Here is a 288358-nt window from a genome sequence, read left to right on the forward strand (position 1 = left end):
GCCCATTTGGACTGCTATAACAAAATTCCATGAAGTAGGTAGCTTGTAAACAACATTAATTTATTTTTCACAATTCGGAAGGCTGGAAAGTCCAAGAAAAGAGACCAGCAGATTTGTTGTCTGTTGAGGGCCCACTTTCTGGTCCATAGATGGCATCTTCTTACTCTGTCCTCTGGGACCTCTTTTATGAGGGCATTAATCCCATTCATAAGGGCTCCACCCTCATGAACTAATCACCTTCCAAAGGCTCCATCTCCTAATACCATAAACTTGATTATTAAATTTCAACAAATGAATTTTTGGGGGACACAAACATTCAGACCATAGCACTCTTAATTCTGGTTAGTTTTGTGATGGCTGCAAATATCCCTTTCCTCTTCTTTACTCTTTTCTGACTTGGTCACCACTGAATTTTCAATCTTAAACATAGTTTCTGGCATAGAGTTGATACCTATTAAAGAAAAGATTGTGAGATAAATAAGTGAGGCTGAGGAGAGAGAGAGGAGAGAAGGAGGGAGGGAGAAAGGAAGAAAGTAATGAAAGAGGGAGAAAGGAAGGAAGGAAGGAAGGAAACAAGGAAGGGAGGATGGAAGGAAAGAAGATGTGGTCTCTCATAATTCTACTATTATAATCTGCCAGTTTTCAAAAATAGCATCCCCATTTTACCCTGGAAGTTTTCTGTTATTCTAGTGAATTTTCATTTTGCTTTCAATTATTCTATAGTGTGTGCTTTTTAAGCTGGTGGTGGCCACTTGTTACCAGAGATACTTTGTTACAGGCCAATCAATTATATGCTAATACTTTTGGAGAGATTCTGCTCCAAAAATGTAATTGTTGAAAATTTTATTCCATCATTTGGCTTGAAGCATAGCATGTAGTTGTCACAAGAGGACATTTGCTCCGGGGGTGAGCATGACATTGATAGGATCTAATTTCACACCCGCTACAACAGGTTGAAGAACACACTACTTTACAGACCTTAAGTTTGTCTGTGTGTGGTTCCTATTTGTTTCTGGACTCTATTTCCTAGTTTGCTCTGCCAAAACTGGCAGACTAGCAGCTTTTCAACAAAATTAGGCAGAGGATATAATTTTCTGTAGCATATAATGAAAGCTGGAAAAAAAAACCTATGAAAGTCCTGAAATATCTTTATACAAATGCAAGGGCTTTATGAGGTTGGCAAGAAGATAACTGTGTATCTGAGTGAAGGAGGTTATGACTACATTTGGATAAACAAAATCTGCTGAGATCATGTTTATTGCTAAGATACCAGCCTTAAAAGATAAACACCATAGAGGGTTGGATAAAGAAAAAAAAAGATGAAGAGGTGGCATCTATATCAAAGTGTTTTTACAAATATTAATGGGATATTAATCAGCATTGAATATGTACTGAGTTGAATTGTGGCTTAAGACAGTAGCATATAAGAGCTGTATAATACATTGCCAACTTTTATGGTGCTTCCAGTGTTGTGGTAGATGCTATATTCTTCAAAATATGGCTAATACCAGACTTTATCACACATATTTAAAATTATTTATATTTACTTGTACATCAAATATATTAATTGCTGGGTTCTCCTGTGAATACAAAGATGCAAACAATAGACATGGTTTCATTCCTAAGGGATTTTGTAAACTTTCAAAAGGTTCGCAGATAATTCTCATACAAGGCAGGATGGAATACTCACTAAATGAATGGTACCAACAAATTCTCTAGGAGTTCAGAGGAGGGAAGTAACACTTCTTCCTTACATAATCAAGGCAATTGCTTTTGTGGAAGGTGGAATTCTAACTGGACTTGGTGGGATTCCAGGAAGAAGAAATAGGTCTGGAGAGGTAACTCCAGAAGGGAGTGAATGAACAAAGATGAGAGAGCAGAAAAGACTATCTTCTCTACCAAGTCCACTTATTTGCTGTTTTCCCTATCTCAGCTGCAGGCATTGTCGCCTCTACCTGGACACCCACAATGAGAATCTGCAAGTCATTCATTACTGCTAATTCTCTCACTCTTCAAATCTAATGAGCAACTAAATTGTGCTGACTTCACTTTTTATACAACCAACATTTTTTTTTTTTGCTGAATATTTTATTCCTATTTTTTCTACTATTGATGATTAGTGATGTTGAGCATTTAGAAATTTTGTTTAACCTTTAAAAAATCTTACAAAAAAGAGACATATTTTCCTTCCATTTCAGAAGTTCTAAATGGGGGAAGGTAGGGAGACAGAGCAGGATCTCATAGTCCCCTACAATCTTCACCCTCCTCTCCACAGCTCACATGATGCTAAGACTCCTGACATACACATCAGACTCTTCAGGTGAGAGGGTGGGGATGTGAGGTCATTTAAAACTTCACCTTTGGTGATTATGTATTTATTTTTTATTATTTTATTTTAATAGATATAGGGGGTTCAAGTGTTATTTTGTTACATGGATAAATTGTATAGTAGTGAAGGCTGGGCTTTTAATATGTCTGTCACGCAAATAGTGTACATTGTACATGACAGGTAGTTTTTGATCCCTCATCCCCTTCCTACCGTCCCCTACTTGTGAGTCTCCCAAGTCTATCATACCACTCTGTGTGACCATGTGTACCCAACATTTAGCTCTCACTTATAAATGAGTACATGCAGAAATTGTTTTTCTGTTCCTGAGATACTTAGGATAATGGCTTCCAGTTCTATCCAAGTTTCTGGGAAAGCCATTATTTAATTACTTTTTATGGCTGAGTAGTATTCCATGGTATGTATATGTATGTGTGTGTGTGTATACATATATACCATGTTTTCTTTATCCACACACTCATCAATTGATGGCACTTAGGTTGATTCTACATCTTTGTAGTTGTGAATTGTGCTGCTATAAACATCCAAGTGCATGTGTCTTTTTCATACAATGATTTCTTTTCCTTTGGGTAGATACCCAGTAGCAGGATTGCTGGATGGAATGGTAGGTCTACTTTTAGTTCTCTGAGGAATCTACATACAGTTTTCCTTGGAGGTTGTACTAATTTACATTCTCACCAACAGTGGATAAGCATTCCCTTTTCATTGCATCTGTGCCAACATCTACTGTTTTTTGACTTTTTAATAATGGATGTTAGGACAGGTAGATGTGGTATCTCATTGTGGTTTTAATTTGAATTTCCCTGTTGATTAGTGATCTTGTGCAGCTTTTAATATGTTTGTTGGCCATTTGTAAATCTTCTTTTGAAAAACATCTGTTCATGTCTTTTGTCCACTTTTTAATGGGGTTATTTGTTTTTTTTCTTGGTGATTTGTTTGAGATCCTTGTAGATTTTGGATAATAGTCCTCTGTCAGATATAGTTGGTGAATATTTTCTCCCATTCTGTAGATTGCCTTTTACTCTGTTGATTATTTATTTTGCTGTGCAGAAACTTTTTAGTTTAATTACGTCCCATTTATTTGTTTTTGTTTTTGTTTTTGTTTTTGGTTTTTTTTGAGTCTTAGCCATAAATTATTTGCCTAGGTCAATGTCCAGAAGATTGAGTTTTTCCTAAGTTTTCTTCTAGATTTTTATGGTGTCAGATCCTACATTTAAGTCTTTAATCCATCATGAGTTTACTTTTGTGTATGATGAGAGATAGGGATCCAGTTTCATTCTTTTGCATGTCGTTCTCCAATTTTCTGAAAACCATTTAGTGAATAGAGTGTCTTTCCCCAGTGTATGTTTTGATCTTCTTTGTCAAAAATTCATTGTTTTTGGGTATCTGGCTTTATTTCTGGGTTTGCTATTCATTCCATTGATCAATGTGTCTACATTTATACCAGTACCTTGCTGTTTTGGTTATTATATCCTCATGGTATAATGTGAAGTTGGTTAATGTTGCGATGCCATTAGATTTGCTCTTTTGGCTAAGGATTGCTTTGCTATTTGGCTATTTTTGATTCAATATGTAGTTTGGAATTGTTTTTTTCTAATTCTGTGTAATATGACATTGGTATTTTGATGGGAATTGTATTGAATCTGTAAATCACTTCAGGTAGTATAGACATTTTAACAATATTGATTCTTCCATTCCATTGGGATGGGATGTTTTTCCATTTGTTTGTGTAATCAATGATTTCTTTCATCAGTATTTTGTAGTTCCTCCTGTACAGATCTTTTACCTCCTTGGTTAAATATATTTCTAGGTTTTTTTATTTTTTATTTCTTGCAGTTACCATAAATGGGATCCACTTCTTGATTTGATTCTCAGCTTGGCTATTATTAGCATATAGATGTGCTACTGATTTGTGTACATTAATTTTTTAATTTGAGACTTTACTGAATTTATCAATCCTAGGAGTCTTTGGAGGAGTCTGTATCATATCATTGGCAAACAGACATAATTTGACCTCCTCATTTCTGATTTGGATGCACTTTATTTCTTTCTCTTGCCTGATTGCTCTGGGTAGGACTCCCAAGACTACATTGAATAGAAGTGGTGAAAATGGGCATCCTTGTCTTATTTCAGGTTTTAAGGAAGTGCATTCAACTTTACTCCATTCAGTATGATGTTGGCTGTGGGTTTGTCATACAAAGCCATGCTGGATTTTATGGAATGCTTTGTCTGCATCTATTGAGGTGATCATATGTGTTTTGTTTTTAATTTTATTTATGTAGTGAATTGCATTTATTGATTTGTGTATGTTGAACCATCCTTACATACCTGGGATGAAACCCACTTCATTGTGATAAAATATATATTTTTTGATGTGCTGTTGGATTTGGTTTGCTAGTATTTTGCTGAGGATTTTTGTACCTATGTTTATGAGAGATATTGGTCTGTAGTTTTCTCTTTTGGCATGTCCTCTCCTGGCTTTGGCATCAGGGTGATACTGGTTTTATGGAATGAGTTAGGGAGGTTTTCCTCCTTCTTGATGTTATGGAGCAGTTTCAGTAGGAGAAGTACCAGCTCCTCTTTGTAGGTCTGGTAGAATTTGGCTATACATCCATCTGGTTCTGGGCCTCTTCTTTTGGGAGAGTTTTTATTACAGATTCAATCTCACTGTTTTTTATTGTTTGTTTAGGATTTTTATTTCTTCCTGATTCAAGCTTGGGAGGTTGTGTGTTTCCAAAACTTATCTATTTCCTCTAGATTTTCTAGTTTGTGTGCATAAAGGCATTCATAGTAGTCTCTGAAAATTTTTTGTATTTCTGTGATATCAGTTGTAAAGTCTCCTTTTTAATTTCTGATTGAGTTTATTTCAATTCTCTCTCTTCTCTTCTTGGTTAATCTAGCTAGTGGACTATTGATTTTGTTTATCTTTTCAAGGAACCAAATTTTCACTTCATTAATTGTTTTTATTGGTTTTTGGTTTCAATTTCATTTAGCTCTTCTCTGATCCTTATTGTTTCTTGTCTTTTGCTAGCTTTGGTTTTGGTTTTTCCTTATTTTTATAGTTCCCTGAGGTGTGACATTAGGTTGTTAAATTTGTGATCTTTCTGGGGTTTTATTTGATGTAGACATCAAAATGATGCTATGAATTTCCCTCTTAGCACTTCTTTTTCTGTATCCTAGAGATTTGAATAGCTTGTGTCACCATTATCATTCAATTAAAACAAATTTTTGATTTCCATCTTGATTTATTTTTTGGCCCAAAGATTGTTCAGTGCCAGTGGTTTAATTTCTGTGTATTTGTGTAGTTTTGAGAGTTACTATTGGAATTAATTTCTAGTTTTATTTCACTGTGGTCTGAGAAGATACCTGGTGTTATTTTAATTTTTTGAAATTTCTGAGACTTGTTTTATGGGCTAACATATGGTCTATCTTGGAAAATGTTCCATGTGCTGATGACAAAAATGTATATTCTGCAGTTTTTAGGTAGATTGTTCTGTAAAGGTCTGTTAGGTTCATTTGTTTTAGAGTCCTGTTTAAGTTCAGTGTTTCTTTGTTTACTGTCTGCCTCAATGATCTGCTTAGTTTTTTCAGAGGAGTGTTGAGGTCCCTTGCTACTATTATGTTGCTTTTTATTTAATTTCTTAGGTCTAGTAGTATTTGTTTCATGAATCTGGGAGGTCTGGTTTTAGGATTTATATTTAGGATTGTTATATCTTCTTGTTGAATGGATCCCCTTATCATTATATAATGACCATCTTTGTCTTTTTTTTTTTTGCCATTGGTGATTTAAAGTCTGTTTTATATGATATGAGAATAACTATTCCTGCTCATTTTTTATTTCTATTTGCATGGAACATTTTTTTCTACTCTTTACCTTGAGTCTATGAGACTCTTTACAAGTCAAATAGGTTTCTTGGAAGTAGCAGATATTTACTTGGTGTTTTCTTATCTATTCTACCAATCTGTACCTTTTAAGTGGGTCATTTAGACTGCTTGCATTCAATGTTAATATTTGTAAATGAGATACTATTCAAGTCATCATGTTGATTCTTATCTAGTTGCTTGTATTCTCCCTTGTGTTACTGTTTTACAAGAGCTGTGAGTTTTTGCCTTTTAGTTCTTTAAGTTCAACCATTATTTTCAGTGTTTATAGCACTTTTGAGCATTTCTTGTAAGTCAGGTCTAGTGGTGACAAATTCCCTTAGTGTTTGCTTGTCTAGAAAAGATTTTATTTCTCCTTCATTCATGAAACTTAGTTTTTCAGGACACAACATTTTTGGCTGAGAGTTATTCTGTGTAAGAATAGTAAAAATGGGATCCCAGTCCCTTCTGTCTTGTAAGGTTTTTGCTGAAAATTCTACTCTCAGTCTGATGGGTTTTCCTTTATAAGTTACTTGATGCTTTCATCTCACAGCTTATAGGATTTTCTCCTTCACTTTGACTTTGGCCTGCTGATGACTGTGTGCCTTGATTATATTCTATTTGCAATAAATATTTCAGGAATTTGATGATCTTCTTATATGTGGATGTTTAAATCTCCAGCAAGACCAGGGAACTTTTCCTCCATTATTCCCTAAAGTATGTTTTCTATACTGTTTGCTTTTTATTCTTCTCCCTCAGGGATACCTATGATTTTTATGTTTGGGTGTTTTAAATAATCCCATATTTCTTAGAAACTTTGTTCATTTCCCTTGATTTCTTTTTCTTTATTTTTGACTACCTGGGTTAATTCAAAAACCTTGTCCTTAAGCTCTAAAATCCTTTCTTCTACTTGGTATAGTCTATTGTTAAAACTTTCCATTGTATTTTGAAATTACCCAAATGACTGCTTCATTTCCAGAAGTTCTGTTATTTTTTTAAAAGTATCTATGTCTTTTTGAATTTTTCATTCATGTCCTGAATTTTTTTTTCTTGGCTTCTTTGTGTTCATTTTCAACTTTTTCATTGATCCCATTAATCTTACCTGTGATCCATATTTTAAATTCCATATCAGACATTTCAAAAATTTCCTTTTGGTTGGAGTCCATTGTTGGACAGCTAGTGTGATCCTTTAGGGGTGTTGAAACTGCCTGTTTTTTCATATTATCAAAGTTCTTATGTTGGTTCCTTCTCATCTATAACCTCTCCCCTCAGCTCAAAACAGATAGCTTTGCAGTTCACTTGTTTTTCTTTATTGGAAACTCTGCTGCTCAGAGTAGATAGGGAGAGGTGCACTGCCTTTCAGCTCATGCAGGTAGGTAACCCCTGTGGTATTGCTGGTAATTTGAGTTAGTTGGACCTCAGATGCCTAGGAGAGTGTTCAAGTCCCAGTGGTGTGAACTAGGTTAGGTAATCCCAAGTTCCAAGCCCCCTAGATGGCATGCTTGAGTCCTTGGGAATGGGGGGTAGACCAGACTGAACCTGAGCTGGCAAACTTGTTCTCAAGCCTCCCTAGGTTCAGGCAATTTTGTGATAGTGACAGCTAGGATGCTCTCCTGCTCCAGAAGAATGCTCAGGCAGGAGAAAGGTGGATGCACTGTGAACCTGTGACAGGAGGGGCAGACCTCTCTTGGTAAGATTAGCAGAGGCAGGCAACTGTGGGGTGCACAAACCACCACACCGACCTCTCTCAGCAATGACAACAGTTTCTGTCCTTCAGGGTGCACAAAAGTTCCCACATTCCTAGGTCCCTCCCTGACCCAGTTGCAATAAAGGCAGAGGCAGTTCAACCCATCCTGTGCAGTGCTACCAGACTGGCCATAGCATGGCTGAAATGCTCCACCAGGGGAGGTGTGGTTGTGTAGGGGACTTGCCTATGGGGAACATAAGCTCCTCCCAGAATAGACAGGTAGCTGGGGAAGTGAACAGCTAGCCCCACCATCCCTCAAGGGAGGCAGTAGCTTTTGTTCTTGAGAAATATGAAAGCATTGTCTGTAGCTTTTTAGAGGGAAAAGAATGAGATAGGTTCTCAGTCATAGTCAGAGCAGCATTCCCAACTGTCTTGGCTTAATTGCCCCCTGTTGTACCTTTGTTGGTCCTGAGCAGAAACAGCCAGCCTGAGTATCATAGGTGCTTTGTCAGAGGCAAGGCAGCTGCTCCCCAGTACCCTGTACAGCCAACAATTTTATCCTCTTCCTCCATTATCACTGAATCTACCTTAGGGAGGATGTTATTACCTTACTGTTTAGATTAATGCAGGTGCCTTTTTCTACCCTCCTTGTTTCCAGATGGTACCATCATAATCAACCCTTCATAATGCTTCCTGTCAGAAAAATGGTTCTAATGACTTCTCATTACCTACAGGAGGAAGTCCAAATGCCCCAGTATGGCCTGTGTGTCCTACATGACTTGCCCCTTCCTACCCACCTAGCTTCACCTGCTACCTCCCCCTTTACAATGGTCTTTCCTTAGTAGATAATGGAAACCATTCTTTTTACATGAAAATAACATAATAAAAGAGAAGGATTAATTTAGTCTGTTTTTGCAAGAAAAGTCGAAGAGTAAAATGATTACATACTTTGAAATCAACAAACATGAATTTGAAGCCTAGATTTGCCAGGAAATGGCTGAATGCCTTTGGGCAATTTACATAATGGATATAAGCCTTACACATTTCTAGTAAAGATTAAATACAATAAAGCAGATAAAGTGTTTAACAAAATTGCTGGAACATAGTACACTTCTATATGTGGTAGTTTATTATCATCTCCCCTCCCCTCCCTTCCCCTCTCCTGCCCTCCCCTGCCCTCCCCTCCCCTTCTCTCCCCTCCTTTCCCTTCCCCTCCCCTTCCCTTCCCTTCCCTTCCCTTCCCTTCCCTTCCCTTCCCTTCCCTTCCCTTCCCTTCCCTTCCCTTCCCTTCCCTTCCCTTCCCTTCCCTTCCCTTCCCTTCCCTTCCCTTCCCTTCCCTTCCCTTCCCTTCTTCCCTTCCTGTTTGTATAACTTTTAAAATTTTACATTGGGAAGTTTAGGTTAACAAATACAATGAAGCCAGGTGCAGTGGTGCTTACACAGCCTGGGAAAAATAGTGAGACCCCATCTCAAAAAAAAAAAAAAAATGCAGTGAGTCACACAGCAGGAGGAAAAGTTTAAACTTTTGAGTGTTAGAAAGAGACAGGTACATTTGTTAAATAAAATAGTTATGTTTTTTCTTGCAATTAATGAAGTAAAATATAGTGATTCTTAGAAGAAAAAATGTTTCAAGTTTTCTATAGCCTAAAAAATTATCAGAATGGGATTTAAAAAGTTATAGATTAAAAAAAAGGTACATACATATTTAAAATAGTGGGGCAAAATTACAAGCACTGAAATAGTTAATTTTAGTGATTACATTAAGTGTAATTAAGAAGGAAAACTTTTCTTAAGAAAAACATTCCTAAAGTCAAACAGGAATAGCCATAGCAACATGATGAATATAAAAATGGCAAAAATTCTTAACATTTATATTGTTAATTTTATTTAAACAAGAAAAATGAAGATAAGAAAGTCTACAATTAGAAATTAATGAATAACTTTTGAGAAAAGACAAAAAAGTAACTGACAAAAAATGGTCTGCCAAGCCATTGAAATATTGAGAGTTAAGAAACTACATGCATCCAAGGGTGAAAGACAATTGGCTATCACTTATGAAGCTACTTATAATTACTTGTGAAAAATGCCAGTGGATTGGAAGCTCTCTAAGATGAATGGGAAATGCAAGAGTAGCTCTATTAATCCTGGTCTTGCCCAGTAAATATGACATCAATGCTTGGTAAAATTAAGACATGATAACATACATGTTTAGAAAGGTGCAAATACATTAGGAATCAGTGTGATTGAAACTAGGCACTTTTTGAGGACTGTATTGATTAACTTTTTCAGGCATTTAAAGTGATAAATAATAAAAAATGATAATAACAATAGTTGTAGCCAAAATTTATTGTCCATGTACTGTGTGACAGGCACTATTCTAAGCACTATTTATCTATAAATTGATTTAGTCCTCACAATAGTCCTATGAGGCATACAGTTGACTCTCTGTATCTGTGGGTTTCACATCCACAGATTCAACCAATGTGGGTTGAAAATATTTGGGGAAAAAAAGCATCTGTACTGAGCATGTATAGACTTTTTTTTACCTCTCATTATTCTCTAACAATACAATTTAACAACTATTTACATAGCATTTACATTGTGTTAGGCATTATAAGTAATCTAGAGATGATTTGAAGTATATGGGAGGATGTGCATAAGCTATATATGCCATTTTATATAAGGAACTTGAGCATCTGTGTATTTTGGTAGCCACAGAGGGGTCCTGGAAAGAATCCCCCCCAGATACTTGAGGGACAATTGTTTACCACTATTATCTCTAATTTATATGGATAGGGAAACTGAGACAAATAGTGGCAGTGGCATAAGTAATTGCTGATTGTCACCAAATGATGAAAAAGAGTTCATTCAGCAACTATTTAGCCTCTACCTTTTGTGTTTGGCACGATGCTTAGTAATGGGGATATCCTGATGTAAACAATAGAGGTATAAATTTTACTCTGATTGAGACTATAATCTACTTCCAAGTATCAGGGCTGTATCTCTCAAGTCCCAATATAATGGCCAGCTATACACTTCAAATGCACTCCCACATGACATAAGTGCCAGTCTGGCTTCTGTCACCTGATGGAAGGCCATTGCTGATCTCTGGATTTAAGCATTCTCCAGTGAAGCTCAAGAATCTTATGTAAGTACCGCACGCTAACCAATCGCACAACTGGAGCTCCATTGAGAACCTTAAAGCCAGAAAATTAACATCAGAGCCAAGACTCATATGTATTCATCTAATTTTTTATGGAACTTGGAAGACACACCAGAAGGAGCTCTTCAAGGGTACAGCCTACTGGCCAATTTTGGAGTCAAACTGTTTAGGTTTGAATTCTAACTCTGCTGCTTCCTCTCTAGGTGGCTTTGGACAAGTTGCTTAACCTCTAAGTAAAAAAGGGAAAATACTAGACACTGTCATGGAGAATTGTAGTGAAAATTAAATGAGATGTTATGGGTGCCGAGGAAGTATAGCATACATGCTAGTGATGACAGCAATGAAACTGTTACTAGTGATGATAATGACAATGACAACAGCCAAAAGTATGGAATGGAATAGTTTGTCTGTTGTTGGCACACATATTCTCTTCTTTCTTCCTTCTACAAAGTCAATTTCTTGATATTTAGGGGCTCTGTACTATATAACTTTCAACTTGCTCCAGTCGACTCCACCTAGCATCTTTGAGCAAATGTAATATATTAAAAAGCAAACAGAATCGCTATTACTCACTGAACCCATTATGGCCCAGTTCCTTTCCTGGGCCCAAATCTTATATTAAATATATTTAATCATCTCAACAATACTACCAAAGATTAGACATTCAGTTGACTTAAGAAGTAGCCAGAAACTGGTTGAGAGCAAGAATTTGAAATCCTGTTGGTCTGATCCAAAGTCCATGGACTTTCACTTTACTCTGTAGTAGAATGCTGAAAAGATATAATTAATCACATAATAATAATTTATTAAGTGTGGAGTGGGTACTAAATGTGTTAAATCAGAAAATCAGAATATCATAGACTGTACTGGCCCTTTCTGCAGGGATAGAGTGACAGAAGTTGTGAGTTCACCCAGCAAGTGGAGATGTGAAATTTCTATACATACAAAATAATCTTTTCTCTTTTTCTTTTGATATGTTATTAATTTAAAGTGACATTAAATTTAAAAGTTTGCTAAAATTTACTTATTATTAAAAATTTATTATCAAAACAATAATTTAATAACTTAATATTAAAATAATAATTTTAATAATTTAATAATTTTAATATTCTCAATTTTAATAATAATATATTACTGATTATTAACTGTTGATGCCATTGTCCTTGAAATGTCCAGATTTCCACTTTTTATTAATTTATATATACCCTTTCTCCCTCTATAAAAATGATTCCTCCCTTGTGGAATAAGCTTGAGTATCTTATTTCCAAAGTAGTAGAATCTGGAATATAAAGAAAGATAGGAGAAGTCAAGATGTTTCCTCAGGTTCATTTTGTACCTTGCAAGCCTCAGCTCTGAAATCAGTCATTTCTCCAAAGAACCCTGGTTCCTTTTAGTAGAGAGGGTATTTAGAACCAAGATCTGGGTTTTTGGTGTGATCGGTGCTACTGGAATATTATTTAATAGCCCTCTCAGTGGATAAGGCTAGAAATAAATTTACTTTTATATATACCCAAACATACTCCCATATAAATATACATACACACTTAAATCTATAAATATATCTTTACATATGTGCACATATTAAAAACTGGAAGCATAAGAATGAGAAGAAAAGAGGAAGGATAGGGAAGAAGGGGAAAAGAAGGAAAACATTAAATAGGATTTGAAAATATAAGTAATAACCCATTAGTGTATTTGGTTCATATACTTCGAACAAATTCAAATTGCACAGGGAATTTGAATTTGCACTAAGAAACTGGTGCAAAGCACTAAGAAACTGGTGCAAAAATGTGATTCTTACTATTAGGGCTATGTTAAGGCATAGAAGTATCACAAAATTGGACTTTCTAGTATATAGGGTATAAAAAATATCCTTTTTCATAAAATCTAATCCTAAATGTATGCTGTAGATCACATTCTTTAAGAGGGCCAGAGTTTTTCCTGTTAATTTAGATTTTCCAAACCCTGAAAGTAGTTACTTGTCCAATTTGAGTAACTCTTTAGAAATAATTCACTGACTTTTTTCATTAGGTGCAGTTTACATATAAAGCTTATAGGAGGTATATATATAATCTCCATGAAATACAGTATCAAAGACAATCCACAGCAGAAGTCAATGCTTTCTAGGGTTCGTATCTAGGTAACATAGGTCATGGCAGGTTAGAAAGGGCCACAAGATTCATTCTTAGGGTATACAGGTAAAGTCACTCAGAGGAAGCCATATGGACTGACAGGAAAAGGCCCCATAACAAAAATATTAATAATAACACAACAACAACTGTGTTTTGTGTGTGCATGTGTTCTAGAAAGATGTATGCAAATGTAAACAAAACACATTAATTTATTTTCTCTAAAGCATAAACAAACATTGCCTTGTTTGGCAGAATCTGCTAAATGCATATTGCTCCCTTTGGCTTTTTTCTTTGCTACAATAGAAGTATGTTTTATATTAAATCCATTGTTACTAGGAAATTAATCCCAAAATATGCCAGCATGGCTTTCCATAGTATTAAGAATCCCTATTTCAGATGAAAAAATGCAGCCTCGGCTAAACAAATCAGCCCCTGGAAATTAAAAAAAAGAAAAAAAGGATAAAGTTTTCCCTTGAAGTTGAATGCAACAGACATGCAAGAAAATGCTGGAAGAGTTTGGCATCATAACTTCCTGGGGGCCTGTTGGTCAACTGGGGATATTGAACCCTGTGTGTCCAGGAGACATTACAGTATGGCATCACACCAGGGATAGTATGCTGGGGTTGTTTGCTTGTAAAGTTTTAGGAAGAAGAAAACTGGGAACTCAACAGTCATCTGCTAAATTCTCTAAAAATAAATCCTCTCAGACACCATTTTTTTTATTTTTTGCTAGAGTAGCTGAATTAGCAGATAAAAGTAGTGTGCATGACACAATCAATCTTGACTTCAGCCAAACAGTTGATGAAGTGTTGTGTAGGAATCAGAGTAATCGTTAACTCAGAATGTGCCAACGCAGTCACTTGCTGAATGGCTTCTGGGACGGAGGAGTAAAGACACAATGAAGGAGCATGGATCTAGAGAGAGAGCACAATAAATTGACTATGTATTTCTCAGAACAAAGTTCTAGGCTCTCCCAGTCATTCAAGTGACTGGGTCATGCCACTTTTTTTTTTTAATTTTAAAATATTATGGGGGTACAAATGTTTTTGGTTATGTGTATCAATTTTTTTATGCTTCAGTCAGGGTTGTAAGTGTGCCCATTACCTGGATAGTGTTCATTGTACCTGTTAGGTAGGTTTTCACCCATATCCTCCCCCCAACCCCTGGCTTGATTTCCACTGAGTTTTACTTCCCTCTGAGCACATGTGTGCTTATTGGTTAGTTCCAGTTTAATAGCTAGTGCATGTGGTATTTGTTTTTCCACTTTTAGATACTTCACTTAGGATAATGGTCTCTAGTTCTATCCAAATTGTTGCAAAAGGCCTTAATTCATCTTCTTCATGGCTGAGTAGTATTCTAGAGTATACATATACCACATTTTGTTAATTTACTCACTGAATTGATGGGCGCATGGATTGATTCCACATCTTTGTGATTGTGAATTGTGCTGTAATAAACATTTAGTGCAAGCAGATTTTTTTGATAAAATGACTTCTTGTCCTTTGGGTATCTACGTAGCAGTGGCATTCCTGGATCAAATGGTAGGTCTACTTTTAGTTTTTTGAGGAATCTCCATACTGTTTTCCATAGAGTTTTTACTAATTTTCAGTCCCACCAACAGTATTTAAGCATTCCTTTCTCTCTGCATCCATATCAGCATCTGTTGTTTTTGGACTTTTTAACAAAAGCCATTCTAACTGGGGTAAGGTGATATCTCATTCTGGTTTAATTTGTATTTCCCTGATAATTAGTGATGTTGAACTTTTTTTTGTATGTTTATTGGCCATTTGTGTATCTTCTTTTGAAAACCTTCTGTTCATCATGTCTTTTGTCCACTTTTTAATGGGATTATAGCCAAAAAATTTTAAGCAAAAAGAAAAAAAATCTGGAGACATCACATTATCAGACTTCCAACTACAAGGCTATAATAACCCAAACAGCATGGTATTAGCACAAAAATAGAGACATAGACCAATGGAACAGAACAGATATCAAACCATGCACATACAGCCAACTGATGCTTGACAAAGTAGACAACAATATACACTGGGAAAAGAATCCCTATTTAATAAATGGTGCTGGAAAAATTGGATAGCCACATGCAAAAGAATGAAATGATCTATATCTATCATCACTCACAAAAATGAATTCAAGATGCATAAAAGACTTAAATGTAAGACATGAAACCATAAGAATTCTAGAAGAAAATGTTGGAAAACCTCTTCTAGAGGTTGGCCTAGGCAAAGAATTTATGAAGAGGACCCCAATGGCAATCACAGCAACAACAAAAATAAATGAGAGTTGGTTAAATTAAAAAGCTTCTCCACAACTAAAGAAATAATCAACAGAGCAAATAGCCTACGGAAGAGGAGAAAATATTTTCAAACTACACATCCAATAAAGTATTAATAACTAGAATCTATAAAGAACTCAAGCAAATCAGTAAGAAAAAGACACATTTTATATTTGTATCAAATCAGAATGCTGTAAAAGCATTTGTCTTAAGCGATTCTTGGACAAAGTTGAAATAAAAGTATTTTTGGATGCTTCTCTATTATAGCAGTTAAATTGCACCTAAAGTCAAAAAGAATTATAGCTATTGTCCCGAGGACGAAGGTCTAAAATGCCCAAATTTTATCATTGAGAAGTTGCAATACATTTGGCCTGAATTTTTGAAACTGCCAGTTTGTGCTTATGGAGTTCTGAGGATACCTTTTCATCACTCCCCCATGCAAGAATGTAAGTTCCAAGAGGGCTGCAGCATTATCTACTTTTCTCATTGAAGTATTTCCCATTCTGAGAAAAGTACTTGGCCCATAGTAGGGACCCAAGAAGATTTGTTTACTGAATGACCAATCATCACAAACTTCAGTTGTGTGCTTATTATGTACTTGGTGCTGACTTATGTGCCACTTTTCTGTGTGACAAGGGTAGAGTGAAAAAGAAGTATGGCAATTCAGTGTGGCCATGCCTTCTTGGGTAAGCACACAACATTTTCTGCCTGCTGTTTCCACAGTGAGCAGTGGGTAGGATAAAAGCCCTTTACTCATCACATCTTTTGCTCATAAGGGACCAACACTCTTTGCATGGTAGGCTCTGGTAAGTAAGGTTGCTGAAACTTTCCTTAAAAAATTTGACTAATTAAAATTACTGATGTTGGCAGCCTTAACCTGCACATCGATCCTGATGCTGTGCACATTCCTAAAACTCTGTGATGGGAAATAGGAGCTTCAGCGATTTGGGACCAGCAATTGATGGGCCTTAGAAATAACGCTGGGCTGGGTAACACGGAGACAAAATGATTGGAAATTGTGCCACAAGGTAAATAATCTAAATAGAACCGGAGATTACAGAGAAGGATTCCAGAGGTTATGGTTGCAGATTATCTCCCAAGAGAAGGACAAGCGAAACTCATCTCTGACATTGATGATCTGGAAAATAGAGCCATCAAAATTGAAAATGAGCTGGTGTCCTGAACAGGAATACAGATATGTTCTTAGCTACCAAACTGCTGTGAGATCCTTGGCTTCTTTGCCTTTGAATAAAAATATTCCCCAAAATGAAAAAAAAAAACCTTTAAAGAAAATGCTACACAGTCCTGGTGTACTATGTTTAATTATGGCCTAATAGGAATATAATAATACCAACAGCATGCCAGAAAGAAATCAGATTGCAAACATCAGAATTCCATTGTCCAAGTATTTCCAGACAGTTACCGTGGCATTGGCAGAACTCTGAGTTTTGGTCAGAATTAAGAAAAAAATAATAGAAGGAAGTCTCCTTTTGGAGGCCTCTGTGTTACACCAAATTTAATTTTTCTTTAGCACATTTTCTATGAACATCTTGCAAATGCTAATTGATTAATTCTCACAATAGTCCTGTGAGCAATGCAGCCCTTAAAATCTCAGCTTGAATGAGCTAATGAATCAAGTAGAAATACATCTTATTACCTGAAAGAGAATTTGTTCTGTTACCTATTTCCTAAGAAAGTATTTGGGGGAAACCTCCAGGAAATTCCCAAAATTGTATAGTCAGAGTAAAAGAAAAAGTTGATAACATTCTTATTATCATGTTTAAACTCATAGGAGAATGAGCTTGGGATGCACTTTTAAAGGAACTATAGAATTCTCCTTCTGTTCTTGATAAACTCATCTATGAATCTCTTTTTTATATTAGCTTTGCTTCTCCTGATCATTTATTTACATGTCTTTGACCAAAAGAAAAAAAAGTCTCGTAATTTAATATATTCTGTTGTGTGGCCACATCTGATGCCAGAGGGTTAAAACCTGGACTTAACTTCTTGGAGATGGAAAAGTTGCATTCACTGGGCTGGGCTCCAGTAAGCATTTGTTTTTTTTTGTTGTTGTTTTTTTTCTTTCTGTGGCCATGTGTGCTTTGTCCGTCTACAGGATTTTAGACCCAAGTAAGTAAACACGGTTTAGAATAATTTATGTGGAGCATGTTTAGTAAATGACTGAAATTTACTCCAGATTGGAGAGATTTCTAAGGAAGACAATAGCCATTCTCTGCCTGTGGTCTTCCCAGTAAGCAATAGATAGGGTGAAAACCCTTCTGCCATCGCACATGTCCCGATGTGGGCTCAGAGACTGTCGTGTGGTAAGGCCTGCTAAGTAAGGTTGCTGAATATTGCCTGGGATGTTTAACCTCAAAGCTAAGATGTTAGTTTCTTCTTCATTAAAATCCTAATGCCCTCACCTCTTGGGCATCTGCTAGTTCTTGACTAGACAGGGATCACTGGTCTATGTTTGACTCTTGTCACACAGAGTAGTGGCATTTGAAAATGTAGTGAAATGCTCTCAATAAGTCTGAGGAACAAGTGTCATCATGCAGCCCTGAATATTAGATCCCAAGAGTTGCTTTCTTGGGGAAAAAATGATACTTCTTTACCAATGTCTGCCTCTGTCTCATTTCTCTCTCTCTCTCTCTCTCTCTCTCTCTCTCTCTCTGTCTCTCTCTCTCACACACACACTCTCTCTTACTTAGATCTCAATCTTGAGGTGCTGCAAGATCCCATCTGAATGATTCTCTATCCATGTTTGAGGATGGAAGCCAAGCAAATCTGCCCAGAAGCCAACCTTTGGTGTTAGTTACCTTCTTCCAACCTTAGCAATTTTTCCAAAGGCTCCAGCTCTAAGTTTCTCTGCCTGTGAACTACAAACCCTACCTTAGTTGGATCTCAAGGAATTCCGGCAAAAGACCTTAAACCAGCCCAGATTATTTGTAAAGAACCCTAAAGCTTAGATTCTAGAACATCCTGTGAAGAAGGTTTTTCCTGAACAAATTTTGTAATTATAGGTTGAGTAGCCCTTACTTGAAATGCTTGTAAACAGAAGGGTTTTGGATTTCTGATATTTTTCAGATTTAAGAGTATGTGCATACACATAAAGAGATATCTTGAGTATGGATCCAAGTCATTTTTGTTTCATATACACCTTATATGAATAGCCTGAAGATAATTTTATACAATATCTTAAATAATTTTGTGCATAAAACAAACTTTATGTTATATACTTATGTATGGAATTTTTTATTTGTAGTGCCATGTCAGTACTCAAAAAGTTTAGGATTTTGGAACATTTCAGATTTTGGGTATTTGAATTAGGGATGTTCAACCTGTATCTACTATATTTGTGTATTTATTAAAACTCTTTAAGGTTACCTTGTACATAGATAGTTAAAATACACAGATAGTTTAAATAATAAAAAAACTATACAGGTAGTTTAAATTTTTCTACTAGTGTTTACATATTTCAGCTCTACACTTGAGAGATTAAAGAGTTAAATATATGATTGCATTATAAATATTCTAATTTAACTCACTAATGTGTGTGGGTAAAGTCTTTATATTTAGAACGATTTCTGTTAAGATCTTCAGTACTCTTGGTTAGTAGGTTAGAGTTTATCCACCTAAACCTTATAAGTTTTAAACCTACAACTTTGGCAATTACTGTAAGAGAATATTAGGAATAAAACTCACAAAGACAAATATCTGTGTTAAATTCATTTGCATTTCATTTTTGTTTTATATTGTTTGTTCTTTTATACTCTGATGTATACAATTAATTCCTTTGTCTAAATTCCTTTGAATAAGACCAGCCAAATTGGTCTTATTATGCTATACAAAAGTACTTGTCACTGGCACCGAATATCTTGTTTTACTCTGGGACAACATAGATAGCAAACATGTCTTTCCCTCAGTCAGTGGTAGTGCTTTGAAACACCTAAGCTGAGGCTGCCTGTGGGTCTGACATACTTTTGAAGGTGCAAAAGCTAGTTCTGCTAAAACCAGTAAAACAAAAAAATGTCCCCAAAGGCCTAATCAGCTCAGTTCTTCTCTTATAACTCCAAAGGGTGAAACTGAACATACTCTGAAACCAGGAAGGCAAGAAAGCACTTCTTCTGTGGCTCTCCCAGTGGGGAGCCCATGAATTCTGCCATCAAAACCCACAAAAGGAAGACACAGGTTGGAGACTAGAATACATTTTTACTCTCATTAGACTTGCACTTAGAAAATAAAGGACTCCAGCCCTTCTTACAAGAAGAGGAACTGCACAGTCAAGAGTACAGACTTTAAAAGCAGAATCATTAAGTTCAAATTGTAGTTCTGGCACTTCCTATCTTGTTTCATGAATGAGTGATTTAATCTCTCTGTCTCTCAGCTTCCCCACCTGTAAAATGAGGGTACTTATAAGACCTACTACTCTACAGCAGCAGTCCCCAACCTTTCTGGCACCGGAGACTGGTTTCATTCAAAACAGCTTTTCCATGGACAAGGTCAGGGGATGGTTTGGGGATGATTCAAGTACATTACATTTATTGTGCAGTCAAACCTCTCTGCTAAGAATAATCTGTATTTGCAGCTGCTCCCCAGCGCTAGCATGACTGCCACAACTCCACATCAAACCATCAGGTATTAGATTCTCATAAGGAGCACGCAACCTAGATGCCTCGCATGCGCAGTTTGCAGTAGGCTTTGCCTGTGAGAATCTAATGCCACCACTCATATAACAGGAGGCAGGGCTTATTTAGGGACCTGAGCGATGGGAGCAGCGGTAAATACAGATGAAGCTTTGCTTGCTCACCTGGCACTCACCTCCTGCTGTGGGGCCTGGTTCTTAACAGGCCACAGACTGGTACTGTGGGGTGGGAACTGCAGCTCTACAGGATTGTTACAGGGATTAAATGAGTTAAGGTGGGTAAAGCACACAGAATAGGCCAGCCTTGTAGAGGCTGACCATTGCTGAAAACATTGCTGAAGTTTTCTTAAAAAATATAAAGTGACATAGACATATGAGTGCTCAGTAGCATCTCTCTAGATAGTTTGAAATGTTTCCCAATGTTTGATTTTGGTAAAAATTCAGATTGTATAACACCTAATGGATGTGTTCAATACCCATTTCACTTATTCAGTTTTGTGACTTTACAGAATCTTTCAGTAATATTTTTTACCTGACTAACTTGTAAGCAGCTAAAATTGAACACAAACACATACTAACAGGATATTCTCATGTTACAGAATATTACAGAATAGAATGTTTTTGTCTTGCTGTCTTTTGAAGTTCATTAAAAGATTTCATGTCCAACTGGAAATATACTATGCTTTGCATTCTGTGGGGTCAATGCAAAGCATAAAGCAGAAACATGATACCAACAACAATAAATGAGGTTTTCATTTCCTTTTACTTTAAAAAACTTTCTCAATATCCTTCCCAGGTTACCTTGACAACTGCTACATATTATTATTTAGAATGCCAGGTTCTGACTTTCTCAGTTATGCAGTGCACCATGTAGCTTCAAATGTATGGTAACACAGAATAAAAGGAAACTCAAATTCACCTTAAATTATGTGAATACAAGAGTAGTTGCTGATTGTTTTCCTTTTCCAGTTGGGTTTTATTATAGCTACTGACTGGAAATGCATCATGTTTTGCATTAATCTATAGGGTCAGCATTAGCATAAAAGACACCAGAAATGTTCCTTCAAAGTTATATATCCCAGCAACCACGTTTGAATTTTACCACAGCATCTTCAGTAATTGGGATCCAGGACAGTAACAGTCACTTAACTTCTGAATCTGAAATTAGACACAGTTGAGAGGGCATTAATAATACAGGGTATCCCAAAAGTCACCATACCTAGGGAAAATGTGAAATTGTAGGTAAATGTACCTTTATTTACAAAATATTAATTACAAAATTTTACAAATTTTTTTCTGAAAAATTTTGTAAATCTTGTAGGAAGCCTGGCTTACACCCCAATTCTTCATCCTCACCAATTGGGGAATCATCTCCTTCTTTCCTCATGGAGGAGACAGTGAGAGAGAGAGAAAGGCAAGAGCTGGAGTTACTTCATAAAAGCCCAAGCCTCCTCTTTAGGGAAAAGCAATTTTCTTGGGGGAGTGGGGGAGTGAAAACAACTTCCCCAAAAGAAAATAAACTAAAAAGTTGTGTTCTGACTAGGTTCAGAAGTTTGCAGTTGTTCATTTCACTGTGAAACTGTTTGCATAGTGATTAATTGCAAGAATTCTGGAGTCAGACAGTAAGGGTTCTGAGGCTATCGCTTCTACTTCCTAGCTTAGGTCAGCAACTATCTCGAAGTCTGTTTCTTCATCTCTATTTCTCAGAGTTGCTGTTGGTCTGATGATTGATCATATGTTGCATCATGAGAAATACTATTTTTTTTTACTAATGCACAATCAGTATTTGATAATTATGTACCATTATTAATATTAAATAAAAGATTATCTTGGAAGCATAAAAGTCTTGCTGAATCAACTTCAATTAACATATTTTGAATTCTTACTTTGTGAAAGGCTTAATACTATTTTATTTGATCTTTCCTAAATCCTACGTGCTAGGTTTTGTTATCACTAATCTCAGTAAATGAACGGAAAGCTGAGAGAGACTAAATGCTTCATTTAGTTCACCCTGCTAATGAGCAGAGCTGGGATTCCATCTCATCTTCTAACTCAGTCTAGTTGGCACTACCCAATCCCATTCAACTTATTGTTTCAAATTCTCAGTTCCAAAATAAGTCTTGTAGAAGGAATATGACATTTAACTAAGCACTTGCAAAAATCCTTATGATTTAGGTAATATTTCCTGAATGGGAAACACAGTTTCAAAATATTTGTTCCAGTCAGAATATGTCTATGATCTTGTCCCAAGAATTTTATAGCTTCCAGGAATATAAAGATAACTAAGATAGCCTTTACCCTTGAGGACCTTGCACTTTAGTAGATTAAATGGACAATAAAACATTATAACTTTGCCACAAACTCTATTATGAATGCTACTTCTCTCACCAAGATTTTCCTAATCCTGCAAAATGAATATAGTCAAGGGAAATCTTTAAACAATCTTCTGAAATTTTACTTGTGTACAAGTATATAGGTAATCTTCTCTCTATATTTTAAATCTTAGGGTTAAGGAATTAGCGTTGTCTCCAGTTTTGCTCTAACACCATCTCATAGAGTGCTTTCACATGATATGACTCTTCAAAATGTTTGTTGAATTGAATTCAATATAAAAGATTTCATTCATAAGATAATTTTCGAACCAAGAAAACAACTACAGAAAAATAAAACAGTAAATCAGCTAAAATAGTTTAAATTTGGGCTAATATAGTTTAAATTAACTTATCAAACTAGGAAGGAAGTGACTACAACACATAAAATGATTCATCTGAGATAAAATATTCAACAAATAAAAATTATTACAGTTTGGGGAATTAACTATGATTTTCTTTTTTTCCAAAATCTTAGTCTGAAGCCATCTCAATTTTGTATTTGGTGCAGGAAATACATTTATCATGAAACTGTTGATAGGTTTAACTATGGGGAATGGTATGGTGATTCAGTCACTCCCATTGGGAATGAGATTGCTTCATGAAAGCTAAAGTGAAAATGGGATGATGCTGGATTGCAGAGGAGAGGAGCCAATATGGAATCAAGAGCATCATTCCCTTGGTTCTATGAAGTGCAGCTGCTTTGATAAAACCAGGGAAAAGCTATAATTTCCAGACTTGATGGGGAATTCAGGTGGAAGCAGCAACTCTTGGGATCATGCATGACTTTTGAAATGGGGAATTTTATTTATGCTGTAATGATTCATGCTTCCTGAGTGGTAATAATATAAATATTGTAGCATTCATTCTCACCATAGCTATCAGTGGGATGGTCACATTTGGAATAGTTTTGTAATAGATCATTATATGTACCTCTTTATTACAGAAGATCCATGAGACAGATCTCAAAACTCATTTCAAAATGATAGACAGGAGTTTCCTTCAATCAGGTGAGCAATTATTTCTCAAATATCTTTGTAGCCATGGTGACTAAGTCCATGTACATGAGCATTACATACATGTTTGTTCAGGATATTATATCGATTAATTGTTTTGTTCATTTGTGCTAATTCACACAGTAACCATAATACCAGCCTAAATTTAATGATTAGTTTTAAAACAAAGTTGCATCACAACTGGTTTAAAGAGTATATGTACAATAACGAAGTAAAACCTGACTTTAAAAATCTTTGTGGGAAAATATATATAACACAAAATTCCCATGTTAGCCATTTTTAAGTGTAACATTCAGTAGCATTAATTACATTTACAGTGTTATACAGCCATCACCTCTACCTATCAAACTTTTCCATCGCACCAGAGACTCTATAACCATCAAACAATAACTCCCTCTTCCCTCCTTTCTTTAGACCTTGGTTACCTCAAATTTACTTTTTGTCATTATGAATTTACCTCTTCTAAATGTTTCATGTGATATTTATCATTTTTTGCCTGGCTTATTTCAATTAGTATAACGTTTTCGAGTTTCATACATGTTGTAGCATGTGTCGGTTCTTCATTCTGACATCATTTGTATAATGCTTCTTTATTATAAACTACTTCATGATATAATTTCATTTGTTTGTGAAAATAACCATAAGGGATGAATATTATAAGCCCATTTCAAGGATTAAGAAAATGAGACTCAGAGAGATTGAATGGTCAGAAATGTTACATTAGTTACTACCAGGCATGGATGATGAGCTCAGGTCTTCAGACTCCAAACCCAGTGCTCTTTCTACTTAGCCATCATCATTCTCCTCTTTCCCCTTTCAGACACTGTATACCTAATTCCTTTTTATAACTTATTTTCTTTTTGTACATTTACACTGTGCATGTGTTTTCTTCTAGATATTTAGTCTACTTTTATAAATTGTGACTGATGGTTATAATCCCAACATGCCATCCATTTTTCTTAAAGGAATGGTTAGCTAAGAAAGAGACTGGTATACATTTTGTTCAATTATCTTTAGAAAATCTGATACAGATTGTACAAACACTTTGAAGTAAAGAGTCATCTCAGCTGGTACCAGAACACAACTTTTAAAACATATTTTTGAAAGAACATGACAAACATTTAACACATGCTCTATAGTACTACAGAATGCTATAGAGCTTTATAGTACCACATACTTTATAAGTGGTATTATAAATTTGCAGGAGGAAATGTAAAAAGTATATTGTTATTGGGGTATAATATATAGAAAAAATAAATGCAATATGCACACTAGCACAGGACTGTGTCATTTGTTTTGAACTTCTCAGGGAGGGGTAACCTTAGTTGATTTTGAAGATCTCAAAAGATATTTCTGACTGAAAAATGACATCTAGCTAACACCCTATTGAATCATTTCTAAATTCCCTAATTATGTAGCTGTTATAATTCAGAAATGTGCCAAATGTTAAAAAAAGTAAAACTTAAAACTAAGACTGACAGCAAATATGTTGCCAAGACTTCTTGGAGGAATTATATGGTTAATGGAATGGGTTGGAAAATGTAATTGATCAACCCATTTGAACCAGCTCAATGAAAAAAAGAGAATTATGTTGCATCCCACTTCATTGGCCCCTATTGTCTGTGGTTTATTTCACTTAGCATAATGCCTTCTAAATTAACACCTCCACTTCTGCATCAAATTGGTGGCTTCAACACCTTAAAAAAAACTAGACATAAACTGTGATGTATGTCTGTAGGGTGGTGCTGTTGCAGGGTAGACAGGTGTCACTGGCGGTTACTAACTTCGTCATGAGAATTCAAGGAAAGAGAAGGAAGAATCAGGAAAGTGAATGGGAACACTAATCGGTTATTCCAGTGTTTTATATACTCCATTTGTTCAGAGAGTTAAAGAGGCAGCGGAGGCCCTAACCTTCTTGAGATAGAACCTGCGAGGCATCAACAATTCAACATAATAGGATTTAAGAAGCCATGATCTCTCTATGGAAAACACACAGAAATCTATAACAGAAAACATGCAAATAAGCCAAGAGAAATGGGATATAGTAACATAATAAAATTTTTCTAGAAGTGTGGTAACAGTATTCAACTTCTAATTGGTACAGTAAAGAGTAGAATTGACAGAGTAGAAAATGAATCGATGCAGAGAATGAACTTGAGAATTTCTCCCGAAGTGCAGTGAAGAGAAGAAAGTGATAAGAATGGTGAGTGAGAACCAGCATAAATATAGCAGACAATAATGGGGATCAAGATTCAACTTAAGGATTAAGTATCCCTGAGGAAGAAAGTAGAAGGATCAGAATAGAAACACTAAGAAAAGTCTTGACTGAAGAAAATTTCTAGGAACTGGAATAATTGTTAATTACAGAGTTGACATATAAGAAAAGAGACCACATTGAGATAAAATCAGACAAAACCTTTAAAAAATATCTTGATAAAGGAAAATTGCTATGATAATATAAGTAGAAAAATATACATAGAAAGAAATTCTGGCTGATTTCAGACAGTTCTTCACAACACTAACAGTTATGAAGACACAAAGCTGTGGACATAAATTTGAGAGAAAATAGTTGTGCTTTAGAATTAAAAACACAAAATTAAATATTTTATCTGTAATACAAACAGGATGTATTTAGCTTTGTAAAGCTGAGGTACTATAGTTTAAAATGTTATTTGATATTGTAGTTCAGTGACTGAGAAAATACCAAAATTTAAAAAATCAAGAAAGAAAAAAGCCAAGGAACAGTGAACATCAAATTAGTTAAAATACAGATTTATGAATAATTTTTGTACATTTAACTCCATAAGTGAATAAAAATAACCTTATTATTTTAAAAGAAGCTTTATAATATTAGATATTAATTTAATAAAAATTAGGATCTAAAATTCTAGGGTATATAATAAAGTTGAGAGATAGGGTAGCAATGGGATGGGCAGAGAAGAAATATGAGGAGGAGTTACTCAGAAGTACTATTTATGTCTGATTTTGCTCATTTAGCAAACACATATTAAAGAATGTTTCCAAATAATTCAAAAGCAGTTATGAGTAGGACCACAAAAGAAGTATATATCTTATAATTCACTGGAAAATATTAGCACAAACATAAGATGATCACAATTTGTATTAAGTAATAAATTCACAGGGAGAAAGAAACACATGAAATATTAATAGTATTAATAGTTGTCTCTGGATTGTGAGTTTATTATCTTTATTTTTTTTCTTTAAACTCTTCGGTATTTTCTAGATTGTATTTAAGAGCATTTGTTACACATATAATCAGACAAGTCAATAAACATTACTTAAAATATTTTCAGAAGGAAACTTCAGAGAGAAAAAGAGATCATTCTAGGCAGAGGGCATGAATTGAGAAGAGCATGGCCTGCTCAAGGAGCTGTGTGAAGCTGGTATGTCTAGAGTGAAGAGAGCTGAGAGACGCTGACTCCAGAAAAGGTCAGGGGGCAGCAGCCATATCACCTAAGGCTTGACAGAGCCCATTGAAGATTTTGGTTTTGATGCTACAAAAAAAAGAAAAAAGAAAAAAAATCCAAAAAACAAAAAACCACTATCAACAAAAAACATTGAAAATGCTTGATGAGATTTGCGTTTTAAAAAAAGATCAAAAAGATCATTATTCCATTGTTTGTCCTTGGTTTCAGAAACACCAGGATTATTATTAATCAGAATTCTGGGCTATCCCTCCCTTGACCTTGCGGATGTGATGTTTCTTTACTAAGCAGCCAATGGAGTGTTATATAGATGGAGCCTGCAACCCCCAGAAAACAAATGGCTCTCTGTGAGTGTGCAGGTATTTATTTATACACACGTGAGGGGAAGCATGAGGGAGGGCAGGTGGTATCTAACTTTTAAAACATGAGACTTTACATGTGTTTGTAAAATACTAGATAGCAAAGATTCTCTTTTTCTACAGATTTTTTATTTTCCCTAAGCTCAGTAATTCCAATGCCGTTAATTCCCCTCTCTACTCTGATCATTTTTTTAAAGTGACTATTTGCATTAGAGTTTTGTAGATTATCTTATTAATATATGGCCAGATCATTTGGACTAGTTTCTTTGTTTTATTAGTGGCAACATTTTGGGGCATTCTGCATTTTCAGAGCCATAAATAGTGGGTTGACTTTGCTAAGCAAACTGAAATGGAATGGAAAAGCAACAGAAAAGCACAGCTCTTACATGTCTTCGAAGGCATCTTGTTTTTATTTTGATATATTTGGGGTCTTGGGGTATGACTCTCAGAGGAGAAAAATTTTGAGATCAAAACCGGATTACTTTCTATGTCTTATTCTCTTGGGTTTCTTTTTCTCTTCTTCTATTCCAAAAGTGGTTTATAGGTAAATCGTCATCTCTGTAGCTAAATAATAGCAAATTGCCATCAAGACTCACTGCTAACACTGCCAGCAGAGCCACATGGTTTCAAGACACAATCAGTTATCTCTAAATCAACAAAACTTAGCTCCAGAAAAGAGTGATCTGGGAAGCTTTTCTTTTCAATTCTCTCATATGTTTTGTTTTAGCTTAATGTGTTTGTCTGGATACTTAGACACCATGGTGATAGGCGTCATAGAAATAAATAGAAATAGGCATAGAAAGAACTAAAAAATAAAATTAAAACTTGGGAAGACTAGGAAAGACACTTATATCTGAGAGTTCTTTTTTTTTTTCAGAACTCAGTGAGGGGGAAATTAAAAAGGGACTTTGTGTCAGACAGGCAAGTTAGTGAATAATTTTTCTTACAGTGTTATTTTGCTGACACTAGACTAAGGGAGCTCATTAGCATGCTGAGACTATTTAACTCTAAAAAATAGTGCTTTTAGCTTTCACTTTGCTGCAAATTCCTTGCATCTTAGCTCAGCCCAGCATTAAAATAGTGGTTAGCCAGTTACAATTGAAAGTGTGACACATTGTAAAGAGAGGAATCTTTGGGGTTAAAGAATAAAGTTTGAATTTTGTCACGATCTTTTATTGCTTATGCTATTAATCCTCCATGAGGTTCAATTTTCTTATCTCTAAAATGTTCACAGTAATGTCTACCTCAAATGTGTGGCAAATCAAAACACCAAACTAAAAAGCTTCTACCATGGTGCCTGGTACATAGAAACTGCTTAGTAAATGTTCACTCCATTTCCCATTGTCTTCATCTTTGGGAATCATTTGGTTTCATTTAGTAAAATGAGTGCCCAAGAAGAAGGAATGAGCCAGCCAACCCACCTTGTGTCTGCTTCATGATGGTTGCCCTAAAAACATCGCAATCGCTGTTGTTTTTCTCTCTGTCCCCTGCCTCGCCAAGGTCAGTTTCCATGCTAGAAAGTCCAGAGTGGGAAACTTTTCATCTCTAACAAATACTGCCTAGTGGTATGTGTATGAAAATTAGAACTGTGACAATTTAGATCAGTTACCTTTGGGGAGAGAAGCATTCAAAGCTCAGAAATGAAAGAGCCACAAGATGTTTTCCAGTAAAACAAAAACAAATAGAAAGGCCTGGAGAAGATCCAGCCAAAGGATTCAATCTTGTATTTGAAGCAGGAGTTGGACATGTGTTTCACCTTCATGTTAAACATGAGTCCTGAACTGTATGTATTATCTACTTTTATGGTTGTAGAGAAAACCCATAAAATATTAAATTTTTATCATTACTCTAGCTCTGAGTGGCATTGAATCCTTGAAGACTGGTGAGGAATAAACTCATTTCTTGTTTGTTATTAGCCTATCGATGCACTCACTGGCCATTCTGGAGAAGAGGGGCTGGAAGGAGTTTATAGTGAGGACTTAGAAAGCACAGCAGTGCAATGCTGTCTCTTTCCTTGGCTGGTACAGCAGACAGAAGTCTTTTATTTTATGTCAGTCACTTCTGGCTGATATGATTTACCCACTAAAAGGAAGAGTATTTTTTCCTAAGATTATCAAAAATAACTTAAGTTAATAAAACTGTACATTTCTTGGAAAGATATGGTAAATAAAAATTGAGGGTATCCGTCTCTTGAACTCCTTAGTAAAGGCCAGCCTTATTCTCCAGATTCTAAAATCAATTCAGAATCCAGCAATATATACAAGTAATTTTCATTGTTCTACCCTTCATACTTCTTGCATTTCTTGAGCATCTTATATCACTGCATTTCCTAATATTTTTGTTGAGAAAGCAAGCAAATTTAGATGTTCTGTTTTAACTTTGCACATAAACCTAAATCATCAAATATCATGTCTTCTTATTCCTAATCAAAATAAAGCTCTGGGAGTAATTGGTGGGAACAACATGCAAACTAATGGAATGTTAAAAAAGTTTGTTCTGTAAGCTTGGGCTAGTGCCGTTAGCCTCAGGGTAGAAAGGGCCTATTCCAGAATGAGAAGGCATGCAGCCATACAGATTCCTGGTACTGATGTCCAAAACCAAACTGAATGCATAATGACAACAGTTTGCATCTTTGGATGAGCTAAAGCAGCTTTCAAAATACTAGGTCAGTTTCCTTGGTTGAGAAGGAAGAATTCAGCTTGGGAGAACTCCATCAATCAGTTGGTCAACCTATATCTGTTGGAAGCCTATAGTGCAATTTTTGTGCTGTTCTAAGGGGTGTGGAGTTTGTTGAAGGAGAATATCAGGATCTTGCCCCAAAAAACTTACCAACTAGTTGGGAAAGCAGAACAAACATTCATGGAAAAGTCGAAAATGATGAAATGCTGATGTGTGTGCTGCTGACTTTAAGTATAATAGTTATTCTTAGAAGGATCAATGTATGCAGAAAGAGTTGGGAAAGGTTTCTTAGAAGAGATTTGAGCTGACGTTTTAAGAAGGGGTATGAAGGAGGAAAAGAAACACAGGCCAAGTAAGTAATTTGCATTGCTATTGAGCCATAATGCATGTGGCCAAGAGGGGCAAGTGAAGTGCAAGGTAGGAAGGAGTTGAAATAAAGGTGGAAAAGTAGGGTGAGATCAGACTATTTGGATTTCATGTGGTAAGAGGGAAAAAGATACTGAAAGACTTTGTGCTAAGGAGTGGCTTGATAGAAGCTTCACTTTACAAAAAATATTTTAGCAACTGTGCATAGAATAATGTTAACTTGATGTTGTTTTTTTAAAGACTTCTAAAAAAAGGTGAGGAAACTACCCTTTCTCTAAAAGTAAGTGAACTAGTGTAAAGGAGTTAAGATTTATATATTCCAATTTGATCTTGAAAGCCCCAGTTACTGTAGGGTAAGAAAAACATCACAGGCATTAGTGTCAAAAACTTTGCATAGTATGGGTTTAGTTTTGATCCCTGGCTCTGTGCTTCATGTATGCTTGGCCTCTGGCCCAGTAACATAACTTGTATAAACAGCAGGTCTCTCACTAGTTGTGATAGGCAGAATTATAAGATGACCCCCAATAATTCTCACCCTCATATAATTCTTTCTTGTTAAGTGTGAGCAGAACCTATGAATAGGATGAGGTATCACTCCTGTGATTATTTTACATTACCCGGAAAGGGGGATTTTGTAGATGTAATTAAGGTTATTGGTCACTTGACCCTGAGTTAAGGGAAATTATTCAGATGAACCTGACCCCATCACATAAACTTTTAAAATGTGGGTCAGAGAAAGAAAAAATAGAGTGATTCCAAGTGTGAGGTAGGTCCTTCTGCTGACCTTAAAGACTTGGCCTTTGTGCATTCTATAGCTTCAGGGGTATGATCTAGGAAGAGGACCCTGAGCCTTAGGTGAAACCACAGTTCAGGCTGACACCTTGATTGCAGCCTTGTGTGAGACACTGAGGGGAGAATTATATTCTGGTTAGAATTATGACCTGCAGAATATATGTTGTTTAAAGCCACTGAGCTTGTTGCAATTTGTTCCACAACAATATAATGCTAATACATTGTTGAATACAGATAATGAAAATATTCACTCATATTGGGAAAATTAAATGAAATGATATGAATACTGAATGCAAAGTGCTTAAAACTATTCCTGGTCTATAGTAATTATACAATGAATATTAGTTATTGTAATTATTCTTGGATTTATTATTTATTTTTGAGTAGCAATAGGATTTGTAGAAATATATTTTGAGATTAATGGAGCTCTCTTATGAGAAGGAGTCCTGGTTAGCATGTAGATAGTGATTATACTGTTTCTTGGTCCCCTGAGTGCATCTGCTGGTCAGATTGCCCAACTACTTCACCTCTTCATGTTAGCAAAGTGTCACATTCCTTCAGGTGGCAACCTCTAGCTGATTGTTATAGTTGGAGCAATAGAGCACACAGTCCTGAGTACATTAAAACTACACATTGACAGCCCTAGGTATTTGCCATTATCAGTAATCAATCACTAGAACTAGGTATTAGTACAAGTTGTTAATACACAGCATTAGCAATCCTACATATCAAATGACATTTATAAGGATAATATCCATGTACTAAGAAGTGAAATTCAAGATATTCAGCAATCGGTATAACAAAGGCATTGTAGACAGCCAGTATGGCTATAAAACTAAATATCAACGTGTATGCACTATAAAAACTTAATTTGTTCATTCAGCATTAAATGACCATGAATCTCCATGGATTAGCTTCTGGATTAGCTACATGATGGATGATGGGTGCTCACAATGGATTTCTGCCATTAAAGACCTCATAGCCTATTAGGAGAGAGAAAGAAGAGAACGTCACTGATGACAATGCAGTACTGCTTAGAGATTGAATTCAGTCTTGAGACTAGATAAGTGGGAATTACTCAGACTTTGTTAGAAGGGAGGATATTTCAGGCAGATGAGACAGACTGAACCAAATTGGCATGAGTAAGAGTGGTATATAACTGGAAAACTTTTGTATAGAAAGGCTGGAGTGAAAAGGGTATTGAAGCTAAATTATAAAGGAACACATTAGGAATTTGCCTTTATCTGATAGCACAGGAGTATTTGAAATATGGTTCAGATAAATAGAGACTTTTTCTATTCAAAACAAATCTAACAGTAGTGTGGATAGGATAGTGCCTAATGGTTTAGAGGCAAGCAAAATTGAATGCAGGAATGCCAGTTAGAATGGCACTGTACTAACATAGTAGAGGAGCAATGATGGCTTAAATCAAGAACATCCTGTTAGGAATGTAAAAAAGATGATAATTTAAAGAGTTGTTTAGAGATAGAACCAAACAGAATTAGTAATTGATTAGATGTAGGGGGAGGATGCATGAAGATAATTAGGATGACTTTAATCCTTTGGGGTTGGTTGACTGTGTAGATGATTGTGCTATTCACTAAGGTAGATAATTCAGAAAAAGGAAGATAATGAGGATAGGCATGCTGATTTTCAGGTGCCTGTGGGACAGCCAGGTGGAGATTCTATGAAACAATAAAAAAAAATTGGTTTGGAATACAAGTGGAGTTGATATATACACTGGAATGCAACAGACATTTGACAATTGCCTAGCCAGCATTAATTCTCCCTTCTTCTCCTCATAACAATACTCAGATTCTATTTCAGGTGGCCTCCCCTTTCCCATCAAGTCCATGTCTTTTGGAGGAAGTTGACAGTACTCCAAGTTCTAGGAGTTAGACCTGATTAGCCCAAATCAATCTGGCATATTCCACAAAGGCCTGTTACCTCATACCTCTCTCCCTCCCCCACTCCTTCCCTCTCTCCCTTCCTTCTTTCCTCCCTCCCTCTCTCCCTTTCTCCCGTTCTCTCTGTCTCTCTCAAGAATATATATTTTTTCTTCTTTTATTCCTCTCTTTCCATTCTTATCTTTGCAATATGTGGTATCCTAACTAGTATCAGTTGTTGTTAAACACCTTAGTAGTTGTGAAGGGTCTAATATATTATCCTAGTTATAAATTAACAACTTAGTTTGTTATTATTTCATGGATCATGGATGCTGATAGAAGACATGAGACTTCTGGGTCAAAATGAAGGGTAATTTATTACTTACAGGAATAGCAGTATCCAGAATATCATAGGATAACTTTAAAGGTTGCCAGATGCCACCTATACACTGAGTGGGTTGCATTACAGGAATGGGAACCTGAGCTTAGGGAACCTGAATCCTTTATAATGGGAAATACACACGGCTGCCTCTGTTTAGGAGGGGGACATAATATCTTCCAAGCCTATAAGTAAATATGCTCTTTTATGTTGAAGGAGACCCTAAGTCTGTGTTCCAAGGCTGTTTTCTATTAAAATGATAGTCTCAAACAAAAGAAAGTTAGTACTTTACAAAACATGAAAGAATATGAGAGACCCATGGAGAATATTCTCCCAACAGGAATCCTCAACATTTAGATGATATCACTCAGGCAGAGTATATAGAGTACATACAAAGCTTGGGAGCTAAAACCACACAGAGCCAGTAACATTTAGGGTAAGGAGAAGAAAAGAAGCCTGTTAGGAAAACAGAGAAGGGGCAGCCAGAGAAGAAGAAGGAAAACCAGAAACCAGAGGAACATGTCATGAAGGAGGAATGGTCATGAGTGTAAACCCTACAGAGAAATGTTGGCAATTAGAAAATGAGGTCAGCAAGAGCAGGTGAAATCCGGATTGCCATGAGTTGAAAAATAACGAAGTGGAGGCATAGAGAAGAGATACTTCTTGCAAGCAGGTTGGCCTATGAACAGGCAGATACTCTTTTATACACATTAAAGGAAGGATGATAAAGTAGAGGTTAGTTTCTTTCTCAAGGATTTTCTTTCCCTTGGTGTAAGGAAATGCATCATGGCCCTACATAGATATGTCTCTAAGTGTCATCTATATGGATGACACAACACTCAGTCAAGGCAAACATGTGTTTCATACTCCTCAGCATTTGGATACAGAATGACAATATGAGGCAGAATGCCTCAGCCATTCTTTATCATTTAAATACAGTATAAGGTTGTGGAAAGGACTAGAGCTATGGAGTCAAGCTGACTTATATTCAAATACAGATTCCATAATTTACTAGCTGTGGGATCCTTAGCCTGAACCCAAATTTCATCTTTAAAGTAGAGCTAATATTAAATAAATTTGGGGGTTATTATTAAAATCATATAAAGCACCTAGCAGAGGACCTGCCACATTAGCAGTAATTACTTTTAAAAAGTGGAACTTTTTAAACTATTTTGAGGGCAAGAACTTAAGACCTCCATAGAATTATTATATTAGCTATTGTCGAGGCAGTAGTGACAGTTTGGAACTTGAGATTTAACTCATGTACTGCCATTTCCCCCAGGCAATATATAGGGGAAGGAGAAAGTACCCTCACCTCTGGTCTCATGTATATCATCACCACTTCAGCCTTGCTTGTGAGCCAGTCTATATAGAGTTCAGTTATCAGTTATTTTCTTTTAGCTTTTACAATAAAATTGTTATTTCATGTCTTAAATTCATTAGACAAACTATGTATTCTTTATTCACTTTAGCTAAATCATTCTTCACTCAGAGAAGACATTTGTGGCTATGTTACCAGAAGTGTAAGAGTTATACTTAGTATGCTAGTTTTACTTATTCCCAAAATGCTTTTTTTTTTCTCCTCTAAGAGAGGCTGTTGCAAGGATTGGGAGCCGAATTGACAATTTAAAGGCCCCTGTTGGCGCTGAATTTGTTTTTTTTTACTATTTAACATATAAAAGTGATTATATTAAATTAAAACTAAATGCATTGTTATGGGGTATTTATGACATCTCATTTAAAGAATTGCTGTGAATCCTTTAGAGAACACTGATTTGCAACCTCCAGCTTGTGTCATGAATGCAACCTTCAGTGTGGTACTTGCTTAGCAACTAATTAAACCAAAAAGACAAATAGGAGGCTTTTACATTTTTAATTTAAAAGCTTCCAAATATAATTGTTGTTATTGAGCCACCAAAGAATGGTACAGCAGGATGCATTTGAAACCTCTTAATCTCATTGTCATAATTAATTTTGTAAATCAAATGGTCTGTTCTGGGAGTAGGGGATATATTATTTGTTGTTGTTTTTAATGTAAGTATGGTACTGCTTGTATTTGCAATTAAATAATATTTTGGTGTGACTTTTCTATGATTATTAATTTACATATGTCAGTAATTTTGTCAAAACATGAATTTGACTTTTAAAATTTCAATTTTTAACAATCTTGTCTGCTATAATTTAAAATCCCTCTTTGTTTCTGCCTTATATTTTTTAAGGATAATAGAATTAGAACTCAGGTGGTCTTGAATCATACTGTGTTATTTGTGGGTATTCTTTTACTCATCAATTTGGATGCATCATTTCCTTCTGGCTACTATTTCATTAGAGAGGAAGCATAATTTAGATATTAGCAGTCATGATATCTTCAAAGCCTGGCTGCTTCCTCAGAATATATGTGACCTTGAGTTAGTCTCTTAGAGTTCAAACTATGAGAAGGAGAAATGGTTCCATCTCTACCTAAAAGAAGTGTTACGGGTAATATGCAGAGAATCAAGGGCTATTTCTTCAGGAAAGGAAGCAGAATGAACACCTAATTCAATACCTTCATTTTATAGTTGAGGACACTGGCATCCAGAAGTAGTGAATCATCCATCCATGCCTACACTTAGGGCAGAAATGAGGTCTAGTGATATCTATGGACTCTGAGTCCAGTGCAAATGCAACTATACTAAAGACATGTATGGTCTAAGGTTATTCTGAAATTATAGTGCAGCACTGTTTGAAAAAAGAGAGAGTAATTAAATCATCTAGAATTTTGTCATCTCCTTTGCCCCAACATTTGGTGTTAAGAAACACTAAGTTTTTAATTTGTTCTTCATCCTAGATGTTTTCTGTCAATTAGAATCAGTCTATGGTATATAAAGAGACAAATAGAGAAGTGTTTAATAAACCAATAGCCAGTGCAATTAAATCAGGATGACGTCTTTATTGGGTTTTTAAAAAATCCCATTAATGTGATTGAAGTTTTAAATAATCTTCTTAAAACTTAGTTCATTTCCTAATTACTAAGACTGTTTTTGATGAAAATGAAATGTCTTCAAGTCTCCTCAGAACATATACTGCAAAGATGTTTTAAGGCTGATCAAGAGTCAATGAGGTAACATGCCCCAGATTCCAAGACAACTCTTTTCCAATGCCTGAGGTTGATATAATCTTTCTGAGAAACCCAAAAGCTCAACGTGATCACATTTATAGTACCCATGATGTCTGTACTATTTTGGAATAACTTATTTTAACACAGTGAATGGGTAAGAGCAAGTTAAATATTAAACGATATTTAAATGAGAACATAAATATAGCTATGCATTATTCAGCACCAAGATAAGCTGATATTCAGATCAGACAGAAGGTCACTGCCCCTTGGTGATAGTCCTCTCACACTCAAGCAGTATCAGTTCTTTATAATGAAGTCAGCTCTTTGCAGAAGCAATTTGCATCCTGTATAGGGAAAAGGAACGCATCATCTGTTTTCAGCATAAGCACATTGTGTCGGTTTGATCTCTTTCAATGTGATGCTTAAACATGCTGCCCCCATACATGCATATTCAGAGTTGGCTTTTTCTGGGAATTCCCCTCACCAAGGAGACCACAAAGGTATCTCCCATTTGACTCCAAAATCACGACCCCTCCACTGTGCTAATGGAAATAGATCCGGGATCTGCTTCCTCTTATCTGACCTTTGACATTCTGCTGTGCCCTTGCTTGCCTGGGAGTAGGAGCTCTAATCAAAATTAACAGCTCATCCTGAAGTTGGGCACATTGACACTGTTAAGCAGAGGTGGGAACCCAGGAGATACAATCTTCATGGCTTGCTGCTCACAGTTTTCAGCCACTCTCCAGACATTCCAGGTGCACAATAGTTCCAGCTCTGAACTGATTGAGTGCCATGAGTTTGTTTGTAGCACTTTGTGCCCTACTTTGTAACAATGCTAGCTGGAATGATTAAGGTGATTATCGCCACTCTTTATGACTTTTGTCTTTATGACTTTTGTAGTTAGATTAACTTTAAGACATGAAATTCTTTTTCTTATAGAGTGCTTACATAGATGAGTTTTTAAAAAGATAAATTATAAACTATAGAAGTTTTGCACTATAGCATAATGTCCTCAGTGAAGTTGAATATTATAGCACATGAAAAAAGCACCCCTAAAAGTAGCAACATTTGCAGAAATCTCCAAAAGAAATTGATTGTATGATCAGTCTCATGTCTTTGAAATTGCTTTTCCTCTCTCTCTTTCCTCCTACTGGAGCAATTATGTGAATTGCTTGTCCCCCAGCAGTAATGAGAAGTGAATCACTTCTCCCTCTTCTTCTCCCCCATGAAGATGATGAAGCATTTGTCAACTGTTAATGCTATAAGGCCCAGAAACTTTGGGGAACTTTCCAGTTTGGCAGTATGTGTAGTATCACTTCCCCTTAATTTGATATGGATTGAAAAGATAAGAACAATAGATCAATAGGAGCTTGCATTTATAAAGCATTTTTTCCAGTTGAAAAAGGAATTAGCATCCTTTTTTTATCTTTTGATAAATAACCCTGAGGAATGGGTTTATTCATTCATTTATCAATGAATATTTACTTATTGAGCCACTGAGCAAGATGTTGAAGTACAAACAGTGAACACCCTTATGGCGCATACAGTCTAGTAGGGGAAAATGACATTAAGCAAATAATTACACTTAAAAAATAACATTACAAATTATGATCGGAAATGTAAAAGAAAATTGCATATCATATAGTAAGGTGAATCACAATGACCTGGAAAGGATATCAAGGAAGAGAGAGAAATAAAAATTCAAAAAGAGAAATATTGGGTACAATGTCATGATAGATTCCCCTCACTGATTCGTAACCAGGCTTTCTAAATATGACGAGCAAATAGAGAATATGAGATTATGATGGAGTTTCTTCCTTTTATGGTAGTACAATCTTGAGTCACTAAACAATGTTCCTAGAATGCATCATAGGCGCACCTGTACTGTAGGCAGTTGTAACAGAAACATATCTAAACAGAAAAAGTACAGTAAAAGTATGGTATAAAAGATAAAAAATGGTTCACCTGCATAGGGCACTTACCACGAATGGAGCATACAGGATTAGAAGTTGCTCTGGGCGAGTCAGTGAGTGAGTAGTGAGTGAATGTAAAGACCTAGGACATTACTGTACACTACTGTAGACCTTAGAAACATTGTACACTTAGTCTATACAAAATTTATTTTAAAATATTTTTCTTTCTTCAATAATAAATTAACTTTATACTATAATTTTTCATTGTTTTTAACTTTTTTGATTTTTTATAGTAATAGCTTAAAACATACATTATACAGATGTACAAAAATATTTTATTTATATTTTTATAAGGCTTTTTTCTATTTTTAATTTTTTTTTTTTACTTTTTAAACTTTTTTGCTAAAAACTAATACATAAACACAGACATTAGCCTGGGCCCACACAGGATCAGGTCTTCAATATCACTGTCCTACACCTCCACATCCTGTCCCACTGGAAGGTCTTCAGGAGCAATAACACACATGGAGATGTCATCTCATGTGATAAAAATACCTTCTTCTGTGAAACCTCCAGAAGGACCTATCTAAGGCTGTTGCATAGTTAGCTTTTTTAAAAATAAGTTGAGAGAGTACATTCTAAAACAATGATAAAAAGTGTAGTATAATAAATACATAAACCAGTAACACAGTTGCTTATTATACTTATCAAGTGCTATGTGCCATACATAATTGTATATGCTATACTTTTATATGACTGACAGTGTGGTTAGTTTGTTTACCCCAGCATCACCACCAATGTGTGAGTAATACATTGCATTATGATGTTACAATAGCTACGGCATCACTAAACAATAGGAATTTTTCAGCGCCATTATCTTATGGGACCACCATCACATGTGCAGTTCATTATTGACAGAAATATCATTATGCAATGTATGATGATTTAAATGGTGCAAATTACTGATTTTAATTGGAGTAAATTAGTAAATAAAAATAGAGTGTCAATTGACAAAATAATCTATAATGATGAATTTGTTGTAATGAAATTGCAGCTTTGAGCTTTTCTTAGAAACTCAGAATGATACCCTTTGTCTATTTCAGAGAGATACTTTCATTTGTATTATGATATAAGTGGCATTCTTAAGGTATCGTGACAGAGTGTGTCTTAGTCCAATTTTTCTGCCATAACAGAATATCTTAGACTGGGTAATTTATAATGAATAGAAATTGATTGGCTCACATTCTGGAAACTGGAAAATTCAAGATTGAGGGGTAGTGCCTAGCAAGGGCCTTCTTGCTGGGTCAACCCATAGTCGAGGTCAGAAGGGTAAGAAAGAGCAAGAAGGGGCCAATCCCATTTTTTGTAAAGGCATCAGTCCCACTCATGAGAGTGAAGCCCTCATGGCCTAATCACCTTTTAAAGGTCTCACCCTTTAATACTATTACAATGGCAATTAAATTTCAATATGAGTTATGGAGGAGACAAATATTTAAACCATAGTAGAGGATGATATAATGTAAAATTATATTGGTGATAGTGCCATTGGAGAAATTTTTCTGATAGGCACATTTTTGTGTGTTTTGGCCAACTCCAAAAAACATACTGTAAATTACAGTTTATGGAACCATTTTATACTGGATTTGCAAGTAAAATTTGAAAATTTAAAATCCTCTCACAATGGAATACCCATAGACTATACAATTCCATGATTTGTTAACTTGATATTAGCAGCCAAGTATTGTATGTGTGTATACGTGTGTGTGTTTGTGTTGAAGTAAGATTTGTCTGAAGCAGAAAGAAAGAGTCTAAAGAAGCAGTACTTTAAGCATGTAGTCAAGTGTATCTAAATCCTAGTCTCAGGGCTGCTGGCTCTGTGAACCTGAACCTGGAAACATTTATTTCTATTTTTGTTTCTTCATCTGTAAAAATATCTACCTTATGTGGTTATTATAGTGATTAAATGATAGCTGTATAATAAACTTAGTTTATCCCTTCTCAGTGATTTAAAGATAAAGGAGAAGGTATTTCCCTATAACACATTAGTTTTATAGTAATGCATTATAAATTTATCATTAATTTATCTAAACTACTTTTCAACAAGTCATTGGCTTAACTACCTTGGGACTAAAGAGTTGCATAAAATCACTACCAGGTATGGCTTTCTTCTGCTAGGCAAGATTTTAAGAACAAACTGGTATACAGAGATGGACATGAAGATAAGTAGGGAGGGTCTGTTGAAGGAGAGGAGTGGCCCTTGATCAAGGTCTTTGCTCTATGCTCATAAGTCCAACAACTGCATAAGAAAGCACTGTGACTTACATGATCCTTTGTCCCTCTCCCCAAGAGAGAACATGAGTCTGTAGAGTGACTATTCGAGACTTTGAGGGTATTCTTACAAAGGGCTATGTCATAGGGTCAGATTTGATTTCATCCTATTTTCCCACCAGATCTCCTGTTCATCTCATGTGAACCCATCTCTATTACTGGATCTGCCTCATTTTGTATAAATTGACAAATTATACTTTTCACTAAAGCCCACGTAGTTGTATCTTCATCAGTGTTTCCTGTCCAAGGAACTGGATCCTAAAACCATCCTCATCTTGTATTCTAATCTATTAGAATTCCCTTGACTACTGATTTTCCCTGATTGATGATGCTTAGCATATGACCTTTTAACCACAAAGTTCAAATGAGGTAATGGAAGAGCTTTGGGCTTAGCTTATAGACAGAAGACAATTTTGCCAGAATTTGACTGTGGGTAAATTATTTTACCTCTCTGAGTCTTGTTGCTTTCAATTTTAATAAAATGACAATATTATGTACCTCTTAAGATTGCCTTGAGGATTCAATGAATTAAAGTTTGGGCAAGTTTTTGGAGCACACTAGACAACCTTGAGCATTTAACTGAATCTCAGTCTTAAATGACCTCCCAACATACAGTCAGACATTCCCAGGCTGACTATTCTGCTGAGTATTTTATCATCCTATGAAAATTTGTATTTCGCCTTAAAATTATCACCTTAAAATATCCCTTATTAAATAATATTAAAAAATAAGCAAAAATATTTTAAAAGTCGATCCAAAAGTGGTTTTGCTGAAATTCTTCTCATCTCCTTATAGCTCTAATTGTTTCTTATTCCCAAACATAATGTCTTTTTGTAATAACATATTTTCAAGGCCATAAATGTTCCAGGAAGAAACCATCCAATTAACTTTTACTATAACCTTTCATAATAAACAAAGATCTGGTAGAATCTCTTTTAGTTTGTAATGGGAAACACTGAACTGTCAAGATTTGTAGTGGTAGATTATTCTTAAGTGAAAAATGCTTATCTAAAAGTGGTGCTATTTAGCATGAATTTATACATTCACAAAAGAGCTGTCATCTTCAAAATAACCACTTTATAAAATTCTATCCTGGGCCAGGCATGGTGGCTGAAACCTATAATCCTGGCACCTTGGGAGGCTGAGGCAGGAAGATCTTTGAAGGCTGGAGCATCATTTGAGACCAAGCGTTTGAGACCAGCCTGAGCAACCTAGTGAGACCCCTGTCTCTACCAAAAAAAAGATTGAAAAATTAGCTGGGCCTGGTGTTGGCATGCCTGTAGTCCCCACTATTATGGAAGCTGAGACAGGAGGATCCTTTAGCGCAGGAGTTCGAGGTTATAGTGAGCACTGCATTCTAGCCTGAGTGACAGAGCTAGACCCTGTCTTGAAAAAAAAAATCTATCCTTATGCCATTATTCTAAATTACATTGCTTTTAGATCTCCTGTGGATTTTTTTCCTTTAAAAAGTATATTTAAGGCCGAGTGTGGTGGCTCATGTCTGTAATCTTAGCACTTTGGGAGGCTGAGGCGGGAGGATAGCTGAGGCCAGGAGTTTGAGACCAGCCTGAGCAGGAGTGAGACCCATCTCTGTAAAAAAATAGAAAAATTAGCCAGGTGTGGTAGTGCATGCCTCTAGTCCCAGCTACTTGGGAGGCCAAGGCAGGAGGATCTTTTGAGCCCAGGAGTTGGAGGTTGCAATGAGCGATGATGATGCCACTGCCCTCTAGCTTGGGTGGCAGAGCTAGATGCTATCTCCAAAACAAACAAATAAACCCCAAAAACTAAAAGCACAAAAAATGTATTTAAAGCTGTACAAGAAAATCTTAATGTTTTATAGTCTTGAGCCAGTTCTATTAAAACAAGTGAATAAGGAAACAAGTAGTATTACTTTTGCAAGCCATTTACTTCCATTAACAATTTTTATTATGATTTCGATTATTTTTAAAGATCAAATTTGGTTTCAAAAGACAAAGTTTTGCCAGTATTGTCAGAATTCAGAAGAACATATAAGGGACGATACTAAAACAGACATTCTGAAACTATTTTGAACAATGTCATCATTATTGTAATAACTGCCTGGTTTCCAAATTGGACTATATACTGGAGTGGACAGCTCTCATGGGATTGTATGAATCATGGTATCTTGTTACTTAAAAAAATTAATCACTCTGTAGTTGTAGCTTTCATAATAATTGATTTTCAATTTGAATTTAAAAATCAATTAATTATGTCACTGATCATATTAGAGAATTAAACTTCATGGAATCCTGAATTAAATACATCAAGTCTTATTCTCCAGAGAGTGGTTGGAAGGGCAGGGAAAGATCTGGAATTAGGGAGCATCTCCAGCACTTTTCCAATCAGACTTCACCAAAACAGTTTCACTTTTATCTATTTTACTTATTAGGCCCCAGTAAGAGAATTCAATTATTATATAGAGTTTTATGATTGAAAATATTTGAATAAGTTTTACTGTTACTCCTTTAGACAGTTCCAAATATCATTGAATGCCTACATGAGAATCTTTACAGAGACCACTTTAAATTGGTTGTTTATCCTTCACATGAAAGACAAATGAAAATAATTTCATACCCCAAAATAAATACCATGTAAAAATTATACCTATGAATCTCTGTACTTTTTTACTAACATCTCAATGGGTTAGGAATCTTCTTCTTCATGACTATAATCCAGCTATTAAGAACTGTTGATACATTGCTAACCAAGTAGCAAATGACCACTGACTAAATACAAATAGTAATAATGTCTTTATTTACCTTGGGTACACAGTAAAAGTTCTTTTTAGATGAGATCCACTCTCTATTGTTGATATTATATTGACATATCTCTTAGCTTTTTAATATGGTGTTTGGGCATTGTTTTTCTTTCTTCTTCCTCTTCCACTCCCCCTTCTTCTTCTTCATCCCCTCCTTCATCATCTTCTTGTTCTATCTTTACCAGATAATGGAGAAACACACATCTTACAGCTATTGCTGCCACAATTTTTAGGCCTACCAAATGCTTACCCCATCTAACCCTGGTCTTTGCCCAATCCACTTATAAGAAAGCTAGCATAACAAGGTTGTTGCTGGGCATAAGAGCAAAGAGTGTATTAGTGTCTACAGCAAAAAGAAAGTCAGTGTTTAATCTGTGTTGGCTGTATTGCCCCAAAACATAGAGAGTTACTTGGTTATTGTCAGAATCCATCTTACTCAAGTAGTTATAGTTTAGTCTCTTTTCCTTGCCCCTCTCACCCTACCTCCTTCCTTGGTGAATGAGTCTTATTAACTCCAACATGAAAAGGATAGAAGGCAATAAGGCATATGTATTTATTTCCAGATGGCAGTGGCTTAGACAATATTGTATGTGTCTTAGTGGAAAGAATGAAGGATTTGGAGAGAGAAAGATCTGGATTAAAATCCCAACCATCGATCTTGAAGAATTAGTGTGAGGCTTAACTACCTTAAAGTACAGGCAAAAAGAAATGGTTGCTGATGTTATTATTTTGTTAGTAAATAATATGCAATAAATGCCTCAGAAAAATGTCATAATAATCATAATATACACAAAATGTTTAAGTACACAGTGGCCGTATTTATATGCATCTGCTTTTAAATTAGACATTTTAATGCCACACTGACAAAGCCTGTGATCTCTAGTAGTTATTTTGGTTTGTAGAAATGTTTAGATTTTCTTTTTTCCGTACTATTTTTTTCTTTTTTCTTAAGTGTCTATTTTCCTACTTCTGTGATTTGAGCAGAAAGTACTTGTAGAAGGGAAAAAGGAGAGTATAATGGAGGGCCAATGCCAGAATAGTTTCTAACTACTCTAATAGTTTCACAATATTTTGTAGTCCCCTTTTTGCCTAAACCAACAGATTACTTAAGAAAGTTTTTTATGAAAACTCACTTGATAGCTCCTTTCTCCCTAATTTGACAATTTCAAAAGTTTCCTTGTTCTAATTTGACCAACCACTACGTTCATCTACAGAATGCAAACATATTTGAATGTACAATGTCATCTTATTTGGGCCATCTTTATATTTAATGCAAATATAAATCGATTTGTAAATAAATTATATCCAAACCTATACCTAATATCAATCTGGTCTTATAAAAGATTGACAATATGAAAGATATCTGTAAAATATTGTGTTTATCCGACTTTCTGAAGATACAACCCAGGGCTGAAACAGAAAAACATTTCATCACCTTGAGTTGGTTGTTTCTTTTCTCTACTCTGTGATGCTTCAATTTTAAAACTCATTTTATAAGTTCTATTTGGACACTACGTTAACCCTCAGGCCACAGAGTATTGGCAAACAGTTGATTTCGTTTTTCCCATTGGCATAGCTGTCGTTCACAGCAGCACTCCCTCCCTTTCTTTTGTTTAAATTGGCTGCTGTATTTCTTGCTTAAGGGATTTACCAGAATGTGGCCATACCTGGGAATGAGCTAAAATCAGGATAAAGAACTGGGAATGGGAAGGCTGTACACTGACCACTGGGTGGGTAACATCATTCTTTCAACTCTTCAGAAAAACACATGCACACCATGAGCTCTGAATTTCAGAGGTGGAAAAATGAACAGAACATATGGTAAAGTTAAAAATTAATATTAATAAATGGAAAAGCTATTTCCCCAACAGACATTTTATTTTAAGATTGTTCTCTACTGGAATGATTTATTTGACTCTCTAATCTACTTGAAATGGGCAACAGGCTGAAAATTGTAAGGAACACTCAAAGCAGAGGCAAGAAAGCAATGGCCATCATATCTAAGAAGTGAGTAGATTCATGTTCTTGTTCAAAGGATACTTACATAGCTAGCTAAAGAAAACTTTATCTCCCTCTATTCTGAGTCTCAAATTAAATAACATATAAGAAAAATGGTTAGAAACATACAGAATCATTCTCATTTATTTATGCCTTTATTTGTACATTTATTAAATTGAAATGACCTTGAGAAGGAAAGGGAAAGGACCCGAGCCATGAAAAAACTAAGGCAGTTCTGTATGTATCTAAGAGTTTCGTAAGAGACTGTCAAATGCAGCACTTTTAAATTTAGCAATAAATACTATAACTAGACCAATTTAGACTTTTTTATGTGTCTAGATGACATCTCATAATGGTATGAATCTGAAAAGAAGTAATGGAATCTTTGATTTGGTGGTTGTTAAGGTATTTAATTTCAGCCTTCACCGAATCCATCAAACATGCTCCTCCCTGCTCTTATTTCCACCTGTCTCCTTTTACATCGTTATAAACAAAGATTTCAACAAGGTAGACAATTGTTCTTTCATAACATTCTTTTTATTGTTGTCCTAGGATTTTCTGTTTGATAGTTTATGGCTAGTAACTGAAACTGATTGATTGATATGGCAATAAAAACGCAAAAGCAAGCAAGCCCTGGTCATCGCTCATTAAAGAGAGTTGTGTAAATGTGACACTGGTAATACAGATTAGCCATAGGCTTATGCTATCACTAATTAATTTATTCAACAAATGTGTTTATTTGCACCTAATGTGCTAGGCCAGCAGTATTTAAAGTGTGATCCAGGAGCCCCTGGGTGACCCCACGGTCCTTTCACAGGCTCTGAGAATGATGCTCTCTTTTCACTCTTATTTTCCCACAAGCATACAATGGACTTTTCCAGAGGCTACATGAGACTTAATGGCATCATCTTTCTTAATGCATCATCTTAATGAAATGTGTGCTTGTGGATTCCTGTGTTGAAAATTTTTCTCAGTTTTAATTCTGAATACAGTGATCAAAAGTTGATAAATATAGCCCACATGAACAAAATCTCTTTGGAGTTCTCAATATTTTTAAACATGTAAAGGAGTTCTGAAATCAAGCACTCTGAGAAGCTCTGTGCTAGGCAACATATTAGTTAAAAATAATACAAAGTGGGTAAGATATAGATTTTACCCAGGCTGCTTCTTTCTGTTTTTGAATATGGTAGACAAAGCAGGAAAAAATATGCATGTCTGTCATTTCCAGCCATCCATTCAGTTCATTCCTCTTCATTTGGGTTTGATGGCTGTGTTTATAGAGCTAAATTCTACCTGTTCTCAGTACTTTAGAGTCAGTAGTTCTGTATAAACCCACGTGTCTTGTGAAGGACTATGCAAATTTGTATCTCTCAAGAACTGCATGCAAAATGGAAGCATTCATGGAAGCATTCATGGGACTCTACTACTTGTTAGTGGTGACCATTGGCTAGTTGGAGGTTATAAAATAATACTATTACTACTTTAATATGTTCTTTGATGGAAAACAAATAGAGAATCAAAACAGTATATAGATTACCATGTTATAATATGAATTATACATGATTATGAAATTTAAAAACTGGTGATTTTAGAATAAAAGAAATAAAAATAAAGTCCTAACAGTAGAGTTATATTTTTGATATTGATATACATTAGAGTTTTTTTATGCATCTTATAGATGTGACTTCAATCTTTCTTTTAAGGGCTCAGTTATACCTTGCCTTCCACAAGTGTTTATTTATCAGAGGTCTAGTTTAGTGTGTATGTTAGGCATTTTGATTACACATATAAATAAGACATGGTTCCTGCTCTGAGAGAGTTCACAATTTACAAGCCAAAATGCATAGTGACCTAGAAGCAGAAGTGGAGTATTTAACTCCACTCAGCATCACTTAAGAAAGTTGCACAGAGAATGTATAATAGGTATGAAAGATGAGAAAGGTATTCCAGACAAGGAATTTCATGCATGAAGATATAGATATGTTAAAATACTTGGCATATATAAGAAACAACAAGAAGCTATATGTTACGTAGGTAGTAGTAGGAAGTAGGTTAGAAATGTAAGGTGGGATTAGGCAATGAAGAGATTCATGGGCCATTTTAAAGAGTTTGAATTTGACTTATTTATTTGCAAGAACTGCACACCCAAGGGTCTGTGTGGTCCAAGCAAATAATGTGATAGTTGGATATTATGTAAGTTCCCTCCTTTTGTTTCACCACTGCTTTTGCACTTTGGTGCATGTGCAGAGGAATATTTATCTACCATTCTAAAATTGAAAAAGTAGCCCAGTATATAGCAACTGAAAACCCCAAATGTGGGAAGACATTGTGGACTTTGGTGAAGAACAATGTGAATGCCCAACCTAAAAGAAGATCATTGTTATTCAGCTAGCATCTAGGTAGGTAAAGGGCCCAGTATTTCCAAACCATCCCAATTTAATAAGAAAAGACAGATATATATATATATATATATATATATATATGGATATATATATATATATATACACACACACACACATGTGTGTGTGTGTGTGTAAAATGTCCTGATTTTTCAGTAACAATAAACTAAATTCTAGTCTGATTATACAATAAATTATAATCTCATTGCTATAGGCAATGAATGAGAAGTCATTGAAGGTTTTTAAGCAGAATGACAACATGATGCATTTTTATTTCAGTAAAGCAGTTGTGAAGGACAGATTGCACAGAGGCTAACCAGGAACCTCAGTCCTGGGGATGGTGGAGACCAATTCACTGACAACAAGCACGAGGGCAAAGTTGGGATTCCATTCCTACATAAACCAGTTACATTGTTATTTTCCAGCAATGGCCTACATATTTCATTCTGGCAAGACCTTCCCACAGGCGTATTAGGGTTTAGTTAACAGAGTGAGCAAGAACTAGTTTCCTCATCTGCAGGAAAAACTCTCAAAGCAGGCATCCACATGGTGGAGGGTCAGTAGATTTATCTTTATAAAGGACAGCTTCAGTATTGAGTCCATTGCTCAGGTACCTTTGGAAACAGCAGAGCAGATGCTAGCATGAAAGATGCTACCTAGATCGAGTCCATTGATATATTTGTTTTCCAGATTTAAACCCGGATATTGGCAGATGACTTTATCTGTGCCACATACTTGATGGCGTTATTCCAACAGAATGAAATATTTGAAATGAAACAAAAGTGCTTTTGAGAGCTGTGCAAAGTCAATGCAAATGGGACCTTGGCAAGGGTTTGCTCAGAAAGCTGCCCAAATTTCCCCCTCATTTCTTCCTTCCTTACTGGTTTGGGTAAATAAAATATTTATGATTTTGTAATAAAATCTTCTAAATACTAAGCTCTTTCATATGTCCACAAGGTGTGGTAATCTTCAGAAGGACTGAAAATACCAGGACTTAGTCAAAGCCTTTACATGGGATTGTGCCACTCTTGAATTTCCTCCTGATGTTGTTCTCAGTTTCTAAGAGTCAGGGACATATACAGTCTTTTGTTTAATTTTCCCTTTGGGAGAATATCCAGGCTGTGTCCACGCAAAGAAATTTTCCTTATTGAAAATTTTGTTTTCAAATTCTTAATGAGTGGATTCTGTTGATGACATGATCAATTTGATTACCCATATTGGTTTTTTAAATTGTAGAGAAAACAGGAGCTGCATTTGCCACTGCTAATCTTTGCTGTTGCTGTTTACCCCTGACCTGGCGCAACGCTTTCTCAGCTGAACAAAAGGAACATCATACAAATGCAGGATACTTCTTGCTTCTCTGGACCCCAGCCTGCTGCAGCCTTTCAGGCTCTCAAACAATTATTTCCATGCCTCAGTTTTCTGCTATGTAAAATGGGGATGACATAGTAGTTATCACATGATGTTGTTATGAGAATTAACTGAGAAAATGCATGTAACATGCTTAACAGTGTCCAGCACATAGAAAATATTCTAAAAATGTTGACTGTTATTACTGTTTCCATTGTTTCATTGATGATGTTGTTTTTACTTCAGACAATAATTTTCAAAAATAGATGTTAGCTAACTTAGACACTATAGTTCAAGTTCTAGGGAAACTGAGCCTTTGGCATTTTAGCAGTATTATCTGATAATATCTTTCTCTATCCCTTGCCCCAATCCCTGCCTGGTTCTCTACTACCTGCATCTCTTGGTGCTTATACATTTTTTGTCCTGTTGAGAGATTAGGGGAATCTAATCTGGTACCCTGGCTATTCTATTAGGCTGTTCTCTTACTCTGGAACCCACAAAACAGGGGGCCTTTACTTAAATTACCCTGCACCTGATATTAAAATTACTCACCACTTGATTAACAACAGAGCCTGCACCTAAGCATGACTCTTTTTTGCCTATAATTCTGATGCTATAACCTACCTCAATCTCTTGATATTTTTATCAGGGTCATCTCCTTTGTTTCACTTTTAAACATTATCTGTGATGATATATGTAAATATTTGACTACTTCAGCCCTGGTATTTTCTCTAAATTGCCATGCCCCTCTCCTTTTGCCAACAAGCACCCATTTGTCCTTATAAGAGCCCTTCCTTCAAGGCTAGTACCAGGCTTAAATGTAATCCTATGTCACTCAGGACAACTTTCACTTCCAATTCTGATTTCACCAAGATGAGAGAGATAGGGTGGTTCTTTGAGTTTGTATTACTATTCTCTCTTAGGAACTTAAGCTAATTCTGTAGCTTAGAAATGCTGTGTCTCCTCTCCCTCTTCCCAAGTAGGTATACTTCAATACAATTCTGTCCCTAACTACACAGAGTCCACAATTTTAAGGGCTCAGTCCTCCACAAGACTGACCTCGCTACAGATGCCAGCCACAGTCTTGAGGTCCACCTGCACATCTGACTGGGTATAAATTTGGGGGTTCCCATAACATCTTCAGGGGGCATTAATTCTAGAACTCTAGAACAACTCACAGGATTTACTGAAAGCACTATACTTACAGTTTTATGACATAGGATATATACAGGACGAGGCCTAGAAGGGTTCCAGATACAGAGCTTCCATGTCTTCTACCTGGGGGGTCTGAGCACATCTCCCTGCTGCCACATCAGGGTGCTCACCAACCAAGATGCTCCTCCAAGCCTCAATGTCCACAGTTTTTATTGGGGTTTATTACATAGGCATGACTGAGTAGATAGTTGGCCAAATGATTGAACTCAATCCTCAGCCCCTCTCACTTCCTTGGACATCAGGTTGTCCCAAAGCTCTAACTCTCTAATCGTGTGTTTGGTCTTTCTTGTTACCCGCCTTCTCTTGAAGCTATTAATATCCAGAGGCCCACCATGAGTCACCTCTTTAGCATGACAAAGATACTCCTATAATACAGAAAATATCAAGGGTTTTAGAGGCTCTGTGCCAAAAACTAGATATATTCTTTATTATACCAAAGAATATTTCAATTTACCAATGATTGTGCTTTCTGCCTAAATAAAAATATGGGACCAATCTCCTCCTATGGATCCCAAGCAACACCTTGTTTGTCTTCTACATTCAGGTGAGTTCCCAGTTACAAAATGTCATGAAGACTGTAGGGGAGAGAAAGTAACATATTTTCCCCTCCCATTGCAAGATTCATGGCTAAGGACACTATAACAAAAGACAGATTAACAAGAGAAAAGTATAGAAATTTATTATATTTAATATAAGTTTTACATGACACAGGAACCTTCAGGAATGAAGACCCAAAGAAACAAGGAAACCTATTTGTGCTATGTTTGATGAAGTGGATGGTTGTGAAGGAGTGTGATTGGACAAAGGGGGTATTATGTAATGGTGATAAACTGGGGGGACTTAGCAAGGCCTGTTTGTTCAGATTCTTCTCTGTGTCTCTGTATCTTCAGAGATAAAGATATTCCTTTCCTTCAGGTATAGGGTGGGTTTCAGAGGAAGGTCAGAGAATTCTTTTATGGCTTGTTTCAGGGGAGTGGTTAGAAAAACCTTCCTGATTCTGCTGTTTTCTCAAATGCCAAGATGCCACATTTTGTAGTGGCATGTTCTGAGCCTCACCAAAACCTTTATCAGCCTTCTGTATTCATGATTGTTAAGCTCAGTTTCCCAGGAAACTGATCATCCATCCCCAGATTATTAGTCACTTGTTTTTCCATGAAGACTATCAGATTCTTTTGGGAATAGGACTCATGGTAGACTGTCTAAATAGCTCAGAGTTTCCTAGACACTTGCAGATTAAGATTCCTTTGGGGAGCTTGCCACACAGGCAAAACTTCTACTTAAAGCAGGACACTTCAATTTCTCTTATGCTAAACCATCAAGCAGAACTTCTACACAGGATACTGTTGTTTAGAGGTATAGGTAGGCGACTAGACAAGTATCAGGATATCTGCCAGGAAACCTGGCTTAAATCTCAGCAGTTTATGTAGAATAATATAGTCCAATGTGATCAGTCAGTTGTACTGTTACAGGATTAACAGACATTCCTTCATCACTCTCCAAAATATATGTTATCTTATATCACCCATAGAGCTAGAAAAATAAATCATTTTATAATTTCTAACATAATGAGCTTATTTTGCCAACCCAGGAAAAACTGCCTACCTTTTTAGAAAATTAGCATTCAAAAGAAAAATTTTTTTTGAATTTGGAATCCAGTTGCAGGTTGTTTTTACTCATATGCTCCAATTCATATCCAGTGACATGTCTGAATGGTCCAAGGACCCCAGATGCCATTTGCTAAATAAATGATACCCCATGACTCCAGAAAAATCAGTAACCTCGTGTGTTTTAGCACTTAATTTTGAAAACACTTTGTTTACTCTGAGCTTCCACAGGATTGGGTTGACATATGGATCCTTAATCAAGCATTTAAAGCAAGCATAAATAACAGGGACTTTACATATGTAATATCCATAAGCTTCCAGACTTGTTTCAAATTTCTTATACTAGAACATCTAATACAGGTCATTTAGAACATACTTTAAAATGTAACACGTTAACCTATTTCTTAAAATGGCTTGAGGAAATTATTCAAAATGCAATATATAACTCTGGTGATAATAAACAGATGTTTTGTGTATTTGCATAATTCTACTATATATTTGCAGAACTCTAGAGTTAAATGGAATTACCCTGTGCAGTTTCAGAAACATCATGCGATTCTTCTTTCCCTCCCTCCCTCCCTCCCTCCCTCCCTCCCTCCCTCCCTCCCTCCCTCCCTCCCTCCCTTCCTTCCTTCCTTCCTTCCTTCCTTCCTTCCTTCCTTCCTTCCTTCCTTCCTTCCTTCCTTCTTGCCTGCCTGCCTGCCTGACTTTCTTCTTTCCTGCCTTCCTTCCTTCTTTCTTTCTCCTTTCTTTCTCTCTTTCTTGCTTTTTCCTTCTCTCTTTTTTTCTTTCTCTTTCTTCTCTCTCACTCTCCTCTCTCTGTCTCTTTCTTCTTGCTTCAATAAATATAAAAAATGTGAATGGTAAAAACTTGGATTTTCAACACTGAGGTCATAGATATATAACACCAAACAAAAATGGAGATATAAAAAATATTAGGAATGAACACTTTAACAATTTCCTGGAGTATTGAAATCACAGAAGTATAAAACTTAGAAGTGGAAGAGTCTTCTTGGCCTTTCACTAAATGCAGAAAGTTTTTCTATAACAAGATCGAACCAGTTCCAAACTGATTTCCCTCTGACAACAAAGGTTAAAAAATGAATAAATCAGAGTATATTTTTACCTCTTTTAGGGTAGAAAATTATTCAGTAAGTTTTGTCTAGTTGATTTTGTTTTGTAGATTGGAATATTTTCATTAATGGAGTTATGAAAAATAATTATTTTTATTTGGGAAATAGTGCTTGTTCTATTTGTTTTCTTGCATTTAAAGTGACTACCCTTATCAAATCTGATTCTAGTGAATTTTGAAACTAAAGTTTAAATAAAAATGATACCTGTAAATAACTTATTTTACTAAGTGAAAGGAATTCAATTTGCAAAAAATTTGGAAATCTGACATTTGTAGGACATAACATGAATTTCTACTAAAAACAATAGATGTATCCAATGTAAAGAATCAAGTAATACTTCTACCAAAACTACTATTTGTATTTTAAAAGAAATACTAAAAAAAGGTCATATATATAGGAGAGACTTTTATAATAATAGAACATGAACATAGACACTTGGACACCTGTATCAGTGCAGATTAAAACTGTAGAGAAGCAAATGCCTCTTCCTCCCAGCCCCACCCTCACATGTCAGTTTAATTTTACTCCGTTCCATTTCATATATATTTATTTTATTTCATTGTGTGTTTAGTATGTTGGTAGGTGCTGTGAAAAATAATGTGTAACTGCAAGGATAGACACTAATGATTATTGACCACCTACCCCTAAGCAAGTACTACTAGGTGCCTCACATAAATGTCTTATTGCTCTCACTTTAGACAGTTGAGAACCAGTGAGATTAAAACACATGATTGGAGGCACATAGCTGCGAGTAAAAAAGAGATGTGTTTCTAAATGAGGTCTATTGGATTATGAAGGCCTTTTTGCACATTATTGTGTGACACTCTGCCTGCTCTAAAGAGGCTTAAAACCCTGACGATGACATCACAATCACACATGAAGCCACCAAAGTTACAATCAGATCAAGTGGCCATAGGAATGGCATTGATAGACATGCCAGCTCATTGAAGAAAAGGCATTTTGATGAGGTCTTTATATATTTAACTCCCATGTGTCTCGAAATCTCTTTTTAAAATCATAATTTGTATAATTTCATTTTAATTAAAACTCTCAATGTATAATATTTGACACTAAAGAAAGACACAAAGCAGAAAAAAATAAATCACTCATTTTCCCACTACTCAGCAATACTGCTGATACCATTTTGTGGTTATCTTATATTCTTTTGATTTTATTATCATCCGAATATGTCTATGGAACTATGTAGAACATTTTGTCCACCAGAAGTTTTGCAGGACAAAAGCGATCAAAACAATAGAACAGCTGTGTAAGGCAGGAAAACAGGGTTACAAACCCTACTAGGGTGACTTGGAAAGCCTGGAGGAGGAGAGGCGGTCACTCCTCTCAGGAGTCTCTGAGGAGGTCACTTCCTCAGAAGAGAGGAAGTCACTTCTGGCCAGGAGGCCAGGTGGCAAGGACATGGTAAGGAAAAGAAAGTGAATAGGCAAGGAGGGTGGAATAGAGAGTTTGGAGTAGGAAGAGATGGAGATCTGTGTTTAGCCCCTACCCTGACTAGGGAACTCTGGGCAAAGGGAGAAATATCTAAAGAGGAGTGGTTATAAGTTTTGCAGTGCCATAAACGTGCAACAAATCTGCATTAGTTGGCATTCTCCAGAGAAACAGAAGCAATAGGATGTGTGTACATATATGTGTGTGTGTGTGTGTGTGTATAGGCACATGTATGTGTGTGTATACATACACACACAGAGAAGAGGGGAGAGAGGGAGAGGTAGGGGGAAAGAGAGACTGATTTTTAGGGAACTGGGTCCTAGGATTGGGGAGATTGGCAAGTATGACATTTGCAGAGTAGGCCAGCAAGCTGGAGACCCAGAGAAGACTTTATGTTATAGCCTAGAGTCCAAAGGCAGTCTGGACGCAGAATTCTTTCTTCCTCAGGGGACCTCTTAAGGCCTTCAAACTGATTGGATAAGGCCCACCCACATTAAAAAGGGTAATTGCTTTACTCAAAATCTCCTGATTTAAATGTTAATCCAGCCTAAAAAAATGACCGTCACAGTGTCATCTAGACTGGTGTTTGTCTAAATATCTAAGTACTGTGGGCTAGCCAAGTTAACACCTAAAATTAACTATCACAACTTCTTCCAGATAGTTTTTGGATGAAAGTTTCCTTTAGAACCTGAACTACATCAGGCACTGTATTAAGTGCTGGTGATAAAGAGATGTATAAGAGAAACAAGGTCCTGCTTTCCAAGTTCTTAGCTTCTCCATAAACAAGTAAACACATAAACAAACCAGATTTTAGATTGTGAGAAGGGAAATGAAGGAAACAAACATGGTCCCATGATGGAGTTAATGAGCAGGCTTCTGGATGGCTGCAACTTCAGTCCCTTATTTGATTGTGACCAAGAAGACATACATTTATACTCCAACACAGTAGTAAGCTGGCAGTTCACTGAAGTAAAAGTGTCAGTAAACTCTCTATTTCTTCTTCATATGTGTGTGCGTGCGTGTGTGTGTGTGTGTGTGTGTGTGTGTTGAATACATTGTGGTTTTGACCTTTGATTGATTTCACGCTCACATGTGCTTTAGCAGACTCTGTGCTTTATCTGGAGTAGTGAGGGAAGATCTTTCTGGAAAGGTGAGATGAGGTGAACATAAGGAGTCAACCAGGACAGGACAGCCAGGGTGGGTGGAGCTTATTGACAGAGGAAGAAAAGCCAGTGAGGTAAGGTTGGGGGCTGGGTTGGAGCCAGATCATGAAAACTCACTTTTAGTCTCTGTGCAATGAGAAACAATGACATGCTGTTGGAGAGTTTTATTTAGATAGTGACATCATTTAATTTAGTTTTTAAACAGCAGCTCTGCTTGCTATGTAGAGCAGGAATGGGAGCTGAGTGGCTGATTGGAAATTTACTGCAGGGTGTGAGAGAGTAATGGTAAGGATGATAATAGGAAGTGAGCAAAGGCAAGTATTGTATTAAATTCGATGGCATCAAGTGAGAAACTCTGAGAAGACAAAGAAAAAAGGAGATATCTAAAATATTGGATAATATCTAGTGAATTCAATTACCTAATTTGTCTAGTGCCAATATAGGTTAAGGTATTAATGAAGGCTTCAGAGATTCTTCTTCCCTCAAACTCCAAGCTCCAAGTTACAAAAGGCCTAAATCTTTTTTGAAAACAAAGTAAACTAAAGCTTTTAAGGATAATTCAAACTAGCAAGTGAGAGGAGAATGGATACATAGATATTTTGGGACCTCCCAATTGTCAAATAGATGATTCTTTGTTCACAATACAGTCATGAGTCACATTCATGGGTACATTCTGAAAAGTGCATCATTAGGCAATTTTGTCATTATGCAAACATCATAGAAAGTATTTACATTAGCCTGGATGGTATAGTCTACTACACATCTAAGCTATATGGGATAGCCTATGGCTTCTAGGCTATAAACCTATACAGCATGTTACTGTACTGAATACTGTAGGCAATTGTAATGCAATGATAAGTATTTGAGTATCTAAACAGAGAAAAGGTACAGTAAAACTAAGGTATTATAGTCTTGTGGGTCCATTGCTATGTATTTGGTTCATTGTTGTCTGAAACATTATGTGGTACATGACTATACATACAAGGCTGGCATTGATGATGATATTTTATTAAGGGTAATAGGGAAAAGTAACTTTATTTCCTAGAAATAATTTCGACTTTTCTATTTGAGAGGTCTCTTTCTTTTCTCTTGCGAAGTCATTCCATTAGATCCGTTTCTCAATATCAATGGAAAAAGACAAAGCTCAGTGTAAAATTATTCTAGTGTTGAAATGATTATCCAGAAAGAAGCATTTTTACTTATATTGTCATTAAACTAGTGTATATTATAGATGACCAGATGTGTACATCTGTGAGTGTATAGATACTATATTGGAAAATCAGAAAGAAATTCGAGTTTTCAGCAAGTAATGCAGAATGAGCTTTTCTTATTGCTGAAAAAGCCATTGTAAAATGATTGTGAATATGTAAAATGTAAATTTCTCTATAATTCTTCCTTGGCCACTACCTGCATCCATCACTGGATTATTGAAATAGCATCTTAGCTGGCTTCCCCATCTCAAGTATCTCTGAATTCATCCATTGCACTGACATCAAGGTTATATTTCAGAAAACAAAGCACCAGATCCTTGCCTTCAGGATAAATTCCAAAAATCCTAAAATTTTTGCAGAATTGTTTCAATATTAGATATTAAATGCAAAGCATCCAACCCATATCAACATGTTCAGTAAGTGGTAGATAATGTTATGATGGCTGATGGCTACTTTTTAAAGAATAAAGCAATATTCCTTTGGTTTGAGGACCTAGGCAATTCTGGCATAGGGGCATTCAAAACTTTCCTTCAAAAATATTAGTGGATATTTAATAATTAGTATGCATGAATGCATTCAAAATCTGAAAGAAATTAATTTGGGCTTTGGAAAAATCAGGGAGTTAAAAAAGCAAATAATATTTTAAACTTAATCTGCAAATGAAGTAGTATCTAGCCATTACTATTAATGGCTGTTACATTGGAAAAGCTGGAACATATTTTTTTTTCCAACTAATAGATTTTTTAAAATTTATATGTAAGGTTGCCTGTGAGATCACATTATTTTAATGGTTGTCATTATTATTATCCATTTAAATACAGAGGAATTTAGTTTGAAGAGAATCTATAACCTTTCTTTATTTTAATTCACATTCTGTACAGGAAAACCATGACTTGCAGGTTCAAAGGAGAAAGCCTTTAAAAGGGCTTGTAAAAGGCCTCATAGGCTTCTTGGACATCAAATAGCTCAGCAAAACAGCATTATGATGATTTAAATGTAAATGAATTAGAAACATATGGATCACATTCCCTTGGAAATAGACATGGGTTTGGAAATTAAGGGGGGAACTGCCTGACAAAATGTACTGCACTTTGCTTAGCACAAAATGTTTGAATAATGGGTTGAATTTGTTGCCAAATCTTGAAGGCCATGGGTTTGTCCTATGGATATTTTTACAAACCCCATGGGTCTTGAGGTTCCTTGGCTTTGAGAGTTGTTACCCCTGCAGCCATTGCTGCTGTGCTCTTCTCCACATCAAGCACACGAATGTGCAGTTATTAAAGAGGAACTGATTTTGAGGGAACGGCAGGCATCAAGAGGATGTTGCTGATTTTTTTTCTCTCTTCCTCGTTTTCTTTTCTGCTTTTCCCTTTTCTCTTTTCCTTTCCCTTTTCTCTTTTCATCCTTCATTTCTTCTTTATTACTTCTTTTCCTTATCCCTACCTTTTGTTCTTACTCTGTTAATCACAGGAATGGATAAAAACAGCATGTTTGTAAGGCAAAGCTGTGGGAAGGTGGAGGAATGAATTATCCATTGTCTTATAATTTTTTTCTTCAAAATTACTCACTGTAAGTTCCATCAGAGAGTGGAAAAGTTTGAAAGCCTTCCTCTCTTGATTGTTTAACTTTCACCATGGCATAAGGGCACATGCTTGGGCTTATTGTGTTGTGTTTTAAGCATTTTAGGGTCTCTTGAAAATAGCATCACCTCAGTTCAGCTTATTTTACAGGGCAATTTATCATTATTAATATCAATCCCAGGTATAATGAATTAATTTCTTTAAAATGGGTTGACACACAGAATATCAGAGGCTGAAGGCTAATTCACTACTGCCCAGTCTGGGTGAAAGCAGGTGTCACAGTAACGGGATCTGGCTTTTGTGTGTGTGTTACAAAATATACTGCCTCTTGATAAGCAGCTACAGAATTGATAGTTAAATCTATCCGCATGGATTTGCTTCCCATATGGAACTAATTGCCTCTGGAATAGTTAAAGCCAAAAGATCTCTACAATTTCAAAAGCTTCTCTTATCTTTCCTCTCGTATGGCTGTTGACAGCAGCAAAACACATCTATCCTCATTTATTATATTGGTCTCATCAAGTAAGGACGTGTTGATGGGGCCTGTTACAGAACCAGATGGTCCAAGTTGATCTTTTATGTTTTCAGCATTCCCCCTCCTCAGTTTTAAAAGTCCAAACAAAGATTGTCCTGCACTTGGGCTGATATTTTAGAGTCTCTACCCTTAAAGGACCCAGTCTGGTCTCTTACTGGTCCCAAACAGGCCCCCCTAAAGGTCTGAACATTATGTTCCTGTGTCCTTTAACCCTATCTCATAAAACCTCACTCATTTTACCTCTTTTGGTGCTATAGGAGGCTGAGGAATGATGAGCCTTTCTGAGTGTCTGGACTCTGACAAGAGGTCCTTTTCTCTTCTGCCTCAATTTTCCACCACAGGACTACCTCTGTTTCTTTCCCAAAATGCATAGGCCAGAGACCTCTAACTTCTAAATCCTGACAGCTAGTAATAATTCTCTCTCTTTCTCTCTCTTTGATTGAGATCCAGAAGGAAGGGACCTGATGTTTCAGGTCTAAACCACTGAGGAAAACAGTGTAGAGATAAACAGGGAGTCATCGCCACTATTGTTCCCATTGTTTTGATTGTCATTATATTAGTTAACATTTCGAGAACATGAACCTGTGCTTGGAATAAGCACTTTAGATGTATGAACTTATTGATTCCTCTCAACCACCTTTGGAACATTATCATCTCATGTAATAGAGAAAGAAATTGAGATACAGGAGATAAATTATCTGGCAGAACCTTCAAGTTCAAGAACAAGGGTCCTAAAGATTATAAAGGCCAAAGGTATAAGAATTCCATAATGTAACAGACTCTCACCTACACCTGTATCCTTAGCATGTCTCTCCTCTCCCCAGATGTCAGAATAAGTGCACAAACTTGCAGAGAGAGAATTTCAGCCACAGGAGCCTGAAATCATGAATATGAGAAAGGATGCTGAAGGAGAGGAGAATATCTCTGACACATTTCTGGCCATGCTACACTGGAAAAATAACTCTCTGTGTTACAGTTTCCTCATCTGTGAAATAAGGGTAAGTACCTTCATCATAAGATTATTGTGAAGATTAATACATAATTCCTAGAACAATGTCAGTTATTAAGTCAGCCCTATGAAGCAATGTCAGTTATGATATTATTAACATTATCTTACCAAGGAATGTTCCCAAATGCTAGGACATGCATTGTACTCATTTGGGAAAGAAATAGGGTAGTGGCTCACTCCAGACATGTATATGCAGTCGCTTGTTAGAAATTTCCCCCTTAGTAACCCACCTTGTTCTGAATGCACCCAAACCAATTATTTTTTCCACCAAACCTAACCAATTCTTTTGCATCACTTATCTTTGTTGGTGGTACCAGTATATTCTAGTTTAGTAGTCAAAGTGAGAAATCTTGGAGTTGGCATTTGTTTTTCAGCTCATTAACAACTAGTCATCAATTTCTCTTGATTCTACCTCCAGAATATCTTTCAAATGCCTCCCTCTTTGTTCATGGCCACTACCTGGGCAGAGATCATTTGGATAATTATCAAGCAGTCATCTGTCTCCTCTCCACTCCACACAAAGTGGCACCAGAGCATTAAAAAAAGAAAACCTCAAATAATGTTATTCTTATGAATAGCTCACCATTTCTAGAGAATGAATTTCAATCCCCTTGGTATGTACAATATTTCTATTTGCCTTCTCTAAATACACCATGCATACATTTCCATGCCTCTGGGCCAATGGCCATACTTTGTCCTTTATCTGAAAGATCTTTCCAAGAGGACACTAAGCCTTTCTAAGCTTTTGATCCTTAACCTCCTCAATCCCCTACTCCAAAAAAAAAAAAAAAAATTATACATAGCTCATAGCAAAGGTTGTTGTTAGAATAAAGTCAAAGGATGGATCTAAAGCACTTAGCACAGTGTTTGACCTTGCAGTGTGACCTTGGGTAATTTATTTAACTTCTCTGTGCTTTAGTTCCACTTATATAAGGTAAGGGCAGTACCTACAGTCCAGAGATATCATGAGAGCTGAATTAACCAGCATATGTAAAATGCTTATGACAGTGCTGCTTATTCTCTCTTATTTTTCTCATTATTTCTCTAGTTCACTTATAAAATGCCACTGATGCTAATTTGTGTTACAGTTAGAAGGGTTTTGGGGGAAATTTATTATAATGTACATTTTATACATTCTGAAAATAACATTGCATTAGAACAGCATATTTTAAGGCAGAGCCCAAATGTCATTGCCTCATGAAGACATCCCTAAGCTTTCTGCCTTCCTGTGGACCACTCTACTCCTATCTCCTGTTTCCTAGGCAGTTTGCCCACATTTATAGTATAGAACTGTATTGCATGATATAAGAATTTTCTGGATATGTGTCTGTGCCCCAATTAGAATGTGAGCCAGGAATTTGTGTCATGTTCATTTTTGATATCTCCCCAACCCCCATTACCCTTTCTACCACCCCCAGATGCCACCTCTGTGCCTGACAACTAGTAGGCATCCCATAAACATTGACTGAATGCATTCTGAATTGGGTAATGAGCCATTGTCCCACCTTTGCGGCTGCCTTCACAAATACCTAAGGTTTAATTTGGGACTGTGGCCATGTTGGATGAGCTTCAGAGACCTGAGCGTTGTCACAGCAACAGGGACCCCATTTGGCTCCTAAAACATTTTGACAAGAAAAATGTCTGGGTTTCAAGATACCTGAGGGCTTATTCCTTGTTTTCCTCAAACATAGTCAGGCTTTCATGTGGTCTTACACTTGCTTATTGATACCCAGTATTTTTCTTGTTGGGCCAAATGCGGCAACATATTATTTATTTGACACTGTGGTAATCCATTCAATTGGATGGAAAAGAACATATTAGTCAAATGAAACTGATGTCTGGTAGCCATGCACACTCACCCAAATAATCTGCCCTGGATCCCGTTCATGGGCCGGGTCTCCAGCTGCTTGACACCGAGCCACATTCTCGCTCGGGGATTTATTTTCCCTGGCCCTGTTGGGACACTAAAACCAACTTTCCAATTCAGCCTCAGCCTCAGACTCCAATCCCTGGACAATAGCAATACTGTGTGATGACTACCGAGGACAGGCTAAGAGGGATGACTGTTTTAATAGCACTTTATGACTCCTCAAGACGTACTGGAAACATCACCACAAGGAGAAGAAGGTATTTGCCAAGGAGAGGGGACACCTCTGTAGTCAGAATCTGAGCTGGAATCAAAACCACAGACAGAAATAGGGCTGAGGTCCTACAGTGTAAATTCCAGGAACCAGGGAGGAAGCTTGAGGACATGGCCATCGGGGCTTTCAGAAATGTGCTAATTGTGCAATATTCACAACTAGTGCGGGAGAAATGATAAAGTCACAGTGAAAATGAGTGACTAAATCCACCGAGTAGCTAATGATTTAGGGAACAATCCTCAAAACCTGAGAAAATAAAGGAACAAAGCATTCAGCAGCATCACTCTCATTACTGTTTTTCCATTTTTTTGTGCTTTCCCTTCTTAGCATTTGTGTGCTTTTGTGTGCTGTCTTTTTCTCCTTCCCTTTAGAATAGTGAAGTGCAGTAAGTCTATAGAGTTTGTTCATGGGATCCATGTTGCGCTTTATGATATTTTTCTCTCTGACCAAAATATAAAATATGGGTAGATACACCTAAAAATTCATTGATCAAATTTAGCTTTCACATTGGGTGATCAGAAAGGTCAAGTCTAATTTTACATTTTGATTCTGAACTATAAGCAGCATCTGAAATTCATTTTTTAAATGGCCAGGGAATAGAGTAGGATCCTGGTAGAAGAATTCTCACTTCTTCTGAGCCAAGAAGAAATATCTAGTCTTTAGCCAAAGGTCAGCAAGTGACGTTTTCAACCTGTGTTTGGCAGGGAAGTTAATATTTAGGATTTCTCACTTAGTCAGGTCAAGTCTGAGGGATGTCCTAACTAATATGTGTGAAGAGTCCTGCCATGTCAGAGCAGGCTGCCAAAAGTTGTGTATTCATGCAAACCCAGTGGCCTCCTGGAAGAAACACATTCAGATTTACCATTATTTCCCAGAACCAAGATTCTTGAACAATGAAGACAAAGGCTGCCTTAAGCCTGGGAGCTTGTAACCTTATATGGCAAGGAACCCATTCTGGAGTAAAATTTTAAAAACATGCCAATGAAAGTACATATATTTCATGCCACATATCAAAGATAATCAACTGGCTCTTTCTTCCTGGAGTTGAGTTAAGGACAATTCAGAGGCCTTATGAAGACCCTGTGGGAACTATACCATTGTCAATAAGCAACACTTGCCATTGCTTAGGTGTGGGTGCATGGGTTTCATATTGCCTCAGTGGGGGAAAGATAAGAAATTTTTAAAGGGGTGCTATGTGATGCCACTCAAATAAGGTCTGTTCAGTCTGGGAAACTATCTCCAACTTTTGTGAGAGAGGAGGTTGTAAGAAACGGAGCAACTTAGTCATGAGATATAGTAAAATTTTCAGTAGAAAATCTGAGGCAGCACCTCAAACTACATTGGTAGCAAAGCTGTTAGGCAATTTTGGAAGAATGAGTTAGGTGCTATGAAAAACTACTATTTTCATCCTACCTTCCATGTAGCTTTCTAGGTGTGTGAGAGCTTGTGTATGTGAATATTGCCAATGTCTTGTAGAAGTCCCTGTTATGCTTGATGCATGCAATACTGAACAAACTCTATTTTTGCTAACATTTTTCAATTTAGTTAGGAGAAGGAGTGTGGAGAAGAGGAGAAAATCCACACATTTGAATTTACACTGAGACTTACTGAGATTTTCAAAATTGATTCACCAGATTTGAATAGCTCATCTAACCCACTGTGGTTTCATAGTTTCTGTCTTGAAAGCTGCTGAAGTCACGTTGTGTTGTTCTGTTATATCACTTGGAAGTCATTAATGACACAAGGTCATTGTTTTGTGAGATTACACACTCCTAGTTTTGAATTTAATTTATTTGTTTACTTCAATTGGTTTTAATTAAAAAATGTTCTTCCAAACTACATTACCATACTGCAAAATGTGCTCGAAAAGTCATCCTTTTCCTTCTCTTCTAAAAGCTACATAAGCAAAGAAGAGATTGTTTCATTTTGAAAAACATGTTTTGCCTTATTTTGTTTACTGGTTCCCACTTTATTTTCTGCCATCTTTGGAAACTTTATGAAGCATCAGGGTGACACTAGACTCTTTAAAGATGTCACCAGGACCCTTACTTAACATTTATAGAAGTGTTGTCCAAGAAGCAAAGGCAGGCAAGGAAGAATGATTCAGTCTGCCTGTTACAGGCTCTTTGAAATCTACAAATAATGCTTTACCATTTAGATAATATATTAATAAATGATTGCCTCTCCAGTAGTTTTACTTTGAAAGTATTCATCATTTTCCATTTGCTGACAAAGACTAAACTTCAAGTATTAAAAAGTAATAATTATTGAAACAGCTGTAACTTTTAATTTTGCCTATATAGATAATAATCTTTTGTATATTTTAATACATCACTAGTGAAATTTTTAAACAAAGCTTCACAGTGTATTTACTTGCTTAAAAGAGATGGTGTGAAGTATTATTTAAGAATGTTTTTCTTTTTGCAACACCTTCATATGTTATCAATCAAAACAAGCATAAAATTTTAAAAATATTGGAATATAATCTCTCCCATATAGCATATTTTCAAGGAAGATTTGATATATATGTATTTTTTCTTGATTTATAGATATTAATTTTGACATTGAGAAAGAAGATATATTCCTTAACTTAAACAATAGGTCACAGCATAATAATATTCAAAAATAAATACTTTGAATATTTCCTATTTTATGTCATAAGTAAATTCTCAAAGTAACTATTTGAACTAAATAATTTGTTCTTAAATATTGATATTTCTATTCTCTATTTTTAAAAAATTCCACATTTACTATGTACTAAATACATGCTCAGTATTTGGGACATTTTCAAAAGTCTCTGTTTTTATTCATAAAACATTTGTTCATAATATTATAATTAGAAACATATACACTGAGCCTTTCTTTGAAAACTCTTTTCTTTTTTTAATCTTTCAATGTAGAGAAAACTTTCCATCACCTCCTTTGCTTTAAGCTGAACAATTTGAAGGACTCAATTTTTGATGTCATCTATATTGATTATCCCACAGAAAAATGTATGAATTTCTTTTATTCACCAAATAGATGCAGTTGGCTTTTTTTCATGTAATTTCTCACATCTCACAGTTAGTAACCTTGCAAAGAAACACACATTTATGCAGCTGTCACTAAGGTAGTTTCACTTTTAATCGACAGCACATTAGTTTTCCAGTTTCACTGAACTCTAATGCAAGTTTGGGCAAAAAAATCTATGTCTTTCTAAGGTCATTTCTACATGTGCATTTTGATGTCACCTCAAACTTTTGAGACATAAAACTGAAATCTCCATTTTCCTTCCTAATCTTGCTCTCATCCTAACTTTACTGTTTCTACTGCTAGAGCCAACATTCTCAATTTCCAAGCTACAAACTGAGTGATGAACTTTGATTTAGAGGCCTTGCTCTTTTCCCATATCTAGAAAGTCTCTATATACCTTTTGTTTTCTTGCTATGCTTTCTAACTCCACATACCCACTGCAATTCTGGTGCCCATCACATCAAATATGTACCTTGTCTATATGTTTCTATCTGCTTTCTCTGTTTTTAATTTATTTTTCACCCTACCCCAGTCCATTTCACCAATCAAATGCATGCAAAGCTATGTAATGCATCTTCCTAAAATACCACTCTCTTGTTCCTCTCTAGGTCACAGCCCTTAATAATAGTTTCAACTTCAAAGAAAGACTTTGGCCAGGTCTCTCTAAAGTTTTTATTGCATACTCTACTTTCTTACATAATATTCGTATTCACACTAATATTTACAGAAGGGATTTTTGAGTCTTTTTATTCTGCAAGGCACTAAACTAAGTGCTTTAGCTACATAATCTAATTTAATTCTTGTAACAACCAGGTAGTAGATACTATTATGTCTATTTTTCACACAAGAAAAGGGAAACTCAGATAGATTTGTATAATTTATTACACAAGGTTAATGATCATAGGAATAGAATTTATAACCAGAGCTTTACCTAAAGGTTATGTTCTTATCCAACACTTTATAATGCCTCCTGCAGACCTTTGTCTTCAACCAAACAATTCTATTACATTTTCTTAAGCATACCTTAAAGCTTTTTGCCAATGTTCTTTTCTGTTTCACACCATCATGCCTGGAATGCCATTCCTTCTGCTCAGTGAATTATCATCTGTTTTCAAAGCCCATCACAAATCTCACTTCCTTTTTAAAATCTAGTCTAACCACCCTATCATGAGGGTAGTTATATCTTATTGAAATTTCTGGATATACTATTAAATTTGTTAATTAATTTTCTACTGCCCTATGGGAAATTTACTGTTGCCCTATGGTAGTATTGATACTTTTTTTTTAAATTTATTTTTGCATGCTGTTATGTTGTAGTGTTTCACCAACTATACCATCATTAGCTTTAGTTTCCTACAGTTTCTTGGGTATAGTAGGAGATAGATAAATATTTGATGATTTGATGAAGAAATTCAATCAGATTTGAATTGTAATTGCAGATGCAATTTAAACATTCATCAAACAGGAAAAATATATTGGTAATAAAATCTGGGGCATAAAGACTAATTCTGAAATTCATAGTTTTTATGGTAATATAAGGATCTTTATAAGTCAGTGAGAATAAAAATATATTTAGAAAAAAAGGTTTCAAAAATCTATGAAGAGGAAGCAACAAATATTAAACAATAATTGGTAGATCAAAGAGTAATTTTCTTTGTATTGCTCTTAGGCTGCTTTTAATATGTAAATTACAATAAATCCAAGTTGCAAGAAGAAAAATAACAACTTCCCTTACTTTATCCCCCAACATACTCAACTATTAAATCTCTATCTCACTCTCAATTGAAATCAAGGAAAATTATTGGTAGAAGATTTTTTCTACATTCTGAGTCTAACCTCTCATACATTGGAGAAAACATCTATGAAATGTCCTCACCTTATTGTGATCATGCCACGCTGTCATTCAACTACTATCTGGATACCTCCAGGAATAGGCAACTCAGTACTTTTGCATTAGCCCAGACAATTGTTAGGCATTTGTAATTGTTAAATAGTTCTTTATACATTATAAAGCTTCAATCATCCTTTCTATAACATTGCCCCATTCTTCCTCATTATGAATGGCAAGTTTTACATTATATAAGATAAAATAAACCTTCTTGATTCTTCCCATTGTGGCTTCTTTAATTATTTGAAGAGAGCTGTTTTGTCTCTTCCTAGTCTCTCCCCTCCACACCCTCTAACCCCCACCCCAGGAAAATTCTCTAGTTCTTTGAGCCAACAGTCATTTGACTTAGCTTTCAGATTTCCTTGGCCTTTTTCCTTTGAATATTGTCGTCCATCTTGAAAATACAATAAGCCAGATGTGGCCCAAGGAGGACAGAAAACCCTGAAACCATAACTTCTCTTGCTTTAGAAATGCTATTTCTGTCATTGCAGCCTAAGTTTGCATTAGGTTTTAAAACAGTAGCATTATACTCCTGGCTCCTACTGAATTCGTGATCTAAAGCCCTAGGCCTTTTCTTTTTCTCTAGGAAATGCAGTCAAGCAATGCATCTCTTATCCTGTCCTTATATAATTAATTTTTTTGAAACTATGTGCAAGGTCTTTCCTTTATGCTTTTGTGCCTTTTATCTTGTTAGACCCCAGAAGTGCACAATGGGACAACTGAGAGAAAACCACAGATTTGTGGCCTCCCTGAATGCTGAGAATCTGGAATGGCTCTGATGAATTATAACAGGAGTTCCACTCAATAAATCCCAAACCCTGTGGATATTGAAAACATAAAAACAAGCAAACTGAAAAGAAATCCCCAAAAGCCACTTACTGGTGGGAGCTGCATTTTGCCTTAGTAACACTATGGGAAAGTGAGGAGGGAAAAATATCTATATTCTCAGTGGTTGAGGTCTTTGACTAGGACAGTCTTTCAGTCTCTGACACTTTCTGCCTTAATTTCATTTAGTAGAGGACCTAGTATAATAGATGGGGAGGTATTTAAACATATGCAGAGTTTTCTGGGCCTCTCCTTCTCTGCACCAATTAACACCTGTTCAACAGCTTTCCCTTTCCTCCATTAGCACATAAATTACCTTTGTCTCCAAACAGTCCAGAACTCAAAGGATTTACAACTAGTTGTACTCTCAAAGACTTCTTGTCTCTTAGAAACAATTCCTCACTGGAGGACTGGGAAAAAGCACCTCTCTTCCAAATGGCAAGATCATTGATAAAAGTAGCCCTTTTCCCAAGATTTATGTGAATCTCCATATTCACAGCTTCTTATTGCTCCCACCTATTTTCCTTTATTCTATTTGTGATGTTTCTGGTTTGCTTTGTTTTGGGATTGTAGCAGATGCTGTTGGTACCTGTATTTGGTTGCTAGGGTTGCCACAACAAATGCTGCAAACTAGGTGGTTAAACAAACAAAAATTTATTGTCCCACAATTCTGAAAGCTGGAAGTCCAAGATCAAGGTGTCAACAGGGTTGATTTCTTCTGAGGCCTTTTTTCCTTGGCTTGTAGATGGCCATCATCACCCTTTTGTCTTAGCATGTTGTCCCTAGATGTGTGTCTATGTCCTAATCTCTTCTTACAAGGATGCCACTCATAATGAATTAGGGTCCACCCTAAGGACCTTATTTTACCTTAATTACCACCTTAAGGACACTATCCTCAAATACAGTCACATGCTGAGGAATGGGGGTTAGAAATTCAACATATAAACTTTGTAGGGGCACAATGCAGCCCATAATAACATCCACATCCAGATGTGGTTCACTTCTCTGAATTTACGCCCCCATCTCCCAGCTTCTGCAAGTGTCAGCTACTGACTGCTCACAGCTCTTTGCTGCTTTCTTCTCTGGAGAATGCACTTGGTTGATGAGAGCTGTATAGCATGGAAATATCAGGAAGGCTGAGAATGCCTCTCTCAACTCTGCCATGGGCCATTTGCTCAGATGGCAGAGTGAGGAGAGGTTGCAGGGGGCACAACATCCAATCTCCCTTGTCTCTGAGCGTGATAACCTTTGTGGTACAGTTCCTGTACCAGAGCTCTCCATGGGATCAGGATGAGGCTAGACTTTTGTCACAATCTCTGCTTGTCTCCATCACCCACCTATCCTGCTTTTTTTACTTCCTTACATGTTCTCCTGAGAACACTCTCCCTGTAAATCATTCTCAAGCTCTCCTACTTGGGAAAACAAACTGAGGCAAGGGCCTGATATGGAATCCCAGCACTTGTTTAAGTATTAAGCACTGAAAAAGTACATGCAATTTAATTCAGCAGACATTTACTAAGGCTGATCTACAAGGCTGAATTTATTCATTAGATGAGAAGATTCTTGAGAGCAGGGAGGAGATCTAATTGAATCTTTCTCTCTAGTGGCTAGCACAGTACCAAGCTCAATGCATATGTATTGAGCAGTGTTCTGTTGTAGAGGCACTGTCATGAACATGATGCAACCTCAGGAGAAAATAAATTTATAATTTTAGTGGGGAAAGCAAACATGTCCCAACTTATTATAAAGCAAGTTTTAATGCAGAAAGTACATAAAAAGCAGTAGGCAAGTGCTATGGAGGCATGGATGATCAAAAGTATAATTTCAATCAGAAGAAGATTTCATGAAGCTGAATGAAAGATGCATATGATCTTAACAGAGAAGAGAAAATAATATTGCTATCAGTTATTGAATGACTAGTATATGTTGGACCCTGTGCTAAATTCTTTACATGCATTATTTTATTTAATATTTTCAGAATATCTATGGTGTAGGGATTCTTATTAGCTCTGCTTTACAAAAGAGGTCTTGAGATATTAAGAGTTATCTAAATTCTCCCAGCCAGTAAGTAGTGTAGCCTAAAGTTAAATCCATTCCCTTAGGAAAGGATATTGCTAGAAGGGAGAAGATGTACATAGATAATCAGAAAAAAAAGAGTTTGAGTGGAGGCCGGGCGCTGTGGCTCACGCCTGTAATCCTAGCTCTTGGGAGGCCGAGGCGGGCGGATTGCTCAAGGTCAGGAGTTCAAAACCAGCCTGAGCAAGAGCGAGACCCCGTCTCTACTATAAATAGAAAGAAATTAATTGGCCAACTGATATATATATAAAAAATTAGCCGGGCATGGTGGCACATGCCTGTAGTCCCAGCTACCCGGGAGGCTGAGGCAGAAGGATCACTCGAGCCCAGGAGTTTGAGGTTGCTGTGAGCTAGGCTGATGCCACGGCACTCACTCTAGCCTGGGCAACAAAGCGAGACTCTGTCTCAAAAAAAAAAAAAAAGAGTTTGAGTGGATGCAATAAACCAAAAGCAGGAAAGAGAAATTGAGACTAGATTATGGGAGACTTAGAATACTATGCTAAAATAAAACTGAACTTTCTTTTATAAACCATGGGGAGCATTCAAAGGAAATTTAACAAGAAATTTGAATGAGTACCCTAGCAATTGTTCATAGTATCTCATTTTATCCTTACCAAATTCCTCAAAATCTCTCCACAACTTTGATTGTCTTTCCCTCCCCACCCCACCTCCCCGACCCCCACCATCTATCTAACCTTTTCAATCTAGTATTTCCTGAGCCAGTAGCTCTCAGGCCCTTTTAAAGTAGAAAACCTAATCTTTCTTGGGTCCTTCTGTTTTTCTCTCCATTCATTATCTAGGACCCAGGAGAAAAATACTAAAATGAGAAGATAAAGAAGACTCAAAAACTTGTACACTCTCTTTCTCTCTCTCTCTCTAACTTATTGTTTATTTTTCAATCCCTATTGAAGTATTTGCAGCCCACCCCTCCTTTTCAGTTGAATGGTTCTGGCAGTGTGAGAAATCTGCTTCTGCTTTGGGACACAGTTGCTGTTGAACTTCACATGACCAAGGATTGGAAGCCAGAGCAACACAGTAACCATTTGTTTTCATATTTATTTTGCTCCTTACTGAAGCCTCAACAAAGATGCAATCACTTAGGATCACCACATTCATGAATTTCATGTTTATAAATTAAATGTTATTGTTAATTCCAAAGGAACTAAAAAAAATCCCAAGACTTAATGTCTGCCATCAGTACCTGCAAAAGGAGTTTCTGCGTCCTTTTTCCAAGTACAGGGATGACTTACCACATCTCAGATGGTCGTTAGATTGTCAATGACTGTGATAAGATTTTCAGTTTTCTCAGCTGTGAAGACTTAAGTTGTGATGGGGCAACAGCCCCTCATATTTTTGTGAAGGTGAGGCCTACAGGGAGGTTTTTATTCATTTTATGTGCCTTATGTTGTATAGCCAGCCACCTAATATTTCTGTCATATAGTAAATCCAGAAAATTACTATTTGCTGAAATTTTTCACTGCTTCAATTTATGCAGAGACATAAGACAGGTTCCTGAGTCTGGAGTATTTCTGATTACAAAAGAGAGAATCTGGGTAGATTGGATTTCAAGTCCATTCAGTCACATTTCTAACCTGCCAATTTTTTTTTTTTTAATTTTTATCACTTAATGTATTGGCCCCACTTTATGAGTCAGGCAAATAAATAAGGTAACAATGATCATTTATTTCTCATATGGAGAAACTGAGACTGATAATCCAAATAATCTGTTTCAGGTCACAGAAGAAAGTAGACTGACCTTGAAAGACAATCGTGGATTAGAAAAAGCTGTAAAGACTGATTTTCTGTACATTTGTTGCTTTATAGTTAATTCAACCTTAAAAATAATTTTGCTGATTTATATGACTTTCCTTTAACTATATTAACATAACTAGTCTACATTCAACCAGTTTTATAGTGGAACAAAATGAGCAAAACTCTACTTTTGGTATTTTTTTCTTTGTAGCTCCCACCGTACATTGTTACTATTTCTGTTTAATCCTAACCACATAATCTGAGTTACTGGTAGGGCTGCCAAATAAAATGCAGGATGCTCAGTTGAAATTATATTTCAGATAAGCCAGGAATAAATGTTAGTATAAGTATGTCCCCCATAATTCATGGGAGATGCTTACACTAAAAATTATCCATGTTTTACCTGAAATTCAAATTTGAGTATTTTGTATTATATTTGTATTTGCTAAATGCAAATAAATGGCAACTATGTTTACTGAGAGAGTTATAATTTCTGTTCTTTTTCAGTTGTAATCCTGTTCTTTTTAATAAATTCAGCTCAATAAATAAGGTTGACCCTTGAGCAATGTGGGGATTAGGGGAACCAACCCCCCTACATAGTTTAAAATCTGTGTATAATTTTTGACTCCACCAAAACTTAACAAAGAGCCTACTATTGACTGGAAGCCTTACCAATAACAGAAACAGTCAATTAACACATATTTTGTATGTTATATGTATTATATGTTGTATTCTTATAATAAACTAAGCTAGAAAAAAGAAACTATTACTAAGAAAATCATAAGGAAGACAAAATATATTTATTATTCATTAAGAAGTAGATCATCATAAAGGTCTTCATTCTCATCATCATCTTCACATTGAGTAGACTGAGGAAGAGAAAGAGGTGGGGATGGCTTTGATGTCTCAGGGATGGCAGAGGCAGAAGAAAATCCATGCATAAGTGGACCTGTGAAGTACAGAGTGTTACTAGTCAAGTCTCAACTGTATATACATTTAGCTATTTTCGTTTTGTACAAATAAATTAAAAAATGAAGGAAAAATATTATTTTAGACTATATATTCCAATTTATGATTTTGATAATATGGCCAGTATAATTAAAGCTCTTTTTAAAAGCAAATTACATAGCATCAGTGTGTATAATCGAAAAGTGAGGGACCATACCTCACTCATTTTTTTATTGAATACTACATAATGTTGGCACATAGAATGTGCTTGATAAATGTGCATAATTACAGAATGGTAGATTAGCACAGCAATAAAGGGATGTGTGTGTGTGTGTGTGTGTGTGTGTGTGTGTGTGTGTGTGTGAAGAGTCCTTAATATGTTATGAATGCTAACTTTGTACCAGCTCTCTGGTAAGAGCACAGTACTAAGACCTTAGTTCTTTTTTTTTTTTTTTTTTTAGAAAAGCCCTTATGAGAGCATGGTTAAAGGGGTGGGGAACCTGCTGCCTTGGGTCCACATGTGGGCTTCTGGATCCTTGAGTGCAGCCTTTTGACTGAATCTAAATTTATATGTTCTGCAAAATTTGGATTCAGTCAAGGGGCCACACTTGGGGATCTGGAGGGCCACATGCAGCCTTGAGGTCGCAGGTTCCCCACTCCACACTGAGAGTACATCAATCAATATATGTGTCAGCTAGATACAACATCCTTTCTTTAGAGATGGTCTAAAAAGATAATTTGTTAGCAAAAATTCTTCATATAGTCCGTGTGGTTTCCTTGTATTTCTGTTACCAAATCTTTATTTCTGAAAGTCAGTTTTATAATGTAGTTAACCAAATGTAGTGGCAGCAATAGCTTCTGTCCCATAACATTCTTTTAGAAGCTTGCCATACCCCCATCAAGAGGCAGAATCTATATCCCCTCTCTTTGAACCTGTGTAGACCTCAACTAATAGAGCTTGACCTAAGTGACAGTTTGTGATTTTCCATGAAAATATCATGAACTTCTATTTTGCTCTCTTGGGACTCCTACTCTTAGAACCCAGAAACTATGCAGTGAGGAAGCCCAACCAGCCTGTGGAGATACTCACATGGAAATGAACATAGGTCCTTGGCCTATTGCCATGTTTGAACTTCCAGCTGACAGCCAGCTCTTACTTGCCAGTCATTTTGCAGTTGGATCCTCCAGCCTACTGGAGCCCTCCTGGAAGAAACCTTATAGAGCAGAGATGAGCCAACACCACCACACCCTGTCCAAACTGTAGATTCATGAGCAGAATAAATTATTGTTGTTGTTTTAAACCACTTTGCAGTGGTTTGTTATTGTAGTAATAGGTAATTAATAGAGATTTTGGTACTTGGAAGTGGAGTGTTGCTTTAACAAAAACCTAAAACATATGACATCAGCTTTAAGACCAGGTAGAAGGAGGAAACTTAAAGGGCCTTCAACAGATTGTTAGTGAAAGCCTCGGGACCTTGAGTAGAGAGTTAGCAGGAGCCTAACTGGCCTCAAAGATACTGACAGTGAGGGATTAAAAGACACTAAGGAGAATGCTATTGGAAGTTGGAGAAAAGGAGACTTTTGTCATGTAGTGACACAAAGTTTGGCAACTCTATAGCCCGTGGCAACCTGGAAAACAGAAAATAAACTCAGTGATGTAGCTAATGATTTCCAGGCAGAATACAGAAAGTGCCACCTGACTTCATCTCACTGCCTGTGAGAAAATGCAAGGAGAGAGAAATTAGCTAAAGTTTAAATTGTTAAATATAAAGGGTTCAGAATTTGTTGAGTTTGAAAATAAAACTGTTTCTTAATCCCTGCCTCTCCAGACAGCAAGTTCTAAATTAAAAAGGGCCTTTAGGCCCAAGATCAAACCTAGGGTAAGACTATAAAATCCTTTGATCAGACGTCACAAAGATTTCACACTGTGACTCCCCGGATACTTTCAGATAGGAAACAAGCTCCTTAAGGATCATAAGGAGGTGCTTTACAAATCCTCTGCATTAACTACCAGGGCTTCGGAAGAGTCTTCAGCATGTTAGCCCACAAAGGTGGGAGCACTAGGTAGAGAAGAAACCAACTAAAATATTTATGAATTTATACATATAAGTTCCGTCTAATGGAATGGGTTTATAAATTTATACATAAGAATCCCACAATATTTTTAAAAGAATTATATCAGCTGGTCTGAAAATAACCAAGACAGTATAAAATGAAAAGAGATTTTTGACCCTGAAATTTCTATGTTCAGGAAATAGGCTGAAAAAAGTACTCAGCTACAAACACAGGCTACTTTTCATAGAAAAGAAAATATGACTGAAAGGAAGAGCCAAGATACCAGAAGGATGTAGCCAAGAAGTATAAAGAACAACTCCCAAAGAATAGGACTGAGCTCTAATCAAGGAACTGGTACTAATTAGCTGGATATTGGAATTGCAATGGACCCATATCTGCAGTCAGCCTCTCATTTTCACAGTTTGAATGGGAGTGTTTATAAATGTTATTCTGTGCCTATCCAACCATTATATGTGGAGAGGATAGACATATTGTCTCTTTAGTTCACAGGTTTTGGGATTGGGAAAAACAATATTTAAACACAAATCACAAGCTGAACCTGATATAGCTTCCTCTATATCTGGATATGACTTAACTGGTGAAATCCTGGACCTCTTGCTTGAACCTGATGCCTTATTAAGATACCAGACTTCCAGATAGGGAAACTGGCCTTTGAGTTATAGTTTCTGGAAGAAACACCAGCCTACTATGATCAGGTACAATGATCCAAGCCTTGTGGTTCCAGTTAGATGGCATGGTGAAGCAGATGCTTTCAGCTGTCCTGTTTCATCCCTGCAACCTACTAGAATAGTATTTGGCCATAGCCAATTTTCATGGACCAAGTTTAGGTACCGAAATGCTCCCATTCTGCAGGATGTCAACGTCCTTTCTTAGACACCAACTTGCAGGGAGTCTGTCTTAACACAATCTAACTTTTATTTCTTCCATTGAAACTTCCTTTCCAATATGAAATGGTTGTAGTTTTGGTCTTCTGCATGCTCACTTCCTAGGACTTACCTCTGATACCATCTTGGCAATCAACTTATCCACTCTCCTGGATTCAGGGTCACTATTTCCTGGACCCCATGTCCTCTTTTTAAGGTAATTTCCTCATTTTAGTGGAATATAATTTCTAGTAGCTTCTCAAGAAAGTTTACATGGGAGAAAATATTTATTTTTGATCTTTTAAACATTGGAAATTGTCATTTTTCTATCCTTGCCTGATAAACTGACTGGCTAGAGCATTTTAGATTGAACTTCATCTCATGGGGAATGTTTTAATACATTATTATATGATATTTGTCAATACTTCCCTTGGGAAGAGTGATGCCAATTATAATAGATTTCCTAGTTTGTGTAAGTGACCTGTTTTGTTTTGTTTTATCTTTAAGAATGTTTAGAATATATATATATATTAAATTTTCTTATACTCTCAAACCTTAAAATGGTATGTCTTTATTTTTCTCATTTATTAGTCTGGATATTCAGTAAAAGAATTATGTTCTTCAGTTCCAAGGAATTTTCTTATATTATTGCTTTGAAATTTCCCTCTCTCTTATCACTACCATTTCCCTCTTAAATGACCTACTATTGGATGTTTTATCTCCTAGATGGATCTTCCAATTCATTTATTTTCTTTTCTAGTGTTCTTTCTGTTTTATCGTTCTACTTCTGAAAGAATTATTGATTTAATGTCCAACCACTTCTGTTGAATTACTAATTTCATCTAACACATTTTCTCAGTTTCAAGTATTAAATATTTTTCTACAATTGTTTCTTTTGTATGCCAGGATATTCTTATTTTCTTGATACAGCATTTTTTTTCTCTTTTGAAGATTATTTTTATATAATCATTGACATTTTCTTTGGCCCCCTACATCATCTGTTTCCTTCAAGTGTCTAGTTTTTCTGTTTATTTGTTTTGGTGTTTGTGATAGAGACTTTCTTTAAATATCTGATCATCCTTGACTCTCCATTTATACCTAAAATTGGACACTTTATCATTGGAAGCACTGTGGGCTTGGAGGGCAATTAGGTAGCCAGTGGCTTGTTTATTGATTATTTTTCTCTGAGTAGTTAATTTAATCAGAAGGGATCTTACAATCTTCTATCTGAAGGGCCTGTCTGGTTGCTGCTTTTCTGAAGCCTTTCAGGAAGTACTTGATTCCCTGTTTTCAGTATTGAATTTAAATAACCCTGTGGCTCGGATAATAAGGCCAGAGTGTCACTGGTTAAATTTCCTTTGAGCAGTGTTTTTCAAACTTTAGCACACATCAGAATTGCCAAGACACAGTTGGCTGGGCCACATTTCTAGAACTTCTTATTCAGGAGGTCTGAGGTGGGGCCAGAGAGTATGTATTCCTAAGAGGTTCCCAGATCTGGGAACTAGGGACCCACAGTTTGAGAAACCCTGCTCTAGAGCACAATCTTCTCTGCTTTGTGGGGGTGGGGATGAGAATCTTTGACTGCATGGCGTAGTGGTCTAATTTATAGCACTTTTAGACATTCCCTCGGTTTCAGCCTATTTTCCTCCTTATTTCAGCAATATCTGTGGCCTCTAATTCCTGAGACGTTTTAGGGGTAAATTTTAGGGGTAAATAAGCAAACTTTTTTTTGGTCCAGCCTCCTCGACCTATTTTCACCCTCCCTGCCCTGCAAGGGTGTTGGATTGACTTGGATCTTCTCTGTTCAGTCATTAGCCATTTATCCCCCTCCCATCCCTTTCCATCTTTATATTCCAAAGATAAAGGTCACTAAAAGCCTCATATAAAGTTTCTTATCCTTATTCCCCTCAAAATAATACTCCAAGATAACAAAAAGAAAAAGATGGCACTCTGACTCCACCATCAATGAAAATGAGGCCTTTAGACTTTTTAGGGGTAAATTTTAGGGGTAAATAAGCAACCTTTTTTTTGGTCCTATTTTCACCCTCTCTGCCCTGCAAGGGTATTGGATTGACTTGCATCTTCTCTGTTCAGTCATTAGCCATTTATCCCCTTCCCATCCCTTTCCATCTTTATATTCCAAAGATAAAGGTCACTAAAGGCCTCATTTTCATTGATGGTGGAGTCAGAGTGCCATCTTTTTCTTTTTGTTATCTTGGGGTATTATTTTGAGGGGAATAAGGAGAAGAAACTTTATTAACATCATTTTGATGGGGTGTTATTTTGAGTAGAATAACAAGAAGAAGCCTCTTTATTTCCATAATTCTGAAACAGATAAGTAGACACATAATATTCTGATTCTTACTAGTTTTACTTTTAGAGAGTATTTTTGTGAGAACTATATTTTATGTGAGAGTCATCATTTGGAAACTGAAAATTCCTGTTATATAATAACATCAAGGTGATCAAAATTGTCAATTTACTGGAACAAAATATTTACAGTTGTCCAAGAAATAGTTTGTACGTAAAAAGGGTTTAAGCTTTGTGCTGAAAATTATAACTAAAGTAATGATTTTGCCCTTCGTTTTCTTATATTTATTTTGATCTTATTTTGCTGTAATGTTTATGGGATTAATTTTCATTAATCCCAAATTTCAAAGAAACAAGAAATGCTCTCTTAAATACCTAAAGCCTTGCTATTTAATGCAGTCACCGCTAGCCATAAGTAACTATTTAGAGTTTGAAATTTAAATTTAGTTTTTTAGTCACACTAACCTCATTTGTGCTGGTCACACATGGCTAGTGGCTACTGTAATGCATAGCTTAGGTATAGAACATTTCCATCATCCCAGAAAGTTCCATGAGACATTACAAATATAAAGTCTCCTTTATTTACAGAAGAAAGAAAAAGGAAAAGGAAGAATGACTTTCACTTTTAATGAAAACACTCATTTGTCAATCTTACATGTTTTACTCAAGAGTCTTAGTTGGAAAACATCAGTGTCTTCAATATATGTCCCAAATGGTCAAACATATTTTTAGCTTGATAGTGGTAATGTGGAGATGGAAATGATTTACTCCAAAATGCTGGATGGATGTGTGTTAAATCATTTGCATGCTGTTAAGGTGGAGGTATACTCGTGGGACTGTAGCCCACCCCACCCATTTTCCTATCTGGTTAGTGTCAGGAGGAGACATGCTGAAAAGCTGAGCCACTGCAGGTGTGCTTTGTCAACTGGGATTCCAACCCAGAGTTTCTCTGATCAACACAGTGTGTGGCTTATATGCAAAGTGCCTGCTTTCAGTTGGGAAACATGTGTATCAAGGCTAAGTGGTTGGTTCCAACGCAGAACAACACACTCATGGATTCTGGCTGTATATTTATTGACCTTCGCATCCTGATTTAATTGTTTATTGATCAAATAAACATTAGAGGCTATTTATTGGATCTCAATGGGGAGCTTTTATCCTAGCCAAAAGATGATAAATATGTCTATATTTCTGTGGCTAATTGTTTAAATGTTAAAAAAAGTACTTAAACCTGCTAAGGAAAATAAAACATGTTTAACAATTACTTGCGCATAAAAATTATGCACATGGAAATAAAACTGCCTTATTTCAATATTGTAAAAATATTTTTTCGAAATCAATGGGGGAAAATCATAGAAAAAGATAGGTGGGTAGGTAGGTAGAGAAATTGATAGATGATAGGTAGAAGTGTTGTTTTAGGTATCATACTTAATTATACTAATTATTTTCTTAATTTTATTAATCACCTTAATTAATGGCATTTAGGTATCAGATACTTAAATTTTCTTTTCCCAGTTGTTTAGAAAGATGATCCCAGAATAATCTCTCTAAAATGGCTACAGTTATTTTTTTTTCTTTTTTAAACCATATAAAACACCTAGCTGCCCAAATTTTGCTCCATACTATCTAGTTTTCTGTGAAACTGGTGATCTTTACCTGGACTTGTGAATGCTTGATCTTAACCTAAGATTAGATTAGGTGTACTCTAAGGAGTCTTTGTTTGGAATAGATGAAATCTGCTTTCTTGCTGGACATCTCTGAGGAGCTTTATCCTTCCTCTTTTTGCAGACAGATACTCTTAGTGAATGGGATGATCAGTCTGCTCAGCTTTAAGGGAAAAACAAACAATTCAGTAAGACTTATTCAAAATCAATTAGAATTTTATAATTGCAGGTACAAGTAAGCTATCAATTAGCAACATAACATCATGACAGACTTGCCTTTCTATTTTAGTAAGATACATCTCTCTTTTGCTTCTTGGGCCTATAGTATTGGCATGATAGCAATAATGATCATTATCAAATACTTGATATGTATTAGGCACAGTGTCAGATGCTATATATTGGATAAAGATTGTTATTCCCATTTTACAGAGAAGAACATTGAAATTTATTTTTAGCACTTGAATAATGTTTCAGCTAATAAGTAATGGTATCTATGACCAAAATTTGTCAAACTCATAAATCATTCTCATAATCGCTGTGCCAGGCATTCACTATAATAAGTGGAATAGAATTTAAAAGTGATGGGATTATGGAAGCTTGAAATACCATGTAGGATAGAAGTTAAAACAGTTTTAAACAAAATCATCTTTTAAATTCTCAAGAAATACAAATTTTTGAAGAAATACAGTGAATCTCCAATGTATCTCAAGCACCTAGAATATTGTCTGGCACATAGTATTCAATGAATAATTGACTTAGGTTCATCACTTAACTGTTATAACTTGGAGTATGCTGAGAGATCTTTAAGCTAAAGTATGGTATGCATATTTGACTTGCATGAGACACATAGCCTGGTCTGTGTAATTACTGTACAATGCAGAGAATCTCTTTGTATATATGTATGTGTGTATGTATGTGTGTGTATATATATGTGTGTATATATATATATATATATATCTTTTCCCTTTATATCAGATATAAATTGGTGACTTCAAAAGCTTTCTGTAAGACAATGTATATTGTATTAAGAGATAATCCAGTCTCTAATAACTAGGGAGTACTAAGTTTAGGGACTGATTTTATTGAATTAAAGCAACTTCATTGGTATGAGTCTGTAGTAGATATTTCAAATATCTTCATTAACTTGGGATAGTAGTTTACCTCATTCTTCCAATATTCTTTAACAGTGAAGTATTCTCTAACAAAAGATGAATTTCTTTTTGATAGAGACAATAATATCCTGAATATAACCTCCCTTTGTTTAAACAGTACCTGCCAAAATCTTTTGGAATCAGGATCATGTGTCTCCGTGATTATTTAACAACTCTTAAACCATTAGAATATTTTGCATCTTAGTTTGGATAGAGTATTGATTTCTTATTGCTGCTTTCACAAATTACCACAAACTTAGTGGCTAAAACATAAATTTATTAGTTTATAATTGGATATCAGAAGTCCTAAATGAGTCTCACTGGGCTAAAATTAAGATGTGGATTTTTGGAAGTTCTAGAGAGAATCCATTTTCTTGCTTTTCCCATTTTCTAGAGGCTTCCCATTCCTTGTCCCATGGCTTTCTTCCATCTTCAAAGCAAGTCTTTCTCACATGGCATCACTATGACACTGGCTTTTCTGTCTCCTTTGTCCACATATAAGGACTCTTGTGATTATAATGGACCAGCCTGGGTAATTCAAGATAATCTCTCTAGTTTAAGGTCAGCTGATTAGCTAACTTAATTTTATCTGCTACCTAAATTCCCTTGTGCCATGTAATGTAACATATTCACATGGGAATTGGGACATGGGAATCTTCGGAAGGCCAAAATTCTGCATACCACAGGTAACAGCAAGAGTATGGAGGTATTAACATACTTGTACGTATATCCTACATCAGCTGTTTGATCTTGAGCAACCTCCTTGAGTTGCCTTGATGGCAAAACTGACTTAATAATCACTACTACCCAGGGTTGTCAAGAAGATGCTATTAATATAAGTTTCAGAGAATTCAGGAATCTTGCTTGTGAAGAATTCTCTTGTTTGGTGTGTCATTCTATTAAATCTTAAAGGAAAAAAACCCTTTCTCAAAAGCATATTGTTACATCATTCTTAGATATCCTTTATTCTTTTCAAATGAAAGGGGTGAAATTCAGCCACTTAGTACCTTCTTTATAGCTCATTGCCTAGTCTTGTCTAGAAAGTGATCATTGATTAAGGGCCTATTATCTGTTTTTTTCTTCATTGGTTCACTATGAAGATACTGCATTATAGCACACTCCTTGAAGAGACAAGATTAATGAACTTGCAACAATTAGAGAAAAATTGATGGATAAATTGTGCTGACCAGGATTACAATTAAGTTCAAGGAATAGATAGATCTGCAAAGAATGTTCTAATTGCTAAAAGCTTTAATGCAACATAGAGATTATTGAAAGAGACTTTCAAATAAAAGGAACAAAATTAGCAAAAATTAAAAGTAATGGATGAGAGACTGAATATAGTATGTGGGGAAGGCAGGTGGGGGTGGGAGAAGAGAGCTATCTTACAGAGTAGAGGCCATTTCCTTTAAAGTTATAAAGAACATTGTTTAACATGGAATATGGACTGGTATCATAAAGGGACTTAAAAGGAGGTAAGAAAGTCTAGAAAAACAAAAAAGACATAGAAAATTATTGATTCAAAGGTAATAAATGTGAAGAAGTTGAGTTTGGAAAAAGATGAATTTGTAGACACTGGAGATAAGTATGGAAATTGAGTTATAATCCTCTTCTGACTAAATATAACAAAATTGATGTTGAGAAATGCATGAATCATCAGAGCTAGATACTTTCTGTCTCTTTCTCTCTTTCATTCAAGCATTTCTACTAATATTAAAACTTTCATAGAAAGAAAATTTGATCCATTGACAGACTAAGAGGTGTCCTAAGAGATATTAACCTTTTATAACAATCATTATGTGGGAATATGAGGAGGTAGGGGAGACATTTATTAATATTAAACAAAACAAAGCAAAACACTACCCTTGAGATGAATTTGTTCTCTGCAATCTTATGTGGTATATATTCATGAGTTTTAATACAATTATCATTTCTGGAAAATGTATACATTTAGAGAATTCTGAGAGTTCTACTATTTACCAACTGGTGATCTTTGTAAAAATAACAAACTTCTGAGAACTTAAAATTTCTTCATCTTTAATATTGGACTCATACTACTTTCCTAATAGGGATTTTTTGGGAATTAATACAGTATAGAAAAATCATCAGTGAGACTAGTTCTTAAACAATTTCTTGGCAGCATAAACAAGAAAGAACTTCATTGAAAGAATATTGGGCAATTCACATGATTGAAAAGGAGAGTGAGTGAAAGCAAGTCCAGATATCTGGGGGAGAAAGAACCAAAGCTGTCTTGAAGTGGCTGAACTACTCTGAAATATTTGAGTAGTACATGATTTCTATCCTTACATCACTCTAATCAGGATCCATATTTCTAGGGGAAACAAAGTGTCTAGTTGAGCTCTCTGTCAAAGTAAAATTTGCAATGGAGAAAATTAAGCAGGCAATGAAGATTTTATTCATGCCTATTGCAGTAAGGGAGAGACCAGAACTCAGTCTGAACTTTGCAGAAACAAGGACAATAGCATTTTTAAGAGCTGAGGTAAGAGGGAAATTGTAGGCCATCAATGTCCAATAATTGGCTTTCCCCAAAAGAAAAGTCACCTTTCTCCTATCTTCATGACAGGAGGTCATTTTACAACTTGGAGCAATGCACCCACCTACGTAAGTCTCCTATCTTCCCACAAAACTGGGAAATCTGGGTGCTATATTCCTTGATGATTACATTTCAGAGGGATGGCCCCCAAGTTCTTTAAAATATTTAATATTACCATATCAAAGGGGGGAGAGAGAGGGAGAGAGAGAAAATTTATAATTATAAGCTTTCTAAGGAAAATGCTCTAAGAAAAGGGAAAAGTTAAGATTGTGTTTGTCACCAGCATAGGCCAGGAGAGCCTGTCTTGGTTGTGGTAGTGGGAAGAAGGAGATGTGACAGGCATCTGGATTTATATTCCCATTAAGACCACTTAGAGTCTGAAAGAGTCTGAAAGACTCATTCTCAAAGTGAAAAGTGAGATAAAGTCTCACACACACACACACACACACACACACACACAGAAGAAATCGTGGGCAGGACATTATGGGTAACTAAGAGTGCCTAGAACTATGTTAGAAGTTAGAAAAGAAGTATAACACTCAAAATAATTAAGAAACAATTTAAGGCAATGCAAAACCAATGAAGGACAGTTTTCATTAAACTATGCCACCCTATGAGCAATCCTCAGCAGAGTGGCATTCAGATGAAATAAAATTCTACGTCTATTGTGAAATTTGAGACAATTTACCACTTTACTGCAGCCCCTTAAACTTGACAGAGTATTATATTGCAGGATACACAGAACAGATCTTAAAAATCCTTCCTATCCATTGATCTCCCTCAGGGTGTCACTTGTCACTCTGTCCCAAAGTTTCCCAAAGTGCTTTCCCTAAAATCTAGCTTTTGTTCATCTCTCTCTCTCTCTCTCTGTCTCTCTCTCTCTGTCTCTCTCTCTCTCTCTCTCTCTCACACACACACACACACACACACACTTCTAGATCTATTTGTTTATCTTCAGAGTATTCACTGCTTCTTTTAATGCAGGTACTTCAGGCCTTCCTAGCTTCTCCACTTCTGATTCTTGTTTCTGTTTTGTCTTAACCCTTTATTCTAGTGAACAGACAAGGACACTTCTCCCTTAGAAGGCAGGGCAGAAACCTGTGGCTGTGACTATCTGTTCTATTGATACTCTCTGTCCCACAAATCCAAGAGACCATCCTGCAGAGAGCGTAGATAGCTGCTGAGGAAAGTCAAGCTGAGGACTTGCTTGGTTCATCATGTTTCCTTGGCACCTACTTAACGCAGGGTCTGGCACAATGATAGTATTATTCATTTTACTCTTCTAATTGAAATTGAGAAACAGAATTAGTCACAGTGTTAAGGAATCAGTGAATCTTCTGCAGGTGCAAACTAGTCTATAAATGTGGTTGGCAGTTGTAAAGCAGTGCTCAGGTGTTGCAGAAAACTTTGCAAATGAGTGATGGAGGATGATAGCAATAACCTGAATGGCTCTTGTAGCACCCTCACTGTTTCGTTTCTTAACCTGAATGGAATCAAGAGTCTGACAGCAGAGAGGAAAGAGAGAATAATAATGAGAGTGAAGGAAAAAGAGAGGAAGAAGCGGGGTTGAACATGGCCATCACACCACCGTTTCAGATTTCTCACGTGTCTCAGACACCAGCCCAGGCTGTTGGATTCCAGGCTGTCTGAGTAAACACTGGATATGCTGTACCCTGTGCTAATGTGACCCCTTTACCTTTATTTTTGTATCCATAAAATGTTTTTATATTATTTTTATAATAATAATATCATCTTGTTTCAAAGGAGTATTGAAAGAAGTTTAATATGGCAATCTAAGTATTGTACTTCTTTTCAGTAAAAGTCTATTAATATATTTTTCAAGAGACCAGATACTAAAACCTTTTCAATAGGATAAAAGAAAATTCTTATGATGGGAAATGGAAAAACACAGATGAACATGAAATATAAAAAGTTTGCCAAAGAAAAATTTCTAGAGAACTTAAGATATTTTTGTGTTACATAAATATAAGAGATGGTCCTCAGAGTACACATATATAATATAAAATTCTAATTAAGAGTCAAGTAGCAAGATGTTCTTTCTATAGCACTGCAAATACTCGTCAGAGCATAAGAACTGAAAGATCAATGTGGAACACTTTACTGTGGCAGAAATGCAAAAGAACCATGGCTGAGAGCCATTGTTTCACTTTTCCAGTAGTTGTTAGAAGCTTTTGTGTGTTCTCCTTGCATCAAAAGCCTGAAATCTATGAGCTCTAATGATAGATTTACACTGGGATTCAAAGGACAGCCAAAACTGCAACAATGTTCTCAGGTTGCTAATCACAGAAGCTCATTTAATACAATGAAAGAGACAAGATCAAGATTATAAGTGTTTAAGGCCCAGAGCTAGAGCCCCTAGAACTAGTTAATACAGTTTCAATTTTGTTCACATTCAGGCTCAGGAAATTGTGTCTCATTCATTTGGAAACATTACCTTGGAAACATTAAATAAAAGGCAGGAAACCACATACTTGCTAAAGAAAAGAACCAATTCCTCCACAGCCTCTGTATAAAGGTGATGCCTGACTCTGGTATACAAACTCACCCGCCACAGAAGGTCTGATAACCTGTAAACTAATATTAGAAACTCTGAAGGTTTACACAAGATCTCAGTTTCCAGCCTCGGTCATGATTCCACTTTTGCATAAATTAATCACAGAACTACAATAATTTCCTGCTAGGGTTCCAAATTTAGAACTCGGTTCTGCCTTCAAGTCTGTACTATAGATCTTCATAATGCAAGTCAAGTATTTGAAGGAGCTGACAGCACTAACCTCAGCCCAAAATGTTTGATCTGCTTCTGGTCTCTCATCTACTTAAAAGCATTGCTTTCCAATTTTCTTTCTCTTGCCTGCTTAGTGGTAGATCTCCCAAAGGATGTATAGTTTAGGTGGCTTTGGCAAAATGCTTTTATGCTTTTCCTCTTATATAATAGTCTGAAATTGTTAGATCTGGATTTAGTTTAAAGGGCACAAACTACAAAAAAAAAGCATAAAATAAATAAAAAAGCCAAAAGAAATTATTTTGATTCTCTTAAACTTCATCATGCATATCAATAGATATATAAGGGAGACAAGTCTACTTTCTTGATTATTTTTCTAAATATATATTTTTTAAAGCAAACATGTCTTATATAAGGAACTTGCAGATCACTAGCTATTTCTGAAGGCATTGAGCCTACATTTAAAAATATAATTTATAGTGCTTCATACTTCTTTATGACAGGATCAAGACCTGTCAATTAACTCTCTCAAGTACCTCTTGAGCTGCTCTTCACATCCCTGATGCTGCAATTTTATTTTTCCGTGGGTACAACTTTTGCTTTTTTATGAGTCACTCACTTCTGGCTAGATTCTGGTGGCAGCATCTTCCATGCTACTTCTAGAGTGCATTGTTTACAGGTAGACTCTAACCATGTTGTTTCTCTGTTTGAAACTTTCTAGTAAATTCCCATCATCTTCAGAATGGACTCTGTATACTTGTCATGGCACACATAGGTGTTTATGTGCTTCTCCTGATGATTTCCCTGCCCTGTCCCTACCACCAGTTTTGGGGACTACCTTGGCTTTCCTACATGCTGTGTGCCTGAAACATCTGTGACTAAAATGACATTTTGCCAAGTGTCCACTAACTCTAACATCTTCCTCGAGGTCTATCACTATATCATGTGGTCACAGTCAGTGAAAAAAAAACCCAAAATCCATGGAAAAGATCAGGTAATGAGTCTTACATACCAATCTAACAACTCTACTTCTGCCTCTCATTTAGCTATCATTATCATTATTTGATTTTTTTTTGTGGCAAATTTAGTTTCTTCTTATGCCTGTAAGTCAGTCATTGAAAAGAGCAATCTACAATGGTCTTTGACAATGTCTAAAGTCTCCATGTTAACTTCATGTAGTATCTTCCTATTTCTTCCCCACAGAGACCTGCACTTTCTTTGCTCCCAGCTTCTGAAGATGTGTGCTTCCAAAATTTTCTTCTTAGTTAGCTGGAACCAGACCAACATGAAAAATATCCTATATAATTTTATTCTATGTGAAAGAAATGGCTTAAGACAATGCTTGGTTATTATTTGTTTTTTAATACTATTAACCAGTATTAGCAAGAGGACAGAGAAAGGAACATCTCAGACACAGCGGTTGGAGTTGTGTGAATCAGTACAAACTTTTTGGAAGAAAAGTAGAAAGTGCCAAAGCACTTCCATTTTGTTGAATTTATCTTCATTAGTAATTAAAAATGTCCACAAAAGTCACCTCATAAAGTTGTTTTTTGCATATTGATTTTAATAGTGAAAACTACAAATAATTTAAGTGTTAAAATAAGGGATTGGTTCAATAAATTTTAACAAATTTATACAATGGAAACTATTTTTAAATGATGTTAAATGATAAAACAATCTGAAATGATATATGCCTATAAAGAATATTAGATTCATTATTGCTTGTAGATAAGGTTCATGTTTTATTTAGTTAGTTAATTTCCTATGTGTATGCTTTTAAATTTTTCTAAACTGAGCCTATGTTAGCTACCTAAAAATATCTGTAAAATTTACCTGAGAGGTCTAGAGGAAGTAAAATTCATGATGGGGCTGTTGGAACTACAGTCAGATAAAAATAGACCTTGGAATAGAAAGAAGGGCTAATTTTTGTTTCCCTGTTAATTTTTTTAGCTACATTCATATTCACCAGACATGACACCATTAGGCCAGATTTACACAATACAACGTGAAGTGGAAAGTAAGCAAGTAACTAATTAATCTGTTCTATAAAGACAGCAAAGAGAGGAAGTGGTTTACCCCAAAGCCCCTTCAGTGCTGATAACAGTCTTTAGAGGCAGTGTGCTCATCTATGTCTTTGCTTAGCTTTATGTTCTTTCTATAATAAGAGGGTGTTTTTTTAACAGTTGGTCAAGTTAAGGATTTGCAATCTTTTCCCTATACTTGACTTGCGAAAATTTTGTTCTGTTTAGTTTAAGATGTCTACCAAATAACTTGCCCAAACATTATATTAGTATAAGTATATTAATAATACTTGATATCTAGAGGTTTTATGAAGTTTGGCCAATTAATATTGAATTTAACGCAAGTCTAAGCATTTCATTATAATATGTGAACATGATATATTGCAGACTAAACATTTGACCATCATCTGCAAAATTGCTATTATCTATTCTCTTGTAAAAATGTGTAAGACGCTTTAATAGTAATAATAAAGTAATAATAATTCCACTAAAAAATAGACTACAGACATCCCATGAGAGGTACCTGAAAGATAATAGGGAGTAGATTATCATGGCAAAAAATATGAAGAAAACATGGCTAAAGCTACAGTTGGATTTTTCAAAAGCTACCATTAAAAGCTTTTGTGCATTAGAAGTCACTTCAGATTAAAAAGCCTCCAGTTTGTGAATCTTAATGACAGCTTTTCTTAAAGAGATTTAAAATTAGAAAATTGTTTTAAGGTGGCTAGTTACTGATAGTAGGCTGAATTATTAGTGCTTATGAGTGAATTTTGGTTATGAAATTTGGAATACCAGATGAAATTTTCTGGATAATAAATAACAAGTACTCCAATCCACTTCAAGGTGTGTAAGTTTAGTCTCAGAAAACTAGTAAATGAACCTATAAATAGGGAGGAATACACGCGCACACACACAGAGCTAAGCTCCATGTGTGAGATTTTGACAGAGTATAAATATAGCATGTTTTATTGTCAAGTTGCACTTACCCTCAGTTTATTTATTTAAGCAAATATGGTAAAAGATCCAAGCATATAATGTCTTGGCAAAACTTAGAAGAGAATATCTGGGTCAAAACCTCATAAACATAATTCATCTGATTTCACACCCATAAAACATTGGTTCAGAAACCACGCCAATAACCAGAGATCAGTTGTGCCTTCAAGATAAGTTTTTGGCAGTTGCTAATAAAGGAACCTGTGATGCCCTGGCTTGTGGCATGTTTACTGGAAAAATTTTAGAGTACAAAGAAAAAGGGTGGCAATACTTTTTGTACTGCTCACTTCTGTTTCTTTAAAGCTCTGAGCCCATTTCACTGTCTTCTCTCTCTTTCTCTCTCTCAATCATTCATGGAGATTTACAAAAAAAGTTTTCTTAACTTCCTGAGCCTTGTGTTTATTACCTTGGCCGAGAGAAACACAGAGAATGAAAGATAGGAAGGCCTATTTTTAAAAAAGGTCTCTTCTTTTGAGAGTGACTTTTTGTTTAGAACTTTTAAGATCAACTGCGGTGAGTGATAAGGTGGTCAAATAAACAATATAAAGTCAAGGATCCCTTGCTTCTTAAGAAGGATTTTTTTTCTTTTCTACTATTATATACTCTTAAAATGAACACAATAGCCTGCAAAAATTAAAATAAAGATTGTAATACTGCATTTGGATAAACATTCACGAGAACTAGGGTCTTTGTAGTAAATACTTATCCAAGAATCTTACAGTATGAATAATGCGAGACCCATTGTTAAATGACAACAAGCCTCTTAATAACTGACAGACAGTAAGTCAAATATCCACTTGATAGAAAACATTCATGTATTTCACAACATTCAAATGATTGGCAGAATTTTTTTTTCTCAGCATCACAAAGTAATAGAAATTGATATATGCCAAAACCTATCCAAATTTTACTTATCTCTTAGGATTTATGCTCTGATTTGTAGTATCCTGACTTCTTCCTCGCTTTCTCTACTACAATTCAATGCAAGCAAACTTAACGTTTAGACCTGTATTTCTTTTCCCACACTTGCAAAAAGAGAAACATTTGTTGTTTCTACGCACTCCCTTCCCCCTCCCCCTTAATTTTGTTACACAAGATTTTTTTTTTTTTGACTGGGTGAGGGTACTTGTCTGTTAAGTCAGGGAAATTTGTTAAAAGTGAGGCATCTGGTTACTCTAAGATCAAAACCAAATCTTCTTTTGGTCTCACGTGAAGAACTGTGCAGTTTGGGACTTGCTGTTCTTAATTCAATTACAGTCGTCTTTTTATTTATTTTTTTCTTAAATCGAAGGCAGAGTACAACACAAGGCAGACGGGGAAAAAAATAACAAAGAGAACATCATACTCTGTAGGCTCTCAAGACATTTTTCCCTAGGCTTCAAATCAAGACCTGCTCCACCAGGACAGCTGAAGTTAATTCCACCCAGTTAGGGGAATGGGATTCTTTGTTACTGGGGACGGCATCTCCACTGCTAAATCTGTTGCTTAGATGCTTGCTCCACCTAAATTTTCAAATGCTCCTGCAGTTCCCCAAACTAATTGTTCTGACACATTAGACAAGAAGAATCTAAACTTTTATTTACTTCCATTGTTTAGTATTTTCCCCCTAAAGTGCCTAACTCTTTATTTGCTCCTAACCACCTGACTCCATAATAGGTATGCCACTCAGTAGCATGTCCTTTTAAACCTAATGTCTTCTTCAGAAGAGCATGTTTAAACTTGTCGAATAGTTTTCATTTTATTTTTAAAGAGAATGCTACAAAATCACAATCATCTGTGCTAGACTCTTGGTATGTTTTCTGTACTTTCTTTTGCTGGGAACAGCACGCATTTGAAAGAATTTATAACTAGACACATAGATTTTACTCTATAAAATTGAATAGATGTTTACTATGCTCTGAACCCAGGATTTCCAAATTTTTGTGATTGCCTACTCTATAAGTAAGCATTTTAGCATCTATAATGTATATTTATTTATTTTTGTTAGATACATGTATATCTATATAAAATAGTATAAAGCATTTACAAAATAGAAACTGTAAACTGATTTTATATATGTATAAATATAACACAAATTCTAATATTTTTGCTTACACAATCATGTTTTTGTTTGCTTATTTGTTTGTTTGTACAATTCCCTAGGTGGAGACACACCATTTGGAGGTCAGTGCTTTAGTCCATCAGTTTTCAAATGCTAGCACTTAGAAGCTTCTTCAAACAGATTCCTAAGCCTGTCACAGAGCTTCTGAATCTGTAAATCTGGGGTAGCACCCACACAATTCTACAAAGCTTTCAGACAATAGGCCACACTTTGAATAATATAGCTTTAATTTATAAAATGATTTCTTGATTGGACCATTCAAGGTCCAGGTTCAATTTTAATGTAATCTTTTCCAGGCCCCCCAAATATAGGACTTGAATCCATTTGACCCAGATTGTATATATCAGCTGGCCATGATTGTTTGTTCTTTTCCCTCCTCCTTGGAGAATTATTTTCACACACCTAAATAAATATGCATTAGAATTTCTCTAACCCAGACCAACTGGAGAAAAAGGCCGTCTGAATTTACCGAAAGGTGCTTCTTGAAATGCAACTTTTCTGTTCCTGACTCCACAAAATAACTGGCATGTTATTTTGGCAATGGCTGTGGAAGGGCTATCTGGAAAAACCCCTACAGATTTATGAATTAGATTAAAGTGTAATGAATAGGATAGTACTATATTTAAATTCAATTTGATACCTTCCAAGTATTTTGAAAAGATTTTAACCTTGGTAAGTTGAAAATTCTCTGAAATATTGTTTACATTTCCTGGAAACATGTTCACATAATTAATTTGCTCAGCAAACTTTTAGGTCAAGGGCAATGCAAAGGAAAATTAATGCCCTACAGGTGTGCAAAGATTATGTCATGGCCTTATGAAATCTTATGATATTTTTCGTAAATTGAACATCCCCTCAAAGTTTAGATGCCTTAAAATTTGGTATAGGAGTGTTCCCAAGCTAAAAATAACTTACTTGATAACACTCATTCATTTATTCAACAGACTATGGTGTATGTACCTTTTATATGCCAGTGCTGTGGTGTACAGCATTGAGTGATAGCTATATCAAAGAACTATACAAATGCATATGAAATTATATCTATTAAATAAGCTGAAAGGAGAGGTATATGATGATATGAAAGTACAATAGGGGTAAATTAATTAATCCTCCTGGGGAAAAATGTGTACTGTTTCTTTCTAACCTAGTGGCTCGCTCTTAAATATTTGCTTTACAGGTATCTTAAATAAAGTTATGAGTATACAGACAAAGGTCATGAAGAAACAGACCATAACATTCAACAAACTGTCAGTGGATGTCCACAACCACTGGGCATAATGCTTCCTAAATGGTTTCAGATCAGCAGGAACAAATACATTTATATGGGAATGGGAGAGGCTAAGATAACTTTAGGCCAGCAATTGGCCAGTTATATTTGGTTTAATTATTAAATAAAATGGTTAAAGAATAGGATTGAATAACTTCCTTGCCAGGCAGATCCTGAGTCTCACTAGAGCTATTGCCAGATCTGTACACCCTGTCCCAATTTATTTCCAGGTGACTTTGCCCTGCCAATTTCACAAATAAGCAAAGGTCCACTGTTCTTAGCATTCCTTTTCTAGTCCTCATTCTACACACAAAAAACTTCTTAAGGATCCTCTTGTTTTAACCAGCTATGTGGATAGAAGGCATTATTATTCTTAATTTAATAACAGAGTAACATTTTCAGACTAGTCAGAGACTTGCTGGTTTTTATTATACATTATTCCTTGGGAAGGATAAAACCTCTCAAATTTTGAAATAAGAAGTTAGCAGGAGTGTGATAAGTGTTTCATTTTTAGATGCTGGTACACCAATAAAATAGGTATGTTCTGGGTAGTCTGACAATATTTCCATTTGTGTTTTAAACCAGACCTCAGCACAGGACTTTTCTAGTTGAAATAGATATTCATTGAAATAGATTCTCTTTTTCCATCTTCTTGCAGGAAGAAAAATATATCAATGTTCCTTTTCTTAAGGAAACCACCTTTAAAAATATTATTTGCAGAATGTGGTTTACCCTTTAAAGCATGTCTCTTTCTGATCCCTAAACTGAGGTCACTTTGTTATAATGACTCACCAGGTTTGGTAACATCCATTACGATAGGGATTAACAAGTTTACTCAAAACAAAGGAAGTATAATAAAGCCCAATTAATAAATTAACAGACTTTGGTTTTCCCCTGATCATCCTAACTTCTTCTAGTGTAGCTTGGGAACGTGAAAGGTGACATCTTCATGGAGGACTTACTATTAAAAATGTATAAACTTTGAAGCGTGTGTGTCCTGGTAGATTGTTCCTTACTTAACTACTGTTCTTATACCATATGACTTAGCTAATTTTTCCAATTTAATTGGTTATGAAATTGAAATCAGTTAGTACTTTTTCCCTAACTGATAGAGTCTTAATAGAATCTACAATTTTTTTATGTGCAAATTTAAGTTCCTGTAGATACTCATCAAGAGAATCTTCTATTCCCCAACTAATATTGTGCCTCAGGATTCCAAAACTGTGTTGATCTGGGGGACGGCACCCTGGAGTAATTAAAAATGAGCCATGTATGCTAATTAGTACAAGGTTGTAAAGAAAGAAGAAAATATAACAATGACTTATAATTACTTATTTATCTCCTATGTTTGGCCAATAGTGCATCATATTATAATTAATGACTGAACTATTAAAATATTATTGCTCAACTCATCTGTATTTATTTTATTTCAAACTGGGAAACTCAACCTAAAAAATAAAAACTAACAAGGACCTACTATTTTCTTGGAACTGTGCTGAAGTATAGAAAAGGAAAAAAATAGTGTCATTGATGAGACAAACCATAAACCCATGCAAAAAAAAAGAGTGTTAAAATTTTCCAGTAATTCCAGTAATTTCAGGACTACATATTCAGTCATACAAGGATATTAATAATAGCCATGATTAAAATTTACCTAATGTTTATTATATTCCAAATCCCTTGAAGCACTACTGAATATAGGTCATAGCCTGGCTTTGTGGTGTGTAGGGTCTAGATTAGATTTCATTTTCATGAAGTGAAGATTTCTTGAGAAATCTTCAGAGGTGAGGGTTTCTTTACAGGACATTTGTCTACCCTTTGATTGCCAGCATCCATTGGCTGACCTGAATGACTAGGCAGATGTATATTTCCTCCCTTTACAGATATAGGCTTGTTCCTCCTGAGACTACTTCTTTGACAATCTTATCTGAGAAAGAGAAACTATTTTTCAGTCACAGGAACCAAATCAGTATACTCTTCTAATAGAGTGTAGGATTTAAAAATTTCTATTGAGGCACATTTTTGGAAAAGTTCAGATTTGGAATTTAAAATGGGCTCCTTTTTCTTTATTTCTAAGTTTCTTATGTAGAAAATGAGGCCATAGCTGAGAGACCAAGTAAAACAATGATTTCAGATAGGCTACTCCTCCAGATAATGGGAGCTCTTTCTTCTCCTCATTACTAGTTCAAAACTTGTAGTTGGACCTAACCCAGTTGTCTCACTAGCTCAATGCACAGTCATGTGTAATTTTCTCTCATGTGTGCTAAGTAGAGAGAAGGACCAGGACCTAGACTACAATTATAGGATGGACTACAGCCCAGAAACTCCTAATGTACCATAACAGGCGAGAGAGAGTGGGGAGACAAACAGACAAATAAAATAGCAACTGCATGAGGGAAGCCATTTGCAATCTCCATGTTTATGAAAATATACATTCTTTAAAAATAAATAATAATTACACAGTTGTTTATTCTTGAGAGTGATTGACTTGAATTTTTTTTTTTTTTTTTTTTTTTGGTTTTCGTTTAGTTTTGGCATCTCCTAGATATAAATTGCTTTAACACGTGCAACAGAAAAGCAATTATAAAGCCATTTAGTGAAATATAATTTCTGGTTGGACTTTCTCCACAAATATTGATCAGAGTACCTTCCAAGAAGAAGATACATTTAGATCTCAGCACATTAAACAAATAAACAACAACAAAAAAAATTGTTGGCAGTAGGCTCAACTGGAAGATTTTGTTAACATGACTTCATAAGTGTATTTTGCCAAATCTATAGAAACAGACACAACCTAAGCTTCCTAATTACATCAGTGTATACAAAACATAGGCTCACCTGCTAATTTATAGCTGCTGATCATTTTGCACTTGACAGTGAGACTGGAAAAATCAACTTTTTATTGTCAACTGAAAAGTTCACTTACTCATCTTGCAATATCTGGCCAATCTCACTTTCTGAAGTGTGTCCATAAACACTTAAGATTTGGGAGCCTTTCTAACTTTCAATATAATTGTATAATTCATCATACAATAGATGAAAAATTTCAATTTTCCCTCTGATGATTATGATTTTAGTTCTGTGTACACAATAAGTTTATATATTGAAATGCAAAGTACCTTTAAACCCTTCAAGAATTGCAGCAGGATTGCTATTTAGGTTTGTGGCCTTGAAAATCAATCTCAATATTTATGGTGAGTTTGATTGATTTTAGTTTAAATAGAAGATTCCATTTGAAACTGATCAAAAAAGCCAACCCTCATGGAACTAAATTGTTCCTTATGGGGAACTTAAGTTAATTGTGGTGAATGAAATATCTTTTTAAAATTACTCTCATAAAGTTTTATTCAGAGATACACACATGAAGAAAGGTAATCATCTCTAAATTTTTCAACTGACTCCTTAAATATGCCATGTCAAATTGTCTCACTGGAAAAATAATTATTTGTATAATTCACATTGCTAGCCCAGTGATGGTTTGAGGACATTCCCATTTAGTATATACCAAAAAAGTCTGAGTCTACAGCTCTAAACTCCTAAATTAAACAATGTCAAATTTAGTTTATTGTAATTTGATTTTAAGATCCACACACATTTTGCTATGAAATGATAATGAACTTTGTAACAGGTATTAGTGAGGAGTCTACTCATTGGGGTGTAAATATGAAATGTTTTAATTACTTTCCTGTATCCTTCTGGATCACGGCAGCTAGAAAAGCTTGGCCAGATTCAAACTTTTCTCAGCCATTTTGTCTATGGGACAGTCTCATCTGGTAATTAATACTTAGTTATCTTTATTTAAAAACATTTTTTTAAATGTTTTTAAACCCAATCCAAAGCTTCTCTTCTCTCTATCTACTGTGGCTACTTGAAGGACAAAGAGGAAACGTGGTCTCACACTTCATCTTTCTCTCCATCAGGAGAGGCAAAAGCTATTTCAATATTGGTAAAAGGAAGAAAGGAGAGGGATGGCAGAGGGCTTTATATGTAGATGTTTTTATATTGGCAGTGGGCAAATGTTCTTTTCTTCTGTTACTGGTGACCTCTCACATTGAGGTGATCTGTATACAGTTTGCATGTAGATAGCCTTTGTGGTTTTCTTGTTTCCCTCCACCTTCTCCCTCACAGGGACAGCTATGCATGCTTGCCTTTGGCTGTTCCTGGAGTACATATCCTCTCCATTTTCTTCATGTTGACTGTCCCAATAACTGGCTTGGCCTGGATAATCCCACCACCTCTTCCCTTTCAAGTAGTACCACTGGAATCAATGTGGTACTTTCTTGTTCCCTTGGAGGGCCACAGAGTGGCTGAGATGGTGTCAATTTGCTGTATCTTTATCTTATCTACACTATAGTCCTTTCAAACTCAGTTGAAAGGGGCTAGCCAATAGGCCCAGGCAAGAAGTAAGTAGGAATTTTTATATTCCAGTGTGCCTTCCAAATTCAAGAGACATATGTGAAGAAGCATCTCCCTTTCTCCATTGTGGTGCTGAAGGTTTGAGAACAATAATGTGCTGAACTCCTCATTGCTCAGAGCACTCTTCCAAGAACTGTCTCATCCACACTCCCCTCTGGAGCTCCACAGAATGAGCCATGCTGTTCAGCCGGGTAAGGGCATTCCGGTCCCCTTCCTTGAAGGGGCCTCTATTCCACCTGAGTGACTTTTTTGAAACCTCTGTCACCCATGAAGCTCACTTCTTTTCCAATCCTCCAGTGTTAATATTATAGTAAATTGGGCAGAAGGGGAAAGGTAGGTCCTCAGAAGTTGGTGGCCCTAACTAGCTCTCTGACTTTAGAATTCGGAGAACTCAGAGCCTTTTTTCTTAGCTTTGTTATAAACCATAATTTGAGACAATATTAAAAGTCCCTGTCACTATCTGGTTATGTAATTTTATATAAATTAATCATTAAAAGAAAAACTGATTACTTATTTTCAGAAAATAATAGGAACTTAAATTTACATAGACTTATATCCAATAGATCAATTTTTAAAAATTTGCAGTGTTATATTTTTGCCATTTTTCCTGAGGGTTTTTGTTTGTTTGTTTGTTTGTTTTGTTTTTGTCCTCTCAAATAATTTTTTTTGCTTACCTCCAAGATTAGAAAGACATTTTCTTATATATTTGAGCTTTTATATTTAGGTATCTCATTCATCTTAAATTAGGGATTAAGGTCTTTTTTTTTTTTTTGGTAGAAATGCAATTCTTCCAACACCATTTGTTGAAAACTTTATTTTTCCACCATTGAATTGCCTTTGCCAAATATCAATTGATCCTATAAGTATGGGTCTATTTGTAAATTTTCTTTTCTTTTTCATGGGCATATTTGTCTCTCCTTATGCTACTCTTAATTACTGTAGTTTACAGCAACTTGGAAATCAGACTTTGTATCTGTGAACTTGCTAAATTTATTATTAGTTCTGCTGATTCCTTAGGATTTTCTACACAAACAACCATGTTTTCTACAAATTATAAAAGTACTTTTCTCTTTTAAATCTGGATGGGTTTTTCTTTTGTTTGCCTATTGCATTGATTAGGGTTGCCTGTACAATGTTGAATGTAAGTGCAGGTGGAGATAAGTGACTTGTTTCTGGTTTTAGGAGTAACATATTCAATATTTTCAAAATGCTTTTTGTCAAATTAAGGATGTCCATTTTATTTTTTTAAATCTTTAAATTTTTTTTTTTATTTTGGTGAAAACACATGAGGTGTACCCTCTTAACAAATTTTTTGGTATACAATACAGTATTGTTGACTCTATGTACAATGTTGCACTTAGATCTCTAGAACTTAGTCATCTTGCTTAACTGAAACTTTCAACCCATTTGTCCTCCCCCAACACCTAGCAAACACCATTCTGTTCTCTGCTGATGACTGCTCTCTAGAACCTCGAAACAGATTTTTTAAGTTATTTCCTGAGTTTATAATTGTTAATTGTGAGATTAGTCTAATAAAGACTATTAAAGAATTACCTGAAGCCTCAATACTATTTATGTAATCTTGCAATTTTTTTCATAACATTTTAACATACAGGTTTCATTTTCTTTTCTCAAATGTATTTCCATTTTATTTTTCTATTTGATAGAAGATAAGGTTCAATTTGAAACATAAATTGACTTTCCTAAATCCAATGGATAAGCATTGAAGGAGTTGGAAATAGACTTTTAAAATGAAAATATGACCAAGTTCTCCTGTCCCAAAGATTTTCCTCAGCCAGTCCTCTTTGCCTTGCATGCTGTCTCCCCGACTGTTTACTAATTTAATTCTAATTTTCTTGTAGGTCTCATTTAAAATACAATCCCCTCATCTAAATTATTAATAGGTCTAGATGTATATTCTTTCTCATGGTACCTGTTCTTTTTCATTTGTTTCCCTGCTATAAGGAACAAAATATTTTCTGCATGTATATTTATTTATGTCTCTTTTTGGAAGTAATAAGCAATAAGAGAGCACCAACTGTTTCATTCTTTCTTGCCTAGTCCGGTGACTGACACAAATTAAGCACTCAATAAATATTTATGGAGTGAATGATTAACTCAGTAGCCTCTGATCTATCATATTCTTTCTGTGTCAAATTTAATAACTAAGACTAAATTCCTAACACATTTTAAAGATCAATTGAAGATAAAAGTTAGGGTTTATGCATTAATTTTGCAGGTTACTTTAAGGTCTCAACATATTTATTTTTACATCTAAAATATTTTGAAATGTTTTCCCTTCTCTACCTCTTTTGAAGTGATATAAAGGAATGCATTAGTCCCAAGAAAAGCAAAAGAAATTTCTGTTTATTTTGTAGATATATAAATTTGTCATTGAAATGAGTGTAGGGCTTAATAAAATTAAAAATTTAATTAATTGTGATACACATAAGCCAGTATTTAGTGGTAATTACTTTTCAAAAGCAGAGCTTAAATTCAATGTAGTAACTAAAACTTTGATAAAGAGCTCCTTTTATATAAAAGAGCTCCCTTTGATAAAGAATTCCCACTAAATGAAATGACAAAAAATACTTCAGTGCTATGGAAAAAATGAAATTGTTAGTTTTGATTGCTATGACAAAAATAACACAGAGTCCTAGAATAGAGAGTGGCTGCAGCAGGTTGGCATCTGTGTGCTGATGACTGGGGAGGGCTACCTTAGCTGAGGTGGTCAGGAAAAAGTCATTTGAGGAGATTAATGTTTGAAGCGAATGGCAAATGATGAAAGTGACCAGCCTTCTGAAGCTCTTTTGGAAGCTTTTCCAGGTAGAATGAAAGGCTTAAAGGCCTCAGCTGGCAAACAAACCTAGAGTCTTCAAGAGACAGAAAGGTTAGAGTGTTAGATCCAGAACAACAAGAGTGGTATTAGAGGCCGGGCACGATGGCTCACACCTATAATCCTAGCACTCTGGGAGGCCAAGGTGGGAGGATGGCTTGAGCTCAGGAGTTTAAGACCAGCTTGAGCAAAAGTGAGAGCCCCCGTCTCTACTAAAAACAAAAAAATTAGCCAGGTGTGGTGGCTCATGCCTTTAGTCCCAGCTACACGGGAGGCTGAGGCAGGAGGTTGGCTTGAGCCCAGGGTTTGAGGTTGCAGTGAGCCATGATGATGCCACTGCCTTATAGCCTGGGTGACAGAGCAAGACTAAAGGCAATAGCAGCAGAAAAGTGGCTTCAGCTTTATTGCTAATCCAAAATAAGGGGAGAGTGGGCTTGCTGCAGTGAGCAGAGCTGGCCTCTGCACAGGCACAGTGGAAAAACACCTTTAGAATTTTGCTGGTGTCATTTGAGGCCCCCTCAGTCAAATATTTCCATGATAATAATTAAAACAGAAACTACCAATTACTTGTGGATTTGTAATTCATGGAGTATCTTTATGAGTAGACTCTCCTTTATTCCTCAATTCTGATGGATTGATATTATCACCAATTTGTAGCTGAGGAAAGCAAGGCAGAAGTTGAAGAACTTATAATGGATTCACTCATTTATTCAGTATATGTTATTAAACACCTACTAGGTAGCACTGGAATAATTGTAAGCAAAATAATCAAATTCCTGCCCTCAGGTAACTTCATACTATTGAAAGACAATAAACAAATCATATGTAATGAAACGTCACATAGTGGCACATGCTTAGGAAAGAAAAAAGCAAGGGAAGAGGAAGAAAGTGGTGAGAGAAGGAGTTATTTTAGACAGAGTTGTTCAGCACACCCTCTTTCAGGGGATGATTTCTGAGCAGATATTTGAATGAAGTAAGGTTTACAAGGAGAAGGAAATCATACAAATATACAGAGTCAGAAAGCAACTCTTTAAAATGTAAACCCTATGCTTTTGGCAAAAAATTATCTCCTGGTTATTGAGGCTAGAAATCCCACCAAAAGGTCTGTAAAGCTTTAAAACTATAGTTACGATTTACATAGATAAAAATATAACATCATGAGTCTCTAATTCTAATTCAAATAATTTATTCCCTTCTGGCTTCATCCTATCATTTTAAGATTAACCCAGTCTTTTAGAAGTAAGTAGCTTTTAAGAGTTTTACTCTTCTCTTTCTTCTCCTTCCCTCTTTCCCAGATAACGGTCAGATTTTACTGAGGTTAATACACATCATGACACTTGAGGCACGTAATGTCCTCCAGCACCCAATATTCTCTGCTGACTCAGTCTTTGAGAGTCTGATTCTGTCCTTCCTGCATCTGCTGCTGATGGTACCAGTTTGTTTTCTTGGCAAGAGCAATGCAGGGCAATTGCTGCTTGGGAGTCAAGCCACTCTTCCTGCCCACTACTCTCCTCCTGCAGATCTTGTGAGGTCCATTTGTGACTTCTGTTCCATTTCAGTCTGGAGTTTTCCACTCTGCAGCCCTCTGCTTCAGAGTGCCTTGGCCCCCATTTCCCTGGGGAGCTCCCAGCCAGCATTCTTGGCTCCCATCTGAATTCCCCACAGGGGCGTGCAGCAGCTTTTGGGTCTTTTCCATGCCATATTATAGCCAAGGGAGACTCAACTCTGGAAAGGGGCTAGGCTGGAAGTCTGTTTCTTAATCCCCAGCTCTTTTTCTTTCAACTGTGCCTATGTATCTCTCTCTCTTTTTTAAGTGAGAAGTTGCTGTTAATATTATATCAGGCTATCTTGATTTTAGTTTAGTTTTGTTTTATTTTTAAATGCTCAGAAGAGACAAAACAAGTCTTCTTCATTTATGAGAGCTAAACTTGAGGGACAGTTTTGCTTTGAACTCCAACAAAGATGTGGCTTAGAAGATAAACAGCCAAAGCCTGGAGGCCTTACGCCACAGAATGAACCATAGAGAAGGGTGCTGGATACCTGTTAAACAGGAATATCTCTTAGTGTGTCATTTGAGAGTTTCAAGGAGGAGATATGTGAGTGGGAATATTTCTTTAAAGTAGGGGAAGTTGTTAATCTTGGGCACCCATCCCTCCTGATGAAGAGGAAACCAGAACATCATAAATCAGTGTGGATAGAAGGATTAAACAGTGATGTAGAAATCCCATAAGTAGATAGGATGATATTTTTTTAAATACAACATAGTAGACACACCTGTTTACATTGGCTGTCAATAAATCTAGCCTTTGTTTTCTGGGGCAGATTTTGGGAGGGTGCTTATCATGATTTGACAATAAATAAAGTGTTAGGAAGAAGAACTCTCATTAAAGGGTTTAGGTATTCCTTCTAGATATAAGTGAATGAAATATTGTTAGCATTTATTGTTCTAGGTGAGGCATACACTTCATAAAATATAAATGATAAAGTGAATGGTATCAATGGACACAGTGCCAAAATTTTTTACTTTATCAATAAATATATTGTTAAGTGTGCCAGCTTACATTTAACCACTTTGTTAAACAGTCATTAAAGAGACTGTTGACAGACAAAACTTACTCTCCAAAAAGGATCAACAATTAATAATGTAAATGGACATAAGATTTGTGATGTTAGCAACTAGGTCCTTCCTATTTTATGACTTGTTTCTCAAGCAGAAGCTCCAACATAAAGTCTTGAATTTCAAAGCTAATATTAAGTATATAATTAATAAATAAACATTTAAATTTTTTACTTATGGAGGATGAACTCAATCCAGGGTAGTAAGATGATGTGATGGGGAAAAAAATCATAAAGATTACAATTGCCCCTTGCATTTGGTTCGAAAAAGGGTGAGTTGAGATTGAGAGAGAGAGAAAGATAAAGATTTTCTATTTTTAATAGATTAAGGTATATTTGAAGACACATATTACAGAAATCCCAAAGGAGGAAAAATCTTCTTGTTTAACAAAATGGTAGAACATTCTGGAGGGAGTCTGGAAAGAAAAGGAACTGGAGGAAGTTTGCTGGTGAAGGAGGAGGGAAACCCTTGGCTGGCAGTGACCAAGAGCAGAAATGAGAAGGGATAATGAGTGAGATGTGTCATCCCTGAAGTGAATCAAGTGACTATTTTTCATTCTCTACTTTCTATCTCTAAGAAGTGTAACATAGCCAGTGAGAGCAAGGTTCTACTTACAGATCATCTATATTGAAAAGCTAGCTTTTACTTAACCTTTCTAAGGCTCACTTTTTACATCAATAAAATGTTGTTTAATAATGTTACCTAAATCATATTTTTATTTAGAAGAGTAAATGAATTAATAGGTAAAAAGCATTTGAATAACATCTAGTATATGAAAACCACTGAATAAGTTTTAGTCTTCATTAAATATTATTATTTTATTTTTACTATTATTTCCTCTGAAAAAACAAAAGACAAAGAGGGAGGAAAGTCAAAATGTTCTCAGAAAGGATCTGATAAACAAATTCACATTGGATGCTAACTACTAAATCTTTCCAATGCATTAGCATGTAACTAGGACCAATAACGTAAGCCAAAGTACACCTCCCCAGCTGAAGTCTCAGTCATTCTTTTTAGGAAGACACTTCCTCAACTCTACAAATAATATACCACAGGCAACCACTGAAGTTTTTTTATTTTTTTATTTTTTATTTTTTGCTTTTAGTTCAATCCTTCTATATCTTATATGAAAATTCAATCACTTTTTTTTTTTACTTTTTATTTTAAAATGATTATAGATTCATGAAAAGTTACCCAGAAAAGTATAGGGAAATATCATGTTCCTTCATTCAATTCTCCCCAATGCACAACTGTAGAATGATAGCAAAACTAAAACATTGACACTGGTAGAGTTTAGAGAGCTTATTCGTATGTCATCAGTTTTTCAGGTACGTGTGTGTGTGTGTGTGTGGTGTCTCTAGTTCTATGTCTTATTTTTTAGGTGGACTTGGGCTTTAAGTCATGGTTGGTAATAAGTGGCTGCCAATGTTTGTCTTAGTCCATTTTCTTGTGCTGCTATAACAGAATACCCAGAGTGGGTAATTTTTAAGTAATAGAAGTTTATTTAGCTCATGGTTCTAGAGGCATGGAAATCCAAGATCAAAGAGCTGCATCTGACAAGGGACTTTTTGCTACGTCATCTGCTGACATAAGAGAGAAGGGCAAGAGAGCATGCCCAGGTAAGACAGAGAAAAGGGGCCAAACTCATCTTTTTTATTAGGAACCCACTCTCATGATAAATAACCCACTCCTATGATAATGGCATTAAACCATTCATGCGGCAAAGCCCTTATGACCTAATCACCTCTCAGTACTATTAAATCAGGGATTAAGTTTCCAACACACGAACTTTGAGAGATACATTCAAATTATAGCAATGTCTTAGGGGACAATTTCTACTTATGATAAGAGTCAAATGTTACATCCCTAAGCATATTATCACCAAAGCTGAAGAACTTGTTTTCCTGTAAATATTTAACTTTGTATTCCCCCAAAGCTAATTTCTATAAATGTTTCAATGGCTTACTGGGCAGAAATTTCTGTGAGTTTAATAATGCAGCAGGTAGCTTGTAGTAGAAGGCCTTGGTGATGGCTGGAGGTATGAAACACCTGTCTCAAGACACAGGTACCCTAAAGGCAGTAAGGATTTCTAGTTAAGAATTAAAGAATCACCATCCATCTCATTGAGTTGAGTGAAGCAGGCATTAGAACAGAAGTGAGCAGCAGCAAGGTACATGTATGGATATGAAAATAATCCAATAGTTAAGATTTTTTACCCACTGTTGTAAATTTAGTAGAGCATACATTCAACTTTTTATAAAATGCAAATCTATGAATGTTCTTTCTCTGTGATAATTTAGTTTGGGGCTTAGTAATCAGACAAAGGAAGACTGAATTCTATCCAGAGTGGCTGGATTGCCTTAGGCTAATGATGAACTTCTGTAATCTTTACTTTTCTTTTTCATATCAGGATGTGTTGATCCTACCAATTTACTCTCATTAATGCTTTGTGTCTGCCATTTGACTCTGTAGCTTTGAGCCTGTGATAGGATAATGCTAGGTGTAACAGACACCCAAATTTCAATGATTTAATAACATGAAATGTATTTTTCACTCATATAAATATTCCAAAATGTGTGTTACTGGTGGGGTAGCTTTCCATAAGCAATGATTCTGACACCCAGCATCATTTCTTCTTGTTGTTCTGATATTCGCAACACATAGCTCTTGACATTGCCCTAGGATTGCCTTCATAACAGAAAACCAGAAGAACAGAGCATAGAATTTCATTTGGTGGAGTTGAGCCTGAGAATGGCATACCTCACATTTCTTAATGAAATATGGGGAGAAGTAGTCATGTGTACACAGAAAACTGTAAGGTGCAGGAAAATATAATATAGATGTATGCTAAGGAGGAAGAAGAGATGGTTTTGATGAACAAACATCCAGACTCTATAACAGAGTCAAGGATGCTCAAACTTGCAAGCAGCAAGATCCTACACGTCTGTCCAACAATGTTCTTTGTTCCACCATTGGAACATAATTAGCATAACAACAACAAAAAAGAAAAGACATTAGATTGGGTACATACATTGCTGAAAAATTCAATAATCTTCTTCTTTCCTCTATGTGTTAAATGTTTCTTTTTCACTATCAGTAAACAATACAACAGACCACTTTTTTTTTGAAGCTCTGCCTTGTTTTAGGCCAGCAGAATTCTGAGAACAAAGCTGACCACATTTTATGACAAAAAATGTACTAGATCTACTCCAGAAGAGATTAGGAACAGACAGGTAGATATTCTCAAGAATAAGTGCTTATAGAAAAACTGCATGCACTAAAAAATAATTTATGATAGAAATTTTGACAAAAGGGCAATTCTATAATATAATACTTGATAACAATTTCTCATAATTTTTCTTATGGGTAACTAAGAAATAAGGATAAACATATTATTTTGTCAAATTTATCATCAATATAACTTATAGAAATAATTAACATGAAATGAAACTAACAATCATTACAACTTCTTACCGTAAAATTTGCTATTAACTAAAAATCAGCTGACAACTATTGTTGACAAAAGATAGGCCCACAAAATTTGGCCTTGAAAATAATTGACTTCATCCAAACAATAGCCAAATAAATAAATTTCAAAAAAGCTAAATATATGCCCAGAAAAGGTTGATTTAGACAAAATAAAATTATTGAAACATTAAAACTTCTTTATCAAACGTAAATTTCATTAACCCAAGTACTACTAATTTCACTTAAATCAACTGTAAAAAGCTGAAGTATAATGTGTAAAAAATTGAGAAATTAACTTGGTTTAATATAGCTTGTTTCATGATGTTATAGTTTTGAATTAATTATTTATATTTATAAATTTAAGAGTCAGAATATCATGAAGTCAAAATATTGGGATCAAAATAGCCTGGACTCTCCTTATCTGTAAAAGATGGATAATATAATTGTGTTTTTATCACAGAGTTTTTATGAAATGTTTTTAGTCACCTGGAGGGCTTATAATTTTGGGAAGGAGGGCATATCACTTTAATTTCCAACAAGTTTCCAGGCAATTCTGATACTACTGGTCTGGGAACACACTTTGGGTACTCCTTCCCTATAGCAATTTTGTGTACGGTGGCTTTTGATGTACATTGTCATCCAACAGCCCACACCTGCAACTCTTTGTAGACAGACTGGCTTCTGGTTGCAGCATCCTATTTTGTCTTCTCAAACGAAGACAGGAATGTCTTCGAATGTCTGTGAATTTATGTCCCACCCTATCCTGGACAGCCCTTAACCAATGGGCCACAGGTGCCACAGTATAAATACTACAGATCCCTGAGCAAGACTACACTGAAGTGTGCCTACAGTGTTTCCAGATGTTCCCTGTGAGATAGAGTCAGTTATTTTTACTGGACAGTTGGCAAGAGAGGTTTGAGTGGAGTGTTGAGGACAAAAGCTTGTCTGGAGTAAGTTCAAGAGAGATTGGGTTATGAAAAAAGAGAAGCTGTCACAGACAACTCACACAAGATGTTTGACTTTAAAGGAAACAGAGAAACCAAGTAGTGCTAGGGGAAACATAGTATCAAAAGAGTTATTTTTTTTAAGAGAAGAAATATTATAGCATGTTTGCATATTGACAGGAATGGTTCAGTAAAGAGAGAAAAAAATAAGTGTAGAGAAGGAAGATGCACACTCATAGCAACAAAGTCCTTGAGTGCATGAGAGGGACATAGAGTTAATCCACATGTTGGAGAGGCAACTTTATATCGAAAGATCGACATTTCATCCCATAATCATGAAATATCTAGAGAGAATCTAAGACTCTTTCTTCTCTCTCACCACTCACATTATATTAATCATTAACCCCTCAGTTCTGCCCATTCTTTCCTCTTAATGTTTTTCCTTTAATGGTGGTTCTCTACACTGCCACAGTCATGACCTTAGTTCAGGCACTCACCATACCATCCTCACCTAGAGTTTCACAGTGGCTTCACACACGGTCTTGCCCCTTTGCAATCCATTCTCCCATCTCCATGCCACTGGACATCTTTGTAAGATGCACATCTGAGCATCTCACTCACCTGCTCAAAATCCTTCATCCAGTATCCTACTGGATAAAAATTTAAGTTCATTGGCTCAAAATACAAAGACTTTCATGGTCTGGCTCCTGCCTATGTATCCAATTTGTTCTCTCAACACTCATCCATCTGCCCTTTCCAATCATGTAACTATGAGCCTCAGGTGGTTCCTCTGAACCAGGCGTCCTCAAACTAAGGCCTGCGGGCCACATGCGGGCCACCTAGCACATTTATCCGTCCCTCCAGGTGTTTTTGCCACCACTGCCTGTCCTGCTTAGCAGCCGACTCATCCTGGGCCCACAGTGCTCACTCTCCAATGGCCCGAGGGACAGTGAACTGGCCCCCTGTTTAAAAAGTTTGAGAACCCCTGCTCTAAACGTACCATACAATTATATACCTCTGTCTTCAAAGTTTTTGTTCCTTTTTCTCAAAACACTCCTCTTCCACTTGCCTGTCTGACTAATTCCTGTTTACCCTTCATACCTCAGCTCACAGGCATTACTCTTTGTGTGTTTAGTCAAGTGAATGAAATTATGATTGAATGCATAATAGGTGTCGATTATAGCAACTAGACCAAATGCTCAATTTCCTTGGTCAAATCACATTTTCCAATTTGATTGAAAAATTTGTTCTAGAGATTGGTAGGTCATTAGTTCACACCAGGGTGTGAATCAGACTTCACTTTACCAGGGGTCATTTATTTTTTCTCAAAGTTTAAAAAGTAAGCAAAAAACTGTGTTGAGAAAGGCTCTCTTTTTAAAAAGTTTCTGCCAAGGGGTAAAATCTATGAAGTCAGGAAGTCTTTGGAAGACGTTTGCTACCTTCACAAATATGCCTGCAACCCACTTTCTTATGGGAAGAGAACATGGTCATCAGAGAGAATAGGAAAGGAATGATGCTCCCAAACATTTTGAATTGAGATTGCAAGAGAAGGTGGAGATTTTGCTACAATTTCTACTAATGACTTATTTTGGCAAACACTGAACAGGAAAAGTTATGACTTTTCATGTTATCAACCCTAGCAATTGTATATAGTGAGTTCTGAAAAGTGTCCAGAGCAAAAATTGTCACAACAAAAAGGAAGTGCTATATAGCTTCAAGGAGCAAAGTCAGAATAACTCTTGAGATCCTTTTGTTTAAGTGATGCTCAGTTACCAGACTCTGTTAAGGCTCTTGGGGTGTGGGTGACCTAAAACTATTGTTCTGCAGATGTTTAATAATGGAGCTGCAAAAGGAAAAAGCTGGAATACAGTTCTAGGGGTAACTGAGAATCCCAAGAACATGAGAAGGATGAAAAAAAAGAAACAACAAAACACAAGACGGAAGAGGAGGCGTGTTGGGGAAGCACTCAGACCACTACAAAACTCACCAACTGCCACCAAAACTGACAAGTGTAACGTGTGAGCTTGTAAATGTTAAAGGGGGAAGCAGTTATGATTTATTTGAAAACCCTCACAGTAGTGCCTTTGCCAAACAGTAACATTTTTATAAAGAAGTTAAGAAGCAAGCTCTGTAATGATTGCACTTTCCTGCATTCTTTTTCAGGGGAGGGAGCGGGTATTTTTCTTTAAAGTGTTCAAGGCTTTGGTTTTTTAGCTTATTTGCCTTTTAATGGTTTGCTGTGACTGCTGCTTTAAGAAATGTCTTTGCTGTTACTGCTCCATTTTAATCTTTCACTTTGTATTAACAAAATCAAAACCAGCACAATTAGATACCTCCTGATTCTGATTTGTTTTAATACTAAGAGAATGTTTGAAATGGCACAAGGGGTGGGGGAAATACTTCAAGCCGTGGTGGCTGCGACATTGGAGTTCTAGAGGCAAACATCAAAAGATAGCTTGAAAGAAAGACCAAAAACATCTAAACCAATAATTCTTTACATTTGTGTTTTTATTTTATTGTAGTCTTCACAACAAAAGCATGAGAATTGTGTAGAGGAAAAAAGATGCTTGTAAGCTTATTTCAATCAGGCAATTTAAAATGAAATGAAATGAACTTTCTCCTTGGCTTTTAAACTGGACAATCAAGCCATGTATCTATAACTAAAAAAAATTAGTAACTAGACTATACAGGCAACACCTAGTGCCCAACTGTCTCATTTTGTTAGAATAAATGCAAAAGAAAAATGAGCAAGACTCAGAAAATGGGATTATAGTTAAGGTACATTGATCCAAACACCTACCTCTTCTGTTTATATATTGGACCTCCTAAACAAGATTGAAAGGCTAGAAACAAAACTGAGGAGAGATCTGCAAGTGATAGTAATTTGGCCACAGAGGGAGATAAATGAAATGAATAAATGGGTCTTTGAAACATCACAGCAGCCAGAATCAGCAAGAAACAGCTGCAGTTGTACACATGTGGCTGGCAGTATCAGAGTTACAAAACATCCAGTGACTTGATTACGCATTCCTTTTATTAGTACTATTATTATTTTTAAGTCTCCTAGCAATAGCATTTTGAAGCTTGGAAATGTTACCTTTGTTCTTACTCTATTTTAAGTCTGGCAGCTAAGTAGAAATTCTACTGTGTTACACAGCCCTAGTGCCTTCGAGGAGCATTTTTTAAAATCTGAAGTTTGGGTGGCTCTGGTATATTAGATTTTCCTCTTACCATTCATTTAGGTCGATTTTCAGTTCATTGAAACAGTGTTTGGTTTTCTGGAAGAGGCTCTTATGTTCTTTTTATTAAAGAAAAAAGAGAATAGCCACTGAGTATGCTGGGACATTTTTGAATTCTGTTCTCTGGGTGATAAAATAGTGAATGGAAATGATGTATCAAACACCAGCCACCCCACTGTCCTCGGCACCACATCGCAGGCTTTCAGTCTGTATCCTCTGCTCTCATCCCCTCCTTCAGGAATATGGAGGAAGGGGAATGGGTGGAGTAGAGATGGAAAGAGAGAGAGAAAGTGAGATTAAAAGAACAAAGTCTATTGGGAGACATGTTGCGGTTATTCTGAATTGAAGGGCACTTTCTTTATACGGTATATATTGTAGACAGATCCAAGAATTGCTCTGCCAGAGCTCCCTTCCTCCCATCATGCTGTTGAGATATCAGAGCCAAAGGAGAGACCTGAATTTCCACAGATCTAACCTCAGCCCCCTCAGCCCCAGCCTCTACACCCAACCCACATCTGAACAAGGCAGCTAAACATTTCAGGGTGAAAGGAATAATTTTTCTGTTTCTTTTATTAAATGCAGAATCTTTTCATTTGAGTTTTATTCAAAGACTGTAGTGAGCATTTCCTTTAACATGTTCCAGAATGGGCCAGTTTGAATGTCAAAACCTTTCTCTGCTTATCAAGCATTTAACCATGATAAATAAAGGCTCAGCTTTTAAGTCTGTGGGCCAGCATACCTCAGTGACACACAGAAACTTCAAATAGCAGGAAAATAATTTTCTAGTTCTGCTGAAACAATGTTTCCAAAAGAGAGAATGGGATTACAAACATTATTGATAGCAGCTATGTGGGAGCTAGAGAGAGAACAACTAATAATAAAAGTATATGTCTAGGAAGAAAGCTAGCTGTTTCTGCAGAAGAAAAGACTAGCTAGAAAGTGTCTAGGCTCAGAATTTCCAAAGGTTAAATTACTGTGACACCTTTTCTCTCCTGTAGCTTTATGAATTTTGATATATTGTTCAGGAGATTTGCTATTATTAATCCTAGCCTGACGGTAGAGTTTAGGGGTGGAGCAGTGTCTCCTTAGGAACACAGGGGGAGTTGAAATCAATCATGCTATTAAAAAGATTCCTTGAAAATGCACATACATCACCTTTCAGACAGTGTGCTTGTGAAAACGATTATTGTCAAGGAAAGCATTTGATTTCTAACCAAGCAAAACAAGATGTATAAAACTTAGCAGCCACAAAAATTCCATAATCCTGGAGTTTTACAAGCTTGGAAATTTAAATACTTTAAAATATCATCCAACTTTTCCTCTAAAATGTCATTTCTTTTCAACTATACAGTAAAATATAGAGAAAACCTTAAAACACAGCATTAAATTATTATCCTATTATATACTTCTGTTTAAATGTTGAATACCCTCATTTATAAGGGCTAAAAAACAAAAGCTGAAAACACTTATGAGGGCTTTCTATATGCCAGGCACTGTGCTTTGCACTATATATATATATATATATATATATATATATATCTTATTAAACAGTTCTATTAGGTAAACATTATTACACCCTTTTATAGCCAAGAAACTGAGACTTGCAAACTTTGAGAAACTTGTCCAACCTAAGTGATTTAGAATCCAAACTCAGATAACCTCTGCTATTATGCCAGAGTGAACTTCTTACAAAAACCAGTTTCCCTCACTTTATAGTTAAGAGATGTACTTCAACCTATCCTTGAGAAAACTTTGCTTTTTTCCCCCCGTTTGTCTTGATTTGCTTAGCCATGAAGAACTCCAACAGTAATGCCAAAAAAACAGTGTCTAGGTCATTATTGGCAGCTCTGGTTTTTGGTTTACTGCTTCCTGCTACTCACCCTTCAGCTTCTCCAAAGACAGCCAGTGGGTTCTGGCATTCACTCTACTTTCCCAGTCCCTCTCATGCTCTTGTAGGGGGGATTGAAACTAGCAGCTCCATGGTGACTGGGAAAAACAAATGAGCCCCAGAGCTCATACCAATCCTGAGAGCACTTGCTGAACAGATTTTGAAAAGGAGTGAACTCAGTATAGCTCCAGAGTTCCATCTGGAAATTGGCACTGACAGTAATATCAGCAGCATGTCTTGCCTGCCTTTGGAAAACCCAAGGATCCTGCGGTACCCGGCAAATATTCAATCACTCTGGACCCCTCTCTGAGACATGTGAGACATTTCCACATTATGATCCTTATTTTACTGATGGAAACTCCCAAGCTCATGGAGAGAGGTTAACACACACAAAGTCCCATTTGAGGGTCAGTCAACTACAGAGAATTAGATGGGCATTCTTGCTTCAAAAATCTGTCCAGTTAAAGAGACTGTCTTATGGTTTCAAAAACCTAGAGTTGGCATAAGATAATTTTAAAGCCTCAGCTAGACAAACAAAGAAATAGAAAAACATGTTTATAGTATTGTATTAATTTAGATCTTTATTCAACTGAGAAAAGTGATGCTTCAGAATAAAAATACCAGTGTATTTTATTTTTCTTGAACAATACCATTCCCATTAGCCTGCGGGCACATGGACACAAAATACATACTACTGTGGGAAACCTTATGAGCTCTTTTAAAGAGAGAATGAATAATTAGATTGCTCTGGAGGTAGATTTGAAAGTGAGACAGGATCCCCCTCTCTAGATATAGATCACTCGTTTGATTGACCCATTGATATGTTGATGGTAGAGATATATTTCTAAGAATAAATAAGGAGTTTTGAAATAGTAAGAGACCCAACAATATACTGTCCTGGCACAATTTTCTGAAGATAATTTGTATATTTCAGTGCTATTTCCTTAACTTTCTAGAGATGAATTTAGGCTTTGTGATCCCAAATTTTTTTCTGGGCTCTGGAAAGCTTCCCACTGGCCTAGCAAAAGGAGAGAAGAAAGATTAAATGACCTTGTGATGCTTCTGAAAACTATACACAGGGCTAAGTTCTAAAAGATGTGGGGGAGATGAGCAATAATGCTTTTTAAGTGTTTACTGTGTTTAATAACAAATTGAATAAAATCAGATGAGATAGTAATGATTCCTTTCCTCTTACCTGGGAATCAGAATATTTATATTTTTATATTTTTTCCAGGTTCAACTGAAATGTTCTTTTCCGGCCATTAAGTTAGAGATCCTAGAAATGCAAGAGCCTCACTGCACTTAGTGGGGTAGTTACTAAGCATTTCTCATTAAGTGCTGCATCTTAAAAAAAATTTTAAGACCACATCCCTAACAATTGAATAGTTATTTATGATAAATAAATAATGCATAATCAAAACAACAGAAAAATTAAAGGAAGAGATGGCAAACATATTAAAATAAATTTTCTTATTTTACTTATTAATGATGCATTGTTAATGTTAGGGAATGTCAATTTCCAATAGACAATTTCTTTTGCCACTGCCTTCTTATCAGCTTTTCTTGTTTTAATGACTTAATGTGGCAGGCCGGAGCTCATAGAAGGAATTGAAGGAATGCCAACTCTGCCATTTTCTTGTTATTTTCTTGAACTTGTACATTTTTAGTATCAAATTCAATTCATAGTTTCTTTTGCTGAGATTCTTCCAAGCTACTTGTTCATTTTGTGAGTTGTTTTCAAAGATGAAATAATGCAACTCACAAATCATTGCAGTCCATAATGGGCAAATAGGGGAGGCACAGTATTAACCTTTCCACACTCTGGACTCCTTGTTTCATTTCAGAAGGAACCAGGTGCATTTTCCTGCTTGGTGAGAGAGCAGCAGATACAGACATTTGGTATGAACATGAAAATCAATTAATATTTTAAATACTAGTAATGCTAAATACCTTTTTTTGTTTAATGCATATGTACACATTAATATAAGTTCATATTCCATCCCACATTTCCATAGTTAATAACAGATACACTCACTCTGAATTGCAGACATCCCACCCCATGTTGGAGATCACTCACCAAATATAATAACAGTATTGACATCAGTAGTACTGCTTATAAAAATAATAATTGCTGCTTAATGAGCAACTACTAAATGATAAGCACTGAGCTAGGCAGCTGCATACAGTCAATTAATACAATATCCCCAGGCAGTGGTTTTATGACTGCATTTTAAAGAGAAACAAACTGAGGCTTAAAAAGAAAAAAAATTAAACCCAGCATGGCTGAGTGATTTATCCAAGGTCACACAAAATTTAGTGGCAAAGCAGGACCAGAATATTCTGTGCCCTATGACATCATATGTTTTCTGAGGAAAAGAGAATTTAGCAGAGAATAAACCTTTTTCTGATCTAAAATTCTCTTCCAGGAAACTAAGCCTCCTGTGATGTCTGAGTCAGGAATACTGACCCTTCTAAATCTGCCCAGTGTATCTATTGCTATTGGTTTTCATTTAACAGAGATTAAGATTTTACTTTTACAATTAAAGAAATGGTAACATCCAGACTGATTCCTCTCTCTTAACATGTAAACAAGTTATACCTGAAAAACTCTCTGTTAAGAACAGAGAACAAGGTTGGAGGAGGTGCTCTCTTGAGTACATGAAGGCTGGAGGAAGTGCCAGAGACCCCAAAGAGCACAAAATAGATGTGGATACCTTAAGACAACCCATGCCTGTTTCTTAATCTCACCTCAAGTCAGGGCTCCAAAGCAAATGTTGTAATTTTTATATCATTTTATGTCCATTTTCTTTCTGTATATTATTTTTCTTTTTGCATAAACCACTGACCAGCCTGGACCATGTTTGACTCTTCTATTTCCTTTATTAATAGGCCATCAACCTGCTAGGTTCTGTGGTTCTGTGGTTTCTCCACTCTTTTTGTCAATTTCTTCTTGCTTTGTTTGTTCCCTTTGTCATTTGTCCACAGGAAGAGTTCTTCTAATTTTAGATTCAAATTAATTTACATTTCCCACAAATCTGATATTTGTCTTACTTCTCTTATAAATTATTTACACTGGAAAGGCTGAATCATGAAACTGAATCTAAAAATAATGTTATTTTCATGTGTTGGTTTTTAAATGGATGGATAGATCATATTTTACTCCCTACATATTTTTTTTTTCAGTTTGCCTTTGCCCATATGGCTCTCTGGTCTTTATATATGATTGGAGAAGGTGTGACATTTTTTATTCTTCACATTCATCTATCAGTCATCATAATTTTTTAAATTCAACAATTAGTCATTAAATGGTCTACTACAAGCCAGTAATTGGTAGACTTAGCAGGGAATATATATTTAAAAAGCAAAAGCAAACTCTCTGCATTCCAGAGTGTTTCTAGAGGTGATGATAGACAAACTATCTTTATAATAAAGAGCAAAGTTTGCTGAATGCTAAAGGACAGGGACAAAGTTCTGGGAAGTGAGCAATCACATTTCACTGGGAAGACTGGATGAAAGTGGCATGGATAGGATAGACATGGCACGATTGTCTAACTCTCCATGAGTCCCTCAGAACACACAGGGCCACCATTGTCTACATAGTGATCCTGACCTTTTGTCTTAGAAAGCTTGTCCAAAGGTGGATACTTGATTCAAGCTAGAGCATCAGCATCCCTTCTTCTACGTTTTGAAATTTTGAACTAAGCAGCAGAAACTAGGAATTGTTTGGGGGTCAGCCACATAATCACATGGTTGTTTAAGTAGTTGGGCTTTCATGCCAGTTTGAGTTCAGTGCCTTGCTCTGCTACTTGCTAGCAGTGTAGAACTGGGAAATTTATTTAATCTCTGCCTTTAGTTTTTTAATTTCAAAACCAGGAAAAAGTAATGTGAACTTTCTCATACAGTTACTATGAAATATAGATAGGGGAATTCATTTTAAGTGTGAATACTGTATATTCAATAGATGTCTGCTCTTAACATTTTTATGGCTGACATTATTATTAAAGCAATGTTGCATGACCACCACCACGAAGTCCCTGAACCAACCCCTGTGCCCCCTTTTTATTGGTTAATAATCAATTCCTTTTTTGGGTCTCTCAATATCCCTTTTCCATGAAGAACAATAATGTTAATTTTTTTGTTTAAGTTATTCTGGGTTTCCTTTTTGTTACCTGAAACTAAAAAAAACCCTAGATCTAATAAGGTAGTAGAGGATTAAATTTTCCTTCCTTTCCTTATTTTCCTTCTGGTTATCATTATTGTTATTCCTTATGGTCATTTTCAGAAAATTAAAAAATATTAATTCAAGTCTCTCCACATTTTGGTTGGATGTTGCATAGGCTTTAACAAAATTTGTTAACTCATAAACTTTGTGACACAGACGACAAAATCAAATCAAAAACAAACAAACAAGTAAAGACTCAGATGGCTGCAGATGACTTAAATCTGTAATGGAAATACATATATATTTTTAATATATATATAACATATATAAAATTGGTGACCACAGTCTAGGTATCGTTTGAAATTAGAGTTTTCCATATGCTGCAATTCTACAGAAGCATTATATTATTTGGAAATGGAAACACCCAACATTCAGAGTGATTCTAACATGACTGCCTTGAAAAGGGGTAGGAAGATATAGCTATATGATGAAAGATACCAGATAAAAAAGAATTGATTTACACATACATACACACAGGAGACATCAAATTAAATCAACCTATGGCTATCCTGATGGGATTATATTGAAATAAGTGGTTGTTATGCCCCCTCAGGATTTTTGCCATAGAAAACACATTCTCAAAAGTTAATTGGCCTACTCCTAGAAATTGCACTCTGGCTGGATATATATGGATTAACTGAATTAACCACGTTTTATAACTTTAATGATGAATTATTCAATCTATAAGTCATATATGAAGTAATCTAGTTCTGGCTTTACCATACCTTGGCCTAGGTTTTACGTTGTATTATTCATTTATTTGTCTAGCCCTGGCTTCAGTCTTGAGCAAACAACAAAACAAAATAAGAAAACAAAACAAAGTAAGAAACAAAAAGCACGGAATTGACATTTATTAATAGATAATTCTTATGGGATAAATACTCTAGAAAAGATGGCCATTTTAAGAGTTCTGGCTGCTTAGGAAACAAACAAAAAAGCAAGATCAACATTGATAGTAGTGTTAGGGCTTCTGCAGCAAGGAAAGGAAGGGCTTCTGCAGGAAGGAAACTCAGAGGAGTTTAAATAAAAATAGAACTTACTGATATTCACAATTATAAAGTCCATATCGCTGTCTTGAGCTCTCACTGCATTCAGATGGTGAGATACGTCCCAGGACTGTCACTTCTCTGCTCAATTTTTTTATCCGCCAGAGTCACCCTGACTAACTCAGGTGTTGAAGGGTTCCTGCTGCATGGACCACAGTGAGATGTTGTCTAATGAAGGGTTGGGTAGGGAGAGAAGCTAAGGGGTGAATGTGGTGACAGAGATATTACTAGATGGCATATACCTTAAGTTTCTTTTTTTCCATTCGTTCTTTTGGTTCTATAAATATGCGGAGATCACATAACAAAAATAGTTGCCATTTGCCAAATGTTTACTCAGCCCCCAGGATGGTGCTAGGTCTCTGGGGTTACCTGTAGGGGTTCGTGGAGATGAAAAGGCGGTGGTGCCATAAGAAGAGTTCAGGTGGAGAAGTGAGAGGGTTAGTCCTTCCCCTGGACCTGGTGGATTCACCTATGACAGCTAGTGAACATTATTCAGGCTTCAGGGTTGTTCTCCGTGTTTTTATCACATGGTTTCCAGGTCTCACCCTCCTTCTTCCACCCTTTTCTCCAAGAAACTCAACCCATATCTTCTTTGAAATAGCCACAAGTTTCTATAGAAATACCAGATATAGGACATACATTGGGCAAAATTATAACACTAATAATTTATCAATGTTTTAAATTCCCATCTAAAGATGGCAATCTCTGCATATGATGTATTTTACATGAAATTTTACATTTTATTACTTTACAGTTTTCAAAATTTATATTTTGATTTCAAACAAATGTAGACTATATTTTTAAAAACAAATTTATTTCTTACTGGCCTAATACTCAACTGGCTGCATTTAAAGTACCACAAGTTATGTATGACTCTAAAAGAAAACAAATACTTTCGTAATGTATTTCAAACTGAATGTTAGAACATTTTCAACAAATGTGAAGCAGCATGTTTTTGCTAGAAAATAAAAATATTTTCACTCTGTTTAAGGATGTGGTTATTCTGGAATACACAAGTATCCCATCTTAGACAATGTCTTACTCATAAAGAAAATTTAGAGGCAGATCTTTTCTTCTATGGGAAAAAAGATCCAGATTCAAAGTGCTTTAACCAAAGGAAGTTCCTCCAAGTTAGCCAAACTCAAAGCATTCAACTCACAAGATGGTTAATTTTCTAAACCACTTTTGCTTATATGGGATTCCTTTTGCAAATGTATTCAGGGCTTCAAAGAAACGATTTTGACTATATGAACTGATCAGTAGTATTCTCTGTGTATGACCATATCTTTCTTTATGTTGGAAAAAAAACCATGTCCTCTCAAAGGAATTTGGAACCACATAAAAATTAAAAAATTTTAATATAGAGCTGTCAGCCTTTTTTGATAAGGCTGTCAAATTTTTGTTACCTTAATGTGATATATAAGAGAGATGAAAGCCAGACCAAGGACAACCTTGCTATGCAGAAACTTAAATATTTGGCATCATTACACAGTCTAATCTGTCTAGCTGGTATATGGTCCTATATAAATTAGGACCATTCCTTTTAGCCTTTCATGCTGGGCTGCACAGTTATATAGCATGAAGCTTTGGAAGGCTGGCTTTTCTGTAAAGAAGTGTTAATTCACTGAGGTGCAAAAATATTGAGTAGCTGAAGGAACTGTGTGAACACAGTTGAATAGAAGTCATGTTCTAACCTGATAGTAATGAAAATATTATGTTAGAATATAAACACACACACACATATATTCATGAATTTCCCCATTCATTTTAGGTTATAAATTTCAAGCACAAGATTATCTGAACAATTCCATTTATAATTTATTAAGACTTCATTGTGTACTGCTCTTTCCCCACCAAATTCTCCTCACTCCAGCGAACTGTCCACCGGAGGGGCTTAGATTTGCCATAAATATTGCTGATCATAATCAAATATGTGATCAATATAGACAAATATGTAACCAACCACTTTTTGGTTACCCTTTATTATCACACTGTGCAATACTCATGGTGCATTAACCATGTGTCAGAGTAACTTTGTTGTAGGTTATTATGAGGAGGCAGGGCCATGAGGAGATCAGCTATGTGTGTGTGTGTGTGTGTGTGTGTGTGTGTGTGTGTGTGTGTGTGAAGCCAGGTCCCTTAGATAGGGGTCACCACAGAGGATAAGAAAATTGATAGGATATAGGGAGAATAAAAGAATATATAGAGACTGAGGTATAGTTTATAGTTTTATATAAAGAAATTAAGATAAAGCAGGGGTATTCAGGAGTCTGGACCACATCTTTATAAGTGGTCCAGCATTATGGTTAGATTTATATAGGTTTTTATAATCACAGATATCAATTATCAGTTGTCGGAGTAACAGATTTATATATCAGATAATCTTGGTGGCTATGGTTACTAGGTAATGGGTTAGGGTCAAAAGTCCTTTTAAAGGGCTTTTAACAAATTTTAATCTAAACAGGTGAACAATAGGTAAGTATAAAGTCTTGTAGGGGCTAACTTTTTTCAGAGATAGTTATCAATTAACAGAGGAACAACAAAGAGGTATAGTGGCTCTATATTTTTTTGATCTAGTTATTGTGGGCTTAAGTCAGACAGTCAGGAGACAGCAGGAAGCCCATCTCTATAAAACAAATTGTTTATAACTATAGGGGCATGTCTTTTGTCTAAGACACTCATTGTCCCTGGCTCCCATTTTGTGAGCCAAATATTTATCTATCTTATCTTTTAAAAACAAAAACAAAAATTTATAAATTTTAAAATAACCAAAAAGCCTCTTAAAAAACATCTCTATCAGAGCTTTAAGAGCCCTTCCAAGGCAGAGGCAGCCCTTGATAAACAAACTAATGAGTTTACATATTTTTAAAAACAAAACCCTACAAACTCTTATTTTTGTCTTTAATATAACAGTATTAAACAATACAATAAAATAATGATCTTATAAGCCACATCTTATTGATTTCTCAATTATCTTTCCCCAACAGGTTATATTTGGATATAAAATGAAAACTGTTCATGCATGTCCTGATTTGCTAGTGTCTCTTTCAGATAGTTCTGTTAACTGATGGCAACTTTAGAAAATTAGAAGAGACCAGTAAAACCTTAAATATTAATTGTCTCATTGTTCTTAACTTTATAAGCATTAGAATGTAAGTTCCCAAAGGGAAAAAATTTTGTCTCCTTTGGTACTACCTTATCCTTAAAACTGAACAGTGCCTGGCACATAGTAGATGCTTAATAAATATAGGTCAAATGAACTACATATAAGAATTATTTTGTTTTAGTGAGATCGCTATGGAAAAGCATTGTGAGAAGATGTCATGAAAGTGTCTTCATGAAAGGTCATTTACAAAATATACTAGACTGGAGGTAAAACATTAGTTTCACTTAATTTACCAAACCTGACAAATTAATAGTGACTTTCTTGGACACTACACTGAGAAGAATTCTGTGGCTCATCCAAGCTCAGTGAGAAATTGTGCCATATCAATTGGTGATGTCTGATGGTGCAAACATGATCTGTATGACACACATTTGCTATTTCTGGGATATCTTCTCACCTTACTGGGTGTATACTATCTAGATTTTGCCATTCTTAGGATAGCTTCTCATCTAATTGAATGAATAATATCCATTATAGGTATACATTAGTCCTCAGGAATTATACAGGAATTAATTCATTTTTCCTCTTCCCTCTAAGTTTCTGGCATGTTGACATGATCTAGAACTAAAAATCTACCCTTCTAAGAAAACGTATCTGTTATGGAAACTTGTGTGTACAAGGGGGTCTAAGATCCTGTTCTGTGCTACCAATTTCCAGGAGAATATAAGCGTAACACCCTTTCACCTATAACACAGTTCCAAGCCTCCAACCTCATGTTAGCATAATTCCAAGGTTCCAGGGTAATTGTCCAAGTCTGGTAAGGGCTGCTTTCTTACAATGCATTTTCTCTGTTTTCTTTGTATTTCCCAGAATGGACAAAACTGATTTTTGTCAGCCGTCAAAAGGAACAAGATGTCAGGGAAAACAAACAAACAAAAAAAGCTTTTCCATACATACTTTCGATTCTTATAACAAAAACAAATGATTAGGCCATTGGTTGTCTGCTCCAGGAGAGGTTTATGTTTCCAGTATTACACAGCACACTCATATCTAAGCAGATTGGAAACAGTGCTAGAGTCAACAGGAAGGTTGGCAGTTTTGCTTAATTCAGATGGAGCCAATAAGCTATTGGCACCTTGGGAGCAGCAGCCTGAAAATCCTAAATCCTTTAGAAGTGTGGCCTCCCTCTTAGGTGGTATCCAGTGATTCTAAAAGGCTTTCTTGGCATTTCCAGATGAATTGTGAGATGTGCTATTAAGTTCCCAGGTCATGTTTGTGAGTGCATGACACATATATAGCATGTGTATTCCATGGCAGGGCTTGTTCTGCCAACACTTCTTAGCTTTGACCTGCTAAGTGATTCAGACTATTTATTTAGTTACAGCTCTGAGTCTCCTTTAAGTTAAAAAACTACCACTTAGGCAAAATACGGCAGATCACAGAGTGGTTTATAACCATTTTAGCCTGTAAATTCAAACCAATATTTTTTTTTATCAAAATTAGATCAGTCCTGCCAGTTCAACTTTCCCTTAGCAAATGTTATTTCTATGACACTTTAAGTGTTTTTATTTCCACTGAAATTGACTCAGACTACATAAATCTACAGTACATCTGCACACTTCTGATATGAAGAGAATTTTCCCCCTCTTTTTAGGACCTGCATTTAATTTGTTTTAATTATACGATGTATAAATATGATTTCAGTCTCCAGAATGGTCTCCTTTCCTTCACCACCCACAAGAACAAAAATGGCCTGTGGGAAATCGTGGACCCAACTGGTGAAAAGATTAACCTGGAAGCCAAGGCAACTTGAGCTGCTGTTATTTCATTGGCTTTTATTTGCAATAGCTCATAATATTTATCTCACAAGAGTGGGGCTTCCCATATCCCAGCCAATGAGGTTTGTTGACGGTGAAACTCAAGTTTGTACTGTCAAAGTAGGGCAGCCCCAGGCACTGAGGCTTGTGGTGTATAAGTAAATACTCTGTGAGTCGACCTCAATTGCAGTTGTTGTTTTATTGGCATTGGAAGTTGTATCTTCATTTTGCTCTGCTCTTATAGATGAAGGCAGTACCCAACAACTCTCCCAGCCATCGCTAATGTGCTGCTGTGCTTCAGAATCACCTGGGGTGCTTGTTGGAAATACGGATTCTTGATTCTAACCACACCCTCGTGCTGCCTATAAAATACATCATTGCAGCCTTTAACTTTAACACTTCTGCCTTGGCTCTTAATTGTATAAAGGCCAAAGCTGCTACTTTACCTAGTATAATCCAGTATTTTATCTTGTTTCACACTTAGGATTGACATTTGGCCTGGATGCAGAGGTACAGCTAAACAAGTTGTTAAAATATCCAGATTATCCAAACACTTTCAAGCTAGTTGCCAAAGGGCCACTTCCCTAAATCTTCTGAGTGTCCTATTTCCACACAAGCCCTTCCACCGGAACCCCTCAGGCCTCCTTTCTTTCCACATTCCACCAACTAAAGGGTTAATACCAGGCACAGAAGTTCCCTTTTAACTCAACTTTTGTCACTGGAGCCTCTCTTTGGGGAGACTTTATTTTCATGGCTATAACAATCAAATATTTGGTAGTTAGTCATCAATTCCATTTTCCGATTATGGCTTCTGAGCTCTAATCCCAAATATCTAACTGCCTAGTGGGCATTTCATTGACATCTCCATAGTGAACTAAAGCACAACTGTATCAAACAACAAATTCATCATCCTTCCGCCTACATTCAGTTCCTACCCTCAACTTCTATCTGATGCCTGATTCTTATTCATTCTGTCACTGCTGCCTAGTCAACTAGACATGAAACTGAGTCATTCTTGACTCCTTGCTCTCTCCATCCAATTAGTCATCCAATTAGTTGGATTTTACTCCAAATTTATCTTACATCCATCATTTCCTTTCCATTCCCACTGCCACCACTTCACAGCAGACTCATTGCCTCACTTTTAGATCAACAATAATTTCCTTCAAACTATTTTTCATCTTTTCTCCCAATTTTTTCCCTCATGCCACCTCCAGATAAATCCTCAGAAAATATAATTTTGATCATGTCAAGGTTATATTCAAATTCCTTGAATGGGTCACCTTCTATAAAGAAAAAGTCAACTGTCTTTGACATGTAAAACTTGTATGATTCCCAAAAAAGCTGTTTTAGGCCTCTCTAGCCTTTTATGGCAGATATTATATTAGATATTATAGAATTAAACTACAATGTATATAATGAATTTGTCTCTAGCACAAAAGTGCTCAAGCGCTGCAGCCAGGAAATAGTCCAGTTTTCCTGACTGTTTCTACTACACTTCGTTCCTGCCAAGCCTCCTGTTGAAAATGCAAGCCTAGCTTTGCCAAACATCCCCTTTGGCTTCTTGTCCTTGATGTCTTTCTCTTACGGATGATGCATTGTCCTTTCTCTTCCCTTTCCCCCATTACTTTTCTGAAACCTTGTTCTGATTAGATGCTGCTTTAATTACTTTCTCTCCTTATATCAGGGACCTATGTCACCCTTAAGTTGCCTAATTGAAATGAGATTTATGTCTTTTATATGTCACCTCAAACCATAACGCTTTCTCCCCATACATTTTAGCTGAACACTTCGCTTCCTATTAATATTTCATTGAAAAACATTGGAGAAATCTCTTTGTATTTTTTTATTACTTTTTTTTTTTTTTTAGAGACAGGGTCTTGCTCTGTTGTCCAGGCTGGAGTGAAGTGGTGCCATCGTAGCTCACATCAGCCTCCAACTCCTGGGCTCAAATGGTGGCTGGGACTAGGCATATGCCATCACACCCAGCTGATTTTTTTTTTTTTTTTGTAGAGACAGATGACCTTTCTATGACCGTTGCCCAGCCTGGTCTTGAACTGCTGGCCTTAAGTGATCCTCCCACCTTGACCTCCCAAAGTACTGGGATTACAGATGCTCCAGAGCAATCTTAATAGGATTTCTATACTACAGTGGTTCTCAACCTGGGATGCACCCAGGAATCTCCTGTGTACTAACAAACAAACAAACAAACAAAACACAAAAAAACTCCCAATATGCAGTCTGAAACCCAAACCAATTAAATAAGAAACTCAGGTGTTGAACGAGGTGAGTGGGAGGCTAGACATTAGTATTTTAAAATATTATCCAAATGATTCTAATGTACAGTCAAAGATGAGAACCACTGTTCTACAAATTCCCATCATCATATTTATCTGTCTACCTGTATCTGTTCTCATATACTCTGCCTTCTCTTTGGATGAACGCTGTGCTCAGAATTGAGGTCATCCCTTTCACTTTTACACAAGATCTTATACCTTATGAGTGTTACTCCAGTATCTATCCACTTTCCCTCCATTTTCATCAATGTACAAATACTCTATGGCTTCTCTTATTTGGAAAAATAATGAACAAACTAAACCTCTTTGTTGATACGCACATCCCCCAACTATAAGCCTAGTTCTCGGCTCTTTTTTACCACAAATCTTTTTCCCACCCCTACAAGAGGTATTCATTTCATCATTTCCAGTGATTTCCATGTTGCTAAAACCCTATCACCAATTTTCAGTCCTAATCTTACTTAACATTAATATTTAATTGAGTTGATTACTCTCTTTGCCTTAATACACTTGCTATCTTTAGGTTACAAAATTCCCACTCATTCCTAGATCTCTTCTTACTTTAGTAGTTGTTCTTTTAAAGTTTCCTTTGCTGGTTGTTCCTCCTCTCCTCATCTCTAAGTATTGGAATATACCAAGCATTAGCCTTGGATTTTTATTCTTCTTTATCTATACTCATTCCCTTGGTGATCTCATTCAGTTTTTTTTTAAAACTTCATTGGAGTTCAACTGAAGTAAAATAAACTGCATATATTCAAAGTGTACACTTTGATCGGTTTTGACATATGTATATACCCATGAAATGATCACTACCATTTAGATAACACACATTTCCATTCGCCCTCAAAAGTTTTCTTATGTCTCTTTATAATCCCTGCACTCCAATCTACAATCATTGTTCTGATTTCTGTCACTAGAGATTAGTTCACATTTTCTAGACCTTTTTATAATCAGAGTCATATAATACATACTAATTTTTTGGCTTGGCTTCTTTCATTCAGCATAATGATTTTGAAATCTATTCATGTTGTTGTATATAGTACTACCTTATTGCCATTTATTGCTGAGTAATAATCTATTGTTTGGATATGCAGTAATGAGTCCACTTAAAGGTATTGGACTTTGGTTTGTTTCTGGGCTTGGATTATTACAAAAAAAGCTGCTATAAACATTTGTGTATGAGTCTTTGAATGTTATGTTTTCATTTCTTTCAGGTAAATAAATATCTGGATGTGGAATGGTTGAGTTGTATGTTAGGCCTGTGCTTAGCTTTTTAAGAAACTGCCCACATTTTTTTCAAATTTTCAGTACTATTTTATATTTTCATCAAAAGTGTATGAGAATTTCAGTTCTCTTGTCCTTGCCAAGACTTCATAGTAAGGCAAACTATGGCCTGAGGTCTAAATCTGGCTTGCCACTTGTTTTTGTAAATAATACAGCCATGCCTATTCATTCACTTTTTGTCTATGGTTGCATTCATGCTACAATTGCAGAGTTGAATAGTTTTGACAAAGACCATATGGCCAAAGAAGCTTAAAATATTTACTATCTGGCCCTTTTATTAAAAAAAGTTTGCTAAGCCCTGCTTTATATGGTCTTTTTTAAAAAAAAATTAACTATTCTAATGGGTTATAGTAGTACCTAATTGTGGTTTTAATTTGCATGTCACTGATGATTAATGAGATTGAACATCTTTCCATGTGCTTATTTGTTATTCAATTATCTTCTTTTGTAAAATCTCTGTTTAATCTTTTATCCATTTGCATTTTTTTTTGTTTTCCTCATTTATTTTTTATTGAAGTGTAAGAGTTTATTGTGTACTTTTGAAAAAAGTCCATTGTTAAATATATGTAATATGAATATTTTTTTCCCCAGTTTGTGGCTTGCATTTTGATTCTCTTAATGACATTTTTTCACAGGGTAATAGTCTTAATTTTAAGGAAGTCAGATTTATCAATTTTATTTTTATGGTTAATGCTTTTTTAAATTTCTAAAAAATTGTTAATTATGCTAAAGTTACAAAATTATCTTCTATGTTTACTCATAGTTGTTTTATAGGTTTAGATTTTTCCTTAGGCCTACTATCCATTTGGAGTAAATTTTTGTGTATAATGTGAGGTAAAAGTCAATATTCACTTTTTTCCCATATGGATATCCAGTTGATCCAGCAAGGTTTGTTGAAAAGACTTTCTTTTCTCTGTTGAACTGACTTAGAGACTCTGTCAAAAATCAATTGACCATATATGTGTGAGTTTTGTTCCAAACTGTATTCTACTTTGTAATATACATGTTTCTCTTTTGGCCATTACCAAACTGTCTTGATTATGGTAGCTTTATAATAAGCCTTGAAATGATGTGAGGTTCTTCTTTTCTAAAATTGCTTTCACTATTTTATGTCTTTTGGATTTACATACATATTTTAGAATATTTTTCATTTTTAGTAAAAAAAGTATTCTGGGTTTCTCATTGGTATTATGTTGACTTCACATACAAATTTTGGAAGGATTCTGATCTGAACAATTTTGAATCTTTCAACCCATAAACATGGTATATATTTCCATTTATTTAGGCCATCTTTAGTTTCTCCCAATAGTACTTTTTTTTCATAAGAGATCATGGGTATCTTTTGTTAGACTTATTCTTAAGTAGGTTGCATAAGTATATTTTTTTGAATTACTGTATATTGTTTTACTTTTAATATTTCATTTTCTAAATGTTTCATGCTAATATATAAAAATATAATTTATTTTTCATATTAACCTTATATCTTATGATATAAGGATATAATCTTATAGCTTGTGTTATAATACAGAAAGAATACTTTCTATATTCATTTATTAGTTCTAGTTTTTGTTTTGAAAATCCCTGAAACTTCCTAAGAAAAAAATCTTATCATTTACGGATAAGGAAAGTTTTACTTCTTGATTTCTGACCTTTATAATTTGAATTTCTTTTTCTTCCTTTCTTGCAATGGCTAGTACTGCCAATATAGCATTGAATAGAAATGGCAAAGTGGGCACTCATGCTTTGATCTTGATATCAGTGACAAAAATTCAGTTTTTAAAATGATTACGACATTAGCTGTATGTTGTTGTTTTTTTGGTAGCTTCTCTTTATTTAGCTTGAAAATGTTTCTTACTATTCCTAGTTTACTTAGAGTTTGTTAATGAATGAATGTTAAATTTTGTAAACTACTTTTTCTGCATCTACAGAAAAGATCTTATTTGTCCTTTAGTCTATTGATATTGTGAATGATATCAATTAATGTTCAAATATAAACCCAATTTTGCATTCAAATACAAAAGTCATTTGAGTTTTTCTATTTGTATATAACATGTTATTTTTCCTTAGCGCCTTTCAATATTTTGTTTTCTCTTTTCTTTAGACAACATCTTGCTCTGTTGTCCAGGCTAAAGTGCAGTAGAGTCATCATAGCTCACTGGAACCTCAAACTCCTGAGCTCAAGTGATCATCCTGCCTCAGCTTCCCGAGGCACGTACCACCACATTGTTCCCAGCTAATTTTTCTATTTTTTGTAGAGATGAGGTCTTACTATTTTACTCAGGCTGGTTTTAACCTCCTAGACTCAAGCAATCCTTCCACCTTGGCCTCCTAACACTTTTTTCTTTATCTCCGGCTTTCAGTAGTTTCATTATAATGTGTCTTGGCATAGTTTTCTTTGTGCTTACACTATTTTGGACTTGCTGAATTTTTAATATCTGTAAATTTATATGTTTCACCAAATTTAGGGAGTTTTTAAGCCATTAGTTTTTCAATGTCTTTTTCTTCCTGAATCTCTTACTCTTTTTTAAGGTAACTACATATGTGACTACTTCACAAATATACAATCAATGGATATTGTCACACAGATCCCTGAGGCTTTGTTTATTTTTGTTCACCTCCGTACATTTACTTCTCCAAGTTTTAATTCCTTCCATGTTCTACCTGCTTTGGTTTACTTCTTATTATCCTCAGCAAGTTGTTTGTAACATTTTTCCCTAGAGTTTTTAGTTGTAATCAGAAGAAAGGTGGGTTTCTGCTGCCACAGCAGAGTCATACCTCCATTATACACTTTTATGGCTTTAAATGCCATCCTATACCTGAGACTGCGAAATGAACATATTCAATTCTCCCCTTCTATTCCAGGTATTTATACCCAACTATTTGCCTGACATCTCTAACTTCTATGTCTAATAATCATTTTAATATAAACTTGTTTAGAACTGAGCCCCTGATCCACCCTCAATCCCTAAAATCTGCTTCTTTATTCTTTCAATTTCTTTGGAGTCACCCTTAACTCCTTTCTTTCACATGCTACATCTGAACCATCTACAAATCCTGTCGTCTCTACTTTTCAAAATAGTTGAATGTTTCCGTCACCCTCTCTCACTACCACCTTTGCCCAAGCCATTGCCCATATCTCACCTGGATTATTATAGTCAGACTGATTTCTGCTCATAAATGTTTGTTGAATTCATGATCCACTAGCCTAAGACATTTGCACAATATTTAACTGCTGAGACTTGCCTTTTAGTGTTGACAAATAAATGACTGAAAAGGAGAACATCACTTTCAGCTAATTGAATCTGGGGTTATAAATCAGGGAATTAAATCCACAAAACTTACTAAAATAGGTATGACTATACTAGGGCTCACCCTAAGTGATATTCCTGAACTAAAAATTCTTTAGTAAAGATGTCTTCATATAAATCATGCATCGTATTTGCTTTATTTAGAACTGGGCCACATCCAAAAACTGGGAGTATGTGCTTGACATGAGTAGGGAGAGCAGATGAGCAGTCTCATTATCAAATCTTTCAACTTTGTGTGATGTTTGAAATGCCTTGGGCTATTGATGGACTGGTAGATTTCCTAGTGACTCTTCATAAGAATACCTATCAGTAGTATCAATCAGAAATTATAAGAATCCTTAAAGAATTTTCTGAAATTACACATGTTTATTTTACTTACTCTTTCCCTCACCACGCATATCAACATTCTGGCATGTCCCCAGAGGGTATCTCCTAATCTCTGAGAGACAGAAAAGTTTGGATAAATTTCCCAAATAATTTTTATAACTGCAAAACATTCTTCCCTTGCTCCAACCAAATTGAGTAACACTGGTGATAATGCTGATTTTTTATGGTCCTTGTTCAACTGCATATATATAAATATGTGTGTATATATATATATATATATATGTAGAACTATCTTTTTATATTAAATTCCATAGGAAAAAGTATTTATGAAATTATTCATGTGCAGAGAAACTGCAGATATTCGGAAATTTTATGACCCATTATATATGATAATGATACTTCTTATTCTTTCTTTAGGGAAAAAGTATTGCTTCACTTTTTCTTTTTTATTTCTTGATCTCCACAAGGGGATATACATTTATTAAAACCATGTTTGGACTGGAGTTATTTTGTCTTCATTTATGTATTTGTTTAATCATTCACCAATGTTATTGAATAGATCCTTCTGTAAGTTCTAAAACAAAGACCATAATACTCAAAAATGAAAATAAAAGCTAATTATTTAACCCTCACCTCCATAACCTCCAATTATGCAGTTGTTCCTAAGGCACATTATCTGTTACACAGGGTCACTGCCTCAAATATTTTTATTAAATTGGCTAACTCTTTTTTAATAGGGAGGCTGAGATGGGGTAATATACTTAACATGAAAAATAATTTAATAGCAAACAAGGGGTTCAGTACAAGCTTGGATAATATATTTTTTATGGAAGAACACTAATGCACATAAAAACTAGGGAGGATTATGTGTAAGAAGCATCATTTGATGTTGATTTTGAGGGACAAAAGAAAAAAGATATTTGAAAGCTAATCTAATTTTCTATCCCTGATTTTCTATCAGGGATTATATAGCATTTTTTTCAACAAATAAAAATTATGTGCAGTTTACAGAGAGAAAGGAATGAAGTGACTAAGAGAATAAAGAAAAACCAAATTAACAGTATCAGAAACTGATAATATTAGAGAAAAATAACCCTAAAGATTAAAAGAGGTATTAAAATCAAGAAGGAATGATATGAAGAGAGAAAGCAAGTTTGAAGGCAAAGAAAGAAGGAACAAGACAGATGCCATCTCTAGCCAGTTCTGCTTCCTGATTTTCACAATACCTCCTCTAGAGGAACTCTTTTTCTCCAAACCTTGGTCTGTTGTCTGTCCTGCCACTGTTTCCCACCAGTAGTTTTGTATACTAACTTATTCCATCAAAACATACTAAGTCCTAATCTTTAGTCTGCCCATTTGCGTTTCAGTCAGCAAATTTTAGGATCCAAATAAGGTATAGTTTCTTCCCCTCTGAACGCTTGAACACTCCAGTGACTAGGTTAGTTTAAGGCTTTTGTCGTACTAGATTATATGATATAAAGAGGGTATTGTCATTAAATCAACAAAGGCTTCTTTGAAGCCTATGAGGGAATTTGATGGGAAACCATAACTCTTCTATTATTAGGAAGAGTTCTTATATAATAAAGCTTCTCCTAAAATCTATCATATCATCCCTTTGTTCTACTCACAGAACTTTTCTCATTTCCTTACCACTTAGCTCTTCTAGGCTTATAACTTCTTGCAAGCTCATGTGAGAAATTCCAAAGTGCTATGTTAATTCTCAGCCTCCCTGTCAATAAGATCTGTGTTCACAGGCACCCCACATAATTGTTCAAATATATTTTAATTTGAATTTTCACACCTTAAAATAAACTCAAGCCAATCAGCATCAGTGAGAATTCAGGAACAAAGAAAAGTAGTAAAAAAATACTGTGGCTACCTTAGTTGACCTTTTCATTTTTGTTGAAAATAAGATTATGGAATTGGGGATTGGGATCAAAGATGAACCATCATTTGGGGGTTTCTTTTGATTATAGAATTTTGGATTTCTTCATTCTAAAACCTGCAAATCATTTTGAAACTTTATGTAAATACAGCCCATGTTACAATAATTGAATATAATTCAGATGGATACCAAACAACAAAAACATGGCTGCCAAAACAATCCAGTCTAATACTCTTGCTTTATTATAGGTTAAGTACTTAAAAATTAATGTATTATATAGCTTCATTTAAATAGGATGAAATAAAGGGTAGATTATAATCTAGATACTATATGTCTAATGTATGATGCCTAATATATTTAAATCAGAGAATTAACTTTAATATATATAAATATATATAGCACTTTTAATTTATTTATATACATTTATGAAATCCAAGTGTAATTTTGTTACATAGCTATATTACATAGTGGTCATGGCTTTTAGGGTATCCATCACCCAAATAATGTACATTGTATCTGTTAAGTAACTTATTGTCATCCTTTCCCTTTTCACAGTCCCACCCTTCCAAGTCTCCATTGTCTATCTTTCTACACTCTACATCCATAGGTATACATTATTTAGCTCCTGCTTATAAGTAAGAATATATGGTATTTGTCTTTCCATGTCTGAATTGCTTCACTTAAGATCATGGCCTGTAGTTCCATCCATGTTGCTTCAAAATACATGATTCATTCTTTTTTAAGGCTGAATGTAATTCCATTATGTATATGTACTGCATTTTCTTTATCTAATCATCTGGATTAGATACTTAGGATGATGGATACTTAGGCTGATTCCATATCTTTGCTATTGTTAGTAATGCTGCAATAAACATATGAGTGCAGGGATATTTTTGATATAATGATTTCTTTTCATTTGGGTAGATACCTAGTCATGGAATTGCTGGATCAAATGGTAGTTCCATTTTTAGTTCTTTGAGAAATCTTCCTATTGTTTTCCATAGAGGTCATACTAATTCACCTTGCTGCCAAAAGGGTATAGCGTTGCCTTTTCTCCATATCCTTGCCAACATATATCATTTTTTGTGTTTGTATTAATAGCCATTCTGACTGGTGTAAGATGATATCTCATTGTTTTAACTTAAATTTCTCTGATGATTAGTGGTATGTAGTGTTTTCTTATATGCTTGTTGGCCATTTATATGTTTTCTTTTGAAAAATGTCTGATGTCCTTTGCTTACTTTTTAATAGGATTTTTGTTTTTGTTGTTGTTATTGTTGTTCAGTTGTTTGAGTTTCTTGTAAATTTTGGATATTAGTCCCCTGTCAGATGCATAGTTTTCAAATATTTTCTCTCATTTTGCAGGTTGTCTGTTTACTGCTTGATTATTTCTTTTGCTGTGCAGAAGCTTTTTAGCTAATTAGGTCCCATTCGTCTTTTTTTTGTTTTTGTTGCCTGTGTTTTTGAGGTCTTGGTCATGAATTCTTTGTGTAGACCAGAGGTCTATGCAAAGAAATGGGGCTATCTATGTCCTTAAGCGCAGCCTTTTGACTGAATCCAAATTTTAGAAAACAAATCCTTTTATTTTTATTAATACATTTTTATTTGTCCTTTACATTTTATTTTATTTTTAAAATGAATGTATTTAAAATACCAAAGAATAAAATAAGTTTCAATGAAATAATTCTCCCAGATTGACTTGCACAATTAGAATGTTAGGAAGGCTTAGGACTATATTGACAGCTGCTATGCTCATGATTTACTTCTAACTTCCCCTGCCTGACTGGCACCACTACTACATGAGGCTGGTTGGCAAGAGTTGATGGGGGTCAAGTATGCCAGTCTGTTATCAGCTTTTGACAATGGTGCACGGTGTTTCTCTTTGAAGTGGAATTTGTGAACATTGCACAGCTTGACATCATTTTTAAATTCTGTCTACTTAATAGCCCATCATGTCAAAGAAGACCAAGAGAACACTGAAGGAAAAAAGTACATTTTTTTAAATGAGGATTGGGAGTTGCAATATTGTCTTGTTTCTGCTAAAGATGAGATGATTTGCTTGCTTTGTGATACTGCAATATCAACATTAAAGAAATTCAATGCCTGTCAGCATTATAACACTCATACGGACCACAGATATTTTAAATTAGAGGGAAAGACATGAAAGGTTGTATGGCAGAAGTTAAAAGATGAAAAGCAAAAGAAAAGAAACTTCTTTCAAACACCAATAAGACCTGGCAGTAATGCCACTGAAGCAACTTATAAAGTAGCTTATTTACTCGGGAAAAAAGGGAAGTTATTCAGTGATGTAGAAATTGTGAAAGAGTACATTATCAAAGTGGTAGGATGCTTAGACTCCAATAACATTTCAAAGTACTAACAACTTCCACCTTCAAGGAGAACCATAACCAATAGGCAGTATAAATTAGCCTTCAACTTAACAGAAAAACTTCATGCAATACTTCAAAAGGAAAATATTAATATATATTATTCAATTGTTTTGGATGAATCAACTAATACTATTACTGACTCAGCACAGGTTTTATATGTCATTTGGGTCATAACATAAGATTTTCTTTGCAATGAAGAGTTACTTGTTTTGGACACCATGGGTTCAGTTTTATTATTCTGCTAATGGCAATTCAATTTTACAGGACCATTTGTTGAAAAGGATATCCATTTTCCAGTGTATGTTCCTGTTGACTTTGTCAAGGATCAGTTGGCTGTAAAGACATAGCTTTATTTCTGGGTTCTCTATTCTGTTCCATTGATCTGTGTGTCTATTTTTCTATCAGTACTGTGCTGTTTTGGTTACTATACCTTGTAATATAATTTGAAGTCAGGTAACGTGATGCCTCCTGCTTTGTTCTTTTTACTTAGGATTGCTTTGGCTAATTCAGCTCTTTTGTAGTTCCATAAGAAGAATTAGGACAAAAATCATATGATCATCTTAATAGACACATAAAAAACATTAAATAAAATCCACCATCACTTCATGATAAAAGCCCTCAACAAACTAGGCATAAAAGGAACATACTTCCAAAAAATAAAGGCCATATGTGATAAACCTACGGCCAACATTATATTAAGTGGGGAAAAGTTTAAAGCATTTCCTCTAAGAACTAGAACAAGACAAAGATGACCACTTTTACCATTCCTATTCAACATAGGACTGGAAGTCCTAGCCAGAGCAATGAAGTAAGAAAAAGAAATAAAAGGAATTTAAAATGGAAAAGAGGAAGTCAAATTATCCCTATTCATTAACAATATGATTTTATATCTAGAAAGCCTTAAATATGCCACCAAAAAACTCTAGATTTGATAAATGAATTCAGTAAATTTTCAGGATACAAGATTGATATACAAAAATCAATAGTGTTTCTATACACCAGTAACAATCTAGCTGAGAACAAAATCAAGAAGGCAATCCCATTTACAATAGTTATAACACCCCCCCCTCAAACCTAGCAATATGTTTAATCAAGAAAGTGAAAGATCTCTTCAGAGAAAGCTACAAAACACTGATAAAAGCAATTGCAGGTGATACAAACAAATGGAAAAACACCCATGCTCTTGGATTGGAAGAATTTATATTGTTAAAATGACCATAGTATCGAAAGAAATCTGCAGATTCAATGCAATCCCTGTCAAAATACCAATGCCATTTTTCACAGAATTATATACAAATTTTGAATTCACATTTTGAGATACATATTGCCTTGGAACTATAGAGATTACTATATAGATTTCTGTTTGAATATTTGGAAAAAATAGTCTATATTAAGAATATTGTATAACTTTTATATTATTCACTTTTAATGTTTTATTTTAAAAAGTTTTATTGAAATGATGGCATTTTGTTTAGTGATAGTAATGGAGATGGATATATGTAAATGAAATCAGTGACGTTTTACAAATAGAACTATAAGATTTGTGATGTATTTTATCTGGGTAGAGCTGATAGAAAGAAATTATAAAAATAACTCATTAGGTTCTGGCTTGAACGTTTGGGTGGATTGTGGTGCCATTTTAATTAAATGGAAAGAATCAGGGAAGAATAGTTTAATTCTTGGAAATATGAAGAATGACTAAACAGAAACTAAATAAATGATCAGAAAGCTAATTTAATATGTTTAATAATTTTAGTGATCATGCTACCTAACACTTGCCATGTACCATCCTGTACATAGTATTTTATATTCATCATCTTTTTAAAATTATGTCAATAATAACATGAACTTCATAATGTTCCTTTTATAAAAGAGGACACCAGGGCTTAGAGAGGGAAAATAACTTGCCTAAGACTAATAAATGGTGGGGCAGAATTCACATTAAAATTTGTTGGACATCATAATTTATCTTTGTGACTAACCTATTATAAATATCATACTTAAAAAAGATAACCTCTTATTCTCCTATATATTTTGACTTAGAGATAAGAAAGATAAACATAATTACTAAATTATAGAGAATGAATAAATTGATTTTATGACGAAAAAGGATATTCGTGGTAATCCTGTGCAGGGAGATACCACTAATAACAGTCTCAGTGCTTAAAGAAAACTTGATCAATTCCAGTGTCATAACCAGGGAAAAAGTAGAATGGAAAGTCAAAGGATTATCTTGGCTACCCTTGATTAGACCATACTCATGGTTATGCTTTAACATTATTCACCAGCAATTAATTTTAATATGCCACTTAATAAATTATGTCACTTAATACTTAAATAAGTATTTTGAGTGCAATCTGAAGAATGCTCCTGAAAATAGTCATTTCAGAATTCACTGGAATAGAGTCACAAAGCCAGATTGACAAATCTCTGGCCAACAGATCTGACATTCAGCTCTTTGCTAAAACTAATAAACAAATTTGCTGAAACTAATAAGGCAACATTGAACATTGAGAAGCATCTTGGTCTGATGAAATAACAGTTCTGAGATTGCCCCTGCATTTATTGATTGTTGGCTATAAGACTTTGGAAAATTAACTTACATTTTTTGGTCCTCTACTTTTTGTTTATAAAATAGGGATGATAACGTTCTCGATATGCCTGTGAGAATTAAAAAGACAGTGTGTATAGTGAATGGAAATATAATAATTAATAGCTATTAATCTGACAGTGATGATAATAATGGTGAGCACAATGACAATAATAGTGGTAATGATTATTATATCTCAGAAGAAATGTTGTTAAAAGTATGGGCTCTAGAGTCCGAGAGCTTTTCATTCACAACTCATTTTGGCCACTGTTAGATCATCTATAAAATGGTACCCATACCTCACATGATTATTATAAATATTATGTGAATTAATTGATAATTAGGTGATTAGACTTATGATTTGCATTTAGAAAGTGCTCAATATATGTTGCTATTGGTATTTATTGTGATATTAGAAGTACCTATGATAATGTTAACAATAATAAATCTTAATAGAAGATGGTAAGCCCCAGGAAAAAAAACTGCTGTTAATAATACTCAATGGTAAATTTCTTTTAAAAGGATCTTAGAATTACCTTTTAAAACATACCTCACTAGTCTTGGTTAATCTGCCTCAATGTCCATGACAGCAACTAATCTTATTTTGATTAGTTTCTCAGTTTCCACATTTGCTTTGATTTTTCTTTAATTAAATTACGTAAAGGAATAAATGTGAAAGTATTTTAATGCCATAAAGAACAAAGTAAATAAAAATATCATTAAAATAATGTTAGAAATTATGATGGAAAATTCTATAATCTATCTACTTATCTAATTACTTTCCTACCTACCTATCCATCATAGCCTCAGAAGAAGACCACATTGTTTTTTAATTTTTTAAAAGCAATTTCAGGTAGTATGTTATTTTGTACTTGAAATAATGCTGTAAAAAAAACAGGTAAGAGAAGTAAAAGAAACATCTTACAGATAAAAGAGGAGATGCAAAGAGACTAATTAAAATATGCAGGTTTACAAACTTATTTAATGCCAGAATGTTAACTGCAAATACAGATCTTTAATATACTTTTTATTAGAGTGAAACTACTTTGACTCATATTTTATATCTACTTTGAGCCTTCCATCATATTCTACTCATTCATTAATCCATTTATTTAATTTTTCTATTCATTTATACGTTCTGTTGACCCAAAACAAATGTGTACTGAAGTCACTTGGTACACCTAAACCATCCTAGATAATGGAAAATGTATCAAGAAGAATGGAATAGAAATGAGAAGACCAGAGAATTCCTGGCTCTACCACTAACCATCTGCCTGATCTGAGTCTTCTCCATATGGATGGTCAAGCAGCATCTTGAAACAGATCTAGCTTAAATGCCACCTCGTCCATTGTGAAACCTTGTGAAAACTTCCAAGAACTTTCTATATAAACAAGTCTTCTGTGTTTCTTTGACACATTCCTTCTATTTCCTGTCTCATTTACCACCCATTTCATGCTGCCTTGCATAATGTGCTTAACCTGAGTGAGTTGGATTTGCACAATAGAGGGTGAGGGAAGTGAGAGGGGAATAGACAGGAGGAAGAAAACACAAACCAGGCAGGAGAATAATGTGAGTAATTATGTGGAATTGGAACACTCTAAGTCAATATATTTTTAAAATTGCAACAGAAGCCCTATTCAAACAGGCAAAGTATCATCTTTGTGTTAGTTTAGTTCTTGTGGTTGCAAAAAGCAAAGTCTTACTCAGGTTTTCTCAAGTAATACAAAGTTTACTTTAAGAATACAGGTAATGTGGTAGGCATGATAATGGCTACTCAAGGATGTTTACTTCCTAAACACCAAAAACTGTGAATACATGATGTTGCATGGTAAGGGGGAAGTAAGGCTGCCCCTTTAGTAAGGAAAATTGAATACTTCCTGTTGCCTATCAACTGACCTTGAGATGGGGAGACTGTTCTGGATTATCTGCCCATTGTTATCATAAGGGTCCTTATAAATGAAAGAGAGAAGGATAAGAGTCAATGTCAGAGCCAGAAAGAGATTTAAAAATGCTCCATCCCTGGCTTTAAAGAAGTAGGAAGAGGTCATGAGCCAAGGAATGTGAGCTGTCCCTAGAAGCTGGAAAAGTCAGGAAAACAAATAGTTTCCCTGAGCCTGCATAAGGAACACAGCCCTGCCAATGTCTTGATTTTTTCCACTGAGCCCCATTTTTTACTTTAGACCTCCAGAACTGTAAGATAATAAATTTGTGTTGTTTTGAGCCACTAAGTTCATGGCTGTTTGTTTCCTATTGGAAATCAACACAAGTGAGAATAAGGCTACAGTCATCTAAGCTATACAACAGTGAGATGACCCGGCCTTACAGGAAGACCAGTCTCTATGGGGCTTGAATGTAGAACGACTTCTTCAGTGACTCGAAAGTCTTTTGAGATCCAGCATTGCTCTGGGTGCCAGTTTGTAGCCTTTGCTGTAGAAGGAGTTTGTTGATATTTAACTCTCATTCCTAATCAATACATGAGTCTTCCTTTCTGTGTTTCTGCTTTTCTCTCAGCATCTTTCCAATTCCAATCCCAATGCCGGCCAGTTGCCTCACACTGTCCTGTACTTACTTGCTGATTGTGCTGGCTACAAGCCTTTGCTGCCTGCTTTTGTCAGTGTGTCATTTCATTTTCTCTCTGCTCTACCAATAGCTCTATCTGCTGCTTGCTTTTGCCAGTGTGTCTTTTCATTTTTTCTCTGATCTACCAATAGCTGTATCTCTGTCCTTATGACTTGTCATAGAGGGCAGAGCTCTGGTACCAGGCAACCTCAGCAGAGGCTGACCAGAGGTTGCATTGGCTGCTTTTGGATCAGGTGCCTATCACTGGTGCAATTGTCTTGCCAGATGGGGAATTGCTACAAGTTACAAAACACAGCCATGGAGAGAGCTTACCCAACAGGGACCGTCTGTGTGTGTGTGTGCCTGCATGCACGTATGCGTGCATGTTTGACACTTAGAACAAAATAAACACTGTTTTTTTATTATAGTGGTTTAAAATATGGGTTCTGAAATGAAGTACTCTGGATTCAAATCTTGGCTCAGCTACCTACTAATTGTGAGACTTAAGTGGCTAAAATATTTTAAGTCCACATTTCCTCATTTATAGGAAGGAGATGGCTTTAGTATCTGTATCGCAACTGTTGTGAACATTCAAGGAAATAATCCAATTAAAATTCTTGGCATAAGTCTTCAATAGATGCCAGATGCTATTGTTGGTTTTTTTTCTTCTTCTTTTCATTTTTAATCATTATGGACACATAATAGTTGTATATCTTTATAGGGTACATGTGATGTTTTGACACAGGCATATGAAGTGAATAAATCAAATCAGAGCAATTGGGGTATCCATCACCTCAGGGATTTAACATTTCTTTGTGTTAGGAGTATTCCAATTCTACTCTTTTTAGTTATTTTAAAGTATACCTTAACTTATGGTTGATTATTGTCACTTCATTGTGCTATCAAATATTGTTCATTCTATTTAACTATCTAACAATATTTTGCACCCATTAACCACCTCTCCTTTATCCTCACCTGCTACCCGTCCCAGCCTCTGATAACCAACATTCTACTCTCTGTCTCCATGAGATCAATTATTTTTAATATTTAGCTCCCACATATGAGTGAGAACATGCAGGATTTGACTTTCTGTGCTTGGCTTATTTCACTTAAGGTAATGTTCCCCAGTTCCATCCATGTTGTTGCAAATGATAGGATTTCATTCTTTTTGTGGCATATAATATTCCATTGTGCATATGTACCACAATTTCTTTATCCACTGATAAGGAAATGGATTCTTTATCAATGAGTCAATGGATTCTTTATCCACTGATAGATACTTCAGTTGATTCCAAATCTTGGCAGTTGTGAATAGTGCTGCAATAAACATGGGAGTGCAGATATATTTTTGATATACTGAGTTCCCCTCCTTTGGGTATATACACAGCAGTAGGAATGCTGGGTCATATGGCAGTTCTATTTGTAGTTTTCTGATGAACCTCTATACTGTTTTCAATAGTGGTTGCACTGATTTACATTCCCACCAATAGTGTATAAGTCTTCCCCTTCCTCTATATCCTTGTCAGTATTCCTTATTGTCTGTCTTTTTTGTAAAAGCTATTTTAACTGGGGCAAGTTGATGTCTCATTGTAGCTTTGATTTGCATCCATTTGATGACTAATGCTGTTGAGAATGTGTTCATATACCTGTTTGGCCATTGTATGTCTTCTTTTGAGAAATATCTATTCAGATACTTTATGTATTTTTAAATCAGATTATTTGATTTTTTTCCTATTGAGTTGTTGGAGTTCCTTATATATTTTAGTTATTAATCCCTTGTCAGTTGGGCAGAAACAAGTGAGTTGCTTATTCATTTTGTTGATAGTGTCCTTTGCTTTGCAAAAGCTTTTTAGCTTGATATGATCCCATGTGTCCTTGCCCAGAACAATATCCTGAAGTGTTTCACCAAAGTTTTCCCTTAGTAACTTCATAGTTTCATGTCTTAGATTTAAGTCTTTAAATCCATTTTGACTTGATTTTTGTATATGGTGGGAGAAAAGGGTCTAGTTTCATTCTTCTGCATATGGGCATCCAGTTTTCCCAGCATCATTTATTGAAGAGACTGTCCTTTCCCCACTGTATGTTCTTAGCACCTTTGTCACTGAGCTTCTGCAGGACTGCTATTTTGAATTATTTTTCTGACAGGTCACTTATCTCTATCACTCCAGGATTGGTCACTGGTACCTTATTTAGTTCATTTTGTGATATCATGTCTTCCTGGATGTTCTTGACGCTTGTGGATATTTGTTAATGTTTGGGCATAGATAAATTAGCTATTTATTTTAATCTTCACAGTCTGGGATTGTTTGAACTCATCCTTCTTGAGAAGGCTTTCCAGGTATTCAAAGGAAATTGAATATTGTGGTCTAAGTCTTTGGTCACTGCAGCCATATTAGCACTTTGGGTGCTCTAAGCCCAGTAATGCTGTGACTCTTGCAGATGTTACCATGGTGTTACCATGTTGGTGGACTTAGGTAGGATATGGGAGAATTCCGTGGCAAAGTTTTCTCAGTCTATGTGCTGGGCTGCTGGAGTTGGGGGAGGAGCGATGTGGGCACTCCCTTTTGGCCACCACTGCCAGTTCACACCTGAAACCAGCCCACTCTCACCGAAAGGCCGTGGTGACTGTTGCCTAGCTACTTCTGATGTTTATTGAAAGCCCAAGGGCTCTTTAGTCAGCAGATGGGGAATCCTGCCAGGACTGGATTTTTACGTCAGAGGAGTATGCATCCTTCTGGCCCAGGGTGGGTCCAGAAGTACCATCCAGGAACTAAGTCCTGGACCCAGGGCTTAAGGAGTCTGCTTGGTATTTTATTTTACTGTGGCTGAGCTGTTACCCAAGTTACAAAAAAAAAAAAAAAAAAAAAAGTCCTCTGAGCTTTTCCCTTTTCTTGCTTCAAGTGGAAGAAAACTCTCCCTGAGCAACGTGCTGCCTATGGTTGGGGGAGGGTGACACAGGCACTGACCTGGCCACCACCACTGGGGTCATGTGTACCTCAAGTCCACTGGCTCTGAGCCAGTACAGCTGCAGGAATGGCTCAAGGACTGCAGCCTTTGTGGCCTGATTGCCTTATGAATTTAGTCCTGGCCCTAAGATGCTTTTTGTCAGCTGGTAGTGTGGCTAGCCAGAACTCTGGTTTCACGGTGGAGAATTTCCCTCTAGCCCGGCTGTTCAAAATGCTCCCTCTATGGGCACCAGCACAATTCTGCCCTGTGCTGTGTTCCCTTATGCCAGGGTGGCCCTGCTTTCAATGCAAAGCCCTACAGTCACTTCACTCTTCCTCCCCTGGGCACATAGATTCTCTCTCCACTCTGCGTGCTAGAGTGGCACTGCTGGGGAATGGGGAAGGGGTGGTGTAGACAATGAAAGATTATCTTTTCTGCCTTTGTCTTTGACATAATATTAAAACCAGGTAGTATGATTGCTCACCTGTTTTATGGTTCTTCTGAAGATGCTTGCTTACGTGGAGAGTTGTTGAATTTTGTGTTTGTGTGGAGGGGAGATTGCTGGAGGTTTCTATTCAGCTATCTTTCTCTGCCTTATTGCTGTTATTTTTATCACATTATAGTTCTTATGAGGATTTAATAAAGGAGTTTATATCCTTTAATTGCTACATGCAAAAAGGTCTTGTCTCCTGAGTAAAGCTATATGATTATTGGAGATGGGAGCTGATATCTTATGTTGTTTTGGACTCTTTCAAAAAACACCCATAATTTCTTTGTTATATAGATGTTATCTGATTATTCCTTCATTCCATCAATATTCACTGAGCATCTATTATGTGCCAGAATCTGTTACTAGACACAGAAGTACCAAGGTTAATAGGGTATTGTATCTTGCCTCAAGGGACTCCTCAGTGGTCAGGGTGATAAGAAATAAAGAAAAGAAAGGACTACAAAGACATATGGAAGGTAGGCTCAATCAACCCAAATTGTTGACCACTCGAAGTTTGAGAAAGAAGAAATAGAAGCCACAAAGATAATTGTGACCTTACAGATCATTTAATCCAACTCTCTAATTATATAGATGATGAAACTGAGTTTGTACACATGTGAGTTCTTACCTTTGAGGAACCCTGTGGACCATTTTAGCACAATGAATCTGGCAGTGTGTGAGGCCCTTAGATTAGTTTAGAAACAGATGAGCTCTCCCCTTGAGAATCTGTCAGGGCCTAATGCATGGTATGCTGTTGAATATCTACTTGCCAGACAGTGTTTGTTCAGCATGGGTCATCTTGCTATTGGTTGACCAGCACCTGATGCTTCAAAGCTCTGAGATCTAATTTGAAACCTCATTGTCTTTTCTATTCAAAGAAGATGCTATAAATAATAAACATTACCAAATCTGAGTAAAGAAATCCGTACTTAACCATCATGGCTTTCCTCAGCCTAGCACATGTGCATTATAGAATAATAATTCATTATTCTATAGATAGAGTGTCCACCTACCATACGCTTTGAAGAGTCAGTAATAATCTAATAGTTTTTTGGTCAATTTTGTAGCTAAAGGTTTTATTTATTTCTTTAAAAACATATTTCTTGAAATATTTTATATTATCTGTTCAAGTTATATGAATGATATAAATTTCATTAAAACTTTAGCATTTCTTTATAGACTAAATTGTTTAAAATGTTATATACCATATCTCCCACAGTCTCACATCAATTCTATGCTCCCATAGCACTTTAGTTATTCCTTTATAATTGTACTGACATCACTATAATAAAATAATTTGTTATATGTTAGTGTCATCTGAGATATTTTGAACCCTTTGACAGGAGAATCTGAATCACGCTCTCTCTCTGTCTTTCTCATGTACATATGTATATACATATACACGTAGATATTTAAAATCTTTACATCTCCAGTCCCTATTGTTATGTAGCACCTATTAGTAGTGGTTCAAGAAATGCTGGTTGAACTGTACAGAATATGTTAGTCTTAATCAATTATTCATTCAACAAATATCTGTTATGCTATGCACCTCTTATGGCTGGTGCTAGTCTATGTGCTGAGGATACATTGATTGGTAAGAAATAACTCATTGTTGTCTTTATGGAACTTAAGTCTGGCAACTCATTTTTAATAAAGCCCTGTAAGAATAGTGGTTACAAACAATTCTTAATTTTATGATTTCCTATGAGTGGCAAACAAGCCATGATTTCAAAAATGTTCTATTCACCTAATGTTTTCAATCAAACCAAGTTAATAATAGTTATTTCAAAGGTGGCTCCCAAATCTTAAAAGGTTAGTTGTAGACTTTGGAGCTCCATGTCTGCTGTTTTTAATGGCTTTCTGCCAAAAGTAGCTTAGCCTAATTGGGAAGGGATGTGTTCTTTTCATGATAAGTGAATAACTCTCATGAATGATAATGGGAGTTATGTGTGAACATGAAGAAAAACTTGACTCTTAATACTGTGGATTGCATAACAGCTTTGCAGGGACTGCTTTTATGATTGATTGTCTCTCCCTAACGGGCTTCCATCTATCAATATGATTTGAGGAAAGGATTGCTTTTTTATCCTGGATAAGTCTCTCAAAACAAAGACCAGCTAATTATTTGAAAATTCCAAAACACACTTCAGGATAGTGTTACGGAGTGAAAACACTTCCATTTGGATATCCCATAGGAGCTGCCATTCATTAATGTTTAAAACAGATGCTTCAGTGAGCAACATTTTTAATTAAATCCAAACCTGTTGTTATTATTCCAGAAAATATTATTATTAGCACAAGTTCCAAATGGAACTCATAGCAACTTCTGGTTGAAGTTTGGAAGACATTTTAGTTCTAAAGGAATTTACTTAAAGTAGAAATCACTAAAGTTATCTAGATACATTTTCTTCGACTCAAGGCCATGATAGTTGTGAGAGTTAATGGCTTAGAATCATTGCTGCTTTGATAGAGTGACTGAGTAGCCCAGCTGTCTGGACAGGCCACATACATCATTATAAAATGCTAGAATGTGCACATGAAGTAGCTGTCTCTGCTTTTAAAAGAGAAGAAATGAAGAGGAAAAAATGTCCTCAAATTTTATAAGATGGACTTATAAGATTGGCAGATGTGTCACTAATTACATAATTGCTTTCTTATGTGGTTCTAATAAAATTATTTGAAGCCTAAAAAAAGTCTAGGCAGTGAATTGTTTAATTTAATACACAGTTATAACAAAAATAATTAGTATTTACTTTAAACTCTAAATTGTCAACAAAAAACCTCAAGTAATTATTTTCATTGTGCTGCATAATGAAATAAATGTGTAATTAGTGACAGATGGGACTTTTAAAATTTAAAACATAGAAAAAATCATATCACCTGTTTTGGTTTTTTCCTTTAAATGATTGAAATTAGAATTTTTGAAGGAGAATTGAAAAAAATTAACTCTATATTAATGCAATAATCTTTATGCATGCTTCCCAGAGTCCTATGAACCTTCTTTAAAATGGGTTTAAAGACCAAAAATTGGTTTGAGCCATGTCATGCCAACTATTTCACACTGTTTTTAAGTTAATAACTTGAGGGCAAAGATCTCTTAGATCTTATAAGCACCATTTTATTTGAGACCAAGTTTTAACAGTAAGATGAAATTTTAGGTTAAGTTACCAGAACTTATTTGTTTTGTACAATAATTTCTCCATTCTTTCCAATGTCTTTTTTTCATGTAGATTGAGGACACATTTATTTTGTAGCCTATAAAATAGCCTGAATCATGGCTAAAATAGTCAATATAGTTTCATCCCGTCAGTCTGTAAATTGAGCACAGATTGCTATATTTCTGTTGATTATGAGCTTATAGTGAATATGAATACCTATACACATCTCACCTGCAGCACTTACTTGCGAGTTGCCATGCGTCATCATCTTTCTGGTGTTAGCTAGATTATGACTGGCTCTACCAAAATGATCCTATTCTCGTTTTCTCTGTCTCGATTTAAATCCTTCTTTTTGGCCATGTGACTGCAGCTTACTTCAGTGCTTATTCTCCCTAATTATGCCATAGCAATGATCATAATTAAATAAGTTCTGCTTTTTGATGAGTTTACTGTTATAGTTTTAGTCTTTTTATAAAGAAAGAAATGCACTGTGAGACATTACCCAAAAAGTGTAATTGGAAATACAAACTTCTGCTGAGCTATCATATTTCACTTATTTTGTGTCTCTAAATCTAAGTAGAGTGGGAAATTAGTAGGTGCTCGGTGAATGTTTGTGGAATTGTATATTAGCCTATGTCATACATCATGGAGTAAGGAGTAGATGGTTTTCATGTTAAAAAAAGTAAATATATGGGAAATTTCAGGTATTTGAAAAAATCCCAATGACCCGATAAATAACATTTCTTTCCCTACCGAGTTTGGAATTAATTAGAAGAAATATACATGAATCAGATAGATATCAAAATATTAATATCAGTTTTATGTTTAAGAAACACTATATAGAAGGCGACTTGTGTGGCTAAATGGATTTCCTAATGTTCTACTGTGATAAACATAGACTCCAAAGTGCAATCTCCTTCTACAGGGACAGCCCTCTTGCATGAAATTAATAATAGGCCAGCAGGTCCTTCTCTGAAGGTGGCTGGATCCAGAAGATGCCCCATGCCATGCAGGTTCAGTCTGTCTTACCAAATTCCTCTAACAGATAAATGAGTCCAGTGTTCCTTCACTAAAATATAAGCGTATGGAGAAAGATCAGGAGTAATGTGTAAAAGAAGTTTCTCAACTTGGAAACCTGAGTAATGGGAGATAAAAATTTCCCTCAATGTTCTCCAACTTTTTTTTGTTGTTTTTCTACTGACAGGGATGAGGTTTCCCTATCAAAGTGCTCAAATTGTTAGAAGTCAGAAGTCAAGAAAACAGCAATGAAATTCTATTTTTATTGTTGACAAAAGCTAGCCAGCAGAACATGTTAGATTTGTGGTCTGCTAACATTCCCCTGAACCAAGCTTTCTCCACTACTGCAAACTCTCCCACAAGGGCAGTCCCTTACCACCAGGCAGAAGAGATCAGAATGTACCCTCTCTGAAGTTAGATGAGGATTCAGAAGGTGCTGACTCCTTCCAGAGTCAAAATTCAGCAGAAAAAAAAAAGAATCACTCCTCCTCTCTTAGCAATAAGAGAGAGAAGAAGTGGAAATGAGCGAGAAGTGTTATGCCAGTTTCCATTCTACCAAGAGAAAACATGAGGAGTTGCATATAAGTGTTTATGGCGGGAGCCAAAGAAAAATTTTAATCATGATCACAACTGGCTGTCAGAAAGATCAGTCTGAAGAATGTATCCAGCCAGAATAGGCAGTATTGAAGGCTGGAAGATGAGCTGACACATAAATAACAACTGAAATCTCAGGATTGGATGTGATAATGTGAGGAGAGTATATGGAGAAAGAAGTGAGTAAAATAGAAGAAAAGAGAGCAGAAGATGAATCCCCAAGAAATGCAGATATTTACGGGACAGCTAGAGAAAGAGGAGCCCAAGGAAGCTGAAAAAAAGCAGCCAAGTGAGTTTGAAGAAAAACTCAGAAGGGAGTTGCATAAAAGAGGGAGTGGCCAAAAGTGTGCAATTTTCAATGGTCAAGGAAGATAAGGATTGGCAAGTCTCCCTGGGTTGAGCAACTGGGGAGGGAATCGGGAACATCTGTAAAAACAGTGTCACTGAAATAATTGGATCAGAAGCCACATTGTCTTGTATTGAGAAGTGTGTAGGGGTTGAGGAAGTAGAGATAGTTTCTAGAAACTTGATTACAAATAAAAAAGACAATGTGATAGAGAGATGAGGACTTCCAGCCCAACTGGCCACAGTTCTAAGTTACATTCTCTTATGATTTAAATCATTAATTGAAGTGATTTTTGCAGTCTGCTTGACTTCTGTATCTCTCTTTCTATTAGCTCCAAACTATGGTGGAGTCAGGGAAGTGAAGAAGATTGTTTTGCTAGTTATTAGGCACTTCCAAACTCCAACAAAGGAAGAATGAACATGGATTGAAATAATTTGCATGTGGGAAGAAGTTGAGGAATGAGAGGGTTTCAGCCTGAAGGCATCTATCTTTTCTTTGAAGCAGGAGACAAAATTAGCTACTAATGGAGCAGGAGAAAAGGAGTTGGTAGGAGGCTAAAGAAAGTGATAAAAATTCAGAAGAGATTCTGTACAAAATGGAAACTGACCAAGAATAAATACAAGAATTTCTGATTATTATAGAGTATCCAATTAAAGTTAAAAAACACAACTATTAATTTTTAGTGGAACCAATGTACATAAGTTGAGAAATGATTCTAAATTCAGTCACCTTTCCAAGAAGAAAATAATTTTGCAATTGAGACTCTTGGCTTCTAAAAAGCTAGTTTTTTTCCAGGTCTTTTACCATTATGAACATGCATTCTCAGTCCACTTCTCTAATCCTTAATGCTGATATTCCCTGAGGACTCAACATTGACCTTGTTTTGTGCCTCTACATGTATATATCTCATCTACTTTCATAGTCTCAGCCTGAATGCAAACACCATTAAAACTGAGACCTTGCATTCTGGTCACACTGTTCAATGGCCACGCAAACACCTAAAACTCAACAATTTAAAAGAGAAAGCTGTCAAAGCTCTAATTTTCTCCAAACCAACAGTTACCCTCACCTTATGTGTCTTCTGTATCCCTCATAGCTCAGAGTGCAAAGTACATCATGTTAAATGGCTTTTTTTAAGCCAGGACCAAAAATAAATAATAATGATGAGCAGTGACTGCTGGCCATTCTAAAGCCAAATATAAATGATTCACAGTTACAAACTAGACAGATGGCCTATGTCACTGCTCCCCTCATGATTGTGTTTGTCTAGATCTGCACTGTCCAATATGATAGGTCCTACCTACTAAATGCTATTGAGCACTTAAAGTGTGGCTTTGTAGCCACATTGAAACTTAATACTAAAAAATGATGTAAAAATATATTATTAATAATTTTATACTGCTGATTAAATGTTGAAATTATAATATTTTCAATGAATTGTGTTAATATATTATAAAAATTAATTTTATCTGTTTCTGTGTACTTTTGAAATGTAGCTACTAGAAATTAGAAAATTACATATATCGCTCATTCTGTATTTCTATTGCACAGTGCTGGGCTAGATGTAGCCACTAATTCTGTATTCCAGTTGAACCTGTCATACATCCACTTAGCACATTTTATTGAAATTACACTGGATATGTATGATGCTTTTAGGTAACCCATCATCTGAATCCTCTTTCTATATTAGGTGAATTTCTTGATAATAATTCTTAATTTGAAGTCTTGCTCCAACATAACTATAAACAACAGATAGTTTTTCTGCTTCCTCTAGTTAGGGAATCAGTACTTGTTCTATGCTCAGCCAATGGGATGTGTGTCCCCTAGATTTGGAACTGAGAGTTGGTGAGGCAAAGAAACAGGTAGCAGAGCACAGGACAGCAGCATTAGTTTCCACTGTCCACAGCTGATGGTGGTGTCAGCTCAGGTGTCCCTTCCTCAGAAAAAGCTGCTGCAGAACTCAGCAAACTCATTTTTCTATTTCTGACTATTAGTTTCTCTTCTTCCTACTAATTTTCTAAGCCTAATCTCACAGATCTCTATTAGCTATCCAAAATGTGTTCCATCAATTCCACTTCTTAAATAATCCAGAATAGATTTCTGTTCTCTGTCATAGAAAATGCTAACCTATTCTGCTCACTATATTCTTGAATATGATTAAGAGATACCTGGAGCAAGAAGAAGGAAAAATGTTTTCAGTAAAAAAAGATGTTCCCAGGAGAGCACTCAACACAAGACACAGAGACAAGACATGCTGTGCTTTGTGTGAGGAACCACAGGAGATTGTAATTAGCAGTATAGCATGTAAGGTGACACAAACTGAAGTGGAGAAGCTGAGTTGTCACGGGTAGAATCACAGAGGATGTTGCATGTCATGCTATGAGGTTAATCTGCAGATGATGAACCCCTGGGATGTGTTAAGCATGAAAATGGCAAGGCCATATTTGCAATAAAGTTAGGTTGCTCCACCAGTCAGGAATGATTTGGTTGCAGGTAAAGAAAACCTGATTAATAGAAGTTTAAGCCTGAAGGGCACATATTGCATTCTATAACAAGAAATCTAAATGCAGTCCCTATCAGGTGCTACTGTGGATCAATGAAGCCATCAAAACCCAAGCCCTTGGCATCTCCCTCCCCTTCACCTTCCTCTGTGTCCTGGCTGTTATTCTCAGGCTGATGCCTCATGGTCGTAGTCTAGTCACTCAGTACACCCTACTTACCCCAAACATCTAAATTATGAAGGGAGGTAAAGGAACAAGCTGCTATTCCTAAGTTACTCTTTTATCAGAGAGTAAAGACATTTCTAAAACTCTTTAGCTGGCATCCCTGTATGTTTCATGAGAGATAATCAGATCCACTAACCTAACTCATAGCTGAAAAGGAGGCTGGGGAAATGAACATCTGGCAAAAAGAAAAAAAAAGACAAAAAATAAAACAAAAGAGGAAACACTACATACCAGTCAGAAAAAAGTGGCACACTCAAAATGAGGAACTTAAAGAGAATTTAACCAAAGAACTATTTACAAAGATGTAATTGAGATGGAGGGAAACCACAGGGATAAAGCTTCACTGAGGGCTGGTGGGAGTAGGGGACTACCAACTTCATCCTGCCCTGAAGGAATAAGCAGAGGAAGAGGTTGTTGAAACTGGAGACAAAGAGAGTTGTGTGGAGAAGACCAACACAATACAGCCAGTGCCCAGTGATTCCACAAGGTAGCAACAGGAAAAGAAAAATACCCCAGCCTTACTTGTCTCCCTTTATCTGACCACCAGCTCATTGGCTAAATCCAACTCAAAGTCAGGAGGCCATTGATATTATCCATAGAAGTCAACCTCTTAGGGTGGAGAACAGTGTGAGGAAATAGGAAGAATAGAGTTGGGTAGGTAAATGGTAGCACAGATTGACTTGCCTGGATTGATCCGGGGATGGACACTTAGCTACGAGAACAAATTGAGATGCCTCAATTGAAGAAGGAAAATATCTGTGATAAAGGCAACCATATTTACCCTTGTGATAATTTGTAGATGGATTTAAGATGGGGAATTTATCACAACACTCCCTTGTAAGAGATGGATGTGAGATAGTGACTGTTATTTGACATAATTTTCTAAGGTGTTTTCTATGTGACATTATAAAATTAATTATTTCTTGATTAGTATATATCTTTACAAATTGAAAATGTTTTCTAGATTTAGAGAATTGAGTTACATTTCAGATGAGCATATTTTGGTCTGTTTTAAATAAATTTTGTTCATTTTTATTTTAAATAAATAAAATAAAAATTGACAATGCTTTGCATTGCAATAGACCCCAGTCAATCATATGGATTGTGTTAAGTGGTAGAGAGAAGAGTAAATTGGAAATAAAATTAACTTAGTATTAGCACTAACTCAGAAATAATTTAGTTGTTTACTGAAGGCAAGAGTCTAAACTATATTTTTGTCATCTGTAAGGCTGAGACATTGTACTGAATTCTGATCTTCTTGCTTACCTAAGTAGCTTTAGCTTCTAATTCAATGCCTGCATATAATTACACTCATATTCCTCCCACTCCCCCACCTTGACATTTAACCACCAGTTCATCCTACATTTCTAAAATTTTGTTATTTCAAAAATGTTATATAAATGGAATCATATAGTATGTAATTTTGGGGACTGGCCTTTTTTCACTTCAGCATAATTCCCTGGAGATTCATTCACCTTATTTTGTATATCAATTTATATTGTAGTGTTCCATGATATATATGTAGGTACCTTTTTCAGTTACATTACTCTTTAATCAGTTATACTCTTTAACTAATTAAATGTACTGTATTGGGCATTTGTGAACCAATCGCTTAGGTGAATTATCATCCTTAGTATTCAAAGTGTGGTGGGCAGACCAGCATCCTCACCATCACGCACAGCTTGTTCAAATGTGTAACCTGAGGTCTCACCCCAAATCTTCTGATTAGAATATGCATTTGAACAATACGCTCAGGTGATTCATACGGCAATAACATAGAAAAGCACTGATCAAAATAACACTGAGAATGTTAAACAAATGCAGAACTTACTTTAGGGTAGTTCTGCAGATTGTAAAGAAAAGTTGGGTCTCTACTGTGCCCCTTGGAAGCAATTTAACATATTTTCTTTGAGCTTTCAGACCATCATTCACTTTTAAAAAAGTTAACGGGATTAATTTCCCCCAAGTTTCATCAGACATGTTACCAGTCTGTATGAAAATATTCTCTCCTTTAGCCAATCTGGCAAATCCACTGGAGAAAACTGGGAACTGGCTTATGGCCATTCTATGTGCCGAGTGGCACCATTTTCACTACAGAAAGCCCCATTGTCTAGAAATAATAGTGAGGTTTTGCCCACAGCAGAAATCTGCATTCAATCCCACTGTCCCAGGAGTGGAATTTTGCTTAGAGCCAAATTCTCAAGGCTTCTTAATTTTGGTGAAGATATGTGTTTTTGCAAGTGCAAATTCATGAAATTAAAGTTGGATTTTTCCTAGCTTTCTTCTATCCAGTGTTTTATGACAGGAAGGACCTCTGAGTATTTTCTCAAAATAGCAAGTGCCAGCAAAGTTAAGCCAGGTTTGCTGTTAAGCTCACCACCCAAGTCTTTGTGAAAGGTTGGCTGGGAAACAGAAGGATATCACTGTGAATTTTGAAAATCTTCCAGGGTGTTCCAGTCAGGTGTAGTCAGCGGTCCAAAGGAACATTACCCTGGAGAGAGCCCTGCACCTGAATCCCACGGGCCGGTGTGATCCCTCTGCTTTCTGGTCCTCTTAGTAATTTCTCCTAGCTTCTGCTTCTTGTGTCAATTATAGATACGGCCTTCAAGATAAATAAAAGAGGACAGGGAACTGAGAAGACTGCCAAGTTGTGTGATTTTTTTTTTTTTAAGATTCCTATTAAAGATTTGTAAAGTTGCTTCACTGAATAAAATGCAAGTTGAAATGACTGCAAATACACCAAGTGGTATGTACTGCTATTTCATTATTGCAAACAACAATTCAATTGAAAAAGTTACGTTGACTATTGTTTTAGTTGGAAAGATGTCTGTTTTTACATTCCCAGTTGTTAAAAGTAGACAGTCAGAATTTCTAACAATAGTCACAGTATGTGGCTGTAACAGCGGCTTTCTTGCCTGAAGTAGGTGTTGTCAAAATAGCTGCAGTCCCAAAGGTAATTATCCTCTTGCTCACTGTGTTTAATGCTCTGATGCAATTTGTGCAGTCAAGATGTAGTGCATTTCACTAAACCATGCTGTTTAAACTAGAAGTATGTTTCCAAAGTATGCATTGTTGGATGGGGAATGAGTTTGTAGTAAAGGAGAAATGATTTTTTCGTTTGTTTTGAAGATCTTTAGTTTGCTCCTTGGCCGATGGCAAATTTCTGCTACATTAAAGATATTTTGTAAGTTTTTAAATGAGAGCCAACTGAAGCTGAACTATCATTTTTATGATATAGTTATTAAGAAAATGCCCTTGTCTGGCTGAAAGGAAAAAAAATGAGTTAAATGAATCAAATGAATAAAGTAAGTATTTTGGGATTAAGGAGCCATCTCTGCATAGTGTAAGAATTTCAGTATGTAGATTTTTTTATATCTAGGATTCATTTCCATGGTTATTCTTTTCCCTGACTGTATCAAAATAAATTTTTTTAAGGCACTGATGTTGGTGAAGGAAACATCTTAATCTAGTTTTTGAGTGTTTGCTCACACCAATGACATATTCCCAAACTCTATAAAACCTATTTTGAGGTTCTTGGCTTTCTTCTAAATCACATCTGGAGAGCCCACATTTCCTATGTGTATCCTCATACCATTTGTATCTTTTAAAAATTTAACTAGGATGAGAATAGTGGCTCATGCCTGTAATCCCAGCACTTTGGGAGGCTGAAGGGGGAGGATTGCTTGAGGCCAGGTGTTCAAGACCGGGCTGAGCAACATAATAATACCTTGTCATTACAAAAAAAAAAGAAGAAATAAAAGAAAAACAAAGAAAAGAATTGGCTGTGTGTGGTTATAAAAAAAAATAACATTGCACATCTACTGCGGTATGCAAGAAAGGGCAAGGAGTAGTGATTGCTGTTGGAGACAGTGGCAATGGTGTCCTTACCAGACTAGTTAGGTCACCTATGTGATTTGGTACATTATGCCTTCTTATATGTCCTTAACATTGATTTCTGACAATTCCTCAAGCAACCTATTATTGTTTTAATAAACATTTTTCTGCACGAAAAAAAAAAAAAGTCATGGTTTCAGTCACTTGCAGCTAAGAACGCTGGTTGATATAAAACAACATGGTTATGTTTTGTTTTCACATTTTACCGATCTTGCTGAGTGTAGGGAACTGACTTCACTAGTTCCTTTTCCATGCTTATTAAGTAGCCTTTTAATATAATTTAACTTTTCTTGCAGATTTGCTTCCAGAAGGAAGCAATATATTGAGCAGCTGACATAAGTGCTAAGCAGACTTGAATACTCATACTTCTCTTTGTAAATAATTCAGTGACATTCTGGTCAGTATCTGATGGCTGTCCTTAGCATCAATCAGTTTCCAGAAGCCTATTTCTTTCAAATGGCACTGACAAAATCACATTTCTGGGTCTACAAAACTGAGGTCAGCCTTAGCCTATGAAATCACCACTCTGTAAAGTATCTCTTAAGTGGCCTGTAATATTCTGGAAAAAAAAAAAAAGATGACAAAACTGTGTTAACTGTGTTGATAGTTTAGGTACATAACTGTACTGTGTCTTGTTTGAGATACATTAAACGAAACTTTTGAATCGAGGGAAAAAAAAGTGGTCAGCCAACCTATTTTAATAAAATTTCCAAATTAGGAAATCTCTAACTTGAGCAATACCATCTGTATCTGTTACATTTCTCATTATTTTTCACCCATTTTCCCACAAATATTTTTCTTTTCACTTTTACCACTCTTTGGCAGAAATAAAGCTGGATAGTTGCAAAGATAGGGATCTATTTATTTTCAATTGCATAACAAAACACTACACTGTTGCAAACACTTGAACTGTTCCATTGCTTTCATTGTAGCAGGAGTTGGCTGCTAGTAGAATTTTAAAAAGAAGGACAAAAAATAGGAAGGCAGCTATTCCCCCTACTCAAAGTACTCCATTAAAAAATAATAACGAATTTGTGTGAGTGTCCCTCTGCATGTGGGTGTGTTAATCACAGAGGAAAGAAAGATAGATTGCTTGAAATTACTCTTTTGGCCTGAAACTAATTTAAAAATTTTGAGTGGGACGTGGGTCTTTTTGTTTAGAATTACTAGTCAAAGAGTTTTGTATGTTTATTAAAATTTATACAGATTTTTAAGGTAACCAAAATTTTTTAGCCATATATCAACTTACTATAGTCTATGAAAATTAATTATATGTAAAGCACTTTATAGGTTACAAAGAACTTTCTCATGAATTTGCTCATTTGAGCTTCGCAACAACCCCATGTAATAACTAAGTTTATTAGGCAGACCATACAAGGTGCTAAAATGTTATAATTTTTCTCCCTAGCACTTTATTCTCATGGTGACCCCATGATATACAAAAGACTCCTTACAACACCCAGTCACAGCTTTACATTTTTATCTATCCAATTGAAAGTATTTTTGAGATTTCTGAGTAGAAATTGATTCTTTGGTTTTATGCACATCTACTGCAACATGCTCCCTTTGGAGGAAGATTTGAAATTATTTTCCACTTCCACTAAAATATGCTGTCACTAAATTTTATTAGAGTCTTGAGATATAGTTTCTGTTGCTTTGTCTTCAAAGCTTTGTTTTTTTAATATGTTAGTAATCAGAGAGCTAACAATAGCCAGTATGTCAGGCTCTTCTTAAATCACAAAGGAAAATTCTCTTCAGGTTTAATAAAAAATGAATGATTTCTCTATTTTACTATCAGGTAAGGAACTGAGAAAGTAGGAAATAGCTGAGGAATCATTAAGTAAGCTGGTAAAAAATGTGACATAGTATCTTAAATTCAACAGGTACAGTTGCAAAAATAATATCCATTTCAGTGGATGTGTTCTTTAGTTAATAAAATCTAGACACTTTAGTTATAAAATTATGTAATTACCTTTTTAGAAAGTAAACATGGGGGATAATAACTAATATGTATTGAGAATCTCTTATAATTTGACACTGTGATAGGTGCTTTACACCTTTTATTAGAATTGTTCCTCATTCCAACAATCACCCTAAATACAAGAGATGAGGAAACTGGAATGTTGAGCCACATGCCAAATGCTACACAGTTAGTGGCCATGTTATAAGAAGGAGCTAATTGCATTTTCTGGTGTTTCTGACCAGGGGACACTCCTTCATCCAACCAAGGGCCATTTCCTAATTGAATAAAGGCAGATAATTGTGGCATTTATGTCAACAACTCTGTAACATGGCCTGCTGAAATGGTATGACAAGGGGCTAGTAGACAGAAGCCTAGAAATTAGCCCCTTATTTCATGATCTTGGACAAAAACTGGGATTTCTGTTCTGGCCTTTTCTCATCTGGTGAGACAGAAATCTTTTCCCTAAAAGTGGGATTCTTTATGAAAAAATATTATTCAGTCTTTGGCAGGGATGTTAACTTATAAAAGGGAGCCAGATTTACTATTATTTGACTGTGGGAGATCCTGGGATGGATAATGATAAACCAACTAAGCTGATTTTAAACTAAATTTCAGTCATTGCAGCTTTGAAGATCTCAAGCCTTATAAAGCTGGTGAAAATGAAGCAAGGGTAATAGACATATGAAACACCCCCATGAAATTCAGTTTGGAGTGAAACTCATTTGGACATGGAACAAAGGAAAATTGAAGCTCTGATATTAAAATATGAGAAATTCAAGGATTATATCTGTGAATAGGATTCTATTCATGTTCAGTAAAGGAACATAATAATTTATAAAACTAAAGCCCAATATCTTTATTACAGATATCTAGGAGACATATTAAATAAGCCTATGTGCTTACTATAAAACAGTCTTATGCAATTAAAAATATTTCATGATGTAAATAACTTAAGTGAAGACAGAACAACACTAAAATCACTAGCATTAAAAATATAAAGAATCTTATAAATCTATAAAGATCTGCTTCTGTGTGTCTGTATGTCATAGTTTCAAACTTCTTTTCAGTAATTTAAAATCTAAAAATCACAGTATATTAAGTAGTAGATGATCATAAAATGTCTGAGTGATTTCTAGGTAAATTAAAACACTGAAATAATTATTAAACATAAGTTTAAGTTTATGTACTTTAACATGATATAAAAAGCTAAATATATTTAGATCTATTTGGGGCTGATAATTCAAAATTACTTTAACTCCCTTGGTTTTTCATTAAAAATAAGAGTTGCTAATAGTTAACATAATAATTAATATATTCAATTGAACTGTAGATATGCAATACAATTCTATAGGCAAGCTATATTTAAAAAGCAAGATTTGTTTTTGATAAAGTTATAAAAAACATAGAAGTGTAGTTCTTATTAAATGAAAAGTCATTTTGCCTAATTTAAAGATTTAAAAATTTGTTTTAAATTAAATAAATAAAAAATAGATAAAATTAAATGGAAATAAAAGTTGGGAAATAAAATGGTAACATTTATAAAAGATTTTAAAAATTTTACCTTATGCTCAAGTTGATCAAGAGTAAATACATTTATTTATAAGGTTTTATTGAAATTAGCTTTGGCATTAATAATATAATATTATAAAGGTAAAGTTTGGGTTTTTTTCTTTTAAACAAGATTTTCATGCAATATTAATAGATAAAAAATTTTGTTTACCTTTCGAGTAAACTTCAAAAAAAAATAGGAAGGGAGGAGAGACAGATTCAGTTTGCGCCATGCTGTCTGTATTAGAGCTTATGATTGTTTGGGAAACTGAGTTTCCTCTCCATCAAAGAGTAAAATTTTTGCTTTTTGAAATCTCTAAATTATCACATTGGTTAAATAAACGACCATTATATTATGGTAACCTGTAACCCCATTTTAAACAAGTGTTTTAAACCTTTTATATTTGACAAACTTTTCAAAATCAAAATGAAAAATTCAGTCTTTTTAATGTCAAACTAACTTTTTAAATATTAGAACCACAGAAAGTCTAAGAGAGACATATTAGGCTTGTTTGGTATGTGAAAAACACACAGGAAACATTGTCAAATATGAAATGTTTAACTTTGTTTGGGTTATATTTATATAAATATATTGTGAATATGTGTTCCAAAATGAAACTATTAAAATATGAAATTCCTAAAATGCTGATGTATCTTGCTATATGTTATCAGTAATAATTATGGTTATTATGTTACATTATTATTTAACATACTTCTGTTAAAATTATTGTATTATGTTAAATTGTTGTATACACTATAGTGAAAAATAATGTCACTCTGATGCCCAAGAGAAGATTCTTCCTTCTGTTGTGAAGTACCTTGGTACTCCAAGTTCTCAAGGAACATGTACAAGGCAACATGGGCCACATTTCTAGGTACTCCCAGAAATTAATGGATGAGATTTTGTGTGAAGCTGGAAGATTTACATTAACAAGTAAGGAGAGGAGTGAGAGAAGTTACATGACTTCTATAGCCCCATCAACTTGGGAGACTTGGGAAAACACAAATTAATTAGAAAACTTAAGCTAGAATGCTATCTTTAAGGAGATTATCACGTACTAGGAGGAAACAAACATGAAAGCATGAGAATAATAAGCTCAAGGCATCTTCTAATTGTTAAAATTATGTTTTGCATATTTGCCATTTATCAACAAATTCAAAGGCACATGTAGGTGGTTTGACTTAAAATGATATATGTGTGAAATTTATCTTTGGGAAACCTATAAGAAGCACACTACAGAGGAGACATTCATTCTCAAGAGTTTTTGCAAGCACTGATTTGGATGGAGCTGCTTCACAGATGGGCATTTTTTTTTTTTACCTATGTGCAGGGGTGAATAATAGTAGAGATTCATTCATTTAAAATTATTGAATATCCCAAACAATATTGGAGAGAACAGAAAAAAATGAAATATGAAAACCCTAAAATTTCTTATATACCAGAAGTTTCCAAATCTGGCTATATATGATTCATGGGAAGAGCTTGTAAGAATGCAGATACCCAAGTTGCACAATCAGATAATCTAAATCACATATCTTTCCTGCTTTAGGAATCATTAGCATAGACATAGACAATACTTGGGAAATCAGGGAAAGAAAAAATTAGTAGAGGTTGGAATTGTCAGATAATTTTCCCATGAAGAACTGAAACTTGGACATGGTATAACAGAAGGCTGAAATCTGAACCAGGGGTGAAATCCTAAACTATATCCTTTGACTTCATCAGACCTAAGGTTTGAATGTGAGTGTGTGAAGATGACTCCTGAAAGTAATTAACCAATAAGCACACTCTTGTCCTGGTTTACTGCATCTCTACAGAAAAGCCTGAGCCACCAAAGTAAAAGAAGCAGCTGCCTGAGCACATTTGATTTTTTTGCTTTTAATTCTTATTTTTCCATAATAAATAGAACAAGATAACAGAACTAGAAGGAATTCAGCTAAGGAAACATTCAGTGCTATATGACCCATTTTCATGACAATGGCCAAATGAGTGTCCTTCCAAAAGGAAAAGACCTAGAATGCCAAGGAAAAGAGGGCATAAAACTGGGAGTTCAAGCCCCCTGAAGATATAAATTTTGTAAGATAAGTAGGTGTGTGAAGAAGCTAAAAGTAATTTTATTTCTTTTGTTACACATTTGATTTGTGTTAAGAACAATCAGTACTCACACATAATTAAAGCAGTTCTGACATTTTGGTGTGTTTGATTGTTGGGCTATGCACAGAATGTTCCTACTGTCTTTGTTAATGTATTTTGAATAAAGATGGGTTTTATATTCATTCTGACCTTGTGATACTACCTTGAGCTACACAGTACTATATAAAAAGATAAAGAAACTTTACAATGATCAATCTTGGCTATTAATGAAAAAATGGCTTATTGTCAAAAGGGTAATTCATTTTGCACTACTCTAAATTGAGTGACAGCTTATCCTGTTAAAATTATTTTTGTAGGGGCAATGTGGCCTCAGGAAAAATTTGTTATCTTGTGATTCCTGTGGATAGGAGCATATTACTCATGATTTAAAAATATTTGGGGGAAATAAAATTAGTGACATTTGTCAATATTAATCTAATCTTCCTTTTTTTGCACTCTGGAAAGAAGAGAAACATGGCTATGTGATTTTAAGAAAAAGAACATTTAATTTTTTTTTTTTTTTGGCATATTATGGGGGTACAGATTTTAAGGTTTCAATAAATGCCCATTCCCCCCCTCCCCCCAAAAGTCTGAGTCTCCATCATGACCATCCCCCAGATGGTGCACATCTCACTCACTATGTATGTATATGCCCGCCCCCCTCCCCCCTCCCACCTGCCCAATACCCTATTACTGTAGCACCTATGTGTCTACTTAGGTGCTACTCAGTTAATACCAGTTTGCTGGAGAATATATCTGGTGCTTGTTTTTCCATTCTTGGGATACTTCACTTAGTAGTATGGGTTCCAGCTCTAACCAGGAAAATATAAGGTGTGCTATATCACCATTGTTTCTTAGAGCTGAATAGTACTCCATGGTGGACATATACCACATTTTATTAATCCATTCTTTGATTGATGGGCACTTGGGCTGTTTCCACAGCCTTGCAATTATGAATTGTGCTGCTATAAACATTCGAGTGCAGGTGTCTTTTTTGTAGAGTGTCACTGGATCATTTGGGTAGATGCCCAGCAATGGGATTGCTGGATCAAATGGTAGATTCACTTGTATCGCTTTAAGGTATCTCCATATTGCTTTCCACAGAGGTTGAACTAGTTTGCAGTCCCACCAGCAGTGTAGGAGTGTTCCTCTCTCTCCGCAACCACACCAGCATTTATTGTTTGGAGATTTTTTGATAAAGGCCATTCTCACTGGGGTTAAGTGATATCTCATTGTGGTTTTGATTTGCATTTCCCTGATGATTAGAGATGTTGAGCATTTCTTCATATGTTTGTTGGCCATTCTTCTGTCTTCTTTAGAAAAATTTCTGTTCAAGTCCTTTGCCCACTTTTTAATGGGGTTATTTGATTTTTTCTTCCTAATTTTCGTGAGTTCTAAGTATATTCTAGTTATCAGTCCCTTATCAGATGCATAGGATGCAAAAATTTTCTCCCATTCTGTAGGCTGTCTGTTTACTTTCATGACTATTTCTTTGGCTGTGCAGAAGCTTTGTAGTTTGATCATGTCCCATTTATTTATTTTTGTTGCTGCTGTGATTGCCTTTGGGGACTTCTTCATAAACTCTTTGCCCAGGCCGATGTCTAGGAGAGTGTTTCCAACTTTTTCCTCTAGAGTTCTAATAGTTTCATATCTTAGGTTTAAGTCTGTTATCCAGCGTGAGTTGGTTTTTGTGAGAGGTGAAAGGTGTGGGTCCTGTTTTAGCCTTCTACAGGTGGCTATCCAGTTTTCCCAGCACCATTTATTGAAGAGGGATTCTTTTCCCCAGCGTATGTTTTTGTCTGCTTTGTCAAAGATGAGATGGCTATATGAGGATGGTTTTATATCAGGATTCTCACATCTGTTCCACTGGTCAATATTCCTGTTTTTGTGCCAATACCATATTGTTTTAATTACTACAGCTTTGTAGTATAGTTTGATATCTTCATAGAAATTTTTTATTTCCGTCTTGATTTCTTCATTTATGAAGTAATCATTTAGTAGGAGGTTGTTTAATTTCCACGTTTTTGTGTAGAAATGTGAGTTTCTGTTAGGGTTGATTTCTAGTTTTATTCCACTGTGATCTGAGAAGGTACATGGTATGATTTCTATTTTTTTAAATTTCTTGAGATTTTCTTTGTGTCCTAGGATATGGTCAATCCTAGAGAATGTCCCGTGAGCTGATGAGAAGAACGTATATTCAGTGGATTTTGGGTAGAATGTTCTGTAGATGTCTGTCAGACCCAATTGTTCTAGAGTTTTGTTTAAGTCCATTATTTCTTTATTAATTTTCTGTTTGGAGGATCTGTCTCGTGCCGTCAGTGGGGTGTTGAAATCCCCGGCGATTATGGAGTTGCTATTAATCCATTTGCTTAGCTCCAGTAAGGTTTGCTTTATGAATCTGGGTGCACCTAAGTTGGGTGCATATATATTTAAAATTGTTATCTCTTCTTGTTGGACTGTGCCCTTCACCATTATATAATGACCCTCTTTGTCTTTTACTACTTTTGTTGGTTTAAAAACTAAATCGTCTGAAATTAGAACTGCCACACCAGCCTTCTTTTGGCTTCTGTTTGCTTGGAATATTGATCTCCACCCTTTTATTTTTAGTCTATGTGCATCCTTGCAGGTTAAATGTGTTTCCTGAAGACAGCATATACTTGGCCTGTATTTTCTTATCCATTCAGCCAGCCTATATCTCTTGAGTGGAGAGTTTAAGCCATTCACATTTATTGAGAGAACTGATAGGTAAGGTAGATTGCTGATCATTCTGTTGGGTTGGATGTTGTTGCTATGATTTCTGTCTTGAGCCATTGTAATATCTGGCCTTTAATATCTTTGGGTTTTGGTTGTTTTTATATCCGTGGATTATTATTATGATGTTCCGTGCATAACGCTGTTTTAAGTACTTCTTGTAGGGCTGGTCTTGTCTTGGTGAATTCTCTGAGCCTTTGCTTGTCTGCGAATGTTTTTATTTCTCCTTCATATATGAAGCTTAGTTTTGCAGGGAATAATATTCTAGGCTGGGCATTGTTTTGTTTCAAAAGAGTGAGAATGGGGCCCCAGTCTCTCCTTGCTTGTAAAGTCTCATTAGAGAAGTCTGATGTTATTCGAATTGGCTTTCCCTTGTATGTCACTTGCTTCTTTTGTCTTACAGCTCTTAGAAGGGCCTCTTTAGTTGATACTTTGGTCAGTCTGATGACTGCATGACGTGACGTCTTCCTGTTTGCATTGAATCTCCCAGGGGTCCTCTGGGCTTCTTCAACTTGTATATCGAGATTTTGAGCAAGACCTGGGAAATTTTCCTCTATTATATCTTCAAAAAGCTTGTCCAGCCCTTGAGTGCTGTCTTCTTCCCCTTCGGCTAAACCTATGACCCTCACGTTCGGTTTTTTCACATAATCCCACAGCTCTTGTAGACTTTGATCTTTTCTCTTGTTTCTCTGCTGTATTTCTGTGACTGATTTATTTAATTGGAAGGTGTTATCTTCAAGCTCTGAGATTCTTTCTTCTGCTTGATCCACCCTGTTCTTGAGACTTTCCACAGTATTTTGTAGTTCTCTGAGTTGATTCTTCATCTCCAGGACTTCGGTTAAAGTTTTCTTCACTGTGTCAATCTCTTTGTTGAACCTTTGTTCCATTTCTTGGAGGTTTTTTGTGTTTTCTTGGTGTTGGTTATTGAGTTGTTGTTGCAGCTGGGTGAGTGTTCTTATGATCCACATACGAAATTCCTTTTCTGTCATATTGGTTGCCTGATTTTGGTCGGTGTCCGTTTCTAGGGGGCTGGTGCTCCTCCTTGGGGGTGTGTTTTCCGTTTGGTTCTTCATATTTCCTGAGTTCTTTCGCTGATTTCTTCCCATGTCGATCAGTTGTTGTTTCTTTCCTTAGGTTATTGTTTGGGTATTCACACACCTTGTTTAGTTTCTGAGGCGTTAGGTGGTGCCTGTGGGTGAAATTGGACCACTCCCTGTATATTGAGTCAGTGGGTGCCGTGGAAAGGCTGTGCAAGATGCTGTCCCTGTCAGTAGGTGGCGTTTGCTTGGAGGAACAGGCTATGGTGTTGATTTTGAGTCCTGTTATCAGCTCTCGTTCTGGGCGGAGCTGGGTTGGGTAAGCCTGCCCTCAGGCCGTTAGCAGGGGTCAAAGTTCTGTTCTCTGCTGTCAGGGCGGGGCTGGGATGGTCCTGCTCAGCCAGAAAGTCTGGGTGTGGGGGTGGGGCTGTCTGAGACCCACAGTCTGCAGCAGGCCTCGCTTCTTTCCACCCTCCCCAACTCCGCAGCTACTCCTGAGCCTCTGCCAGCAGGCCAGACCACAAGCCACCAGGCCTCCCCGGACTGTGATGCCGGCGGGGAGGTTCCCTGCACAGGAACGCCACCTGGGTTGGGCGCACGGCCTCCTCCTGGGACGTTCCGCCCGATCCGCCCCTGGAGGCACACAGACCTCTAGGACTCCGATCCGCCCCTGGAGGCACACAGACCTCAGTAGGCTGTTCACGTATAATCCTTCTGTGCCCCGGGCAATGCTAGCCCTCGGTGCAGGGGATCTGGTCTGCAGGTCCGACCTCTGGGTCCCAGAGTTCAAACTGTATTCCCACCAGGGAGAGGGTTTCCGGTCCTAATTCACCCACAGGGAGCCCAAGCTGGGTCTATGTCTCTCAGCCTCTGAGTCGGCACCGTTTTCCTGGGAACAAGGTGCCAGCAGCACCTGGGAGGGCGGGCGGGGTCCCAAACGGGAAGGTCCGGTTCCCTGGAGGTGCCTCCGGCTGGTGGCTGTATTGTCTCTCTGGGCAGCCGCGGGTAGGGTCGGCGGAGAGGAGGAGGAGGCAATATGGCGCCTGCCGCGCGGCTCTCCGTGCACACAGAGGTGCCCGGAGGAAGTTGGGAACCTGGTGCCACGTCTGTTACAGGCTCACCGTTGGCAGGCGGCGGCAGTCTCTGGGCTGATGTCCGCAGGTCTCTCCACCCGCTGGGGAGCCCACCAGCAGTCCCGAATGCAGGGGAGGGGAAATAGCAAATCCACCTACCCTTGCCGCTGGTCTCCGGGCTGCTCCGGTGGTCTCAGCCTCCAGTTCTCCTCCGCAGCCTCCTCCCGTGGAGTCTCCCGGGGTCTCAGGTACCCCTCCTTCCGGCCCTTGTCCGCTGTATGCTCGTCTTCTTGCTTCTTTTCTCTAGTTTCTGCTAGAATCGGTCTTTTCTGCAGAGACCCTCTGTCTGGCGGTGTTATTCGTCCGCCATCTTGCTCCGCCCCCAACATTTAATTTTTTTAAAAAAGACATATTTGTCTTTGGAATACATTATATATTTTTCTTCCAAGAATATTTCCTGTACTATGCATGTTTTGTTCAGGATTAAATTAAAGTAACAGTTAACTATTCTTCTATTCATAGCATAGCAATTAGGCAACTTGAATTACAACCTTCAGAATATTGCTAAGAAATGAGTGGCCAACATTGATGTCATAAAGTCTATGTAGGAAGTTCAGGTATTTCTTCATTGGAGATTATCACAGGCCCTCAATCAGAGTTTTTTTTTATATCCAACTTATCAATAGTTGTAGCTATTATAAAGTGGACGAAGTTGACTAGACAGAGCAAAGAGACTTCAAAAAATTTGCAGAAGCACAAGGGTACACCCCGACACTAGAAAGTTCACTCTTTGTTTATTCAACAAATAGTCACTGATTGAGCACTGTCACAAGCATGAGGTCTAGAACAGGGAACGAGAAAGCGATGGTTACCTGCTTTGTTAAACTTCATTTAAAAGGGAAGAGAGACAATAATAAACAAGTAAACAAATAAGCATGTAAACCAGTGGAAATAATTGCTATAAAAAATTGGGGGAAAGGGTTACATAGTCACTAGAGGAACATTATTTTGTATAAAATCATAAAGAAATACATTCTTTACAAGCAGCATTTGGGCAGGGACAATGCTATATGATTATCTTAAGGAAGATCCTTGCAGAAAGAAAAACCAACCAGTGCAAAGTCACCAGTGATGTTCCTCCTATGACAGATAGAGATGGGAATTTATCAAGGCTTCCATAGTAGTATCCCAAAGGTCTGAGATATTGTGTCCTTTGCCATGGTTACAATACATATATGTGAGGAGCAGTTATACTTCAACATCCTAGGAAGTCTCAGGTCAGACCTGATAGTTCCACATAAAGCCAGGCAAAGACTGAGAAGTCATAATACAAAATCAAATACAAGAGGGACTTTGGTGAGCTAGTAACACACTAAATTTGGTCCTCACCAAAGAGAATATATCACCTTTGCTTATGGGTAAATGCTTTTTAAAATAGGAGATGCTGCCTTTGTCTTAGAGGTACTTGGAGTTAGGACTATGGGCCCTAAGAAAAGCCCTATAAATCATCCAAAAATTATTCCTAAAGACCCTGAATCATCAAGGGAAATAAATAAATCAGATTGAGTGTGTACTGTTCTAAAAGGTAGGGAACTTGACAATGCATTTTATTACAATTATATTCTCTGTAGAATGATCATTTCCCAGAGAGGTCTCAATTCCCTGGAAGCTCTGATGTCTGATTATACACAGCTATTTATGTTCCCTGATTTTGGTGGAGAGAGTGGGAACGGTAGAAAGGACTCTATTGAAAGTGAACTAGAAAAAATATTTTTTTTCATTATTAACTGAAGATCATACTTTATTGTGATTTCCTTGGTTTTTACCTAATATTTTTTTTTCTGTTTCAGGATTCTAAGCAGGTTACAACATGCCATTTATTTGTCATGGCTTCTTAGACACCTCTTGACTAGGACTGTTACTCAGACTTTCCTCGTTTTTGATGACATTTACAGTTTTGAGGAGTCAGGTATTTTACAGGACAACCTCTTCTGGAATCTATCTGATGTTTCTGTTATGATCAGACTGCAGTTAAAGGATTTGGAGAGGAAAATCACAGGCGTAAAGTGTCATTTTCATCATACCATGTCAAAGATACATATTATCACATGGCTTATCACTGTTGATATTATTCTTGATCACCTAGCTGAGACTGTCATATTTCTCCACCACAAGGTTATCCTTTTTCTCCCTTTCAATAGTTTATTCTTTGGAAAGAAGTCACTATGTGCAATCCACGCTTAAGGAGTAACCTTAAATGAGGTCATGTTCCACTTTAAAGGAGGTCATGTTCCACCTCCTTAAGGGTGGTGCATCTACATAAATTATTTGGAATACATCTACAAGGGATATTTGTCTATTCTCTCTCTTAATGTATTTATTTAATCATTTATGCATATTAGTATAAATTTATGGGCATTTATTTTATACTTTGAGTTATAATCCCATTTTATTTATTTTTTCTCTCAAAATTTTCCAGGTTTAACCATTGGGAACTCTTTCATAAGGCTCCTGTGTCCCATTGACATAGCTCTTGCAATGGAAAAAAAAATTATTTGCAGCACTTCTTTAGTTTCTGGTAGTAAAGAATGCTCCAGGCTTATTTTGCGTATTTTCTGTCTCAGTCCTAGAAGCAGCTATTTCTCCAAAAAACCCTCATTCCTTTTGTATGAGAATGGTATTAGAAACCAAGACCTGAACAATAGGGATGCTCCTTATTACTAGGTTGTTCTTGATATGAGACCTTCTCAGCTGACAGAGCAAGGAGATATATTAAGCTGTGTATATGCACATATTTATAAATATTCTATACTTAGACATCTGTATTTGAGTTGAGTTAAATGATGTGTTTATACTGATGCCTCCAACTCTAATCCATTACCAAATGGATCATTTTAGCCTTTGGATCATTTGTCCTTGCATGCCTGTAGCTTCCTACTCCAACAGTGAGAAACTAGACTCTCAACATCCACTGAATGTTTAGTTCCAATATATACATGTCCTGTTCTCAGAATTTTTAACCCATAACCCATGGGGATACAACTTTATCCACTAGAGTAAAGTGATTAGTGAATATATAGTTCCTTTTGCCTTTGGTCTTGTGTATCCCACTCCTTTCTAAAGTCATTTAGGTCAGGACCTTTTCCCATCGCTGCCTTCAGTAAAGGCATTTCATACATTTATGATATAGTTAAATTATTTTGTAACGTTCTGCATTATGTTCTTGAACCCCTGATCTCCTAATTGATATTTATAAATTTGCATACATCAAGGTTCACTCTTTGTACTTTAAAGTTCTGTAGGTTTTGACAAATGAATACAATAGCATATGGAATGGTTTCTCTGCTCTAAAAAAATCCCTTGTGCTTCTTCACCTGATATTCAACTCTCTCCGCACTTGCTGAATGCCTGGCAACCACTGATCTTTGTACTGCACTTATAATTTTGCCTTTTTCAGAATCACAGAGAATCAGTCTTATAGAATCATACAATATGTAGCCTCTTCAGACTAGCTTCTTTTTTCAGCAATATAGATTTAAGATATATCTATATATTTTAGTGGCTTGATAGTGCATTTCTTTTTTTAATCACAGAATAATATTTCATTGTTAGGTTATACCAGTTGGTTTATTCATTTACCTATGCAAGGATATCTTGGTTGTCCAGTTTTTGGTAATTTTGAATAAAGCTGCTTAAACACTCATGTGTAGGTTTTTGAGTTTGAGGTTGCAGGGAGCTATGATCATGCAACTGCACTCTAGTTGGAGTGACAGAGTGACACTCTGTCTCAGAAAAAAAAGAAAAAAAATTAAATTTACTCTTCTACCTCTACTTTCCTATGGTGAAATCTTAGATTATTGATTTTATATCTTTTCCTTTTTTTTCTAATATATGCATTTAATACTATACGTTTCACTTGTTACTGCATTTGTTGCATCCTACAAATTTTGATGTTATATTTTCATTTTCACTTAGTTTAATATATTTTAAAATATCTCATGGGGCTTCCTTTTTGACTTATGAGCTACTTATAAAAGTGTTGATTAATTTCTAAATATTTGGGAATTTCTAGCTTTGTGTTATTGACTTCAGGTTTAATTTCATTGTTGTGTAAGAACACACTTTGTATGATTTCTAATCTTTTAAGCTTCTTGAAGTGTGATTTATGGCCCAAAATGTGGTCTGTATTGGTGAATGTTCCATTTAAGCATAAGAAGAAACTATATTCTGGTGATTTTTTTTTTTTTTTATTCTGGTGATTTTGAATGGAGTATTTGATAATCATCAGTTAAATCAAGTTGGTTGATAGTGCTGTTCAGATCATCCATATTCTTACAGATTTTTTGTCTCCTTGACTTATCAATTACTAACAGAGATGTTGAAGTCTCCAACTATAATACTGGATATCTTTATTTCTACCTTCAGCATTGTTTCTGCTTCATTTATTTTGACACTCTTTGTTAGGTGCATACACACTTATTATTGTTATGTCTTCTTGGAGAATTGACCCTTGATCATTACATAATGCCCTTCTTTATCTCTGATCATATTCTTTCTTCTGAAATCGTTTTCAAAAATTGATGCAGCTGTGGCAGCTTTCTTGTTATTTATATAACCTACATCCTTCTACTTGTCATCTGTTTGAGTCATTATATTTAGTTTAGATTTCTTATAGACATTGTATAGTGGGTCTTTTTTTTTTAATTCACTCTGACAATCTTTCTCTTTTAATTGGTATATTTAGACCATTCACATTTAAAGTAATTATTGATATAATTGGATTGATATTTGCCATATTAATAACTTTTTTCTTTGTTGTGTATATTCTTTTTTCCCATGTTTCCTACCTTTCTTGATTTTAATGAAGCATTTTATATAATTCCATTTATTTCCTATTATGGTATGTCAATTATACTTCTTTTTATAAAAAAGGTAGCTACCCTATCATTTACAGTATACATTTTTAAGTAATCTAAATCTACCTTCAAATAACATACTGTTTTGTGTATATTGCATAACCTTATACCAGAATAATTCCTATTTCTCTTTCTGTCCTTATGATATTGCTACATTCATTTTACTTACTTCTATGTTAAAATTATACAATACATTGTGACTATTGTTACCTAAAATGAAGTGATGTTTTAGATCAATTAAGAATAAGCAAAATAAAGGACTTTATTTTACATTTATTTATTTTTCCTTGACAATTTCTTTTTCTTTTCTTTTCTTTTGTAGAGCCAAGTTTCTAATGTATGGCATTTTCCTTGTTCCTGAAGAACTTTAACATTTTGCAGGGCAGACTTACAGAAAAAATATTTCTCAGTTTTGATTATCTGAGAAAGTATTTATTTCTCCTTCACTTTTGAGGGATTTTTTTGCTAATTATAGAATTCTAGGTTGCTGAATTTTGTTTTTGTTCTTCAGTACTTAAAATATTTCGCTTCACTCCTTTCTTGCTTGCATTGTTTCCGAAGGAAAGTCATCTATAATTCTGACCCTTTTTCTTCTTTAGTCACATTTTTACTCCTGTGACTTTTTTTAATATTTTCTCATTGTCTATGGTTTCCTGCAATTTGAATATAACATGCCTAAATGTAGATTTTTTTTTTTTTAGTATTTATCCTGTTTAATATTACCTGATTCTTCTGAGTTGTGTTTGGTGTTTTTCATTAATTTTGGAAAGTTATCAGCCATTATTACTTCAAATATTTCTTCTGCTCCCTTCTCTCTCTCATCTCCTTTTGGTATTCTAATTACACAAATGTTATCTTTTTTGATATGGTCCCACAGTTCTTGTACATTTTGTTATAGCGTTTTATTTATTTGTTTTGTGTGTGTGAGGCAGAGTCTTGCTTTGTGACCTGGGATAGAGTGCTATGGCATCAGCTAGCTCACAGCAACTTCAAACTTCTGGGTTCAAGCAATCCTCCTACCTCAGCCTCCTGAGTAGCTGGGACAATAGGCATATGCCACCATGCCTGGCTAAGTTTTTCTATATTTTTAATAGAGACAGGATCTCGGCATTGCTCAGGGTTGTCTCAAATTCCTGACCTCAAGCGATCCTCTTGCCTTGGCCTCCCAGAGTGCCTGGATTACATATGTCAGTCACCACACCCAACCAGCTTTTCTGTATTGTTCATTCTTTTTTCTTTTTACATTTTATTTTATATATTTTTTTATTTTAGCGTATTATGAGGGTACAAGTGTTAAGGTTACATATATTGCCCATGTTCCCCTCCCCCCTCGATTAAGAGCTTCAAGTGTGTCCATCCCCCAAATTTTGCACATCTTACTCCTTTTGGTTGTATATTCCCTTCCCCTCCTCTCCCCGCCCACCCACCCGACACCCGATGAACTTATTCCTATATGTCCACTTAGGTACTGATCCGTTGATACCAATTTGCTGGTGAGTACATGTGGTGCTGGTTTTTCCATTCTTGAGATACTTCACTTAGTAGAATGGGTTCCAGCTCTATCCAGGAATATACAAGAGGTGCTATATCACCATTGTTTCTTAAAGCTGAGTAGTACTCCATGGTATACATATACCACATTTTATGAATTCACTCATGAGTTGATGGGCACTTGGGTTGTTTCCACAGCTTTGTAATTGTGAGTTGTGCTGCTGTAAACATTCGAGTGCAGGTGTCTTTTTCATAAAGTGACTTTTGATCTTTTGGATAGATGCCCAGTGGTGGAATTGCTGGATCAAATGGTAGATCTACTTGTATCACTTTGGGGTATCTCCATATTGCTTTCCACAGAGGTTGAACTAGTTTGCAGTCTTACCAGCAGTGTAGGAGTGTTCCTTTCTCTCCACATCCATGCTAGCATTAGTTGTTTGGGGACTTTTTGATAAAGGCCATTCTCACTGGAGTTAAGTGATATATCATTGTGGTTTTGATTTGCATTTCCCTGATAATTAGAGATATTGAGCATTTTTTCATATGTTTGTTGGCCATTATTCTGTCTTCTCTTGAAACGTTTCCGTTCATGTCCTTTGCCCATTTTTTGATGGAGTTGTTTGATTTTTTCTTGCTGATTTTCCTGAGTTCTAAATAGATTCTAGTTATCAGCCCTTTATCAGATGTGTAGCTTGTGAAAATTTTCTCCCATTCTGTGGGTTGTCTGTTTACTCTCTTGACAGTTTCTTTGGCTGTGCAAAAGTTTTTTAATTTGGTCAGGTCCCATTTGTTTATTTTTGTTGCTGTTGTGATTGCCTTTGGGGTCTTCTTCATAAATTCTTTGCCTAGGCCAATATCTAGAAGAGTATTTCCAACATTTTCCTCTAGAATTCTAATAGTTTCACACCTAATGTTCAAGTCTGTTACCCAGTGTGAGTTGATTTTTGTGAGAGGTGAAAGGTATGGATCTTGTTTCCGTCTTCTACATATGGCTATCCAGTTTTCCAAGCACCATTTATTGAATAAGGATTCTTTTCCCCAGTGTATGTTTTTCTCTGCTTTGTCAAAGATTATTTGGCTATATGAGGATGGTTTTATATGTGGGTTCTCTGTTGTGTTCCACTGGTCAATGTCCCTGTTCCTGCACCAGTAAAAAGCTGTTTTAATTACTATAGCCTTATAGTATAGTTTAAAGTCTGGTAAATTGATACTTCCTATTTTATTTTTATTGCGTAGGATTGATTTTGCTGTACGGGGTCTTCTCTGGTTCAATACAAAGTGTAAAATTATTTTTTCTATATCTGTGAAAAATGATGATGGTATTTTGATAAGGGTTGTGTTGATTCTGTAGGTTACTTTGGGTAGTATAGACATGTTAACAATGTTGATTCTGCCAACCCATGAGCATGTTATATTCTTCCATCTATTTACATTCTCTGCTATTTCCTTCTTCAGTGTTTCATAGTTCTCCTTGTAGAGGTCTTTTACCTCCTTAGTTAAATATATTCAAAGGTACTTTATTTTCTTTGTTGCTATTTTAAGGGACTTGAGTCTTTGATTTGGTTTTCACTTTTACTGTTGTTGGCATATATGACTATCTCTGATTTCTGTGTATTGATTTTGTATCCTGAGACTTTACTAAATTCATTTATCAATTCAAGGAGTCTCTTGGTTGAATCCTTGGGGTTTTCTAGGTATAATATCATGTCATCAGCAAAGAGTGAGAGTTTGATCTCTTCTGCTCCCATTTGGACGCCCTTAATTCCACTCTATTGTCTGATTGCTGTAGCAAGAACTTCCAGCACTATGTTGAATAGAAGTGGAGATAGTGGACAACCTTGTCTTGTTCCAGTCCTAAGTGGGAATGCTTTCAATTTTTCCCCATTCAGTATGATATTGGCTGTGGGTTTGTCATATATGGTTTGTATCATTTTTAGGTAAGCCTCATCTATGCCTATTTTGTTGAGTGTTCTTATCATAAAAGGGTGTTCAATTTTATCAAATGCTTTCTCTGCGTCTGTTGAGAGGATCATATGGTCTCTGTTTTTGCTTCTGTTTATATGGTGAATTACATTTATAGATTTGCATATGTTGAACCATCTCTGCATCACTGGGATGAAGCCCACTTGGTTGTGATGGATTATTTTCTTGACAAGCACCTGGATTCGATTGGCTAGGATTTTGTTGAGAATTTTTGCATCTATATTCATAAGGAATATTAGTCTATAGTTTTCTCTTTTTTTTTGCATCCTTTCCTGGTTTTGGTACCAGGGTTATGTTTGCTTCATAAAATTTGTTGGGGTGGATTTCATCCTTCTCAATGTTGTAGAATAATTTCTGCAGGATAGGCACCAGTTCTTCCTTGTAGGTGTGGTAAAATTCCGGTGTGAAACCATCTGGTCCAGGATTTTTCTTTTTACGAAGGTTTTTTATTGCTGTTTCAATTTCACTACTTGATATTGGTCTGTTTAGGAATTCTATTTCTTCCTGGTTGAGCCTAGGGAGGCTGTGTGTTTCTAAGAAATTGTCCATTTCCTCCACATTTTCCAGTTTGTGTACATAGAGGTTTTTGTAGTAGTCATGAATTATATCTTGTATCTCTGTGACTTCTGTTGTAATTTCTCCTTTATTGTTCCTGATGGAGCTTATTAGAGATTGTTTTTCTGCTTTTCATTAGTGTAGCCAATGGTGTGTCAATTTTGTTTATTTTTTCAAAGAAGCAACTTTTTGTTTTGTTAATCTTCCGTATGGTTTCCCTGTTGTCAATTTCATTTAGTTCTGAATTGATCTTAATGATTTCACTTCTTCTGCTGGGTTTGGGGTTGATGTGTTCTTCTTTTTCCAGCTCTTTGAGATGATTCATTAGGTTGTCTATTTGTGATCTTTTCGACTTTTGGATATAGGCATTTATGGAAATGAACTTTCCTCTCAGGACTGCTTTAGCTGTGTCCCACAGGTTTTGATAACTTGTGTGTCTTTTGTCATTTAATACAAAGAATCTTTTGATTTCCATCCTGATTTCCTCATTTATGAAGTGATCATTCAGCAGAAGGTTGTTTAGTTTCCATGACTTTGTGTAGAAATGAGAGTTCCTATTGGGGTTGATTTCTACTTTTATTCCATTGTGATCTGAAAAGATACCTGGTATAATTTCTGTTTTTTTAAATTGTTTGAGACATGCCTTTTGTCCTAGAATATGGTCAATCTTAGAGAATGACCTATGAGCTGATTAGAAGAACATATATTCAGTGGTTTTGGGGTAAAATGTCCTATAAATGTCAGTCAGGCCCATTTGTTCTATAGTTCCACTTAAGAAATTTCCATTGACTTATTCATGCTTACCAGTTCTTTCCTCAGCTGTGTCTAGTCTACTAATAAGCCCATTGAAGACATTATTTCTGTTGCAATGTTTTTGATTTCTAGCAATTTCTTTTGATTTTTGTCTCTCTTGTTACAATGCCTCCCATGTTGTCTACTTTTTCCAAATGTTTTTGCATGTTGTCTACTTTTTCCACTAGAACTGTTAACATATTAGTTATATTTATTACATATTCCCTTTCTGGTAATCCAACTGCTTTGTCATATTTGAGTCTGATATTTTGTCTCTTCAGACAATGTTCTTATTTTTACCTTATCTTTTGAAATGCCTAATAATTTTTTGTTGAAAGCTGAACAGATAAATAATAGGAACTTAGGTGAATTGGACTGAAGTGTCATGATTTATGTTAATCTTTCTAGAGTTGGGCTTCATTTAGTGTTTGCTGTAGCAATATACACAAGAGGTTTCAAAATTCTCTAGTGTCTGCTGGGTTTGGGGTTGGTCTGTTCTTCTTTTTCCAGCTCTTTGAATCGTTTCATTAGATTGTCTATTTGTGATCTTCTTGTCTTTTGGTTATAGGCATTTATGGAGATAAACTTTCCTCTCAGAACTGCTTTAGCTGTGTCCCAGAGGAGTTGATAACTTGTCTCTCCATTGTCGTTTTCTTCATAGAACTTTTTTATTTCCGTCTTGATTTCTTCATTTATGAAGTAATCATTTAGTAGGAGGTTGTTTAATTTCCACGTTTTTGTGTAGAAATGTGAGTTTCTGTTAGGGTTGATTTCTAGTTTTATTCCACTGTGATCGGAGAAGGTACATGGTATGATTTCTATTTTTTTAAATTTCTTGAGATTTTCTTTGTGTCCTAGGATATGATCAATCTTAGAGAATGTCCCGTGAGCTGATGAGAAGAACGTATATTCAGTGGATTTTGGGTAGAATGTTCTGTAGATGTCTGTCAGACCCAATTGTTCTAGAGTTTTGTTTAAGTCCATTATTTCTTTATTAATTTTCTGTTTGGAGGATCTGTCTCATGCCGTCAGTGGGGTGTTGAAATCTCTGGCGATTATGGAGTTGCTATTAATCCATTTGCTTAGCTCCAGTAAGGTTTGCTTTATGAATCTGGGTGCACCTAAGTTGGGTGCATATATATTTAAAATTGTTATCTCTTCTTGTTGAACTGTGCCCTTCACCATTATATAATGACCCTCTTTGTCTTTCACTACTTTTGTTGGTTTAAAAACTAAATCGTCTGAAATTAGAACTGCCACACCAGCCTTCTTTTGGCTTCTATTTGCTTGGAATATTGATCTCCACCCTTTTATTTTTAGTCTATATGCATCCTTGCAGGTTAGATGTGTTTCCTGAAGACAGCATATACTTGGCCTGTATTTTCTTATCCATTCAGCCAGCCTATGTCTCTTGAGTGGAGAGTTTAAGCCATTCACATTTATTGAGAGAACTGATAGGTAAGGTAGATTAGTGTTCATTCTGTTGGGTTGGATGTTGTTGCTATGATTTCTGTCTTGAGCCATTGTAATATCTGGCCTTTAATATCTTTGGGTTTTGGTTGTTTTTATATTCGTGGGTTATTATTATGATGTTTCGTGCGTAATGCTGTTTTAAGCACTTCTTGTAGGGCTGGTCTTGTCTTGGTGAATTCTCTGAGCCTTTGCTTGTCTGAGAATGTTTTTATTTCTCCTTCATATACGAAGCTTAGTTTTGCAAGGAATAATATTCTAGGCTGGGCATTGTTTTGTTTCAAAAGAGTGAGAATGGGGCGCCAGTCTCTCCTTGCTTGTAAAGTCTCATTAGAGAAGTCTGATGTTATTCGAATTGGCTTTCCCTTGTATGTCATTTGCTTTTGTCATCTTACAGCTCTTAGAAGGGCCTCTTTAGTTGATATTTTGGTCAGTCTGATGACTGCATGTTGTGACGTCTTCCTGTTTGCATTGAATCTCCCAGGTGTCCTCTGAGCTTCTTGAACTTGTATATTGAGATTTTGAGCAAGGCCTGGGAAATTTTCCTCTATTATATCTTCAAACAGCTTGTCCAACCCTTGGGTGTTGTCCTCTTCCCCTTCTGGTAACCCTATGACCCTCACATTAGGTTTCTTCACATAATCCCACATCTCTTGTAGGCTTTGCTCTTTTCTCTTGTTTCTCTGCTCTATCTCTGTGATGGTTTTATTTAGTTGGAGGGTGTTATCTTCAATCTCTGAGATTCTTTCTTCTGTTTGATCTACCCTGTTCTTGAGACTTTCCACTGTATTTTATAGTTCCTTGAATTGATTCTTCATTTCCAGGAGTTCAGTTAAACTTTTCTTCATTGTGTCTATTACTTTTTCCAGATCCTGGAGGCTTTTTGTGGTTTCTTTGTGTTGGTTATTGAGTTGTTGTTGTAGCTCGGTGAGTGTTCTTATGATCCACATACGAAATTCCTCTTCTGTCATATTGGTTGCCTGATTTTGGTTGGTGTCCGTTTCTAGGGGGCTGGTGCTTCTCTTTGGGGATGTGTTTTCCGTTTGGTTCTTCATATTTCCCGAGCTCTTTCGCTGATTTCTTCCCATGTCAATCCATTGTTGTTTCTTTCCTTTAGGTTATTGTTTGGGTATTCACACACCTTGTTTAGTTTCTGAGGCGTTAGGTGGTGTCTGTGGGTGATATTGGACCACTCCCTGTATATTGAGTCAGTGGGTGCTATGGAAAGGCTGTGCAAGATGCCGTCCCTGTCAGTAGGTGGCGTTTGCTGGGAGGAACAGGCTATGGTGTTGATTTTGTGTCCTTTTATCAGCTCTTGTTCTGGGCGGAGCTGGGTTTGGTAAGCCTGCCCTCAGGCAGTTAGCAGGGGTCTGTACCCCCATAATATGCCGAAATAAAAAAAAAATTCTCTAGTGTCTTTTTTTTTGTCTTTTCTTGACTTTGGGCTTCCCTAAATATTCCTCTTCACAGAGAATCTATGTCTTTAAGCTCTTTCAACTATAATCCATTGTTATTATACCATTATATTTCTGTTGATCTGGTGGCGAAGTTTGGTTGAGGGACAGCATTCTATAATTTTAGTATTAAATATAGTTTTTTAGTAGACCTGTGTCTAGGGCCTGTAAATTTCCACATTGGTATGGCATTCCCTCCCTATTCTTTTCTTTCTTTGGCTGTAGAATTCCCAGTATTTCCTTGAATCACTGACATTTTTTTTTTTACTGTGTTCATGCCCCACCTTCTATCTTGAGTGAACAGGAAAGAGAGAGGAGATAAGTGGATGAAGTCCTTCCCACTCCAAGTGAAATAAGGTTCTGCTGAAGTCCTCCACTGGAAAGGAGGCCTTTGTTATGTAGAAGGTTCTGGGTGTACTTCACAAAGATTATGTTTCCTGTCAGAGATAAAGCTCATAAAAATGGGTTCCTCTCATCCCCCAAGAGTGTCTCACTCTTGTGTTAGTTCACACTCAATCTCTAGCAATTCATCAAAATTACAATTTAAGTGTTTGTACCAGTTTATGGCCCTAGGAGCTTCTACTCAATGTAAGCAAATCTGAGCTGTGACTCTCAGAGTAAACCTGTCATTCCAGATTTTAAGGTGGCAGTTTACTCTGTAACTTTAGTTCTCTTTTGGGTCTAAGGAACATTATTGATTTTTCATTTTGTCCAGCTTTTTCTTGTTGTAAAAATGGGAGTGGTGAATTCCAAGCTTTTTATGTGGCAGAGCTAAAAACCAAAGTTCCCTGAACTAAAAGATTTTAAGCAGGAATAGAAATTCAAATGAGTGGCCTTCTTCAACATGGATAATCCACACATGAAAATATCAGAAATTGGTTTGCTTTTAAAATGCATTTCATCTCATATCATCCTATTTTATTTTATTTGTAATAATTATTACAACTTGTATTTTCCAGTTGGTTCTGTTATTTTTTCATTGACTTACTCCATCAGCATGTAAGTATTAACATATAAGAACAGAAACCATATCTGTCTATTTCTTCCCTCAAGCCTTAGTGCCTAGATCAGGAGCTCAGTATACATTAAATTATAAATGTGAACATTATTTCATGGTGACATACTTACCAATGTATGTCATAATTACCAATGTGACTGCTATTCTAAATATAAAAGAAAATGAAAAAAATCCATGAAACATATTCTCTTTGATCAATTTTTTTCTGAAAGTTAAATAAAGAAGTCTTTTAGTTTTAAAAATATTTTTAAACACCATTTTTAAAATGGAAGCCTGATTCAATAAATATTCCTAATTTACTAAAAAAGATAAAATGTACTGATTAAACAAACCATTAACTTATTGTGTTAGTGTATACAAAAGAATGACTTGTGCTTTTGTTAGTTGTTTTACTTATAACTTACGTATTAAGTTAGTATTTTGGTTAGTGTCAATTGCAATCTGATATAACTTTGATATTTAAATATTGTGCTTTCTCCAGTCTTCTTTCGTATAAGCTCCATGAGCCCAGAATTTATCTGTTTTAACCTACTCTCTATCCTCAACCATATAAAATGATAATCTCTCAATAAATATTGGTTGAATGAATGAATGAATAAATCTGAAAATGAAATAGTAACTTATGTAACTGAGTTAAGCATAGAAATAGTTTGATATATTCACTGAATGTTTTTCACTTATATACAGATATTTTGACATCATGTGGAAACACCACTGCCAGCAACTCATAAGATTGCTTATTTCCAAGTGAAGCAAATGTTGTTCCTTAACAGGCTTAAGGGACAGTATTGGTTTTAGATAAGCATGCCCAAAGGAACACATTTTAACCCTACAATTTAAGACTATGGAAAGAAAGCGAACTTTCCTCTGTATATCTTTTTCATGTGCATTCATATTTAGAAACATCTTATTTAATATGGTGTGAAAAATATTTAAACCATGTTTACCAAATTTATCAAACCAAGAACATATTTAGTGATGTAATCTGGTTAGCATTAAGGTCATTTGAAGGAAATATTTATCTGAGCCAGGTTTCTAGTAAGTCTCATTTTCTTTTATTGCATCCAGATACACTTGTTTTAGGTGGTAGATGAAATTATCTTCTCTTCAGCAAACTTCAGGTCTTCCTGTTTAAAGTGATTTGCAATACATGCTTCAATATCAAATTCAGGAAGGAAAACATATTTTTTTATTAAAAGGGACAAAGACAAATGTACTATGCTTTCAAATAGCTGACTGCTCTTTGTGGAAAAATACACAATGAAATTGGTAGATAATATGGGCAGACAGTCACTTGATTCATTTATTTGTTATTCATCTGCCACAATGCACATTTGAGTGTTAAGCTTTAAAGTCACTGAGAACTCTACCCAACATTTAAAAATGACTTAGCAGATTACATTGTATGAATCTATATATACTATTGTACCCAATTGTAAGCATTTGGTCTACGTAGCTCTTTTCACATACCTTATTGCATTTAACCTGAACAGATTCAATTGATATTATTTCAAAATTGGTTTTGAAAGATTAGAAATTTCAACTTTACTGTTTTCCTGCACTCACATGAAAAGATCCTCAGTGACAGAAATCTATGACCTATTGAGATAGAAAATATGCAACATGAATGAGTTTTCCTAGTAACTGCATATTGATGAGACACTCTCTATATGATGAAAAAGATTTTCTTTTCTCCAGCAACATGAGATGTTGACACACTGTATGTTTCTGGGTCATAGCAATTTTTTTAATCCTTTAGTGTGTTCCTCCATGAGGCGAAAGCCACCATCTCACTCAAGCCCATTATACAAATTATAAGCTTTTGTTCTTTTCATGTTTCATTGGTAGACATTAACATGGACACTATAAACCTATTGGAGCTGGAAGTAATGGAGTGAAATTGCTCACACCATTACTTTAAATTGAAATGCAGGCAGCTCATCTGCATAGAAGTCATAAGACTCTTTTACCTTGAAGATTAAAACACTGAATATCAAACTTTATGCAACAACAACAAAAGCCTGGTACAGTTTAAAGCAGCTTTATTTTTTTCTCAGAAGCTGTACCTGTATAATAATTTTGAGAATCTCTTATATTTGTGTCTAACTTTAGTCTTTAATTAGAGCCTCTGTCAGGAAAACTAACATTTTGAAACAGAAAGCATATCCTTATGGAGCAGAAGTTATATATTTTTTAAATTTTCATCTGTTACCAGAAATTAATTTTAGACTCAGTATTAAAGGGAAGATTGGTATGCATCATTAGTTAAGCACTAGTGATTCAACATTAGGGGAGAAAATGTTTCCTACCATCAAACTAATTGTGTTTAAAGAAAGCTCATGGTCCAACATAGGTGAATATTTCAAAAGATAATTTCTTAATAATACCAACATTTTTGTCTGCTTCAGTGTGAGAGGATGTTAGAGGAAAATATGGCACTTTATAACACAAGCTATTTTAAAACAGATGGGCTATGTCAATCTCCAAGACAGTTTCTGCACTTGTTCCTATAGAAATTATCAATGCGCCAGGAACTACGGGGGTGTCACACTAGCAGAATATAATAAAACTTGGGGCATTTGTCATTTTCTGAAACTATGATAATAGTGATAATTGTGCTTCCTAAGCTCTTACCTACTAATGAAATATGCAGAATTGATAGTTAGCTCTTGAGTCTTTTTGAATGTGTGCTTTTGAAATTACTACCCACTGACAGAATCACAGAAATATGTCCCAATACTTTAGTTTTACATATGGGGGAAATGAGGTTCAACCGATGGCCTTGCTTTCTATTTCACTAAGAAACTAAAAGAAGTAACAAAAGGGGACCTTCATAAATTCTTCCACCACATAATTCTACCTGCCAGCCTTGCACCCCCCAATATGGCCTTTCTGTATGCACCAGAAGTGAACTATCCATACTCTGATCTAAACCCAGTCATTCCACACACCTGAGGTGTGTCACATCTCATCCCCTCTTGCCTACTCAAGGGGAGCATGGCAACAATTCTCACTGTCCTTACTGGTATCATTTATCTTTGCTCTTTACTGATTTATTTCATCAGTATACAAACGTGCTGTTATTTCTCCAGTCTTAAAAAAATGAAGTAATAGAATGTACTCTCTTTACTTCTCTTTTAGATCACCATATGCTTTCAGTTTTCTTTCTCCGTTACTCATTGCTTTATTACAATCTCTTTTGCTAGATCATTGTCTGACTCCCTGAACACTTAAATCATGGAGATCTGTAAGGCTTGGATGTTGATTTTCTCCTCTCCTACATTCACGCCCTGGTACTCTCATCTGGTATTACAGCTTTAAAGATCATCTATATGGTGACAACTCCCAAATTCACACCTCATGGCTGCTATATTTCAATGGAAATATAGTCTCACATATTCAACATCCTACCCATCATCTCCAGCTGGATGTCTAAGAGATGTCTCCAAATGCAACAACTCAAAAACTTATTTTTTTTCCCAATAGCTGTTCCACCACAGTCTTACCTTTCTCAATAGATGACAACTTTATTCTTCCAGACACCCAGGACAAAAAATTAATTAGTTTTTGCATCTTTTATTTCTTTCACATGCTACATACAATCAATGAGAAAATTCTGTGGTTTAACTATCAAAATATATTAGAATCCAACCATGTCTCATAATTACACTGTTGCTACCATGGTCCACATCTCTATCATCCCTTACCTAGACCTCTGCAATTGCTTGCTAACAGGTTGTGCCAGGTTTAGGGACTTTGTGCAACAGAATCTATTTTCAATACAGCATCCAGAGTGGTTCTTTAGATACATGCAGATCATGTCATTTCTGCACAAATGTCATTGCATGCATGTCATTCTGCATCAATGTCATCTCATTTCTCTACTAAATATTCTTTAGTAACATTCCATTTTTCAAAATATACATAATTACATATCCATGTACATACATATGTAAGTAAAGATATGATTAAATTATAAAACAGTATGGGCAAATGTCCAGGATATTCTGGAAGGGCATGGGTAATCATCTAACTGAGTTTTGGAGGAATATTGTGCTTTTCTCAGAAAAAAATGTACCATGTACTCTGTGAATTGAAAGATGAATAGGTGTTATCCCATAGACTGGAGGGTGAGATGGAAGGCTGAGGGATGAGCATATGCAGACACTCAACATTTTGAGCTTGTACTATGAGTCATGGACTGTTTGGGGTATAAATAGTTTACATCTATTTATTTATTTATTTAATCTGCTCAGCAAACTTCAAGTAAGTAGTGTTACTATCCTTATTTCATATATGACACAAGCTGTTGGCAGAAAAAGGATTCAGATCTACACAGCCACGCTTCAGGACTCAGCCACCAAACTACTACAGTTAGAGAAGTTAGTAGGACTTAGACCCTAGAGAGACTTAATGTCCAAGTTAAAGAGATGAGATTTTGACTTGAGAATCTTAGGGGACATTTTTTCTATTTTGGATTAAATAGTAAATTAAGAAAATGAACTGGACAAAAAAGACATTTCATAGTATATCATCAGCTTAATAAACTGTCTAGTCATAAATTTCCACTCGTTGGCCTCATTTCAAGGCAATTTTCTCTTCCCCCACATCTCCCACCCTTGCATCTTACCTAACCTATGCACTGAATATTTGGAGGACACTGTTCCCAGAAATATGTGTCCACACACAAAACCTGCATATATTTTTGAAGTTTTCACAGCCAAGTTAAGAACTTACACACTAAACACCCACAACAACTTACTGTTTCCTGACCCACCAGGTTAAGTCTTTGTCTCTTTCCTTTTCCTGAGAAAGACCAATTCTCTTCTCTATATAGGAACCAATCATCAGTCACTTAGTGTTCAGTTTAAATATCTTAAATCTGGAAAAATCAACTGTAAATCTCACTTTCCTTGCCAAATTGGTATAGATTAGAAAGCAATTTGTTATCAGGATAGGCTGTATTATGCTACATTAACAAATCTCTATGGCTAAGGAGGGGATGGGTAAATTCATACTCAGTGGGTACAATGCACACATTCCTGGTGATGGGCACAAATATAACTTTGGCTCAAACTGTACAAAAGCAAATCATGTAACCAAAAGGTTTGTACCCCTGTAATATTCTGAAATAAAAAAAATCTCTAATCTTGGAGCTTTACATGTCAAGGGTAACCTTTTTTCCTTTTTATGAAAGGACCACTGTGGGTCAGGTTTGATGACTCTGATGATCAGACTACTTCAATCTCAGGTGCTGAAATCTCAACTCAAGATTTCCAGTTTGCATTAACAAGGAAAGAGAGAAGCAAAAAATGTGCCTCCAACTAAAAAATACTTCTGCTTGAACCTAGAATATGTCACTTCTACTTTCATTGCACTAGCCAGCACTTGTTGTATGGCTCTGTCAGGTGTTTAGGAAACACACAGTAGTCAATAGTTCTTCCACAAGTTCAGAATTAGAAAATGAAGTAGTGATAAGTTAATCTCTTTTCTAGCTCTCACCTCACTATATGATAGTTATGTGCTAACATGTGTATTTCTTCATTAAAACCCTGAGCTCTTGGAGGGAAAGACTGCACCATTTTAACTTTGTGTTTTTTCTAGTTCCTAGTTAAATTAAGATAGACTCAATGTTGTTGAGTTGCATTTATTGGACACCATTTGCATTGTAGGTTACCAGGAAAGAGACATTGAAATAGAGATTAGTGTTAAGGAAGTTTTTTAGGAAGTGTCCTTGGGACCAGCAAGTATGGGAGAATGAAGACAACACTACTGGGCCGAGGGAGAAGTGGAGATTTCATGCAATCCCAATGGAAATCTCAGCTGTCCTCACTAGAAGCTGTAAAGTGAGATGGCCTTTTACAGTTATCCCAACTGAGACTATGGGTCCAGAATTATATTTCCTTATCATCTAGTCTTTGGATGCAGGCTACCACAGGGAAGGGGGATGTGATGTTGAATGAGGAGGTCCTCTTCAGCTGAGAGTAACTCCCAGAGAAAAAGTCCTAGAGTCCTAAAGGGACACCTAGGCAGTGCAGCGTAGTGTCCACTACCACTTAACGAGAAGTAAGGGCACTTCATTGGATATTGTGTTTGAACTGTCCTATGTAAATAAATATTATATAGTCTTACAATGCTAATAAAACAGGATTCATATCTAGTAATATTGTATAAAGCTGGAAATTTAAAAATTTGGGGCTTATGAATTTTGTTACTTTCAGTATATTCACTTTGACTCAATACCAAAAAAGTGGTTTCCTAAATGGTACAGAACACGTTTTCATCCTGACATGTATTTATATCCACAGCTATTCAGTTGTGTGGATAATTTGAGCTTCTGAGTTAGGAACTGGTTTTATCGTTGCTTTTTATCTATTCAAAAATAGTTCATATGAGAAGAAGCTAATATCTAAATGGAATTTACTCAGTAACATAAAAGTATGTTATGGAAACAGACAGCCAGAATAGAGTAATTGTTAGCTTTGTAATAGGCTCCAATAAATGAGAATGAGGTAAGATTGACTTGGCATTTAAACTGACAGTACTAACCTTATGAATGCCATGTAAATATTGTTTTATGATACCACAGAGTTTACTTAACTCTTTTCCTTGAGCTTTAGTCAGTTCAGTCTGCTATAACAAAATACCATAGACTGGTGACTAATAAGCAACAGAAATTTATTTCTTGCATTTCTGAAGACTGGGACTTCAAGATCAGGGTGCCAGCATGATTAGGTTCTGGTGAGGGCTCTCTTCCAGACTACAGACTACTGACTTCTTGTATCCTCACCAAGAGAGGTTAAAGAGAGCAAGAGAGCTCTTTAGGGTCCCTTTTGTGAGGATACTCATCCCATTTGGTCTCTGCCCTCATGACCTAATCATCTTCTCAAAACTCTACCTCATTGGGGTTAGGATTTCAACATATTGGGGAAACACAAACATTCAGTCCATAACATCTTGTTGTGTTTTTTTTTTAACCCTGAAATAAAACAATATATGTTGGGTAGGATATGGATGCTTCAAAGTATATTAGACTGGATTTGTTTTACAAGTATATTCAATATCTTTTCCATTTACTATTCACATGTAGAAGCAACTCTATTATAAATACACAATTGTTTACTTTGGGTTACATAGTGTGTTAGTTTGAGGGAAGGTACAATAAAAACACCAATAAGATACTCCTTAATGGTAAACTTTCTTGCAGTGTTTTAGGGGAGATGGATATTTGAATAGGAGAGTTTAGCAGTTGAGATACACTATAATAGATATAGATTCAGAGTACCATGGGAACCCCTCCCACTTGCCCAACACCTGATGAATGTTACTTCCATATGTGCACATAGTGTTGATCGATTAGAACCAATTTAAAGATGATTACATGTAGTGTTTGTTTTTCCATTCATGTAATATTTTACTTAGAAGAATGGGCTCCAGTTCCATTCAGGATAATAATAGAGTCAGTTCACCATTTTTTAATGGCTGAGTAGTACTCCATGGCAAACATATACAACATTTTCTTAATCCACCCATATATTCATGGGCACTTGGGTTGTTGCCACATTTTTACAATTGTGAATTTTGAGAAGAGTCTGTTGATGTCTTTTGTCTACTTTTTGATGGAGTTGTTTTTTTCTTTTCTTTTCTTTTCTTTTTTTCTTTTCTTTTTATTTTAATGTATTGTGGGGGTACAAGTGTTAAGGTTACATATATTGCCCCTCCTCCCTCCCCCCTTGATTAAGAGCTTCAAACGTGTCCATCCCCCAAATGTTGCACATCTTACTACTTTTGGTTGTATATTCCCATCCCCTCCTCCCTCCTCCCACCCAACCGACACCCAATAAATGTTACTCCTATATGTCCACTTAGGTGCTGATCTGTTAATACCAATTTGCTGGTGAGTACATGTGGTACTTGTTTTTCCATTCTTGAGATACTTCACTTAGTAGAATGGGTTCCAGCTCTATCCAGGAATATACAAGAGGTGCTATATCACCATTGTTTCTTAAAGCTGAGTAGTACTCCATGGTATACATATACCACATTTTATTAATTCACTCATGAGTTGATGGGCACTTGGGTTGTTTCCACAGCTTTGCAATTGTGAATTGTGCTGCTGTAAACATTCGAGTACAGGTGTCTTTTTTTCTTTTTTTTTTTTTTTTTCTTTTGGCATATTATGGGGGTACAGATTTTAAGGTTTCAATAAATGCCCATTTCCCCCCCTCCCCCCAAAAGTCTGAGTCTCCATCATGACCATCCCCCAGATGGTGCACATCTCACTCATTATGTATGTATATTCCCGCCCCCTCCCCCCTCCCACCTCCCCAATACCCTATTACTGTAGCACCTATGTGTCCACTTAGGTGCTACTCAGTTAATACCAGTTTGCTGGAGAATATATCTGGTGCTTGTTTTTCCATTCTTGGGATACTTCACTTAGTAGTATGGGTTCCAGCTCTAACCAGGAAAATATAAGATGTGCTATATCACCATTGTTTCTTAGAGCTGAATAGTACTCCATGGTGTACATATACCACATTTTATTAATCCATTCTTGGATTGATGGGCACTTGGGCTGTTTCCACAGCCTTGCAATTATGAATTGTGCTGCTATAAACATTCCAGTGCAGGTGTCTTTTTTGTAGAGTGTCACTGGATCATTTGGGTGGATGCCCAGCAATGGGATTGCTGGATCAAAAGGTAGATTCACTTGTATCGCTTTAAGGTATCTCCATATTGCTTTCCACACAGGTTGAACTAGTTTGCAGTTCCACCAGCAGTGTAGGAGTGTTCCTCTCTCTCCGCAACCACGCCAGCATTTATTGTTTGGAGATTTTTTGATAAAGGCCATTCTCACTGGGGTTAAGTGATATCACATTGTGGTTTTGATTTGCATTTCCCTGATGATTAGAGATGTTGAGCATTTCTTCATATGTTTGTTGGCCATTCTTCTGTCTTCTTTAGAAAAATTTCTGTTCAAGTCCTTTGCCCACTTTTTAATGGGGTTATTTGACTTTTTCTTCCTAATTTTCGTGAGTTCTAAGTATATTCTAGTTATCAGTCCCTTATCGGATGCATAGCATGCAAAAATTTTCTCCCATTCTGTAGGTTGTCTGTTTACTTTTATGACTATTTCTTTGGCTGTGCAGAAGCTTTGTAGTTTGATCATGTCCCATTTATTTATTTTTGTTGCTGCTGTGATTGCCTTTGGGGACTTCTTCATAAACTCTTTGCCCAGGCCGATGTCTAGGAGAGTGTTTCCAACTTTTTCCTCTAGAGTTCTAATAGTTTCATATCTTAGGTTTAAGTCTGTTATCCAGCGTGAGTTGGTTTTTGTGAGAGGTGAAAGGTGTGGGTCCAGTTTTAGCCTTCTACAGGTGGCTATCCAGTTTTCCCAGCACCATTTATTGAAGAGAGATTCTTTTCCCCAGCGTATGTTTTTGTCTGGTTTGTCAAAGATGAGATGGCTATATGAGGATGGTTTTATATCAGGATTCTCACATCTGTTCCACTGGTCAATATTCCTGTTTTTGTGCCAATACCATATTGTTTTAATTACTACAGCTTTGTAGTATAGTTTGATATCTGGCATATTAATGCCTCCCATTTTGTTTTTGTTGCCTAGAATTGCTCTTGATATTCGGGGTCTTCTTTGGTTCCATACGAAGCGTAAAATTATTTTTTCTATATCAGTGAAGAATGCTGATGGGATTTTAATAGGTATTGCATTGAATCTGTAGATCAGTTTGGGTAGTATAGACATTTTGATGATATTGAGTCTGCCGATCCACGAGCATGGTATGGATTTCCATCTGTTTACATCTTCTGATATTTCCTTCCTCAGTGTTTCATAGTTCTCCCTGTAGAGGTCTTTTACCTCTTTGGTTAAACATATTCCTAGGTACTTTAATTTCTTTGTTGCTATTGTGAAGGGAATTGAGTCTTTGATTTGGTTCTCAATGAGATTGTTGTTGGCGTATATGAATGCCTCTGATTTCTGTGTATTGATTTTGTATCCTGAGACTTTACTAAATTCATTGATCAGTTCCAGGAGTTTCTTGGTTGAATCCTTGGAGTTTTCTAGATACAATATCATATCATCAGCAAACAGTGAAAGTTTGATCTCTTCTGCCCCTATTTGGATACCTTTGATTCCATTTTCCTGTCTGATTGCTGTAGCCAAGACTTCCAGCACTATGTTGAACAGAAGTGGAGACAGTGGGCAGCCTTGTCTGGTTCCAGTTCTAAGTGGGAATGATTTCAATCTTTCCCCATTCAGTATGATGTTGGCTATGGGTCTGTCATATATGGCTTGTATCATTTTTAGGTATGTCCCTTCTATGCCTATTTTCTTAAGTGTTCGTATCATGAAAGGGTGTTGAATTTTGTCAAAAGCTTTTTCTGCATCTATTGAAAGAATCATGTGGTCTTTGTTTTTGGTTCTGTTTATGTGGTGAATTGCATTTATAGATTTATGTATGTTGAACCATCCCTGCATCCCTGGGATGAAGCCCACTTGGTCGTGGTGGATTATTTTTTTGATAAGTATCTGGATTCGGTTAGCTAAGATTTTGTTGAAAATTTTTGCATCTATATTCATTAGGGATATTGGTCTGTAGTTATCTTTTTTTGTTGCATCCTTTCCTGGTTTTGGGATCAGAGTAATATTCGCTTCATAAAAGGTGTCGGGGAGGTTTCCGTTCTTCTCGATGTTGTGGAATAGTTTCTGCAAGATAGGTACTAGTTCTTCTTTGTAAGTATGGTAAAATTCAGGTGTGAAGCCATCTGGACCGGGACTTTACTTTTTAGGGAGATTTTTAATTGCTGTTTCTATGTCAGCTGTTGAGATTGGTCTGTTCAGGGAATCTATTTCTTCCTGGTTGAGCCTAGGGAGGCTGTGTGTTTCTATAAATTTGTCCATTTCCTCCACATTTTCCAGTTTGTGTGCATAAAGATTTTTGTAGTATTCATAAATTGTATCTTGTATCTCTTTGGGATCAGTTGTGATATCTCCTTTTTTATTCCTGATGGAGCTTATTAGAGATTTCTCTTTTCTGCTTTTCGTTAGCTTAGCCAATGGTGTGTCGATTTTGTTTATTTTTTCAAAGAACCAACTTTTTGTTTTATTAATCTCCTGAATAGCTTTCCTGTTTTCAATTTCGTTTAGTTCTGATTTGATCTTGTTGATTTCACTTCTTCTGCTGGGTTTGGGGTTGGTCTGTTCTTCTTTTTCCAGCTCTTTGAGTCGTTTCATTAGATTGTCTATTTGTGATCTTCTTGTCATTTGGTTATAGGCATTTATGGAAATAAACTTTCCTCTCAGAACTGCTTTAGCTGTGTTCCAGAGGAGTTGATAACTTGTCTCTCCATTGTCGTTTTCTTCATAGAAATTTTTTATTTCCGTCTTGATTTCTTCATTTACGAAGTAATCATTTAGTAGGAGGTTGTTTAATTTCCACGTTTTTGTGTAGAAATGTGTGTTTCTGTTGGGGTTTATTTCTAGTTTTATTCCACTGTGATCTGAGAAGGTACATGGTATGATTTCTATTTTTTTAAATTTCTTGAGATTTTCTTTGTGTCCTAGGATATGGTCAATCTTAGAGAATGTCCCGTGAGCTGATGAGAAGAACGTATATTCAGTGGATTTTGGGTAGAATGTTCTGTAGATGTCTGTCAGACCCAATTGTTCTAGAGTTTTGTTTAAGTCCATTATTTCTTTATTAATTTTCTGTTTGGAGGATCTGTCTCGTGCCGTCAGTGGGGTGTTGAAATCTCTGGCGATTATGGAGTTGCTATTAATCCATTTGCTTAGCTCCAGTAAGGTTTGCTTTATGAATCTGGGTGCACCTAAGTTGGGTGCATATATATTTAAAATTGTTATCTCTTCTTGATGAACTGTGCCCTTCACCATTATATAATGACCCTCTTTGTCTTTTACTACTTTTGTTGGTTTAAAAACTAAATCGTCTGAAATTAGAACTGCCACACCAGCCTTCTTTTGGCTTCTATTTTCTTGGAATATTGATCTCCACCCTTTTATTTTTAGTCTATATGCATCCTTGCAGGTTAGATGTGTTTCCTGAAGACAGCATATACTTGGCCTGTATTTTCTTATCCATTCAGCCAGCCTATGTCTCTTGAGTGGAGAATTTAAGCCATTCACATTTATTGAGAGAACTGATAGGTAAGGTAGATTACTGATCATTCTGTTGGGTTGGATGTTGTTGCTATGATTTCTATCTTGAGCCATTGTAATATCTGGCCTTTAATATCTTTGGGTTTTGGTTGTTTTTATATTTGTGGGTTATTATGATGATGTTCCGTGCATAACGCTGTTTTAAGTACTTCTTTTAGGGCTGGTCTTGTCTTGGTGAATTCTCTGAGCCTTTGCTTGTCTGAGAATGTTTTTATTTCTCCTTCATATACGAAGCTTAGTTTTGCAGGGAATAATATTCTAGGCTGGGCATTGTTTTGTTTCAAAAGAGTGAGAATGGGGCCCCAGTCTCTCCTTGCTTGTAAAGTCTCATTAGAGAAGTCTGATGTTATTCGAATTGGCTTTCCCTTGTATGTTACTTGCTTCTTTTGTCTTACAGCTCTTAGAAGGGCCTCTTTAGTTGATACTTTGGTTAGTCTGATGACTGCATGTCGTGACGTCTTCCTGTTTGCATTGAATCTCCTAGGTGTCCTCTGAGCTTCTTGAACTTGTATATCAAGATTTTGAGCAAGGCCTGGGAAATTTTCCTCTATTATATCTTCAAACAGCTTGTCCAACCCTTGAGTGTTGTCTTCTTCCCCTTCTGGTAACCCTATGACCCTCACATTAGGTTTCTTCACATAATCCCACAGCTCTTGTAGGCTTTGTTCTTTTCTCTTGTTTCTCTGCTCTATTTCTGTGACTGATTTATTTAATTGGAGGGTGTTATCTTCAATCTCTGAGATTCTTTCTTCTGTTTCATCTACCCTGTTCTTGAGACTTTCCACTGTATTTTGTAGTTCCTTGAATTGATTCTTCATTTCCAGGAGTTCGGTTACACTTTTCTTCAATGTGTCTATTTCTTTTCTCATATCCTGGAGACTTTTTGTGGTCTTGGTGTTGGTTATTGAGTTGTTGTTGCAGCTGGGTGAGTGTTCTTATGTTCCACATACGAAATTCCTCTTCTGTCATATTGGTTGCCTGATTTTGGTCGGTGTCCGTTTCTAGGGGGCTGGTGCTCCTCTTTGGGGGTGTGTTTTCCGTTTGGTTCTTCATATTTCCTGAGTTCTTTCGCTGATTTCTTCCCATGTCGATCAGTTGTTGTTTCTTTCCTTAGGTTATTGTTTGGGTATTCACACACCTTGTTTAGTTTCTGAGGCGTTAGGTGGTACCTGTGGGTGAAATTGGACCACTCCCTGTATATTGAGTCAGTGGGTGCTGTGGAAAGGCTGTGCAAGATGCCGTCCCTGTCAGTAGGTGGCGTTTGCTTAGAGAAACAGGCTATGGTGTTGATTTTGAGTCCTGTTATCAGCTCTCGTTCTGGGCGGAGCTGGGTTGGGTAAGCCTGCCCTCAGGCCGTTAGCAGGGGTCAAAGTTCTGTTCTCTGCTTCCAGGGAAAGCTGTCAGGGCGGGGCTGGAATGGTCCCGCTCAGCCAGAAAGTCTGGGTGTGGGGGTGGGGCTGTCTGAGACCTGCAGTCTGCAGCGAGCCTCGCTTCTTTCCACCCTCCCCAACTCCGCAGCTACTCCTGGGCTTCTGCCAGTAGGCCAGACCACAAGCCACCAGGCCTCCCTGGACTGTGATGCCGGCGGGGAGGTTCCCTGCACAGGAACGCCACCTGGGTTGGGCGCAAGGCCTCCTCCTGGGAGGGGGGTTGCCCTCTAGGATGCCGATCTGCCCCTGGAGGCACACAGACCTCAGTAGGCTGTTCACGTATAACCCTTCTGTGCCCTGGGCAATGCTAGCCCTAGGTGCAGGGGATCTGGTCTGCAGGTCCGACCTCTGGGTCCCAGAGTTCAAACTGTATTCCCACCAGGGAGAGGATTTCCGGTCCTAATTCACCCACAGGGAGCCCAAGCTGGGTCTATGTCTCTCAGCCTCTGAGTCGGCACCGTTTTCCTGGGAACATGGTGCCAGCAGCACCTGGGAGGGCGGGCGGGGTCCCAAACGGGAAGGTCCCGTTCCCTGGAGGTGCCTCCGGCTGGTGGCTGTATTGTCTCTCTGGGCAGCCGCCGGTAGGGTCGGCGGAGGGGAGGAGGAGGCAATATGGCGCCTGCCGCGCGGCTCGGGTCCGTGCACACGGAGGTGCCCGGAGGAAGTTGGGAACCTGGTGCCACGTCTGCTACAGGCTCACCGTTGGCAGGCGGCGGCAGTCTCTGGGCTGTTGTCCGCAGGTCTCTCCACCCGCTGGGGAGCCCACCAGCAGTTGCGGGGTCCCAAACGGGAAGGTCCCGTTCCCTGGAGGTGCCTCCGGCTGGTGGCTGTATTGTCTCTCTGGGCAGCCGCCGGTAGGGTCGGCGGAGGGGAGGAGGAGGCAATATGGCGCCTGCCGCGCGGCTCGGGTCCGTGCACACGGAGGTGCCCGGAGGAAGTTGGGAACCTGGTGCCACGTCTGCTACAGGCTCACCGTTGGCAGGCGGCGGCAGTCTCTGGGCTGTTGTCCGCAGGTCTCTCCACCCGCTGGGGAGCCCACCAGCAGTCCCGAATGCAGGGGAGGTGAAACAGCAGATCCACCTACCCTTGCCGCTGGTCTCCGGGCTGCTCCGGTGGTCTCAGCCTCCAGTTCTCCTCCGCAGCCTCCTCCCGTGGAGTCTCCCGGGGTCTCAGGTACCCCTCCTTCCGGCCCTTGTCCGCTGTATGGTCGTCTTCTTGCTTCTTTCCTCTAGTTTCTGCTAGAATCTGTCTTTTCTGCAGAGACCCTCTGTCTGGCAGTGTTATTCGTCCGCCATCTTGCTCCGCCCCCCTCAGGTGTCTTTTTCATAAAGTGACTTTTGATCTTTTGGGTAGATGCCCAGTAGTGGAATTGCTGGATCAAATAGTAGATCTAATTGTAACGTTTTGCGGTATCTCTATATTGCTTTCCACAGAGGTTGAACTAGTTTGCAGTCCCACCAGCAGTTTAGGAGTGTTCCTCTCTCTCCGCATCCACGCCAGCATTTGTTGTTTGGGGACTTTTTGATAAAGGCTATTCTCACTGGAGTTAAGCGATATATCATTGTGGTTTTGATTTGCATTTCCCTGATAATTAGAGATGTTGAGCATTTTTTCATATGTTTGTTGGCCATTATTCTGTCTTCTTTTGAAAGGTTTCTGTTCGTGTCCTTTGCCCATTTTTTGATGGAGTTGTTTGATTTTTTTCTTGCTGATTTTCCTGAGTTCTAACTAGATTCTAGTTATCAGCCCTTTATCGGATGTGTAGCTTGTGAAAATTTTCTCCCATTCTGTGGGTTGTCTGTTTACTCTCTTGACAGTTTCTTTGGCTGTGCAGAAGCTTTTTAATTTGATCAGCTCCCATTTGTTTATTTTTGTTGCTGTTTTTTTCTTAATGACTTATTTGTGTTCTTTGTAGATTCTGGATATTAGTCCTTTGTCACTTGTACAGTTTGCAAATATTGTCTCTTATTCTGTGGTTGTCTATATGTTGATTATTTCTTTTGCTGTGTAGAAACTTTGGGTTTTATTAAGTACTATTTTTATATTTTATATATTTATATATTTATTATATTTTTATTAAGTACTATTAAGACTATTTCTGTATATGGTATGAGACAGTGCTCCAGTTTTGTTCTTCTGCATGTGGCTAATCTAGTTTTCCCTGCACCATTTATGAACAGGGCATCTTTTCCCCAGTGTATGTTTTAGTCTGCTCTGTCAAAAATCAGTTGGTTGTAGCTAAATGGTTTTATTTCTGGGTTCTCTACTCTGTTCCATTGGTCTATGTGCCCACTTTTATACCAGTACCATGCTATTTTGATTACTATAGCCTTGTAACATAATTTGAAGTCAGGTAATGTGAAGCCTCCAGATTTATTCTTTTTGCTTAGGATTACTTTGGTTTTTCATGCTCCTTTTTAGTTTCATGTGAAATTTAGGATTATTTTTTCTAGATATGTTAGAAAGGACATTGGAATTTATTGAGAACTGTGTTTAATCTATAAATTACTTTGAGCAGTATGGGCATTTAAACAATGTTGATTCTTCTAATCCATGAGCATGGAATGCTTTTCTATTTGTTTATGTCATCTGTGGATTTCTTTCATCGGTGTTTTCCTTGGTTAAGTATATGCCTAAGTATTTTATTTTATTTATAGCTGTTGTGAATGGTATTGAGTCTTTGATTTGAGTTTCGGCTTGACTATTATTAGTATATAGAAATGCTACTGATTTGTATACATTGATTTTATAACCTGAGACTTTGCTGAACTTATTTATCTATTCCAGGAGTTTTTGGTGGAGGTTTTCATGTTTTCTAGATATAAGATCATATTTTCAGCAAAGATGGATTAGTTTGATCTCCTTTTTACCTGTCTGGATGACCTTTATTTCTTTCTCTTGACTGATTGCTCTGACTAGGATTTACAGTATTATATTGAATAAAAGTGGTAACAGGGGCATCCTTGTCTTGTTCTGGTTCTCTTAGGTGGGTTGCTTTCAACTTTTCCCCATTCAGTGTGATGTTGGCTGTAGGTCTGTCATATATGGCTATTATTATTTTAAAGTATGTTCCTTCTATGCTTAGTTTGTTGAGGATTTTTTTTTAATCATGAAGCAGTGCTGGATTTTATTTAAGGTGCTTTTTCTACATCTATTGAAATGATTATATGGTCTTTGTTTTTAATTCTGTTTATGTGGTGAATCATTTTTATTGATTTGCATATATTGAGCCACCCTGAAACCCTGGGATGAATCCCACTTGATCATGATGGATTACTTTTTTGAAGTGCTGTTGAATTCAGTTTGCTAGTATTTTGTTAAGTATTTTTACATCTATGTTCATAAGGGATATTGATTTCTAGTTTTCTTTTTTTGTTGTGTCCTTTCCTGACTTTGGTATCAGGGTGATACTGGCTTTGTATAATGAGTTAGGGAGGGTTTCCTCCTTCTCAGTGTTATGGAACAGTTTCAGTAGAAGGGGTGCCAATTCTTCTTTGCAGATGTGTAGGTTTCAGCTGTGAATCTCTCTAGTCTGGGATTTTTTTGTTGTTGTTGGGAGATTTTTCATTACTATTTCAATCTCATTACTCATTATTGGTCTGTTCAGAATTTCTATTTCTTCCCAATTTAAGATTGGGAGATTTTGTGTTTCCAAAAATGAATCCATTTCCTCTATATTTTCTAGTTTATGTGCATAGAGGTTTTCATAGTAGTTACAAATGATATCTTGTATTTCTGTGGTATCAGTTGTAATGTCTCCTTTTTCATTTCTGATTGAGCTTATTAGAGTTCTTTTTCTTAGGGCAGGTGTAGTGATGACAAATTCCCTTAGTGTTTGCTTGTCTGGGAAAGACTTTATTTCTCATTCATTTATGAAACTTAGTTTTGCAGGATACAAAATTCTTGACTGGCAGTTATTCTGTTTAAGAAAACTAAAAATGGAATTCAAATCCCTTTTGGCTTGAAAGTTCTCTAGTGAGAGGTCTGCTATTAGTCTAAAGGATTTTCTTTTGTCAGTAACTTGATGCTTTTGTCTTACAGCTTATAGGATTTTCTCCTTCACTTTAACTTTGGACAGGCTGATGATTTTATTGCTTGGTGATGTCTTATTTGCTATAATCGTTCAGGTGTTTGATAACTATCTTGTACCTGGATATCTAAACCTCTAGTGATACCAGGATGTTTTCCTCTATTATTCTCTCAAATAGATTTTCCATGTTTATTGCTTTTTCTTATTTAGCAGAGATATCTCTAAGTCTTATATTAGCTCACTTTGCATAATCCTCTATATCTCAGGGTGATTGTTCATTCTTCTTTGTTCTTTTTTTCTACCTTTTTTTTTTTTTTACTGACTGGATTACTTCAAAATTTTTGCCTTCAAGCTCTGAAATCCTTTCTTCTACTTGATTAGTGTGCTGCTATATCTTGAAATTCCCTCAGTGACTCATTTCTTTAAGTTCAGTTATCTCTTTTCTAATGTTATCTATGTCTTTAGTGAATTTTTCATTCATGTTCTGAATTATTATTTTTCTTTCTTTCTTTTTTTGGTTCCTTTGAGATGGTTTTCTACCATCTCCTCAATTCCATTCATCTTACCTGCCATCCATAATCTGAATTCCATCTGTCATTTCAACAATTTCCTTTTGGTTACAGTTCATTACTAGAAAGCTGTTGTGATATTTTGGGAGTGTTGAGACAGCCTGTTTTTCACATTTCCAGAGTTTTTATGCTGTTCCTTCCCATCTGAGGCCTTTTCTTCCAGCTTAAAACAGATAGTAGTTATGGTATACCTCCTTCTCTTCTGCTACTTGGGGACCTTTGTTGCTTGGTGAAGATAGGGATGAGTCCCTGAATGGTGTCCATGGGTCCTACTCCAAAATCTTGACCAGGCAGAAGGGGGCCGATGCACTGTGAACCTTTAATATTGCTGCTATGTCACCCCTGTTTCCCTATGGTTTTCACCAGGCCACTGTGGCAGTGTCAGCTCCTGGTGCAAGGTGCACAAGCAAGGTGGTGCTAGCTGACACGATCAAGCATGTGTGTGGGATAGACATAGTCTGTTGGATATGTTGTACATGCACAGAGCCCTGGGCAACCAAGGTGCCAGGCACATGGCTGGGTGAGGTACATACAGGGTATGGTGCATGAGCAGGGTATAGGAGCCTTCCAGGGCATAGCAGGCCCATGAAAAGGACCAGGCCTGTGGGCAGAACAGGACCCTGGTGAAGAGCAGGCCCACAAGTTACAGGTCATGTGTGGGTAGAATGGGACCCTGGGACAGAGCAGGTCCACTGGGAAGGGTGCCTTGTGCAGGATGGGGCAGGTCCACTGTGTGTAGTTTGCCCAGATACAAAGGTGGTGGCTGTGCTGGGCTCTTGTCCTGCTTGGGGCCTCCCAGGGAGTGGCTCTAACAGTCAGAGGTGGGTACTGAGGGCTACAAGCCTATAGGAAGTGTAGTTGAGCAGGATTGCCTAGGCCAAAGCAGTGGGTGCCAGGCCTTGGTCTCCTTCCCTGCCCAGGTTTCCTGATAGCAGAAGCAGGGGTGTGTGTCACTTGCCCATGGGGCCCACACAAACACTGGAATTTTCCACTCCCTCCTTGGCCACCAGGTGCAAAGGAGAGGCAGCAGTCACAGTTCTGATCCCTGGGCAGAAGTAGCTTGGGATGTTACAATGGTGCCAGCCACAGTACCCAGGGCTTGTAAGCCAGCCTTCCCTTCTTTTCAGAGCAATGCAGCTATATAGCCTCCAGTAGTCAGGTCTCTGTATCAGTCCAAGGCCTGCTGTGATGGAGAGGCCCTCCCTCTGCTCAGGTTGCAATATCCTTAAGGGAAGCCCAGAGCTGGGCATTCTCCCCTCTGTCCTTTTCCCATATATGGATTCCTTCCCTAAGTTCTTCAAGTCCTGATGAGCAGGTCATCCCACTTCTTTCTTCTTCACTTCACTCCTGCCTCCTCTCCAGGGATTCCCAGTGTTCTCATTCAGACAGTGGATCCACAGGTGGGTATCTATTCGCCACTTTCATTCTTCTCCGTGAGAGTGCTGTGTGCAGGCTTTCTGTTCCTCTAGTCCACCATCTCAGCCCTCTCCTATTTGCAAATCTTTGAAAGAACTAGTACCCCCAGTATCAGCTCTGATTCTTTTTGGAGAGCTGTGCTGATTGGTCTACATGATACTTTTGTCATTCTTTCTTTACTCATCACCTTAATAAATATGCTATCTTTTTTGCTTTTCATGTTATAAATAATTGTACTTATTTTATTTATGCATACTACATACATTTCTTTACTGTTCAATATAAATTATCTTGAGTCTTCAAGAACCCTCTTAATTGGCATACAGAGATAAGTAAAAAATAATTGTCAAAAATGTTTGATTCAGTGTACTCAGCTTTTTTCTATATATTAAGCTGGAGCTAATACTAAATCTAAGAATAATGAGATTGCTTTTCATTGTCGTATGTTCCTTGGATTCTCTTCTATTATTGATAGTCACATCTCAATCTGTGAATTACTTGAAGGTAAATGAGAATAACTTCTGGTTCCTTATCCAGTACCTGCTTTCCTCTAAGGAAAATGATCTTTATAGGAAGAAAGAAGATAATTGAAAAAATATAGTTAGATAAAAGGAATAAGTTCTAATGTGATTGCATTGCAATGTGAATATAATTAACAAAAATTTATTATATAATTCAAAATACCTAGAAGATAATATTTGAAATGTTCCCAACACAAAGAAATGATAAGTGTTTGAGGTGATGGATATTCCAATTACCATGATTTGATCATTGCATATTGTATGCATGTATTAAAATGTCATAGATACCCGTTAAAGATGTATAATTATTATGCATCAATAAGAAAAAATAAATGAAATGAAAAATAAAAAAATAGTAATACAAAAAAGAAAGAAATGACTCTCTTGGAAATAAGGAGTTAACAGGAATTGTAACGAAAAACAGTGTTAAAAAGAGATGAGTGGCTGTGGACTTGAGATCAGCAACCAGAAAAGATCATTGAGATTCATGAATGTAAGAGAAACACTTGCATTGCCAAAGATTAAAAATTGTTGTCGAGTTCAGACAAACTATTAATGCATGTGTAATGTGGAAGCACAGAACTCCTGGTAAGAACTAGCCTTAGGCAATATTTCATTTTAAAACAGAGAATATTTTATATTATGATTCTACAAATGAATGTTGTCTAAATATTTTTGTTAATTGCCAAATATTTCATGATAATAAGGATTATTGAGTGTTGAAAATGTAGTGATTCACTTGACATTGAAAAAAAAAGGAAGTACATTCACTTTAAGCATAAAATTAAGGCTCTTCTGGGCTTGAACTTCATTCACATCTTGGAAATCAGCAGAAATCAAGGTTCATCAGCTAGCAGAGGGCAGGCAAAGAGTCTTTCAGGATATTTTGCAACAAAGCTTGAAGGAAAACAGAACTTTAATTCTCTTCCTTCTTCACCAGTGTATTCTCAGTGCTTTACCCAAGTATTTGCATATAAAGATGCCCAATAAATATATCCAGAATGAATAAATAATTTTTGAATAGTTGTGAAATATAAGTTTCTATGTCAAACATGAATGAATAAAGAGGAGAAAAAGAACAAATGTTTTATTTATTCAACTAATATTTAATCGGCAGTTATACATTAGAGACTTTTTATACACTTTTTAAAAATTTACAAGTAATAACTGTACATATTTATGAGGTGCATAGCGAAGTATCATACACATAATGTATCAGATTAGCAAATTCATTATCTTAAACATTTATCATTTCTTTCTGTTGGGAACACTCAATATTCTCCTTCCAGATATTTGAAACTACATAATATGTTACTGTTAACTATAGTCATCCTACAGTGGTATAGAACACTAGAATGTATTCCCCCTATCTAGCTGTAATTTTGTATCCTGCCACAAATCTCTCACTAAGGACTGTTTTAAATGCCAGGATGCATTATTACAAATCAGACAGAAAAAGTCCCCTGATCTCATGGAACTTATACTTTTCTTGGGTGAGATAGATATAAAACCACCCTTCCAAATAAATAAATAAATAAATAACAAAAGGAAATAAGATGATAGCAGATAGTCTGTAACTAGAGCTATAAAAGAAGTGAAGAGGATAAAGTGAGGTTGAGAGGAGACAGGAATTTTTATTATGCATGAGCTGATCAGAGAACATCTTTCTGAAATAGTGGCACTTGAGGTGAGACCTCTGTAACAGGGAGACAGTGATCTCAGGAGCCATGGGGAAAAATGGTTTAGACAGTAGAAAAAGTGGTTCTGTCAGTGGTTCAGGAGGTAGAGCAAATTCAAACTCACTGTGACAAGAAAAAGCTCTGTGGGTTTGAAGAACAAAAAGAGGCTGATGTGGCCAGAGGATAAGGAATGTGGTAAATGAGAGGAGTCAGGGAACAGCAATTTAGAGCCTTGTGGTAGAGGCAAAGGTTTTGCACTTTAAGTACAATGGGAGAGGGTTGGAGGAGGAGAGTGTATGATTTAATTTATTAATATAAATAATTTCAAAAAATCATTATAACTGCCTTGTTGAGAAAAATTTTGAGGGGGGATAGTTGAAACCTAACAGTGACTAGGCATTGATTGCTATAACCAAGGACAGAGGTGATGAAGGTTTGGCTGAATGACAGTAGGCGTAGGTTTTAGACACATTTTAGAGAGAAAACCAACAAGTCTTGCAAATGAATTGAATGTGGATAGGAGGAAACTGAGTCATCAAGAGTATCCCATTGTTTGGGGCTTGCAGATCTGGGTGGATGAGGAGTCATTTTATTAGATGTGAGAGAGTCCTTACAGAGAGAGGAACTGCTTTTGTTGTTTGACAGCAAGAAATAAATTGGTTAAAGAAAGTTTACAGTCCATCTAGTAAAGGACATACACATACACACATATACACATAATGCTAAAGGCAAGTTAAGAACTAAATGAAGTATAAGACACTGAAGGAATACAGAGGAAGGTGCTGTTAATTCTGATTGAATCATTTTACATGTGTTTGAGTGTATCAGAATACCTAACTTGTTCTTATTTAAATATTAAAGATGCTTCATTATTTCACATTACATAAAATCTGGATGTACATGTTTAACCCAATCTCTCAATGATATCAGAAAGTTTAATTGGTATTTTTTTTTGGGGGGGGGCATTTTTGTCACAGTTTCAAGATGGCTGATTTAGCTCTAACATCATATTCTCATGTAACAGGACCTCAGCTAAGAAGAAAGGGGTTGGGAGAAAAAAGGAAGCACAATTCTCACTTATTTTTTCTTCTTATCAGGAAAATTTTTTCTAGAAGCCCTCCAGATGACATCTCCTACATCTAATTGAGCCGAGGTGGGCCATGTGCTCACCTCTAGATCAATTATTGACAAAAAGAAACCAAACTGACAATATTGATTGAGATCAATCCTGATTCGGCTTTTGAGTTTGAGGTCATTGCTGCCTAAAGGTCATAGGAATTCTGTAGACAAAAAAAGGAAGGGCTATTTGCCATATTGGTTATGATCAGAGAGCCAAGGGTTCAGGTTTTTATCTGGGTCTTCAATGATATAAGGCAAAGTTGTTATATTTGAAAGCTCACCACATTCCAAGTAGAATGCCTGGTATAGTAATCATTCTATTAATACATATTTTTAAGTAGATAATTAATTAATAAATACACGTACAAACCTATGCCCATTAAACTTTCTGTATTATTTTTCTTCCTTGGAAAGAACCACTGAAAATATCTGAGTAAATCACACGTTGCCCTGGTCTATTAGAAATGGATGTTCCATGTTTTATTGTACCCTTCAGTTTCATTCAGCAATTTATTTGCTTGTGTCTCATTCCAACTCCTCTTACTTCCTAAAGTAACTATTCCAAATCTTTTTTCCTTTCCTATAGTCCCCTTCTTGGGACTTTTTCACAAATATTTTGTTTCTTCTCCTAAGTATGTGATAAAATTTTCCTGTATCATCCTCTTGGTAAATTTGGCATTGCCATATTAGACATTGAGATATGACTTGGTTGGTCAATGAAATGTTAGTTGAAGTAACATCTGTCACTATATATGGAAATTTTAAGAGCCAGCACATGATTCATCATATTCCTTTCCTTGGCTTTAGTGATCACTGAAGCATGTGTCAAGATGGAAACTTCATAAGTCTGGTCTCTGAGTAGCTATGATAATTTCTATCCTTCCAGTAATCTGTTCAGTATATAAAGAAGTATATGCATAGTTGCTGTGTTAAGCCATTAAGAATTTGGATTTGTTTGTTATCACAGCCTAATTCAGCCCATCCTGACTGCTACAACCCCTTTTTAGAATTTCACATACTCCTTTCCTTGAAATTTCTCCTTTGACTTTTACCATTTCATTTTTTTCACATCCTCAGGCTATAATTTTATATTTCTACTTTTCAATCTTTATGACAGATTACTTTTTCTGTGCTCAACCTGCTTGTTTCCTTCTATACAATCGCCCTGAGTCAGCACATCTCCCATCACTTGTTCAACCACTATCTAAAACCCGATATCTCTAATGTCTGTAACTCCAATAAATACCTCTCCTCAAATATCTATATCCACAAGTCCAAATGGTGGAGACATTTTCATCTGTATGTTTTCTTCAATTTTAATTTTTCTCTAATTCTCATGAAAGGAATTCCTCTACTTATATCTCATCTCTTTGTGAATGTTACTTTAATCTGCCCATATCTTAAACCAGAAGTCTGGAAATAATTATATTTTTATTTCTCTCAGTCACGCAAAATACTCTGCAATTATTAATATATAAATTCTATGCCTGAATTAGTCTTCTGTCTTCTTCTGTGCCTGTTCTTGTGGGACTGTATGATCCCAGTCCATGGCAATTTCAGAAGTCTTCTGAACCCTCCTCTTCTACCTAAGGCAAACACTGCCACCAGAGTGATACTTAGAAAATATTTGTGGTTTACATAACTCTTGTATTTTTAAAAAATGACTCAAACTTTATTGCCAATGGCACAGAAACCACATTTCCAGCACAGCCTAAGAAGCCAATCACAAATCATTCATGTCTAGAATCACCTTTCCCTATTTCTCTTGCACAACCCAATCAAATTTGTATAAGTAGATATTTGTTTCTTGATACATTTGTTCATGAAATTTTCTCATCTGGAATGTTCTTTCCTTCTTTTTCTTGAATAATTACTATTGAAGCTTTTCTTTAACAGCTCCTCCTCTGACAAAATAAATAATTTCCCCTATGTTTTTAATGATGAACTACAGATAGCATTTATTAAGCATGTACCACTTGTATTAGTTTCCCAGGGCTACTGTAACATAATACTACAAACATGGTGGCTTAAACCAATCAAAATTTATTTTCTCACAGTTCTGGAAACAAGAATTCAAAAATCAAGTTGCCCAAAAGGCATTCTCCCTTTGAAGACTCTAGAGAAGAATAACTTTCCTCTTCTTCCTAGATTCTGGTGGTGGTTGCCAATTCTTGAGATTCCTAGGCTTGTGAACACATCACTCTAATCTCTGCTTGCATTTTTGTATGGTCTTCCTCCATGTGTGTCTCCTCTGTGTCTCTGTATCCAAATCTCTCTCTCTTTTCTCTTATAAAGACACCAGTCATAGCATTTAGGGTCCACTCTAATTCAGGATGACCTTAACTTATTTGCAGTTGTAAAGACCCTATTTCCAAATAAGGTCTCACTCACAGATACTGGGGATCAGGACTTAAACATATTTATGGGGGGAGCAGAGTTTAACCCACTATATCACCTTTTGGCATACTGAGCACTTTCAATGCATAAGTTCAAGCCATATATATGAAGTTGCCATTTTTCTAGATCAAAAAGAGCTGATGTTTGATAATTTCATATGGTTCAATCTAATATTAACATACTGAATTTTCATACTATTTCTATCAGGTATACCATTATTAGTCTCACTTTAAGAGGAGGGCACTCAAGAGGTTAATAAATTTGTTCACGGTTATATAATGAGTAAGTGATAGGGCAAAAAGTCAAAACTACTGAGCCTAACTCCAGTACCTACTCTCTTACCCATTATAATATGTCACTTCTCTTTGGCCATATTACATATTGTTGTGTACAACTCTAGTATATTATTCATCATATAAATTATGTGTATGTTCTTCTGTGTTTTATTCTCTGAGATGCTTTAGGGAATCTTATTCATTGCATATTCCCAACACTAAACAGAGTGTGTGCTATTAGATAGAAAACAAATGTTCTTCAAAAAGAAAAAAAAATAATAAATGAATGCATGGTCTGGAAAATGTTTGCTCCCCTGAAGACAAAAGAGAAGATACTTGGTAATAATAAACTTTCTTGCTATCCCCAGCTCTTCCATGTCACTAAAGTCAATGGGGAAATTCAATCTTAGTCTCATGTGACAGAGAAGTGTCCTCTCACCCTCATTTTAACATCATCCTTATCACATTTTCAGCTCTTGTTCTACCACTCAAAGAAAGCATTCCTCTAAATTTGCCTTATACTTAAATGACAGTCCAGCCCAGAATATGCCAAAATAAATTGATTATTTTCTCCCATATGTGCAAGGTTACTGAGCTTTAGCATCTGAAAACATTTTCCTTTCCTTTCTTTTCCAAGTATAAATATATACTTTTTAAATTTCAAAGTCAATGGAAATATTTTTTCTAATTAGAAAACATCAACTAGAAGATTTATATTGTGTGATTATTTAACACAAAGAGCAGTCAGTTCTGCCATTAGATATAAGTTGGAACAGCATCACTCTCATCTTCAAAGTGAGTAAAAGTCAGATTAACTTTACATTATTACAACTTTTGTGAGCCCATCAGAGAGCTGAGGCAGCAAGCAAACAACTAGATCAAAACCTGAGGAAAGACAAGCCTTTAGTAGGGACAAGAGAACATTTGATAAAGGCAGATGGTGGGTTGGCAGAACAGTATGAAACCCCTAGGCATTTGAGAAATTACTGGAGGCCATACCTTCTTATTGGTTCTTTCTCCATGAACCTATAGGGTGTTCACAGAAAATACTAAAAGACTCTCAGGAAAGTTTTCACTATGGTGAAAAAGTGGAGAGGAGAACAGCAGACATACAGGAAAGGCGAGAAACAGCAGAAGACTCTTCTCCCTCATCTCACATATGGAACAAAATGCCCATCTCTTTGTGGAAAAGCAAGAAACAATCTCACACTTAGGGCACTGGTAACAACTCATTTCAGCAGAGAAGGGGGAATAGGGAAAATAATTTCATCCTCAGGGAGTGAGAAGAACAAATGCTGGGATCAGAACTATGTGGGGTTGGAGGCAGGACCACTGAGAAGGTCACACATCTGAAGCGTGGGACATTGTGCCTTACTCTCAAATTTATTCAGAAAAACAGAGAATGTTCTTTTCCTTCCCCATTACCATTCCAAAACACCGAACTAATCAGCTTTGAATAACAAGCCACAGCAGGGTACTGTTGGGAGAGGAAAAGGACAGTATGGAAAAATTCAGAGAAAACATGCATTGAAACATACACTGAGACAAGGCAAGGAGAAAACCCAAAGCATTTCTGGGCAGTATAGTCATTGTACTGGTAAACCAGCTCCCACCATAAACACCAAATATTGCTATAGGAATTTGAAGTCTGATGTGCAATGCTGTGTTGCATAGCACCAACAAGAAAATATTTACTTGTAATGTCCTTTCCAAGATGACCTACATTCAATAACAAATATAAGGCATAGAAAAAACATATTCACATAAATCAAAACAATGATCAGAATCAAATTTATATATGACACATTCATTGGAAATATCTGACATGCGATTTAAAAAAGCTATAAATAAAATGATGGAGGCTCTAATGTAAAAGGTAGACACCAAGGTAGATAATTTCAGCAAACAGATGAAAACTATAAACAAGAATCAAATGGAAAGGCTAAAAATGAAAACAAAGTAAAAATCAGTAACAAAGATGAAGAACTCTTTCAATGGATTTATTTTCAGAGTCAGTGCAATCAAAGGAAAAAAGGTGAACTTGAAGACTGGTCAATAGAAACTACTCAAAGATTAAAGAAAAAAAGAGTAAAAGAAATAAAAAACTCCAGAGTATTTAAAAGTAATGATACCATATCAAATGGGCTAAGACATGTGTATTTGGAATCCCAAAAGGAGAAGAGAAACAGGAGGAGGCAGAAGAAATACATGAAAAAAATAGTAGTAAAGAATTTTTAAAAATTAATGACAGACAATAAACTACACTTCCAAAAAGAAGAAAAACTTCTTAGGCATATAATATTCAAATTGTAGAGAACAAGAGGCAAAAAAGAAAACCTTGAAGGCACACAGAAATAAAATAAATAAATAAATAAATAAAACAAAACATAGCATACAGAAAAATAAGAATTATGGCAGACTTCAAGTCTAAAGACAATGGAGTGACAAATTTAAAGTAGTAAAAGGAAAAAAAAAAAAACTATTAAATCAGAATTCTATACCTCCCAAAAAATACCTCTCAAAAATTAAGGACAAATATTTTCTCAGGCACATAAAACCTGAGGGAATTCATTGGAAACAGTCCTAGTGTCCAAGAAATGTGAAAGGAACTGTTTTAGACTAAAGGAAAATTATATCAGAATGAAATTGGATTTAAAGAATGACATGAAGATTACTGGAAGAGAAACAAATGAAGGTAAAATAAATTTCATTTTGTTTATTTTTATTTGCTATAAAAAATAACTAGCCAAAACAAAAATAGTACCAAAGCACTTTGATTTACGCATGTGCAAAATTAAATTGTGTGATAACATTAGCACAGAAAATAGGAGAAAATTGGGACTATATTGTCATAACTCATGAATTATATGTGAAACAATGTAATATTTGAAGGTAGATGCTGATTAATTAAAGATGTTTATTTTAAGCTCTAGGAAAACCACTAAAATATTTTTTTAATTTAAATAATAAGTTAATAGAGGAAAGAAAATGGAATCATGGAAAAATGTTCAATTGACCAAAAAGTGAAAGGAAAAAGAAGGAACAAATTCCAAGCCTGTCTATAATCAAGCAAAAAATAAATAGCCTTACAGTATCATTTAAAAGACAGAGGTTACCAGAATAATGAAAAAGCAAGATTTAACTATATTTTATCTACAAGAGGCCTACATTAAATAAGAAGATACAGATAGGAGATAAAAGGATGCAGAAAAGAGTACAATACAAGCAACAACCAAAAGAAGGCTAGGGGAGTTATATTATTAATAGGCAAAACTATAAACCAACTAAAGCTAATTGAAATCGAACATTCTACCCAAGAACAGCATGATATAACATATTCTTTTCAAATGTAAGTGGAAATTGCCAATATAGGATGTTTTCAGGGCTATAAAACACATCAAAAAAGTTAAAAGCATGGAAAACATAAGAAGAATATTTTTGGATCACAATGGAATTTAACTTGAAATCAATAACAAAAAATATATTTGGTAGATTTCTAAATATCTAAATTAAACAGGGAAATTTTAAATAACCCATAAGTCAAAGAGGAAGCCTCAAAGGAAATTAAGAAATTTATTTTTGAACTAAATGCAAATGAAGTACAACATATCAAAATGTGTAGGTTGTAGGTAAAGCAGTGCTTAGAAGGAAATTTGCAACCATCAATACTTAATATTAGAGAAGAAAGGTTTCAAATCATGTAATGCAAACTTTTACATTTAGATTCTTCACAAAAGAGCAGATTAAAATCCAGAGCAAGCAGAGGGAAGGATTAGAGCCAAGAACAGAAATCAATGAAATTAAAACCGAAAAATAATAAGAAAGAAAACAACAAAACCAAAAGCTAATTCTTTGGAAAGATTAATAGAATTTAAAAACCTCTAGTCAGACTGACCCAAGACAAAAAGGACAGACACAAAATAATAATATCAGGACCAAAAGAGGAGACAACACCACAGGAATGGAAAGGCTATTAAAGAATACTACAAACAACTCTAAAGAAATGGCAAAAAGAAAAGGAAAAAATAAAACCTTGTCAATACCAACTGCTGGCAAAGACATGAAGCAAGTAGCATTTTCATACATACATTACTGGTGGGAACACAAATAATACAGAGACCTTGGAAAACATTTTGGCAGCTTCTTATAAAGGTAAATATTCGTATGGCATATGACCCAGCCATTTCACTTCTAGGCATCTACTCAAGGGAAATGAAAACTTATGTTCACACAAAAATTTTTGTTTGAATGTGTATATCAGTTTTATTTATAGTATTGGGGCTATAAATAGGAAACAAGATGTCCTTAGTCTAGTGAGTGGATAGAAAAACTATGGTGCATTAATTAGTAAACTAGAACACTAGTTAGCAATAAAGAGGAACAATTTATTAAATCATGTAGAAACATGTGTAAATTTTAAATGTATTTCAAGAAGCCAGATCTGGAAGGCTACATAAAATGTGATTCTCTTAATATGATACTTTGAAACAGGCAAAATTATAGGAATGGAAAGCAGATTGACTGTTGCCAGGGGTTGAGGAATTCAGAGAGTTAAACATGAGAGGACTTTCAGGTGATGGAACTGTTCTGTGTAGAATTGTGATATTGGCTGTGTGACTCTATGCATTTGCCAAAACCCATGTATATTAGTCTGCTAGGGCTGCCATAAGAAAATATGTATATTAGGGTTTAGCAAGTAGGTAAGGAGAACCAGATCACTCTGTTTCAGAGAATGAAATCACATAAAGAAAAAATGAAGGTTAGTATGAACTTTGTGACTCTGGATTGGAATTGGAGGTATCAATGTGGAATCATGGATTTATTTTAGTAGTTTGAATTTAATAATAATAATAATATATTATCCTACCTCTATCCCCTGAGAGGGACTACAAGTATTAACACCCCTGGAGTAGTGAGATGTATGTAGCACACAAATCTTGGTTTACAAACACCATTCTCAAACAAAAGGAACCAAGATCACTTGGAGAACCACTTGATTCCAGATTTCGGGTAAGGAAAATAAGACAAACCTGGAGCACCCTGAAGTGCCAGGTACTATGGAAGAAAATGCAAGAAAAAGGAAATGCAAGAAAAAAGGAAGAAAGGAAAAAAGGAAGGAAAGAAGGGATGGAGGAAGGGAAAATGTGACAACTAAATGTTATTTGGAATCCTGGATTCGATTCTAGAACAGAAAATGAACATCAGTGGAAAACTGATTAAATTCCATACCTTAGTTAACTTATTTGTAGTAAGATTAATTTTTTTTTAGGTTTTTTAAATGTTCTATGGTTACATTAATATGAGATTAACACAAAACGTTAAGTATATGGAAACTTTCCATACTACGTTAGCGACTTCTCTAAGTCTAAAATTATCTCAATATATATTTTTAAAAAGTTAGCATTCATGTGGAAAAAAAACAGATATGTATTTGAAAAGACAATTTTTAAATCCTTAAAATAGATTCTTCTGGGCTGCCAGTCACCTAAGGAATAGTTTCAGGGGAATAGCTCAATCTAAGGTATGATCATTTCCAGTGTATAAGAATTTTAGACAAGGTAAAATGAACATTGCTTAGGTGATCAAGAGCTTGTGAAATTACCATCCTTGAAGAACTTGAAGGAGAGTCTAGATTATCAGCTGTGTTGGAGGACTGAGGCCTTGTTCTTTAGGAAGCACAAGAGTAGACTCCACATGTTCTGTTTTGTACACATAGGAGACTTAAGAAATAACTTCACAAAGTTCTACGACCTGTGTATTTGCCTGCGTATAAATAGAAGTCCCCATCATTCTACTAAAATATATCTTTTAAGCAAAACCCGAGACTTGGAAACATTGTAAGAAAGCATATGTCAGGAAATTCGGGTTATGAATTGAATAAAATGTATAAGGTTTTACGTCTTTTTTTCCTTATTCATTACAGTCCATTTTAAGCTCAAGTGATTTCCCATCTGGACCAAGAAATTGCATTGCTGAAATGTTAATATTCTTTTCCTTGGTATTATTTCATTATAATTCATTTTGAAGAGGTGTGTGGTATAACAGATTAGTAAATCCACTGATTTGACAAAGATAATGTGTAAAATAATCTCTGTCTTGGTAGAAGCTACCAATGGATTAATCTTGATAGTCAGTGGTTTTTTAGAGATATGACAAAGTTTTTAAATATTTGATTTTTCCCAGTGTGATTTTACTTAGAATTATGCAGTCTGATTCATTGAGGAAAACTTAATCAGAGAACAACAAAATTTTGCAGCAGAACTTTGACGCAAGTGTGAAGGGGGTATTCCATTTCTGATTTAAGGGGCGATTCCTTAGACTCTCTCTTTTCTTTTTCTATTTTGCTCCCTGTTAGTCTCCTTTTCTCTGTTAATTTTCTTCTTGGAAGCTGTGCAGCTGAAACACAGGTGGGTGGGTGTGGAGGTTTTAGTTTCCTTTTGAGGGTTTCTTCTACATTGCTTTAAATCTCCACTGATTTGAGCGGCCTGACTGATCCTTTTAATATTGGAAGGCAGCTATGCTCACCACTATACCACCAATGCCTTCAAGATCCTTTTAATATTGATGTCAGGAGAGGAGACGGGATTAGAAGAACATTGAGAGGCAAATTATTAAAAGTAAGTTTCATTGTGTACAGAAATTTGTTGATGATTGATTAATAACAATAAATACACTTTTCAAACCACTGCACTCTTATTATTTTAATTCATAGTGTAATAAGCCTTTGTTTGACTGAACTTCTTGGTTTTCTTCCAGATAATTTGTCAAGATGTAGTTACGTGCTTAAAATAAGGAAAGAAATGCCAAAGATTGATGGGTATAGAAAACAGGTTAGGAGGAAGGAAGAAATGGTTACTGCTTACTTTTAAATTTATTAGTATAATTATACATAGCTGGAAATGAATCTGAGGGATGTGATGAACACTGTGGAGGGGAAAGGCATACCTCTAACCCTTGCTAGGGAGAGGCAAAGATATAAAATGTAACCAAAATGTTAAGACAAAAGAAAAACAAACATTTGTTGAGTAAAAAAAAAAGAAATTAATAAGATATTCATTTAGTGAATGTATATTGATTACTTACTATGCACGATGCACAAGGGGTACTATGCAGACAAGATAGACAATGTTCCAGGCCTCTTGGAAACTACCAAGATATTAGCTATAGTTCCCTTCCCTTATGGACTATAGGTAAGATATGATTTTTGAAACTTCCCAAATTCCAAAACCCTTAATATTCCATGACAGTTCTTATTTTTTTAATTTCTAGGGGATTATGTTTTCATGGCTCCTTCTGCCTTTATATCCTACACCCAGTCCAGACACAAAACTCAGCCCCATCGGCAGTCTCTGCAACTGATTCATTTCTATGAAGTTTTCATAAGTTTAGTAGGATTCATGACATAAGTAGGATTTGCAGTCATAAGAAGCAGTTACATTTTCCACTAAGCAGATCATTCTCTTCCTACACCTCTTTTTTTTCCTTTGCAGAGCAAAGTCAAGGTGTTTAGCTTAAAAAGGGCTCTCCATTTAAAAGCACCATCCTTAGAAGGCATTTGGGATGGTATAAAACATAATGTTAGTAAGTAAAATAATAATCGTAATAATGACCGTTCTGTCACATGTATTTCCATTCTGTGCATTCCATAGCTACTGTCCCGCCTGTCTACACAGCGCCTCCCAACTTTAATATTGCACTGTTCTATTGAATTTTAATCACTTGCAGAAGTATCATATGGAAAATAATGCATGTAATTTAGCCTCTGAATTAAAATTAGTTCAAAGAAAAAACATATAAATTATTCTAAATTCACAGAAAGATTGTTCACATCCTGAAATAAATCGATCCCTCTTGATAGTTCAATAAAGAGAAAAAGATCTTGTCATGTGAGTGGAATACAAAGTGATTTTTTTGTTCATATTTGGATTTCTAATATGTTCCAATTCAGTGTTTTACTCTCCATTTCTATCAAGTATAAGTCTTTTGATTTTAAATAGCAGGCACAAAAAAAGAAATGAGAACAATACAGCTTTTACATCTTTTAGGTGACATGTTCCATAAACCTTAAATTTGATGAAAATTTTTGTGAGTTTCTAGTGTAGTTATTTGAGTCATTCTAATGAAATAAGACTTGAAGTTCAGAAAAGTAAAATCATAGTGTATTAGGAAAAGTGTCACTTAGAAAATTTATGTTTAATATATAAATCCAACCAGCTGCCTCAGACATCATGATTTAACATAATGACTGTAGGTTAGACATGAACCACACCTACATAATTTTCCTAGTGATTTGTCTGTATTGGTTCCAATTTGATACTTTAAGGATTTATTAGAGTTATTTGAAAAGTATTTAGATGTTTCATATAAATGAACATCCCTAGGGAAGCAGTAAGCAAAATATCAGTTTGTACATTCAAAACACAAGTTAATGTTAGGTGAAATTGTTATGTGATCATAAAACTATGGTAAGAAAGGCAGGACAAAATGAAAGGCCAATTGCTTTTCTATTAAATGTCACAGTGAAGAATGTTTCAAGTATAATTGAAACCTTGTAAAAAATAAAAGAAAGATGAGTAAAAACTGAATAGCCAAAGAGAAGAATCAGTTTTTCAGACATTTCAAATATTTGATTGCTAGGGAAAATTTTAATAGAGATGAGAAGCTGACTTTATATCATTTTTAGTATGGATATTGTTCAGAGCATTAAAATATTTTTCAATATATGCAAGTAAAAACCATCATCAAAAAGAAAGGAACTATTTCAAGATGGATGACCATTGGGAAATATCAGTTTTACCTTTAGAACTTAACAATGTTTGGGCTCATTTCCCTGAAGTATATAAGAACATTGTTGTAACAAATACAATGTAGAAAGAAAATAATGTTTCATTTTTTCTAGTTTTTAGCCAAATCACTTTTTAGTTAGTAGTTGCTTTTACTGTATGCATGGAGCCTACACTAAATTTGCCATCATTAAATATTATTACATAAGTTTTTTTTTTTTTCTGTGAAAGCTGTGGACTCAGTCTAACTGCGTGTATTCAAATATTGCCATTGTTTCACACATCAGTGCTCTCAAATGGATTGATGGGTAAAACCTCCAAAAGATTATTCACTCTTTTCAACATAGTTCTAGTTGCTAAAGGAAAAAAATCATTTTATATGTAATCTTAAATATAAAATTTGAGGAACTTCCAGGAGAATACTACATCTGTGACTGAAAGAGACAATGTTTTTATGAAAAGATAAGTAACCCAATGCTGTTGTTAACCATAAAAAATAAATATAATGCCTTTACTCACACAGCTGAAATATACTTTTCTTTGTTTAATTGAATATACTTCACTTTTTAGGGTGGTTTTAGGTTCACAGTAAAATTGACGGAAGGGCACAGAAATGTCTCATAGACCTCCTGCCCAGATACATGCATAGCCTCCCTATTATCAACATCCCCTACCAGAATGGTACATTGCTTACAGTTGATGAACCTACATTGATACATCATAATCACACAAAGTCCATAGTTTACATTAGGGTTCACTCTTAGTGTTGTACATTCTATGGGTTTGGATGAACGTATAATGACATGTAGCCACCATGACAGTATCAGACAGAATATTTTAGCTACCCTAACAATCCTCTATGCTCTACCTGTTCATTAATTCTCCCCCTCAACCCCTGTAAAAAATGCTGATCTTTTAACTATCTCCATGATATTGCCTTTTCCAAAGTGTCATGCAGTTGGAATCATACAATATGTAGCCCTTGCAGATGGATTTCTTTCACTTAGTAATATACATTTAAGATTCTTCCATGTGTTTTCATGGCTTGATAGCTCATTTCTTTTTAGCACTGAACAATAATCCATTGTCTGGGTGTACCACAGTTTATTATCCATTAACTTACTAAAGGCCATCTCACATACTTCCAAGTTTTGGTAATTATAAATAAAGCTGCTGTAAACATCTGTGTATAGTGTTTTTTTGAGTGAGCATAATTTTTTTGCTTCTTTAGGTAAATACCAAAGACCACAATTGCTAGATCATACAATAAGAGTATGCTGAGCTTTGTAAGACACTGCCAAAGAGTCTTCCAAAGTGGCTGTACCATTTTGCACTCTCACCTTCAATGTGTGAGAGTTTGTGTTGCTCCACATCCTCCCCAGCATTTGGTGTTGTCAGTGTTCTGTGTCATGACCTTTCTAATCAGTGTATAGTGTTATTTCATTGTTGTTTTAATTTGCATTTCCCTAATGACTTATGATATGGAGCATCCTGACAGATACTTATTTGCCATCTGTATATCTTTCCTGGTGCAATGTCTCTCCAGGTCTTTGGCCTACTTCATATATGGTTGGGTTGTTTCTTTTCTTATTGTTGAGTTTGAAGAGCTCTTTGCATATTGGGATGCCAGTCCTTTATCAGATATGTCCATTGCAAGTATTTGGCTCAGTTTGTGGCTTGTCTTTCTCTTGACATTGTCTTTTGCACAGCAGAAGTTAATTTTAATAAAGTTCAAAATATCAATTATTTTTTCCACAGGCTTTTGGGGTTATATATAAGAAGTCATTACCAAACCCAAGGTCATCTAGATTTTCTCCTACATTATCTTCTAGCAGTTGTATAGTTTGCATTGCATATTTAGATATTTGGTGCATTTTAAGTCAACTTTTTTTAAGAAATATAAATTGTCTAAATTTATTAATATTTATTTCTAAATATGGATGTCCAGTTGTTCCAGCACCAATTATTAAAATTCTTTTCTTCATTGTATTGTTCTTTCTCCTTTGTCAAAAATCAGTTGACTATATTTATGTCAGTTTATTTTTGAACTCTCTTTTCTTTTCCATTGATCTATTTGCCTATTCTTTTTCCAATATGACACTGTCTTGGTAACTATAACTTTATAGTAAATTGGGTAATGTCAGCACTCCAACTTTATTTTCTCCTTCAACATCATGTTGAGTATTCTGAGTCTTTTGCCTTTCCATATAAACTTTAGAATCATTTTGTTTATATCCATAAAATAACTTGCTGGGATTTTTATTGGAATTGCTATGAGTCTATACATTAAGTTGGGTAGAATGGACATCTTGACAATATTATGTCTTCCTATCCATGGACATGGAATATCCCTCCAGTTATTTAGTTGTTTAATATTTTTTAATCAGAGTTTTGTAGTTTTCCTCATGTAGATCTTGAGATCTCTATTTTGGTAGATTTGTACCTATTTCATTTTGGGCAGTACTAATGTAAGTGGTATGTTTTATTTCAAATTCCACTTTCTCATTGCTGGTATTTAGGAAAATGATCGACTTTGGTTTATTAACCTTGTATCCTCTACCTTACTATAAACATTTATTAGTTCCAGCAGGTTTTTTTGTTAAGTCTTTTAGATTTTATACATAGATAATTATGTCATCTATGAACAAAGAAAATTTTATTTCTTCCTTTCCATTCAGTATACTTTTTTTTCCTTTATCTGTGTTATTTCATTAGGAAGGATTTCCACCATGATATTGTAAAGCAGTAATGAGAGGGGGAACCTTTGATCTGTTTCTGATTTTAGTGGGAAAGCTTCTAGTCTCTAACCATTAAGTATAATGTTAACTGTAGGTTCTTTGTATATATTCTTTATCAAGTTGAGGGAGTTCCCCTCTGTTCCTAGTTTACTGAGAGTTTTTTTCACAAATGGGTGTTGGATTTTGTCAAATGCTTTTTCTACATCTATTGGTATTACTATTTAATTTTTCTTTTTTAGCCTTTTGATGTAGTGAATTACATTAATTGATTTTAAAATATTCAACCACCCTCATATACCAAGGATAAATCTCATTTAGCTGTGGTGTATGATTTTTTAATACATTGTTGGATTCTATTTGCTAATATTTTCTTGAAGATATTTGCATCTGTGTTCATAAGAGATATTGGTCTACAGTTTTCTTTTCTTGTAGTGACTTTGTCTGATTTTGGTATTAGGGTAATGCTGACCTCATTGAGTGAGTTAGGAGGTATTCCTTCTGCTTCTCTCTTCTGGAAGAGATTGTGGAGAACTGGTATAATATTTTTCTTAAATGTTTAATAAAATCTACCAGTGAACTCATCTGGACCTGATACTTTCTTTTTGGAAAGATTATGAATTATTGATTCAATTTCTTTAATAGACACAAGCCTACTTAGTTTATCTGTGTGAGTTTTGACAGATTATGTTTTTCCAGGAATCAGTCCATTCAGGGGTGGGGAACTTGGGGCCTTAAGGCTGTATGTGGGCTTCTACACCCTTAAGTGTGGCATTTTGACTGAATCCAAATTTTACAGATCAAATCCTTTTATTAAAAGAGGCACAAGAGAGAAAGATGAAGTTTTTTTTGCCTTTTGGTGGCTAAAAACGAACAGTCTTGGAATCAGAAGGCTGCAGTTTCTCCACCCCTGATTGATTATCAAATTTGTGAACTGAAGTGTTTTTCATGGTACTCCTTTATTATCCTTATAATATCAATGTGATATGTAGTGATGCCCCTTGATTTATTCCTGATATTGGAATTTTTGTTCTGTCTCTTGTTTGTCTTAGCCAGGCAATAGTCATTGATTTTATTGATCTTTTCTGTTGTTTTTTCCTTTTTTTAATTTCAGTATATTACAAGGGTACAAAAGTTTAGGTTACGTATATTGCCTTCGCCCCACCCTAGTCAGAGCTTCAAGTGTGTCCATCCCCCAGATGGTCTGCACCACAGCCTTTAGGTGTGAATATACCCATCCTTTCCTCCCCCACTTCCCATCTGCCTGATACCCAATGAATGTTACTACGATATGTGCACTTAAGTGTTGATCAGTTAATACCAATTTGATGGTGAGCACATGTGGTGCTTGTTATTCCATTCTTGTGATACTTCACTTAGTAGAAAGGGCTCCAGCTCTATCCAGGATAATACAAGAGGTGCTAGATCATCACTGTTTTTTGTGGTTTATTGATCTTTTCAAAGAATCAGCTTTTGGTTCATTGATTTTTTCTATTTCCTTTCTGTTTTCAATTTCATTGATTTCTGTTGTCATTTTTTATTATTTCTTTTCTTCTGCTTACTTTGGATTTAATTTGCTCTTCTTTTATCTAGTTCCTTAAATGGAAAATTATGTATTTTAGATCTATCTTCTTTTCTAATATATGTATTAAATGCTATAATTTCCCTCTAAACACTACCTTTACTGCATCACACAAACTTTGATAAGTCGTGCTTTCCTTTTTATTTAGTTCAAAATATTTTACCATTGCTCTTTAGATTTTGTTATTTAAAGAAGGGTGTTGTTTAATCTTCAAGTATTTTGGAATTTTCCTGCTATTTTGTGCTATTGATTTCTAGTTTAATTTTATTGTGTTCTAAGAGCAGACATTATGTGATTTCTATTTTTTTGTTGCTTAAGATGTGTTTTATGGCCAAGAATGTGATCTGTTTGGTGATTGTTCCATGTGAACTTAAGAAGAATGTGTATTCTGCTGATGTTGGATAAAGTAGTGCATAGATCCCCATTGTATCCAGTTGATTGATGGTGTTGTTCAGTTCCACTGTGTCCTAACTGATATTCTGTTGACTGAATCTGTCCATTTCTGACAGAGGTTTGGTGATGTCTCCAGCTTTAATAGTGAATTCATCTATTTGATGAAATATTAATCTATTTCATCTATTTCTATTCATCTCCTTGCAGTCCTATCAGTTTTTGCCTCACATATTTGATGCTCCATTGTTATGCATCCTTGGAGAATTGACCCATTTATCATTATGTAATTCCCCTTTTTTATCTCTGACAAATTTCCTTGCTTTGAAGTCTGCTCTTTCTGAAATTAATATAGCTATTCCCATTTTTTTTGATTACTGCTATCATGGTAAATATTTCTCCATGCATTTACTTTTAATCTGTATTGTGTTTAACAATTGCAAAGATGTGGAAATAACCCAAGAGCCCATCAATACATGAGTGGATTAATAAAATGTGGTATATGTATACCATGGAGTTCTACTCAGCCACAAAAAAACAATGGTGATCTAGCACTTCTTATATTATCCTGGATAGAGCTGGAACCCATTCTACTAAGTGAAGTATCCCAATTCTTTTTCATTAGAATTTTACTTGATTTCCTCCACCTTTACAGTGTTTAAAATTTTATGAGGATATATAATGGTTCCCATTTGAGTTCTGGCACCAGTTTCTAGTAGAATTCTGACTTTACACATGAATGCTGAAGTTGTCTCAATATGGAGCTTCTGTCATCAAAATTTTCATTTGAAAACATTTTGTGAATAGTAAAAATATAAGCAGACCAAAAATATGTCTGTCATTGCCCATTTGTCCTTCCTTAGATCTGTTCTCTATCACAGGAATCTGATTCCTAAAAACTGTATTCTCAGGCTCCCTTGCCAAACAACTTTAGGCTGGGTTTTGTAAAGGAGAAACACTGGCTGGAGTCAGCGTGGGAGTGGAAGTGTTGGGGAGTGGAGAAATCAGGATATTTTCACCTGTTCCACTTTGGGCATCATCTCTAGCTGTGGTTGCTGCCCCCTCTTGATCCTATCTTGGATCAGGCAGCTTGACTCCTGACTTTGGTTACACTCTATCCTCCTCTTTATCCTCTTGCCCTATCACTGCTGCTCTTTCCTGCTGTTCTCAATCTCTAGGTTTCCTTATTGACTGATATGTGCAAAATTTCAACACTGTTGCCATGAGTTCCATGTATTGTCTCCCTTCTAATGAGCTGCATGATGGAATCCTCCTTTCTTGAGTAAAACCTGAAATTCTGGAGAATGGAATTTGTCTGTTGAATCAGTGATTTTACATATGGGTGGCATGGATAAATTATGAAAGAACAAGATTAAATGTCATCTAACATAGTTTATTTATAAAAGCTGACTCCTTCATATCATTTCCACTAGGAAATGACCATACTTCACACATATTCCGAACATGCAACAATGTGCCCAGAACAGAGGGCCTCTTCATCTTCCCATAATTTTACTGGAGTGCCTTACCATGATTAAACTTTTCCCTTCAAAATGTTTTTGGACTTTTGTTGTAGAGATAATTGCAATAATATTTTTGATATAGAGATTTTTCTGAGTTTTAATATTTTATTATTTTTTTTTATTTAAGTAAGCCTTTACTTTGAGCCACTTTTTTACCTGAAAAATACACCACCAATTATTACATACTTTTCAAGTAGTTTCAAAGATTTAAATACAACTTTAATTATGTATATGCTAAATAGCTTTAAAGTCGCTCTTAAAGATTGGTTTTATCAAATATTTTAAATGGATATCTATCTCCCACACCACTAGCACCCCTCTTTAAAAAATATAAAGTCTTTTTGGTGGTATTTGAGTGAAAGTTGACCTAGTTCTCAGAGGATTTAACTTTACTGAATATAATTTTGTAACTTGAGGCTCTCACCTGTTAAATTTATTGAAATTCATATTGAGTCTGCTGAAGAATGTGCCTAGTTATCAATCACTGGCTAGTTTCTCTGAAGACAAGTTTCCTGAGCATCACACACATAAAACTTGTTATTTTAGCATGCTGCCTTCAACAGTCTGATATAGGGTTGCAGTATATTATTTGCAAAATACCTATAAAAACTCTAGTTTTCAGTTCTTGAGCATCTTATTAAAACTTGTACTTTTGAAATCCTTTATGACATGCTTACATGAGAGTATAATCTTTCTTATCATAAGTCATAAAGAACCAAATCCTCCTATTTAAGATAAAAGAAAGGTTTATTTTGTATCACTCAATTGCTAGTAGCTACCATGAGATCCTTAAAACATTACTCAATTGAGAGAATTCCTTAGACATTTTAGATATTTGGATTTCCTTCCCCCTGTCCCTCCACCTTAACCCTCTCTGCTTAAAACCCCAGGACTCTCAGTTCCTCTTCACACCCCATTTATACCTTAGTTTTCACCTTATCCTATTGGTGAATGACTAGGTCATTCATGTCTTCTGCCTCTACAATGAATATCCAATACTCTTTCTTATGGCTACCAGTCCAAGTAATGGAAATTCATGGCTATATTCCATATAATTTCTCTGATTGTTCTACCTTCCATCTCATTTCTCTGCATTTTTCTGTATTTTTCAGATGAAATACTTCAATATCCTTGTGTGCGTGTATGTGTGTGCATGTGTGTGTGTGTGTGTATGTGCGCGCGCATGAGCTCGCACATATGAGGAGAAAGAAAAGGAAAGATGATTTAGATTTTCATTTAAATGTCAACAAATCATATTTGGTCTAACTAGAGATTTAAATTACCAGTTCTATGGCACATAGTAACACTTAATAAATGTTAGCCATTATTTTTACTATTATTATTTCCACATGTCTGTTGCATTTAACTAAAATTCCTGGGTAAAGAAAAAAATTTTAGAAGACTTCGAGAGAAAACAAAAGATGGTTTTGGCCTTTGCATTTAAAGCATAGAGGGGCCTTTCATGATTCTCAGATAGAGTGGTAGCGTTAGGAAGAAATAGAGTGATAGCGTTAGGAAGAAATAGAGTGATAGAGTTAGGAAGAAATAGAGTGGTAGAGTTAGGAAGAAATAGAGTGATAGAGTTAGGAAGAAATAGAATGGTAGAGTTAGGAAGAAATAGAGTGATAGAGTTAGGAAGAAATCAAGGACATGATATAGATATAGATATAAAAACAATATATATATGGTTTTTGTTGTTGTTTATTTGGCATTGCTTTCTGAAAGGTGTATCTTTTGTGTTTCCTGTCACTGACTGTAAGATAAAGTTTAAAGGATGGCTTTTCTATTTTTATCTGCATTTTAAAAAAAGAAATATATACACTTCAAAGATTAACTTACTAGTCTCCTTATTATTACTGTTATTAAAGAAGAAAAATCAAATCCATAGAGGGCTGAACATAATTCAGCATTTTTCGTATGTAATGATTTAACTTCTTTTTTGTGAGCCAATGTTCTCAATTAAGACTTATTGAATACAAATGAGTATGAGCCAAAGATGACTGTGTTTATATACTATTAAATGGTCAGAAGAAAATTGTGTATGCCAGTTAAAAGTACTTTTTGGAATACCTGAATGGTTTTCATGTTGTTGTTGTTCTGTGTCCTCAAATATATTTATATGCATAATTGATTAGATGCTGAGAGCTGAGTTCAATGGCAAGCAGACCTGGCTTTAATTCCTACTTGTGTCATTCTCTAGCTGTCTGGATTTGGTCAAACATTTAACCTCACTGAGCCTTGGTTTCCTCATCTCTAATACAGAGATAGCAGAGATAATAGTAGCTATCTCTTTGGATTACTACATAAAGATAAATATAATCTGGAAAGCTATTAGCATGGTGCCCGGCACATAGTAAGTGCTCAAAAATGTAATCTGGTATTATCATTGTTAACTCTTATTAAAGTAGATTATTTTTTACTATTGAAAAATAAGTGTATCACCTTAGCTCTAGACATAATTAGTGGAGTATTAACCTCACAGAAGAATAAAAACTGATCTGATTTTCCTCATTACAAGATCTTGTAAAAGAAAGGAATAATTATTATTTAAAAAATACATAGTTTACACTTCTAGGTGAAGTGTCATCTTTCTCTTCATTCCATTTTCTCCTCCTTTAACATGAAGTTATTAGAAACAGACTTTTATCTCAGCTCCATTCTCAAAATGTGTCACCATCCTGATCACTTTTCACCACTCTCTTTCTCCTATACCTAATAGTCTTCTAATAAATATACTAACTCCTGAGTCACTAAAATCTGTTGTTCACAGAGCAGCCAGCAGGATGATTCTGCAACATAATGTGGATCACATCACTCTCCAATTCAAACCCCTCCTGTAGCTGCCTATTGCATGTAGAACAAAATTCAAAGGATTTACTCTTCCAGAATGCAGCTCCTGAGTAACCTCTGTCCTTATTTTCTACCACTTTTCTCCTCCTTCACATCATTGCCTACCACAGGTCATTCCCATACTAATCCCAGGACCTTTGCACTTGTTGCTTACCTCCTCGAATTCCCCTTCCTCTGATGTCTACAAGGCTGGCATCTGCAATCTATCCAGTACCTTCCTTAAAGAAGCCTTCCTCGACCACTCCAACTAAAATAGTGACTTAGCATCAGCCTGTATCCCTTTATCCTGGTCTATTTTTCTTCAGAATCTATCATTTCAAGTTTATGTGTTTATTCATGGCAGTATTCCCAGTTCCTTGTGCTGGGTTTGACATATACCAAATACTTAATAAGTATTTTTGAATCAATAAATGAATGTTTTACTTTAGAAAATAATTACTTTTGTACTTTTTGAAGTTCATTCACTTTTTTAGGCTACTACTTCTTAACTTGAAGTGATTAGTATGTACAACAAATTTTAACCAAAATAGTAGGTAAATTAATAAACCCAATATTTATTATGATAAACAATGCAAAATCATTTTCATGTGCAACTTTTATAATATTAACCAATTAATTCTCAGTTCTGTGTTGTTGTTCAATCATGGTACTTAGTAAAGTGAGAAAAATAAAGTTCACAGAATGTCTAAAGAATGATAAATCCTAATCAAAGTACAACCTGTTTGAGTGAAAGCTTTGTCCAAATTGTCCTCATTTACGTCAAGATAAGATCATAGGTCAGCCATTGTTTGTTAGATAAATATACTTTTCGGTTGACCAGCTAAAGACATTATGCTTTTACTCCAAAAATATCTCCACTAATTTGAAAATTAACTTTCAGATCTAGGTTATTTGTTGAAGAATAAGGTATTTCTAGGTAAAATGTAAGAATCAGCATCCTTATGAAAAGTGCAAACTAAAAGACTTCGGATTTCTCTGACTGTTTTTTAGGGGAACATTTGACCAGTATATTCAAAGGTAAGGAGAGAACATAGTTTAGGTGTTCTACTGCCATCCGACTTCATCTCAAACAGTTCTGATCTATCTGGCCACCTCTACCAGCATTTTTATTTGGGGCTTTCTTCTGTTGTTTGACCAGCTGGTTTCAAAATCTTCCATCTATTCATGCTCAGATCCATTCTCAACTCTGCATCTGACCAGGCCTGCTTAAATTGTGCCAGTCATGCTTTATTATATATAAGAAAATGTCCAAGCTAGCACCTGTGGTGCAGAGGCTGCTGTGACTCCCCCATGTCCTACTGCTCCCAGCCACTTTTGTCTTAAATGCCCTTCTCTGACTAGCCTTATGTTCCTCCCTTAACTCCCTTTTGAGCACAGAAAAGTTACAGTAAAATGACTCAATCAGATGGCAGTTTAATATATTACCAAGAAAATTTGCAATCAGACATAACCAAATTTGAAACCCTTTTTCTAATTTACTAGGTTTGTGGTCTTGGATAAATTACCTGACTCTCTCATTCACAGTTCACTAGCTGGAAAAAATGGGAATAATTGTACCTACCTCAGTTGCAAGAAATATATTAGACCGTAAAGCACAGAGCACACAGCACGTGTTCAGCAGGTGGTAGCCGGGTTTAATAATTATTGTGCACAATGCCTGGTAGAGAGTATGCCCTCAGTAATTGTTATTTCTCTTCCCACCTCTTGGTGCAGACAGAGTTTCATCAGAGAGCCTCTTATCCAGTGCCCTTATCTGCCAAACAAACTGCCCACCCTCTGGAGTAGTTAAAGCCCTTTCCAGGAGCTTTCAAGTCCAAATAACGCTGGTGTTTCTTTCCAACCACATGGGCTCCCGCAGAGGCCAGTTGGTAGCCATGCTCTGAAAATGAGGCAGAGTTCAGATTTTTACTGCATTTTATGGGCACAAACAACTCAAACTTGGTAAACACTTTCACTGCCATGTGGAGCAAAGCGTACTGAAGCCTTGCTAGGACAAATTCTGAAGTCTTAAAAAGACAAAGGGAAGCAAAAAAAGTGAAATTTTTAAAAATCTGGGATAACAGTGAGAGGGCATGACTAAAACAGTAATTACTCTGATGGCAATCCTAGGTACCTAATTTCTCCTGCAGGCAATGATAGGAAACATCCTGGGATTAATCTGAAGACATCTCTGTAGCACACCAGGCCAATCCTGATGCCAGCCTAAGTTCCTTAAGAACATTGTTTACAATAAGAACAGCCAGTCTCAGCAATATATAATCCGGAAGCATCCATTTTATAGGAAGAAGTGTACACAAATTCAGATTAAGGTGCTATTACAAAATAGTAAGGGCTTCTTAATCGAACCTGTAACACAGCAGGTAGATTTATTCTGACAAGGTAACGAATGATATGGCTTTGGTGGGAGTGTCAGGTAAAAGCAATTATCATCAGCTTGACATGACAGCATAGTAAAAGTGTCTCCCTGGTCTCGCCCTATTTTCTGAGGCGGATATTTTTGTTTCTGGGCATGGTTCTGATTTGTAATGTTCCAAGTTGTTTTTCTTTTCAGAAATGCAGATGTAACCATTGTTTTAAAAGACTCCAAGTGTGTCACCCTGAATTATCCCTTTAGTATGGTTCCATTATAAAACGAGTCAGTTACTTCCTGGAATGGAACCATTGCAAAGAGCAATCCTAAACCCTAACTCACTGCAAACATTTTCCTGAATGCCTGACATTCTGGCTGTTTGCTTAAACAAGGGCACTGCAGTCATATCAGGAAAGAGAACTAGTAATCAGAATGTGCAAAATTAACATCTTTCAAAAGGGGACTTGATAATACATGACTTATATTCATTAAATTTGAACTGCATCACAGTGCATCATTTTACCTGTTTATAAGGTGATACACCAACATTAAGCAATTTTTAAGACTGTGTTTTGGGGCCTCATTTCTGAACATAGTAGCCTGCATTCTCTTGGGAAGCTAGGTAAGCACACTAGTAGCCGTGCAGTGGTGGTCTGTGCAGCTTGGCTGTGGATGCCATGAAATTCTGTTCTTCTCCTTAGCTTTATTTCCAGGTTGAACACCACCAACCAGCCATCCATTCATATTATAAGGTTGGTTTATGCAGCTGGGCTTGGATAAGGGTGTGCCCTAGAATCAGACATCCAGCCCATCATTCACCCAGGGAATATTCCACAGTGAGGGAAGTGTTTTTTGTGAACCTTACATCCCGCATCCATATAATGGGCAGATAAGGATAGCTCTAAAAACCTCAATTTCCTAATTTGTAAAATGGGAATGGGAACACGTATTTTGTAAAACTGTTGTGACAATTAAATGGGATGATTATGTAAAGTGCTGGCATGGGATTTGAACCCAGTAAATTATAATTTTTATTATTATTGCCTCAATTTTTTCTTCTTTCAAGTCTTAGTAATTTATAATCAAATTATCATTTTCTTTTCTAACCTCTTATGTTAGTTTGTTCCTGGGCCACTCATTTACTACTCTAGAACTCTCCCATCTCTGCCCACCCTTGACATACTTAAACTCTCTTACTTACTTTGTGTCATTCCTTCTCTGCAAGTTTCATAAACCATTCCTCCTTCTCTCTTTCTCTCTTTCTCTTTCCTTCCTTCCTTCCTTCCTTCCTTCCTTCCTTCCTTCCTTCCTTCCTTCCTTCCTTCCTTCCTTCCTTCCTTCCTTCCTGTTTTTCTCTCTCTCTTTTGGTTCTACTTTCTTAAAATAAGCTTTTACACAATGGTTCATTTTCTATTTCACAGTGAGAAAAGGATAGAACAATTTTGGGAAATAAAAGTTGAGGCATACAAGTAATGATTAACTTTTGCCATCTTGCTAAGTAAGAAACATTCTTTCAGAAATGATTAGACTTTGAAAGTAGATAAATTTTTTTGTCAAAAAATTTAAAATCCTATAATTTAGAATAGCAACCCCTTTTGCTTTTTTACTCCTTTAAGAGTTGCCTAAAATTGTGTGGAAGAAGACTACCATCTTGATATAGTAGTTTGGTTTTGGAGCTATGCAATTGCAACAGGCCAAGACAGAAAAGGAGGAATTGGATAAAATGTATGTCACATCTGTTTTTCTTATTAAAAATGCACTACTCACCGTCAGCACTCTTATAAGCCTATACAAGTAAAATTATGTTTTTTGATTGCTTCTGGGTTTCTTTTATTAATGTGTTGGCTGCTTCTTTGGATTTTTTTCTGTCTTCATTTCAGTTAATCAGTTTCTTATTTTTATCTTTCCAGAGAACTTAACTTCTCAATATGGAAGACTTTTATTTCTTTTTGAAAATATAGAGGGCTGTCATCGTCTAAATTGCCAAATTCTATGCTTAGTTCTGTTTTCTTCATAAGCGAAAATTCCCATAACCACTGGCCATCTGATTAGTATATTGAGTTCCAAGAAACAAAGATCTCATTTCTCTTCATGTCTGTTTTGAAAACCTTGCAACCATATAAAGACGGAATTAATATTTCATGAGTTCTGTATTGCTTGTGAACATTGATTTAGAAGGAATACAAAATGGGTCTAGGGTTTCAGAATTAATAATTTTAATATATAAATATCATATTTTTATATAGTCACATATTTTATATATAGTCAATGGTATAATTTGTTGAATTAAGAAAGATTCCTATATCCATAGTGCTAGTCAAGAAAAAGGAAAAGAAGAGAGAAAGAATGGCATTTTTTAACAGAAGAATACCTGAATATAGGAGGACTGACCAAATTGGAAAATGACTGTCTTAATTTAACAATTACCTAAGGCAAAAATCATCAATGGATGGTAAAAACACTGAGTGCCTGGTTGCTAGGGAAGAAGATTCACATGGTCTCATAGTATCACCCTAAGATTATTTACTAACTACAAAGAAGAAAAAGGCTCTTTTACAATGGAAAGATCTGGCAGATGTTGCTTCAATGAAGTGACCAAAGGTAGCATCATCAATAATGCAACAAGTGGCAGCATGTGCTCCCTAAGACAATGTAACAGGAAGTACACAATATTATTTATAGTGTATACATGTAAAAATATTAAATCTAATACCAAAGAAATAATTGGAAAAAATATAGAATATACATTGTTTTGCCTGACAATTTGTTAACACTCTTGAAAATGTTTAGTGTCATGAAATATGAGACAAAGAAGATATGTCAATCGAATACAATCCATAATTCTCCAGTGGATCCTGAATCGGAAAAAATTGAGACAGTTGGGGAGATCTGAATATGGAATATGTGTGTTTAATGATAGTATATATATGTAAAAATTTGGGGGTATGATGGTATGTGGTTGTATAAAATTATGTTCTTAGGTGATACATGGTAAAATGTTTTTGGCTAAAGTTCATTTGTAACTTGTTGAAATGATTAAAAAATATGGGCGTGTGTGTGTGTGTGTGTGTGTGTGTGTGTGTGTGTGTGTGTGTGTAGAGAGAGAGAGAGAGAGAGAGAGAGAGAGAGAGAAAACAAATTGGCAAAATGTTTTATGGTAAATCTAGGTCAAGGGCATAGAGGTGCTTATGAATATTACTTTTTCTAATTTTCTGCCATTGGCATCAGCTAGAGGTACCTATTTTTGTCAGGGAAGACAATGCAAGAAATTTGTCTTCCTGGCAAATGGAAAGAGTGTTGCTACACCTCTCTGTCCTCTTCTGTGAGGTGTGTGCAGCGCTAACAACAGAAGCTCATACTCACAATATTCATTACCTCGGGTCCACGCACAAATGATCAGGCTGCCAGCATTTCCTGCTCATTTGTCTTCTCCAGAGGTACTTGGAGAGGTCAGAGGGAAAAAGGAATGAAGAAAATGTAGGTGAGGAAATAGGACTTTCACCTACCAGTTCTTTGGAGGCCAGAACAGGGAGAGCCTTAACTTACCTTCCTCCAGTGGTTAATAATATATCACATAAAAGTAGAGGCACTCAGCTTTGCTACAACTTTCCATCTCAGAATCTTCAGGGCTTTTACAAACAGAAGGGCAAATTTAATTTGGTTTCAAGTTGTGTACAATACTTTTTTTTTTTTTTCTGGCATTGCATAGCACCAGCAAAGGATTAAATAAGGCCGTTGATAGCATCTGTGCGTGTCCTATTAAGCATGCTGAGAAAACAGAGTCAGAGCAAATAACCTGGAGCAGAACTTTGAGGGCAAGCAGGAAGGCTGCAGTATTGTTTAGAATGCTATAATGTGAATTAGACAAGTAAGTCAGCAGGTGCTTTGGCCCCGAGTAAGTATTTAACCAGGGAGCCAAATAAGAAGGATGTTTTCAGAGGCTTTTTTAGAAAAAGGTAGTAAACAGTATAGACTCCTCTTTCATCTCTCAGCTTCCTGGTTGAGCTCAAGCCCAAACTGAAGTGAAAGCTCAGCTCTTACTGTTGCTATCAAAGAAGAAAAGAGGAAAAGGGATTAGGGGAATTGATCACTAAGGTCAAAATTGGGGAGCTAGTGCTAAAGTTATGATGTTTTTTAAAGGGGTCACTTGATTCAGTTCAACATAAGTAAATTTTAACTTAACCTACAGTTTTATTTAGAGCATTATAAAATCTCACTATGAATTCTTCCAGCCTCTAAGTATGGTGGCCATGCTTATATTCATGGTTGTCTCCTTGTTTGATAAACCTTTCACATGATATAAATAAGACTTGTAGCTAAGAAATTTTTGTGATTTAGTGATAAAGGAGGAAAATATGGAAAAGAGTGTGTGAAACCTAGTTTAATAAAGTATATTCTTACTCCAATAGAAAGATAATATATTCCCAGCAGCTGCATTGGAATTTTCAAGAATATTTGTAAAACATTATTTTACTCAGTGGGGAAAAAAAAAGACCATCCAAACCTCTAGTCTTTACGTTTATAAAACAAGTTGCCTCTTACACTTCCCATGGGTAATTTCTCTAAGCAGCTCATTTTCATCCTGACTTGAAATTTTGGTGAGGTTCATTTATTCAAAGTAGTCTAAAGTAAATATTAAACACACCACAGAAGAATTTATTACAAGCCCAGAAAATAATTTATTTTAAACTTCATATATTACAAGGAACAGTGCACATGACAAAACACTGGACATAGTAAAATAATCTTGATTTGGGTTTTTGGTTTTATTTTTTTTTAATATAAAGGCTAACACTTTATCTACCTTGTTTCTTTTAGTATCCATTTCTGAATTCAAGCAGATTTTAATTTTAAAAAAAAGGATATTTAAATCTCCCACACAATATTTCTTATATTTGAATTGTCCTCTTAGGGCTCATATATTGATATTGGAATGCTGTTTTCCCATTTCCTTTCATGGGACTTATTTCAAAAAAGTTAGGTTCAGATATTCTAGAAGAATCTATGAGCAATTTTATTCTTATTTATAAAATGGTTTCAGAGGAGTGGAGAAACATTTATATAAGACAGAGTAGTGGAGAACATATTTCAGTTACTTCACAGATGTCTAATCCTATGTTTCTGTATTTCTTACTGTACGGAGGAGTCGCCTTTCCTTAGCAAGTTTTTTAATTGATATTTGAGCAACACCTTCAGCAGAGAGATCAACTTCCTGAATGAGGCAGAGATGGATTGTTAAACACCGAAATATCCTCCTGTCGGAATAACTTGTCACTCAGGGAGTACATTCTACATCCCTGTTCCCTTGATTGACTTTCATAACAAATAGTCGTTACATGGTTAGAGTGTTTAGTATCAATATTGATTGCTAGGAAATTAAAGTAAACTAAAGTTCATGGACATGAAGAAATCACATGTGGAGTGATGAGATGAAGATGTGAGCAGAGGATTCATGTCATGTGTAATTGCTATGGAACATTCCAGGCGTTTTGAGTAACTTTTTTACCTAGAGAGACCAAGTTTTGTACATCTACTGGTCAGTGCCAGGCAACATGGTTGAAGGATCTAGATAACATATAAGAGGTCAATGGCAGCTACTTCTCCTAAAGCATAGGCTCAGAGCTCGATATATTTAATTTAATTAGTGTTATGTGTCAGCCCCAGGAGAGCTCTGGGGTTCCATCAGTTTAACATTCAGATCAAAAAGTTATAAATTCAATTTTTTAATGGCCATTCAGGTTTTTGCAAAAAGTAAAACAAATGTCTAATAATAATGATGGTAATAAAGGTAATACTTAATATTTATTGAGTGCTTACTATATGCTAGGAGCATGTCAGATATTTTCTTTTATCTACATGAGTAAATGGCTACAGTAAAGCACAAATTATTGAAGAAAAACAGACTTTATTTTGATTCTTACTTTTTACTAATTTACTTTTGTATGCATCCTCATAATTCATCTAAATCTCAAAGCGACCAGTAGTCCATTTTATTTAATTAGCTCATAGAGTCAGCTTTTTTTTTAATTCATAGGAATTTGCCAGTGTTACAGAACGCCTACTGCTATTATTGTCCTCACATTCCAACAAAATGGGAAATGTCTTCAGTGCTAAGTAAATTAAGTAAATCCTGAATTTTTTAACTATTGAAATATATTCTTGCTGCCAAAAAATATAGAATAAATCGATAGAGCACAATAATGTAGCATCTCTCCTGTTTTTTGCTGTTTATTGGTAGTATAATATTCTTAAAGGAGGCAACTAAATTTTTTTAAACCATTGAAGTATCATTAGAATTAGTTTGCATTAAATGTTACAACATAGGTAGGCTATTTTGACATGGTGCTTCAAAACAGAAAACAAAATATAGTGTGCTTATGGTTACCTACATGCCATGAATATTCAGTTTTTACTTAAATGCAAATTTACTTACACCATCTGTTTTTTTTTTTTTTTACTCTATTAAAATGGAGATTTCAACTAGCTTATAGCAGAAAATCTTTTAGCTCTTTCCCCTCTCATCTTTGACCTTGGATTCTTCCTTGAATGATCATTGCCTATGTTGTTAGTGTTAAATGAACACTTCCAATGTTTGTTAAAGTGCATGTATTCCTTAGAAAACGAGTTGTTGGAATGTTATTAGGTATTTGACAGAAAAATAGACTCCTTCTCAATTAAATTCAAGAAATACCATTTGCACATAATTAAATGCTTTTGTTTGAATGTTGTGTTTGGTTGGTATCTTTGTTTACTGCAGGACTTCTCTCAGTAGATATCCAGTTAAACTCTACTAATTTTAGAAAAGAGGGAGTTTAGGTGTTTCATTAACCCCCATTTTGATCAAGTAGAAAGAATCCCTGCCTCAGATGGCAGGAAATGTTTCATACATAACAAAGCAGAAAGGACTTCTCTAAAGTCAGTGGCATTGTAATTTGAAGCAGAGTTAGTGATCAGATTGTAGGTTGTGGTACCATATCTTCATGTCTATTGCCTGCAGCTGAACTGAGCAAAAAACATTTTCTTCTGATGAGACAGTATGATAACAAATAAACAAAAACCTCTCCTGCTCCATGATTTATTGAGGGGCAAAGGACATTTTATGAACCTCCAATTCCCAGCCATACTTAAATAGTAGTTTCGAAATAACTACTTAAATTAAGGCATTTGGGGACAGAATGGAATATGTATAAGCACATTTTTCCAACAATCTGAAAATTCACAAAATGTTCCAATGTCAGTTTCATGATTAATTGATATCAAGAGAACATCTTTTGAGGTAAGGTTTCACTCCTGCTTTCTCTCTGATAATAATTACCTGTGTTAATAAATTTGAAATTCATTACAACCACAATTTATGTCTGCTTTTTAGGCAAAATTGGAGAGGTACCAGCCATAGTAATGATACACAGCAGAATTTTTTAGACTTGTACCTACATAAGAGTTAGGAAACAATACTAACTACTTTTTAAAATATATTTGTGAAAAATGTCACTGTCTGTACCAAAACTGTCTTCATAGCTGCCTAAACTCAGTTATTATGGTCATAGTCAATGACTTTGACTTTGAAGTCAAAGACAATGGAAGTCAAGACTAAAACCTGTACTATTCCTTTGAGTTAAAATGCAAATATTTCAATTTTTTTTAAGAGAAGAAAAAGTATGTATATATTATGAAAGGGCAAAATTTGATCAACTCTGAGAGACTTGGGTACAGAATAGGTTTGGTTTGGATCAGAGTGAGTCGAACAAATGACAGAAGAGTGAACTCAGGTTGTAATGACAGACCTGGGTACCAAAAAGTACTAAAACATGAAAATAAAAAAGCATGGGCATGATAAAGTAGAAAAAAGAGGGAAAATTCAAACTTTGTATGTGAAACAACCAGTTACCTTGACTAACTATGCAGCAAGTCTTGTGATGTAACAAAATCTTAAAACTCATAGTGACATAGTGACACCAGTCTGTTCCTTCTGTTTTTTACCTTTCCATTCTTTCTGCCTTAAAGATAAATTCTCAAACTTCTGTGATTTTAAATCAAAAGACATAAAATCTTATCATCATTAAAACTTCTTTATTGCCAGACATAAAGTTGACCCTCGCAATTGCTTGATGGTATTATGTTTCCGTAAATTGTGAAAAATAGGCTTCCAGATTAGAAGAGATGAGCCTGAAAGTAGTGAGGATTTCATATTCCAGATGATATTACACTATTGGTACATTTTCTTCAATCTCATGGACCAGCAAGGTATATGTGGTGTGGGCATATATACACACTTACACATTATGTATGTATAATTACATATGTATATATATGTATGTATACATATGTATATGTGCATATATACCCACATAAATACATATACAGTTTATATATATATATATGCAGAATTATGAAGTAGAGGAAAAAGACCAGATAAAAGCAGACATTAATCACCCTTTAGAAACAAAAATATTGCTGTTTGTCTGAGAAGCATTGGGAGATAAAATCACTCCATGTGATTCACAACAGCAGCTTATTCTTATTTGAATTGTATTTATAAGATGAAGCTTCAAATCCTGCTAAGTTATCATAACTGTGCATGGGAAATGAAGCAGGACAAGAGCTTAGGTGAATAGTTTTTAAACATATTTAGCAAAAGGATGTTTATGCAAAGCAAACATCTTATGACAGAATTTCAATATATAAAATTATATTTTCTATCATGTAAGTTCAAATTTATAACAATTACATATCACAAAGTCATTTAAAATAACAAGTAAAAAATTTGGAAAATGAATGTCACAGATGACAACCACATAAGCCTCAGCATTTAATTTATTTATACATTGTTTTCTACAATGTTGAACAAATTCTATTTCACATATATAAGTGTTTCAAATGGCTTTTAAACAGCTTGCAGTATAACAGAAAAGATTTTCATAAAGAGAAGTTTGTCTGGCTGCACAAATTAGTGTGGCAGCAGATATCATCAACATATTAAAATATATATTATTTTAATTACATGTGTTAAAACAGTTAGAAAATTTTTAATGAAGCTCAAACTAACATTTTTGGAACACTCCAAAACACCTCTTGGGAGGGCAGGGTACAGTTGGAAATGCACTGGCTTAGAGAGTCCAAAGCGGAATTATTAAAAAATGTTTTATTGAGATAGAAGAAGCAACAGATGGTATGACAGTCACTTATTGTAGAGTTTCCCTAAATATTTCTTTTTTCCACATTATCAATGTTCTCCTTAATAATTCAGACACAACCAAACCATTTCAACTGAAGCTTACAACAAATGGGTACTGAAAAGTAAATTTTGAAATTATGAGTATCCTGGTGGCTTGGAATACCAGTTGTCCATGGCCAAATAAAGATGGTGGAATGGGCTAAGAGAAAATACCAGCCTATGGGGATAAAGAGGAGAGAGAAGAAAAGCAAGTGCAATCAAAAAGAAAAAATGAGGTCATAGGTCCAATAATATAAAGAAAATAAGGATGGAGTCACCCAGCTAAATCCTAGTCTTCTTTTCCTGACTGAAATTAGATCTTACTATCTTTGAGAAGTAGTCTATGTCATCCTCTAAAACTGGATTAGGAGCACCTACTAGTCAGGTGCACAGACATCAGTTGCATTTTTTTTTTCAAATATTCTCTTTTCCTGGATCTAAGTGTACACATATGCTGGGGCACCTTCTGCCTCTCTTTTTCATATACTTATACTTGCCTACACCTGATGCTAGATTATGATATTTGTGAAAACAGAAATCATGTCCAACATGTACACCACTATATTCCCAGTGCTTAACTTAGTGTAATTACATAGTTAGCCCTTATCAAATATTTGTGGAATAGATGAACAAATGAGAGAATGATAGTTACTTGTTACTACATGGAAGGTAAGAGGGTGCATGAAAATGATTAGGGTGAGCAACTTCAGATAGAGTGAAGATAAAGTGCACAACATATATCTTGGCAAAGGATTTTTCTGTGGACCTTGGTTTTTGTTTTTTTCCCCTCTGAAGAAAAATGCTGTGGCCAGGTTAGATTTCCTTAGCTTAGCAAAGGGTGCATCTAGATAATTTCTAGGGCGATTCATCATCAGATATAGCTCTCAGTGGAGGAAGTAGTGATGTTGATGATTAAGCAGAAGGCATTTCCTCCCAAGGAGAGATGTTTGAAGAAGGACCTTGCATCCTGGAAGTGCTGTTTCTCATTGAGATGCAAAGTTGAGATCTTAATCTCTTGGAACATTGCTGGTTCCCTGGACTTTTCAGTAGGAGACAGCCAATAAAAATAATGACATATAGTATCTTACTTTTGTATAGTTTTTCTCAGTTCTGAGAGCACTATCATATCCATCACCTTATGAGAACATCACAATAGGCTTACCAAAGGTGGTACAATAGGGGATTTGAAAACAGAAGAATGAAGGCTCAGAGATGAAATCTAAGCTCATGTGGCTAAAAACTGGCAAATTTAGGATGAGAACTTGGTGCTTTCCATCATAGGTTCTATGTGACCACAGTTTAGAAAATTCAGGCTAAAATAATTCTCTGTGTACAGAATCACCCAAAATACCATTTTGGAATTAGGGAAGGAAGAAAAATATAGAAGGTAACTATGAGAAGAAAATTCAGCCAAAATAAACACCAATCTTTCAGTTGAACCTACTTATATGCTTCTAAAAGTGCAACAGGGGAAATGCATCACTCATTGTCTTAGTTAAGCTAGTGTGGTCCTAAACAGGCAATTGCAGAGCTCTATTCTATTCTATTTATATTTATTTAGACAGAGTCTCTGTCGTCCAGGCTGGAATGCAGCAGCGTCATCATAGTTCACTGTGACCGCAACACTCCTGGGCTCAAGAGATCCTCCTGCCTCAGCCTCTCACATAACTGGGACTACAGGCATGTGCCACCATACCCAGCTATTTTTTTTATTAATAGTTTTTGTAGAGATGAGGGTCTCACTATGTTGCCTAGGCTGATCTGGAACTCCTAGCTTCAAGTGATACTCCTACCTTGGCTTCCCAAAGTGAGCTACCACACCCAGAGCTACATTTTAAATAAAGTTGCAGTGTTGCATTTTAATGCCTGATGAAGTATGTGTATTATGTAGCACCTTTATTCCAAAGTGCTTAATGAATACTTTCCCACTCATCCATTCCCTTACCCTTCAGAGGGGGGAAAAAAACATTTTCCCCAAATTAGCTTGCATAATAGATGCAAATTTCTTGTACTCTCATCAGATGTTTTAAAGTTATCTTGAAAGCTCAGAACTAGAAAGACATATCTGTCCACTATCCACTCTTATAATAAAAAAAATTTCAAAATGTCCTAAAATAGAAGTTGCATGTTTCCAAGGTCCAGTCCCACCCATGTTATGTCTGTATCTATCTCTAGAGCCCTCCATTTTACCTTTCGGGGTATGCTGAAATTCTGATAAACTAATAAACTCCTGCTCTGGGCACACTAAAGAATCAGTAAATGTTTTCCCCTTGTGTTTTGACAGGAGGAAGAGAGCAGAATTGGCCATGATGTAGTCAGCATCTAAGGACTTGGACTGAAATAAGACACAGAAAATCTGGGGTGGTGGCGACTATTGTGAGAAATGGCAATGGAACAGAGATTTTTCCAATAGAGAGATGTGGTCTCCCAACAGGAAAGGCATTTCCAACTCCTACAGATGGATGGAACACTGAAACTTCTAGTCATATATCCCACGGGTGATCTATGAATCTTAAAAAGTAGACGTTCAATTTTGTATTCACTTTTAGACTATAGATTGAATATAAACCTTTTTTGCACATTTTATGTACTTTTTTGACTCTCAAAGGGATGAAGATACTTTTGGAATCAATACAATATAAATTAATCTAACAGAATAGTAGATTTATATTAGGTTTTACTTATTATAAGATCTCTCAATCAATACTTATATAGAATATTACTATCTTCATGTAGAAGAGTAATAACCTTTTAGATATTATCTCTTCACTCAGAAAGGTCATGGACTACTAATGTGGAGAAAAACCAAGGTCCACCAGCTTGCTTGGCAAGTATGGCACAAACAGAACAAGGGCTCAATTCTCCTCGCACACAGTATTAGATTCTCTCTCTCTCTCTCTCTTTTTTGAGACAGAGTTTCACTTTGTTGCCCAGGCTAGAGTGAGTGCCATGGCATCAGCCTAGCTCATAGCAACCTCAAACTCCTGGGCTCAAGCAGTTCTACTGTCTCAGCCTCCCAAGTAACTGGGACTACAGGCATGTGCCACCATGCCCGGCTAATATTTTCTATATATATTAGTTGGTCAATTAATTTCTTTCTATTTATAGTAGAGACAGGGTCTCACTCTTGCTCAGGCTGATTTCGAACTCCTCACCTCGAGCAATCCACCCGCCTCGGCCTCCCAGAGTGCTAGCATTACAGGCGTGAGTGAGCCACTGCGCCCGGCCTATACTGGGTTCTCTCTATACCACCAGTGGTACTGAGTTGCTAAAATGTAGGCGTCATGAAGAAAGTCTAGTTTGCACATAAATACGTATTTTAAAATGTATATATAAACCTAGTTGATATTAAAATTATTAGAAAACTAAGGCAAAATGATTTATATTCTCAAAAAGTAAATTCCTTCAGCAGTGATTTAAACACTTAAACACTACTTTTTAAAGTGTCCTGGGAAAAGAGAAAAGATGTAAATAAGATGATTAAGTGACGGAAAGAGAAATGCCTCTCCCACTCCCCTCCTGCAATTGGAGCTGTTATGTTTTAACTGGATAATTGATGGTAGGTTTGTGTCAGGATCCTCTTATCTATGTGATTTTGGTATAGAGTTGGCTAAAAGGTGAGCATATGTGAGATTTGGAAGATGAGAGTGAAGCAGAAGCCATTACTCTCAGAAGGGTATGTGGTCAGACATGGTGATGAACAAATGTAGAGGTTTTTGACAAATTCCAATCCTTGTTCCCTTGATCTAGCTCATCTTCCTGGCTGACAATTCTGCTGACAAGCAGAGCCTCAGCTGATGGCATTAGATAATTGGTTTCAGCCCCCAGAAGGCTATATTTACATTGTAGGAACTGTTTCCCCAGAGGCTGGAGTTTCCATAATTCTTGCCATCTTCATCTTCATGCAGGTCCAACTTCAATGGCCACATGTTTAAATTCTTGGATTTCCTTATAAACTCCAAGGAATGCTTCAGGTAAAGTGGCTGGTGACTATTTCTTTGGTTCTCTAACATCTCCTGCCATAGTGTAAATGTTTGTCTTCTAGCAAACACACATTAAAATTTAATTGCCATTTAAACAGAATAAAGAGGTAGAACCTTTAAGACATGATTGGGCCATGAGGACTCTATCACATAATAAATTAATAAATTAATGGAATAATTAATAAATTAATGGCATAATAAATTAATCCCATTGTCAAGGAGTGAAGTGGGTTCCTTATAAAAGGATGAGTTTGGCTTCTTTTTGTCTCTCTCACCCTCTTTGTGCCCTTTGACCATAGGATGACACAGCAAGATGGCCCTTCCAAGATACTGGCCCTTCAATCTTGAATTTCTCAGCCTCAAAATATGTAAGCCAATAAATTTCATGGAATAATAACAAAAACAATATCTACCACAGGCAGTTCTTATTTTATTGTGCATCATTTTATTAAACTTTTCAGATTTGCATTTTTTACAAATTGAAGGTGTGTGGCGGCAACCCTTCATCAGGCAACTCTGTTGGCGGCATTTTTCCAGCAGCTTGTGCTCACTTTGTGTTTCTGTGTCACATTTTGGTAACTCTCACAATATAGTCTTTCATTATTATTATATCTGTTATGGTGATCTGTGATCAGTGATCTTTGATGTTACTATTGTAATTATTTTAGGGTGCCACAAACTGTGCCCATAGAAGAATGTGAATTTAATCCATAAATGTTGTATATGTTTTGACTGCTCCAATACTGGCCATTGCCCCATCTCTCTCTCTCCCATTGGGCCTCCCTATTTCCTGAGGCACAGTGATATTGAAATTTGGCCAATGGCTTCTGAGTGTTCAAGTAAAAGGAAGAATCACACATCTCACTTTAAATCAAAACCTAGAAATGATTAAGGTTACTGGGGAAGACATGTGGAAAGCTGAGATAAGCTGAAAGCTAGGCCTCTTGTGCCAAAGAGTTAGACAAATTGTAAACGCAACAGAAAGTTTTTGAATGAAATTAAAGGTGCTAATTCCATGAACACATGACTCTGCTAAGAAAGCACAACAGCCTTCTTTTTGGTATGGATAAAGTTTAACTGATCTGAGTAGAAGATCAAACCAGCTGTAACATTTCCTTAAGTCAAAGCCTGACTCAGAGCAAGGTCTAACTCGTTTCAATTCTATAAAGGCAGAGAGAGGTAAGGAAGCTATAGAAGATTAAGTCTGAAACTAGTAGAGGTTGATCTATGAAGTTTAAGGAAAGAAACTGTCTCCATAGTATAAAAGTTCAAGGTGAAGCAGTAAGTACTGATGTAGCAGCTATAGCAAGTTATCCAGAAGATCTAGTTAAAATCAGTTATGAAGGTGGCTATACTAAACAATAGATCTTTTAATGTAGACAAGACAGCCTTATTTTGGAAGAAGATGCCATTTAGGACTTTCCTAGCTTGAGAGGACAAGACAATGTCTGGCTTCAAAACTTTAAAGGACAGACTGACTCTCTTGTTAGGAGCTAATGCTGCTGACTGATATCAGCTAACATGTTGATTGATACTGTATTCATGCCTGCTAGCATAGCATCCATTCTGCATGGATAAAGGAGTAGTTTTGACTTTCAAGTCTTATTATTTAAGAAATACATTTCATAAGGCTATAGCTGCCAGGTATAGTGATTCCTCTGATGGATATGGGCAAAGTAAATTGAAAATCTCTGGAAAAGATTCCCCATGCTAAACACTATTAACCACTTCCGTACGAGCGTCGACTATAGTCGATAGCCACGCGTCGACTATAGTCGATAGCCACAGATGAACACACACAGCCGAACGTTGACTTTAAGGTTAATAACAAAACTTCTACAGCAGTACTCTGAATCGAGGCAATACAACCCTTGTACTGCATCAGAAAATCTCATGCATTTTAGGGAAGGACATTTTCCAGCATCTTACAATAGTGATAAAACAAAAAGGAAAAATCCATTAAGAAGATGTATTGTATGCTCAGAAAAATAATAAAAGGTGTAGTACTAGATACTATTGTAAACAATGTAATGTTGGCCTATGTATAGCCCCATGCTTCGAAATTTATTATACCAAAGAATAAAATTTATCGTAATATTCAAAAACTTGCCTTGTTTCTTTATGATATGAATGAAATAAAACTATAATTTTGAATTGACTTTTCTAATTTTTCATTTTTCAAAATAAAATTGTGAACATTCAAAAATAATGTAATAAAAAAATATATGTATATGTTACCTATTCTTATTTACATTATAAGTAAAGCTGCCTGTAAAGTAAAGCAAGCTTTCAGTGCTTTAAATCTTTCCTCATCACACAAGAGCAAAACGGATTTGTCGTCAATGCACAGCACACACTATCGTGCGGACTATGAGTGCCGGCTGTGGGCAAGGTTTCACAGCTACTGAGCGTCATACCGAAGTGGTTAAGAATATTTGTGATTCCTGGGAGAAGATCAAAACAGAAACACCAACAGGAGTTTGAAAGTAGTTAATTCCAACCCTCATAGATGACTTTGAGGGCTTCAGCACTTCATAGAGGAAGTAACTGCAGATGTAGTGGAAATAGCAGGAGAATTAGAAGTAGAGCCTGAAAATGTGACTGAACTGCTATAGTTTCATGATCAAATTTGAACAGATGATGAGTTGGTTCTTATGGATGAGTAAAGAAAGTGGTTCCTTAGATGGAATCTACTCCTGGTGAAGATTATTGTTGAAATGACAACAAAGGATTTGGAATATTCTATAAACTTAGTTGGTAAAGCAATCCAAGGTTTGAGAGGATTAATTTCCATTTTAAAAGAAGTTCTCCTGTGGGTAAAATGCTATCAGAGAGTATCACATGTTACAGAGAAATCTTTCATAAAGGAAGAGTCCATTGATACAGCAAACTTCATTGTTGTCTTATTTTAAGAAATTGCCACAACCACCCCAACCTTCAGAAATCACCACCCTGATGAAACTTCAGCCATCAACATTGCAGGCAAGACTCTCTACCAGCCAAAACATCATCTCTTGATGAAGAATTATATTACTGTCAGCACTTTTTAGCAATAAAGTATTTTTGTTTATTTATCTTTATTTCAAAATATTATGGGAGTACAAATATTTCTGGTTACATGGATTGCTTTTGTAATGCCTGAGTCAGGGCTGTAAGTGTGCCCATCACCCAAACAGCATTCATTGTACCCATTAGGTAGGTTTTCGCTCATTTCCTCCTTCTTCTCCCCCATCCTCATTTGATCTTTGTCAAGATCATCCTCATTTCTACTGCATTTTACTCCCCTCTGTGCACATGTATGCTCATCAGTTATTTACAATGTAATAGTGAATACATGTGGTCTTTGATTTTCCATTCTTTAGATGCTTCACTCAGGATAATGGTCTCTAGATCCATCCAAATTGTTGCAAAGGCATTAATTCATCTTTTTTATGGCTTAGTAGTATTCTATGGTATCCATACTTTGTTGTTAATTCACTCATGAATTTATAGGCACTTGGGTTGATTCCACACCTTTGCAATTGTGAGTTGTGCTGCAATAAACATTTAAGCGCAGGTGTTTTTTTGATAAAATGGCTTCTTTTCCTTTGTGTAAATCCCCAGTAGTGGGATTGCTGGATCAAATGGTAGGTCTATTTTTAGTTCTTTGGTGAATCTCCGTAGAGATTCTCTATGTTTTCTAAAGAAATTTTACTAATTTGCAGTCCCACCAACAGTATACAAGCATTCCTTTCTCTCTGCATCCATGCCAGCATCTATTGTTTTTGAAATTTTTAATAAAAGACATTGCAATAGGGGTAAAGTGATATCTCATTGTGATTTTAATTTATATTTCCCTGATGATCAGTGACAATTGTTTTCTCATATGTTTTGTGGCCATTTGTCTATCTTCTTTTGAAAACTTCTGTTCATGTCTTTTGTCCACTTTTTAATACGGTTATTTGTTTATTTCTTGATTATTTGCTTGAATTCTTTGTAGATTCTGGTTATTAGCCCTTAATCAGTTGTATTGCTTGTGAATATTTTCTCCCATTCTATAGGTTGTCTATTTACTCTGTTGATTGTTTCCTTAGCTGTGGAGAAGTGTTTTAATTTGATGAAGTTCCACTTATTTATTGTTGTGCTGCCATTATTGCCACTGGGGTCTTTTTCATAAATTCTTTGCCTAGGCCAATATCCAGAAGAGTTTTTCCTACATTTTCTTCTAAAATTTGTGTAGTTTCATGCCTTACATTTAAGTCTTTTATCCATCTTGAATTAATTGTTTTGAGTGGTGAGAGATATGGATCCTATTTTATTCTTCTGCATGTGGCTATCCAGTTCTCCCAGCACCATTTATTGTATAGGGCTTCTTTTTCCCCAGAGTATATAGTTGTCTGTTTTGTCAAAGATCAGTTGGCTGTATGTGGATTGTTTTATATCTGTGTTCTCTGCTCTTCTCCATTGGTATATGTCTCTATTTTTGTGCCAAAACCTTGCTGTTTTGGTTACTATAGTCTAGTAGTATAGTTTGAAGTTTGGTAATGTGATGCCTCCTGATTTGTTACTTTCTTTTTGACTATTCAGGCTCTTTCTGGTTCCAAATGAAGCATAGAATTATTTTTTCTAGATCTGTGAAATATGACATTGGTATTTTGATGGGATTTACATTGAATCTCTAAATCACTTTGGGTAGTATGGACATTTTAATAATATTGTTTCTGCTGATCCATGAACATGATATGTTTTTCCATTTGTTTATATCATCTGCAATTTCTTTCCTCAGTATCTGTAGTTCTCTTTGTGGAGATCTTTCACCTCCTTGGTTAAGTGTATTCCTAAGAATTTTATTTTCTTTTTAGCTTTTATGAATGGTATTGAGTCTTTGATTTGACTTTCATCTTGACTGTTATTGATGTATAAGAATGCTATTGATTTGTGCTCATTGATTTTGTAACCTGAGAATTTGCCAAATATATTTATCAATTCCAGGAGTCTCTTGGTGGAGTTTGGGGGGGGGGGGTTAGATATAAGATCATATTGTCAGCAAAAAGTGATAGTTTGACCTCCTCTTTCCTGATTTGGATACATGCAAAACTACAACCAACATCATTGTGAATGGGGAAAAGAACTTGAAAGCATTCCTATTAAGAACTGGAACAAGACAAGAGTGCCCACTGTTAACACTTCTATTAAACAGAGTGCTGGAAGTCCTAGCCAGAGCAATCAGAAAAGAGAAAGAAATAAAGTATTTTTTAATTAAGGTATGTTCATTATTTTTTAAACATAATGCTATTGTATGCTTAATAGACTATAATGTAGTATAAACATAACTTTTATATGCACCAGGAAACCAAAATATTTGCTTCATTGAAAAATTCACTTTCTTGAGATGGTTTGGGATCAAAGCCACAGTGTCTCTGTGTATGCCTGTGTATAGTATTATAACTCAGGCATTATATACCCATTCTTTCCAATTATTTGAATAGCCCCTCATTGAAATCATCACTAATTTATAGACGATAAAAACTAAGGGTACAAATGGTTAAGGAACTTGTTTAAGGTCCAGATAGCTAGAAAGTACTGGAGCCAAGTCTATCTGAATCTATTTAGCCTTTCAATTATTCTAGAACACTTTCATTGTAATGATTCACATGTAATACTGGCAATTTGGTGGGTGAAGGGTAGGCTAAGGATGATGGCATGAAAAGAACTTGAGTTCTTTTTGATTATTGGAAGCTACTGATTGTATTTCATCCTGAGCTGTCCTATTTCATGCCTACAGCTATCTATAGTATTATGTTCTTATTGTTTAAGGCTTAATATTTTGAGTTAGAGTTTCTGCTACAACCAAAGGTATCTGAACCAACACTTTGTTTAAGAGATATTGAATCTGGAAAATACTGAAATTAATAAAGATTCTTAGCAGAGAAATTAATTGGCCTTTTTGTTTGCCTGTGTTACAGGTTTCTTAAGCCCCCAATTCCTTTTGGTTTGATGGTCACTAAGCAAATTTCTCTTTGAGAATTTATATTTTCAGATATTTTAACACTTGTAGGCAATTGCACTTTATACCAGTTTTATATAATTACTAATTTATAGAAAATCCAAGTTACTTGAAATAAAACATGACTCACAAATCCATAGCAACACATAATAACTATTGTTTCATTTTTATAAAACATGCAGACGTAAGTGGTATACATCGATAGAAAAGAATGAAGAGAAATTCTTATACAAACTGGACGTTCATCAAAGAAGATAGGAAATTACTATATTATACTTCTAGGCTATCACTGAACTTTATAAATGAAACCAATTTGCCTCTTTCTTTTTTAATCTCCAAAAATAATGGAGTGGAGATAACCAAAGAAAGTGAGTTAGGTTCAAGTCAAAACAATCACAAATCTGTAACAGGCTAAAAGCACGTTCCTTATTGATGACAACATACAGCCCTAGATGATGTGGGGAAGAGAGACACATCCTGATTATTAATCACATTCTAAATTCAGTCCCCTAAGATAAATTGCTAATGACATCCTTTCACTCTCATCTTCCACCTGAAACATGCTAATCTTCAAAGCCAGGGGTCAATTTAAAAGACAAAAGAGATTAGGGTAATTGGTTCTTTGTTTTTAACTTATTTAAAAAAAAAAAAAACAGCCTTTGGACATTTTATTTGACTATACCCCTGAACTTACTTATAACACTAAAACATTTTTAAAAATGAAGTATTGTCTTCCAGTTCCAGAAGTGGGCAGAAAAAAAACCCAAAGAGTTAAAAATGAAAGAATAAGATAAATGCATTTTTAGTGATCACTTCAGGCTTCCTTTTTTAAAATATTCTTTTAGCTGAACTTCTCCGTAATGAAAATTTAACTTAGCAAAGCTACAGAGTCAAAGAGTTTTTTCCAGCTCACTAGTTCCTGTTATGATGTATTCGGTGACCTCAGTGACAGTCATGCCTGAAGAAAAGTTACAAAGATGTGTACATGTGATTTGCAGGCAACATTCATATGCCTGTTTTCATCTTGTATTTACATTTAGCCTGTTTCGTCTATATCTACATTTTTTAACACAAATTTTATGAACAGGATTATTGTCACCTCTTCTCAATGGCTCACATTTGCTTGTGGATCTTTATAAACCTTTTCATATAAGAACTTACGGGCATATTAAAAAAAATCAGAAAGATGAAAAAGAGAGGTCTCCTGAAAAGCGTCTCCAGAGCACACCTGAAATCTTCATCCGTGAATGCTATTGAGGTACTAGTTGAAAATAAATATCGCAAATCTAGTCTAGCTATACATTAAACTTGAGAAGAATGCAAGCTGGCCTCTGGAACTCTTCCCGAGCCCCCAGTGATGACCTTTTCTCTTCTCCTGGAGAAGCCCCTCCCTCCTATCTACTGCCAGCTCTGTGTCTTGCCCTGAGCCTGCTCACTTCCCCAGCACTAACAAGGAGTCTCTGGTTGGAATCAGAAGAAGCTATTCCTCCCAGACCCTGAAAGATGTCCCAGATTGATAACTCAGAATGGGATTTCCCAATATGAGTGCGGGTTTAGGTATTAGCATGAGTAGTTGAAAAGATATTTTCAATCATAATTTTGAAAAATGTGTGCTTCATTAACCACATCTATTGGTCATTGCATAAACGCAGAACCATGAAATGACAGGATCTACTGCACTGGAAATGCAACGCCGGTGATGCTCTGTGTCTGTGGCCATGCTGATTTGTTCAAATGTACAAGTCTCACAGTGTATTTGTCTGGTTTACTTTCTGATGTATCCCAAGGGTCTAGGATAGTTCTTGGACCATAGTAAGCCCTCAGGCAATGTTTGATAGATGAATAAATAGATAAATTTATGTAATTTTTTTTTGCCCATAAAGCTTCAGGTCAATAAAAAGAGCCCCTTAAACGTCAACCCATTTCTCAATTAGAGTATCTTCAGAGGCTGAAAACTTTACTTTTTAACAAAGACATTGGTAGGTGTTGATGCTCAACCAGGTTTGACAACCGTTGGGGTAAATGAGCTATGAAGTTTTTTTCCGCTCTAGAGTTATTTTCCAATTAGAGTCTAGAGAGAATAGCAAAAGCATAACTGAGTTTAGTAAATGTCCATATAAAAGATCTTTAGCAGAGAGATTCCTATGGTATCCCAAAGGACGCAGCAAGAGTTACAAATAAGAGCTAAAACTGAGGTATCTTCTCTTAATCTAATCTTTGTAATGACAGGAGAGTGGTCTTCAGCACAGCCACGCAAGACTTCCTGTCTGTTCCATATTGCCCACGGAGTCAGAATGTGCCTCTGATATGTTGATGATCATTCAACACATCACATCTCTTGTTTTTGAAGTCCAGAGGGAGAAATAACTAAAAACTGTTATCCTTTTAATTCTTAACACAAGAAAGGGACATCAGGTAAGATGCCGGGGTAAAAGATTCACCTTGATTACCTCCTTTTAAAGATTCAGCCATGAGATGAAAAACTTAAAAAAAAATTTTTTTTGGTAAGATTTAGTGGATGAGACTAATGAGGGCATGAAAAATGCTGAAGGGAGCAGTTCTATCCCATTTAGTAATGGCAGTAGAGATTCTGACAGAATCTCCATTAGCAATTCCTTTCTAAGATAACTTAATTTCCTGATTAAACATGCATTTCTAAATCATATTGACATTTTAAAAGAGAAACAAATAATGGTGCCAACTCTCTTGGGCATGGGAAAAAATGTTTCTTTTTCTTCCCTACCACTGCCTCATAGCTTATTTCACTTCTTCCTGTTTTAGGAAGCCCAGAGAGAACCACATAGTTCGGAAACTTCCTGAATCTAGGCACTGCAGCTCAACTGGGTTGTAAAACTTGTGGTGGAAACTAATTTTAGATACAAAAAGAATTTTGTGTGTTGGCTTGGGCAGCTCACAGCTGTGTGAGGTTGAGTACATGTGTCTGGCCCTGAGTATGTGTGTGTATGCTTGGGAGCTGAGGGACATCAGGGTATGGGAGGGATGTGGTTTTCTTGGACAAACCTAAGAGTTGGTAAATTATGCCCTCAAATATGGTCTGCTGTCTATTTTTATAAATAAAGTTTTATTTATAAAACCATGCTTCTTCATTTATATGGTGTCTATGGCTGTTTTAACATTATAATGGAAGAGTTGAATAGTTATGACAGAGGCTATATGATCCACAAAGCCAAAATATTTGCTATCTGGCTCTCTAAACAACAACAAAAAAAATTGCAAACCGTTGGACTATAGATTCAATAATCTGGACAGTATCTTGTGCAAAAAAGAACTCAATGAAAACAGCTGCTTACAGATGATGAATGCTCTACAAGTAAGGCAGATAAGCAAAAGGCTCCGCCAAAGGATATATGTGGATGTTTTGTGCACAGGTGGGTTCCGCAAAGACCCAGGATCCATTAAGAGTACTAATAATTTGAAAGGTTAGTTCTCTACTCAAAAAAAGTGGGGAAAGACCAGCTCCTCTACTTTAAGTAAGTTTTAATTTATTTATAACTTCAGTTGAAGTTCTGTTCTCTTCTTCCCTAGTAAATTTGCTTCACAAAAAGGGACTATATAGTAAAACCTTGAGAGATTAGCAGCCATTAGCAAGTCAGGACTTTGTTTTTCATTTCTCAAGTCAGCTCCTTTTAGACATGATGCCATAAGAAAGCATCTGGGATATTCTCAATGAGATAATTAAGAAAATTCACTTCAGAGGAGGGTTTGAAATTAAAAGCTTATTTCTTCTTTTTTTAAAAATTGACTTTAGCCTCCAATTTTTTCCTATTTGCCTCAATTAGAATTATATTTTTAATTTATTAAAACATGACATTTAAAATGAGAACTTACATAGAATGAAGTTGCTGTTATAATTAAAAAAACAAAAAACAAAGGCACATACTGTACTAAAGGGTGGAACTGTGCTTTAAAGTCCAGCCATGTGGCTTCTTATGGAAATATAATGAGTTAAAGATGAAATTCCATTTCTAGTTTGCATACATCTTGCAAAGATTCTGCCCAGTAAAATGGTAATTGGAGTCTTTTTTACAATAAATATTATAATTTTTAATCCTAATACTGTAAGCTATGAAATGTCTCCCATTTCCCTACCATATGTTTTTTGTCCTGTTTCTCAGTCCAAGAGACAGAAATAAAATAAACACCTTAATGAACACAATACCAATCCTCCTGAGACTCCGTGCCTATCTTATGGACATAACATGGACCAGGGATTTTGAAGACTCTCCCTAGAGAGCAAAATTCTGCCTCACTTCTCAACCTAATGTGGTCTGCAGAAGTATTCAGTCTGGCTTGTTACTAAATTGCTGTAGCCTCCTAGTAAGTTGCAATTTGCAATTATATTTGTGAAGTGTAAATGGGTTAATTTTCCCCTTTGGAGCTGATAGGAAAGCACTCCAAGATGGCAGTGAAGTTAGGGTGGGGTTGTTTCAGACACTGGGAGGCTGATCATGAAAATATGGCTCTCTGTTGGTCTTTTATGTTAATTGCAAAAACATGAGGAGGAACTCCTGTTGAGAAATCATATTAGAAACAAAATATTTTGAATATTTCTCCCTAGTGATTATAGACATATCATGAGAGGAAATGAGACTTTGGGGAAAAGGATTTTTAAGCATTGGGTGTTCAAGTGGTTACTTGTCTCCAATTTAACTGGTCAGCATGTGAACTTATCAAATATCCATTTATTTCTTTTATCAATGCAAACATCCTAGCGGCCATACATTCCAGGGAGGGGGCAATTCTGCAGAGACCTGCATAAACTCATCACAGCTGCTCTACCATCTGACAACCTGATGGTCGTGAGGGACCTCAATGCACGTGTTGGTGGTAGTGCCAGAATGTGGAAGAAAATTATTGGACCACAGAGGATTAGTCTCTTCCTGAATGGTGAGCAGGCCAAGCAAGAACTCGTAATGACAGGCAACAGCTTCAATCACATAAGTTAGGAGAAAATATCATGGATATGCTACAAATCAAAACCAGTAACATCTCATTCATTTTGTCATTGTTTCACAGCAGAATGCCAAGGAGGCGGACAATCCGAATGGCTCTGAGACCATTACACAGTATGCTTCAAATCATGAGAGCACAAGGGTGGGTGCTGTGCAGTGCCTCTGAGATTGGTATTTTAATAAACTCAAATCACAGCAAATAATAATACCAATAAGTAATTTTTCAAGGATAATAGAGCAACCATTACAGAATAGAAGACTCCCTGTGGCAAACTCAACATAAATCATCTTATGCCATAATTTGCCTATAAGCACATCAAACTTCAAACTGTATTATGGCATTTTCCATTATACAACATTTCTTTTAATGGTTTCCCAATTCTGCAATATTGTAATTCTGATCCCTTCAAGAAATTCCCACCTGCTTACCCACACTACATCTGTTAAAATCGCGACAACTTTAAAAGCTCAGCTCAAGTGTCACTCACTCTGTAAGGCTCGCCTTTCCCAGGCTAGCTGGAAGTTATCTCTTCCTCCTCAGAAGCCCATAGCACATTTTCTGTAAGTTTGAGGGACTTAAAAATACTCAATTTTATTATAGATAATTATATATATGCCTTAATTGACCTACAAAATATTTTGCCTTCTTTAGTGCAGAAAACTTAATATATCCATTTTTGTTTTCCAAGAGCAAATGTCTTTAACATAATACATTCTCAATTAATAGTCTTGAATCAAAGATCTGTTACCTTGGATCTGACACTGATTTGGGCACCATCTTGTGCTTTTCAGATTCCCCAAGGAATATCTTTTCTCACCTCAATCTGAGTACATCCTTTTTAGATATTTAGAAGATCAGTGGCCAGAGTATCTGTATAGCAGAGTTGAAGAACAGATTTCAGCTCTGGTTTGTCAAAGAAACTGTTGGCCATATGCAGTCTTCATGGTAGGAGTTAGTGCCTTTTTGCAAACACTGGCTTTCTAAAATGCCCTGCATAAACTCTTATAATATCTATAAAGATACAATTATTTTCAATGAATATTAAATGATATCCTTTTCATAATTAGCTAGTCCTTTTGTCCAATTTTCCCAGTAATCTTTATTTCTCAGAGATGGTCATGTCTGCCAATTAAAATTCAAGTGTTTAAGCTGGGGACAGTGGCATGCACCTACATCCTGGTTAGTTGGGAGGCAGAGGCAGGAGGATCGTTTGAGCCCAGGACTTTGAGGTTGCAGTGGACTATACTGACACTACTGCACTCTAGCCAGAGCAACAGAGCAAGATACTATCTTTAAAAAAATTCAGTGTTTAATACTCTAAAGTGATAACAGAGTCAAGTATGGGAGAACATTATTGATAGGGGAAAAGTCCAAGTCTAAAATATGTTTCTGACAACACAATGCTAGTAAATATAATAAAAATTGTATTGCATTGTATTAAATGAAATGAGTTCTGTGAAATCACACCGTGGGTTCTAGCCTGAGCTTAGTGTGTGAAAGTTTAATAAATCCTTCTCTAAGTTTCTTCCTCTCTGACAATACCTTCTTCTGGTGGAAGATTCTATATGAATTCATTTCATATAGAATATAAAGGCTATATAAGGTGTTTTGCTCTAACTAGCAATACGTTTTATCTAAAAGTAAGGTAGACTCACAAAAATGTGTTTTAACTAAGCTATCTTTAAAGAAGATCAAAGACAGATATTAAAAAAATAAAACTTAATTTTCAAATCATTAAACTATGCTACCCCAACTTGTTTTTATTTTCCTATTTGGCATAATAACATACTTATTGGTACTTACTTACTTGCTTTTTAATATTCTATGTGAGATTTAAGGGAGCATAGCTTCCTCTCCCCCAAAGGTAGGCATGGCTTGCATGACTGCTAAAAGAAACAGTGGACAATATGTGGCAAGGATGCGGCATGATCTTTTGGGGGAGGTGCCAAGATTTCAAAGAATAACTTTACTTTTTCCCCTAACAAGGCTGAGATCCTGATTTTGTTAAACTCTTAATATTAGATTTCTGGTCTGTGAGCTCAGCACTACTAATGATCAGGTTAAGGGGAGGGAAAAAAAAAAGGCACGGCACCTTAGAAAAATTCCAAAGTCACAGCATAACTTTTTCATCAGAGTATTAAAGTTTATCTTTCTCAAGTGCAAAGTGCAAAGAATTGGGGAGTGGGTGTTAGCCTCCAGGGAGAAGGAAGCAGCCCTCCCTGGTGAAGCTGCATCCTCAAGCACAGCATCCCCACGCCACATCTTGCTCCCATTACTGCTCTTTTCAACTTTTGCTGACAGCTCAAGTTCAGAGGTTGCCTTGTTTCCCTTGTAGTTGATGTTAGTTCAACATTAGACTCTAAAGGTGGAGCAAACAGAAATTAGTGCACGGGGATAGAAGAAGAACTTTGGCAGCCAAAAATAACATGTGTTTTACACTTAGGGCAAGTATATAAATTAAAAATGGAAAAAGTGGGCAAAAGTGAGATAATTGGCTGATATAAATACCTGTCAAACTGGACTTTCTCACTGAGATTCTGAACTGAGAAACAAATAAAATTGCTCACTGTCACCCTCAACTCTCACTCTAAGTCTTTAAGAAAACCTCAGGGTGCTTTTATGAGTTTTGGATCAAGGCATCTGGCATGTAAGTGGGAAGGAGTTAAGAAACAAGGTTTCCTTAGCTATTTCATGCCAAAAACTTGTGTCTAGGAAGAACTGAGGAAACAATATCCCCCTTATTTGAAAATGACATTAGGCAGTTGATGGAAGTCAAGAAATCATTAATACATAGTTTTTCAATTTTTTGAGGCTCACAATTGAATCTGTTGCCTGAATTTAATGGGTCAGTTTGAGTCTACAACAGTCAATGGTGATAAGGTTAGGATAGTTGAAAAGTTATGTTCACTTTATGATTGATACTGAAGAATGAAACTGAAATAATTAGATGTGTCAAGCAGAGGTTTGATAAATTACAGTATACTTTTATATTCAAGTGTTGAAAATGGAATAAAAGGTTACATCAGGTTTCCTTATCTCCATCAGCATGTTTCTAAAGCTTTTTTTTGCTAAATTCCTGGGTGTTAGAAAACCTGTTTGAACTGAATTTCATTTGAATTATATAATATATAGAAGGGCTAAAGTTATTTTCTAATTAATCATAGAAAATAGGTACTAGGCCTAAGAAAATTCCTCTTTAGACAAGGAAGAAGCTATCTTTTTTTTTAAGGAAATTTTCATATTAGGTTATATGAGTGGAGTAGCCAAACTGCTCTACATAAAAAGGGAATAGAAATTTAGGAGTGAAGGTAAGCAGACTGAATGGAGAATGTTGGAGAAAGAGAGAGGAGGTCAAGGAATATGAGGCAATGGAGGGCCCTGTGTTGAGAGAGAGAGAGAGAGAGAGAGAGAGAGAGAGAGAGAGAGAGATATTAGTGAGCAATTATAGTCAAAACCCAGAAAAAGTGGTCAAAACCCATATAATAGAAATGCAACATGTAACATTTTAACTTTTTCTAACAACTGGGACACATGTATGCCCCTACCACAGATCTCTTGTGTGAATGCAGGGTTGAATGAAGAGTTCAGTAGCAGGAGTTGAGATAAGCCTGAGAGAGAGAGAGAGAGAGAGAGAGAGAGAGAGAGAGAGAGAGAGAGAGATGTCAATGGGTGTAGGAAATAGAAATTCTGGGTCACATTAGTCCCCAGGATTTCAAAGAAGTCTTGGGGACAGTATCTTAATTTTCTTATTGCATGTGGGATAGGAGTTTTAAGTGAATTTTATATAAAGTTAAGGTACTGGGGTGACTTCAGCTGACACTTAGATTGACATAGGATGCTTTTATTTTTCTCCCTTAAATGTCATAAGACTATCCAAGAGACCATAGTCATCATGAATATAGAGCACATGACATTTTATCATGATGGAATTCATACTTAAGTAACATATAAGTACCTCAAAATAAATGAAGCTAATATAATAATCAGAGGATATGTCCAAATTATCGTGAAGAACATGTCTTCCTCCAGGTTTTTTCTTCTCTCTCTCTCTCTCTCTCTCTCTTTTTTTTTTTTTTTTTTTTTTTTTTTGAGGAGAAGGAAAGAGAATTTTATTACTTTGCAAGCACGGGAGGAAAATGGTAGACTATCATCTCAAAATCCAAATTCCTTTACATAAGCAGAAATTTAGAGCTTCTAAAGGGAATGCCCTCAGTTCTAGGCTATTGTTATTTAGCTACAGTTAATGATTCTAATCGTTCTATCTCTATCAAAGACAAAGCCTGTGACCATAATTTTAAATGCTGTAAAAACTTTGGTGTTATAAAAAAAATAAACAAAATAAAATTATAAAGGAAAATGTGAGCAATTTCAGCAAAACTTCAGGAAAGTCTTTTTCTCCCTGGGGCAAAAAAGACCCAAAACAATATGCCTGTGTATCCACCACATAACCTCATAAAGATATTTCCAAGATGAATGTTCCTAGAAATACCTGGATTTCTTCATTTTCCTTCTTTAAAGGGATTTTCAAAGAAGTTCTAGGAAATATCTAACCCTAACAATGTGGTTGTTAGTAGCCTCAGAGACTATAAGTTTCCCTTATGGGAAACTTGGCAAAACCTTGGTGTCATTTAAACCAGCCAAAGAGCAGTACATAATAAACAGAAAATTAAGTCATATTCAGAGAATGTAAAAGTCTCTGAGACATTTCTTGAAATTAAGTCCTACTTTGTTTTTAATCCATCTTTCCCTTAAATAAACTCATGTCCAATAACCACAATCAAGGTAAAGAATGTCTTTAACCTAATAAAACTAGTGTATTTTACAGCTTTTACAATATCATGGTTAAACAGGTGGAATTATTATTTTCCTCTAGTGTGCATGTTAGTTGGAGTTGAGCCAGAATTGCAGAACTATGTTGAATATTCTATTCTGTTCTAGAATAGACTTTATCTAAGAAATTATATAGTGATTGCTACAAAAATGCAAATATTTTTGAGAGAAAAATCCATGAAAATGATTCCACCTTTCAACCCCAGGAAGTACAAGTTTTTGTTATGTTTCAACTACTTGAAATCTTCATCAGTAGAGGCAAGTTTGATTTTTAGGAAATCTTATTGAGAATTCTCTTTTTGAGAATTTAAAATATAGCTATATCTCTTTTGTCCTTAATTTAGACTTAAACCTTAATTTTCATTAAAGTGAAGAGTTATATGTAACAATACATAAATAAAATCTCAAAGATATTTGATTAACTGAGAAAGTCAGTAAACATCTACATGCAAAAATCTTCTTAATAGTTTGTCTTAATTATGATATAATGCTAGATCAATTTAAAGTGATTCACTTTAAAATAAATGTGATCTAGTAATATACAAAGAAATCTCCTGATTAAACAAAAATAATTCTATATTTAGGTTAATTTTTGTCACATTAACTGTGTTACTTATTAATACTAGAACAACACATATTTTAAGGGATGACATACATCAAAACTGAAAATGTCTCTTAGGCATTTAATTTTAAAACAATCTTGAATTATTTCCAATCCAGAACTACGTTGAAATTTTGCTTGGCATTGGAGGATGATCTATGGTTTTACTTGACATTGCCTTCATGTTGCTTATCAATTAAACACCCTCAAGGTATAATTTTTTATAATGATTATCATAATTACAATTAAATTGTTTATAATTAGTAAGGAATTAATATGTTTAATAGCAATCCTCTAAACTGTAAGATCTAAGAGAATAAGTCATGAATATATGTTGAATTAATGAAAGATTACATAAGTGATTTTTATTCATATATTATAAGTTCTTCAAAAAAGCTATAAAAGTCTCTATTAGAAGTTATTGGCAGATAGAACTTAAATCATGAAGAAAGCAATTCAAACTCTAAAAATGAAGTTCAATTTAGTTTTTATTTCGCTGCTTCATTCACGAAATTAAAAGGTTTTTGTCTGTTTATTTGATAGATTTTTATTGATCAAGATTAGTGAATTTTTTCAGATCATTTGGCTCATTAGCTGTTTGTGCTTTCTTGAATATTACTGATCCCACACTGTTTTGAGCCTTCTTGGTTTCCAATGAGTGACTAACATTACACATGAATCAGTCCTCAGCTATACTTATCAAATTACTTTAACTTATTTTTCTTGCCAAAAAAATAAAGATATCTTGTGTGTGCATTATAAAGTACTTTTCTTCCTTGTAAAACATGTAATTAATATGTAATTCCTAGAAATTATCATCAATTATATATCTATTTCTTTACATGGTATTTATTTTGCTAAATACAGTAATGACTTAGCATTTAATTACTATATTTTGCCATCAAACACTAAGAATTTCCTCAAACAGCTTGTGAAGTCATTACATTTATTTTTTGCAATTGGCAAAAATATTAGTAATATGAAGAATACTCTTTTTATTTCTTTGAGTTTAAATTTCATATAAAAAGAGTGTTAAGAGATATAATTCATAGAGTTATAAAAATTTAAAGTACTGTAATATTTTTGTGAAAATTACTTTTGTTCATACATGTTTACTTCTTTTTAGAACATGATAGTAAATTTTCTAATACCTTTCTTTGCCACAGAAACAAAATAAATTTTAATAGTTATATAGTCATTACAATTATGATATTTTCTTCATAAACATTATTTTCTGGAAATTTTCAAAGTTAGTACTGCATCTTATTTGAAAATTACAGAAATATTAGAACTATTTTTATTTTACATTATTGAACATTACATAACAACAATAGTAACAAAATAAAGGCATTTGCACAAAGAAACCATATTTTTTAACTGAGTACCATTATGATAGCCTGTAGAAAATGTTGTCATTTTGTTTTATAATTAATTTTAAACTTATGTTTACATTGCTATGATCAGTTGTCTACTAAAAATAGTTGCAATAAAAAGTAAATCCAGAATAACATTTTAAAAAACAAATTAGAACCTTGCAGTCAGAAGGAATACTTTTAAAATTAAAAGTGCATCAACAAAGTACTTTAAGAATTAGATTACTTAAATTTTTCTCTAAGAAAATTAGAATAGGAATATGAAATATTTTTTCAAAGAAAAAATAAAAATGTAAAATTTTTTTCCTGTTAAAAATGTGGCTTTTAAAAATGCATACTAGCAGGTATCAAATGGCTATAGTATTTAGGTTCTATTGGACATCTTTCAAAACATGGTGTAGCAGTTTTATGTAAGGATGCCAATATTATAATATGCTGAAAACTGCAAATTTTGTAACTATTTAAATTAAAGAAGAACAATTTCAGATGTCAATTTTAAATGCATAAGAAGATTTCCATTTAATATATGTGAATATCCCTTCATCTAGTATGTAGAGCTAAATCTCCCATTCCCATTGAGGGTGGCCTGTACTTAGTTCTTGCTTTGAAATAACAAAATATGGGAAGGGAAAAATAACAACTTTCCAGTGAAGAAACCTGGCAAGCACTATCTTAACCAAGTAATGAAAGTTAATATTACCAGTGAGTGATATTACATGGATACCATGTACCTTCTGATATGATATGATGAGAAGGACATTTTACCTTTGTGATATTCTTCCCCCAAACCCATAAACTCAGAAAAGTCATGAGAAAACCATCAGACAAATCAGAGCATTTTACAAGATGCCTGGATACTATTTCTCAATATTATAAAGACCATGAAAAATAGAAAAGACTGAGAAAATGTCACAGTCCAGAAGGAGACAAGGTAGACCTGACAACCAAACACCATGTGGATGCCAGAGTGGGATTCTGACACAAAAAGAGGAAATTAAAATAGGTAAAATCCAAATAAAGCATAGAGTTTAGTTTTAGAAAATGTGTAAGGAATTCAGATGGATTAAAAATTCCTAGGGGCATCAGAAAGGCAAAAACTTTGAAGACAATTGATCAGATGAAAAATTTTATAGGTGGGCAAGTAGAATGCTTTTAATTTCAGAAGTATTCCCTCTGACTTTTTAATTAGAATGTGGCTTTTAATAGAAATGCTTGGAAATAGCTTAAATACCTACCAGTATTATAATGGATAAATAAATGATGGTATAATTGGCTAATGAGTACTATACATTAGTTAACAAGAATGAACTAAAATTGAATCATCAATAGAGTTCAATAAAAAATAAAAATGTTCAATAAATAAAACAAGTTGTCAACGATATGTACAGTGTGGTGTTATTTATTTAAAGTCAAAACATACTCAAAATAATTATATGATTTTTTTGTGGATGTATATGTATTTAGAAAAAGTACATGCATGGGAATGTTATGCATCTACTTCGAGTGAGTGGGTTCGTTTTCAATAAAGAGAAAAGAGAATTCAATTAGTGAAGGGTATTCAGAGGGTTTCACTTTATAACATTTTATTTATTTTAAAATAATCTTAGTCAAATGTAAAATGTTTAACTATATTATTACATTATTATTTACATTATTCTAATTATAGTTTTAATAATTAAAAGAAAAGTAAGGAAGATGGGGGTTTAGGTAGGCTGTCAAGGCAGAGATCTAACTAATATGAAGTGATTTTTGGGAAGAGACAGGAAGCCCTCAGGGATAAGTAGTGCTTAAAAGTCCAACTGATGGGCTACAATAATCAAACCCGTTATTCAAAAGGCACCTGGCCCTCAATTGAGCCTAGAATTCTGCAGTAGAAATCCAGTTTGTTGGATGAATTTTGTGCGAAAGGAGTTCAGTCTAAGAACAACCAGCATGTTAGATTCATATATAAGGACACAAAATCAAAATCTAGCTGTTAGAACTGAGGTTTAAAGTCAGGACAAAGATAGTATACAGCAAAGATTAAAACCGTGATGTTTTACCAAGCAGGTACTTTGTCAGATTTTCCAAAGTACTTCAAGAGGTGTCCTTGCTAGTGGTGTCACTGGTCCAGTTGCATATTCTTTCAGTGCCTTAGTTCTCCCTTTATTAAATGGAGATAAAAACTATACGTTCTTCATAGGATGATCATGAGTATTAAATGAATTATTACCTGTAAGGTGTTTATAACAATGGCACCTAGTTAAATGTGATGTAAGTGCTTATAAAACAAAAATAAATAGCACCATGTCTAATTGAAATACTTTTCTTTAGCAATGTTGATGCATTTCCACTCAAATAAATTAATTGTCTCATTTGGCAGGAGCAACATGGTTATATGCCAAAGCGTGAGTTGACCTATATGGCCTTTTCTCTAAAAACTTCAGAATATATCTCATTTGTGTGTGTTGACAAGCAGTGAAAAGTGAAAAGCTTTTCTTTTTCTTGTCTTTCATAGCAGCACTCATTGACTTATGTGTTCTGGGTAAGACACAGAGCAAAGAGCTATGACAGAGAATGATGAAAGTTTCCGAAAGAGGCAAGTGTGAGTCATTTGAAATTTATTAATAAGATATGAGATATCAAGATATTTATCAAGGTTTTATATAACAATTTCAGTATTTACATAAAAATGAAGCCACTGATCGTTATAACAGAGCATCTAGGTTTTTTAAAAAAAATATATTTTCACCATTGTACAGTTTGAAACAACTTATATTTTTTAAAATATGGTGAATGCTATATGACATGTGGTCAGGCCAAAATACAAATGCTATTTCTTTCTAAAATTTAGAACGACTATTTCACTACTAGCATTTTTGCCTAGAATTTTATTAAAACAATTATTTCTCGCCTCCATATCAAAGAGAAGTCTTTATTAGCTGAGAAAATGTTATGCTTTTTAAAGTGATCTATTGTTCCATAATTGAAGATTTATACATACTTTTATGTACCAACATGTCTTTGGCATTTAATATACATAGCATGTCACTCAAAGGAATATGTGATACCTGTCTCCTGAGAAATTTGTAGAATATTCAGGCAGCTTCAAATGCCATTGAGTGATGCTAGGGGGCTTGAATTCACCAACGTCATTGAAGGAATCCTAATAAAATAATGTATTATTTAAAATATATCAGTTTTGTATCTTTTTAAATCTCAATATCATGCAATGTGAATGCAGGTGCCACTTGTCAGTTATGATATTCACATCCAGCACAAAACCCGTAGCTGAGAGCACTGGGGAATGGGAGTATTTGTTTCTGCCAAGTTTACTAAGAAAGCCTACCTTGGATGTGAATAAAATAGACATGTTACAGGAGTTGCAGAAAACAGCTATGTCTAAAATTTCAGGAAATTACTTGTTTTTCTTGGTGTGGTACATAGAGTTGTTTTATATTGTTATAATAATAAAGGGCTGAGAGATAAATTAAATTATTAAATAATTACTCTCCTCTTGTTTTTAGGGGAGAGAGAAAAAGAAGCCTTTGGTCCTAAATCCTATTTTGATTATCTGCAATGGTCAGATAACAATAGTACTTATTCAGTAGGTTGTTCGATTGCTCATCATTTAATCTGCTCTAATCACTGAATTGATTAACAAGGGACTTATCCTCAAACCAACAATCATTTTAATCTGATTAATTTTTGCCACAAAAAACTGTGTCAAGAATTTAATGAATACAACATTACAACATACAACCTATGGAGAATATAGAAAATATATGCCAGGAATGTGGTAAATACGCATCAGGCTGAACCATATGAAACTGCCAATTATGGAGTCCAAAAACAGTTAAATATCAGCAACTGGACAACCAACATTCAATCTAATATTTATGGCTTTTAAGAAGAAATTATCAATTTTGCCTTTCAAATGTTTTGAAATATGTAGTTGTGCCCTTGAAATGAAAAATGTAAATTTTCATGAATAAAATAGAATTATTTATCAATAAGATAAAGACACAAACTGACATAATCTTTTTAAAAGATAGCCTATAACCCAAATGGAAGGGAAGTCCTACAATACATCTAAACACTAGCTTGTTCTCATACTTTTATCAAAAGTGGCCTATCCTTGTTAAAATTTCATTTCTGATATATGATTCTATGAAGTATGAGAAAAATAAGACAGAATCCCCAAAAATGCAAGGAAAATAATTAAAAATATGCAAAATAGGACTAAGTTTGTTTTTTTACAGGATAACATTTATCTGTTATTTTAGAAATGGAAGTCTATTTTGATTATAAAACTTATTCTGTGTGCTTGAGGTTACTCATTTCCTGCTTGAAGAATAGCACATGGGGCTGACCAGCCAGGGTTCTCTAATCCACTACCAGTTGAATTGGATCAGAAACAGGCACATTACAGACACTGGGTTGATTTGATATAGACTCTTCTGAGGAGAGTATCTCCTTTCTTCTGGAATAGTGAGTTGTAAGTATATCAGGCCAAAGCTGCTGGAGGTGAAATTTCCCAACTGGAAACGCCCTGCCTGAGAATAAAGCCAACACGAAAAAGAGAGGTTAGAAAGACATTGATGGTGAGGGTGGGAGAGGTGATAGAGTATGTTCCTGCACAGCAAATGCTCACACACGAGGTATGGGTTGGAAGGAGAGTAAAGGCCAGGCTGTCCCAAGTGTCTCAAGCATTAAGCATTGGTCACTGGGGTGGGAAGGAAGGAAACAGAATCCTGAAATGGACCATGGACAAAAATGCTGAGAAAATGGCTGGGTGGGGATCAAAGAGGAAGTTGACCTACTTTCTGATTTTTCTCAGGCCAGCCCTGCTTATGCAGCTGACAGGCATTTACCTGAAAAATATTTATAACATGAGTTCTCTTGGCTTAGGCATGTTCCACAGGGAAGTAAAAGAAGTAGACAGAACTGCCTGGGTGTTGCTAACAGGAATGGGCTGTTATTCTTAACTAAAGGCTTTGAGCTTTGTTTCTAAGGTTTGTAAATCCTAGCAATTGAACTGTCCATCACATATCTATCCTTTCAGTACCTGGCTGAGTAACCCTTCAAATGTGTAATGTTGATAGGGCCAAAATGGTTGATACAGATGATCAAACGTCTGGGATGTGAGATGGCAATAGAAAAAATAAACATTAAATACTGGAAAAAGCAACTGGGATTACAAATTGAAGTTGAACATGGACATTGAATAGAAGAGGTTCATTGTCAAACACTTTTTCAAAATTGCCTTTCAAAATTAGACTCTGACATTCTTCAACATGGAGGTCAATGTTATAGTGACAGTATATGCTTAATGGTTAAAAGTTTAATGTTGGGATCAGGTCAACCCGTGTTCAAGTGTCAGCTCTGTTCCTGATGTTTTGGGCGAGTTATTCAATCTCTGGACCTACTTTCCTTGTCTGAGAAGTTAGGCTAATGATACTAACTAACCTCCTAGGGTTTTGATGAAAATTGAATGAGATAATGAATTTCAAGTGCTTGACACAGGGAAAAGGCCCAATACATGAGGGTATTATTTCACTCTAGAATTAGAGAAACACACAGAAAATATATGATATAGTCTCTTGCTTTCATACAATCTCATGTATACAATATAGAATGTAGAAACTTGTTTCAGAATTTTTGGAGATTAGGAGCCCATAATACTGACTTAGAGTTCAACTTCTCTTGAAGTTAAGAAATTCTTTCATATGTCAACTAACATTCATACTTTAATGTAAACTTTCCTTTAAATTTTGTCTTTTCAGAAAAAAAAATAAACTAGTTATCTTCAATCCAATATATTTAAGCATTGGTTATCGTTTGCTCTCCTTCTTTCTCCAGGTTAAACAAACTTGATTTTTAAAAATGTTCTGTTGGCTGCCTTTTCTTTTTGTTCTGCCATTGTTATTTTGTAGCCTGTGCTCATGAATCAAATTGTGAGGATGCTCTTTGGTCCACCAATGGCCCAGTTTGCTCATCACTTATTGGAGTTTACTGAAGTTGAGGGAATATATTCTAATGACATCTATATTGGTTTTGTAACTTCAATACAATACATGTAGCAAATGTGTACATTTACCACATTTCTCTTTTCTGTTCAGAAGAAGCAACCTTCACAATACCACAGACTGATGAATGCAGCTCTAGTCAATAATAAAGTTTTATATTGGAGAGAAGAATATTTGGGCATTAAAGAAAATAATTAAGCAAAGAGTATAAGACTAGGAAAAATAGAAACTAAAATTAGTAGAAAAGGAAATCTTTAAGCTTTATCCAAATGAACCACAATGCTATAATCCCCAATCAGAAATTGAGCTAAGTAAACCCTTCAAACTACCAATGCCTGATTCAGCAACAGTGAAAAATATATTGATGTCTATTCTTGGCTTCAGTCCTTTCTTCCCTGCCACAGAGATCCTATTAATGGAAATTGCCCATACGTTTTCTTGTCTTTGTTTCTACAGATTTATTCCTATGTCAGTAGGTAACAATGGCAACTGCTTTTGAATCAAAAACAGCATTAAAATACCATTCCCTGTTTTACCAAGTCTACCGCAATTAGTGTACTATTGCTCTGAAAAACCAATGCCTAAGCAGTGATGCGGTAACTTTTCTCTGGTGGACTGACAAAAATCATGATCCAGGCACTTTATGTGCTATTTTTGGCTAAACTTGAGGGAGGCAATTATGTCTGGAGATAAAAGTTTTCTTGGAAAATATGGAATAGTATAAATGGTATATGACTCCTCTCCCTTAGGCCCTTTGGCTGAGAGCAGGTAGGAAGCACATTGGGCTGAATGATAGGAGAGGACACTGTTTTCAGGCAACTTTGGCAAAACCTACCTTTAGGTAATAGTTACCCAAATTTCTCTGTTTCAGAACCCTAAAAGTATAAGAGTAGATCTTCAGTTTTGTCAACTTTGGGATATTCTCCTTCCTCTATTCTAGGCCTAATCTCTTCAATTCTTAAGCTCTTTCTGAGCAAGACCACATTAATCACAGTAGAATGAGACAGGCACAAAAGAGAAGGGACTTGCAACTTGACCTAAATACAGAAGTATCAAGTATGGAAGGAAGTAAAATTTGGAAGAAAGTCTTTGGCATATGAAAGAAAAGAGTAACACAACAACATATAGCATTATTGAATACTTAAATACAAATAAAATTTTGATTCATTTTTACTATGGTTTCTATCACAAAATAACTACCATTTGATGAATATATGTTGCATAATATATGTGTTTGATATATATTAACTAATTTAATCACAACAGTTTTATGAGATGGATATACTTATTATTACCTTCATTTTCAGGCAAAGATAATGAGTCAAAGAAAGGAAACTAACTTGCCAATGTCGCCCACTTAGAAACGGTGGAGCTACCAGCTCAGGGAATCTGAATTCAGAACTTGTGCCATTACTCACAGACACCTGTGCAATAAGGCAAGTAATATTAGAAGGTTGGGAGGGATCTTGAGAAGTGAGTGGGTTTACAGCTCTGACTAGTCAGGTGGTCAATGTTGATAAATGATTCACCAGTTAACAGGCCCAGTTTAAGAAAATTCCAGTTTTATAGATCTTGGGGGATTAGAAAATTTGAACAACGTGAAAATCAGACATAGAAAACACAGGGATCTAATCCATTCAATTGGGTGAAAATATGGAAACTGAGACTCAGAAACAAAGAAGAAGCCTCTCTCTCAAGGTCAAGGCTGAAGTGACTATAAGAGTAACTCGATGCTAAATCTGATGATACTGGGAGTGGTAATGCTGAAACTCAAGCTGCCTGGGGTAGAAATTGGTCCCAGACAAAGGCAGGGTAAGAGGGCCTATTTAAGCCTGCAGACGGTGGTCAAACAGCTCAGTATCCAGGGGGAGCTTGGCACTGTGTGGCAGTGCTGCCCTCAGCATTTCCGGATAGGCAAGTTATCACAGAAAGCCAAAGTCTAAGCCAGGGTTACAGCAGAGCCAAAACTGGATCTCAGGCTGCTTTGAGGTTCATTATCTCATTTTCCGCATCAAGCAATCAAAGTCTCACTGGGATGGCCCAGACCTGCTTGTGAATCACTAAGATAAAATGAGTCAGGATACTCTGTTTGACATTGATGGCTGGTTCAAAGAACACACCCACGTGTGGGAGCTTGGGTTGTTTAGCACGTCCATTTGATCTGGAAACAGCTGTCATTTGGGGGTTGTGCTTGATTTCCCAGATCTTATTGGTCTTCCTAATTGGTCCTTTCTATCTCTATCTCTATCTCTCTCATTTAATCTTGTCCCATTTTAGAGCTTAATTCACCATAATCATTGGCGGTTTTAGCTCTTGGTAAATGATAAATATCTTTGCAACTTTGACGGATATCCTTCATGCAAATCACAATGTGACTTCCATCTTCCCCAGGCTACACAGAATTGGAAAAAATAACTTCATAACTTTTTGCATTTCTTCTTGCATTTGGGTTTAAGGAGCAGAATCTTTAGTGAGAGCCTATCAGAATGAGTATCTAAGACACATTTGATGCCATAAAAAATGATTCTAATTATCAGGACATTGCAGAATCAGAGGTGAGGAAAATAAAATTTCCTCATCCTTAACCAATGCCAGAGTATAAGATCATAAAAGCAGTTTATACTAAAACCAGTTCAGAAACAAGCATTACTACTGAAGCAGGAGAGACAATAGTATCTTTCAGCAGTGCTATGAAAAATAGTACATTGAACAGTAAAAGGATAGTAAAAATCCATTATTATTACAATCACTACTGACTATTGCAGAAAGTTGCTGTGGTTATTGGAAGTCTACAAAGAAAAGTGTACTTTACTTACATTATAGTTTCAGCATAACCTTTCTGACAGGAAGGATGGCGTGTGAAAATTTCCATGAATAATCAAAGGAGGTTGTGAAACTTTTTTGTGTGTGCACAGTATCATGGTTAGATTAGTTGATTATCGAGGTGGGATTACAGAGGTCCCTCCTGCCCTTTTTGTGTTATACATTGAATAAGGGAGAACTGGCACTAGTGAGACCTTCACTGAAGTCATTCTAGATCTCTAGAACTTATCTCTTATCTTCTCCAAACCTGATGTGAAAAAAAAATTGGGCAATTCAGAAATATTCTTTCATCTAAAAAACTGATACATTGAAAACTGATAAAATGGATATGTAAGATTAAGAAATAATGTATGAATACTTCCCAGTGGAGTGTCTGATCCAATGCGTATGATCAATAAATGGATCTGTTTGTGTTTATGTCATTGTTTGTGTGAAGGCAATTTAGTGCTATATTCAAGAGCATGAAATTTGGACGCAGACAGACAGGCTCAATTCTATTTCTTGCTCCACCCTTTATCGTGTACTTCTGAACAAGTTGCACAATTTCTTTAAACCCAAATCACCACACACTCAAAATGGCAATGACAACACCTGATAGAGTTGTGAGAGGATTAAATGAGAACATGTTTGTAAAGCACCTAGCCCACTATATAGCATATGGCAAACACTCATTAAATGGTACAACTCTATTGTTATCTCCTTATTTAAGAAAGATTTGTTTTCTGTAGCATTAGGAATCAGTTCTACTGATACATCATTGGGAGGGCACACTTGTGCCTAACCAGCTTGGGTTGGACACCAGCAAGGATTAATAGAGACAAATTCGGTTTTTTGTGTTCTATATTTTCAAGGCCACTTAAAATATTAACCCCAAACAAATAATGTTCATGAGTGCAAAGCATAAGTATTACAGGCACAAATTATAAAGTCACATGGTCTGGTTTCCAAGCCTGGTTTATAGCATTCTATCTGTGTGACTTTGGGCAAGTTTCTCAGTCTTTAGGTACCTCATACTCCTCATATGTAAAAATGGGGTAACACTAGTAACATCACAGGCTAATTGAAAGGATTGCATGAGATTACTTTTGAAAAGAATTCAGCACAGTGCCTGGCACAAGGTTGTGTCAGCTGTTATAATTATTGACTAACATGACTTCATTCTTGGAAGCTGTTCTCCTGGAGAAGCTGTCAAAAAGTGTAAACTTTAGAGTTTAAAAAAAGATTGTTAAAAATAGAACACAGTTTTCTCTTAAACTGCTCTGTCATAAAGTATGTTACGTGTTTTTTTTTAGATCACAGTTTTAACTTTTATTTTGGTGTCCTTTTTTTCTTTTGCATGTCACTTTACTGTTGACTCTCAGCAACTTAAAACTAAAACACAGTCTCCATCTGAAATTCACCCTGCAATCAAAGGGCCAATTTTCTTCAAAAATCCTTTACATGTGAGGTTTAGAATCAGAAAAGACTGAAACTGTTTCTGCCTTTCCAGATAGTAAGGGAGCATGCTGCACAGAATACTTTTAAGAAGACAATATAGAGATTTACATTATCAAAAATTCGAAGATGGTGTTTTCAAAAGCTGAAACCACCAAAGCCCCAGACCAATCTAGATGTGGTAAGATGCAGCCGGCCAAGCTGGCCAGTGGTATTCCTGCGGATGAGTTAAAGGAGGAATCACCCCCAAGCAATGGTAGCTCTCAGAAGGGGGCCTGCCTGTCACGATTTAAGCTCTTTGAAGCTACATTTCCTTCAAGCAATGAGAGGTCTTTGTGGTGATGGGAAACATACATTTATAATTACAGAAGAACATAGTGTACACTAGACATGGTAGAAAAGAATGCAAGGGTTTGAAGGAAAGTCCTGATAATACATTCAGCCTCACTCACGCAGCATCTCTCCAGAAACCTTGGGTCTTTCAGCTTTACATAATTGGAATGGGCAGGAGGCAACATTTGTTTGTGGCTCTTCTCTTTCTAGCTCCCCATTTGGCCCTGACCCAACCAGGCCAGCATGGTACTATGGTGTGTTGTCTGAAAGTCCAGCTGTTGAAATAAGATGTATAAAAGTCATGAAATGATTTCAAAATGACAAGAATATATTCATTTATAGGGCATCTGAGAAAGTGAGAAAAATGGAATTGAATGGTGCCTAGAATATTTATAACTCTTTTGAGCAAAGTTTGAGCTGATTGGCCTATTCTACCTGATTCATTACTTTTTTACTGTACACATGAAAATTAACCTTAATATCCCTAAGTCATACGTTCAAACATCCTAAGATATGGAATAAGAGATGCTCCTGTTTGATTGATGGGAGGAAAAAAAGACAAGATTAGCAAAGGTATCAGAAGAAATGATACTACTGAATTTATGAAAACTTCAAATTATTTCTATATTTCCATATTCATTTAATAATGACTATAAATAATCTTATATATTTTAAAGTTTCAGTGGAAAATATATAGAATGATAAATAATAAAAAGCATAAGTAAACCTTCCACAATAGTCTTTTAGCATAAAATAAATTTAAAAAAATGAAATTCACAATATTTTATCCCACAGTGGGAAGGCCAAAGGTGAAAACAGAAAATGCCTCACAAAATTCCCAAAGAATTTTCTACTGGATGTCATGTTGTAGATAAGCTGCTAGAGATACAATGCAAAATATTTCCGAAGCCTTGGTTTCTGAGCTAATAGTCAACCACAGCCCATTGAATGACAACAACAGACAATTTTACCCTTAATGGGTAAATGGGTAGAATGGATAAAATGGGTACAATTTTATCCCTTAATGGTTGGTAGTTATTACACAATATGGTATGTAAGGGAAATCATAGGTTTTAGAGTCAGTTAGACCTGAGGTTTGCATTCTGGACTATAGTTCACTAGCTGTGTGAATTTTAGCAAGCACTAAATCTTTCTGAGCCTCGTAAATTCCCAAGTGTAATGAATTTAAGAGCTGCCACAAAGTGCATTAGAGATTGACATATGAAGATGCAAGCCTAGCTCAACCATTGGAATATAGTTAGTGCTTATTAAATGTTAGTTCTTTCTCTTTTTTCTCTCCCAAGCTATTTTTTCTTCTGAAATTTGAATATGCATTGAAAAGACATTCCTTTCACCATAAGAGCCAATCTTAGTTCTTTGAATGGCAATTTTTTCAGATATCTGGTCTTTTTACTTTATTTCTTCCTTTGTGTGTGCATGTGCATTTGTGTATGTGTGTATGGGTTCAACCACCTGTTTCTGTATTTCTTCTTGCTAGCCCTGGGTAAGGTAAATTTGAGGCAAAGCAAAAAGTCTATTTTATGCACAAGTTATTCTAAAGTTCAGTGGTTGACTCATTATTTAATCGTGGTTTAATAGCCTACGTAGGTCACAAGAGGTAGAACTCAGAAAATGAAGCAAGTGATTCATTGAATTGACAACATTATTATATTCATATATTTCAATTTCATTATGATGAATTAGATGGCACATTTGACTAGAAATCTCAACAAGAAGTTCTCTCCTTGATATCACTACTGACTTACTTATTATATGACTGTAACAAGAATGTGTCAATTTCTTATATGAAAAATAAAAATCACAGAATAGTTGCTCTCTTTCCCACAGCAATTTTATGTATAACTTCTAATTATATTGTTAGTAATTTAGAGACCCCTGATACCAATTCAAAATTACATTTTGAGCATTTCAAATGTACCATAGTAATCTACAGTCTTTCTTTTTCTGATTCCTTCTAATATATTATTTTTCTGCTTCCTTCTAATATATTATTCTAGAAATCTAGTGAATATCTCTTTTTGAAAAAAATTTTAAAAATGAAAAGAAAAAAGTAGTGCTGATATATAGCCAGAAATATTGGAATGGGGGTGGAATTCACACAAAAAAATTTTAGAATGATATACTTTGATTGAATCCCCAGTGAGCTTGGTAGCAGAAACTGCTGCAAATAAGTAGCAGTGACACATGGTGTTTGGAAGAGTTGACAGCAAGGGTTGACATCAAAATCAGCATCACAAAAGAGGCAGGCCACTTTCCAGGTTATTATGAAGATTGCTGAGAATAATGCAGAAGAGGCTCACATTGGAAATAATGATTATTTCATTGTATTTAATCTTTAACAATACAAATACAGTCAGTACCCAATTACCTATATATGACAAATAGGGAGTATTCTTTGGGGAAAAAGATAATCACAAAATAGTTATAGGAATCATGGGCAAGAACTCTCTGGAAATGAGCATCAATCATAAAGAAGGGCCAAGAAAAGAGACTTAATTGGAAGCTCTATGAGGGCAGAGAATCATAGTCTTTTCATTGTGGTGCTTGGCACAATGCCTCACCTCTAATAGCAGATTGATGAATATTTGTTGAATGAATAAGTAACATTAACCAGGAAGTAACTCTCAGACTCTGGTTGTGAAGAAGCTGGTATTCCTGCACAAATTATAATACACATAAGTCCAAGGACATTAAGTTATAAGGCTCCACTCTAACCTAATTACACTTAACTCTTATAACCAGAGGAGATGGCACATCACAGTATAATTAATTAATTTCAAACACCGCCCTTCCTTCTTGGTCCATCACCCTATTGCAGCCTCACCTTAGTTGACTTCAGCTGTGGCATTCTCGCCAAAGCATTTAATTTAATTTGCAGCTATTCCTCCCTTCAGCCAGAGGCCAAACACAAGGGTTTAGATCAGGGGTCCTCAAACTTTTTAAACAGGGGGCCAGTTCACTGTACTCAGACCGTTGGAGGGCCGGATTATAGTTTTAAAAAAAACTGTGAACAAATTCCTATGCACACTGCACATATCTTATTTTGAAGTAAAGAAACAAACTGTCAAAAAACACCCCCATGTGGCCCGTGGGCCATAGTTTGAGGACGCCTGGCTTAGGTTATATCTGTATTGCTTCACTAAAAAGATTGAAACTGGCCAAGCACAGTGGCTCACGCCTATAAATCCTAGCACTCTGGGAGGCCAAGGCAGGAGGATCGCTTGAGCTCAAGAGTTCAAGACCAGCCTGAGCAAGAGTGAAACCCGTCTCTACTAAAAATAGAGAAATTAGCTGGGCATGGTGGCATGCGCCTGTGTTCCAAGCTACTTGGGAGGCTGAGGTAGAAGGATTGCTTGAGTCCAGGAGTTTGAGGTTGCTGTGAGCTATGATAACAACACTGCACTATACCTGGGGCAACAGAGAAAGACTCTATCTCAAAAAAAAAAAAAAAAAATTGAAACTGACTTGGGGAAACTTGTTTTTGTATAGCTCTCTTAGAGAGGTTAATCAATAATAATGGCTACCATTTATTTAGCATTTACTATGTGTCCCACACTCTCCTGAAAGTTGTACATAAATGCCATTTTTAATATTCAGAATAACTCTACTATTTGGGTAGTATTTTTGTCTCATTTTAAAAATGAGAAAATGAAATGACAGAGACGTCAAGTAATTTGTCCAAAGTTGGTCAATTGTTAAAAACCAGAAACAAAATTTGAACAAAGTCTGTTTGATACTAGATCAATTCAATGTTTCAAATCATCTGTCTTTTCTTTACAAATCTATGACAAGGACATCTCTAGTGACAATTAAAGTCTTCATTTCCACAAATCACAACTTTATCTTACACCTAACACTTTCTTGAACTGTCTCTAAATTTTTATTTTATTCAAGACTGCTTCATTATGATAACAGCAACTCCATGAACTAATCAGATTTTTAAAAAGTTAATTTTTAAATGCCTGGAACTCTTTGCTCAGTTGCAACTCAAATTTTTGTTGGCTTCCCCATGAATACTGCGCAATTCTCAATAGTCATGTGTAACCTGGTTAGGGCTCTGCTGTCTGCCTCAGGCACTCTTAGAAGAAGGGGCACAAAGAACAGCAGGACTCGCTCCTTCACTTTCATCTTCCCTTTTCTGTGCATAGTTGGCTTCATTCTGAGACTGGCTCTTTCTAATTTGCAAGAAACATGGCCACAAGAAGGGGATGCCTTTCTTCCTTTAGGCTTATTTGAAAACATGGCTGAACCGTAGCCATCTCCTCTTGGCCCTACATCTGGACTGACTGACTGTGGTCAGGGTAGAGACTCTCCTCAGAACCACATGGAGCATAAAAAAGAAACAGTTCTTTAGGGAAAGGAGGGGGCTGAGCAAACAATAAGTTTTCCTTATAGTCTTATCAGGAAGTATCCTTAGGTAAAAAAAATTATAGATACTTCTAATTAAAAGAAAAGTAAAGGGATAAGAAATATTCCATTCTAAAGTCAAATAACAGAGATTGAGGATGTCTTCACTATTGTCAGCTACAGCCCACTCTGTTCAGGGAAACAATACATAGATGGTGATATCCTTCTTGGGATCAAAAAAGGGGTCTTATAACACTTCCCCAAGTTGCCTCACAGAGTGCTATGCATTCGGCCCTTACTTATTACACAGGGAAGAAAAGAAAAAGAAAGAAAGATAAGGAAAGGAAAAGAATGGAAGAGAAAGCAAGAGAACGATGTAGAATAAGAACATAGAAAAAAACTGACAGAAGAGGGTTACAAAGAATATCCTATTCTTTTATAAATACAGTGAAATTTGTCAGGAAGTAAAATAATAAGAAAGATAAAGGTGTATATAGCTGTCAAATTTTAATCTGCACATGCCCTTATTGATTAGTTATTATGTATTTTTTTAAAGGTTAAATTTCATGCCACTGGATAGCATTTTGGACTCTTCCAGGGAGGCTATAATGAGTGTTAAATTGGATTACCTACCTATATCCCTTGCATTCTCTCTTTGTTCTAACTCATCAGCTGGCAAGCAATTGCAAAAGCCTAGCCAGGAACCCAGGATCTTAACAGGAGTTGCCCTTATACTCTATATTTACCCTGTTTATTCTTAAGAGTATGAAGCAAGAAGTGTCACTTTGTGGAAATGATGTTTTCTAAAAGTCTAAAGTTATCTAAACCTATATGAACCTAAAAAAGTCTTGGGTTGGGCTTATGGTTTGAGGTTTGAATTAAAGCTTAGGTTATTCTTATTTTATCTGCACTAGTTTTCCATCAGTAATTATACTGTTTCTATATCTCTGTCTTTCAAAGAGAGAGAGACATTATCATGGGTTTGGATACAGTAAGAATAAACTAACCATCTGTCAAAATGAACCTGAGCTAAACATGTCTACAGGTTCAAAACCCTTTAACTGTGTATATATTTGGTTCTCTTGGGTTAGTTTCCATTTCATAGTGTTAGCAGGCCATATTTATAGAGCAGAAAAATACTAGTAAGATACCAGGATCTTTCAAATCCCAGTATTATAGAAATAGCTAATCATAGTATAAGTTCACTGATGCATTTACTTCAAGAGATTTGAATTCTGGATTCTTCCTCTGTGAATGAACTCAATATGCCTGTTATGCCCATAGCTCCTTCTATGTGAGACAGACTGTAGTTTCTACAAAAGGGAGAAATTTATGAGACCATATCTCACATTAGTTACTATATCTTCATTTCTACATTTCTCCCACAACCATTAGGGCAAGGTTGAGTATCTGACCCTAAGATAGCCAGTCTATAGCCCAGCCATATGCCTACGAAATATCCTGCTATGGAAGATGATATAGTCAATAGATAACTCTTTGGGGAACTTCAGTTGGATAATACAGAAAGAACAAAAAAACTTAATATGGAAGCCAAAACTTCAGGTATTGCTGTAAGTTAAGTCAGGACCATGATAATCCTCAGAAATAGTAATAAAATAATGGTCAACAGTATCAACCACTTCCAATAAAGGAGCTACTTTACTAGCATTAGCTCATTAAGTTTAAATTAGTTACTACTTTTATCCTATAGATCAGCAGTCCCAACCATTTTGGCTTCAGAGACCAGTTTCATGGAAGACAATTTTTCCATGGTGGGGGTGAGGAGGCAGAGCTCAGGCAGTGATGCCAGCGATGGGGAGTGGCTGTAAATACACACGAAGCTTTGCTTATCTCCTGCCTCTCACCTAATGCTGTGTGCACACACACCCCTCCCTTCCCTTGTTTCCTAATTTTTATGGAAGACAATTTTTCCACAGACAGGGGAGGGGGGGCCATGGAGCTCTGCAGCCTGATCCCTAACAGGCCATAGACTGATATCCTCCATGGCCTGGGTGCTGGGGACCACAGCTATAGATCATGAAACTGAAGATTTAATGAGATAAAGTGTATCACCTATATCTGAGAAGTTAACTGTTTGCAAATTTTGAACTTAAACCTAGATCTAAGTCACTTAATAACTCATGATTCGTCTTGTCATCTTTTACTGTAAGCTAGAATTATAAGGAATTAGAAATGATAAAGAAATGGAAGTTAAATAAAGACCAGACACATAGCAGAGGAAAAGAATATGTCTGTTGGTATTGAGAAGAAAGTGAACCTACAGGGTAGAAAGTGGGGATGGTAATTTAATTATGGGTCACTAGTTTAAAAGTTCAGGTTCAAGTGTTCCTTGGTTCCTAAGAATAAAATATGTAGCCCGTATTCCCAAGAAAGCCTCTTTCTTTGGCTCCTATTTGGGGATGATGATAAAATTCTCTCTCTTAATTTTTCCTCCAAAATACTCTTTCCGTCTTGAGCTACCTTTAATGAGAGTGTCCTGTCCACCCAACAAAAAGAAACAGGAAATTCAAACCAAGGACGCCACCTTAATAAGTTCTACTTATCCAGGTATTTGTGGAGACATTTGCTTATCCATGAGTAAATTAATAACTATGCATAGCAGTATCCAGTGATAATAATTTTCTCTTGAAGAAATAGAGGTGAAATATTCTACTCCTTTTACATAGGCCGAATTTGGAGATACTCTGCTCTGTGAAGTTTACACATTCACTTGGGGCTGCTTCTCTGTATAAACATACGATGGAGTGTAAAAGACTAACACCGCTGAAAGGAATATACCTAAGAACATAGGGACTTTTCAAATACATTCTTAAGAATGTTAAATGGAGACAAAATGAAATTAACAAAGTGACTAAAAATATTTTTTGATCATACAGTACAGAAGAGAGATTCTCTTAGATCAGTATATGAATTATACTGATCTACAAAAGAATAATGGAATGTGAAAAGTAAGGACAATATAGTTTTCCATAAAAGGTTTGCTTATTTTTGGTATAAACTTGTCTTTTGTTTTATGAAAAAGTGTTGACAATAGGTGCAGTTGTTTTTATAATATAGGATTTGGCAAAATAAAAAATTTTCAACCCTATGATAGTCTTCAATTTTTATATTTGCTTATTAAAGTATTTTCTTATAGGTAAAATCCCAAACTACGAGTGTTGAAGATAATCATTATGGCAAAGCGGATGGGACACTTTTGAGATTAGAAAGCAAATATGTGAATGACAAGGGAAAAATGGCTTCCATTGGATTTATTCTATGAGAATAATTTTTAAAAAATAGTTAAGAAGGGGAGAGGAGATTTGAAAGGTTAGAGGCTTTAAAAACTTTTAAATTCAAAAGCTTTTTTTTTTTTAGTACACCCAGACTTTGGGCTATGCATTTATAATGAGTTATGAGATATTTTGAAGTTTTCTTATTGTTAATTGTATTTATATTTCTCTATTTTCTGTGTGAATAACTGAGTGACTGATAAGACAGCACCCATAAAGTAAACTTCTAGAGTCATTTTCATTAAAAAGACAGAGCTAATCTTACCACAGAATCTCATTGGCAGGATAGGGAAATATTGGAACTCGCCACAATAAAGTAAATATTTCAACAAGATAAATATTCATTTAAGAATGAAAACTGCTGAACCATGGCAAGTGGAAGCCACTAAACATTTTGATACATGTTTCAGCTAGGTTCTAGCCAAACCACCCAATTGTCCTGTCAGGTTATGGGCATTAAATAGAAGCTAAGAGAGGGAGACAGGTCCCAGAAGGCAGGGGAGAACAGGAACAGGTTTAGATTTCAAAAGTAGCCCTGCAAACTTTGTGGTTGTTTCCTGATGCAAAAGTCACTCTTTCCCAGTGTAAAAAGACACCTTCCCACCTGCTTTAAAAGCTAGTGGGTTGCAATTATTTTCAGGTTGCATACTTTTGTTTTGCTATTTGTCCATTCTTGTTTTCTTAACAATTTTGAGTAGCATCCCTTGGCATGCCAACTTCTCCTTTCCGTCAGTATATCTTTCTTCCAACATTTCAGTTCACACTTCTTGTAACAGACACAATGAAGGACATGTCTACTTTTATTGCAATGATTCTCACAATATTATCATTATTGAGATGCAAGGAACTGTATATGAGGGAATGACTCAAAATTGCACTGGAAAGGCTGAAAATTATAGCCTTTGAAATAGACAGTTAACATATAAAAGTCAATTCTGACTTTATTCTCAGTACAGCTTAATAATTCAGATCGGACTAAATCTGAAATTGAGATAATTCAATCACGGCAGACTTAAAATTTATCTCCTACTATCCTTAAAGCAGAAGAATTTTATACATATGATAGTAAATCTGATTGAGTAAAAGAGGAGAAACAGAAAAATAATGTTTAACCTTCAGAAAAAACAAGTATAAACAATTAAAATTATCTGTATAGAAGTGAATGTCCAGAGCTTCTCCCCTCTCCTTTCAAGTACATTGGAAAGATATCTTGTTTATTCATCAAGTCATTAAGATGACTTGATGTTAGTAAAACTAAATTTTATTTAGATATTCTCTAATTTGAATGTTAACAAATCAGATTAACATTAATCCAAAATAATGAACTTTTACTATATAAAAGCATTTAATCATCAAAGGAAGTAATGAATCTATGTTGCTTCGGCTCACAAAACATTCCATGCTCACTTATGGAAATTTACATATTGAAAGTTTAAAATATATATATTTTAAAACAACTGTGTATGTCTCAGAAAAACCCTCATATTTTGGTTAAGTTTTATAATATGCCTGAACTTAGCAAGGTTGGAACGTTAAATATAGATAAAGTAGAGTCTTCTCATTTTAAAGTGTTACATGTAAGAACTCCTCCTTTCCTGAATATCTTTCCATTACAAAATTCTGAGCCATGACTATTTGATCAGTATATTACAAAAAAAAAAAAAATAGAGGAGTTGATGAAGTCACCTTTTGTCCCACAGGAAAGCTAAGAGAGGAAATGAACCAATTCACTGTTCTGCTAATTAAATTGATAAGAGAATGGGGAAAACCCTGTCTTAATTTCTCTTTCTCTCCCCCAACCCAAGGATAGGCAGAACATTTATTAAAAGTCTTTAAATTGTTATTTAAAAATGTCATTTTATTTAAAAGTTACATTAAATAACGTTTAGAAGAGGCCTACTGAGGTAAAAAAAAAAAATTTTATAAACTGGAGATGTTTAGCTTTAGGCACTTAAAATTGGGCTTGGAATGATGGGCCAGTTTACTAGGGAAGGTGTGTTATAAATTTGGATGCTTCTTTTTATAGTTATAGTGTCTGGAAAATAAGCATGGACGAGAGTCATAGAAGGATTTTCATATTGGTCATTGAGGCAGCATTTGAGCCCTGTCACTGTCTTTTGTCTTGTCCGAAAGGAAAGTCAGTAGGAACTCTGGTCTGTTTTCTGATCAGGTACAGGCACCATTGGAACAGGAACCAGATGGCCAATATGAGCAAGTATTGCATTTGACCCTGCACTTGAGTTTCCTTTAGGAAACGATTTCTCTAGTCAGTTTAACAGTACATGCAATTAGTAAAGGCACAATCTGGTGGCGAGTTAACTTAAGTGCTACAAGGGCATGGTCTTGCCTTTCAAAAATAAGATCTAGAAGAGTGAATACCAAAGAGAAAGTTTACTTTTCAGGCAAACTTGCTGACAGGTAACCTTGCTACAAGGAATATTCAAAGTTTACCTTACTATCAAATTTAACAAGGACAGTTAAGATAATATCAAATAGATGAAAAACACCTTATGTATCTAAAGTATCAAGATGGTTTTTGTGTAGTAAACTGTTTATATGTCTATACATGTATGTATGTATCCAACTTACAAATATAATAGAAATTGTGGCTCTGAAAGCTTGGAGAATTAATAGAGGTTTCATTGTTGTTGTGAGAAGGAAATGAACAGTGAATGAGTTAATGGGGGAAGACCAGGAGGGGATACCAGGTTATTGATTCTCAGTTGCTTCTTATTCTATTTATTCATCAAATTGTGTGCCCTACCTCCCACAATCCTATCTGGTACAGAGTTTTTCTGGGAAGCAGTTGCCTAGCAGGGTACACATTTCCAAGCTCCATTGGTAGGACCATGAGGATGAAAGCAGAGTGTTGCGTGTGTCTCACATTCCATGGGTGAGCCTTCTCCACTCTCTCTTCTTTGTCTCTGGCCTGAAACAGATGATACAACAACCTTGGAAGCCTCTTGTGGAAGACAGAGGAGCTAAAAATGAGAAAGGACTTGGAGGAGAGCCACTTTCTGATTAGGAACAGGCATTTGGACTTTACATACGCAGTAAATTAACTTCAGTAATATTGTTTTCCTTGGAAGAATAGCTAGTCCTACCCTAATCAATATCTGCAACATTTTTTACTTCAGTCAGAGTTGGCTTGATTCTGGATTGAAGGCGAACATTCAAAATAAATTGCCCCTAAAATCAAAGAACATCCTGCTACCAAAATCTTTGCAAGAGTGACATTTCTTGCTAGCTATGGTCCTTGTTTCTATTTCTCCGAAGTTAACACATCACTATATTTCATGTTTCATTCAACAAAACAAATAGGAGTTTTGTGCTGTTAAAATGTCAAAAATTTGTTTATATTTTTTACTAATAGCAGTGTCTTGTGAAGAGAATGCTGATGTTCATGAGGCCTTGTTAACACTTCTTTATTTTTGATGCTTTAACTTTGTTGTTTTCTACGACTGTACTATGTCATTGGATTCTCTTGCTCTCATGATCCTATAATAAAATTGTGAAAACAAACAAACAAAAAATTACTACTGGATACTAATAGCACATGACATCAGCCATATCAGAATATCAGATCATTAATGATATAAAAGTTTATTCTTAGGAGGACAGTTATCTAACTTGGGGTTTCTTTTATTTGTTTTATTTTCACAAAGACCTTGATGGGAACAATCTGGTTCTAGATGACAGAAGTACTACACATCACTTTAATGGCTTATAATGGAAAGAGAAATTTCTGGATTAGATGTTGACCATTGGATCTTTCATGCATTTGTAATTTAAACCAATAGGTCACACTCTTGAATGAAGTGTCAAAGTACATGAAATCAATTCCATTTGACAACAACTCATCCCCTAATCATCTTTCCGTCATTCCTGGCAATATGTCCTCTTTACTTTCAGCGCAGTCATTTCCCTTACTGCTCATCTCTGATGAACCACAACCCTAGTACAGCAATAGCCCATGGCTTCTGCCCCTAACTCCTCATTTTAAAATCACCATACTTTCCTTCTCCCTCTTCCTAAATGGTCTTCCCCATAAAAACTTGTATTAATACTATCTAACAGCCACATATTGGTAGGGAATGATATGATATGAGAGAGTTGGAATGGTGCAGTGGTTCAGAATCTGGGATCTGACCACAGATTTCCCCTTACTAGCTGGACAATATTAACGTCCATTTCTGAACCTCAATTTATTAATCCATAAAATGGGGATAATAATGCCTGAATCACAAGGGAAAGCACTTACCAAGGTGAATAAGAATAGTGACTCTCAATAAATGGTAGCTATTGTTATTATAATTTTCATGAAGCTTTGTAATGTAGACTAAGACCCTTTTCAAAGCTCAGATGAAACCCTTCTTAGTTAATTTTGTAGGAGGGGAGGCAATATGATAAAGGAGGAGTGAAGAATCTTAATTAAAATTGGAGAAATTTTACTAGGCAAGAGGATGGAAAGAAGTGAAGTAGGGCACATAAATGATAACAAATCATATATTTAAAATCTGCTGAAGGAGACTTTCTGGCTATAGGTAAGTGTTTTATAGTACTGCCTCTCAAATGTCATCACTACCTAATTGAGAAAGCTGGACAATCTGTGTGAGACACTCCCTGATCCTCCTTGAGCAGGTTAATATCTACTCACACCTTAGCATTTAGCTTAAAGTCATTTCCTCCAGCAGGTTTTCAGCGACCTCATAAAACCAGGTTAGGTACTCCTCCTATGTCCTGCTCAGCATCTTCTTCTTTATGCAGCTGTAGCACAAACACCACTATATTGTAATTCTTCATACTATTTTCATACACTGGACTGTAAGGTCTTTGAGAACAGAAGACTCATTTTGTTCAACATTGTATTTTTCATGCTAGTGTAGTTCTTAGGTCATAGGAGACACTTAAAATATTATTGAATGGATGAAAAAAGTAATTAAAATCTCCTGAATGAGATACTGGGAAAAAATAAACCACTGAGGGAGAAAAGCAAAAAGGAATAGGTTAAAATAAAAAGTAAATTTAAAGTATATTGGCTCAGAGATATGAAGACTATGAGAAAGAACATGATCCCTGTCTTAAAAATGCGAAGGCTGCAAATTCATTGCCTTATATTTAGTCAATTCTCAAATGGTAGCCAACTTCTTCTGATAGGTTCTAAGGATCCAAGGGTAGAAAAAGAAGGTTTCTGACCTCACAGAGGTCAAAACATAGTGAAGGAAATATAGATGTTAACAAATCATGGCAATACAATGTGACTAGTGCCACAGTGCAGAGGATGTTCACCTAACTCAAGGTAAACAGATTCCAGAAAGTCTTCTCAGACAGCATAATGCCTGAGTTAAATCTGGAAGATGTCCACAAAGGGAAATAAAGAAATAGACAGAGATGACTTCTCCATTTTTATCATGAGTCTGCAAGTCTAACATAAACTGACTACATACTGAGGCTCACAGAACTGAAGTCCTGAAGTCCAATGGAGACTTCAGGAATGGTTAAGTTAGGAGGCTCAAAAATTGTCTTTAGCCATCTCTCTCTCTCTCTCTCTCTCTCTCTCTCTCTCTCTCTCTCTCTCTCTCTCTCTCTCTCTCTTAATCTCCTGGCTTTGCTTTTCAGTTTAATGAACTCCTTTATTTAGATTTTTACTCATAGAGGCTAGACACCCACCAGTAGCTGCAGATTACCTCTCTCAGATTGCCATCTAGTAGAAACTTCTAGTAGAATGAGAAAAAACTGCCTTCCTAATAGCTCCAGTAAACCTGGAGATTCAAGTTGCATTGATCTGGCTCACTACACAAGCATTTCTTAACAAGTTAGTGGGGCCAGAGAGGTAAACTGCCATACTGGGATGTCTTCAATCTTTTGTCCATCTCTGGAATCTAAAATAAAGTCAAGACCATAAATTCACATGCCCTAACAGTGAGGGGAATGTGTCAATGGCAAAATTGGAGGAGGGGCTGTTACTAAAAGAAAGCAGGGATGGACATCAGACAGGCAAGAGCTACATGTGTTCATTTTACATACACACACACATGCACACATACACGAACACACATGCTAGTGAACCTTAGACAACATTTCTTCTACATGTCTCCTATAAGAATCTTATATTAAATACTTTATTATTTCTCCTATTCACATATCCTCATGTATTATATGCACTTGCACATACAATACACACACAGGAAATCACATATAAGACACAATGATAAAAATGAGCAATAAGAAAAAGATATAGTCATAATTGTATAATGCCCTAAATATGATTATTCTTTTTGGTGGAATCCATACTAGCCAAGGTTGTGTGTTCTTTAATTATTCACTGCTTGCATTAGTGCCAGCTCCCTCATGCATGGCCTACAATCACTGGCAAGCAGGATACAGACAGGGCTTACACTCCGCTTGGCTGTGAATGTTCCTTAGATAGGGATTACTGCATTTTTTAACCTAGAAAAGGCCTTAAAGACCCTATTGTTTAGCCTCTTATTTTATAAATAAAGAATTAAGTCCAGAGAGATTCAATATCTTAGAAAATTTACAGGTTCAATGATAATTCAAATAAAACACCAAATGGCACTTCTTAAACAGAAAGATCATTCTGTACCAGGCCACCTCCCAAACCACTTTTTACACATGACAACCAGAGTAAAGTAGAGAAGAACCAGGTGCCTCCCTTTCTGCCAATATGAAAACTCTCCATTATAAAACACCTAAAACTGCTGTATGCCACATAAAAAATTAATTTTCATTACTTTAAAGCAAAATGAGACTTTATTTTGTAGTTTCATTCTAAGCTAGAAAAGGTTGCAGTCATCATAGAGATTCTAATGAGAAGCAGTTTGTGGGGAAATTTAACCATGTTGCAAGACAAAGACCAGTGCCTAATTTTGTCCCTGCAAATTCTTGAATGTGTGGCCCGTTTACAGGATGGGAGATGAACACAGAACATAAAATAACGACATACACACACAGACAATACATGACTCGAGTGACGAATGCACCAGGTCAGTTTATTTTTATACTCTAAAACATTAAAATTAGTTCCTTATAGGTGAACAACCAGGCATTACAGCAATGGCCATAAATTCTGGAACACGTAGCCTTAAGGACACAGATGTCCCCTGACTCAAGGTTTCTAGGTGGTTGCTCTAGGCTCCAGGCACAGATTATAGACGGAGATTAGCAAGGTTGGGCAAGGCAGCCACGGTTCCTCCAGGCTGACTTCCTGTGGCCGTGCCTGTCTTAGGTTGTCCCTCCCTTGAGGGATCTTACCTGTCATTGTCTAACCAGCCATCTTATGGTGCTAAGCAGCAACCACAGGAACAATGTTTTTATCGTGTGGCCTCCAGACCCCCAGAACACGTAGATTACTCACTAAATTTAATTCTTAAACCAGAAAAGTATAATGTCAGTCCCCAACACTTGAAGAAATATGATGTGGTTTTTATATGATGTATTTCTACCTTTGTCTTAAATACCCAAAGAAATGGGTGAATAATTCATATGGAACATTTAACCTCTATGTTTCAAAATCTAATCAGGACATTTCATGTGACTTATTCAGATAAGGACCTACACAGAATTATTGTTGTCCCTATGTTTTTTGTCATGTGAGAGAAGATGCAGCATGATAATGCACATTAATTTACATTTATTCCAACATAAAGAGGGAAAACACAGGAGAAATTAGTAAAAAATATTGCTTTATTTTGGTTTACACATTAGAAAATCAGGAGGAGATATTTCCTGATAAGGAATATCAGTAAAAGAAATCAAAATGATTAAACCCCATAAATACATTATTGCTTGGTCAGTGTATGCATATTAAAGCTTTTCTGTCCAACATGAGTGTTATGCTACCAATAATATTTACTATTAAAATTTAGTAATGCATATTATTTTTTTCCTTGACCTATTTTTGAGATCTAGACACCATCAGCAAAAATGTCAGCTAGATATTCCCTTACAGAAAATAATTCTAAAAACAGAAGGCAATCTTAGATTTGTTTTATTTCTTGTGAGAGCATCTAATTCCTGAATCTTTGTGTTATAATCTATCCTACTAATATTCCTCCCCTTTTCTAGAAGTTGTTTTAATGTTCACAATTGACATGGATGGTAGATGCACCTTGACAAGATAAACAATGTTATATTTTTATTTTGAGGATTACTTCACCTTTGTCCAGGAATGAACCATTTTTCTTTGCTATATGGCTTTAAGACATCCTACTTCCTGTTTTCTTTGACTTGAGTTTGCCCACAATATCAAAAGAAAAAACAAAATCCCTATAGGCATTCACAGTTATATTTTACCTTAATTACAGAATTCTTCAACAGTATACTCTGAAACTTTAACTTTCTCAAATGGATGTTTTTGGGGTAGATTAAGGTGACAGCTACAACACTGGGTAGGACTTTGAAGTGTTTAAAAATTCCTCCCTGCAAGATAAGCCTGAAACTGAATTTCAGCCAAGAGTCTGTAATTGCCTGGAAGTGTGATGTTTTCCACTTGTTTCTTCTAAGTTTCTTCCATTTTATTCACAGAGGCAGCATTTTCCTATTCTAAGCTTCATCTTTTCCATAACATTTCCCTACCATAAAGGTATTTTAGAGGGCTTGTCTCAGAGAAAGTTGACATGTTATGACTGTGGGCCAGCCAGTTAATCAGTATTTAATTACTTATTATATGTATTGATAGTACTTTTAGACAAACTGGAAGAAATGAAACAAAGAATAAAAATGGCAATAATATTGAAAAATAGTTGAGGGTGATCTACAGTTTATAACAATGGTTTGTAAAATAGCTTTATTGAAGTATATTTCACATATTACAAAAATCATTCATTTTAAGGGCACAATTTTTGTAACTTTACTGAGTGGTATAACCATCACCACATTTTCATCCCCCCCCCCAAGAAAATCTCTTGTGCCTATTTACAGTTAATCCTATTCCCAACTCTAGTAACCACTAACCTACTTTCTGTAGCCACAACTTTCTTTTTCTGGGCATATCTCATAAATGGAATCATACAATATGTGGCTTCTTATGTCTAGCTTTTTTTTTACTGATTAATGTTTTTGAGGAACATTCATGATGTAGTATGTGTCGTTAATGATTTCTTCTTATTGCTGAATAGTATTTTATTGTATGGAATGATTTTAAATGGCAATGATTATGAAAGTGTTTTTCATAGTGCCCTTAAAAGATGAGGATTGTTGAGTGAGTTAAACCTTGTTTCCAAAATAATCGGTCAACACAAGGAGTAATCTTTATAAATAGGGCTTGAAAACCGTTGACCTATGGGACATACCACAGTACAATTTTGCAACAGTTCAACAAATATTTACTGAAGCACTATCATGTGCCAAGTACTGTGCTGTCCACTGAGAAGATATTAGGGCATAAGACAGCCATAGTCTCTGTGCCTATGTCCCCCTCATTATGGTCTTTTAGGGAAGACTGGCTTTAAACAAATAATTAAACTTAAAAAAGTAGGTTAAAATTGAGATGAGCCGGGCATGGTGGCTCACGCCTGTAATCCTAGCACTTTGGGAGGCTGAGGCGGGCGGATTGCTCAAGGTCAGGAGTTCAAAACCAGCCTGAGCGAGACCCTGTCTCTACCAAAAATAGAAATAAATTAATTGACCAACTAAAAATATATATGCAAAAAATTAGCCGGGCATGGTGGCACATGCCTGTAGTCCTAGCTACTCGGGAGGCTGAGGCAGTAGGATCACTGAGCCCCGGAGATTGAGGTTGCTGTGAGCCAGGCTGATGCCACGGCACTCACTCTAGCCTGGGCAACAAAGTGAGACTCTGTCTCAAAAAAAAAAAAATTGAGATGAGTGCTACTACAGAAAAATAGAATGCACACCATAAAAATGAGCAACAGGCACCCAGCCTAGTCTGAGACCCAGGAAGGATTTCCCTGCAGGAGTTGTATTTAAGCTGAAATATGAAGGACAAAATATTTGGACAGATTTACTAAAAATAAGGAAGAGAGTGTTCTGCTCAAAGAACAGACTTGGGCAGGACTGATGCCTCCAGGGAGGTGCCAGGACGGCAGAGTGGCAGAATGTGGCGTTGGAATCAGTGGGATGTGTGTGCTGGTGCTGGTGGCGGGGGGGAGGGGGGGTGGCAGGTGCCAGGGAGAGCAGGGCTTCATGGCAGTTGTAAGGATTTGAGATTTCGTCTTGAGGGCAGAGGATAACATTGAGGTGTGTGAAGCATGAGTGTGATATGATTGCTTTTGTGTTTTCTAAAAAAAATTGGCTGTTTGTATGGAGAATGGATATTTGAACAATCTCTATATTGTAACAAACTAGTATGATGAGCTCATTTTTAAGGGGGCTAGCATGTAATTCATTCTGTGGTAACTAATGTGTCCCCATTCCCTAGAACTGTCTCTACAATATCACATAAGAGGAGCTCTTCCGGGTGTTTATCCAAAAGAATTGAAGTCAGGAACTCAAAGAGATATTATCACTCCAGCGTTTATTGCAGCAATATTCATAATAGAAATTTTGTGTGGAAATGACATAGAGGTTCATCAATGGATGAATGAATTAAAAATATGTGGTATATAAATACAGTGGAATATTATTCAGCCTTAAAAAATAAGGAAATCTTGCTATATGAGCAACATGGGTGAACCTTGAGGACATTATGCTCAGTGAAATAAGCCAAATATTGCATGATTCCACTTATATGAGATATCTAAAACAGTCAAACTTATAGAAGCAGAGAGCAGAATATAGTCACAGGGGGTGAGTGTTGGGGAAAATGGAGAATTAGATTTAAAGTTTCAGTTATGCAAGATGAATTCATTCTAAAGGTCTGCTGTACAACATTGTGCCTATAGTCAACAGTACTATACCATACACTTAAAAATGTGTTAAAAGAGTAATCTCATGTTAAATAATCTTACCACAATAAGAAAATAGCTGTTGGACGAAGGAATAAATAATAAAAGGCAAAATCCCTGAATTTAAGAATAGTTTACTGTTCTTATAAATTAGAAAGGATCTCTTGGTTACCACATAGTGAAGTAATTTTTGGTCAGTTGCTTGATAATATAATTTACTGAGTAGGAAAGAAATGGGTGGAGTGAGAACTAGCATGCGAAGAGTAACGAATAACTCAATCTGGGCAGAGAGTGCATCCCTCGACCACCACGGCAAGAGAAATCTAAGGACTGAGGTAACTAAGAGTAGAACTACCTAAGTTGGATAATGCTAACTTTTGTTCAATTAGAAATGCAAGCCCAGTCTAACCACAAAACAAAACAAACCGTTGATTATTTGAGAAAGAGTACACAAAATCAAATAGACATTTTCTAGTGTCAAAATGATTCTGAGCTTCTGACACTTGCTACTGGTATATCTTTATGGAGGAATGTTACTACCTCACAGCTGCTCAACGCCTGCTGAATGATGTCTTCCTTCATCAACCTTGAGATTTGGTTCTTCCATCTTCAAACTCTGCAAAATGAAAAAATGTTTCCTTCTGTTATGGACTATCTGGTTGCTAAAAAAAATTCTGAAATCTACTGCTGACATGTTTACCATGAATGCTAGTTCAGCTGTCTTCCCCCATGAAAAACACAGTCACTCTTCTTAAAGCAAAGAACTAACAGTGTGGGACAGCACACCTAAGATGACCTTTATGATTAGTGCCAGTTATTTTTAATTTGAATTTTTAGAAGTCTATATTTTTGAGATGTCCATGAACTATTTTAGAATTTATTGTGTAAAAAATATTGACTAACTACTTGTCTCCATTTATGAAAAAATTGAAGTGGGTTTATACCAGGCATGAAATGTCCCTTTGGGTTTTTGCTAATGGATTAACAGCGCTAATATGACATTCGGGGCAAACAAAGAAAACGTGGCATGATGTTTATTAGACTCACTTCTAAGAACCTGTTAAAAATAAATGGAATCACTTAATGGTTGAATGTGCTTGTTTACATTTCAAAGCTGATTAACTTAAATTTAATCTTTGTTTTCTTCCATTAGATGCTGTGGAAGTTCTCTGTCATTACTTTAATTAGATGCATTAATAAGGTTTTAAGACACCTCTGCACAGAACTATGTGCAAATTCAAGAGGATGAACCTGAATCTCGTGAAGTAGAAGTCTGATTTCAAATCTCACTGGAAGCCAGTTACCTTTTTTTTTTTTTTAGTATTTTAAAAATATTCTTTTTAATGCATGTATGTGAGTGTTCAGAATCAGTAAGAAATCCTAATCCATTTTAGTTCCCATTTGGATCTCTAGAATGTACCGAAGCTCCTAGGAATAACTGGAGATCCTTATCTGCATTTCATATAATGAACCTAAACACTGGTGCTGAGAATAAAGACAAAAATTTAAACAAGCATGGATTTGCTCCTACAAGAGAGAAAGAAGGCTGCATACATGCCCATAATGCAAATTCCATTTTAAGTAGATGTTCCTTTCTTATTTATCTTAAAGGAACATAAAAGAGAACTTGAAGTTCATTTTGGAATCAGCTGTCTCTCTAGTACTAGATGGGTACTTAGAAGCTCTGGGATTGTGAGCTATGGTTGACCCATTTAAGATTTGGAAGGGTGATGGATTTTTTAGAATATAATTTAACATAGTTATAAAAACTTTACACAGCTACATTTCCTATCTGAGTTGTATTATATTTAACCAATCACTAAGGCAAGAATTCATTATATTTACAAATAGAACTAATAGAGATGTGGAAAGCATTTCAGTATTCAGTATTTTAAGGTTTATCCTGAGGCTAGGAGTTTCCAACTTTCCTTTTATTAGTGACAATTTTATATGCATTGATGCAATTTTCTTTCATTTGAGAATTACCTTTTTCTTACACACCTGCATAACAGAGCTTGAACATATACACTAAAATTTATAAATATGTAATTGGTAGCATATATCAGCATGAACTATAGGATTCTTTCTTGAGACACATTATATAATGAATGACTCCTATTAAAATGGTCTAATTACTTTTAAGTATTTAACCAGCATTAACAGAGAGATTCAAAACCCAGCCTAGCTAGACTGCATATTAGCTTATAATAACCTAGGAGTAATCAGCTTTCCCAGATGGCTTCGCAAGGAAGAGAGAAATTAAAAATAAAGCAGTTTTAAAATCAGGTAACTAATTATACACAGATTATTTGTAAACAGCTTCTCTCCTTTGAACAAAAGAAATAAGCTTAGCTGAACTAAACTGAATCTCTCATTGCCAAACCCACAACAGAACCATTTTCCTAGAAGAATAGTCCTGTATTATGGATATAGTGATGAGTAAGATGCCAAGCTAGGCAGTGATCAAAAACAAACTGATATTTGCTCTAGCTAATTTGAATGGCTGGGCTTTGGGGGCAGCTGGGATGATGAAGTTTGTATGTGTTTTTTTTAAACTTTGAACAGAGGCCTTTGTTTGAATTCTGAGCTAGATGCTGGTTTGCAAACAACTGCATTCTTCCCCACCTCCTTTCTAGCAGCTCCAACTTTCCAAGGAGTCTTTGCTTCTGTCATTCTCTTCTACTTGTAAACAATAGGTTCTTGGAACTGATAAGGGTTCTTGCGATCCATAATGGATGAAATTGGACAAATTAAAAATTTTATTCCACATTTCATGGCTTCCTTGGTAATGGCCTCAAACTTTCAAAACTAGTTTTGAAGGAAAGTCAGACCCATATTGGCCTTGAAACAAATGCTATATTCTCTGAGCCAGTTTTGTTTCTCATTATCATCGTATTAATTAAACTGCAATCATAGTCAGTAGTGGCCATTGTATGTCACATATTGAGTTAGTGCTTGACTCTGGCTCTAATTTATTCATCACAATACCCCTATTGTCCACATTTTAGAGATAAGAAGACTCAGACTTACAGAGGTTAAGCGCTTATCCAAGTTAAACAGCTAGAAGGCAGGAATGGATCCACCTCTGCCTGACTCCTGTGCTATATGCTCCCAATCATTATGCTGTAGAACAGAAAACGTTGTCACGATCCTCAATTCTTGTGTGAATAAAAAGTTGGTTGCTCCAGATAACAATGATTCGGACTACAGGGGGTGGGGCGGTAATTATATGAAGGGCAAAATGCAGGCGGCCATACCAATGGGTCAAAGCTGTTCTCTATTGTATCCAGGTCCTGTCCTATAATTGACATCATGTTTGTCTTCCTCAACAATTTGGTTCTTGAGGTTGCTTTGCAAGGATTATGGATTTGTTTGTCCTATGTTAGTTCATAAGTAATGTCTTTTACTGTTAATGGATACAAAAATATAGTTAGATGGACAAAATGAAGAATATTTGCTAACACAACAAAGTGACTATAATCAACAGTAAGTTAGGGTGTACTTTAAAATAACTAAAAGAATAGAATTGGAATGTTCCTAACCCAAACAAATGATAAATGCCTGAGGTGATGGATACCCCAATTATCCTGATTTGATTCATTCACATTGCAAGCCTGTATCAAAATATCACAGGTACTCTATAAAGATACACAACAATTATGTACCCATAATAATTAAAAATAAAAAATACAATGACTTTTTACTCTAAATTCCTTCCAAAGAAAACTTTTGCAATTTTTCCAGAGGTTATATTTTATATACAAGTGAAGTACAGTAGAGTACATCACGATGGTTTAGAAAAATAGAAGGTTTTTAGGCAAAAATGCCAACTTTACATTCTAGTTTATTTATATTAACTATTTTTGTGACACTGGACAATGTATAACTAGGACTCAGTTTACTCAGCATGGAAAATTAATTGAGATGATGCATGTAGCATCATCTGCAGAGTTTACTTTCTTTCATCAACCCTCTTTTTCTACTTTGCTCTTCCCCACACTATTCTTTGCCTTTTATTTTTTCTTTCTCTCTTATCTGCTCCATTCTCTTTTTAAAAAGTTTTACTTCACATCTTTGGTTTGATATGTGAGAAGGTAGAAAAAGTGGTTTCTGAATTCTCTAGAATTCTTTAGAAGTAATTCTATTTTGCTACTATTCAGTCACCTACTTATGATGGTTTCATCTCATAACCTGTCTCAAAATTTTTATCTCCACACGTTCTGCAGGTAATAGATACGTGAACAACAGCCACTAAAGC

This window comes from Microcebus murinus, chromosome 7 (assembly GCF_040939455.1).
Source record: "Microcebus murinus isolate Inina chromosome 7, M.murinus_Inina_mat1.0, whole genome shotgun sequence".
NCBI classification, from domain to species: Eukaryota; Metazoa; Chordata; class Mammalia; order Primates; family Cheirogaleidae; genus Microcebus; species Microcebus murinus.